At 46.4% G+C, this 257326-nt stretch overlaps 1 protein-coding gene across 3 annotated transcripts; it reads right to left on the bottom strand.

The window, feature by feature from the left end:
* Positions 1 to 18074: 18074 nt before the first annotated feature.
* On the bottom strand, positions 18075 to 227159 carry CBARP (CACN subunit beta associated regulatory protein). Of its 3 annotated transcripts, none has more exons than XM_069217088.1 (10): positions 227048 to 227159; positions 114812 to 114883; positions 64344 to 64489; positions 62562 to 62623; positions 50927 to 51092; positions 49627 to 49807; positions 37947 to 38099; positions 32143 to 32323; positions 25490 to 25673; positions 18075 to 21267 (listed from the first exon to the last, which is right to left on the bottom strand). In XM_069217088.1, the coding sequence occupies exons 2-10, from the start codon at positions 114857 to 114859 to the stop codon at positions 20004 to 20006; spliced, it is 2385 nt and encodes a 794-aa protein (XP_069073189.1). In that variant the 5' UTR covers positions 114860 to 114883; positions 227048 to 227159; the 3' UTR covers positions 18075 to 20003. The 3 variants fall into 3 exon arrangements, with proteins under 3 accessions (XP_069073189.1, XP_069073188.1, XP_069073190.1); XM_069217087.1 differs by lacking the exon at positions 227048 to 227159 and adding an exon at positions 213197 to 213330; XM_069217089.1 differs by lacking the exon at positions 227048 to 227159 and adding an exon at positions 213197 to 213330 and having other exon boundaries at positions 50927 to 51089.
* Positions 227160 to 257326: the final 30167 nt, after the last annotated feature.

Raw genomic sequence — 257326 nt, 5'->3', positions numbered from 1 at the left:
ACTCTGGCTGAGGTGGGACTTCCATTTACACCTTGTGTTTCCTCCTATCAGTTTGTGGTGGCTGTGTCAGGTTGGTGCACAGAGGACAATGTTTTTGCCAGAAAGGCTGAGGTGAATGTGATACTCTGACCGGCTCCACCTGTTTCTTTGTTCTTTTCTGCTCAGGACTGGCCTCCCCTCTCAGTAGGAGGACCAGGTCCTGCCCCAGCCTCTCTCAGCCTCCACCTTCCTGGAGATTGAGCTGGGTGGCTGAACTCCTTTCCCTTGCCCGCTGAAGTGGAGGACACCATTGTGTTAGCTCGAAGTCCATCTACAAAATCTGTTATTCTGGTTGATGGCTTGCTTCGTCACTTGGTGCGACACACCATAGATTCACTCTCTCGGGGTGCGTTTAGCAGATGTGTTGCAATACCTTACATCCCTGATGCTGTGCAGGGGAAAAAGCCTACACAACCACCTACGTCATTTTGCTGGGCACGCGCTTTCAAAATGACACTTATTTTTTTTCTCTACTTATCGAAGCTGGATTGGTAAACAACAAAAATTATCATGCGCAGGTGGGTTAAAGAATGCAGAAGGAGGAAGAATGCAGGGGCAAAGAAGAAGTGGGGCAAAATCACAGCCGACAGAGAAGTCACAGGAGGGTGGGGAGAAGCAACGCAGGAGTGTGCTGTTGGGAAGATACAAGGAGGGCATGGGTTGAGGAAGCAACACGGAGGCTGCAGGAATGGAGCAACTGGTGGCTGCAACAAAGAAGGTGAAAGCGTACCAACAAGAGCACAACGTGGAGTTAAAGCACACAGGAGAGAAGTTTGAAGTGCAAAGTGGGGAAAATAACATGTTCGATGGCATCTGTCGCTGTAGATACGCATGTTCTGCAATAGCTCGCCATCTGGTGTTGGGCCGGAGTGTTACAAGTTGTTTTTGTTCGAAGAAGTCTTTCGAGTCACGGGACCGAGTGACTCCTCCTTTTGTCTCCATTGCGCATGGGCGTCGACTCCATCTTCGATTGTTTTTTTTCCGCCATCGGGTTCGGACGTGTTCCTGTCGCTCCGAGTTTCGGAACGGAAAATTAGCTAATTTCGGAAGATTTTCGTCGGTATTGTTGCGTTCGGGATCGGCGTACTTAGATTCCACACCGCATCGAAGATCGAAGAGCTCCGGTGCCCTTCGGGGTAGTTTTTCGATCCTCCGTCGGGGCCTGGTCGGCCCGACCGCGTGCTGAAGAACGCCGATGGAACGGACCCCGTTCCGTTTCTGCCCCAAATGCCACAATAAATACCCCTACACAGACCAACACTTGGTCTGCAACCTGTGCCTGTCACCTGAGCACAGCGAAGACACCTGCGAGGCCTGTCGTGCGTTCCGGTCCCGAAAAACACTCCGAGACCGTCGAGCCAGAAGACTTCAAATGGCGTCCGCACCGACAGCCCAACGGGAGTTCGAGGAACAGGAAGAAGAAGGTACCTTCTCGATCCAAGACTCAGACTCCGAAGGATTCGACGATACACAAACCGTGAGTAAGACGTCGAAAACCACACAAAGAAACATTTACAAGGCCCAGGGGACGCCACTGCCACCAGGCCATGGCTCGACCCATAAATTCGGTGACCGACCGTCGGCACCGAAAAAGGCCCAAACAGTGCCGAGATCGTCCGACTCCGGTCGAGACACCGGCACGCAGCCTTCTCGGGACCGAGAAAGTGCTGGAGACAAGCCTCGACACCGAGATGCCGGTGTGGACACGGCTCGACGCCGAGACAGCGGCACCGAAACAGATCGACGCCGAGAGGTTTCGGCCCCGAAAAGGAAAAAAGTCACCTCGGAGCCGAAAAAACACGCAGACAAAGTTTCGATGCCGAAACAAACTGCAAGCGACCCAGCTTCAGGCTCTTATACGGAAGAGCACTCGCTAACCTCCCAAATGCAAAAGCATAGGTTTGAGGAAGAGCTACAAGCAACTGATGTGGACCATACGCAAAAGCGTATCTTCATTCAGCAGGGGACAGGAAAAATAAGCACCCTTCCCCCCATTAGGAGAAAGAGAAGGTTGGAGTTCCAGACGGAACAAGCACCACAACCAAAAGTGGTGAAAAGAGTTACACCACCACCCTCTCCTCCGCCCGTGATTAACGTTTCACCAGCACAAACTCCATCACACTCCCCAGCTCACACCACCATGAGCCAGGGTGACCAAGATCAGGACGCATGGGACCTATACGACGCCCCAGTGTCAGATAACAGCCCGGAGGCATACCCTACAAAGCCATCTCCACCAGAAGACAGCACCGCGTACTCTCAGGTGGTGGCTAGAGCAGCACAATTTCACAACGTAAGCCTCCACTCAGAACAGGTCGAGGATGATTTCTTGTTCAACACACTCTCCTCCACCCACAGCTCCTACCAAAGCCTGCCTATGCTCCCTGGTATGCTCCGGCACGCAAAAGACATATTTAAGGAGCCGGTCAAAAGTAGGGCAATCACACCAAGGGTGGAAAAAAAGTATAAGCTGCCTCCTACGGACCCGGTTTTCATCACTACACAGCTGCCACCAGACTCTGTTGTTGTAGGAGCAGCTAGGAAAAGGGCCAACTCTCACACATCTGGAGATGCACCACCCCCAGATAAAGAAAGCCGCAAGTTCGATGCAGCTGGTAAGAGAGTCGCAGCACAAGCTGCAAACCAGTGGCGCATCGCGAACTCCCAGGCACTACTTGCGCGCTATGACAGAGCCCACTGGGACGAGATGCAACATCTCATTGAACATCTGCCCAAGGACTTTTAAAATAGGGCAAAACAAGTGGTTGAGGAGGGACAGACCATCTCCAACAACCAGATACGTTCCTCCATGGACGCTGCAGATACAGCTGCACGGACAATTAATACATCTGTAACTATCAGAAGGCATGCATGGCTCCGAACGTCTGGATTTAAACCAGAGATTCAACAAGCAGTTCTCAATATGCCTTTTAATGAAAAAGAACTGTTCGGTCCAGAAGTAGACACAGCGATTGAGAAACTCAAAAAAGATACGGACACTGCCAAAGCCATGGGCGCACTCTACTCCCCGCAGAGCAGAGGGAATTACAGCACATTCCGTAAAACGCCCTTTCGAGGGGGGTTTCGGGGTCAAAGCACACAAGCCAGCACCTCACAAGCAACACCGTCCACTTACACCAGGGACAGTATAGAGGAGGTTTTCGGGGACAATATAGAGGAGGGCAATTCCCTAGAAATAGAGGGAGATTTCAAAGCCCCAAAACCCCTACTACTAAACAATGACTCACATGTCACTCACCCCCTCCACACAACACCAGTGGGGGGAAGAATAGGTCATTATTACAAAGCATGGGAGGAAATCACTACAGACACTTGGGTTCTAGCAATTATCCAACATGGTTATTGCATAGAATTTCTACAATTCCCTCCAAACATACCGCCAAAAGCACAAAATTTAACACACCATTCCAATCTCCTGGAGATAGAAGTGCAGGCACTATTGCAAAAGAATGCAATCGAATTAGTGCCAAACACACAAATAAACACAGGAGTTTACTCACTGTACTTTCTGATACCAAAGAAGGACAAAACGCTGAGACCAATCCTAGACCTCAGAGTAGTGAACACTTTCATCAAATCAGACCACTTCCACATGGTCACACTACAAGAAGTATTGCCATTGCTAAAACTGCACGACTACATGGCAACTTTAGACCTCAAGGATGCTTATTTCCATATACCAATACACCCATCGCACAGGAAATACCTAAGGTTTGTATTCAAAGGAATACATTACCAATTCAAGGTACTGCCTTTCGGATTAACAACCGCACCAAGAGTCTTTACCAAATGTCTAGCAGTAGTCGCAGCACACATAAGAAGGCAGCAAATACATGTGTTCCCATATCTAGACGACTGGCTAGTCAAGGCCCATTCGTTAATAGAGTGCTCAAATCACACAAATCATATCATACAAACCCTCTTCAAACTAGGGTTCACCGTCAATTTCACAAAATCCAAAATTCTGCCACGCAAGGTACAACAATACCTGGGAGCCATAATAGACACATCAAAAGGAGTAGCCACTCCAAGTCCACAAAGAATTCAAAATTTCAACACCATCATACAACGCATGTATCCAACACAAAAGATACAGGCAAAGATGGTATTACAACTCCTAGGCATGATGTCATCATGCATAGCCATTGTCCCAAACGCAAGACTGCACATGAGGCCCTTACAACAATGCCTAGCATCACAGTGGTCTCAAGCACAGGGTCACCTTCTAGATCTGGTGTTAATAGACCGCCAAACTTACCTCTCGCTTCTGTGGTGGAACAACATAAATTTAAACAAGGGGCGGCCTTTCCAAGACCCAGTGCCACAATACGTAATAACAACAGATGCTTCCATGACAGGGTGGGGAGCACACCTCGATCAACACAGCATACAAGGACAATGGAACGTACATCAAACAAAACTGCATATCAATCACCTAGAACTTCTAGCAGTTTTTCAAGCACTAAAAGCTTTCCAACCAATAATAGTTCACAAATACATTCTCGTCAAAACAGACAACATGACGACAATGTATTATCTAAACAAGCAGGGAGGGACGCACTCCACGCAGTTAAGCCTGCTAGCACAAAAAATTTGGCATTGGGCAATTCACAACCAAATTCGCCTAATTGCACAGTTTATACCAGGGATACAAAATCAACTCGCAGACAATCTCTCTCGAGATCACCAACAGGTCCACGAATGGGAAATTCACCCCCAAATTCTGAACACTTATTTCAAACTCTGGGGAACACCTCAGATAGACTTGTTTGCGACAAGGGAGAACGCAAAATGCCAAAACTTCGCATCCAGATACCCACACAAACAATCCCAAGGCAATGCCCTATGGATGAACGGGTCAGGGATATTTGCTTACGCTTTTCCTCCTCTCCCTCTCCTTCCTTACCTGGTAAACAAACTCAGTCAAAGCAAACTCAAACTCATATTGATAGCACCAACTTGGGCAAGGCAACCCTGGTACACAACGCTGCTAGACCTATCAGTGGTACCCTGCATCAAATTGCCCAACAGGCCAGATCTGTTGACACAGCACAACCAAAAGATCAGACACCCAGATCCAGCATCGCTGAATCTAGCAATCTGGCTCCTGAAATCCTAGAATTCGGGCACTTACAACTTACCCAAGAATGTATGGAAGTCATAAAACAAGCAAGAAGGCCATCCACCAGGCACTGCTATGCAAGTAAATGGAAGAGGTTTGTTTGCTACTGCCATATTAATCAAATACAACCATTACACACAACTCCAGAACATGTAGTGGGTTACTTGCTTCACTTACAAAAATCTAACCTAGCTTTCTCTTCCATTAAGATTCACCTTGCAGCAATATCTGCATACCTGCAGACTACCTATTCAACTTCCCTATATAAGATACCAGTCATTAAAGCATTCATGGAGGGCCTTAGGAGAATTATACCACCAAGAACACTACCTGTTCCTTCATGGAACCTAAATGTTGTCCTAACTAGACTTATGGGTCCACCTTTTGAACCCATGCACTCCTGCGACATACAGTTCCTAACCTGGAAGGTGGCATTTCTCATCGCCATTACTTCCCTAAGAAGAGTAAGCGAGATTCAGGCGTTTACTATACAGGAACCTTTTATACAACTACACAAAAATAAAGTCGTCCTAAGGACCAATCCTAAATTTTTGCCAAAGGTTATTTCACCGTTCCATCTAAATCAAACAGTGGAACTTCCAGTGTTCTTTGCACAGCCAGATACCGTAGCTGAAAGGGCACTACATACATTAGATGTCAAAAGAGCATTAATGTATTACATTGACAGAACAAAGAACATCAGAAAGACTAAACAACTCTTTATTGCATTTCAAAAACCTCATGCAGGAAACCCAATTTCAAAACAAGGTATAGCCAGATGGATAGTTAAATGCATCCAAATCTGCTACCTTAAAGCTAAACGACAGCTGCCCATTACACCAAGGGCACACTCAACCAGAAAGAAAGGTGCTACCATGGCCTTTCTAGGAAACATCCCAATGCAAGAAATATGTAAGGCAGCCACATGGTCTACGCCTCACACATTCACCAAGCACTACTGTGTAGACGTGTTATCCGCACAACAAGCCACAGTAGGTCAAGCCGTATTAAGGACATTATTTCAGACCACTTCCACTCCTACAGGCTGATCCACCGCTTTTGGGGAAATAACTGCTTACTAGTCTATGCAGAACATGCGTATCTACAGCGACAGATGCCATCGAACTGAAAATGTCACTTACCCAGTGTACATCTGTTCGTGGCATCAGTCGCAGTAGATTCGCATGTGCCCACCCGCCTCCCCGGGAGCCTGTAGCAGTTTGGAATTTACCTTCAATTATTTATATATGTATCATCTCAACCTTAAATAGGTGCATACTTAGTCACTCCATTGCATGGGCACTATTACTACAATTCAACTCCTACCTCACCCTCTGCGGGGGAAAAACTATCGAAGATGGAGTCGACGCCCATGCGCAATGGAGACAAAAGGAGGAGTCACTCGGTCCCGTGACTCGAAAGACTTCTTCGAACAAAAACAACTTGTAACACTCCGGCCCAACACCAGATGGCGAGCTATTGCAGAACATGCGAATCTACTGCGACTGATGCCACGAACAGATGTACACTGGGTAAGTGACATTTTCATTTCTTAACGTTAGGAAAAGAAATGTGCTGGAAGAAGGGGAAAAACAATACGGGAACCACATGCACAATCCTTTAGTATTGCAAGAAAAAGTGCAAGGATAAAAGGAGCCAGTCGAAGAGATGGTAAACAGGCTATGTGCCACAGGAGGGACAAAGTCTACTTGGACAGCCTAGAACAAATATGATTATTGAATAGGAAGCAAGAAAACCAAAGTGACAAAAAGTAAATGGAAGGCAATTGGCTTTCCAATAAGTCTTTTGCAACCACATGGCTTCACTGTCAGGCTTTGACCGAAAACAAATTAGAACAACGCTTTCTTGTACTCTGCACTGAACATGCCAAGAAATCTGATTACAGAACAAGCTTCGATATGTGCATTAGTGTAGTCCATGAGCTGTGATGACTTCAGATTAACAGCAGGTTCCGCACTCTCCTCTGCCTTTTCGTGTCTGCAGTACCCACAGAACACATAGGCAACAAGGACAGCCCCGTCTCCCTTCCCTCCAGCTGCTGCTGCCCCAAGCCTTGTTTGGCACAGTGCCCTGGGCAACAGAGAGTGACCCTGTCGGAGGCAGATTCCGGCATTTTCTGCCAGCAGGCAAGCGACCACTCCGGACCAGTAGGTCCAGCAAGTTGTTCAGCCAGGTTACGCGTTACTATCACGTGATTCTGCACCATCCACGGACTGAGGACCACTTGTCCCTGTGCAGTGGAACGTGCAGGCTGTTGTGAAAGGAGCCTTAGAGAGGGACCTTCGACTTGCAATGCCTTTCTGTGGAAGGGCAAAATAAGGATGTTCATCCTGGCCCCGGTCTGGTCATGTCTGTCCTCGACCCTGGAGACTAAATAATACACTGGACCTACAGGACGCTTACCGTCACATCCGTGTTCTGCACTCAGGCATTGTTTCAAAGGGAACAGGAGCATTTCCATTCCACTGTACTCCGTTCCTGCCCTCTGCTGTTCCCAGAAGTGATGGCAGTAGCTGCAGCACACCTTCGGAGGTCAGTGGTTCTTGTCTTCCCCTACCTTGATGACTAGCTGCTGAAGGTGTGCCTACCTTCACCACTGCAAACCGAACATCGTTTGGCTTCACTGTAAACGTGCCCAGGTACAACTGACTCCTTCAGACGCTCCCTTACATCTGAGCCGTCCTGGACATGGTGCAGTTTCTATCCTAAAGCCTGGCGCGGTGGGTCCAGGATATTTGGGCTGTAAACTTGACGTTTCAACCTCTGTCTGGTTTTCAGTAAGGTTGGCTCCGGGGTGCTGGGACTAATGGCTGTCTCCATCCTGCTGCTCAAGCACGCCGGGCGGCATGTGCCGGCACTGCAGTGAGCGTGGTACCAAAGGTTCTCTCCAGTCAGGTCCAGATTTCGAGGAGACTGCAAACCATCTACAGTACTGGCTTCTGGACCATGACTGGGTCAGTGGCACAGCCCTCTCCCTACCCCACACACAGCTACAGTGGTGACGGATGCATCGCTTCTGGGATGCTGCAGCCATTTGGGAGAACTGGAGATAAGAGTCCTCTAGTCGCCAGTGGCGGCTCAGTTCCACATCGATCTGTTGGAGCTGCAAGTTGTTCACTCTGTGTTGACAGCCTTCCTGACGTGCCTCAAAGGGAGTTTAGTTCAGGTCTTTACAGACAACACCGCTGCCAGGTGGTACTGCAACAAGCAGGGTGGGTTGGACTCATGTACTGTGTGCCAGGAGGCCCTGTGCCTCTGGATATGACTGGAATGCCACAGGATGCTCCTGGTAGTGCAGCACCTGGCGGGATCTTTGCAAAACATGGCAGACAAACTCAACTGTTTACACCTTTCAGATCACGAATAGCAGTTACACAGGGAGGTGGCGCAAGGTCTCTTCTACGACTGGGAAGAACCCTGGCTTGATCTATTCGCCACCACCAACACGCAATGCCAGTACTTTGGCACGTTGTAATTTCCAAAGCTGCTCTCACTTGGGAGTCACGTTCTTCTTAAAGTGGGACTTGGGACTCCTGTAAACCTTCCTGCTGATACCTCTCTTGCCCCACGTTCTGATGAGCTTTGGTCCTCTGATCAGGCTGCCTGTTTGCGAGGATTTCCTGTCACAGACCCACATCTGAGGGTCCTGCAGCTCACCTTGAACACCCTTAATCTTGGTGGTTGGATACAGAGTGGCAGCAGTTGAGCACTTTTGACCTCCCTCTCCAGGGCGTGGTTATTAGTTTGGCAGCCAAGTGTCACTCTTCCATGTCTGTGGCCTGGTGTGCTACTAACCATTTGTCCCACTTCACACTAAGTTGTCTGAAGTTTTGCTGTTGGGGTTATCCCTAGCCCAGCAAGGCCTTGCTTTAGGCATGGTTAATGGGTGTCCATTGGCTATTTCCACCTTCTTACGGTTCCCGGCCTAGCCTTCATTGTTTACCTCAGCAGTTCTGATGCACTTTCTAAAGGAGCTACAGCATCGGTTTCCCCTATCTCCTTTTGTTATACCCCAGTGGGACTTGAATTTAGTTTTGACGTTTCACTTCAAACCAATGCACAGCTGTCCTCTCCGGTTGTTTAGCTCAAAGAGAGTCTTATTTGATGGCTGTTACCTTGGAACGGAGGATAAGCAATCTCCAGACTTTCTCTAATGCTCCTTACAGCTTGTTCTACTCAGAAAACCTTTTCCTTAGGACACATGCCTTCTTTTAGCCAAAGGTGGTGAACCTTTGCACATCAGGCAACCCATCCTCCTCCTGCATTCTTTGCTCTACCCTGACCCCCTTATGGTGAGGAACGATTACATCACCTTGATCCTAACAGACCTCTCAGCTTCTATATTTATCATACCACACAACATCGAGTGGACGATCAGCTCTTTATTGGACTCGCTGTAGCAATGCAATGAAAGGCAAGGCTGTGCAGAAAGCTAACTCTTGCTGGATCGTGGTCTGGTTTAAGATCTTAGATGCATTGGCTAAAGTGCAGCCTCCTGAAGGCTTTTGTGCTTCTACTATAGACAAGGCTGCCACCACTGCGTTGGAACGTAATGTGCCAGCCTTGGCTATCTGCCAATAGGCTTCTTGGGTATCTACATATGTACACGAAGAATTACTGTCTGGACAGCCAGGTTGGTTGAGATGGGCACTTGGCCTCCTCAGTCCTGTAGGCCGTTTTGGTTTGAGCCATTTCAGAGACACACCAACTGGGAGAAACTGCTTTGGTATTTATTCGAAAGGTGAGGTTCACACGGGTGGAAGTCTCCAGCTGAAGAAGTCACGTTCCTTTGGTGAAGCTTTTTCTGATACCGACTCTAAGTAGCAGCAGATTCCTCACTGTGAACTTGACTCTTCCCATCTGCACAGTGGTCTCTACTAACCTGGAGATTGCATTCGGCTTCCGAGGGCGCTGACAGTTCAGAAAGCAAGTGATGTGCTGTGTGTAGGTGGGGCCTCCGTAAGGCCTGCGCGTCACCTCAGACGTGGAGTGACGCTGGTGCCGATCTTCACGGCTCCTTCTGCTGGCGCTCAAGGGAACTGATTAAACATTTCCAGATGAAGTCTGACATCTCGAATATTCAAAAGGCGTGGTATGTGTAGTTAGAGGCGCCACTAGCAGAAAGAGCGGGACTGAAGGGAAAGCAGCTTATTCTTTATGTACTTTCAGACATATAGATTTGCTTAACTGAATAAGTCATGCTAGTAAATACATATTAAAAAAAACAAAAAACTGTTCCTTGCAACTTTAAGTTGAGATGGGGAATTGTTTCAAAGATAGTTTGCGGGCCCTAAGATTGCTGCGGTTACTTACCAGGTGCTGTTAAAGGTGGGACCGGGACCACCAGAACCGACTTTGAACTTCCAGGTCATCCTCTGTAAAAGGAGATCTGGCGTCCTGCACTTACCTGGAATGATGAGATGGTCACCTGCTGAAGGGAGCCTATGAATGCCCTTTGTCGCCCTACTGTGAGGCTCGCTGCTCCTACTGGTGCCGTAGTGTCCTGGAGTAAGCAAGTGTGTGACGTAAGACCTGGAGCCCTGGTCATTCTAGTTTGCGGACATCCATCAACTACAAAAAATGTTTCTGGTTATGTTAAATGGGTGTTATGATTGTCTTGGAAGTCTTAGCTTGCATCTAAGCACCCCGGTTTTAAAGGAACCCTAAGATTGAAGACCACTGAGGGGTATCCCGAGCCAGAGGCTGCTAGTGAACCTGAACCTGAGGCTGCAGTGCATTTGGAAGCAAGTCAAGGCAGCTGCATGAATGTACTGCAGGTCCTGTCCTATCAAGGATTCATGTGGGGTTTCTCTCTGGCAGCATTTACACTAACATAATCATTGCAGTCTGCTTTTTCACAAATAGATCTGCAGCTAAATTATAAAACAGTATTGTTTGGAAGCACCCTTCCGGCTGTAATCGTAAATCTACAATATTCTCCTTTGTGTTAGAACCTTGATGTTCAGAGAGACCTTTGGGTCTTGTGTGACATTTTCAACCAGTTCATGAGTTTTCCACCAGTTGGTGTGCACCTGAGCCCTGGTGTTTGACGAACCCTCCTATCCAGTGTATTTGAGGCTTGTAGGACATTTTCAACCAGTTCATGAGTTTTCCACCAACTCTTACATACATGAGCCTTGACGCCAAGCTAGTGGTTGGCATTTTACTGTCATGCATTTTAATGTCAATGCAAATCAATGAGACTGATTTAGATTTATGGGATGTTAGGTGACCGGTACAGAGTGCCCACTTCTTAACCTGTCAGGACACTGCAGAAATTTACGGACCAAGATTTCTAATATAAATGTGGCAGCGGTCACTGCCTCGACATGAAGGAAACAGTGAACTTGTGAACAGCAAAACCATATGCTGGGCTGCATTCCTGCTGAGGGAACATGGCTACTTCTCCAGTGCAGAGCAGAGACAGCAGATTGTTGTGTTCAGAGCTTTGTGTTGTGGTGTGTTGCCTGTCAGCCTTCAGTTGTTTTTGCACCACAGTTTCTTTGGTTTTCTCAGACTGGGATCTGAAGGCAGATGGACTCTCCCTTGGTAGAAACCCCCTATGGTCTAAGAGGCCTGGTGCACCAGCAGGCTCTTCCACGTCTCTTGGTCTGGTAATATCTTAGAAGGACATGAGCTACCTCAGCTGGGTGGGGCAGAGACCTGACTGAGCTGGCCCACTGTGAGACCAACAGAAACCTACTTTAATCACAACAGACCACCTCTGTCAACAAGCTATGAGCCGGAATAAACCCAACATAAAGTTAATAAAAGCTCTCCAAGTACTTGTATCCCAGGAAGCTGTCCATTGTCAAGGGTGTACTGTTGTGCACAGGACCTGCGCTCCAAGGGGGCAGCGTCGGGAAGGTGGTTACATTAAAAAAAAAAAAAAAATACAAGGCCTTTTTGGATATTCTGTCTTATATGGTTCTAAACTTGATATTCAAATGGACATTAAATATACGTCTGGTGACTCCAGATCTCCTGTTTCCTAAAGGTTTGGGGGAGGGTCTTCCTTGCACTGAGAGTCTATATATACATACAGGGAGTGCAGAATTATTAGGCAAATGAGTATTTTGACCACATCAGCCTCTTTATGCATGTTGTCTTACTCCAAGCTGTATAGGCTCGAAAGCCTACTACCAATTAAGCATATTAGGTGATGTGCATCTCTGTAATGAGAAGGGGTGTGGTCTAATGACATCAACACCCTATATCAGGTGTGCATAATTATTAGGCAACTTCCTTTCCTTTGGCAAAATGGGTCAAAAGAAGGACTTGACAGGCTCAGAAAAGTCAAAAATAATGAGATATCTTGCAGAGGGATGCAGCACTCTTAAAATTGCAAAGCTTCTTAAGCCTGATCATCGAACAATCAAGCGTTTCATTCAAAATAGTCAACAGGGTCGCAAGAAGCGTGTGGAAAAACCAAGGCGCAAAATAACTGCCCATGAACTGAGAAAAGTCAAGCGTGCAGCTGCCACGATGCCACTTGCCACCAGTTTGGCCATATTTCAGAGCTGCAACATCACTGGAGTGCCCAAATGCACAAGGTGTGCAATACTCAGAGACATGGCCAAGGTAAGAAAGGCTGAAAGACGACCACCACTGAACAAGACACACAAGCTGAAACGTCAAGACTGGGCCAAGAAATATCTCAAGACTGATTTTTCTAAGGTTTTATGGACTGATGAAATGAGAGTGAGTCTTGATGGGCCAGATGGATGGGCCAGTGGCTGGATTGGTAGAGGGCAGAGAGCTCCAGTCCGACTCAGACGCCAGCAAGGTGGAGGTGGAGTACTGGTTTGGGCTGGTATCATCAAAGATGAGCTTGTGGGGCCTTTTCGGGTTGAGGATGGAGTCAAGCTCAACTCCCAGTCCTACTGCCAGTTCCTGGAAGACACCTTCTTCAAGCAGTGGTACAGGAAGAAGTCTGCATCCTTCAAGAAAAACATGATTTTCATGCAGGACAATGCTCCATCACACGCGTCCAAGTACTCCACAGCGTGGCTGGCAAGAAAGGGTATAAAAGAAGGAAATCTAATGACATGGCCTCCTTGTTCACCTGATCTGAACCCCATTGAGAACCTGTGGTCCATCATCAAATGTGAGATTTACAAGGAGGGAAAACAGTACACCTCTCTGAACAGTGTCTGGGAGGCTGTGGTTGCTGCTGCACGCAATGTTGATGGTGAACAGATCAAAACACTGACAGAATCCATGGATGGCAGGCTTTTGAGTGTCCTTGCAAAGAAAGGTGGCTATATTGGTCACTGATTTGTTTTTGTTTTGTTTTTGAATGTCAGAAATGTATATTTGTGAATGTTGAGATGTTATATTGGTTTCACTGGTAATAATAAATAATTGAAATGGGTATATATTTTTTTTTTGTTAAGTTGCCTAATAATTATGCACAGTAATAGTCACCTGCACACACAGATATCCCCCTAACATAGCTAAAACTAAAAACAAACTAAAAACTACTTCCAAAAATATTCAGCTTTGATATTGATGAGTTTTTTGGGTTCATTGAGAACATGGTTGTTGTTCAATAATAAAATTAATCCTCAAAAATACAACTTGCCTAATAATTCTGCACTCCCTGTATATATACACACACATATATGTTTGGTGGCATGTGTAGCTGCAGATACACATGCAGTGCATTATCCTGCCATCTAGTGTTGGGCTCGGAGTGTTACAAGTTATTTTTCTTTGAAGAAGTCTTCAAGTCACAGGACCGAGTGACTCCTCCCTTTCGGCTCCATTGCGCGTGGGCGTCGACTCCATCTTAGATTGTTTTCTTTCCGCCATCGGGTTCGGACGTGTTCCTAAAGTATCGAAAATTCGACGGTATTGTTATTACTCGGTACCGGGTTAGTGTTAGTGTATCGTCACCGACATCAAGACCGCTTCGGCAGCCCTTCGGGGCTTCCACTCTTCACTGAGGCCTGGTCGGCCCGACCACACCCGTCGTCCCAGACTAATGGACCGGACCCACTTCCATTTCTGTCCTAAGTGTCACTCAAAGTATCCTTATACAGACCAGCACTGGGTCTGTGATATTTGTTTGTCACCTGAACACAGAGAGGATACTTGTGAAGCTTGTCGGGCGTTTCGATCAAAGAAGACCTTGAGAGATCGATAAGCAAATGGCGTCGAAACCGAAAGAACAGCTCGACGTAGAGGAGGAGGAAAGAATCTCCATCCAAGAGCCGGAATCGGATGAATCCGACAGTGAACGACCCTTGACGGTGCAACAAACCGTGAGTTACCCTGCCCCGTCCCAAACTCAGGGTCACACCAAGAAACTTAAGGCCATGGGGACGCCACCGCCAGCAGGCCATGGCTCAACCCACCGAAAGGAAGGTGACCAAACATCGGCACTGAAAAAGGCCAAGGAGTTGCCGAGGACTTCCGACTCCGATCGAGAATCCGGCACCGAGCGATTTTGACACCGAGTGATCGAATCGACCAAACCCCGAAAAATCTCCTCTGAACCGAAAAAGACTATAACAGCAGAAACTTTGGTACCGAGAAAAGCGGCCTCAGAGCCGAAAAGAAGATCTCATACAGAAGAACAAGGACTTTCCATGCAACTCAAGGAAAGACATTGATTTGAGCAAGAGTTAGGTATGGAAGAACCTGACCATACACAACAGAGGTTACATATCCAAAAAGAGACTGGCAAGATTCAGACTTTACCTCCACTCAAATCGAAAAGGAAACTTGCATGTCAGGAAACAGAAATGCAGCCAAAGGCCAAAGTGGTTAAAGGCAAATCACCACCACCAATGGTCTCACCACAACCATTCCCACTGCACTCACCACCATTGTCACCAGTGGGAACACCTATAATGCAGTCACCCACACACACTGGGATGACCCAAGATGATGCTGATGCATGGGATTTATATGATCCACCAGTATCGGATAACAGCCCAGAATGTTATCCAACCAAGCTGTCACCACCAGAAGACAGTACTGCATATACGCAGGTACTATCCAGGGCAGCTACGTTCCACAACGCAGCAATGCACACAGAGCCAGTGGAGGATGAATTCCTTTTTAACACTGGCATCCACCCACGCATCCTATCAAAGCCTGCCATTGCTCCCGGGCATGCTCAAGCACGCGCAACAGGTCTTCTAGGAGCCTGTAAAGGGAAGGGCTATCACGCCTAGAGTTGAAAAAAAGTACAAACCACCCCCAACAGATCCAGTGTTCATAACACAGCAGCTCACACCGGAGTCGGTGGTTGTAGGGGCAGCAAGGAAAAGAGCAAACTCTCAATCGTCAGGAGATGCTCCACCACCTGACAAAGAAAGTCAGAAATTCGACGCTGCAGGCAAGCGAGTGGCATCACAAGCAGCCAATCCATGGCGAATTGCGAATTCACAAGCCCTACTTGCACGCTACGACAGGGCACACTGGGACGAGATGCAAGACATCATACAGCACTTGCCCAAGGAACACCAAAAACTTGCCCAGCAAGTAGTTGAAGAGGGACAGGCCATATCTAACAACCAGATAAAGGTCCACACTAGACTCTGCAGATATGGCAGCACGGACTGTCAACACGACTGTAACCATTCGCAGGCATGCATGGCTGCGGAGTTCTGGATTCAAGCCAGAGATTCAACAAGCGGTGTTAAATATGCTGTTTAATCAACAACAGTTGTTTGGGCCGGAAGTCGATACTGCCATTGGAAAAATGAAAAAAGACAGACACGGCCAAAGCCATGGGGGGGGGGGGGGGGGGGGGGGGGGTTGTGGGGGTTGTGGTTCCTATAGAGGACAATTCCCAAAAGGAAGGGAAAAATTCCAACCACCCAAACCAAGCCCTAGCAAGCAGTGACTTCAATGCCACAACACCCCAACACTTGTCACCAGTGGGCGGGAGGCTAACCACATGATATCAGGACTGGACGCATATTACAACAGACGCATGGGTCCTATCAATTATCCAACATGGTTATATGGTAATAGAATTCACAGCATTCCCTCCAGATGTGCCACCAAAACCGCACAGACTGTCTCCACAACGCTTAGACCTATTACATATAGAGGTCCAAGCACTGCCACAAAAACAAGCAATAGAGCTCGTACCCAATCACCAAAAAGGAACAGGCGTTTACTCACTGTATTTCCTCATTCCAAAAAAGGAGAAAACGTTAAGGCCTATCTTAGATCTCAGAACACTGAATCTCTTCATCAAATCAGATTACTTCCACATGGTAACACTTCAAGACGTGGTTCCCTTACTAAAAAAAAGGAGAATACATGACAACACTGGATCTCAAGGATGCGTATTTCCACATACCCATCCATCCTTCTCACAGGAAATACCTAAGGTTTGTAATGCAAGTCAAACACTATCAATTCAAAGTGCTACTGTTCAGAATAACAACAGCCCCCAGAGTATTCACGAAATGCCTAGCAGTAGTAGCCGCTCACATAAGGAGACAGCACGTATTCCCATATTTGGACTACATTCCACTAGAAAAAAGGGCGCCACAATGGCTTTTCTTGGAAATATACCAATGACAGAAATTTGTAAGGCAGCCACCTGGTCTACGCCTCATACATTCATGAAGCATTACTGTGTAGATGTGTTAGCAACACAACAAGCCACAGTAGGACAGGCAGTATTAAGAACATTATTTCAGACAACTTCAACTCCTACAGGCTGACCACCTCTTTTGGGGAGATTACTGCTTTGTAGTCTATGTACAGCATGTGTATCTGCAGCTACACATGCCACTGAACGGAAAATGTCACTTACCCAGTGTACATCTGTTCGTGGCATGAGACGCTGCAGATTCACATGCGCCCTCCCACCTCCCCGGGAGCCTGTAGCTGTTTTTAGTTGCATGAATTGTAAATAAATATTATTTTAATACACACTATGTACATACTACTCCATTGCATGGGCACCTCTAGTGTACTCACAACTCCTACCTCACCCTTTGCGGAGAAAACAATCTAAGATGGAGTCGACGCCCATGCGCAATGGAGCCGAAAGGGAGGAGTCACTCGGTCCCGTGACTCGAAAAGACTTCTTTGAAGAAAAACAACTTGTAACACTCCGAACACAACACTAGATGGCAGGATAATGCACAGCATGTGAATCTGCAGCGTCTCATGCCACGAACAGATGTACATTATATATATATATATATATATATATATATATGTTTTATTTTCATTCACTTTAATGAGTAAAACCTGCTTGTGTGTCATTAGGATACAGATTGTGTTTCTACACTTCACTGGCTGCTCCACCTTCAACAACGTGCCAGGATACACCAGAAACGTCCTTACTCTGGTGCATGTGGGAGGAGGTGTACGACCCGCTGAAGTTTTTTTTTTCTTCCCTTTTAACTGAGAAAGGTCAAGGTGCTAGAGGCATGCTCTTGCAAGTGCGGAGTCTGCGAACCCATAGTGTGTGGCTGATGTAGTCGTGGTACAGCATGAGAGCGGTTGCCTGTGGGTGCTGCCTCCTGGGATGGGGCTATTCTTCAAAGAAGGACCTTCTAGTTACGGGAGGGGCACCAGAGGCCTTCATGTTCTGCGGGGTGGAGGGTATGTGGCAGACGGTGCCACGTGCTGCCCTGGTACAGCATGGGAGAGGGAGCCTGTGGGTGCTGCTTCCTGGTTTGGGCCTGTTCTTCAAAGAAGGACCTTCTAGTTACGGGAGGGGCACCAGGGGCCTTCATGTTCTGCGGCTTGGAGGGTATGCGGCTTCGCTCCTTACCTCTCCTCTGGACACCAGACTGGAGCATTTCATGTTACACGCGGAAGGGATATGGATGAGTTGGCAGAAGTAGGCACAGTTCCCCCCCAGATTAAAGTCTTTGAGTCACACACATACCTTTCATATTTATTTGAAAAATTTTACAGAAATGAAAAAGTGAATGATATCTGAAATTACAATAATAATAAATAACCTGAAAACAACAGATATGCCTCTGGGGTGTTGTCTGCCCCGTAGGAAGACTCCTTTGCAGACCATGTTCAAGGTGATGACGGCGGCTGCTCTCTGGTCCCCGGAGGGGTGTCACAGAGTTGGTCTCATGAGGGAATGGCATGAAGGGGGATCAGTGTAGGTTTCTCATGCCCTTATGAGGTGTGGACCCACAAATGGATAACTAGACTGCTACATTCTGATGTGCCCCCAAAGAATACCACAACTCCCCTCCCCCGATGAGCTCCAAGCTGGGGTTGAAGTTTGTGATCAGAAGCCCTCAAGTGTAGGACACAGTGATGCAATGGCAGCGATTGATCCAGAGGGGCAGCGGCCCATGAGGAGGTGGGGAGACTTCAGGAAAGAGTTGGTGGTGTAGGTGCAAGGCTAAGGTATGCACTGCCCTAGTGCCTGCCCTTTGGCTTTCAGAGCCACTGGCCTGACGTGACTCCCTCAACCCAGCCCACCTGGTCCTACTCAAGCACTGAGTTGTCCTGGACCTCTGTCGGGTGAGCCATCTCTACACTGAACCGTCCCACTTATTGGCTAACAGGAACAGTGGATTAGTTTGGTTACTCTCAGAGGGAGCCCTGTGGATAACTGGGGTGATCAGGCTTGTTGGTGCTTCAAGAGATGGCGTATTCGGGTTTGAGAGGATGTTGTGGATTTAGGAGTAGGTGGTGTAGGAGCAGAATCTTTAGTGTGCGAGTCCTTCCTGCCAGGGGGACACCCTGAAATCCACAAGTGTGGAAACCCTCTTTTCATCCGTGTGACAGTAGCGTGGCAATGTTCCATTAGCTAGCAGAAGGGCCCTGGACTCCCATATGTTTACTCAAAGCAGGCCAGGACCTCCCAAGTACATCATCAGAGACCACGCAAGTAGGGTCAGAGCCGGGACCTGCCAGAGACACTTGTGTGAGACCTCCACAGACAGTGACCTCAGACATCCTGAGTATGCTAGTGCAGACCAGTTCATGTCCTCGCACAGGCCCTGGCTGTGGCCGCTCATGGGTCTTTCAACAGGTACTGACCCTGGACGCCCAACATACGCTAGCACGACCTGTCCATGACCTCCCACTGACACACACTGGATCTCTCATGGGTCACTGGTTGCACAGAGCACTCTGATGTGCATGTTTGACGGTGAGTTGTGGGAGTACAGCATAAACTTTATTGCTTGGAAATATTTTCCAGGAGAGAGCTGGTGTGAGCATCCAAGTGTGTCTGCATGGTCCCACCAGTAGCTCTTTGTTTCTTAATGCAGTCTTGCCCGACGCTGGGTTGTTTCATTTCCTGTGAGACGTGCATGACTGCAGATGGTTGTGGGAGTGTGCGAGCCTTTGCAAGTGAACTGCTGTGTGCTTGTGTGTGGCAGTGTCTGTAGATGTCTGTGTTAGGAACTGCAGGCATGTTCACAGGTCAGCGGGATTGCAGAGACGTTGCCCGGTGTGTGTCAGGCTGCATTGGCATATGGTGACATGCGTGTACCCGAGTGTCTGTGCTGTAGATATGTGTACTGGTGTCAGACTGCATTTGTCTAGTTGTGTGAGCACCCGACTGCCCACGTTCGTTGGCAGTGCATGCATGATTGCGTGCAGCAATGAAGGCAGATTGTGAGGTGTGAGGAGCCCAGTGCGTGCCCCACCTTCTGCTCTTCAAGAGGCCTCTTATAGGATCTGCGCTTGACATGATTATCTGGTCATGCAGCCTTCCTAGTGCCTACATTCCCCTCCTAGCGCCTTTGCTGGTGTAGTAAACCCCAGGCAGATGGCCGCTTGGCCACCTCAGACGCTTACAGCCTAACATACAGGAATCAAAGCACGCAGGCCCTACTTATACAGGGCTGTGGTCCGGGGAGGTGTGCGCCACGGTGACCAGGTGCTCTACGCTGTCACGGGGCTTGCGTAGGTTGCAGTAGAGTCTGTCCTCGATGCTCATGCTTATTTTGTCCATCAGCTCTGCCCTGGTGGTCTGGGGCCCATAGCCCAGGTGCTCATCGGAGCCTGGCGAGCTGCTGAAGGTACCCAGGCCTTGCCTGGTGCTGCCCAGGTCGGTGGTCTCTGCAGAGTCCGTCAAGCTTGCTGGCTCACTGGGCTCCTCTTGGATGGCTTGGACCTTCTCTTCTAGTTCCAGTGCTTGTGTCGGGGGCCCGGCCTCTGTTTTGGCATCTCTTGGAGGCAGCGGAAGGTGGATGGGACCACTTGCTTCTCCAGGCTCCTCGTCAGCAGTGCTGGCGATGCGAGGCAGTGTGCTGTGATAGCGATTGTCCAAGGGGTAATTGGCGCTCTCTCCCCGGCGCAGGGGCGTGCGCTGCCTCTCCAGTGCTGAGGGGTAGCGCACCCCAGGGTCGCTGTACTGCTTCGCCCGCTGCCACTGTTTGCGCAGGTGGACACGTGAGCGGTGCTTGGACCGCAGGGGAGAGTCGTCAAACTGTGGGTCGTGCCTCAGGAACTCATTGAATAGGGCGTCCGTCTTCTCATCTATACTGTAGTCCCGCCGCTGCATCTGCCCATAAGGAGAGAGCCCCACGGGGGTCTCACAGCTACCACCCGCCGCCCCTTCGTCTTCCAGCTCCTCATTCAATACCTTGGAATCAAAGCTTGCGAACACGGTGCCCTTCCGACCAGCATGGGTGAAGAAGAGTCTCTTCTCAGAAGCCGTCCTCTCCTTTGCCCCCAGAGCCCTGATGTCTTCGGGAAGGCGGCTTGGGGCCTCGATGGATGCATAGCCACTGTCCATTTGTAGAAGCTTGCGTGTGCTAAGATCACCATCACTGCCCCGCTCCGAATCCAGGCCCTCCTGCTTGCATGACCGCTCGGATGCTGGTGGCTTCTCCAAGAATACTTCCCCATCATCAGCAGGGTCCTGGGAGGCGAAACTAGGGACGCCGCTGAGTGAGCTGATGCTCTCGGCATCACTGCGCACTGAATCCCTGTCGTTGTTGCTACTGCTCTGCTCAGATGTGGCATTAAGCTCCAGGGAGGCCCGCAGGCTCCAGATATCATGATAGGTGGTCTGTGGCTCAGCTGCTCCCCCACCAGCTCTCTCTGCACCATCACTGCTTCCACTGCTCCCCACCGCCTCTGCTCCTTCTAACCTGCAAGAGAGATTATGGGCATGTTCAGTCATGAAAACAGTCAAAGCCAAGGACTGCATTTATCCACCATGCAGGTATCACAAGAGCAGACAAGAGGCGTATTGTGGAAGAGCTGTGCAGAGCCGGCTCAGCGTAGCAGATCTCTACCTTCGCACCATGCCCTCTAGGCGCTCTGATAGAATCCCTTCTAAGTACTTGAGTCCGGCCTAGTCCCATCAGCACCTACAAAGCTCTGGCTATCCTGCTCAACCAAGCTCACTCTCCATTATGGAAGACTTTGTCCATTAGCGTTCCACGGTTATCTGCCATGCACATCTCCCACTTTAATTTGCACTAGTTTTACGTCCTTCATGTCAGCTTTTCCTTCATTGGCATTTTTTGAATAGAAAGGTCAGGATTAAAGTTTGCATTGTACTTATTTGATAGTGAAATTAACTAAAATTGATAAAAGATTTGAGGCTTCATTTGGAAGTCGGCCGACGGGTAACTCCATCACAACGGTGACGATATCCCACAATCCCATTCTATCCTATGGGATTTGGATTTCGGTGGACGGGATAGCTGGCACAGTCATTGCAGTTACCCGTCCGTCGACTTCCAAAGCAGGCCCCAAGTTTGGGCTTGGCACTACAATAGAGTTACTCGTTGTTGTAAAAAGTGCAATTTAATTGAATAACATTTACAGTTAGGGTTGGAATAGCCATCATTAAATTAAACGAAACTAGGGTTATTCGGCTAACTATAGGATTAGGGTTTTCATGAAGGTTAAATTCAAATTAATAAATATTGTATTTTAAATGAATTTAGTTAAGATTTAGTCAGAGTCAATTAAATGCACAGTGTGTTATTATAATTAAACGTACATTTTTTAAAAGTAAACCATTGTGGGGGAGGGCTTCCATAGGGATTACAGTAAATGTATTACTTATTTTCGACTGTCTTCCAGCAGTAGGTGAAATTTGCTAGAAGGACACCTCAGAAGCAGGTATTAACGAAATCTAAAACCCTTGAAGGGCTCCCATTGAGGGAGAATGCTTCAGGAACTCTTGACTTAGCCAGGGTACTTTGCCTGATCTTAGGAAGTTTACATGAGGCTTTGGTTAGAGGCTACTACACGATTTACAAATAGATTAAGGGGGTAATTCTGACCCTGGCGGTCATTGACCGCCAACGACCGCGAGAGCACCGCCAACAGGCTGGCGGTGCTCTCAAGGGCATTCTGACCGCGGCGGTTTGGCCGCGGTCAGAAAGGGAAAACCGCCGGTCTCCCGCCGGTTTTCCGCTGCCCTCAGGAATCCTCCATGGCGGCGCAGCTTGCTGCGCCACCATGGGGATTCCGACACCCCATACCGCCATCCTGTTCCTGGCGGTTCGCCCGCCAGGAACAGGATGGCGGTATGGGGTGTCGTGGGGCCCCTGGGGGCCCCTGCAGTGCCCATGCCAATGGCATGGGCACTGCAGGGGCCCCCGTAAGAGGGCCCCACAAAGAATTTCAGTGTCTGCTTAGCAGACACTGAAATTCGCGACGGGTGCAACTGCACCCGTCGCACCTTCCCACTCCGCCGGCTCCATTCGGAGCCGGCTTCCTCGTGGGAAGGGGTTTCCCGCTGGGCTGGCGGGCGGCCTTCTGGCGGTCGCCCGCCAGCCCAGCGGGAAAGCCAGAATGGCCTCCGCGGTCTTTCGACCGCGGAGCGGCCATATGGCGGTTCCCGCCAGGCGGGCGGCGACCGCCGCCCGCCGGCCTCAGAATGAGGCCCTAAATGTCAGGATTATCCAACTTCATGTAAATAAATTCCGACTGAATTAGGATTAAGGAACCACTTGTCATCAAGTTACCATTAGCTTTAGCGTTGAGGCCAAAGTAAAGTAATTTCAATGTACTGGACAGAGTAGAAGTAAACATCAGATGTAGTAATGGGGATGTAGTAAAAGGCCAAGTACCTACATACAACCATTCGGTGTACTAGTTTCTGTACATTCACGTGGTATTTGACTTTACACATTTTGTCAATAGACTTCTTGTAGAGCTATTTTGGCATTTTCTTCTGTGTAGACTATTTCCCTTGCTAGTTTCTCGTTCCTGGGTATGCCCCAGCTGGTCTTGGCCTGTGTTTTGATTTGCGGAGTTAGGTTTAAACTCTGCCCGTGTGGTCCTAGTCTTTGTGAAACAAATATCTACCCTATCCTGGTGGACCACCAAACTGATTTCCCTAAAACAAACCACATCTCTGAAAAACAAAGAAATGTCTGTGGCATTTCTGCACTTTCATTCTTGCAACCACCATGTTTAATATGAAGGTGGCAAGGTCTTCACAATATGACGCAGGGACGATGCAGGGTAGCCAGCAGCCCTGTGGTGGCCAGCCCAACTGCTAATTCAGTTCCAGGACAGAGGCAGCAAAGCCTCTGACATGAGAAGGAAAGCTGTGCCCCTCTTCTAGTTGGAGCTGGGATTTGTAGGTCTGTGGGAGCGACATCTGCTTGTATACAGCTGATGTCCCACTTCCAACAACCCCTAAATAACTCATTAATCTTGTAGTTTGTTGGGTTTTAATATTGCAGCTGTACTTCAAAGAGATTGGTGTCAGCAGGGAGCTCTCTCTTCTTGAGTAGATACACCATAAGAGCAGCTGTCCATGATGGACAACAAAGGCCTTCATAGCCAGTGGGATATCAGTGCAGATAGCATGACAGTATGTGCACTGATGTCTGGCCTCTTACACACCTTGAGATTGCCTGCGCTGTATTTGTGTATGAAAATCCTGGATAAACTACAAAGACTAAGGATAAACCCCCAAAGAGCTGCACAACTTCCAGGAAGTCACATCATTAGGGGCAGACGTCATGTGGTTCTTCATTAAAAACTGTTCTTTCAACAAGTGATGTCTAAGCTCCTGGTCCGCCACTCGCTCCACTAGGTGATCATGCCTACCAAGAACCATGCCTATCAAGAAAGAGCCAGAAATTGTGTCACACCTAAAGCCACAGTGACACTACCTGTGTATAAACTGAAACTCCAGAACCCTTGTACAGCCTAGCAGTACAGAGACACCGTCCCACTGAGCCAGGGCCGTGGCACTTGGACAGATCTGCATGCAGCCTGTATGTGACGTCAAAGCTCATCTACTCCACTCACTCATTCATTAACTGGTGCTGGGGTCCTCAGAGGTCTGAGCACTCCTGATCTGCTCTCAGAGAGTTACACGTTCTCACCAGACCCAGAGAGTCCCTCTGGATGAGGCCTGCGGGGACAGCCTCCCAGGGTAGTAGTGGGTGATGGGCCCATTGTGCCCCTGGAAGGTCTGCGGCTTCAAGCAAGCCAGGCTCGGGGAAGTCTGTTTCTCCTCACACAAGCCCTGGTTGACAAAGCCACCAAAGTGACCTGATTCCCTCCACTCCCCACCCCAGGACGAATGGCGACAGCCAGATGCTGGATAGGAAGGCTGAGGCTGCTGGACCTGAGACAGTGCAGAGCTTTCTGAGAGCAGATCTTGCAGGGCATAGAGCAGAGTTTGTTGGAGAGTAGGCTGGGAACCTCCATTGGGAGGTGGGGGGGCCGGGTGGGTGGCATGGAAATCATTCAGCAGAAATGTGGAACACACAAAATCTGTGCCGAGTGCCACACTGCTGTGTTGGAGCGTACGCTTCAAAGTGCCTCTTCAGATAACTGTTGGCCATTGGGGGATTGGTAAATTCGACAACAGCAGGCATGTCCACTGTAGGAGGGTTTGGATCTACAGCAGATGTTCTGAATAAACATTTAATGAATAAATGTGTTCCGTTTAAATGAAATGCTTCTACATTTCATGTTTGTGGATGTTCTTGCATGGATCTGGTACTCCAGCGATAGACCGATATCCTGACATGTCAGTGAGAGTCTCAACAAGCCTGGGAAAGAGTTACTTTACATGCTAGGATATGTCCAACACGTGACGACCTACTCAAGCCCAGTATTTTTCCCCTTTCTGACATGTTGCAGCAGCCCTACTGCTTTTAATGGCATTTGTCAAACGTTTGGCTCCATTACGCCCCAGCCAAAAAAGCCTTCCAGATATACAGGCCCAACCCTGCCTATATGGCAGTCCGCCTCCACTTCAGATGGGTCCTTTTTTGTGGGGGAAATTGTTGTAAAACTCTGCTCTAGGCCCTCTCTTTTGGGACGGGAGTGGGGGCAGCAGGGTCCACCTTTCATCCACATCATCTCTTATCTAATGAAGAATACCTGCCGAGAGAGGGTGGGGGGCTGCTGGGACGTGGCAGGAAGGGTGCGTCCAAGGGGCGGAAGGCCACATGCTCGGTCCGGGCAATGAACTGAATGATGTCCGTCTGGTGGGGGTCGCGGTCCTCCTGCTCCATGCTCTCGCTGGCTGCCCGCTGGCGCTGGAACTGGTGCCTCTTGGGAGACCCTGGATGAGGGGAGAGAAGAGACGGGTCAGAGTGTGCTCCAAGCACTGCGTGAGCAAGTCCTGTACCGGAGGACCTCTGTCCTCCTCATTTGAGAGGACCCCTACCTTGGGTATCTGACACAATTTCTGCCTCTCGTCCACCTGAGATGGCCCTGCATTGCTTACTGGAGAGGACCCCCGTTATACCTTAATCTGATGAGGTGTATACGCTTTAATAGGAGCACAGACTTGCATGTGTCTCAAAAAGATCCCTACAATGTTTGAGAGAGAACCACTGATGTTTAATAATGAGGCTTCTGCCACTTTAATTAGTGAGGACTGATGATATGTTTATGAGAAAGGACCGCCGCCATGATTATTAGAGAGAATCTCTGTCATGTTTATGAGAAACGATCGCTGCCATGTTTATTAAAGGGAACCGCTGCTACGTTTGAGAAAGGACCTCTGCCATGTTTATTAAAGAGAACCGCTGCTACGTTTGGGAAAGGCCAGCTGCCACGAATATTAAAGAGAACCGCTGCCACGTTTGAGAAAGGACCGCTGCCATGGTTACTAAAGAGAACCTCTGCCACGTTTGGGAAAGCGCTGCTGCCATGTTTGAGAAAGGACTGCTGTCATGTTTATTAAAGAGAACCGCTGCCATGTTTATTAGAGAGAACCGCTGCCATGTTTATGAGAAAGGATTGCTGCCATGTTTATTAAAGAGAACCGCTGCCATGTTTATGAAAAAGGACCTCTGCCATGTTTATTAAAGAGAACCGTTGCCATGTTTATGAGAAAGGACCTCTGCCATGTTTATTGAAGAGAACCGCTGCCATGTTTATGAGAAAGGACCGCTGCCATGTTTATTAGAGAGAACCTCTGCCATGTGTAGTATTGAGAACCGCTACCATGTTTGAGAAAGGACCGCTGCCTTGTTTATTAGAGAGAACCGCTGCCAAGTTTGGGAAAGGACCTCTGGCATGTTTATTAGAGAACAGCTGCCATGTTTAATATTGAGAACCGCTGCCATGTTTATGAGGGAAGACCGCTGCCATGTTTATTAGAGAGAACCGCTGCCATGTTTATGAGGGAGGACTGCTGCTATGTTTAATATTGAGAATCGTTGACATGTTTATTAGAGTGAACCATTGCCATGTTTATGAGGGAGAACCGCTGCCATGTTTATGAGGGAGGACCGCTGCCATGTTTATTAGAGAAAACAGCTGCCATGTTTATGAGGGAGGACCGCTGCCATGTTCATTAGAGAGAACCACTGAAGTGTTTGAGAAAGGATGCTCCGATTTTTTGATATATAGAACCGCTGCCATGTTTATGAGAAAGGCCCGCTGCCATGATTATTACTGCTGACATGTTTATGAGAAAGAACCGCAGCCATGTTTACTAGAGAGAACCGCTGCCACGTTTGAGAAAGAACTGCTGCCATGTTTACTAGAGAGAGCCGCTGTCACATTTGAGAAAGGACCGCTGCCATGTTTATTAGAGAGAACTGCTGCCATGTTTATGAGAAAGGACCGCTGCCATGATTATTAGAGAGAACCGCTGCCACATTTGAGAAAGGACCGCTGCCATGATTATTAGAGAGAACCGCTGCCACGTTTGAGAAAGGACCGCTGCCATGTTTATTAGAGAGAGCTGCGGTCATGTTTATTATAGAGAACCACTGCCACGTTTGAGAAAGGACTGCTGCCATGTTTATTAGAGAGAGCTGCGGTCATGTTTATTATAGAGAACCACTGCCACGTTTGAGAAAGGACTGCTGCCATGTTTATTAGAGAGAACTGCTGCCATGTTTATGAGAAAGGACCGCTGACATGTTTATGAGAAAGAACCGCTGCCATGATTATTAGAGAGAACCGCTGCCACATTTGAGAAAGGACCACTTCCATGTTTATTAGAGAGAGCCACTGTCACGTTTGAGAAAGGACCGCTGCCATGTTTATGAGAAAGGACCGCAGCCATGTTTACTAGCGAGAACCGCTGCCACGTTTGAGAAAGGACCGCTGCCATGTATATTAAAGAGAACCGCTGCCACGTTTGAGAAAGGACTGCTGCCATGTTTATTAGAGAGAACCGCTGCAATGTTTATGAGGAAGGACCTCTGCCATGTTTATTAGAGAAAACAGCTGCCATGTTTATGAGAGAGGACCACTATCCTGTTCAATATTGAGAACTGCAGCCATTATTATTAGAGAGAACCGCTGCCCTGTTTATGAGAAAGGGCCGCTGCCGTGTGTAAGAGGCTGGCCCTCTATGTAGTGTGCAAAGCTAGGCACACTGTGCAAGGGGTGCAAGCAACCACACACTGGTTTCCAGGGGTAAAAACTAGATCACCTAATGCTCTAATATTTGAGGTAGCTGGTTGAGCTAATCTTGGAGAAGTGCAAAGCACTGGTTGTACTCACAGTATCAATCATGCGACTCACACTCTCAAAGGAATAACTTGAGACCAATTTACAAAAATACTTCAGATTTTTAGATAGTTTTTAAGACCAAGATTATCAAAATTGGTTACGTACTTTTTAAGTTAAGAATTTTTGAAGTTTTAGTAAATGCAGTCTTTCTGTGCATAATTACGCACCATAGAAATCAATAGGCGGTCACATTTAAAAATGCATTAACAATCGCACAGTTATGTCACCAGGTTCTGCTCTTGCATGTTGGTCGAGGCAGTCGGTGGGCACACTGTGCCAGCTGGTGAGGCTCGAGCGGTTTCTGGTTCCGGCGGGCGCAGTGTTGGAAAGCCTCTTGAACCAGGTACAGGCCCACTCAGGGGGACCACTTGGAAAAAGGGTGCTTCTTGCCGATTTAAAGGTGGTGTCTTGGGGTCCCCTTGGGGTGTCGAGGGTGCAAGGGGTGTGGGATCCTGTGTGGAACAGCTGGTTCCTCGTTGCAGGGCACTGGGTGGCTGGGTGCAGAACAAATTGGTGGAGCTGTGCGCAACGGAGTCCTTTGGAGCTGGAGGTGAGTTTCTTGGAGGGTGGCTTACATGCTAACGGGGGCACTCTGGTGGGAGGGCCGGGCGTTCCTGAAGTTCTTCGACTGGGCTTCCTCCTGGTCCGTTTTCAGCTCTAGGGGAGCTAGCCAGTACTCAGTGTCAGGTGGCCATTACTCAGTGTATTGTCACGACTAAGCCACTGGAGGTCGCTGGGTCGCCAACACTGGCAGGGTTTGTCATGGTGGTCGTCGGTGTGTTGTCGGGCCAGTTGCGACTTCCGTTCTGGAGATATCGACCAGTCAGTGAAGTGACCCTCACTGGCATCTTGGTTCTTGCTTAGTTGTAGAGTGATGCCTTCACTCTGAAGGGAGATCTTGGGCTATTGGTGAAGCCTGGAGGTCCTCAGGGTTTGTCGAGGTCAGTCCAGTGGTCAGCTCCTCTACAGCGGCAATTGTGGGGTCTTGGTGTGGCAGGCAGGGTTTGGCACCTTTTCTTGTGCAGCAGGTCCACAGTCCTCGGGCTTTGGTTCTTCTTGGTGCTGTCTTCTCGTCTTCTTTTCGAATCCGAAATCTTGGTCCAGAGGTGCCTACTAAATACTGAATTTAGTGGGCATTTTAGGGGGAACTTGGTAGTGTCCAATGGGACACCTACCTTTGGGTGGCTACACCCACTAAAGTGAACACTTCCTGTGGGAAAGGTCACTGACCTAAACCTAATTGGCTATTTTCCTTCCATCCAAGAAGGAGGAAAATGAAAGAGAGGGTCCACCTTGCAGGCTACACCTTGAGGGTGGTGCATGCCAGGTGGTGCCACTCCTCCTACCCTTTGTTAGATTTCCTGCTTTTGCTCTTGCCAAAAGTGTGGATTTGCATAGGGGGGTTGCAGCTGCTGCTAGCAGCAGGCTTGGGGGTTGAATTTCAGGGGCAATAGCCCTATGAAACTTCCACCAGGACAGTGCACATTCCTGAGGGAGGGAGTGTTAGCTCCTCCACCCAGGAAGGGCATTGTCTTACAAACCAGAGAGACAGGGCTCTCCCCCAAGGTTTGTATATTTGCTGTCTCGAGGTTGCAGCTGGATAGGACCAGTCAGCAACCATGCCAGGTTAGTTAGCTTTTGCAGGGGGCACCTTTAAGGTGACCCCCTGGGTACATTTAGGGATAAATCCAATACTGGCACCAGTTTGGATTTATCATTCTGAGTTTTTTAATACCAAACAACCAAGGGTTCAGAGTGGCCATCATGTAGCTGGGAAACTCATGTTGGCCAGTGTCCAGCACATGCATTAAAATGGCTGCTCTGTTCACTCACTATGTCCCCGGTTTGGCAAGGACACAGTGGGGGCATATGGCTCATGCAGCAAGGCCCTCACATACAATATGGAGCACCCTGCCTTAGGGCTGTAAGGCCTGCCAGGGGGGTGTCTTACCCACAGTAAATGTAGTGTATGGTGGACAGGGCACACAGGCATTGTGCCACGTCGAGTTTGTTTTTTAGGTTTGCAACAGAACACTCAGCCTGCAAGGGCAGTGCTGGGTGCATCTGGATGCATGGCCCTAAAGAGTGGCACAACCAGTGCTGCTGCCCTCAGGGGCCTACCCATAGTAGCCCATGCCCTGGGCATATAGGTGCCCACTTACTAGGGACTTATAGTGGTACTTAAGGGTGTATCCAAGTGTGCCAATGCATTAAAACAGATTTAGGGAACGAGCTCTGGCCCAGAAAACCTGGTTAGCAGGGGCCTTGGGCACTACAATTTCTAGAACACATCAACATCAGGCAAAAAGTGGAGGGATGACCATGTCAAAAAGAGGCCTTTTCTCACACCATGTTTATTAGAGTGGGTGCTGCCATGTTTAATATTGAGAATCACTGCTGCGTTTTCAGAAAGGACTGCTGCGTGTTTATGAGAAGGGACTGCTTCCATGTTTAGAAGAGTGGACACTGCAATGTTGAATATTGAGAACCGCCGACATGTTTATTAGAGAGAACCCCGGCCGTGTTTGAGAAAGGACAGCTGTCATATACAATATTGAGAACCCCTGCCATGTTTAGTAGAGAGAACCGCTGCCGTGTTTGAGAAAGGACCAACGTCATATTTATAATTGAGAACCACTGCCATGTTTTTTTGTTTTTTTTTAGAACCGCTGCCGTGTTTGAGAAAGGACTGTTGCCATGTTTATTAGAACCGCAGCCGTGTTTGAGAAAGGACTGCTGCAATGTTTATTAGAACCGCTGCCAGGTTTGAGAAAGGACTGCTGCAATGTTTATTAGAGAGAACCACGGCTGTGTTTGAGAAAGGACCGCTGCCAGGTTTCTTAGAACCACTGTCATGTTTGAGAAAGGACTGCTGCAATGTTTATTAGAGAGAACCGCAGCCGTGTTTGAGAAAGGACAGCTGTCATATACAATTTTGAGAACTGCTGCCATGTTTAGTAGAGAGAACCGCTGCTATATTGAGAACCGCTGCCATGTTTAATAGAGAGAACCGCTCCTATATTGAGAACCGCTGCCATGTTTAGTAGACAGAACCGCTTCTATATTGAGAACCGCTGCCATGTTTAGTAGAGAGAACCGCTGCTATATTGAGAACCGCTTCCGTGTTTGTGAGAAGAGACCACTGCCATGTTTATTAGAGAGAACCACTGAAGTGTTTATGATAAAGGACTGCTCCCATGTTTATTAGAGTGGAAGCTGCTATGTTGAATATTGAGAACTGCTGACATGTTTATTAGGGAGAACCACTGTTGTGTTTATGAGAAGGGACCATTGCCATGTTTGGTATTGAGAACCACTGCCCTGTTTATTAGAGAGAACCGCTGCTGTGTTTGAGAGAGGATCGCTGCCATGTTTACTAGAGTGGCTGCTACCATGTTTAATATTGAGACCCGCTGACATGTTTATGAGAAAAGACCGCTGCCTTGTTTATTATTGAGAATCGCTGCTGTGTTTGAGAGAGGATCGCTGCCATGTTTACTAGAGTGGCTGCTACCTTGTTTAATATTGATAACCGCTGACATGTTTATTAGTGAGCACTGCTGCCAGGTTTAATAACTAGGATGACTGCTGGGTTTGACAGAGAGGCCCGCTGCAGTGCTTGAGAAAGGAACACTGCCATGTTTAATATTGAAAACTGCTGCTGTGTTCGAGAAAAGGCCGCTGCCACATTCATTAGAGAGAACCGCTGCTGTGTTTAAGAAAGGACTTCTGCCATGTTTAATATTGAGAACCGCTGCCGTGTTTGAGTAACACTTCTTCCTGAGGGTCCAGGCCAAAGCAATGCGCCCTGACAGCAACATTCCATTCCAACAGCAACACTCCTTCCTGAGGCAGAGTCTACCCCTGGCCTCAGGAGAGTAACAACACATCCCAGGAGCAACACTGCTTCTTGAGGGCAGAGTCTGCCCCTGGCCTCAGGAGAGTAACACCACATCCCAGGAGCAACACTGCTTCCTGAGAGTAGAGTCTACACCTAGGTCCAGGATGAAGCAATGCACCCTGAGTGCCTCCCTCAGCCTCCAGATGGTCCTTACCTCTCATGTCCAAGCTTGAAGCCCGCTGGCTGCTCTCCAACTTCCACTTCTTGATTTTGAAATAAGGACTGGCCCCCTCCAGGCTGGCATGGCGCCGGAGCCGGGTGAAGAACTGCAGCACAGCTCCCTGGCTCGGGGAAGGTGAAGTCTCACTGCCTCCTTTCCTGCTGATGGCACCTGGCTGAGAGAGGAGGAACACAGGCAGGTCAGCACAAGAGGCCCTGGGATGTGAGTGGAATGGAGGTGAGGCGAGGAGGGGGCAGCTCTGAGAGCAAGGTTCACTAAGGTGTGAAAAGTGTGAGGTAGAGAGGGCAGGAAACAGACAGGAAGGGATGAGGCTTGGGAAGGGGTGAAGTGAGAGGTTCAGAAGTGTGGTGACTAGACACACCTGTGGGCAGTTGTGGCTGAGGTCACGAGGATCCCCTTCTGTAGGAAAGGTGAAAATCCCAAACTGTTAAGGTGGTCCGTATCCCTCCAGGGGATGGACTATAGAGTGGAACATAGACCTGGGAGTAACCACTCCAATGCTGATGGACTCTCCAGATATTTCCAATTAGACAATGAAGACTCACCTGGGCAAGGTTAGCCTTATTGTCCTTCATTGGGGGAGGAGGGTGTAGGAAGGTATCCTCTTTTTTGGCATGGTTATCCCCATTTTCTGCCTGTCAGAGTGATTGTGTTCACTGGGATCCTGCAAACCAGGACCCCAGTGGTTGTGCTCTCTCCCTTCAAACCTGGTTACTTGAACCACTTATACCTCACATTTGGCATACTGGTACCCCATGTAAGTCCCTAGTGTATTGTACCTAGGTACCCAGGGCATTGGGGTACCAGGGGATCCCCATCGGCTGCAGCATGTATTATGCCACCCATGGGGAGCCCATGAAAACTGTGTCTGCAGGTCTGCCATTGCAGCCTGCGTAAAAGGGTGCATGCACCCTTTCACTGCAGGTCACTGCGCCAGGTCACTGTAAGTCACCCCTATGGTAGGCCCTCTCAGCCCAGAGGGCAGGGTGCAGGTGCCTGTGTGTGAGGGCACCCCTTCACTAGGAAAGGGCCCCCCACGAACACCAGCTCCATTTTCCTGGACTTTGTGAGTGCGTGGATGCCATTTTATGCATGTACTGGACATAGGTCACTCCCTACAGCAACATAATGGTAACTCTGAAACTAGGCATGGTTGGTATCAAACAAATTGGAATCATACCCCAATACTGTTGCCAGTATTGGTTGTAGGATTCCATGCACTCTGGGTTCTCCTTAGAGGACCCCCAGCATTGCTCCTACCAGCCTTCTAGGGTTTTCGAGGCGAGCCCAAGCTGCTGCCACCCCTCAGACAGGTTTCTGCCCTCCTGCTGCTTGTTCAGCTCAAGACCAAGAAGGCAGAACAAAGGATTTCCTTTGGGAGAGGGGAGTAACATCCTCTCCCTTTGGAAATTGGTGTTACACGGCTTGGGAGGAGTAGCCTCCGCAAGCCACTGGTATGCTTTAAAGGGCACGTTTGGTGCCCTCCATGCATGAGCCAGTCTACACCAGTTCAGGGACCCACAGTCCCTGCTCTGGCGTGAAACTGTACAATGAAAAGGAGAGTGACCACTCCCCTGTCCATCACCACCCCAGGGGTGGTGCCCAGAGCTCCTCCAGAGGGTCCTTGGGTTCTGCCATCTTGAAACCAAGGTGGGTAGAGGCCTCTGGGAGCCTCTGAGTGGCCAGGCCAGGCAGGTGATGTCAGAGCCCCCTCCCGATAGGTGCTCATTTGGTTAGGTGACCAATCCCCCTTTCAGGGCTATTTAGGGTCTCTCTCTTGGGTGAGTCCTCAGATTTGGCTTGCAAGACTCCAGCAGGATTCCTCTGCAACCTCTGCTTCGACTTATGGCCACTTGATCTGTGACTAGACCCTCTAGGAACCGACAATCTGCATCCATGACGAAGACTCTACTTGCAAAATTGTTTCCATGACTCCTTCCAGCTTCTGCAACATTTTCCCGGCTGTGCATTGTCTGATGGCGGCAAGTCTTCAGCCTGCATCAGAAGTAAGAAGGGATCTCCCTTGGAGTGAAGGAGTCACTCCCCTGCATCCGCAGGCACCTGCTGCAATGACCACCGGCTGCGTAGCTCTCCTCTCCTCCTGAGCTGCGTGGATTGTGCATCACGGATGGTGGTCCGAAGTAGTCCTCTTGGTCCTCTCTGCCAGCTATCCAGCTTTGGTGGAGGTATGCCTTTGCCTTCCCACGCAGGACAGTACCTCGTGCACTTCATCTCTTGGAGCTAACAAGGCTTGCTGGCATCTCCTCCAAGTGATCTTCACACTCTGTGTAGCCGCAGCCCTCAGCACTCCTTCCTGCGATGCACAGCCCTCTGTGTGCTTCTCCTGCAGCATGGGACCCTTCTCTAGCTGTGCTACGTGGGCTCCTCTGTTACTCCTGGTTCCTCGTCCAGTGGATCTCCGGTGGGGGCTGCCTCTTCTTCTGTGGACCCTCTGCCTTGCTGAGGGTCCCCCTAGGACTCCCCTGTGGGTTGAGTCCTCCTGGATCTTGCGGGTCCCCGGCAGCTTCAGTTTTGCTTCACCATGACTTCTGCCTTTGCCAAGGCTTGTTGGTGGCTCTTCCACACCACTTATCGAATGCAATCTTGTATCCGGCGTGGGATGTTGACTGCATTCCCCAGGAACTCTTCACCTGCTCCAGGGCCGCATTCCTGACCGTCTTCGTCCTATCGTTGACCATCTCCTGCATCCACAGCTGGGTGGGTAGTGGCTCCTGCCCCCACTGGACTCTTATGTGACTTCTGGACTTGGTCTCCTCTCTCCACAGGTCTTCTTCTCCAGGAATCCACCGCTGGTTTCTTGCATTCTCATCTGGGTGTTGCATTTTCTTCATTTTATTCCTGTTGGATGGTTTGGGGAAAAAACAGTAACTCACTACTTTCTTCCTGGTTGCTGGTGGCGGGGAAACACTGTGATACTTACCTTTTAGGGTTTCCTAGTTCCCCCAGCTCCCCTCTACACATCCCACTTACCTAGTGGGGGGTCCTGTGTTCGCATTCCATTTTTTTAGTATATGGTTTGGGCTCCCCTAGGGTCACTATTGTCTATTTGCATTTGCACTGTTTTCTATCACTTTCTATGCCTATTACTGATTACTTGTGTACATATTTAGGGGGTTATTACAACTTTGGAGGAGGTGTTAATCCGTCCCAAAAGTGGCGGATATACCACCAGCCGTATTACGACTTCCATAGGATATAATGGACTCGTAATACGGCTGGTGTTATATCTGTCACTTTACCATCACTTTTGGGACAGATTAACACCTCCTCCAAAGTTGTAATAACCCCCTTAGTGTGTTTACTTACCTCCTATTGGAAGGTAGCCTATATAGTGTTTTGGTATTGTGTTACTGTAATAAAGTACTTTTATTTTTGCAAAACTGAGTGTTTTCTTTCATGTATGTAAGTGCAGTGTGACTACAGTGGTAATGCATGAGCTTTGCATGTCTCCTAGTTCAGCCTTCGCTGCTCAGCTACAGCAACCCCTAGACAGCCTGGCTTCTAGACACTGTCTATACTTCAGTAGGAGGGGATATGTGGACCTAGTATAAGGTGTAAGTACCTTAGTTCAGCTTCTTACACTGACTGTCTTCACCTCACTGTCGACCAACTCCTGCATCCACAGCTGGGTGGGTAGTGGCTACTGCCCCCACTGGACTCTTCTGTGACTTCTGGACTTGGTCCTTCCTTCCACAGGTCTTACTCTTCAGGAATCCACCGCTGGTTTCTTGCAGTCTTGTCTGGGTGTTGCATTATCTTCTTTTTCTACCTTTTGGGTGGTTTGGGGAAAATCCAGTAACTTACTCTGTTCTTCCTGGTCACTGGGGGGCGCTACTAACAGGGGAACCCTGGACCTGGTTTAAGGTGTAAGTATCTCAGGCACCCACCATTCGGCAGGGCAGCTTCCTGCATCCTCTACTTAGGTGCCCTGGGTGCCCTGTCCTCTCCTTAAATCCTGTGAGCCCACCCAAGTCTGAATAGTTGAACTTGTCAATGTGCAATCTTAATCCAGCAAAAAGCAAACCACTGGAAAAACCAGAGTGATTTAAGAGTGTGCAGAGCAGAGCCTTAGAGTTTCCCATCAGAGTGAACAAGAGATGCAACAATCTTTTTGTTGGAGAGAATGGGCCTGCCGGGTTGTTTAGTCTGATCGGTTTATCTTTCTCTGTAGTGACTTATTTACCATGAACCTTCTTGCAGAGATGTTCCAGTGTCTGTCTCCTAGCAAGATCCCTCTAGACCCTTTAACTTAGGTCACCTACCTACCCCCCTGCATCGCACATGCCTGGGCTATACATGTCTGTCTCACCTCTGTCCAGCCTGAGTGCGAGATGTCCATGTGTACTTGGGCCATGGAATATCACGACAGGGAAGGGCCACATTATTGGACAGGGTTGGCTAAAAGTAGTGATTTATGCAGTGTGATAGGGCACACTGTGACCATACAGGTAAAGGTCCCACTCCATTACTATCCATGTAAGCTCTAAATACTAGAGGCAGCAGCTGCAGGGTGGCCATGGCCCTTCTCCTGCATTGCAACATGTGGCTGTGTTCAGTCATTTCTGATCCGTCTGCGCTAACAAACAAATGATGCAGCACATGATGGACTATTTGGAAAAAGCATCAAATGCATATTTATGCAGAAAACACTGCAGGCGCCGAATGCTAATTGGAGTGGCCGTGATTGGATGCACCTTGTGCAGAGCCCTGCAGCCAGCCGGCCTCCTGCCACCAGAGACCCGCAGGACCTCGCAGGGATCCACCGGTGTCCGGGGTGCAGAGCTCGGCCTGAGAGTTTCACTCACCTGGGGCTCCCTCCAACCCTCCCTCCTGCCCCTCCTGAGGCTGTCAGTCCACTTCAGCCTTTCCCTCCTACCCCTGGGCTCCTAGCGGCTGCCTCCTGCCCCTCCTGAGGGCTGCCAGTCCGCTTCAGCCTTTCCGTCCTGCCCCTGGGCTCCTAGTGGCTGCCTCCTGCCCCTGGGGCTCCTAGCGGCTGCCTCCTGCCCCTCCTAAGGCTGTCAGTCCGCTTCAGCCTTTCCCTCCTGCCCCTGGGCTTCTAGCGGCTGCCTCCTGCCCCTGGGGGTCCTAGCGGCTCCGCTTCAGCCTTTCCCTCCTGCCCCTGGGCTCCTAGTGGCTGCCTCCTGCCCCTGGGGCTCCTTGCGGCTGCCTCCTGCCCCTCCTGAGGCTGTCAGTCCGCTTCAGCCTTTCCCTCCTGCCCCTGGGCTTCTAGCGGCTGCCTCCTGCCCCTGGGGGTCCTAGCGGCTCCGCTTCAGCCTTTCCCTCCTGCCCCTGGGCTCCTAGTGGCTGCCTCCTGCCCCTCCTGAGGGCTGCAGCTGACTCCTTAAGCTGCCAGTCTACTTCAGCCTGCCCTTCTGTTTCTACCCCTCTTTCTTCCAGATGTTGATACTTGGCAGGGCCAGCTGTGTCCCGGTAGACAGCGCTGACCACCTGATCTGTAAGCATTGAACTGCTCAGTCACCACAGACCTCTCTCTCGGGCCCAAATGAACTCTCTTGCAATTCTTGGTGCCTTCACCAGGCAGGCTTGTGGGCGTCCCTTCTAGCTGCTGTGGTAGCTGCCTCTGGAGAGCAAAGGCAGGGAGACCTGTTCACTGAATTTGCCTCCAGGAAATTGGCCGATGGGTTGGGGTAATTAGGGTACAAGCAAGGGTTGAGGGCACTTTTAAGGGAGGGTCCACATTTGATTCGGAGGAGAAGTGGTTTTTGATCCGGGGGTGATCCTGTCTGCGAACTTACTGACGTGCCATCTTCGTGGTGGGTGAAGGACCCAGGCCTGGCCTCCAGGAAACTGCTGTCCACCGTGGAGTTGAAGGTGTCCCCGGGGAGGGGAGAGCTTGGGCTCATTGTGTGAGTGGTCAGGGCCGTCTGAGGTAGAGAGCTCCCTGGAGGCTACAGGATGAAAGAGAACAGTGAGATCTACAGAAGGCTGCCTCTATCCCACACTCGAGGTGCTCACTCTGTGCCACAGTGGAAGGGGATCACACTGCTCACTCTTTGCCACACTGGAGGGGGTCACTGTGCCACTCACAGAACTCACCCTCCTCACTCGCTGCCACACTGGAAGGGGGCTCATACTGTGCCACTCACAGATCTCACACCCCTAACCGTGCCACACTGGAGGGGGGTCACTCTGTGCCACTCACAGATCTCACACTCCTCACCCTGTGCCACACTGGAGGGAGCTCACTCTGTGCCACACTGAAGGGGGCTCACTCTGTACCACACTGGAAGGGACTCACACTGTGCCACTAACAGGTCTCGCACTCCTCACCCTGTGCCACACTGGAGGGGGCTCACTCTGTACCACACTGGAGGGGGCTCACTCTGTACCACACTGGAAGGGACTCACACTGTGCCACTAACAGGTCTCGCACTCCTCACCCTGTGCCACACTGGAGGGGGCTCACACTCCTCACTCTGTGCCACCCTGGAAAGGGTGCACTCTATGCCACTCACAGATCTCACACTCCTCACTCCATGCCACAGTGGAGGGGTTTACACTGTGCCACTCACAGATCTCACACTCCTCGCTCTCTGCCACACTGGAGGGGGCTCACACTGTGCCACTCACAGATCTCACGCTCCTCACTCTGTGCCACACTTGAGAGGGAGCTCGTACTGTGCCAGTCACAGATCTTACACCCCTAACTATGCCACACTGGAGGGGAGTCACTGTGCCACTCACAGATCTCACACTCCTTACTCTGTGCCACTGACAAATATGGTAATGGTGACACTAGATGTGATGGCCTTGTATACTAGCATTAGACATGAATCGGGAATCCAAGCTATGAAACGTATGCTGTATAGGTGATCAGTGAGTTTGTTGGAGCACACGGAAATGTTATTAGAGATGATGGATCTTATTCTCAATCATAATCATTTTCTCTTTAATAATGATTGGTATAGACAAAAACAGGGAGTGGTTATGGGATTGAGATTTTCTCCCTCGTACGCTAACTTATTCATGGGCTGGTTTGAAGAGAGTTGGATCTGGGGACAAGGTGCAGCGGAGTGGCATACATATGTCCTATACTGGGGAAGATATATAGATGACTGTTTTATGATTTGGACTGGCAATTTTGTGAATATTTAAACAGTAATGCGATTAACATAAGATTTACATATCAACATAGCATGACACGTATAGAATTCCTTGATGTAGAACTCTACATAGAGAATGATAAGATAGAGAGTAAATTATATCGGAAACCAACATCTTGCAATTCAATTTTGCACGCCACGAGTGCACATCCGATTGGCCAGGTACAAGCCATACCTTATGGAGAAATGAGAAGAGCGAGACGGAACTGTAGTAGAGAAAAGGACTCTGCTGAATGCATACAAGATATGGGTAGACGCTTTATAAAGAGAGGATATAACATAGAGCAAGTGAAGAAGTCACAGGAGAAGGCAATTTGAATACCCAGACAACAGACCTTAAGGACAAGAACCAAGACTAAAGATAGAGAAGAGAAAATAAGAATCATATTGGATTATACAGCAAGCTCTGCTGCACTAATGAAATGTATGAGACGACACTGGGATATTTTATTACAAGACCAGACAATAAGTAATTATACTGGGCCAAAACCACATATTTGCATATGTTATTTCGTTTGGATATTATATGGTAATTAATATTTGTCAATTGCAGCCTTGATGAAGTCAAAGCGAGGATTGGTCGCATGATGAAACAGGTGTTGGCTGGGCTCATTTGGATGACACGGAAGAAGAAAAATGCAATAAACACAAGAAAACTTTCCACCTATGAAACTGTGGACTTGAACAGTATATTGTATACAAGTGCCTTGGATATTTTTGCTTGGTCAAAACCACAGGCGTGCTATCGTAGAGGGAAAACGTTGAGCAATATCCTTTCTCCTAGCTATCCCATCAGAAGAAAGGTAACAAATTGGTTAGATAATTATAACAAAGGTTTCTACAAATGTGGAAGTTGCGTAATGTGTAGATGAGCGTGGCAAGCCAAGAAAGAATTATATGGCCATAGAGAGAATAAACACACGATTCAGACATACATTAATTGTAATGCAACGTATGTAATATACATGTTGGTCTGTAAATGTGAACGAATATACATAGTAATGCTATTCGATCTCTCAAAGTTAAAATTGCAGAACACTGAAGGGCTATTAGACAAGGTGACAACAGGTTTCCTATTGCAATGCATATGAAGACATGTACTGCACAAGGTGCACATAAAGAGTTTACATTTTTCGGTTTTGATCATGTAGGGATGAACCCCTGAGGAGAACTAGCACTGAGAAGAAAAGAATCAATGAGATTATGCGTCTAAGAGCCGTTGAAAATGGATTGAACACTGACTAAGAACTAGAGTATTTCTTGGGGGATAAATAATAAGGAGAGTAATTAGGTTATCAAGATATATTGGGTGTACAACCGGATAAAGAAGTAATGTAAATATGAGGGTAACCTAAATAGTGAATTAATGAGACACATGGAGAGCTATATATGAAGACCATATGGAATAACTACTATTCAGTATGATTGTGGAGTCTGTGCAGTGCAATTTATCCTAGCTCATTACAGTTAGACAGGGAGAGGACTAATATAACAGTAGCATTATTATCTAATATTAATATAACAATCACTACCTTTGATTTGTGCAACCAGTAAAAGAGGGCTGAATAATATGTTATCAAAAAACACAGCGTTGTTAAATCGTATACATAAGACACACACAAATCATATTTTTTTTTTTTATGGAGGTATGGACCTTTGATATTACTTTATATCAAGGAATCGCTTAAGAGCGACTATTCCGTCACTTAGCTTTATATAATAATAATTGCAATGACGCTTGTCCTATTTCTCTTTTTAATACTCTTGGTTTCAGGAGTAAGGTAACTAAAAAAGGACTAAAAGATGACTAGGAAATCATAGTCAACTATGTCGATATAACAACATAGAGTCCCCTTTCTATTTCTATGGATAGAAAGGGAACGTCATTTATATGACGCGATCAGAAACGGACTCCGTTTGGGATCCACGCCGTATACACGCGGACCAAACGATGACACAACTTTTGCTCAGGTGAGAGAGAGTATTAAGTTTTTCTGAGAACGGAGAGCTAAAAATGGATTAGCTATCCCGCGAGGGTTTATATTTAGGAATATACTCTAACGATATGAACTGAGAACTCTGAAACAATACAGAGACAAGATTCAAAAGAGAGGTGAGTAAGAGAGTCATGAGTGGGATAGTCGAGGACACTAATATCCTGTGAAACGTTAAAATTGCACTAAATAGCATTTAATTTATTTAGGATACGTCTAATTTTGAAGACAGGAAGTAATTTTGGCCAAGAATATACGTATGAAAACAGTATAATTAAAGAGAACACAGATAAACGTTTATAAATAACTACTAGAGGAAAGTGACAAATTGAGGATTATTGGAGAGGACAGGTAAATAATTTAGATAGGTGGAAGGATTAGTTGCACAGCCGGACTCTGCACATTTGTTCATAGTAGATTGTGGAATTTGATTGCAAGCTTACATAAGAATGCATGCAGCCATCACTAAGGGAGAAGTTCTAAATACATGATGTGTAGTAGAAACTGTTTGGTCTCCACTCATGACACAAATGTAACGATTTGTTTGACTGCACAACATTGGTTAGTGACACATGGTAATAAGTAATATATTTTTTGGAAATTACAACTGAGAACATATGTATTGTTTACAGCCATAAAAGCCCTGAGGAAGTTGTGTGGCGACACGCCCCAGATGAAACACATGTTGGCTTGGCTTGAGTGATACCACTAAGGAGGAATAAAGAAGAAATTTGAAATTTTCTGGGACTGAGTTTTTGATAATATAAATATATTACAGCACACGTGTGCTTGTATTTCATATTAGATTAACAATCATATGATTGTCAATTGTACAAGGTTTTATAAGGGGAGGGACCTTGCTGAGCACCGTCGGGTTTAAATAAGTAAGGATTTGATTAAGACTATGTATATTTTGCACAGGTGAGTGCCAGTCCTCCATTTACCACCCCATGCTAGTCTAGATAACTCTGTCCACACTGGAGGAGGGTCACCCTGTGCCGCACTGGAGGGGGGTCACTGTGTCACACTAGAGGGGTCTCACAGTCCTCACTTTGTGCCACACTGGAGGGAGCTCACTCTGTTTCACTCACATATCTCACACTTCTCACTCTGTGGCACTCACAGATCTCACACTCCTCACTCTTTGCCACACTGGACGAAGGTCACTCTGTGCCACACTGGAGGGGGCTCACTCTGTGCCACACTAGAGGGGTCTCACAGTCCTCACTCTGACCCACACTGGAGAGGGCTCACTCGGTACCACACTGGAAGGGACTCACACTGTGCCACGTACAGGTCTCACACTCCTCACCCTGTGCCACACTGGAGGGGGCTCACACTCCTCACTCTGTGCCACACTGGAAAGGGTTCACTCTATGCCACTCACAGATCTCACACTCCTCACTCCGTACCACATTGGAGGGGCTTATACTGTTCCACTCACAGATCTCACACTCCTTCCTCTCTGCCACACTGGAAGGGGCTCACACTGTGCCACTCACAGATCTCACGCTCCTCATGCTGTGCCACACTCTAGAGGGTGCATTCTATGCCACTCACAGATCTCACACTCCTCACTCTGTGCCACATTGGAGGGGGTCACTCTGTGCCACTCACAGATCTCACACTCTGCCACACCGGAGAGGGCTCACACAGTGCCACTCACAAATCTCACACCTCTAACTCTGTGCCATCTTGGAGGAGGGTCACTCTGTGCCACACTAGAAGGGTCTCACAGTCCTCACTCTGTGCCACACTGGAGGGAGCTCACTCTGTTTCACTCACAGTTCTCACACTCCTCACTCTGTGGCACTCACAGATCTCACACTCCTCACTCTGTGCCACACTGGAGGGGGCTCACTCTGTGCCACTCGCAGATCTCACACTCCTCACTCTGTGCCACTCAGATCTCACACTCCTCACTCTAAGCCACACTGGAGGGGCTCCCTTTGTGCTACTCACAGATCTCGCACTCCTCACACTCTGCCACACTAGAGGAGGCTCACACTGCCACTCACAAGTCTCACACCTCTCTGTGCCACACTGGAGCGAGCTCTCTCTGTACCACTCACAGATCTCACACTCCTCACTCTCTGCCACACTGGGGTGGGCTCACACTGTGCCACCCACAAATCTCACACTCCTCACTGTGCCACTCACAGATTTCACACTCCTCACTCTCTGCCACACTGGAGGGGGCTCGCACTGTGCCACTCACAAATCTCACACCCTAACTCTGTGCCACACTGGAAGGAGCTCACTTTGTGCCACTCACAGATCTCACACTCCTCACACTGTGCCACTCACAAATCTCACATCCCTAAATCTGTGCCATACTGGAGCGAGCTCACTCTGTGCTGCTCACATATCTCCCACTCCTCACTCTGTGCCTTTCACGTTACCCCCACTCCTCACTCTGTGCCACTGACATTTCTCACATTCCTCACTCTCTGCCACACTGGAGAGGGCTCACACTATGCCACTCACAAATCTCACACCCCTAACTCTGTGCCACACTGGAGGGGGCTCACTCTGTTCCACTCACAGATCTCACACTCCTCACTCTGTGGCACTCACAGATCTCGCACTTCTCACTCTGCCACACTGGAGGAGGCTCACACTGTGCCACTCACAAATCTCACACCCCTAACTCTCTGCCAGACTAGAGGGAGCTTACTCTGTGCCACTCAAAGATCTCACACTCTTTGCCACGGTTGAAGGGGGCTCACTCTGTGCCACTCAGATCTCACACCTCTAACTCTGTGCCACACTGCAGGAGGGTCACTGTGCCACACTGGACAGGGCTCACTGTGCCACACTAGAGGGGTCTCACAGTTCTCACTCTGTGCCACACTGGGGGGAGTTCACTCTGTTCCACTCACAGATCTCTCGCTCCTCACTCTGTGCTATGCACATGTCTCACACTCCTCACTCTCTGCCACACTGGAGGGGGCTCACACTGTGCCACTCACAAATCCCACACCCCACCTTTGTGCCACACCAGAGGGGGCTCACACTGTGCCACTCACAGATCTCACACCCCTAACTCTCTGCCACACTAGAGGGAGCTTACTCTGTGCCACTCACAGATCTCACACTCTTTGCCACGTTGAAGGGGGCTCACTCTCTTCCACTCACAGATCTCACGCTCCTCACTCTTTGCTACGCACATGTCTCACACTCCTCACTCTCTGCCACACTGGAGGGGGCACACACTATGCCACTCACAAATCTAACACGCCTAACTCTGTGCCACACTAGAGGGGGTCACTCTGTTCCACTCACAGATCTCACACTCCACACACTGCGACACCTGATTGGCTCACTCTGTGCCACTCAGATCTCACACCTCTAACTCTGTGCCAAACTGCAGGAGGGTCACTGTGCCACACTGGACGGCCTCACTGTGCCACACTAGAGGGGTCTCACAGTTCTCACTCTGTGCCACACTGGAGGGAGTTCACTCTGTTCCATTCACAGATCACACACTCCTCACTCTGTGGCACTCACAGATCTCACACTCCTCCCTCTGTGCCACACCGGAGGGGGCTCACACTGTGCCACTCACAGATCTCACACCCCTAACTCTCTGCCACACTAGAGGGAGCTTACTCTGTGCCACTCACAGATCTCACACTCTTTGCCACGTTGAAGGGGGCTCACTCTGTTCCACTCACAGATCTCTCACTCCTCACTCTGTGCTACGCACATGTCTCACACTCCTCACTCTCTGCCACACTGGAGGGGGCTCACACTGTGCCACTCACAAATCTAACACCCCTAACTCTGTGCCACACTCGAGGGGGTCACTCTGTGCCACTCACAGATCTCACACTCCACACACTGCCCCACCTGATTGGCTCACTCTGTGCCACTCAGATCTCACACCTCTAACTCTGTGCCACACTGGAGGGGTCTCACAGTTCTCACTCTGTGCCACGCTGGAGGGAGTTACTCTGTTCCACTCACCGATCTCACACTCCTTACTCTGTGGCACTCACAGATCTCACACTCCTCCCTCTGTGCCAAACTGGAGGGGGCTCACTCTGTGCCACTCGCAGATCTCACACTCCTCACTCTGTGCCACACTGTAGGGGGGTCACTATGTGCCACTCACAGATCTCACAGTCCTCACTCTGTGCTATACTGGAGGGGGCTTACACTGTGCCACTCACAGATCTCACACTACTTCTCACTCTGTGCCATACTGGAGGGGGTCTCTCTTTGCCACTCACAGATCTCACACTACTCACTCTGTACCACACTGGAGGGGGTCACTCTGTGCCACTCACAGATCTCACACTCCTCACACTCTGCCACACTAGAGGGGTTCACACTGTGTCATTCACAAATCTCAAACCTCTCTGTGCCACACTGGAGCGAGATCACTCTGTGCCACCAACAGGTCTCACACTCCTCACCCTGTTCCACTCAGAGATCTCACACTCCTCCCTCTGGGGGGTGGGGGGGTCAATCTGTGGCACTCACAGGCCTCACACTCCTTGCTCTGTGCCACACTGGAGAGGGATCACTCTGTGCCACTCGCAGATCTCACAACCCTAACGGTGCCACACTGGAGGAAGGGTCACGTTGCCACTTACAGATCTCACACTCCTCACTCTCTGCCACACTGGAGGGGGCTCACTCTGTGTCACTCGCAGATCTCACACCCCTAACTGTGCCACACTGTAGGGGGGTCACTGTGCCACTCATAGATCTCACACTCATCACTCTGTGCCACACTGGAGGAGGGTCACTCTGTGCCACTCGCAGATCTCACACTCCTAACTGTGCCACACTGGGGGGGGGGGGTCACTGTGCCACTCACAGATCTCACTCCTCACTCTGTGCCACACTGGAGGGGGTCACTCTGTGCCACTCACAGATCTCACACTCTGCCACACTAGAGGGGGCTCACACTGTGTCATTCATGAATCTCAAACCTCTCTGTGCCACACTGGAGCGAGATCTGTGCCACTCACAGATCTCCCACTCCTCACTCTGTGCCACTCATGTTTCTCTCACTCCTCACTCTGTGGCACTCACAGATCTCACACTCCTCACTTGCTGCCACACTGGAGGGGGCTCACACTGTGCCACTCACAAATATCACACCCCTAACTCTGTGCTCTGTTCCACTGACAGATCTCACATTCCTCGCTCTGTGGCACTGATAGATCTCGCAATCCTCTCTGTGCCACACTGGAGGAGGCTCACACTGTGCCACTCACAAATCTCACACCACTAACTGTGCCACACCAGAGGGGGCAAACACTGTGCCACTCACAAATCTCACACCCCTAAGTCTGTGCCACACTGCAGGGAGCTCACTCAGTGCTACTCACAGATCTCACACTCCCCACTCTGCCACTCATAGATCTCACACTCCTCCCTCTGGAGGGGGTTAATCTGTGCCACTCATAGATCTCACACTCCTTGCTCTGTGCCACTCATAGATCTCACACTCCTCACTCTCTGCCACACTGGAGGGGGGTCACTCTGTGTCACACTGGAGGGGGGGGCCCTGTGCCACACTAGAGGGGTCTCACAGTCCTCACTCTGTGTCACACTGGAGGGGGCTCACTCTGCGCCTCACTGGAAGGGGCTCACACTGTGCCACACACAGGTCTCACACCCCTCGCTCTGCCACACTGGAAATGGCTCACATTGTGCCACTCACAGATCTCATGCTCCTCACTCTGTGCCACACTGGAGAGGGGCTCACTCTGTGCCACCCGCAGATCTCACACCCCTGACTGTGCCACACTGGAGGGGGGGTCACTCTGTGCCACTCACAGATCTCACACTCCTCACTCTGTGCCACTCACAGATCTCACACTCATCATGCTGTGCCATACTGGAGGAGGGTCTCTGTGTGCAACACTGGAGTGGGCTCACTTTGTGCCACACTGGAGGGGGCTCACACTGTGCCACTCACGAATCTCACTCTTTGCCACACTGGAGGGGTCTCAAACTGTGCCACTCGCAGATCTCCCACTCCTCACTCTTCCACTCACAGATATCACACTCCTTGCTCAGTGCCACACTGGATAGGGGCAGTGTGCCACGCACAGATCTCACACTCCTCACTCAGTGCCACACTGGAGGGGGATCAATCTGTGCCACTCACAGATCTCACACTCCTCACTCTCTGCCACACTGGAGGGGGCTCACTCTGTGCCACTCGTAGATCTCACACCCCTAACTGTGCCACACTGGAGGGTGTCACTGTGCCACTGAGATCTCACACGCCTCACTCTGTGCCACTCACAGATCTCACACTCCTCACTCTGTGTCACACTGGAGGAGGGTCACTCTGTGCCACACTGGAGGGGGCTCACTCTGTGCCACACTAGAGAGGTCTCACAGTCCTCACTGTGCCACACTGGAGGGGGCTCACTCTGTGCCACACTGGAAGGGACTCACACTGTGCCACACACAGGTCTCACACTCCCCACTCTGCTACACTGGAAGGGGCTCACATTGTGCCACTCACAGATCTCATGCTCCTCACTCTGTGCCACACTGGAGGGGGCTCACTCTGTGCCACCCGCAGATCTCACACCCCTAACTGTGCTACACTGGAGGGTCGTCACTGTGCCACTCACAGATCTCACACTCCTCGCTCTGTACCACTCACAGATCTCACACTCCTCACTCTATGTCACACTGGAGGAGGGTCACTCTGTGCCACACTGGAGGGGGTCACTCTGTGCCACTCACAGATGTCACACTCCACACTCTGTGCCACACTGGAGGGGGTGCACTCTGTGCCACTCACAGATCTCGCACTCCCCACGCTGTGCCACATTGGAGGAGGGTCTCTGTGTGCCACACTGGACTGGGCCCGCTCTATGCCACACTGGAGGGGGCTCACACTGTGCCACTCACAGATCTCACTCTTTGCCACACTGGAGGGGTCTCACACTGTGCCACTCACAAATCTCACACCCCTAACTCTGTGCCACACTGGAGGGAGCTCACTCTATGCTACTCACAGATCTCACACTTCACTGGGCCACATTGGAGGAGGCTCACTCTGTGCTACTCACAGATCCCCCACTCCTCACTCGGTGCCACACTGGAGAGGGTTCAATCTGTGCCACTCACAGATCTCACACTCCTCACTCTCTGCCACACTGGAGGGGGCTCACTCTGTGGCACTCGCAGATCTCACACCCCTAACTGTGCCAGACTGTAGGGGGTCACTGTGCCACTCACAGGTCTCACACTCCTCACTCTGTGCCACACTGGAGGGGGCTCAATCTGTGCCTCTCACAGATCTCACACTCCTCCCTCTCTGCCACACTGGAGGGGGCTCACTCTGTGCCACTTGCAGATCTCACATCCCTAACTGTGCCACACTGGAGGGGTCTCAATCTGTGCCACTCACAGATCTCACACTCCTCACTCTCTGCCACACTGGAGGGGGCTCACTCTGTGCCACTCGCAGATCTCACACCCCTAACTGTGCCACAATGGAGGGGGGTCACTGTGCCACTCATAGATATCACACTCCTTACTCTGTGCCTCTCACAGATCTCATACTTCTCACTCTGTGCCACACTGGAGGAGGGTCAATCTGTACCACTCTGGAGGGGGCTCACTCTGTGCCACATTAGAGGGGTCTCACAGTCTTCACTCCGTGCCACACTGGAGGGGGCTCACACTGTGCCACACACAGGTCTCACACTCCTCACTCTGCTACACTGGAAGGGGCTCACATTGTGCCACTCACAGATCTCACACCTCTAACACTGTGCCACACTGCAGGAGGGTCACTGTGCCACACTAGAGGGGTCTCACAGTTCTCACTCTGTGCCAAACTGGAGGGAGTGCACTCTGTTCCACTCACAGATCTCACACTCATCACTCTGTGGCACTCACAGATCTCACACTCCTCCTTCTGTGCCACACTGGAGGGGGCTCATTCTGTGCCACTCAGAGATCCTACAGCCCTCACTCTGCCACACTGGGGGGGGGGGAGACTGTCTCTGTCACCCATATACACACCTCACTCTGGGCCTCTCTGACTGGCTGCACCCCTAAGATCTCAATCTGCTGGCAGCTTATCTTTTCAGGGGAAGTAGAGGTGGGCAGCCCATGGTTGGAAGTGCCCCCCAGATCTACCCCTCGTGAACCCACGAATGAATGATGCTTGTGTGGTGACCTGGCAGCAGTCACCTGCTACAGCTTGGCATTGGCCGTGATGGGATGGACCTGAATGAACTTACCAGGGGTGTGTGGGCAAGGTGTTCAGGACTCGCTTGCTACTGGAAGCATTAGATGCAGCAGACGGATAGGGACTCATTACTCACCTGGAAAAGGAAGAGCTTGGTGTTAGGTGTGGAGGGCCTGCGGGGAGTTATGGCGATGCTGTTGGTGTCACCTGTGTCACCCTCGTGGATAGTGACGATCTTCAGGGTGGGCGAGGGGATGTGCAGGTGCGTGAGGCGGGCGTTCTTCAAGTGGTGGAAGTCACCCTCGGTCAGCGTGTATCTACAGCCAGGCAGGCAAACAAGACAGCAGTCGCGAGTCAGTGTGGACGCCTCCACCCATCCATACCCACATGTGAAATATTCACCATGTCACATCCAGCTATGGAAGTGTTTATCCCATGTCACCTCCAGCTGTGAAAGTCCCTCTCCATCTCACATACAGCCGTGGAAGCCCCCTCTCCATCTCTCCTTTAGTTATTGGAAGCCCCATCTCAAAGCCAAATCCAGCTGCAGAAGCCCCTCCTCCATGTCACTTCCAGCAGTGGAAGCCCTCCCTCATACCACCAGCAGTTGTGCAAGAATCTACCCTATGCAACACCCAGCTGTAAATGCCCCTCCTCCATGTCACATCCAGCTAAGGAAGTATTTACCCCATGACACATCCAGCTGTGGAAGTGTTTATCCCATGTCACCTCCAGCTGCGAAAGCCCCTCTCCATCTGTTCTTGGAAGCCCAATCTCAATGCCACGTTCAGCTGTGGAAGCCCCTCCCCATCCAACGTCCAGCTGTGGAAGCCCCACCCTATCTTGTTGACCTATGGAAGCCCCTCCCCATCTCTCATCTGGAATTCCTACTTCTCCAAATCATATAGGGGTGGAAGTTCTCATTCTCCGTTCATATCCATGTCCCAAAGTTTAATGCCCTGGTAACGCTCTCTTTATCAGGTGTTATGTCCAGGTGTGGATACCCAACCCTGAGCCCCACCCCAGCACTCTGCCTGCTTTCTGGCTGAACTGTCTAGCGGTGGACCTCCAATGCATCATCCTTTGGTGGACGTCTCTCTCACTGTTTGGTCTTTCAGCAGAATCCCCCACACAACTCTCCTTCAGTAGCCTCCTCCCCATGTATGACCAACTCCACCTGTACCCTGTGTGTTCTAGTAGAAGAGGCCCCTGCACTGTCCTCCCATATGTATGGCCCAGACAGGAAGACCACTAACAGGGCAGACAACCTCCAGGGGCAGCGTCTTATCCCTCTCCTCTACCCTCACCTGTCAAAGTCCCCAACACCCTTAAACCGCACCCCAGCACTGCTCGACTGTGGAAGCTACTCTTGCATAAAATGTGAAACCCTACTCCCTGCACCATGTGAAGTGGTACATTTCCTGCACCCTCCTTACCTCCTTCCCTTTTCTTGTGCCTTCTTGCCCTGGTCGAAGAGGGCTGCTTCATTGAAAGAGACACGCCGACCGGTGGAGCAGGTGGACAGGAAGCGCTCGGACTCAGCATCATGGTAGCTGGAGGCAGACAGACACTCCACCTCATCCACGCGGATTGTGATCTCTGCTGGACATGAAGGAGGAAACCAGACGTCAATGAAAACACCCGAAATAAGAAGACCACCACCAACATCCTGGGAATGGGGGACCAGTAGTAGCCCAGGCAAAGAGGAAACCTTCAGTGGCCAGACAATGAGAAACCACCAGCCGCCCAGACAATGAGAAACCACCAGCCGCCCAGACAATGAGAAACCACCAGCTGCCCAGACAATTAGAAACCACCAGCCGCCCAGACAATAAGAAACCACCATTCGCCAATACAATGAGAAACCACCATTCGCCAATACAATGAGAAACCACCAGCCGCTCAGACAATGAGAAACCACCACCCACCCAATGAGAAATCACCAGCCACCCAATGTACAACAAATAGGAGGCCAAACACGGAAAAAAACAGCACCAGTCTAACCATAGAGAAAGCCACCAGCATCCCAGACAAAAAAATGCTGAAAACGGCCCAGACAATGAGAAGACAGCAGGGGCCTCGACAAAAAGAGGCCCACCAGAAGCCCCAACAGTGAGAAACTAGCAGCAACCAAAGCAATGGAAAGACTATCAACAGCCCAGACAATGAATAACCTCCAGCAGCTGAGACCATGGGAAACCACTAGCAGCCTGGAAGACACCAACAGCCCAGACAACTAGCATCCTAGACAACGAGAAATCCAACAGCTGCCTACTCTATGAGAAACCACTAACAGTTCAGAAAATGAGAAGCCAACAACAACCCAGAAAATGAGAAACCACCTGCAGCAGCCTAAAGAGAAACCAGCAACAGCCTTGACAATGAGAAACCACCAGCAGCATAGACAATGGAAAGGCAACCAGCAGCCCAGACAACGCGAAGGCTTCCAACAACCCAGACAATAAGAACCACCTGGTAGCCTAGACAAAGAGAAGACCACCATCATCCCAGACAAACAAAACCACCAGCAGCCCAGACAACGAGAAACCACGAGTAGCCTAGACAATGTGAAGACCACCTGCAGCCTAGACATCAGGAAACAACCAACAGCTCAGACATTTAGAAAAAGGCAGCCGCTAAGATAATGAGAAATTATCAGCAGCCCGATGTAAAACCAACAGCAGTTCAATGAGAAACCACTGACTACACAGATAATGAGAAACCACCAGTAGCCAGGACAATGGGAAGTGCACCTGCCCACAAAAGTGAAGACCACCAGCAACCTAGACCATTAGACCTAACCAGAAGCCTAGACAACATGATCCCCCAGACAAAGAGAAACCAACAGCGTAGATAGTGTGAAACCACCATCAGCCCAGGTTTCTGGAAGACCACCAGCAGCCTAGAGAATGAGATATCACCCGCAGCTTTGACAAGGGGAAGACCACCAGCAGCCTAGGCAATGAGAAGTCTAACAGCAGCCCAGGGCGTGAGAAGACCACCGTCCACCCAGGATATATGAAACCACTATTCGCCCATACAATCAGAAGACCACCCACAGCCCAGACAATTAGACACTGTAGGAAGGTGCCTCTTTTGACATGGTCACCACACACACACTTTGTGCCTGGTTTCTAGTGCAATTTCAACTCTAAGTACACTGGGTCCCTGCTAAAAAGGTCCCCAGTGCCAGATCTCTTTACCTAAAATTGCACAGTTGTTTTTCCCAACTGCCAAACCTCTAGTTCCCTAGTAAATGGTACCCCTGGTACCTAGGGCATGGGGTACAAAAGGAAGGTCCCTGAGGGCTGCTTAACAGATTGTTCTCAGGGACCCTCTCGCTAAGTGCACACTGTGCTGCTTTCGCAGGCTCCATGTCTTGGTGCAGACCTGAAATGAAAACACAACATGGCACACAGGCTGTGTGCCATGTGCACTGCATGCTGCATGCAATATGTATAAGTCATCACTCTGGTAGGCCTTCTGGCCCTAAAGGCAGGGGTGCATAATATTCCTTGAGAGGGCTACATGCATGAGCAGCTAGGCCACGGCTATGTCTTTGTCGATTCTCAGACATAGTAAGTGAGCAGTGAAGCCATTTTAAGTACATGTGCTGGACACTGATCATTATGAGTTTCCCAGCTACATGATGCATTCACTGACAATAGGGATGTTTGGTATCAAACATCTCGTATTAATAAACCCTCACTGAATCCAGTGATGGATTTATGAATGCAACTTAAAGGCGTCCCCTTCAAACCGACCAACTCCTAGCGTGGGCACTCACTGGTCAAAACCAAGGCAACCACCTTAAGACAGAGTTCTGCCCCACCCTGAGGTGAGAGCCAGTGCTCTCGAGGGCTCAGAACAAAGGCCTGCTCTGGGCAGAGGTGTGACCTCCTCTCCCAGGCTGGATGGACATTCCAGGGCCGGGAGCTTCAAAGGCCTTGCCTCCTCTGAAATGCAACCCAGGCCTCTCCAAATGGTGGAGGAGGCTGACCCCCAATTCCTGGCCCCACTTTTGTCAACAGGACTGGCGGGAAAATTAAGTAAATTAAGAAGTGTGCCCACTTCATGCCAGTCCCACCCCTAGGGTGGACGAGCTGAAGTGGACACTACTTTTTAAATTCCTCCATCTTGCATGGAAGAAATTAGGCCAGTAGGGTTAGGGCTATGCCCATTTCCCAAAGGAAGGGGTCATAGAAAGGGTGTAGTCACTCTAAAGGTGAGTAGCCCATTGGCTACCATGTGGCACCCCCTGTAATGCCTCTAAATTCACTATTTAGGTGGCAACCCTGAACCCTAGAATCAGATTCTTGACAACCTAAGAAGAGCCGACTACTACAGCGTCGTAACAGCAGAGGAGACTACAGACACCAACTGACTTGGCCCCAGCCCTACCATCCTGTCTGCAGCCCTCTAAGAACCTGCAACAAAAGTCAGCCAGTCCTGCAGCCAGCAACCTCCAAAGTCTTGGGAGGACCGCCTGTCTTCAACAAAGACCAAGATCTCCCGTGGTCAGCAGACCTGTCCAGAAGAAACCAACTTTTAAAGACCAAGACCACAGCCCTAAGGAACCTTGAAACCGCATCCAGACGCACCTCTGCATATGACGCCCATGGCCCGAGTTCAAGTGGCCCACCTGTCCAGTGATCCCCAGCGATCCTGAGTCCACCGTGGGTTGACCCCTGCCTCCATGCCTGCAGCCTCAATCTGAAAACTACCTCCTGACAACCCAGTAAGCTGTTTTCCGACATCAAAGGACACAACTGCATCTGGAGCCCCTGGGCCTGGGGCGCTGGACTGATGGTGTCCCTGAGTCCTCCAACATCAGAACCTACCTGGGCAGCTGGGTGTTTCTTCGTCCACATTCCTGGCCTGAGCCTGAAGCTTTCTTCCAAAACTGATTCCCCATTGGTTAACATTGAAAGCCCGACCCTGTGTTGGCACTCTGCACCTGGCCGCCCTGTGCCACTGAGGGTGTAAGTTTGGTGCTATCTTTTGCGCCCCACCCCCACTATTATTTACCTCAACTCCAGGAGATCGACTCATGTCCTTGCTCTACTGACCTGGGAGCAGGGCATCTTCGGTTAGCCCCTGTCTACATAGGATAACCTTGGGCACCAGACGCTGTGTTGGCACTCTGCACCCTGCCGCCCCCGTGCCGCTGAGGGTGTAAGTTTGGTGCTGCCTTGTGGTCCCCACCCTCCCCCCAGTGCTTACCTTCACCCCATGAGACCAACCTCTGATGCTGCTTCTACTCACCTGTGAGCAGTGCATCTTCGGTTTCCCTCCACCCCCACCCACCCAGTCTCCATTGATTAACATTGGGCACTGACTCCGCATTCAACCTCTGCTCCCGGCTGCCCCCGTGCCGCTGCGGGTGCACTCTTGGTGCTGATCAGAACCTCGCCTGGTGTTGACCTAAACCCCGGAGGTTGGAATGGTGTTGGGTACTCACCTGCAAAACTGCGTCTTTGTTTCCCTCCGTAGGTTAACGTTGAAGACTCGGAACAATGCACTGACAATTTTTGAAACAGAAAAGTATTTTTATTTTAAAAACTGCTTCCCTAGTAACAAAGTTTTTTGGTTCAATGCATATATAAAAGCAAATTGTATTTTTCTACTTTGTTCTTGGATTTATTAATTGTGTGTCTCACTGCCTCTGTGAGTACAGGTGCTTAGCACAGCTCCTCGATAACCCTCCATGCTCGCTCACACTACCACAAACAGAGCTCTAGACCCATCTATTGCTGCCTCTGCAAACCCTTGGGGATTCACTGGACTCTCTGCAGAGTGTACTTCATTTTAGTGCACCATATAGAAAGCCAGCGTTCTACAGACACCATCGCTAGTCCAGGCAATGACAAGAACACCAGCAGCCCAGGCAATTGGAAGTCACCACCAGTCTAGGTGATGGGAAGACCGACAGCAACCCAGAAAATGAGTTGACCGACAGCAATAAAAGCAATGAGAAACCACTACCAGCCCAGATATTGGAAGGATCAGCAGCAGACCAGACAACGAGAAGGCTACCTGTAGGCCAATCGGCAGACCACAAGTAGCCTAGACAATAGAGCAACCAAAAGCAACCCAGATAATGAGAAGACCAATAGCAGTCCAAAGGAAGCGACCACCACCAGCCCAGGCCATTGAGAGACCATTTGCAACCAAGGCAGTGGAACTACCATCAACGGTCCAGGCAGTGCAACCACCACCAGGAGCAGAGAGAATGCAACGAGCACCAGTCACACAGACAGTGCAATGATCAATAGCTCAAGCGATGCAGGAACCACCTCTGGATCCAGTATGATAGCTCTCTTGTGCTAGTCCCACATTGGTTCGTTGTGTCCTTTTTCTTTGGGGTTTTCTTTCAGAGGTCATCTTTCTTCTTTAAAATGTTGCAACTAAAAACTGGTAATGCGACATGTGGGGACCCATCAGTGCACCCTCCCTCTACCGGGGTCCTTCCTTTATTTATGATTGCTTCCAAGAGTGGTGAACGCAGCAAGGTGAGCCTAAAGCACGTGATGGTCTTACAGTGAGGAATGAGACTACCAGTGGTGCCACTTCTGCAGTTACTGCTACGCGGGATGGGACTTGGAGAAGTAATGTTCTCCCATTGCTCGCGGTGAGGAATGAGACTACCAGAGGTGCCACTTCTGCAGTTACTGCTACGCGGGATGGGACTTGGAGAGGTAATGTTCTCCCAGTGCTCCCGCTGAGGAATGAGACTACCGGAGGTACCACTTCTGCAGTTACTGCTACGCAGGATGGGACTTGCAGAGGTAATGTTCTCCCAGTGCTCGCGGTGAGGAATGAGACTACCGGAGGTACCACTTCTGCAGTTACTGCTACGCGGGATGGGACTTGCAAAGGTAATGTTCTCCCAGTGCTCGCGGTGAGGAATGAGACTACCGGAGGTGCCACTTCTGCAGTTACGCGGGATGGGACTTGCAGAGGTAATGTTCTCCCAGTGCTCGCGGTGAGGAATGAGACTACAGGAGGTGCCACTTCTGCAGTTACTGCTACGCGGGATGGGACTTGGAGAGGTAATGTTCTCCCAGTGCTCACGGTGAGGAATGAGACTACCGGAGGTACCACTTCTGCAGTTACTGCTACGCGGGATGGGACTTGGAGAGGTAATGTTCTCCCAGTGCTCGCGGTGAGGAATGAGACTACCAGTGGTGCCACTTCTGCAGTTACTGCTATGCGGGATGGGACCTGCACAGGTAATGTTCTCCCAGTGCTCGCAGTGAGGAATGAGACTACCGGAGGTACCACTTCTACAGTTACGCGGGATGGGACTTGCAGAGGTAATGTTCTCCCAGCGCTCGCGGTGAGGAATGAGACTACCAGAGGTACCACTTCTGCAGTTACTGCTACGTGGGATGGGACTTGCAGAGGTAATGTTCTCCCAGTGCTCGCGGTGAGGAATGAGACTACCGGAGGTGCCACTTCTGCAGTTACGCGGGATGGGACTTGCAGAGGTAATGTTCTCCCAGCGCTCGCGGTGAGGAATGAGACTACCAGAGGTACCACTTCTGCAGTTACTGCTACGTGGGATGGGACTTGCAGAGGTAATGTTCTCCCAGTGCTCGCGGTGAGGAATGAGACTACCGGAGGTGCCACTTCTGCAGTTACGCGGGATGGGACTTGCAGAGGTAATGTTCTCCCAGTGCTCGCGGTGAGGAATGAGACTACAGGAGGTGCCACTTCTGCAGTTACTGCTACGTGGGATGGGACTTGCAGAGGTAATGTTCTCCCAGTGCTCGCGGTGAGGAATGAGACTACCGGAGGTGCCACTTCTGCAGTTACGCGGGATGGGACTTGCAGAGGTAATGTTCTCCCAGTGCTCGCGGTGAGGAATGAGACTACCGGAGGTGCCACTTCTGTAGTTACGCGGGATGGGACTTGCAGAGGTAATGTACTGCCAGTGCTCGCGGTGAGGAATGAGACTACCGGAGGTACCACTTCTGCAGTTACTGCTACGCGGGATGGGACTTGCAGAGGTAATGTTCTCCCAGTGCTCGCGGTGAGGAATGAGACTACCGGAGGTGCCGCTTCTGCAGTTACGCGGGATGGGACTTGCAGAGGTAATGTTCTCCCAGTGCTCGCGGTGAGGAATGAGACTACCGGAGGTGCCAGTTCTGCAGTTACTGCTACGCAGGATGGGACTTGGAGAGGTAATGTTCTCCCAGTGCTCGTGGTGAGGAATGAGACTACCGGAGGTACCACTTCTGCAGTTACTGCTACGCGGGATGGGACTTGCAGAGGTAATGTTCTCCCAGTGCTCGCGGTGAGGAACGAGACTACCGGAGGTGCCACTTCTGCAGTTACACGGGATGGGACTTGCAGAGGTAATGTTCTCCCAGTGCTCGCAATGAGGAATGAGACTACCGGAGGTGCCACTTCTGCAGTTACTGCTACGCGGGATGGGACTTGGAGAGGTAATGTTCTCCCAGTGCTCGCGGTGAGGAATGAGACTACCGAAGGTACCACTTCTGCAGTTACTGCTACGCGGGATGGGACTTGGAGAGGTAATGTTCTCCCAGTGCTCGCGGTGAGGAATGAGACTACCAGTGGTGCCACTTCTGCAGTTACTGCTACGCGGGATGGGACCTGCACAGGTAATGTTCTCCCAGTGCTCGCAGTGAGGAATGAGACTATCGGAGGTACCACTTCTGCAGTTACTGCTACGCAGGATGGGACTTGCAGAGGTAATGTCCTCCCAGTGCTCACGGTAAGGAATGAGACTACCGGAGGTACCACTTCTGCAGTTACTGCTACGCGGAATGGGACTTGCAGAGGTAATGTCCTCCCATTGCTCGCGGTGAGGAATGAGACTACCGGAGGTGCCACTTCTGCAGTTACGCGGGATGGGACTTGCAGAGGTAATGTTCTGCAAGTGCTCGCGGTGAGGAATGAGACTACCGGAGGTACCACTTCTGCAGTTACTGCTACGCGGGATGGGACTTGCAGAGGTAATGTTCTCCCAGTGCTCGCGGTGAAGAATGAGACTACCGAAGGTGCCACTTCTGCAGTTACGCGGGATGGGACTTGCAGAGGTAATGTTCTCCCAGTGCTCGCGGTGAGGAATGAGACTACCGGAGGTGCCACTTCTGCAGTTACTGCTACACGGGATGGGACTTGGAGAGGTAATGTTCTCCCAGTGCTCGCGGTGAGGAATGAGACTACCGGAGGTACCACTTCTGCAGTTACTGCTACGTGGGATGGGACTTGCAGAGGTAATGTTCTCCTAGCGCTCGCGGTGAGGAATGAGACTACCGGAGGTGCCACTTCTGCAGTTACGCGGGATGGGACTTGCAGAGGTAATGTTCTCCCAGTGCTCGCGGTGAGGAATAAGACTACTGGAGGTACCACTTCTGCAGTTACTGCTACGCGGGATGGGACTTGGAGAGGTAATGTTCTCCCAGTGCTCGCGGTGAGGAATGAGACTACCGGAGGTACCACTTCTGCAGTTACTGCTACGCGGGATGGGACTTGGAGAGGTAATGTTCTCCCAGTGCTCGCGGTGAGGAATGAGACTACCAGTGGTGCCACTTCTGCAGTTACTGCTACGCGGGATGGGACCTGCACAGGTAATGTTCTCCCAGTGCTCGCAGTGAGGAATGAGACTACTGGAGGTATCACTTCTGCAGTTACTGCTACGCGGAATGGGACTTGCAGAGGTAATGTCCTCCCAGTGCTCACGGTGAGGAATGAGACTACCGGAGGTGCCACTTCTGCAGTTACGCGGGATGGGACTTGCAGAGGTAATGTTCTGCCAGTGCTCGCGGTGAGGAATGAGACTACCGGAGGTACCACTTCTGCAGTTACTGCTACGCGGGATGGGACTTGCAGAGGTAATGTTCTCCCAGTGCTCGCGGTGAGGAATGAGACTACCGGAGGTGCCACTTCTGCAGTTACTGCTACACGGGATGGGACTTGGAGAGGTAATGTTCTCCCAGTGCTCACGGTGAGGAATGAGACTACCGGAGGTACCACTTCTGCAGTTACTGCTACGTGGGATGGGACTTGCAGAGGTAATGTTCTCCCAGCGCTCGCGGTGAGGAATGAGACTACCGGAGGTGCCACTTCTGCAGTTACTGCTACGCGGGATAGGACTTGGAGAGGTAATGTTCTCCCAGTGCTCGCGGTGAGGAATGAGACTACCAGTGGTGCCACTTCTGCAGTTACTGCTATGCGGTATGGGACCTGCAGAGGTAATGTTCTCCCAGTGCTCGCGGTGAGGAATGAGACTACCAGAGGTGCCACTTCTGCAGTTACGCGGGATGGGACTTGCAGAGGTAATGTTCTCCCAGTGCTCGCAGTGAGGAATGTGACTACCGGAGGTACCACTTCTGCAGTTATTGCTACGCAGGATGGGACTTGCAGAGGTAATGTTCTCCCAGTGCTCGCGGTGAGGAATGAGACTACCGGAGGTGCCACTTCTTCAGTTACGCGGGATGGGACTTGCAGAGGTAATTTTCTCCCAGTGCTCGCGGTGAGGAATGAGACTACCAGAGGTGCCACTTCTGCACTTACTGCTACGCGGGATGGGATTTGCAGAGGTAATGTTCTCCCAGTGCCCGCGGTGAGGAATGAGACTACCGGAGGTGCCACTTCTGCAGTTACGCAGGATGGGACTTGCAGAGGTAATGTTCTCCCAGTGCTCGCGATGAGGAATGAGACTACCGGAGGTGCCACTTCTGCAGTTACTGCTACGAGGGATGGGACTTGGAGAGGTAATGTTCTCCCAGTGCTCGCGGTGAGGAATGAGACTACCGAAGGTAACACTTCTGCAGTTACTGCTACGCGGGATGGGACTTGGAGAGGTAATGTTCTCCCAGTGCTCGCGGTGAGGAATGAGACTACCAGTGGTGCCACTTCTGCAGTTACTGCTACGCGGGATGGGACCTGCACAGGTAATGTTCTCCCAGTTCTTGCAGTGAGGAATGAGACTACCGGAGGTACCACTTCTGCAGTTACTGCTACGCAGAATGGGACTTGCAGAGGTAATGTCCTCCCAGTGCTCACGGTGAGGAATAAGACTACCGGAGGTACCACTTCTGCAGTTACTGCTACGCGGAATGGGACTTGCAGAGGTAATGTCCTCCCAGTGCTCGCAGTGAGGAATGAGACTACCGGAGGTGCCACTTCTGCAGTTACGCGGGATGGGACTTGCAGAGGTAATGTTCTGCCAGTGCTCGCGGTGAGGAATGAGACTACCGGAGGTACCACTTCTGCAGTTACTGCTACGCGGGATGGGACTTGCAGAGGTAATGTTCTCCCAGTGCTCGCGGTGAAGAATGAGACTACCGGAGGTGCCACTTCTGCAGTTACGCGGGATGGGACTTGCAGAGGTAATGTTCTCCCAGTGCTCGCGGTGAGGAATGAGACTCCCGGAGGTGCCACTTCTGCAGTTACTGCTACGCGGGATGGGACTTGGTGAGGTAATGTTCTCCCAGTGCTCGCGGTGAGGAATGAGACTCCCGGAGGTGCCACTTCTGCAGTTACTGCTACGCGGGATGGGACTTGGTGAGGTAATGTTCTCCCAGTGCTCGCGGTGAGGAATGAGACTCCCGGAGGTGCCACTTCTGCAGTTACTGCTACGCGGGATGGGACTTGGTGAGGTAATGTTCTCCCAGTGCTCGCGGTGAGGAATGAGACTCCCGGAGGTGCCACTGCTGCAGTTACTGCTACGCGGGATGGGACTTGGTGAGGTAATGTTCTCCCAGTGCTCGCGGTGAGGAATGAGACTACCAGAGGTACCACTTCTGCAGTTACGCGGGATGGGACTTGCAGAGCTAATGTTCTCCCAGTGCTCTCACTGAAGGACAGAACTGACAAATGTCCTGCGATTGCAGTGACTGCACTGCAGGATGAGGTAACTAGAGAAGCCGCTCCTGCACTGCAGGTTGGTAACTATCAGATGTGCTGCTTTTGCAGTGCTCCCACTGCATGATGGAGTGTTAAGAGTGCTCTTTTTCAGCTCCTGCAGTGTAAGATTGGCCAGAAGAGCCTTGTTTGCAGTGTAGGGGCTGCTCTTGCAGTGATTGCAGTGCAGGTTGGGAGTAGCAGGGGAGCTGCTCTTGAAGTGCTCAGCGGCAGGATGGCACTAACAGAGGAGCTAGTTTTGCAGTGCTCTCACTACATAATTACATTGGCAGGAGTGATGCTTTTGCAGTGCTTACAGTGCGGCATGGAACTAGCAGGGGAGCAGTGATTGCAGGGCAGGATGGGACTAGCAGAAATGCTGTTCTTGCAGTGCTGACAGTGTAAGAACCTGTCTTGCAGCTGATCTTGCAGTGCTCGCAGTGCAGGATGGAACTGACAGAGGTGCTGCTCTTGCAGTGCTCGCAGTGTAGGATGGGTGGGACTAGCACAGGAGGTGCTCTTGCAGTGCTCAATAGATGACGAGATTAGTAGGGGGGCTACTCTTGCAGTGCCCGCAGTGCAGGATGGGAGCAGCAGCGGAGCTGCTCTTGCAGTAAATGCAGTGCAGGGGGTGCTCTCTTTTGGTGGGGCGGGGCAGGCGGTGCTCCCTCTTGGCGGGGAGGGGGTGCTCTCTCTTTGTGGGGAGGGGCAGTCAGTACTCTCTCTTGATGGGGGGGTGGGGCAGGGGGTGCTCTCTCTTGAAGAGGGGGCGGAGTGGTCTCTCTTTGGGGAGGCTGCAGTGGGTGCTCTCTCTTGGTGGGGAGGGGGCCGGGGCATGCTCTTTCTGTGGAGAGAGTGCAGGGGTGCTCTCTGTAGGGAGGGGGCAGAGGGTGCTCTCACTTGGTGGGGAGGGGGGAGCTCTCTCTTGGTGGGGAGGGGGCTGGGCGTGCTCTCTCTGTGGAGAGAGTGCAGGGGGTGCTCTCTGTAGGGGGTGGGCAGAGGGTGCTCTCTCTTGATGGGGAGGGGATAGGGGGTGCTCTCTTTTGGTGGGGAGGGGTTGCTCTCTCTGTGGGAGGGGGGCCTTCTCTTGGTGGGGGATGCAGGTGGTGCTCTCTCTCGGTGGGGAGGGGGTACTCTCTTGGTGGAGGGGAGTACTTTCTCGGTGGGGCGGGGGGTACAGGAGGTACTCACCGTGGGGGGGTCCTGCCTCCTCCAGGTAGGTGGTGTTGGTTTTCTCTGGATCGTCGCTGGCTCTGGAGAGGAGAAGAGGAGGGAGAGAGGGTGAGAAGGAGCTACAGGAAGGAGAGAGATGGAGAGAGAGAGGAGAAGGGGAGAGAGAGATGGAGGGAGAGAGGAGAAGGGGAGAGAGAGATGGAGGGAGAGAGGAGAAGGGGAGGGAGAGAGGAGAAGGGGCGGAAGAGAGGAGAAGGGGAGGTGCAGAGAGGGTGAGAAGGAGCCACAGGAAGGAGAAGGGGAGGGAGAGAGGAGAAGGGGAGAGAGAGAGAGGACTTGTAGCACAGGCTGGTGGCTCTAAGAGGCCTGTGAGAGGCCGACCCCAGAATGGCATGAGTACTGAGCCGGGGGGGAGGGGTGTGCGGGCGAGACAGTACCGCAGTCTCCTCTTAGACCCTGCCCTCCACTCACCCTCTTCCCTGGGCACTAGCCTGCATTGCCCTCCCCGTGCCAGGGAATAGTCAGCCTTCATCTCGCCCCCGGCTTAGGCACTAGCTGGTGTCACCCTTCTCGACGCAAAGGATAGTCTGCCATCATCTTCTCCCCTCCTCCTAGGGCGCTAGCCTGAGCCGCCCCACCTGGTGCAGAGAAGAGTCTGGCCCTACCTCCCCAGAGCACAGGCTGGTCTGACCTCATCCCGCTCCCTCCTCCTAGGGCACTAGGCTGCACCACCCTCCCTGGTGCAGAGAAGAGTCTGGCCCTACCGCCTCAGAGCACAGGCTGGTGTGACCTCACCCCACTCCCTCCTCCTAGGGCGCTAGCCTGAGCCGCCCTCCCTGGTGCAGAGAAGAGTCTGGCCCTACCTCCCCAGAGCACAGGCTGGTGTGACCTCATCCCGCTCCCTCCTCCTAGGGCACTAGCCTGAGCCGCCCTCCCTGGTGCAGAGAAGAGTCTGGCCCTACCGCCTCAGAGCACAGGCTGGTGTGACCTCACCCCACTCCCTCCTCCTAGGGCGCTAGCCTGAGCCGCCCTCCCTGGTGCAGAGAAGAGTCTGGCCCTACCTCCCCAGAGCACAGGCTGGTGTGACCTCATCCCGCTCCCTCCTCCTAGGGCACTAGCCTGAGCCGCCCTCCCTGGTGCAGAGAAGAGTCTGGCCCTACCGCCTCAGAGCACAGGCTGGTGTGACCTCACCCCACTCCCTCCTCCTAGGGCGCTAGCCTGAGCCGCCCTCCCTGGTGCAGAGAAGAGTCTGGCCCTACCTCCCCAGAGCACAGGCTGGTGTGACCTCATCCCGCTCCCTCCTCCTAGGGCACTAGCCTGAGCCGCCCTCCCTGGTGCAGAGAAGAGTCTGGCCCTACCTCCCAAGAGCACATGCTGGTGTGACCTCACCCCACTCCCTCCTCCTAGGGCACTAGCCTACGTCGCCTTCCCGGCACGGAGAAGAGTCTGGCCCTACCTCCCCAGGGCACAAGCTGGTGTGACCTCATCCCGCTCCCTCCTCCTAGGGCACTAGCCTGGGCCGCCCTCCCTGGTGCAAAGAAGAGTCTGGCCCTACCTCCCCAGGGCACATGCTGGTGTGACCTCATCCCGCTCCCTCCTCCTAGGGCGCTAGCCTAAGCCGCCCTCCCTGGTGCAGAGAAAAGTCTGCCCTCATCTTGCCTCTCCACCTAGGGCAGTAGCCTGATCCATCCTTCCTGCCTCACAGCATGGTCTGCCCTCATCCCGCCCCCTCCATGGGCACTAACCGGAGCCGCCCTCCCTGGTGCAGAGGGCGGTGGAGCCTCTGCCCAGCGCGCTCACCTGGAGTAGCGGCGATCAGCCTCACAGCACCTGCGGCAGATGATCAGCAGGCCTGAGAGGATGACCAGTGTGCCCCCGATGAAGACGGAGAGCAGGACCAGCAGGAGAACGTAGCCATCTTGCTTGCCTTCCTCGCTGGGGGCGGCCTGTAAAGAGAGAGTAGAGAAAGGGATCATCTTGCTGCACTGCATGAGGGGGTGGGGGCAGGGTGCTGCACGGCAAGAGACACTGCACAGCATACCAAGGTCTGCTACCAAGGGAGACACAGCATGCATACCAGAGCCTGGAACTAAGGGAGACTCTGCACTGCATACCAGACGACGCTGCACTGCATACCAGAGCCTGGAACTAAGGGAGACACTGCACTGCATACCAGAGCCTGGAACTAAGGGAGACTCTGCACTGCATACCAGACGACGCTGCACTGCATACCAGAGCCTGGAACTAAGGGAGACACTGCACTGCATACCAGACGACGCTGCACTGCATACCACAGCCTGGAACTAAGGGAGACTCTGCACTGCATACCAGAGCCTGGAACTAAGGGAGCCTCTGCACTGCATACCAGAGCCTGGAACTAAGGGAGCCTCTGCACTGCATACCAGAGCCTGGAACTAAGAGAGCCTCTGCACTGCATACCAGACGACGCTGCACTGCATACCAGAGCCTGGAACTAAGGGACACTCTGCACTGCATACCAGAGCCTGGAATTAAGGGAGACTCAGCACTGCATACCAGAGCCTGCAACTAAGGGAGACACAGCACTGCATACCAGAGCCTGGAAATAGGGGAGACGCTGCACTGCATACCAGAGCTTGGAACTAAGGGAGCCTCTGCACTGCATACCAGACGACGCTGCACTGCATTCCAGAGCCTGGAACTAAGGGAGACTCTGCACTGCATACCAGAGCCTGGAACTAAGGGAGACACAGCACTGCATACCAGAGCCTGCAACTAAGGGAGACACAGCACTGCATACCAGAGCCTGGAAATAGGGGAGACGCTGCACTGCATACCAGAGCTTGGAACTAAGGGAGCCTCTGCACTGCATACCAGAGCCTGGAACTAAGGGAGACACAGAACTGCATACCAGAGCCTGGAAATAAGGGAGACACTGCACTGCATACCAGAGCTTGGAACTAAGGGAGACTCTGCACTGCATACCAGAGCCTGGAACTAAGGGAGACACTGCACTGCATACCAGAGCCTGGAACTAAGGGAGACACAGCACTGCATACCAGACGACGCTGCACTGCATACCAGAGCCTGGAACTAAGGGAGACGCTGCACTGCATACCAGAGCTTGGAACTAAGGGAGACACAGCACTGCATACCAGAGCCTGGAACTAAGGGAGACTCTGCACTGCATACCAGAGCCTGGAACTAAGGGAGACACAGCACTGCATACCAGACGATGCTGCACTGCATACTAGAGCCTGGAACTAAGGGAGACACTGCACTGCATACAATAGCCTGACAATAAGGGAGACGCTGCACTGCATACCAGAGTTTGGAACTAAGGTAGACTCTGCACTGCATACCAGAGCCTGGAACTAAGGGAGACACTGCACTGCATACCAGAGGCTGGAACTAAGGGAGCCTCTGCACTGCATACCAGAGCCTGGAACTAAGGGAGATACTGCACTGCATACCAGAGCCTGGAACTAAGGGAGACACAGCACTGCATACCAGACGATGCTACACTGCATACCAGAGCCTGGAACTAAGGGAGACACAGCACTGCATACCAGAGCCTGGAAATAAGGGAGACGCTGCACTGCATACCAGAGTTTGGAACTAAGGTAGACACTGCACTGCATACCAGTGCTGCACTGCAAGAGACACTGTGCAGCATACCAAGGTCTGGTACTGAGGGAGACAGCACTGCATGACAGAGCCTGGAACTAAGGGAGACACAGCACTGCATACCAGACGACACTGCACTGCATACTAGAGCCTGGAACTAAGGGAGACATTGCACTGTATACCAGAGCCTGGAACTAAGGGAGACACAGCACTGCATACTAGATGACGCTGCACTGCATACCAGAGCCTGGAATTAAGGGAGACACTGCACTGCATACCAGAGCTTGTAACTAAGGGAGACACAGCACTGCATACCAGACAATGCTGCACTGCATACCAGAGCCTGGAACTAAGGGAGCCTCTGCACTGCATACCAGAGCCTGGAACTAAGGGAGACACTGCACTGGGAGCCTCTGCACTGCATACCAGAGCCTGGAACTAAGGGAGATACTGCACTGCATAACAGAGCCTGGAACTAAGGGAGACACAGCACTGCATACCAGATGACGCTGCACTGCATACCAGAGCCTGGAACTAAAGGAGACACAGCACTGCATACCAGAGCCTGGAAATAAGAGAGACGCTGTACTGCATACCAGAGTTTGGAACTAAGGTAGACACTGCACTGCATACCAGTGCTGCACTGCAAGAGACACTGTGCAGCATACCAAGGTCTGTTACTGAGGGAGACAGCACTGCATGACAGAGCCTGGAACTAAGGCAAACACTGCACTGCCTGCCAAGGGAGGTACTATGCTGCCAGAGACACTGCACTGCATGCCAAGGGAGCAAATGCACTGCATGCTAGTGTCTGGAACTAAGGGAGAGACAGTACTGCATGCTAGTGCCTGGAATTGAGGCAGACACAGCATGTTAGTGTTTGGAACTAAGGTAGACACTGCACTGCAAACCGGTGCTGCACTGCAAGAGACACTGTGTAGCATACCGATGTCTCGTACCAAGGGGTACACAGCATTGCATACCAGAGCCTGGAACTAAAGCAGAAACTGCACTGCATACTAGTGTCTGGAACTACGACAGACACCACAGTGCATACTGGAGCTGCATTGCAAGACACATTTTGGAACATACCAAGGTCTGGTATTTAGGGACAGAGCACTGCATGCAAGAGCCTGGACTAAGGCAGAAACTGAACTTCATGCTAGTGTCTGGAACTAAGGCAGACACAGCACTGCATACTATTGCTGCACTGCAAGACACACTTTAGAGCATACCAGGGTCTGCTACAGAGGGACAGAGCACTGCATGCAAGAGCCTGGTCTCAGGCAGAAACTGCACTGCATGCTAGTGTCTGGAACTAAGGCAGACACCGCACTGCATACTGGTGATGACCTGAAAGACACACTTTGGAGCATACCAAGGTCTGGTACTCAGGGACAGACCACTGCATGCCAGAACCTACAACTAAGGCAGACACTGCACTGCATGCTAGTGTCTGGAACTAAAGCAGACACTGCATTGAAAACCGGTGCTGCACTGTAGGAGATACTGCAACATACCAAGGTCTGGTACCAAGGGAGACACAGCACTGCATACCAGTGCCTTGAACTAAGGCAGACACTGCACTCCATGCCAAGGGAGATGATGCACTGCAAGAGACACTGCACTGTGCAACAAGGGCTGGGAAAAAGGGAGCAACTGTACTGCATGCATGTGCCTGGAATTAAGGCAGACAGTGAACTGCATGCCAAGGAGACCACTCCACTGCAAGAAACACAGTGCAGCGTGTCTGGTTCTGGAAATAAAGCAGAACCTGCACTGCACACAAGGGCTGGGACCATGGGAGAAACCTCACTGTGTTTCAGTGTCTGCAAACCGGTGCTGCACTGCAAGAGACACTGTGTAGCATACCGATGTCTCGTAGCAAGGGGGTATCAAGAGAGACGCTACTCTGCGTATTAAAGCCTGGGATCAAGTGATAAATTGCACTGCATGCCACTGCCTAAAACTAAGGGAGGTACTGCACTGCATGAGACACTAACCAGCGTGCCAACATCTGGGACCAGAACATACAGAGCAATGCATGCCAAGGCCTTGTCCCAAGGGAGACACTACCTTGCAAGAGGCACTAAACTACATTCCAAGGACTGGTATCAAGAAAGACACCACGCTGTACAATAAACCACTGCTCTCCAAGGCCTGGCACCGGGAAAGACAGACACTGCACTCCACTAGAAACACTTCATTGCATGAGACACTGCAGGGCATGCCAAGATCTGGCCTTGCAAGAGACAGTGAAATGCACGCTAAAGCCTGATACCAAGAGAGATATGCACTGCATGAGACACAACACAGCATCCCAAGTCTTGGTAGCAAAAGAGACACTACACTGGGTGCCAAGGTCTGGAACCAAAAGCCACAGACAATATGCTCCAAGACACACATTGCACTGCATCCCTGGGGAGACACTGCACACCATGCTTATGCACAGTACCAAGTGAGACACTGCACAACATGTCAAGGTCTTGTACCATATTCACAGTAAACGACGTGCCAAGACATGATACCAAAAGAGACACTGCCCTGCATGCCACAGCTGTATCCCAAGAGAGAAGCTGCACTACACAGCAAGACCTGGTCTGCTACCAAGAGAGCCTCTGCACTCCATGCCATGCCCGCGTACCAAGGGAGTGCGAGACACTGCCCTGCATGCCACTGCTGTATCCCAAGAGCGAAGCTGCACTACACGGCAAGGCCTGGTCCGCTACCAAGAGAGCCTCTGCACTCCATGCCATGATCGTGTACCAAGGGAGTGCGAGACACTGTACTGCATGCCACTGCTGTATCCCAAGAGAGAAGCTGCACTACACTGCAAGGCCTGGTCCGCTACCAAGAAAGCCTCTGAACTCCATGCCATGCCTGCGTACCAAGGGAGTGCGAGACACTGCCCTGCATGCCACTGCTGTATCCCAAGAGAGAAGCTGCACTACACAGCAAGGCCTGGTCCGCTACCAAGAGAGCCTCTGCACTCCATGCCATGCCCGTGTACCAAGGGAGTGCGAGACACTGCACTGCATGCCACAGCTGTATCCCAAGAGAGAAGCTGCACTACACGGCAATGCCTGGTCTGCTACCAAGAGAGCCTCTGCACTCAATGCTATGCCTGTGTACCAAGGGAGTGCGAGACACTGCCCTGCATGCCACTGCTGTATCCCAAGAGAGAAGCTGCACTCCATGCCATGCCCGTGTACCAAGGGAGTGTGAGACACTGCCCTGCATGCCACTGCTGTATCCCAAGAGAGAAGCTGCACTGCACGGCAAGGCCTGGTCTGCTAGCAAGAGAGCCTCTGCACTCCATGCCATGCCTGCGTACCAAGGGAGTGCGAGACACTGCCATGCATGCCACAGCTGTATCCCAAGAGAGGAGCTGCACTACACGGCAAGGCCTGGTCCGCTACCAAAAGAGCCTCTGCACTCCATGCCATGCCCGTGTACCAAGGGAGTGCGAGACACTGCCATGCATGCCACTGCTGTATCCCAAGAGAGGAGCTGCACTACATGGCAAGGCCTGGTCCGCTACCAAGAGAGCCTCTGCACTCCATGCTATGCCCGCGTACCAAGGGAGTGCGAGACACTGCACTGCATGCCACTGCTGTATTCCAAGCGAGAAGCTGCACTACACAGCAAGGCCTGGTCTACTACCAAGAGAGCCTCTGCACTCATTGCCATGCCCGCGTACCAAGGGAGTGCGAGACACTGCCCTGCATGCCACTGCTGTATCCCAAGAGAGAAGCTGCACTCCATGCCATGCCTGCGTACCAAGGGAGTGCGAGACACTGCCATGCATGCCACAGCTGTATCCCAAGAGAGGAGCTGCACTACACGGCAAGGCCTGGTCCGCAACCAAGAGAGCCTCTGCACTCCATGCCATGCCTGCGTACCAAGGGAGTGCGAGACACTGCCATGCATGCCACAGCTGTATCCCAAGAGAGGAGCTGCACTACACGGCAAGGCCTGGTCCGCTACCAAAAGAGCCTCTGCACTCCATGCCATGCCCGTGTACCAAGGGAGTGCGAGACACTGCCATGCATGCCACTGCTGTATCCCAAGAGAGGAGCTGCACTACATGGCAAGGCCTGGTCCGCTACCAAGAGAGCCTCTGCACTCCATGCTATGCCCGCGTACCAAGGGAGTGCGAGACACTGCACTGCATGCCACTGCTGTATTCCAAGCGAGAAGCTGCACTACACAGCAAGGCCTGGTCTACTACCAAGAGAGCCTCTGCACTCCATGCCATGCCCGCGTACCAAGGGAGTGCGAGACACTGCCCTGCATGCCACTGCTGTATCCCAAGAGAGAAGCAGCACTCCATGCCATGCCTGCGTACCAAGGGAGTGCGAGACACTGCCATGCATGCCACAGCTGTATCCCAAGAGAGGAGCTGCACTACACGGCAAGGCCAGGTCCGCAACCAAGAGAGCCTCTGCACTTCATGCCATGCCCGTGTACCAAGGGAGTGCGAGACACTGCACTGCATACCACAGCTGTATCCCAAGAGAGAAACTGCACTACACGGCAAGGCCTAGTCTGCTACCAAGAGAGCCTCTGCACTCCATGCCATGCCCGTGTACCAAGGGAGTGCGAGACACTGCACTGCATGCCACAGCTGTATCCCAAGAGAGAAGCTGCACTACACGGCAAGGCCTGGTCCGCTACCAAGAGAGCCTCTGCACTCCATGCTATGCCCGTGTACCAAGGGAGTGCAAGACACTGCCCTGCATAGCAACGCTGTATCCCAAGAGAGAAGCTGCACTACACGGCAAGGCCTGGCCTGCTACCAAGAGAGCCTCTGCACTCCATGCCATGCCCGTGTACCAAGGGAGTGCAAGACACTGCCCTGCATGCCACTGCTGTATCCCAAGAGAGAAGCTGCACTACACGGCAAGGCCTGGTCTGCTACCAAGAGAGCCTCTGCACTCCATGCTATGCCCGTGTACCAAGGGAGTGCGAGACACTGCCCTGCATACCACTGCTGTATCCCAAGAGAGAAGCTGCACTCCATGCCATGCCCGTGTACCAAGGGAGTGTGAGACACTGCCCTGCATGCCACTGCTGTATCCCAAGAGAGAAGCTGCACTGCACGGCAAGGCCTGGTCTGCTAGCAAGAGAGCCTCTGCACTCCATGCCATGCCCGCGTACCAAGGGAGTGCGAGACACTGCCATGCATGCCACAGCTGTATCCCAAGAGAGGAGCTGCACTACACGGCAAGGCCTGGTCCGCTACCAAAAGAGTCTCTGCACTCCATGCCATGCCCGTGTACCAAGGGAGTGCGAGACACTGCCATGCATGCCACTGCTGTATCCCAAGAGAGGAGCTGCACTACATGGCAAGGCCTGGTCCGCTACCAAGAGAGCCTCTGCACTCCATGCTATGCCCGCGTACCAAGGGAGTGCGAGACACTGCACTGCATGCCACTGCTGTATTCCAAGCGAGAAGCTGCACTACACAGCAAGGCCTGGTCTACTACCAAGAGAGCCTCTGCACTCCATGCCATGCCCACGTACCAAGGGAGTGTGAGACACTGCCCTGCATGCCACTGCTGTATCCCAAGAGAGAAGCTGCACTCCATGCCATGCCTGCGTACCAAGGGACTGCGAGACACTGCCATGCATGCCACAGCTGTATCCCAAGAGAGGAGCTGCACTACACGGCAAGGCCTGGTCCGCAACCAAGAGAGCCTCTGCACTCCATGCCATGCCCGTGTACCAAGGGAGTGCGAGACACTGCACTGCATACCACAGCTATATCCCAAGAGAGAAACTGCACTACACGGCAAGGCCTAGTCTGCTACCAAGAGAGCCTCTGCACTCCATGCCATGCCCGTGTACCAAGGGAGTGCGAGACACTGCACTGCATGCCACAGCTGTATCCCAAGAGAGAAGCTGCACTACACGGCAAGGCCTGGTCCGCTACCAAGAGAGCCTCTGCACTCCATGCTATGCCCGTGTACCAAGGGAGTGCGAGACACTGCCCTGCATGGCAACGCTGTATCCCAAGAGAGAAGCTGCACTACACGGCAAGGCCTGGCCTGCTACCAAGAGAGCCTCTGCACTCCATGCCATGCCCGTGTACCAAGGGAGTGCGAGACACTGCCCTGCATGCCACTGCTGTATCCCAAGAGAGAAGCTGCACTACACGGCAAGGCCTGGTCTGCTACCAAGAGAGCATCTGCACTCCATGCTATGCCCGTGTACCAAGGGAGTGCGAGACACTGCCCTGCATGCCACTGCTGTATCCCAAGATAGAAGCTGCACTCCATGCCATGCCCGCGTACCAAGGGAGTGCGAGACACTGCCATGCATGCCACAGCTGTATCCCAAGAGAGGAGCTGCACTACACGGCAAGGCCTGGTCCGCTACCAAGAGAGCCTCTGCACTCCATGCCATGCCCGTGTACCAAGGGAGTGCGAGACACTGCACTGCATACCACAGCTGTATCCCAAGAGAGAAGCTGCACTACACGGCAAGGCCTGGTCTGCTACCAAGAGAGCCTCTGCACTCCATGCCATGCCCGTGTACCAAGGGAGTGCGAGACACTGCACTGCATGCCACAGCTGTATCCCAAGAGAGAAGCTGCACTACACGGCAAGGCCTGGTCCGCTACCAAGAGAGCCTCTGCACTCCATGCTATGCCCGTGTACCAAGGGAGTGCGAGACACTGCCCTGCATGGCAACGCTGTATCCCAAGAGAGAAGCTGCACTACACGGCAAGGCCTGGCCTGCTACCAAGAGAGCCTCTGCACTCCATGCCATGCCCGTGTACCAAGGGAGTGCGAGACACTGCCCTGCATGCCACTGCTGTATCCCAAGAGAGGAGCTGCACTACACGGCAAGGCCTGGTCCGCAACCAAGAGAGCCTCTGCACTCCATGCCATGCCCGTGTACCAAGGGAGTGCGAGACACTGCACTGCATACCACAGCTATATCCCAAGAGAGAAACTGCACTACACGGCAAGGCCTAGTCTGCTACCAAGAGAGCCTCTGCACTCCATGCCATGCCCGTGTACCAAGGGAGTGCGAGACACTGCACTGCATGCCACAGCTGTATCCCAAGAGAGAAGCTGCACTACACGGCAAGGCCTGGTCCGCTACCAAGAGAGCCTCTGCACTCCATGCTATGCCCGTGTACCAAGGGAGTGCGAGACACTGCCCTGCATGGCAACGCTGTATCCCAAGAGAGAAGCTGCACTACACGGCAAGGCCTGGCCTGCTACCAAGAGAGCCTCTGCACTCCATGCCATGCCCGCGTACCAAGGGAGTGCGAGACACTGCCATGCATGCCACAGCTGTATCCCAAGAGAGGAGCTGCACTACACGGCAAGGCCTGGTCCGCTACCAAAAGAGCCTCTGCACTCCATGCCATGCCCGTGTACCAAGGGAGTGCGAGACACTGCCATGCATGCCACTGCTGTATCCCAAGAGAGGAGCTGCACTACATGGCAAGGCCTGGTCCGCTACCAAGAGAGCCTCTGCACTCCATGCTATGCCCGCGTACCAAGGGAGTGCGAGACACTGCACTGCATGCCACTGCTGTATTCCAAGCGAGAAGCTGCACTACACAGCAAGGCCTGGTCTACTACCAAGAGAGCCTCTGCACTCCATGCCATGCCCACGTACCAAGGGAGTGTGAGACACTGCCCTGCATGCCACTGCTGTATCCCAAGAGAGAAGCTGCACTCCATGCCATGCCTGCGTACCAAGGGACTGCGAGACACTGCCATGCATGCCACAGCTGTATCCCAAGAGAGGAGCTGCACTACACGGCAAGGCCTGGTCCGCAACCAAGAGAGCCTCTGCACTCCATGCCATGCCCGTGTACCAAGGGAGTGCGAGACACTGCACTGCATACCACAGCTATATCCCAAGAGAGAAACTGCACTACACGGCAAGGCCTAGTCTGCTACCAAGAGAGCCTCTGCACTCCATGCCATGCCCGTGTACCAAGGGAGTGCGAGACACTGCACTGCATGCCACAGCTGTATCCCAAGAGAGAAGCTGCACTACACGGCAAGGCCTGGTCCGCTACCAAGAGAGCCTCTGCACTCCATGCTATGCCCGTGTACCAAGGGAGTGCGAGACACTGCCCTGCATGGCAACGCTGTATCCCAAGAGAGAAGCTGCACTACACGGCAAGGCCTGGCCTGCTACCAAGAGAGCCTCTGCACTCCATGCCATGCCCGTGTACCAAGGGAGTGCGAGACACTGCCCTGCATGCCACTGCTGTATCCCAAGAGAGAAGCTGCACTACACGGCAAGGCCTGGTCTGCTACCAAGAGAGCATCTGCACTCCATGCTATGCCCGTGTACCAAGGGAGTGCGAGACACTGCCCTGCATGCCACTGCTGTATCCCAAGATAGAAGCTGCACTCCATGCCATGCCCGCGTACCAAGGGAGTGCGAGACACTGCCATGCATGCCACAGCTGTATCCCAAGAGAGGAGCTGCACTACACGGCAAGGCCTGGTCCGCTACCAAGAGAGCCTCTGCACTCCATGCCATGCCCGTGTACCAAGGGAGTGCGAGACACTGCACTGCATACCACAGCTGTATCCCAAGAGAGAAGCTGCACTACACGGCAAGGCCTGGTCTGCTACCAAGAGAGCCTCTGCACTCCATGCCATGCCCGTGTACCAAGGGAGTGCGAGACACTGCACTGCATGCCACAGCTGTATCCCAAGAGAGAAGCTGCACTACACGGCAAGGCCTGGTCCGCTACCAAGAGAGCCTCTGCACTCCATGCTATGCCCGTGTACCAAGGGAGTGCGAGACACTGCCCTGCATGGCAACGCTGTATCCCAAGAGAGAAGCTGCACTACACGGCAAGGCCTGGCCTGCTACCAAGAGAGCCTCTGCACTCCATGCCATGCCCGTGTACCAAGGGAGTGCGAGACACTGCCCTGCATGCCACTGCTGTATCCCAAGAGAGGAGCTGCACTACACGGCAAGGCCTGGTCCGCAACCAAGAGAGCCTCTGCACTCCATGCCATGCCCGTGTACCAAGGGAGTGCGAGACACTGCACTGCATACCACAGCTATATCCCAAGAGAGAAACTGCACTACACGGCAAGGCCTAGTCTGCTACCAAGAGAGCCTCTGCACTCCATGCCATGCCCGTGTACCAAGGGAGTGCGAGACACTGCACTGCATGCCACAGCTGTATCCCAAGAGAGAAGCTGCACTACACGGCAAGGCCTGGTCCGCTACCAAGAGAGCCTCTGCACTCCATGCTATGCCCGTGTACCAAGGGAGTGCGAGACACTGCCCTGCATGGCAACGCTGTATCCCAAGAGAGAAGCTGCACTACACGGCAAGGCCTGGCCTGCTACCAAGAGAGCCTCTGCACTCCATGCCATGCCCGTTTACCAAGGGAGTGCGAGACACTGCCCTGCATGCCACTGCTGTATCCCAAGAGAGAAGCTGCACTACACGGCAAGGCCTGGTCTGCTACCAAGAGAGCATCTGCACTCCATGCTATGCCCGTGTACCAAGGGAGTGCGAGACACTGCCCTGCATGCCACTGCTGTATCCCAAGATAGAAGCTGCACTCCATGCCATGCCCGCGTACCAAGGGAGTGCGAGACACTGCCATGCATGCCACAGCTGTATCCCAAGAGAGGAGCTGCACTACACGGCAAGGCCTGGTCCGCTACCAAGAGAGCCTCTGCACTCCATGCCATGCCCGTGTACCAAGGGAGTGCGAGACACTGCACTGCATACCACAGCTGTATCCCAAGAGAGAAGCTGCACTACACGGCAAGGCCTGGTCTGCTACCAAGAGAGCCTCTGCACTCCATGCCATGCCCGTGTACCAAGGGAGTGCGAGACACTGCACTGCATGCCACAGCTGTATCCCAAGAGAGAAGCTGCACTACACGGCAAGGCCTGGTCCGCTACCAAGAGAGCCTCTGCACTCCATGCTATGCCCGTGTACCAAGGGAGTGCGAGACACTGCCCTGCATGGCAACGCTGTATCCCAAGAGAGAAGCTGCACTACACGGCAAGGCCTGGCCTGCTACCAAGAGAGCCTCTGCACTCCATGCCATGCCCGTGTACCAAGGGAGTGCGAGACACTGCCCTGCATGCCACTTCTGTATCCCAAGAGAGAAGCTGCACTACACGGCAAGGCCTGGTCTGCTACCAAGAGAGCATCTGCACTCCATGCTATGCCCGTGTACCAAGGGAGTGCGAGACACTGCCCTGCATGCCACTGCTGTATCCCAAGATAGAAGCTGCACTCCATGCCATGCCCGCGTACCAAGGGAGTGCGAGACGCTGCCATGCATGCCACAGCTGTATCCCAAGAGAGGAGCTGCACTACACGGCAAGGCCTGGTCCGCTACCAAGAGAGCCTCTGCACTCCATGCCATGCCCGTGTACCAAGGGAGTGCGAGACACTGCACTGCATACCACAGCTGTATCCCAAGAGAGAAGCTGCACTACACGGCAAGGCCTGGTCTGCTACCAAGAGAGCCTCTGCACTCCATGCTATGCCCGTGTACCAAGGGAGTGCGAGACACTGCCCTGCATGCCACTGCTGTATCCCAAGAGAGAAGCTGCACTCCATGCCATGCCTGTGTACCAAGGGAGTGTGAGACACTGCCCTGCATGCCACTGATGTAGCCCAAGAGAGAAGCTGCACTGCACAGCAAGGCCTGGTCTGCTAGCAAGAGAGCCTCTGCACCCCATGCCATGCCCGTGTACCAAGGGAGTGCGAGACACTGCACTGCATGCCACAGCTGTATCCCAAGAGAGAAGCTGCACTACACGGCAAGGCCTGGTCCGCTACCAAGAGAGCCTCTGCACTCCATGCCATGCCCGTGTACCAAGGGAGTGCGAGACACTGCACTGCATGCCAAGGCTGTATCCCAAGAGAGAAGCTGCACTACACGGTGTAGGAAAGTACCATCTTGCCTGGCATGTTACCCCCATATTTCACTGTATATATGTTGTTTTAGTTGTATGTGTCACTGGGACCCTGCCAGCCAGGGCCCCAGTGCTCATAAGTGTGCCCTGTATGTGTTACCTGTGTTATGACTAACTGTCTCACTGAGGCTCTGCTAATCAGAACCTCAGTGGTTATGCTCTCTCATTTCTTTCCAAATTGTCACTAACAGGCTAGTGACCAATTTTACCAATTTACATTGGCATACTGGAACACCCTTATAATTCCCTAGTATATGGTACTGAGGTATTGGGGTTCCAGGAGATCCCTATGGGCTGCAGCATTTCTTTTGCCACCCATAGGGAGCTCTGACAATTCTTACACAGGCCTGCCACTGCAGCCTGAGTGAAATAACGTCCACGTTATTTCACAGCCATTTACCACTGCACTTAAGTAACTTATAAGTCACCTATATGTCTAACCTTTACTTGGTAAAGGTTGGGTGCTAAGTTACTTAGTGTGTGGGCACCCTGGCACTAGCCAAGGTGCCCCCACATTGTTCAGGGCAAATTCCCCAGACTTTGTGAGTGCGGGGACACCATTACACGCGTGCACTACACATAGGTCACTACCTATGTGTAGCTTCACAATGGTAACTCCGAATATGGCCATGTAACATGTCTAAGATCATGGAATTGCCCCCCCAATGCCATCCTGGTAATGGGGAGACAATCCCATGATTCCCCGGGTCTCTAGCACAGACCCGGGTACTGCCAAACTGCCTTTCCTGGGGTTTCACTGCAGCTGCTGCTGCTGCCAACCCCTCAGACAGGTTTCTGCCCTCCTGGGGTCCAGCCAGGCTTGGCCCAGGAAGGCAGAACAAAGGACTTCCTCAGAGAGAGGGTGTTACACCCTATCCCTTTGGAAAAAGGTGTTAAGGCAGGGGAGGAGTAGCCTCCCCCAGCCTCTGGAAATGCTTTCATGGGCACAGATGGTGCCCATCTCTGCATAAGCCAGTCTGCACCGGTTCAGGGATCCCTCAGCCCTGCTCTGGCGCGAAACTGGACAAAGGAAAGGGGAGTGACCACTCCCCTGACCTGCACCTCCCCTGGGAGGTGCCCAGAGCTCCTCCAGTGTGCTCCAGACCTCTGCCATCTTGGAAACAGAGGTGCTGCTGGCACACTGGACTGCTCTGAGTGGCCAGGGCCAGCAGGTGACGTCAGAGACTCCTTCTGATAGGCTCTTACCTCTGTTGCTAGCCTATCCTCTCACCTAGGTAGCCAAACCTCCTTTTCTGGCTATTTAGGGTCTCTGCTTTGGGGAATTCTTTAGATAACGAATGCAAGAGCTCATCAGAGTTCCTCTGCATATCTCTCTTCACCTTCTGCCAAGGAATCGACTGCTGACCGCGCTGGAAGCCTGCAAAACTGCAACAAAGTAGCAAAGACGACTACTGCGACCTTGTAACGCTGATCCTGCCGCCTTCTCAACTGTTTTCCTGGTGGTGCATGCTGTGGGGGTAGTCTGCCTCCTCTCTGCACTAGAAGCTCTGAAGAAATCTCCCGTGGGTCGATGGAATCTTCAACCTGCGACCGCAGGCACCAAAGAACTGCTTCACCGGTCCTCTGGGTCTCCTCTCAGCACGACGAGCGAGGTCCCTTGAACTCAGCAACTCTGTCCAAGTGACTCCCACAGTCCAGTGACTCTTCAGTCCAAGTTTGGTGGAGGTAAGTCCTTGCCTCCCCACGCTAGACTGCATTGCTGGGAACCACGTGTTTTGCAGCTGCTCCGGCTCCTGTGCACTCTTCCAGGATTTCCTTTGTGCACAGCCAAGCCTGGGTCCCCGGCACTCTAACCTGCAGTGCACGACCTACTGAGTTGTCCTCTGGCGTCGTGGGACCCTCTTTCGTGACTTCGGGTGAGCTCTGGTTCACTCCTCTTCGTAGTGCCTGTTCCGGCACTTCTGCGGGTGCTGCTTGCTTCTGAGTGGGCTCCCTGTCTTGCTGGACGCCCCCTCTGTCTCCTCACGCAATTGGCGACATCCTGGTCCCTCCTGGGCCACAGCAGCATCCAAAAACCCTAACCGCGACCCTTGCAGCTAGCAAGGCTTGTTTGCAGTCTTTCTGCACGAAAACACCTCTGCACGACTCTTCACGACGTGGGACATCCATCCTCCAAAGGGGAAGTTTCTAGCCCTCTTCGTTCTTGCAGAATCCACAGCTTCTACCATCCGGTGGCAGCTTCTTTGCACCCACAGCTGGCATTTCCTGGGCATCTGCCCACTCCCGACTTGATCGTGACTCTTGGACTTGGTCCCCTTGTTCCACAGGTACTCTCATCTGGAAATCCATCGTTGTTGCATTGCTGGTGTTGGTCTTCCTTGCAGAATTCCCCTATCACGATTTCTGTGCTCTCTGGGGAACTTAGGTGCACTTTGCACCCACTTTTCAGGGTCTTGGGGTGGGCTATTTTTCTAACCCTCACTGTTTTCTTACAGTCCCAGCGACCCTCTACAAGCTCACATAGGTTTGGGGTCCATTCGTGGTTCGCATTCCACTTCTAGAGTATATGGTTTGTGTTGCCCCTATACCTATGTGATCCCATTGCAATCTATTGTGACTATACATTGCTTGCACTGTTTTCTATTGCTATTACTGCATATTTTTGGTATTGTGTACATATATCTTGTGTATATTTGCTATCCTCATACTGAGGGTACTCACTGAGATACTTTGGCATATTGTCATAAAAATAAAGTACCTTTATTTTTAGTATAACTGTGTATTGTGTTTTCTTATGATATTGTGCATATCACACCAGTGGTATAGTAGGAGCTTCACACGTCTCCTAGTTCAGCCTAAGCTGCTCTGCTAAGCTACATTTTCTATCAGCCTAAGCTGCTAGACACCTCTTCTACACTAATAAGGGATAACTGGACCTGGTACAAAGTGTAAGTACCCCTTGGTACCCACTACAAGCCAGGCCAGCCTCCTATATTGGTTGTGCAGCAGTGGGATAAGTACTTGCAACTACTTACCACTTTGTCATTTTGTACTTTTCATAAGAGAAAAATATACAAAACAAGTTCAGTGTATGTACACCTAACCAAAAAGTTTTGCTTTTCTTCGCTTACTCCTGCTAAGTGCTGAAAAGTACATCTAAAACTTTCAAAAAGTTCTTAAAAAGTTGTACAAGTTTTTTTTCTGTTCCTTAAAAAGTACTGAAACTTTTTCTTTCTTTTTCTGTCCCTTAAACCTTTTCTATCATGTCTTGTACAGGTCAAACTGTAGATCTGACCAGAGTTGCTTATGACCACCTTAGCTGGAAAGGAGCAAGGAGTCTCTGCATTGAAAGAGGTTTAGGGGTAGGAATAATCCCTCAAGAAAACTGTTAGTTAATATGCTCATTGAACAGGTTAAGACCATAGTTGGCACATCTGGTGAGAAATTAGCTGATGGTTCACACTCTGATTCTGGGGCTCCCCCAGTAAAAGTGTTAGAAGGGAACCTTCCCAACCTGCCCCTTAGCAGGCCACCTAGCATGGCTGGTACTAATGTGAGTTCTCATCACAGTAGGAGTGTTACTTCTGTAGGCCAGGTTGTTAGAGTGCCATCTGTTAGGGACAGGTCTCCCTCTGTTCATTCACACCATTCTTCTGTGTCAAGGCATGCCCACCCACCCTCCCTGAAGACAGAATGTTAGAAAGGGAACTCAATAGATTGAGAGTGGAAGAGTCCAGGCTGAAGCTTAAAAAGCAACAGCTGGATCTAGACAGGGAAGCATTTGACTTAGAAAAAGAAAGACAGAGGTTGGGGTTTGGACCCCATGGTGGCAGCAGCAGTATTACAGATAGTAATCCTGTAAAAGAGCATGATTCTAGGAATCTGCACAAGATAGTTCCCCCTTACAAGGAGGGGGGTGACATTAACAAGTGGTTTGCTGCACTTGAGAGGGCCTGGGTTGTACAGGGGGTCCCTCAAAGGCAGTGGGCTGCTATCCTATGGCTATCTTTCAGTGGAAAGGGTAGGGATAGGCTCCTTACTGTGAAGGAAAGTGATGCCAATAATTTTACAGTTCTTAAGAATGCACTCGTAGATGGTTATGGCTTAACCACTGAACAGTACAGGATCAAGTTCAGAGAAACCAAAAAGGAGTCTTCACAAGACTGGGTAGACTTTGTTGACCATTCAGAGAAGGCCTTGGAGGGGTGGTTACATGGCAGTAAAGTTTCTGACTATGAAAGCCTGTATAACTTAATCCTGAGAGAGCATATTCTTAATAATTGTGTGTCTGATTTGTTGCACCAGTACCTAGTGGACTCAGATCTGACCTCTCCCCAAGAATTAGGAAAGAAGGCAGACAAATGGGTCAGAACAAGGGTGAACAGAAAAGTTCATACAGGGGGTGACAAGGATGGCAAGAAGATGGATGGTAAGTCTTCTGACAAGGGTGGGGACAAATCTAAAAATGAATCTTCATCAGGCCCACAAAAACACTGGTGGGGGTGGTGGGCCCAAATCCTCTTCAAATCAAAACAAAGAATGTGTGATGTTTGCGCTTCAAGAGAACAGCGAGTGCCATCTCCGTGGTGATCGGAGAGAGCGCGGTGTTCTCGAGACGCGAAACCGGAGGAGAAGACGCATTGACGGTTGAGGGAGCGGATGGCTGGGGCGACAGAGAATAAAGAAAATAACATAAAATCAGCATTGCCTTGCACGTTTATTTGTAGGGAACGGATCTTCACATTGGCGACGAGGATGGCTTTCGCCTCAACATCGTTTTGGCTCTCTTACTAAAATTTAAAGGTCTGCTGCTAAAGGCTCACTTATCTAACATCGTTTTGGCTCATAATAACATTGGAAATGTCTGCTGCTAAAGGCTCACTTACCTGGCAGTGAAACTTCTCCTCGTCTCGACCCTTGATATCGGGTGGTTCCGGTTCCAAGTAAGGCTGTTTTAACTCGGAATAGAAACTGTTTGATTCACAGAAGGCGTGGCTTCCTGTATTTTCCTTAAAGGGATTGTCAGAAAGAGTTTTACTTAAAGGGATTGCCACCAAGGAAACTGCCTTTCAGCTTAAAGGGATATTTGAGTCACAGTCTTAAAGGGGAGGAATTTTCTGAATTTATTCATGAGGTGAACTTATTTTAAAAGAAAAAAGGAAAACTAAAGGATGAAAACAGGAATTCAGGATTCTTATAGTACTAAACTCGTGTATAAAATGACATTGTGATTGGAATGCCTGCTGGATTGGTGATAGGCACACCTGAGCTAACTTAATTCGCCTGTAATACAAAGTGTGCGGTGACAGGCACACCGGAAGTAAGATTTTGTGCATCAAGAAGAAGGGACTTCAGGACCAGCGGAAGAACGTCACTTACAGGAGTACATTTCTAGATTGTGACTGTAGTACAAATAGGAATTATAATGCAGAATGTAACACCTCCTCTGTTTTTTTAAGTAGTCCAGGAGATCCCACATATCCTTGGACTAAGTGGAAGAAAATGTTTGTTCATTATGCGAGAGTGTGTGGACCAACTCTGAGTGCAGAGAGGAAGCATGCATTATTAATGCATTGTATAGGAGGTGAGGGACAGGAGGTACTTGAAAATGTACCAGAGTTAAGTGCTGAAGAGTCAAGAAATTTGAATGAATATGAGGTGTGTATTAAAAAAATGGACAAACATTATGTACCTAGAGTAAGTACAATAATGGAGAGATATTATTTTGGGAAAAGAGAGCAAGGAAAGGACGAGTCGGTAGAGGAATACATAACCAATTTAAGGAAGCTGGCAGCGTTGTGTAAGTTTGGTACATTGGTGGACGAAAGAATTAGAGACCAATTTGTATTGAAGTGTTGTAGCGACAAAATCAGGGAGGAGCTGTGGTTAAAAGATGAACCACCATTAGAGGAGGTGGTTATAGTGGCAAAGAGGGTGGAACATATGTTAAAGTGTGTTAAGGAGCTAAGTGGAAATAAAGTTGTGAGTGGAGAGTGTACAAAGGTTGAAGAGGTGGTTTGCGAGGTGAAAGTCAAAGAATTTGGGGCGGAAAAAAAGAAAGAGGAGTTTTCAAAATTTAAAGGAGAGTGTTTTCGGTGTGGGAAAGTCGGAAATAAGGCTAACGCGAGCAATTGTCCAGCATTAAATGTAATATGCAATGGGTGTGGGAGAAAGGGACACTATTTTAAATGTTGTCGTAACAAAAAGAAGAAGTGTAGCAATAGTAACATGTTAAAAGAAGTCAAGGAGGTATCCCAGGAGGCGATTTTTCAAGTGAAAACTCAGATAGAGTGTGGTGAGCATCCCAGTGAGATAGTGAGAGTGGAAGATGTTGATTTATTGATGAGATTTGATTCCTGTTCACATTTGACAATAATTTCTAAGAAGAGTTATGATCTCATATCAAGGAGGAAGAGTGTGTTACGGAAAATGGATGTGTGTCCTGGTGGTTATGGGGGACAACCGATAAAAATGTTAGGGTATTTTGAGGGACGCCTTGAGTTGAAAGGGAGACATTTGGTTGGGAAGATTTATGTGTCTAGTCAGGGTGATAATCTTTTAAATTGGACACATCAAAGATTGTTGGGAGTGGTGTTAAATCCCAATGCACAAGTACAAGTGCAGAGTGTGGAGAGTGAAGAAAATAATTTGGTCGCTAAATTTCCTGAAGTTTTCTCAGAGGATTTAGGATGTTTAAGAGGTTACAAACATAAAATTAAACTCAAGACTGGTGCCATTCCGATAATAGCGAAGGTGAGGAGAATTCCTCTAGCTGTACAAGAACCAGTTATGAATGAGCTTAAGAAGTTACAGGATTTGGACATAATTGAGGAGGTGGAAGCAACGGAGTGGTTGGCGCCCATTGTAGTGGCAAGGAAGAGTAATGGAGAGATCAGGTTATGTGTGGACCTTAGAGCCTTGAACAAAGAGGTGGTAGTCGACAAATTTCCTCTTCCAAATATTGAGGAAATTGTGTCCACGCTTGGGGGAGCGAAGTATTTTTCCACGCTGGATTTAACCTCAGCGTACCACCAGGTAGAATTGGAAGAGTGTTCTCAAGAGTTGACTGCGTTCACTACACCTTTTGGTGCTTTTGAATTCAAAAGGATGCCATTTGGGCTGGTTTCCGCAGCTCCTGTGTTTCAACGTATCATGCACAAAATTTTAAAAGGAGTGTGTGGTGTAAAATTTTATCAAGATGATGTGTTGATTTATGCAGAGTCAGCAGAAGAGCATTGGAGACAGGTGAAATTAGTGTTGGGATGTTTAAGCCAAGCTGGTCTCACTCTTAAGAGGAAGAAATGTCATTTTGGTCTAACTGAAGTTGAGTATCTGGGACACTTGATTACGGGTGATGGTGTAAAGCCTAAACCTGAGTTGGTCAAGACAATAAAACAGTTGACGACTCCTCAAAGCAAGGAGGAAGTGAGTTCATTTTTAGGAATGGTAGAATATTATGGGAGATACATAGTAAACTTATCAGAGAAAACAGTAAATTTGAGAGACTTGTTAAAGAAAAAAAGAGAGTTCCGGTGGAACAACGAATGTGAAAAGGAATTTTTCCTAATCAAGGAAGAATTGGATAATGCCCCTTGTTTACAGGCATTTAAGCCAGACAGACCGACTGTCATAGTCACAGATGCCAGTGCGAAAGGGCTAGGTGCTATTTTGATGCAGGAGAATAAAGGAATGAAAATTATGATAGCCTGCGCATCTAAGGCATTGAATGGTGCTGAGAAAAATTACTCTGTGGTAGAAAGGGAGTCTTTGGCCATCTTCTGGGTTCTTAGGAAGTTTAGATAGTTTGTGTGGGGCACAGAATTTCTGGTATTATCAGACCACAAACCTTTGGTGGAAGTTTTTGGCAGTAAAGGTTTAAATTGCATTTCTGCAAGGATTAGGAGGTGGGTAATCGGTCTACAAGACTTCAAATTTAGGGTGGAGTATTTACCAGGCTCATTGAATGTGAGTGCAGATTGTCCAGATTAGTGAGGGAGGACGCTATGGAGGGTGAGAAAGATGGTTTATCGTTGCAGGAGGGTGATGTTTGTGAAGTTTTCTGTAACGTGAGTGAGATTATGTATGGTGCAATAACTGAGCAGGCGTGGAAAGAGGCATTGAAGGAGGATGTTGAACTGAGTGAGATCTGCGTGGCGTTAGAAGATGGGAAATTTAGTACCCTTGGTAAAGTGTGGGGTTTGATAAAAGATGAATTGGCGGTGGAAAGTGGTATGTTATTGAGGGGTACTAGGCTGATCCCGCCAAGTGTTTTGAGGAAGAGGGTTATGGATCAAGCTCATGAAGGCCATTTAGATATTGTCAAAACTAAGGAGAATTTAAGAGCAAACTTTTGGTGGCCTGGCATGGATCTGGAAGCAGAGCGAGTGGTCAGAGATTGCATACAATGTTCACGGAGTGACAAGATTTTGAAAACTCGTAATGCACCTATGCATTGTAGGAATCTACAGAGTAAACCCTGGGATGAAGTTGCGATAGATATTGTCGGTCCCTTATCAGGCGAACATTCTACCCCATACTTGATTGTATTGATTGACTTATATTCCAGGTGGGTGGAGGTTAAAAATGTACGAGACGTCTCTTCTTATAGTATGATATGCTTTCTGGAAGAGATTTTCAGAAGAGAGGGTTTCCCTAAGTCATTGTTATCTGATAATGGTCCGCAATTTTGTTCAACAAGGTTTGTAGAATTTATGAAGGAATGTGGCATTACACACAAAAGGTCAGCTGTATATCATCCTGAAACGAATGGTGCAGTAGAACGTTTCAACAAATATATCAAAGAGCATTCAGCTAGCAAAAGTGAACACTTTGAATTGGCGAACAGAACTAATGAAAAGGATTACTGCTTATCGGTTTTCACCACATTCTACCACGGGAAAATCTCCGTTTGAATTGTTTAAGAGAAGATTACCCAACACCAAATTATCCCCAGCTTGGATGGGATGGAGGAAAAATGAGTTTAATTTGACAGATACAACATGGCGTAATAGAGAACTAAGACTCATGGAGAAAAGAAAGCAAGAGTTCGATTCTAGGAAGAAGGTGTCCAAAGTGAATATAGCTGTGGGTGATGTGGTGAAGATAAAGGCTCCCTTAGGGTGTATGGACGGATCCAAATTTACGAGACCCTTAACAGTGGTCAAGGTATTTAAGAATGCCATAAAAACCTCTGATGGCAGGATTTGGAATCTGAACCGAGTTGTGCGGATGAAGGAGGTAACAGAACCGCGTATCGAAAGAGAAATGATGAACCAAAGTAAAGTATTGTCAAGATCTCCAAGTCACAATCGAGGTGGAAATGATAGGTGTGAAGGAACAAGGAGAAGTAGTAGGAGGAAAGTCAGTCCTAAACGTCTTAAAGACTATGTACTTGGTTGAAGGTTGTATGAGTTTAAGTTTGTCAGTTAATTTCTCACTGTGTTATGGGAAATTTATTTCATTCCGTTTAGAACAAATTGTTGTCTAGGGTCAAATATATATATTTTTTCTGTTTATGTTTGTTAAATATAAAAAGGGAGATGTGTGATGTTTGCGCTTCAAGAGAACAGCGCGTGCCATCTCCGTGGTGATCGGAGAGAGCGCGGTGTTCTCGAGACGCGAAACCGGAGGAGAAGACGCATTGACGGTTGAGGGAGCGGATGGCTGTGGCGACAGAGAATAAAGAAGATAACATAAAATCAGCATTGCCTTGCACGTTTATTTGTAGGGAACGGATCTTCACATCTTCTGACAAGGGTGGGGACAAATCTAAAAATGAGTCTTCATCAGGCCCACAAAAACACTCTGGTGGGGGTGGTGGGCCCAAATCCTCTTCAAATCAAACAAAGAAAAGAAACCATGGTGCTATTTATGTAAAATAAAAGGCCATTGGACAACTGATCCCAGTTGCCCAAAGAAAAGCACCAAGCCTCCTACCACTACAACCCCTGCTGCTACACCTAGTGCCCCTAGTAATAGCAGTGGTGGTGGGAGCCAACCTACTAATAGTCAATCCAAGGGAGTAGCTGGGCTCACATTTGGTAATTTAGTTGGGGTTGGTCTTGTTAGGGAGACCACAGAGGCTGTGTTAGTCTCTGAGGGGGCCATTGATTTGGCCACCTTGGTTGCTTGTCCCCTTAATATGGATAAGTACAAGCAACTGCCCCTAATAAATGGTGTTGAGGTTCAGGCCTACAGGGACACAGGTGCCAGTGTTACCATGGTAATAGAGAAACTGGTCCACCCTGAACAACACCTACTTGGTCACCAGTACCAAGTAACTGATGCTCATAACAACACACTTAGCCACCCCATGGCTGTTGTAAATCTCAACTGGGGGGGGTTACTGGTCCAAAGAAAGTTGTGGTTGCCTCAGATTTACCTGTAGACTGTCTACTAGGGAACGATTTAGAGACATCAGCTTGGTCAGATGTGGAGTTGGAGGCTCATGCAGCAATGCTGGGCATTCCAGGGCATATTTTTGCTTTAACCAGGGCTCAGGCCAAAAAGCAAAAAGGACAGGGTGACTTGGATCCTGGAAGAATGGACCAAGTGCTCCCTAAAGCTAGGGTTAGTAAAGGTAAAACACTACCTACTATCCCTCCCTCTACAGTGAATTCAACTTCTGAGGAAGAAGAATTTCCACCCTGTGCAGAACCTACACCAGAAGAGCTGGAAGCAGACACTGCTGAGCTTTTGGGTGAAGGGGGGCCTGCCAGGGAGGAGCTGAGTGTGGCACAGCAAACCTGTCCCACACTAGAGGGTCTAAGGCAGCAAGCTGTCAAACAAGCAAATGGGGATGTCAGTGACTCTCACAGAGTTTACTGGGAGGACAACCTTTTGTATACTGAAGCAAGGGATCCAAAACCTGGAGCTGCCAGGAGATTGGTGATTCCTCAGGAATACAGAAAGTTCCTCCTAACTCTAGCCCACGTCATTTAGGGCAAATGAAAACTTGGGACAGGTTGGTCCCCTTGTTTCATTGGCCTAGAATGTCAGAGGACACAAAGGAATTTTGTAAGTCCTGTGAAACCTGTCAAGCCAGTGGCAAAACAGGTGGCACTCCAAAGGCACCCCTTATTCCACTACCTGTGGTTGGGGTTCCCTTTGAAAGGGTAGGGGTTGACATAGTTGGCCCCCTTGACCCTCCTACTGCTTCAGGCAATAGGTTTATTTTGGTGGTAGTGGACCATGCCACCAGATATCCTGAAGCAATTCCTCTAAGGACCACTACAGCTCCTGCAGTGGCAAAGGCCCTCCTGGGAATCTTTTCCAGGGTGGGCTTCCCAAAAGAGGTTGTATCAGACAGGGGAAGCAATTTCGTGTCTGCTTACTTAAAGGCCATGTGGAAGGAATGTGGTGTGACATACAAGTTCACTACACCCTATCATCCACAAACAAATGGACTGGTTGAGAGTTTTAATAAAACTCTCAAAGGAATGATAATGGGACTCCCTGAAAAACTCCGCAGGAGATGGGATATCCTGTTACCTTGCCTCCTTTTTGCTTACAGGGAGGTACCCCAAAAAGGAGTGGGCTTCAGCCCCTTTGAACTCCTATTTGGACACCCTGTGAGAGGTCCTCTAACACTTGTGAAGGAGGGTTGGGAACAACTTTTAAAAGCTCCAAAGCAAGACATAGTGGACTATGTACTTGGCCTAAGATCTAGGATGGCTGAGTACATGAAAAAGGCCAGTAAAAACCTTCAGGCCAGCCAAAAGCTCCAAAAGCAATGGCATGACCAGAAGGCTGTTTTGGTTCAGTACCAACCAGGGCAGAAAGTGTGGGTCTTGGAGCCTGTGGCCCCAAGAGCACTCCAAGACAAATGGAGTGGACCCCACATTATTGTTGAGAAAAAGGGTGAAGTCACCTACTTAGTTGACTTAGGCACTGCCAGGAGTCCCCTTAGATTGCTCCATGTCAATCGCCTGAAACCCTACTATGACAGGGCTGATCTCACCCTGCTCATGGCAACAGATGAGGGACAGGAAGAAGAGAGTGACCCTCTCCCTGATCTCTTCTCTTCCACAGAAGAAGATGCTCTAGTGGAAGGTGTAGTACTGGCAGATTGTCTTACTGCTGAGCAGAAAGACCACTGCATAAATCTCCTGGGTCAGTTTTCTGAACTCTTTTCTACTGTGCCAGGCACCACTTCTTGGTGTGAGCACACTATAGATACTGGAGACAACTTCCCTATCAAAAGTAAGATCTATAGGCAGCCTGACCATGTCAAAGACTGCATAAAACAAGAGGTGCAGAAAATGCTTGAACTGGGAGTGGTTGAGCACTCTGAAAGTCCATGGGCCTCTCCTGCGGTACTTGTACCAAAACCTCATTCCAAAGATGGAAAGAAGGAAATGCGTTTTTGTGTAGATTATAGAGGTTTCAACCAGGTAACTAAAACTGATGCTCACCCTATACCCAGGGCAGATGAGCTCATAGATACACTGGCATCTGCCAAGTATCTAAGCACCTTTGATTTGACTGCAGGGTATTGGCAGATCAAGTTATCAGAGGATGCAAAAGCAAAAACTGCATTTTCAACCATTGGAGGGCACTACCAATTCACAGTAATGCCTTTTGGGTTGAGAAATGCACCTGCCACTTTTCAAAGGTTGGTGAATACATTCCTGCAAGGGTTGGAAGCTTTTAGTGCAGCATATCTAGATGATATAGCTGTCTTTAGCTCCAACTGGGATGATCACCTGGTCCACCTATGGAAAGTTTTGGAGGCCCTGCAAAAGGCAGGCCTCACAATCAAGGCTTCAAAGTGCCAGATAGGGCAGGGGAAAGTGGTTTATCTGGGACACCTGGTAGGTGGAGAACAGATTGCACCACTGCAGGGGAAAATCCAAACTATTATAGATTGGGTTCCCCCTACTACTCAGACCCAGGTGAGAGCCTTCTTAGGCCTCACTGGGTATTACAGGAAGTTCATAAAGAACTATGGCTCCATTGCAGCCCCTCTTAATGACCTCACATCTAAGAAAATGCCTAAAAAGGTATTGTGGACAGCTAGCTGTCAGAAAGCTTTTGAGGAGCTGAAGCAGGCCATGTGCTCTGCACCTGTCATGAAAAGCCCCTGTTACTCCAAAAAATTCATTGTCCAAACTGATGCATCTGAATTAGGGGTAGGGGCAGTCTTATCACAACTTAATTCTGAGGGCCAGGATCAACCTGTTGTCACGACTCACGTGCTGCTTGTGCCTGGAATCTGCAGATCTAGTGGTGTGGATCTTGAGTGTTCGGCTTTGGCCCAAAAAGGGGCGACTCTTTCTGGTAGCCACGGTGCTGTAGGCAATGGAAACACCAAGAACAGACCGTGACCTTCAGAAAATAGCGCCAGAGGGAAAAAAACCCTTCCAAAAAAGGGGAAAAAACCTCCAACAGAAAGATTCCTGAAAACAAGAACAGAAGAACAGGAATCAAAAAGAACTGAAGGCAAATAACACAGAATTGGCGAATTCCAGAACCAAAAGGCTAGGAAATCAGGAGCGAAGACACCATTTGAACAGAGAGTGTTGCAGCGCAAAGAAAAGAAGAAAACACCTCCCTTAAATACCAAAGAACAGGAAGTGACCCACAGGAAGAAAAAGGACACCATCTTAGATAGGGAAAAGTAGATAGAACAGAATGGAGTAGAAACCATAGAGAATAGGGAAGGAGGAATGCTGGGAAGAAAAAGGAAACCTGGGAAGGGGGAAAAGACATAAAGGAAAGTGCAATAAACAGACCCAAGAAAAAGAAAGAAGAAAGAAGAAGGAGCAAAAACAGGTAAGAGGGGTCAGGAGACCCCAACAAAACGGAGAGAGAGAGCAGAGCGAGGCCCCATGTAAGTTCTGGGGCCTCGCAGGGTGCAGGAAAGGCTCGGGGCGTGCCGCGTCTTAGGAACGCGATGCACGGCCCGAGCCGAACGCCCGGCTTGTGCCGAACGCTCGGCTCGCGCCGCGCGGTGCGGCGCGACAGTAGGCCCCCCTCCCGAAGGCCCTGGTTTGAGAGGAAATAAACAGTGAAAGCGCTGAATCAGAAGAGGTGCATGAACAGAAGATGCATCTTCCCAAGAACATTCACTGAGAGGATAACCCTTCCAATGAATCAGATACTGCAGACGTTTGTGAAAAAGACGAGAGTCACAAATTTCCTGAACCTCATATTCAGGAACATCATCCACTAAGACAGGAGGAGGACAGGAAAACTGACGAGAATAAGGATCCGGCACATAAGGTTTGAGCTGGGAGACATGAAAGACTGGATGAATTTTCCACGTGTGAGGCAAGTGAAGACGGACAGTGACAGGATTAATCAACTGGAGAATACGGAAAGGCCTGTAGTAGCGAGGTGTGAACTTGTTCTGAGAAAGACGTGAGGGTAAGAATTTAGAAGAAAGCCAAACTTTATCTTGTGGATGGTAGTCCGGAGTGGTCCTACGTTTCTTGTCTGCTACTTTCTTCATATATCTTTTGGTGTGTAATAGATTGGATCGAATTAGTCTATGGATTTGTAAAAGGCGTTTGGAAAAGTAAGTGATAGCAGGCAGGGGAGAGGGAGACCGAGAAGAAGTAGGGAAAGAGGTAGGATGAAAGCCATAAGAACAGAAAAAAGGAGTGGTCTTGGAGGCACTATGGACAGAATTATTGTAGGAGAATTCAGCAATAGGGAGATAAGGATTCCAGTTGCTTTGGGTAGAATTGCAAAAACAACGAAGGTATTGCTCTAATCCTTGATTCAGGCGCTCGGTCTGTCCATTGGTCTGAGGATGGAAGCCCGATGACAGGGCTCTATTGATATTAAGTGTTTTACAAAAATATCTCCAAAACCGGGAAATGTACTGAGGTCCTCTATCAGATACAATGGTATGTGGAAGTCCATGAAGACGGAAGATATGGTCGATGAATATCTGGCTTAGTTCTTGGGATGTAGGTAGCTTTTTCAGGGCAGTGAAGTGAGCCATTTTAGTAAAGGAATCCACAGTGACCATGATTACCCGGTTTCCTGCTGAAGGTGGTAGCGAACACATAAAATCAGTAGAGATGGTGTGCCATGGAGTTGGCGGAACAGGCAAAGGCTGGAGTAATCCTGCAGGTCTGGTTCGGGGAATCTTGACTTGAGCGCATGTGGGACAAGCCTGAACGTATGTTTCAATATCCAGTTTCCAGGTAGGCCACCAGAAAAATCGTGAAAGAAGTTCTTGTGTGGCCTTGATGCCTCTATGACCAGCAACCGGTGAATCATGACACATTTGTAATGCTTTTTCTCTAACTCTGTTAGTAGGGAGGAATAACAGGTCTTGATAATAATAGTATCCTTGTCTCTTATGTAATAGAGGCCTTAATTTCTCTACTTCGTGATCAGATAGATTGGAGTATTCCAGTTGTACCTCCTCCAGAAAAGACTGAGCTACCCCAATGATCTTATTAGGATCCAGTAGATGTTGAGATGGGGCAGAAGTACAATCTGGATAACGACGAGACAGAGCATCAGCCAGAATGTTTTGGGAGCCAGGAATATAAGTAATGTAGAAATCATACTGGCTGAAGAAGAAGGCCCAACGAGCTTGACGACTATTCTGGCATACGAAATTTCGTAAACATTGTAAGTTACGGTGGTCTGTTCTCACTTCAAAAGGCTCCTTGGAACCCATCAGAAACTGTCTCCATTCTATGCACGCTGTTTTCAGAGCCAATATTTCTCTTTCCAGTACTGAGTAATGTTGTTCTGCAATAGAGAGTATATGAGACAAATAGAAAACAGGATGTTCAAGACCATCGTCCTCTTGTTGTTGAAGTAGGACGGCTCCAATGGCTTTTTCAGAAGCATCGGTAACGACAATAAATTGTTCGTTGGTATCTGGATGTCTTAAGATGGGAGCTTGAGTGAATGCCTTCTTTAAATCTTGAAAGGCTGTTTCGGCCGCTTTAGTCCAGACAAACCCTTTAGTTAAATTTTCCTTCTTTAAAGTGTGAGTTATATGGCTAGTTTGTTTTGCAAAGTCTAAGATGAATTGCCGATAGAAGTTCGCTAATCCTAGAAAACATTGTGTTTCTTTAATAGAAGATGGAGAAGGCCAATCTAGAATAGCTTGTACCTTTTCTTGATCCATAGCTACGCCGGTGGGACTTAAATGATAACCCAGATATTTGACTTCCGTCTTGTCAAACTCACACTTTTCTGGTTTGCAAAATAGTTGATGTGCCCGGAGTCTTTGAAGGACTTGTTTCACATGGGAAGAATGGAGTTCGGGATTTCTAGAATAAATAAGAATATCATCTAGGTAGATTACAACTGTCTGGTTCAGAAGATCAGAAAACACTGAGTCCATAAACCTCTGGAAGATTGCGGGGGCATTAGTGAGACCAAAAGGCATTACCTTATATTCAAAGTGACCAAATGGAGTCCTAAAGGCTGTTTTCCACTCGTCTCCTTCTTTAATGCGTAAAAGGTTGTAGGCTCCCCGTAGATCTAGTTTGGTAAACCGTTGAGCTCCTCTGACTGCCTCTAGAATATCCCTGATGAGAGGCAAAGGATAACGATCTTTAATAGTTATCTTATTCAGGCCTCGAAAATCCAGGCAAGGGCGAAGATCCTTTGTCTTCTTGGGTACGAAAAAGAGAGGAGCCCCGGCCGGAGAAGATGATGGAACAATAAAACCACTTTGTATATTTTCTTCCAAATACTCCTTTAGTACTTCCTTTTCAGGTTCCGTGAGGGAATACATCCTTCCAAAAGGAACGATAGTGTCAGGTTCCAAGGGAATAGCACAATCGTAATCTCGATGTGGAGGTAACACAGGTCTGGAGGGTTTTTGGAATACATCTTGAAACTCCAAATAGTGTTCAGGGACTCCTTGGACTGTATTAATGGTCGAACCGGTAGTACCTTCCGTGATTATTGATCTCTTAGGTGACCAATACTTGTCAGAAGCAAAACAGTGCTCGTGACAAAACTGTGAAGACAAGGAGACCGTCCGGGTTGCCCAGTTCACATATGGATTATGTCTGATGAACCACGGAATTCCAAGAATGATGGTATGGTTGGGGGATGTTATGAGATCAAAGGAGATGTGTTCTTGATGGTTACCGATCTGTAAACTCAGCATCAGGGTAGTTGTATCAACTGGACCCGAGGATATCAAGGATCCGTCCACTGTGTGTACTTGTTCGGGAATTTCCTTAGGTTGTGTAGGAACTTGTTGAGTAGTGGCCCACTTCTTATCCATATAAATACCACTAGCTCCACAATCTAGTAGTGCCATAGTCTTTTCTTGACGGCCGTCAGGAAATTGTAACATGACTGGTACTATAAACAAGGATGTGGTATTGTCATTAAAGGAACTGATGGAAGGTATAGCTGATAATCCCGTCCCCTCCCTTCTTACAGAGGACGGGAAGTGGCGTTTCCTGATGGCCTTGATGGACGTACTGGACAGGTACGAAGCATGTGGCCGGCAGAACCGCAGTACAGACACAACCCTTTCTTTCGTCTGTCTTCCCGCTCGCTAGCGGAGAGAGGGCCTCGAGTAGTATCCACCTGCATGGGTTCTCCTTCGATGTCTCTAGCAGGGGGGCGAGGTTCCTCAGAACGATGTGGATAAACTTGTGAAGTGCTTGGTTGGAAAGACCCTCTACTCCTTCTCTTCTCCGATCTCCGTTCCTGAAGGCGATACTCGATGGAAAGGGCTTGATCCATCAGACCACGAAGATCTTCCACTCTGGTGGAATGTACTAGTTCATCTTTTATTTCTTCTTTGAGTCCTCTACGAAACAAAGTCACCAAAGTACGTTCCACCCAGGTGGTCTCTGCCGCTAGCTGACGAAAGCGTGTTATGTATTGAAGGACATCTTGTGAGCCTTGATGAATGTCGCATAAGGCTTCTTCCGCTGAGGCCTCCAATCCCGGACGACGAAACATTTGCTTGAAGCGATTCACGAAGGCGGGATAGTCCGACAATACCGGATCGTTGGATGATACCATCGGGGTTGCCCAGGCCAAGGCAGGACCGGATAAGGCACTGATGAGATAACCCACTTTTGTTCTGTCATGGGAGAATTGGGTGGGTCGGAAGGCGAAGTACACTGTTAATGAATCAAGGAACTCACGCAGTTTGGTTGGTTCACCAGAAAAATGATGGGTAGAGGCGGAGAGCGTCGGAACATCACCACTACGGAAAGCCAAAGCCTGTCGTAACGCAGCATTCTCACTGCGTAGTTGTAATTCTTGAGCTTGTTGCTGAATCGTCGTCAGGAGAGATTGATCTGGATCTGCAGCAGCCACCACTGTGTCATACATGGTGTTTGAAGACGTCGGGATGGTTTGGCGCTGCAATCTGTCACGACTCACGTGCTGCTTGCGCCTGGAATCTGCAGATCTAGTGGCGTGGATCTTGAGTGTTCGGCTTTGGCCCAAAAAGGGGCGACTCTTTCTGGTAGCCACGGTGCTGTAGGCAATGGAAACACCAAGAACAGACCGTGACCTTCAGAAAATTGCGCCAGAGGGAAAAAAAACCTTCCAAAAAAGGGGAAAAAACCTCCAACAGAAAGATTCCTGAAAACAAGAACAGAAGAACAGGAATCAAAAAGAACTGAAGGCAAATAACACAGAATTGGCAAATTCCAGAACCAAAAGTCTAGGAAATCAGGAGCGAAGACACCATCTGAACAGAGAGTGTTGCAGCGCAAAGAAAAGAAGAAAACACCTCCCTTAAATACCAAAGAACAGGAAGTGACCCACAGGAAGAAAAAGGACACCATCTTAGATAGGGAAAAGTAGATAGAACAGAATGGAGTAGAAACCATAGAGAATAGGGAAGGAGGAATGCTGGGAAGAAAAAGGAAACCTGGGAAGGGGGAAAAGACATAAAGGAAAGTGCAATAAACAGACCCAAGAAAAAGAAAGAAGAAAGAAGAAGGAGCAAAAACAGGTAAGAGGGGTCAGGAGACCCCAACAAAACGGAGAGAGAGAGCAGAGCGAGGCCCCATGTAAGTTCTGGGGCCTCGCAGGGTGCAGGAAAGGCTCGGGGCGTGCCGCGTCTTAGGAACGCGATGCACGGCCCGAGCCGAACGCCCGGCTTGTGCCGAACGCTCGGCTCGCGCCGCGCGGTGCGGCGCGACAGTAGGCCCCCCTCCCGAAGGCCCTGGTTTGAGAGGAAATAAACAGTGAAAGCGCTGAATCAGAAGAGGTGCATGAACAGAAGATGCATCTTCCCAAGAACATTCACTGAGAGGATAACCCTTCCAATGAATCAGATACTGCAGACGTTTGTGAAAAAGACGAGAGTCACAAATTTCCTGAACCTCATATTCAGGAACATCATCCACTAAGACAGGAGGAGGACAGGAAAACTGACGAGAATAAGGATCCGGCACATAAGGTTTGAGCTGGGAGACATGAAAGACTGGATGAATTTTCCACGTGTGAGGCAAGTGAAGACGGACAGTGACAGGATTAATCAACTGGAGAATACGGAAAGGCCTGTAGTAGCGAGGTGTGAACTTGTTCTGAGAAAGACGTGAGGGTAAGAATTTAGAAGAAAGCCAAACTTTATCTTGTGGATGGTAGTCCGGAGTGGTCCTACGTTTCTTGTCTGCTACTTTCTTCATATATCTTTTGGTGTGTAATAGATTGGATCGAATTAGTCTATGGATTTGTAAAAGGCGTTTGGAAAAGTAAGTGATAGCAGGCAGGGGAGAGGGAGACCGAGAAGAAGTAGGGAAAGAGGTAGGATGAAAGCCATAAGAACAGAAAAAAGGAGTGGTCTTGGAGGCACTATGGACAGAATTATTGTAGGAGAATTCAGCAATAGGGAGATAAGGATTCCAGTTGCTTTGGGTAGAATTGCAAAAACAACGAAGGTATTGCTCTAATCCTTGATTCAGGCGCTCGGTCTGTCCATTGGTCTGAGGATGGAAGCCCGATGACAGGGCTCTATTGATATTAAGTGTTTTACAAAAATATCTCCAAAACCGGGAAATGTACTGAGGTCCTCTATCAGATACAATGGTATGTGGAAGTCCATGAAGACGGAAGATATGGTCGATGAATATCTGGCTTAGTTCTTGGGATGTAGGTAGCTTTTTCAGGGCAGTGAAGTGAGCCATTTTAGTAAAGGAATCCACAGTGACCATGATTACCCGGTTTCCTGCTGAAGGTGGTAGCGAACACATAAAATCAGTAGAGATGGTGTGCCATGGAGTTGGCGGAACAGGCAAAGGCTGGAGTAATCCTGCAGGTCTGGTTCGGGGAATCTTGACTTGAGCGCATGTGGGACAAGCCTGAACGTATGTTTCAATATCCAGTTTCCAGGTAGGCCACCAGAAAAATCGTGAAAGAAGTTCTTGTGTGGCCTTGATGCCTCTATGACCAGCAACCGGTGAATCATGACACATTTGTAATGCTTTTTCTCTAACTCTGTTAGTAGGGAGGAATAACAGGTCTTGATAATAATAGTATCCTTGTCTCTTATGTAATAGAGGCCTTAATTTCTCTACTTCGTGATCAGATAGATTGGAGTATTCCAGTTGTACCTCCTCCAGAAAAGACTGAGCTACCCCAATGATCTTATTAGGATCCAGTAGATGTTGAGATGGGGCAGAAGTACAATCTGGATAACGACGAGACAGAGCATCAGCCAGAATGTTTTGGGAGCCAGGAATATAAGTAATGTAGAAATCATACTGGCTGAAGAAGAAGGCCCAACGAGCTTGACGACTATTCTGGCATACGAAATTTCGTAAACATTGTAAGTTACGGTGGTCTGTTCTCACTTCAAAAGGCTCCTTGGAACCCATCAGAAACTGTCTCCATTCTATGCACGCTGTTTTCAGAGCCAATATTTCTCTTTCCAGTACTGAGTAATGTTGTTCTGCAATAGAGAGTATATGAGACAAATAGAAAACAGGATGTTCAAGACCATCGTCCTCTTGTTGTTGAAGTAGGACGGCTCCAATGGCTTTTTCAGAAGCATCGGTAACGACAATAAATTGTTCGTTGGTATCTGGATGTCTTAAGATGGGAGCTTGAGTGAATGCCTTCTTTAAATCTTGAAAGGCTGTTTCGGCCGCTTTAGTCCAGACAAACCCTTTAGTTAAATTTTCCTTCTTTAAAGTGTGAGTTATATGGCTAGTTTGTTTTGCAAAGTCTAAGATGAATTGCCGATAGAAGTTCGCTAATCCTAGAAAACATTGTGTTTCTTTAATAGAAGATGGAGAAGGCCAATCTAGAATAGCTTGTACCTTTTCTTGATCCATAGCTACGCCGGTGGGACTTAAATGATAACCCAGATATTTGACTTCCGTCTTGTCAAACTCACACTTTTCTGGTTTGCAAAATAGTTGATGTGCCCGGAGTCTTTGAAGGACTTGTTTCACATGGGAAGAATGGAGTTCGGGATTTCTAGAATAAATAAGAATATCATCTAGGTAGATTACAACTGTCTGGTTCAGAAGATCAGAAAACACTGAGTCCATAAACCTCTGGAAGATTGCGGGGGCATTAGTGAGACCAAAAGGCATTACCTTATATTCAAAGTGACCAAATGGAGTCCTAAAGGCTGTTTTCCACTCGTCTCCTTCTTTAATGCGTAAAAGGTTGTAGGCTCCCCGTAGATCTAGTTTGGTAAACCGTTGAGCTCCTCTGACTGCCTCTAGAATATCCCTGATGAGAGGCAAAGGATAACGATCTTTAATAGTTATCTTATTCAGGCCTCGAAAATCCAGGCAAGGGCGAAGATCCTTTGTCTTCTTGGGTACGAAAAAGAGAGGAGCCCCGGCCGGAGAAGATGATGGAACAATAAAACCACTTTGTATATTTTCTTCCAAATACTCCTTTAGTACTTCCTTTTCAGGTTCCGTGAGGGAATACATCCTTCCAAAAGGAACGATAGTGTCAGGTTCCAAGGGAATAGCACAATCGTAATCTCGATGTGGAGGTAACACAGGTCTGGAGGGTTTTTGGAATACATCTTGAAACTCCAAATAGTGTTCAGGGACTCCTTGGACTGTATTAATGGTCGAACCGGTAGTACCTTCCGTGATTATTGATCTCTTAGGTGACCAATACTTGTCAGAAGCAAAACAGTGCTCGTGACAAAACTGTGAAGACAAGGAGACCGTCCGGGTTGCCCAGTTCACATATGGATTATGTCTGATGAACCACGGAATTCCAAGAATGATGGTATGGTTGGGGGATGTTATGAGATCAAAGGAGATGTGTTCTTGATGGTTACCGATCTGTAAACTCAGCATCAGGGTAGTTGTATCAACTGGACCCGAGGATATCAAGGATCCGTCCACTGTGTGTACTTGTTCGGGAATTTCCTTAGGTTGTGTAGGAACTTGTTGAGTAGTGGCCCACTTCTTATCCATATAAATACCACTAGCTCCACAATCTAGTAGTGCCATAGTCTTTTCTTGACGGCCGTCAGGAAATTGTAACATGACTGGTACTATAAACAAGGATGTGGTATTGTCATTAAAGGAACTGATGGAAGGTATAGCTGATAATCCCGTCCCCTCCCTTCTTACAGAGGACGGGAAGTGGCGTTTCCTGATGGCCTTGATGGACGTACTGGACAGGTACGAAGCATGTGGCCGGCAGAACCGCAGTACAGACACAACCCTTTCTTTCGTCTGTCTTCCCGCTCGCTAGCGGAGAGAGGGCCTCGAGTAGTATCCACCTGCATGGGTTCTCCTTCGATGTCTCTAGCAGGGGGGCGAGGTTCCTCAGAACGATGTGGATAAACTTGTGAAGTGCTTGGTTGGAAAGACCCTCTACTCCTTCTCTTCTCCGATCTCCGTTCCTGAAGGCGATACTCGATGGAAAGGGCTTGATCCATCAGACCACGAAGATCTTCCACTCTGGTGGAATGTACTAGTTCATCTTTTATTTCTTCTTTGAGTCCTCTACGAAACAAAGTCACCAAAGTACGTTCCACCCAGGTGGTCTCTGCCGCTAGCTGACGAAAGCGTGTTATGTATTGAAGGACATCTTGTGAGCCTTGATGAATGTCGCATAAGGCTTCTTCCGCTGAGGCCTCCAATCCCGGACGACGAAACATTTGCTTGAAGCGATTCACGAAGGCGGGATAGTCCGACAATACCGGATCGTTGGATGATACCATCGGGGTTGCCCAGGCCAAGGCAGGACCGGATAAGGCACTGATGAGATAACCCACTTTTGTTCTGTCATGGGAGAATTGGGTGGGTCGGAAGGCGAAGTACACTGTTAATGAATCAAGGAACTCACGCAGTTTGGTTGGTTCACCAGAAAAATGATGGGTAGAGGCGGAGAGCGTCGGAACATCACCACTACGGAAAGCCAAAGCCTGTCGTAACGCAGCATTCTCACTGCGTAGTTGTAATTCTTGAGCTTGTTGCTGAATCGTCGTCAGGAGAGATTGATCTGGATCTGCAGCAGCCACCACTGTGTCATACATGGTGTTTGAAGACGTCGGGATGGTTTGGCGCTGCAATCTGTCACGACTCACGTGCTGCTTGCGCCTGGAATCTGCAGATCTAGTGGCGTGGATCTTGAGTGTTAGGCTTTGGCCCAAAAAGGGGCGACTCTTTCTGGTAGCCACGGTGCTGTAGGCAATGGAAACACCAAGAACAGACCGTGACCTTCAGAAAATTGCGCCAGAGGGAAAAAAAACCTTCCAAAAAAGGGGAAAAAACCTCCAACAGAAAGATTCCTGAAAACAAGAACAGAAGAACAGGAATCAAAAAGAACTGAAGGCAAATAACACAGAATTGGCAAATTCCAGAACCAAAAGGCTAGGAAATCAGGAGCGAAGACACCATCTGAACAGAGAGTGTTGCAGCGCAAAGAAAAGAAGAAAACACCTCCCTTAAATACCAAAGAACAGGAAGTGACCCACAGGAAGAAAAAGGACACCATCTTAGATAGGGAAAAGTAGATAGAACAGAATGGAGTAGAAACCATAGAGAATAGGGAAGGAGGAATGCTGGGAAGAAAAAGGTAACCTGGGAAGGGGGAAAAGACATAAAGGAAAGTGCAATAAACAGACCCAAGAAAAAGAAAGAAGAAAGAAGAAAGAAGAAGGAGCAAAAATAGGTAAGAGGGGTCAGGAGACCCCAACAAAACGGAGAGAGAGAGCAGAGCGAGGCCCCATGTAAGTTCTGGGGCCTCGCAGGGTGCAGGAAAGGCTCGGGGCGCGCCGCGTCTTAGGAACGCGATTCGCGGCCCGAGCCGAACGCCCGGCTTGTGCCGAACGCTCGGCTCGCGCCATGACACCTGTTGCTTTTATCAACAGGAGGTTGACCCCTAGAGAAAAGCGTTGGTCTGCCATAGAGAGGGAGGCCTTTGCTGTGGTCTGGGCACTGAAGAAGTTGAGGCCATACCTGTTTGGCACTCACTTCATTGTTCAGACAGACCACAAACCTCTACTTTGGCTAAAACAAATGAAAGGTGAAAACCCTAAATTGTTGAGGTGGTCCATATCCCTACAGGGAATGGACTATACAGTGGAACATAGACCCCTATGCAGATGGACTCTCCAGATATTTCCACTTAGACAATGAAGACTCATCAGGGCATGGCTAGTCTTATTGTCCTTCGTTTGGGGGGGGTGGGGGGGTTGTGTAGGAAAGTACCATCTTGCCTGGCATGTTACCCCCATATTTCACTGTATATATGTTGTTTTAGTTGTATGTGTCACTGGGACCCTGCCAGCCAGGGTCCCAGTGATCATAAGTGTGCCCTGTATGTGTTACCTGTGTTATGACTAACTGTCTCACTGAGGCTCTGCTAATCAGAACCTCAGTGGTTATGCTCTCTCATTTCTTTCCAAATTGTCACTAACAGGCTAGTGACCAATTTTACCAATTTACATTGGCATACTGGAACACCCTTATAATTCCCTAGTATATGGTACTGAGGTACCCAGGGTATTGGGGTTCCAGGAGATCCCTATGGGCTGCAGCATTTCTTTTGCCACCCATAGGGAGCTCTGACAATTCTTACACAGGCCTGCCACTGCAGCCTGAGTGAAATAACGTCCACGTTATTTCACAGCCATTTACCACTGCACTTAAGTAACTTATAAGTCACCTATATGTCTAACCTTTACTTGGTAAAGGTTGGGTGCTAAGTTACTTAGTGTGTGGGCACCCTGGCACTAGCCAAGGTGCCCCCACATTGTTCAGGGCCAATTTCCCGGACTTTGTGAGTGCGGGGACACCATTACACGTGTGCACTACACATGGGTCACTACCTATGTGTAGCTTCACAATGGTAACTCCGAATATGGCCATGTAACATGTCTAAGATCATGGAATTGCCCCCCCCAATGCCATCCTGGTATTGGGGAGAGAATCCCATGATTCCCCGGGTCTCTAGCACAGACCCGGGTACTGCCAAACTGCCTTTCCTGGGGTTTCACTGCAGCTGCTGCTGCCAACCCCTCAGACAGGTTTCTGCCCTCCTTGGGTCCAGCCAGGCTTGGCCCAGGAAGGCAGAACAAAGGACTTCCTCAGAGAGAGGGTGTTACACCCTCCCCCTTTGGAAAAAGGTGTTAAGGCAGGGGAGGAGTAGCCTCCCCCAGCCTCTGGAAATGCTTTCATGGGCACAGATGGTGCCCATTTCTGCATAAGCCAGTCTACACCGGTTCAGGGATCCCCCAGCCCTGCTCTGGCGCGAAACTGGACAAAGGAAAGGGGAGTGACCACTCCCCTGACCTGCACCTCCCCTGGGAGGTGCCCAGAGCTCCTCCAGTGTGCTCCAGACCACTGCCATCTTGGAAACAGAGGTGCTGCTGGCACACTGGACTGCTCTGAGTGGCCAGGGCCAGCAGGTGGCGTCAGAGACTCCTTCTGATAGGCTCTTACCTGTGTTGCTAGCCTATCCTCTCACCTAGGTAGCCAAACCTCCTTTTCTGGCTATTTAGGGTCTCTGCTTTGGGGAATTCTTTAGATAACAAATGCAAGAGCTCATCAGAGTTCCTCTGCATCTCTCTCTTCACCTTCTGCCAAGGAATCGACTGCTGACCGCGCTGGAAGCTTGCAAAACTGCAACAAAGTAGCAAAGACGACTACTGCGACCTTGTAACGCTGATCCCGCCGCCTTCCCGACTGTTTTCCTGGTGGGCATGCTGTGGGGGTAGTCTGCCTCCTCTATGCACTAGAAGCTCAGAAGAAATCTCCTGTGGGTCGACGGAATCTTCCCCCTGCAACCGCAGGCACCAAAGAACTGCTTCACCGGTCCTCTGGGTCTCCTCTCAGCACGACGAGCGAGGTCCCTTGAACTCAGCAACTCTGTCCAAGTGACTCCCACAGTCCAGTGACTCTTCAGTCCAAGTTTGGTGGAGGTAAGTCCTTGCCTCCCCACGCTAGACTGCATTGCTGGAAACCGCGTGTTTTGCAGCTGCTCCGGCTCCTGTGCACTCTTCTAGGATTTCCTTTGTGCACAGCCAAGCCTGGGTCCCCGGCACTCTAACCTGCAGTGCACGACCTCCTGAGTTGTCCTCCGGCGTCGTGGGACCCTCTTTCGTGACTTTGGGTGAGCTCTGGTTCACTCCTCTTCGTAGTGCCTGTTCCGGCACTTCTGCGGGTGCTGCTTGCTTCTGAGTGGGCTCCTCGTCTTGCTGGACGCCCCCTCTGTCTCCTCACGCAATTGGCGACATCCTGGTCCCTCCTGGGCAACAGCAGCATCCAAAAACCCTAACCGCGACCCTTGCAGCTGGCAAGGCTTGTTTGCGGTCTTTCTGCATGAAAACACCTCTGCACGACTCTTCACGACGTGGGACATCCATCCTCCAAGGGGAAGTTTCTAGCCCTTGTCGTTCTTGCAGAATCCACAGCTTCTACCATCCGGTGGCAGCTTCTTTGCATCCACAGCTGGCATTTCCTGGGCACCTGCCAACTCCCGACTTGATCGTGACTCTTGGACTTGGTCCCCTTGTTCCACAGGTACTCTCGTCAGGAAATCCATCGTTGTTGCATTGCTGGTGTTGGTCTTTCTTGCAGAATTCCCCTATCACGACTTCTGTGCTCTCTGGGGAACTTAGGTGCACTTTGCACCCACTTTTCAGGGTCTTGGGGTGGGCTATTTTTCTAACCCTCACTGTTTTCTTACAGTCCCAGCGACCCTCTGTGAGCTCACATAGGTTTGGGGTCCATTCGTGGTTCGCATTCCACTTCTAGAGTATATGGTTTGTGTTGCCCCTATCCCTATGTGCTCCCATTGCATTCTATTGTGACTATACATTGTTTGCACTGTTTTCTATTGCTATTACTGCATATTTTGGTATTGTGTACATATATCTTGTGTATATTTGCTATCCTCATACTGAGGGTACTCACTGAGATACTTTGGCATATTGTCATAAAAATAAAGTACCTTTATTTTTAGTATATCTGTGTATTGTGTTTTCTTATGATATTGTGCAAGTGACACTAGTGGTACTGTAGGAGCTTCACTCGTCTCCTAGTTCAGCCTAAGCTGCTCTGCTAAGCTACCTTTTCTATCAGCCTAAGATGCTAGACACCCCTCTACACTAATAAGAGATACCTGGGCCTGGTGCAAGGTGTAAGTACCCCTTGGTACTCACTACAAGCCAGTCCAGCCTCTTACACACGGCAAGGCCTGGTCCGCTACCAAGAGAGCCTCTGCACTCCATGCCATGTCCATGTACCAAGGGAGTGCGAGACACTGCCCTGCATGCCACTGCTGTATCCCAAGAGAGAAGCTGCACTACACGGCAAGGCCTGGTCCGCTACCAAGAGAGCCTCTGCACTCCATGCCATGCCCGCGTACCAAGGGAGTGCGAGACACTGCACTGCATGCCACTGCTGTATCCCAAGAGAGAAGCTGCACTACACGGCAAGGCCTGGTCCGCTACCAAGAGAGCCTCTGCACTCCATGCTATGCCCGCGTACCAAGGGAGTGCGAGACACTGCACTGCATGCCACTGCTGTATCCCAAGAGAGAAGCTGCACTACACGGCAAGGCCTGGTCCGCTACCAAGAGAGCCTCTGCACTCCATGCCATGCCCGCGTACCAAGGGAGTGCGAGACACTGCCCTGCATGCCACTGCTGTATCCCAAGAGAGAAGGTGCACTACACGGCAAGGCCTGGTCTGCTACCAAGAGAGCCTCTGCACTCCATGCCATGACCGTGTACCAAGGGTGTGCGAGACAATGCACTGCATACCGAGTCTGGGCACCAAGTAACACAATGCTGGGCAAGAGGACAGAGAAGGTGCCAACAAGTAGACCTCAGAGGAATTCATACAGACGGCGAGGAGCAAACCGTGAGCAGACGTCAAGATTTCAGAATGACTTTTCGGAGCGAGAAGAGGTCAGGAATCTAGAAAGATAATCAGGTAAGAATAACAAGCAGATGGAGAACAGGAACCAGAAAGACAAATGTGAGTGATGAAGAAGCAAGCAACACAAGGAGGGGAGAAGAGCTACCACAGGTCACTGAAAAAGAAGCAGTGAGGAGCAAGCAGAAATCATGAATGCAGAAAACAAAGGATAAGCTAGAATAGAAGTCATGAATGCAGAAATCAAAACATAAGAAAGAATAGAAGTCATGAGACACAAAACAAGAGATACGCTAGAATAGAAGTCATGAGACACAAAACAAGAGATACGCTAGAATAGAAGTCATGAGACACAAAACAAAGGAACTAGAATAGAAGTCCTGAATGCAGAAAACAAAGAATATGCTAGAATAGAAGTCATGAGACACAAAACAAAAGATAGTATAGAATAGAAGTCATGAATGCAGAAATCAAAGGATAAGAAAGAATAGAAGTCATGAAACACGAAACAAAAGGTAACCTAGAATAGAACTCATGAGACACAAAACAAAGGAACTAGAATGGATGTCATGGATGCAGAAAACAAAGGATATGCTAGAATAGAAGTCATGAGACACAAAACAAAGGATACGCTAGAATAGAAGTCATGAATGCAGAAAACAAAGGATACGCTAGAATAGAAGTCATGAGACAGAAAAAAGGATAAGATACTAAAGAAGTCATAAATGCAGAAAACAAAGGATAACCTAGACTAGAGGTCATGGATGCAGAAAACAAAGGATAAGCTGGAATAAACGCTATTAGACACAAAACAAAGGATAAGTTGGAATAAAAGTCATGAACCCACACAACATAGGATGCGCTAGAATAGACGTCATGAGACACAAAACAAATAAGCTAGAATCAAAGTCATGAATGCAGAAAACAAAGGATAAGCTAGAATAGACATCATGAGACATGAAACAAATGATAAGCTAGAATAGAAGTAAGGAACCTAAAATACAAAGGATAAGCTAGAATAGAAGTCATGAGACAGAAAAAAAAAGGATAAGATACCTTGGAAGCCATGAATGCAGAAAACAAAGGATACGCTAGAATAGAGGTCATGAAGCAGAAATCAAAGGATACACTAGAAGAGGAGTCATGAATGCAGAAAACAAAATTTACTCTAGAATAGAAGTCATGAATGCAGAAAACAAAGGATACGCTAGAATAGAAGCCATGAATGCAGAAAACAAAGGATACGCTAGAATAGAAGTCATGATTGCAGAAAACAAAGGATATGCTAGAATAGAAGTCATGAATGCAGAAATCAAAGGATACACTAGAATAGAAGTAATGAATGCAGTAAACAAAGGATATGCTAGAATAGAAGTCATGAATGCAGAAATCAAAGGATAAGCTAGAATAGAAGTCATGAATGCAGAAAACAAAGGATATGCTGATGAATAGAATTAATGAATACAGAAAACAAAGGATATGCTAGAATAGAAATCATGAATGGAGAAAATAAAGGATACGCTAGAAGAGGAGTCATGAATGCAGAAAACAAAGGATACGCTAGAATGGAAGTCATGAAGGCAGAAAACAAATGATACGCTAGAATAGACGTCATGAGACACAAAACAAATAATGAGCTAGATTAGAAGTCATGAATGCAGAAAAAGAAAACAAAGGCTACGCCAGAATAGAATTTATGAATGCAGAAAGCAAAGGATAAGCCAGAATAGAAGTCTTCAACCCATAAAACAAAGAATATGCTAGAATAGAAGTCATGAACCCACAAAACAAAGGATAAGCTAGAACACACGTCATGAGAAACAAAACAAATAATAAGCTAGAATACAACTCATGAATGCAGAAAACAAAGGATAAGCTAGAATAGAAGTCATGAGACACAAAACAAAGGACACGCTATAGTAGAAGTCATGAGACACAAAACAAAGGATACGCTAGAATAGAAGTCATGAGACACAAATCAAAAGACACGCTAGAATAGAAGTCATGAGACACAAATCAAAGGACACGCTATAGTAGAAGTCATGAATGCAGAAAACAAAGAATACGCTAGAATAGAAGTCATGAATGCAGAAAAGAAGGTATACACTAGAACAGAAGTCAAAAGTCCACAAAATAAAGGATAAGGTAGAAGATGCCGTGAATACAGAAAACAAAGGATACGCTAGACCAGAAATCATGAGACACAAAACAAAGGATACACTAGAATAGAAGGCATGAACGCAGAAAACAATGAATAAGCTAGAATAAAAGGCATAAGGCAGAAATTAAAGCATAAGCTAAATAGAAGTCATCAATGCAGAAAAAGTATACGCTAGAGTAGAAGTCATGAGACACAAAAGAAAAGATAGGCTAGAATAGAAGTCTTGAACCGTTAAAACACAGGTTAAGCTAGAATAAAAGTCATGAATGTAGAAGGCAAAGGATAAGCTAGAATGAAGTCTTGAACCCATAAAACAAAGGATAAGCTAGCAAAGAAGTCCTCGGTGCAGAAAACAAAGGATAAGCTAGAATAGAAGTCTTGAACTCAAAAAACAAAGGATAAGCTAGAATAGAAGTCTTGAACCCACAAAACAAAGGATAAGCTAGAATAGAGGTCTTGAACCCACAAAACAAAGGATAAGCTAGAATAGAGGTCTTGAACCCATAAAACAAAGGATAAGCTAGAATAGAAGTCTTGAACCCATAAAACAAAGGATAAGCTAGCAAAGAAGTCCTCGGTGCAGAAAACAAAGGATAAGCTAGAATATAAGTGACAAATCCACAAAACAAAGGATATGCTAGAATAGAAGTCATGAATGGAAAAAACAAAGGATACGCTAGAATAGAAGTCATGAATGGAGAAAACAAAGTATGAGCTAGAATATAAGCCATGAACGCAGAAAACAAAGGACAGGCTAGAATAGAAGACATGAATGCAGAAAACATAGGAAAGGCTAGAATAGAAGTCATGAATGTAGAAAACAAGAGATAAGCTAGAATAGATGTAATGAATGCAGAAAACAAAGGATTCACTAGAATGGAAGTCATGAATGCAGAAAACAAAGGATACACTAGAATAGAAGTCATGAATAGAGAAAACAAAGAATACGCTAGAAACGACAAATAAGCTAGACGAGGCCATGAATCCAGAAAGACAATGAAGATGACAATCCAGTTGAGGTGAAGAATCTAGAATGACCCCAAAGACCTGAGCAATGATGAGGAGCAAAGAGGAAGCAGAGTTCAAGAATCCGGAAAAAGAAGGAATGAACAAAGGCAAGCAGTCATAAATCCAGAAAGACAACCAGTAGCAGAGAGATAATACTTAACGAACAGTGAGCACAGCTCAGGAATCCAGAAAGAGAAGGAGTGAAAAAAACACAAGGCAGGAATCTAGAAAGGCAATGAGTGGCAGAAAGGCAGTGATTGGCAAACAGTGAACAAGGATCAGTATCCACAAAGATAATGATGTATAATCAGGAAGAGCTCGGGATTCGAGAATGATAATGAGGAGCAAGCAGAAATCTAGAAACACAATATGGAACAAGAAGTGAGCAGCCACCAGGGCGGAAGGAAGGCAATTAGGAGCAAACAGCACATAGAGATTGTGAAATGAAAAATATACTCAAGCAAGAATAACAAGGAGAGGTTAGGAATCCAGAAATACAATTAGGAGTGAACAGTAGACAGAGTACAAGAATCCAGAAAACGAGAAGGCAGCAGTCAGCAAAGGCCAGGAATGCAGGGAGATAATCAGGCGTAAATAGCAAGCAGATGTTAAGAAGCCAAAAGATGATCAGGAACGCCCAAAAGGTAGACACGAGGACTCGAAGAAGGAAATGAGAAGTGAGCAGCAAGCACAGGTCAGCGATCCCGAAAGAGAATGAGAAACAAAAAGCGAGCAGCCACTTGTTATCGAGGGAGACAACGAGAAACGATCAGAGATCAGGAATCCAGAAAGATAACGAGGACTGAAGAGTGGACAGAGAGAGATTCAGAAAGACGATCAGAAGCAAAGCAGAAGCAAAAATCAGGAATCGGGGAAGGTAGTGAGGAATGAAGAGTATAGAGTGGTCAGCGATCTGAAAAGCTAATGAAGCGCCCTCAAAATCAGGAATCTTGAAAGGCAATGAGAAATGAATATTGATCAGACATCAGGAATTGATGACGACAGTCATTATCCAACAGTGAGCAGAGATGAGAAATCCAGCAAACCAATGTGGATGAATATCAAGATGAGGCCAGGAAGCTAAGAAGACAAGAAGGGGCAGAAAGACCAGGAGTAAAGAACAGCAAGCAGAGAACAACAATGACAAACATGGTGTCTACGTCACAAAGACAAGGAGTAGCAGCAGGATGAGAAGCGAAGAGCAGCAGGAGGTCAGGAATCCAAAGAGACAATGAGGAACAAACAGTGAGAAGCCACCAGAAATCTAGGAAAAAAATGAGAAGAGTGTAACAAGCAGAAGCCAGGAATCCAGTAAGACATGGAGAACAGAACAGCACGATGAGGTCAGAAATCAAAATTACACTGAGGAATAAAGAGCGAACAGGAAATCGGAAAGACAAAGAGGAGCTAACACCAAGCACAGGGCAAGAATCCAGGAATGCAATCAGGTGCAAGCAGGAAGCAGAGATCAGAAATCCAGAAATAGAATTGTAAATGAGTACCAACCTGATGGCAAGGAACCAGATAGACAATCAGGAATGAACAAAATGCTGACAAAAGGTTACAAGGAAGACACTGAGGGGTGAACAGCAAGCGGAGCTGAGGAATCCTGAAAGATATCAGGAGAGACAATCGACAGACATCAAGAATCCTGAAAGACCATCTAGAGTGAGCAGAGTTCAGGAATCGAAGAAGATGTTCGGGAAATGGACAGACAGCAGAGCTTAGTATCCCAGGGAAGCCAATGAGGAGCAGGAACGAAAAGGAAACAGAGATGAGAAGTCAGGAAGACACTTCGGAGGTAACCAGGAGTAGCTTCTATCAGAGCAGAGGTATCGGTGAAGCCTGGAGCTGCATATCCAGAGGGTTTCTAGGCAAGCAGCATGCCAGGACACTGAGGCTGGACTTTGCCCTTTGTGGGTAAGTGGGAGTGGGGTGTACACTTTCTTCCTCTAGGACCAGTGCTGAGCAGGTGCAGAGGCACCTGTGAGTGCATCCTAGGCTTGTGTCCCCCCGAAGGAACCAAGGTGTTAACAACACTACACCCCATTGGAGTACAATGCAGACACAGACCATGGACCGACCCTACCCCCCTCGTGCCAGCCAAGATGCAGCATGACAAACGAGGTAACATGCATTTATCAGAAGACCAGGACTGGCTTTCAGAAGCCCACGCCTTTGGGAGCTTTGTAGGTAGACCGCTAAGGTTGAGGTATATTGCAACGCTAGCACTTCCCTAGGCTGTCTCTATTGACTAGGAACACACTGACACACAGAAATTCATCTATTACACACACTCTAGCCTCCACTGGCCACATTAGGGTCTGCGGAACATAATGATTATTGCAGTTTACCACCATTTCCACCTCTGCGCTGAGGCCAAAGCCTGGTTTGATCCTCCAGTCTTAAATCAATGGTTCCCAACCTTTTGACTTCTGTGGACCCCCACTTTATCAATACTAGATCCCAGGGACCCCCACTGAATCATGATTTGAATTTGAGGAACCCCCACTGAGTCATTAATGAAAGCTGGGGACTTAGGGCCTGATTACAACTTTGGAGGAGGTGTTTATCCGTCCCAAAAGTGACGGTAAAGTGACGGATATACCACCAGCCGTATTACGAGTCCATTATATCCTATGGAACTCGTAATACGGCTGGTGGTATATCCGTCACATTTGGGACGGATTAACACCTCCTCCAAAGTTGTAATCAGGCCCTTAATCTGTTAATATTATTTAATTTTTTCAGCAGTCACGGACCCCCTGAGGAGGCTTCACGGACCCCCAGGGGTCCCCAGACCACAGGTTGGGAACCACGGGCCAGATGTAGGAAAGGATTTGCAACTCGCAAACGGCAAAAACTGCCGTTTGCGAGTTGCAAATCGCATTTTCCTATGCAGAAATGCATTCTGCGAGTCGGAACGACTCGCAAAATGCATTTCAGAATCGCAAATAGGAAGGGGTGTTCCCTTCCTATTTGCGATTCCTAGTGGTATGCAATACCATTTGCGACCGCATATGCGGTCGCAAATGGTGTTGCAGTTACCATCCACTTCAAGTGGATGGTAACCCACTCGCAAATTGGAAGGGGTCCCCATGGGACCCCTTCCAGTTTGTGACTGGACCCAAAAACATTTTTTCAGGGCAGGGAGTGGTCCAAGGGACCACTCCCTGCCCTGAAAAAATACCGAAACTAAAGGTTTCGTTTTTTTTTTTAAGTGCAGCTCGTTTTCCTTTAAGGAAAACGGGCTACACTTAAAAAAAAAAAAACTGCTTTATTTAAAGCAGTCACGAACACGGAGGTCTGCTGACTACAGCAGGCCTCCATGTTTGCGAGTGCCCATAGTCGGTATGGGGCCGCAATTTGCGACCCACCTCATTAATATTAATGAGGTGGTTCATTGCGACCCCATACCGACTCGCAGACGGTGTCTGAGACACCGTTCTGCATGACATTTTGCGAGTTGCAAATAGCGAGTCGCTAAGACTCGCTATTTGCAACTCGCAAAATGCTTCTTTACTACATCTGGCCCCACTTTCTTAGATCATAGTATGGACGTTAGGGGAAAGAAAATTGATATCCAGGAAACATTTGATCTTGCCCATAAGGGATACCATCTCTGCCTGAAAGGAAAGCACCCAATCTAGAGTTAGTGGACAATACTCTGTCCTTCATGGTGAGAACGAACGTTACGTCTGCCACGCTGACGGACTACTGCCTCCCAAGTCCCTTCTCGTCAGTGGTGATCTCTGGACCTACAAGGACGCACCAACATGGTGCTTCCTGTCAATGTACAAAAAGTTTGGTGGACGGCTGCTGATTATGGAGTGGAGCCTAAGGCTACTGACCCCCCACAGGCTCGATGTCTTCTGAGAGCACAACACCACTCATCCTGGTACCAGGACACATTCATTTCCCTCTCTGCTGGAGGCAGGGCTGACATCTCAAATATTTTAAACCCTTTGCTGCACTAATCGAAAAGGACACGCACACTGATCTGAAGATGCAGACTCATGCACACATACACACTGTGGTGCTGTTTATCAAGGGCGGTCCTGGTGTCTCGATTTTTGCCACATAACAATCTAAGTGACATTCACATACAAGGCCAGTGACAACCTCAAAATCTAGCACTGTTTGCTACTGCCCCTCCAAAGAATAGGCCCCAAGGAACAAGCACTCACTGTAACATAGACACCAAGGCACAACCACTCACTGTGACATAGGCCCCAAGGCACAAGCACTCACTGTAACATAGAAACCAAGGCACAAGCACTCCCTGTGACATAGGCCCCAAGGCACAAGCACTCACTGTAACATAGACACCAAGGCACAACCACTCACTGTGACATAGGCCCCAAGGCACAACCGCTCACTGTAACATAGACACCAAGGCACAAGCACTCCCTGTGACATAGGCCCCAAGGCACAAGCACTCACTGTAACATAGACACCAAGGCACAACCACTTACTGTGACATAGACCTCAAGGCACAAGCACTCACCGTGGCATAGGTCGCAAGACACAAACACTCATGGAGACATAAACATCAAGCCACAAGCTCTCACTGTGACATAGACACCTAGGCACAAACACTCACTGTGACATAGACACCAAGGCAAAAGCACTCACTGTGATATGGCACCCAGGCACAAGCTCCCACTGTGACACAGAAACTAAGGCACAAGCACCCACTGTGACACAGAAACTAAGGCACAAGCACCCACTGTGACACAGAAACTAAGGCACAAGCACTCACTGTGACATAGACCCCAAGGCACAAGCACTCACTGTTACATAGACCTCAAGGCACAAGAACTCACTGTGACATAGACACCAAGGCACAAGCACTCACCATGACATAGGCACCAAGGCACAATCACTCACTGTGACATAGACCCCAAGGCACAAGCACTCACTGTGACATAGACCTTAACGTGCAAGCACTCACTGTTACATAGACCTCAAGGCACAAGAACTCACTGTGACATAGATACCAAGGCACAAGCACTCACCATGACATAGGCCCCAAGGCACAAGCGCTCACTGTGACATAGACACCAAGGCACAATCACTCACCGTGACATAGACCTTAACGTGCAAGCACTCACCGTGACATACACACCAAGGCACAAGCACTCACTGTGACACAGACACGAAGGCACAAGCACTCACTGTGACATAGACACCAAGGCAAAAGCACTCACTGTGATATGGCACCCAGGCACAAGCACCCACTGTGACACAGAAACTAAGGCACAAGAACTCACTGTGACATAGACCCCAAGGCACAAGAACTCACTGTGACATAGACCTCAAGGCACAAGCACTCACCATGACATAGGCACCAAGGCACAAGCGCTCACCGTGACATAGACACCAAGGCACAAGCACTCACTGTAACATAGTTACCAAATCACAAGCACTCACTGTGACATAGACACCAAGGCACAAGCAATCCTGTGAAATAGACACCAAGGCACAAGCACCCACCGTAACATAGATACTAAGGCAAAAGCACTCACTGTGACATAGACCCCAAGGCACAAGCACTCACCTGACATAGAAACCAAGGCACAAGCGCTCACTGTGACATAGACAACAAGGCAAGGCACAAGCGCTCACCGTGACATAGGCCCCAAGGCACAAGCACTCACTGTAACAGAGACACCAAGGTACAAGCACTCACCGTGACATAGACAATAAGGCACAAGCGCTCACTGTGACAGAGACACCAAGGTAGAAGCACTCACCGTGACATAGACCCCAAGGCACAAGCACTCACTGTGACATAGACACCAAGGCACAAGCACTCTCTGTGACAGAGACACCAAGGTACAAGCACTCACCGTGACATAGACAATAAGGTACAAGCGCTCACTGTGACAGAGACAATAAGGCACAAGCGCTCACTGTGACAGAGACACCAAGGTAGAAGCACTCACCGTGACATAGACCCCAAGGCACAAGCACTCACCGTGACATAGACACCAAGGCACAAGCACTCCCTGTGACAGAGACACCAAGGTACAAGCACTCACCGTGACATAGACAATAAGGTACAAGCGCTCACTGTGACAGAGACACCAAGGTAGAAGCACTCACCGTGACATAGGTCCCAAGGTAGAAGCACTCACCGTGACATAGGTCCCAAGGCACAAGCACTCACTGTAGCAGAGCCACTATGGCATAGGCACCAACGCACAAGCACTCACAGTGGCTAGGCACTCACCATGGCCCAGCCATTTTCTGTGGCCAGGCACAATTGCACGGGCACTTAGGCATAGGGAGAATGGCACAGGCACTCACCGTGGCACGGTCGGTTATGTTCTCCCAGGTGCCTGATTCATTGTTCATGATCCGGTCTGGCACAGACAGGCCCTGGGGACAGAGAAAGAGCATTGTAAGTACTGAGGGTGACCTCAACACGGTACCTCCCCAGGGACTCACAGGGGCGCACAGAAGCTGTCTCTCTCAGCACTTGTAGCAACAGGGAACCCCCACCCTGTGTAAAAACAGGAGCCCCCCAACATACAACACTAGAAACCAGTGCACCCCACCCCTCAACAGTAACAACGGTAACAAGCATTGGCACAGACATTGGGTCAGGCCATGGTTGCCACCCGTTTGGTTTTGTCAGTGATTGATTTTGTAATTTGTTTGTTAAACATTATTGCATGGGGAGCTCCTGCCCTTTTAAAAAAAAAAAAATGGCTAAAAACAAATATATTTTTGTCTCAAAAAGCACTTATTGCCATACTAGTTCCGGGCACCGAAGGGAACTGCCTTGTGTAAGAATGAGCCCATTGTGAAAGGGAAGAACAGTGCAGTCAGCAAGTGGCTGAAGTGGGCTGAGCCTGTGCCATATGCGTACGTCATAGTGGACGGAGGAAAAACGTGAATGACATAGCAAAAGCCCAATGGATGAAGAGGGCTGTGTGAAAGTTTATGTGTGTTAGTATATCATATATATATTTTTAGAAAAATAAAAGTGTTAAATACCAGGACCCTATCATCCAAAGCCAGGAAGAGCAACCCTGCCAGGTCTAAAAAAACATCAGCACGCTTCTTTCAACACTAAAGGTTAGACACACTAAAGGTTAGACACGCTCCCACCACATGCCTAACAATAACAAGCATTGCAACGCCTTTAAGTCTCACATTGCCAAAGCTTGTTGATTGCTGGAGAAATACTCCACACCTTTAACATTACAAACCAGAAACACCCCACTCCTTCTAACACTAGAAACCAGAAACACACCACGCCTTCTAACATTAGAAACCAGAAACACTCCACACCTTCTAACATTAGAAACCAGAAACACACCACGCCTTCTAAAATTAGAAACCAGAAACACACCACGCCTTCTAACATTAGAAACCAGAAACACACCACGCCTTCTAACATTAGAAACCAGAAACACTCCACACCTTCTAACATTAGAAACCAAAAACACCCCACACCTTCTAACATTAGAAACCAGAAACACCCCACACCTTTAACATTACAAACCAGAAACACTCCACACCTTTAACATTAGAAACCAGAAACACTCCACACCTTCTAACATTAGAAACCAGAAACACTCCACTCCTTCTAACATTAGAAACCAGAAACACTCCACTCCTTCTAACACTAGAAACCAGAAACACACCACTCCTTCTAACATTAGAAACCAGAAACACACCACGCCTTCTAACACTAGAAACCAGAAACACTCCACGCCTTCTAACATTAGAAACCAAAAATACCCCACACCTTCTAACATTAGAAGCCAGAAACACTCCACGCCTTCTAACATTAGAAACCAGAAACACCCCACACCTTCTAACATTAGAAATCAAAAACACTCCACATCTTCTAACATTAGAAACCAGAAACAATCCACGCCTTCTAACATTAGAAACCAGAAACACCCCACACCTTTTAACATTAGAAACCAGAAACACTCCACACCTTCTAACATTAGAAACCAGAAACACCCCACACCTTCTACCATTAGAAACCAAAAACACCCCACACCTTCTAACATTAGAAACCAAAAACACCCCACACCTTCTAACTTTAGAAACCAGAAACACTCCACAGCTTTTAACATTAGAAGCCAGAAACACTCCACGCCTTCTAACATTAGAAACCAGAAACACCCCACACCTTCTAACATTAGAAACCACAAACACGCCACGCCTTCTAACATTAGAAACCAAAAACAATCCACATCTTCTAACATTAGAAACCAGAAAAAACCCACACCTTCTAACATTAAAAACCAAAAACACTCCACATCTTTTAACATTAGAAACCAGAAACACCCCACACCTTCTAACATTAGAAACCAAAAACACTCCACGCCTTCTAACATTAGAAACCAGAAACACCCCACACCTTCTAACATTAGAAACCAGAAACACTCCACACCTGCTAACATTAGAAACCAGAAACACCCCACACCTTCTAACATTAGAAACCAGAAACACTAGAAACCAGAAACACTCCACACCTTCTAACATTAGAAACCAGAAACACTCCACACCTTCTAAAATTGGAAACCAGAAACACTCCACACCTTCTAACATTAGAAACCATAAAAAACCCACACCTTCTAACATTAGAAACCAGAAACACTCCACACCTTCTAACATTAGAAACCAGAGACACCCCACACCTTCTAACATTAGAAACTAGAAACACCCCACACCTTCTAACATTAGAAACTAGAAACACCCCACACCTTCTAACATTAGAAACCAGAAACACTCCACACCTTCTAACATTAGAAACAAGAAACACGCCACACCTTCTAACATTAGAAACCAGAAACACTCCACACCTTCTAACATTAGAAACCAGAAACACTCCATGCCTTCTAACATTAGAAACCAGAAACACGCCACGCCTTCTAACATTAGAAACCAGAAACACCCCACACCTTCTAATATTAGAAACCAGAAACAATCCACGCCTTTTAACATTAGACATCTGTAACACTCCACACCTTCTAACATTAGAAACCAGAAACAAGCCACACCCTCTAACATTAGAAACACTCCACACCTTCTAATATTAGATACCAGAAATATGCCACACACTCTAACATTAAAAACCAGAAACACTCCACATCTTCTAACATTAGAAACCAGATTCACTCCACACCTTTTATCATTAGAAACCAGAAACACCCCACACCTTCTAACATTAGAAACCAGAAACACGCCACACCTTCTAACATTAGAAACCAGAAACACTCCACGCCTTCTAACATTAGAAACCAGAAACACGCCACACCTTCTAACATTAGAAACCAGAAACACTCCACACCTGCTAACATTAGAAAACAGAAACACCCCACAACTTCTAACATTAGAAACCAGAGCACCCCACAACTTCTAACATTAGAAACCAGAAACACCCCACACCTGCTAACATTAGAAACCAGAAACACCCCACACCTTCTAACATTAGAAACCAGAAACACTAGAAACCAGAAACACTCCACACCTTCTAACATCAGAAACCAGAAACACCCCACAACTTCTAATATTAGAAACCAGAAACACTCCACACCTTATAACATTAGAAACCAGAAACACCCCACACCTTCTAATATTAGAAACCAGAAACACTCCACACCTTTTAACATTAGAAACCAGAAACACTCCACACCTTCTAACATTAGAAACCAGAGACACCCCACACCTTCTAACATTAGAAACTAGAAACACCCCACACCTTCTAACATTAGAAACTAGAAACACCCCACACCTTCTAACATTAGAAACCAGAAACACTCCACACCTTCTAACATTAGAAACCAGAAACACTCCACACCTTCTAACATTAGAAACCAGAAACACTCCACACCTTCTAACATTAGAAACCAGAAACACGCCACGCCTTCTAACATTAGAAACCAGAAACACGCCACGCCTTCTAACATTAGAAATCAGAAACACTTCACGCCTTCTAACATTAGAAACCAGAAACACTCCACACCTTCTAACATTAGAAACCAGAAACACGCCACACCTTCTAACATTAGAAACCAGAAACACTCCACACCTTCTAACATTAGAAACCAGAAACACTCCACACCTTGTAACATTAGAAAACAGAAACACGCCATACCTTTTATCATTAGAAACCAGAAACACTCCACACCTGCTAACATTAGAAACCAGAAACACTCCACGCCTTCTAACATTAAAATCCAGAAACACTCCATGCCTTCTAACAATACAAACCAGAAACACTCCACACCTTCTAACATTAGAAACCAGAAACACTCCACGCCTTTTAACATTAAAATCCAGAAACACTCCACACCTTCTAACATTAGAAACTATAAACACTCCACGCCTTCTAACATTAAAATCCAGAAATACTCCACACCTTCTAACATTAGAAACCAGAAACACCCCACAACATCTAACATTAGAAACCAGAAACACCCCACAACTTCTAACATTAGAAACTAGAAACACCCCACACCTTCTAACATTAGAAACACGCCACACCTTCTAATATTAGAAACCAGAAACACCCCACACCTTCTAACATTAGAAACTGGAAACACGCCACACCTTCTAACATTAAAATCCAAAAACACTGCACACCTTCTAATATTAGAAACTATAAACACTCCACGCCTTCTAACATTAAAATGCAGAAATACTTCACACCTTCTAACATTAGAAACCAGAAACACCCCACAACTTCTAACATTAGAAACTAGAAACACCCCACACCTTCTAACATTAGAAACACGCCACACCTTCTAACATTAGAAACCAGAAACACCCCACACCTTCTAACATTAGAAACTAGAAACATGCCACACCTTCTAACATTAGAAACCAGAAACACCCCACACCTTCTAACATTAGAAACCAGAAACACTCCATGCTTTGTAACATTAGACATCTGAAACACTCCACACCTTCTAACATTAGAAACCAGAAACAAGCCACACCTGCTAACATTAGAAACCAGAAACACCCCACAACTTCTAACATTAGAAACCAGATTCACTCCACACCTTTTAACATTAGAAACCAGAAACACGCCATACCCTTTATCATTAGAAACCAGAAACACCCAACTTCTAACATTAGAAACCAGAAACACTCCACACCTTCTAACATTAGAAACCAGAAACACTCCACACCTTCTAAAATTGGAAACCAGAAACACTCCACACCTTCTAACATTAGAAACCATAAAAAACCCACACCTTCTAACATTAGAAACCAGGAACACTTCACACCTTTTAACATTAGAAACCAGAAACACCCCACACCTTCTAACATTAGAAACCAGAAACATTCCACACCTTCTAACATTAGAAACCAGAAACACTCGACACCTTCTAACATTAGAAACCAGAAACACTCCACTCCTTCTAACATTAGAAACTAGAAACACTAGAAACCAGGAACACTCCACACCTTCTAACATTAGAAACCAGAAACACGCCATACCTTTTATCATTAGAAACCAGAAACACTCCACACCTGCTAACATTAGAAACCAGAAACACTCCACGCCTTCTAACATTAAAATGCAGAAACACTCCATGCCTTCTAACATTAAAAACCAGAAACGCTCCACACCTTCTAACATTAGAAACCAGAAACACTCCACACCTTCTCACATTAAAATCCAGAAACACTCCACGCCTTCTAACATTAGAAACTATAAACACACCACGCATTCTAACTTTAAAATGCAGAAATACTCCACACCTTCTAACATTAGAAACCAGAAACACCCCACAACTTCTAACATTAGAAACTAGAAACACCCGACACCTTCTAATATTAGAAACACGCCACACCTTCTAATATTAGAAACCAGAAACACCCCACACCTTCTAACATTAGAAACAAGAAACATGCTAGACCTTCTAACATTAAAATCCAGAAACACTCCACACCTTCTAAAATTAGAAACTATAAACACGCCACGCCTTCTAACATTAAAATGCAGAAATAGTCCACACCTTCTAACATTAGAAACCAGAAACACGCCACACCTGCTAACATTAGGAACCAGAAACACCCCACAACTTCTAACATTAGAAACCAGATTCACTACACACCTTTTAACATTAGAAACCAGAAACACTCCACACCTTCTAACATTGGAAACCAGAAACACTCCACACTTTCTAACATTGGAAACCAGAAACACTCCACACCTTCTAACATTAGAAACCAGAAAGACCCCACGCCTTCTAACATTAGAAACCAGAAACACTTCACACCTTCTAACATTAGAAACCAGAAACACTCCACACCTTCTAACATTAGAAACCAGAAACACTCGAAACCTTCTAACATTAGACACCAGAAACACCCCACACCTTCTAACATTAGAAACAAGAAACATGCTAGACCTTCTAACATTAAAATCCAGAAACACTCCACACCGTCTAACATTAAAATCCAGAAACTCTCCACACCTTCTAACATTAGAAACCAGAAACACTCGACACATTCTAACATTAAAATCCAGAAACACCCCACACCTTCTAACATTAGAAACCAGAAACACTCCACGCCTTCTAACATTAAAATCCAGAAACACTCCATGCCTTCTAACATTACAAACCAGAAACACTCCACACCATCTAACATTAGAAACCAGAAACACTCCACGCCTTCTAACATTAGAAACACGCCACACCTTCTAACATTAGAAACCAGAAACACCACACACCTTCTAACATTAGAAACTAGAAACACTCCACACCTTCTAACATTAGAAACCAGAAACACCCCACATCTTCTAACATTAGAAACCAGAAACACTCCACGCTTTGTAACATTAGACATCTGAAACACTCCACACCTTTTAACATTAGAAACCAGAAACACGCCACACCTGCTAACATTAGAAACCAGAAACACCCCACAACTTCTAACATTAGAAACCAGATTCACTCCACACCTTTTAACATTAGAAACCAAAAACACGCCATACCCTTTATCATTAGAAACCAGAAACACCCCACAACTTCTAACATTAGAAAACAGAAACACTCCACACCTTCTAACATTAGAAACCAGAAACACTCCACGCCTTCTAACATTAGAAACTATAAACACTCCACGTCTTCTAACTTTAAAATGCAGAAATACTCCACACCTTCTAACATTAGAAACCAGAAACACCCCACACCTTCTAACATTAGAAACACGCCACACCTTCTAATATTAGAAACCAGAAACACCCCACACCTTCTAACATTAGAAACTAGAAACACGCCACACCTTCTAACATTAAAATCCAGAAACACTCCACACCTTCTAACATTGGAAACCAGAAACACTCCACACCTTCTAACATTAGAAACCAGAAACACCCCACACCTTCTAACATTAGAAACCAGAAACACTTCACACCTTTTAACATTAGAAACCAGAAACACCCCACACCTTCTAACATTAGAAACCAGAAACACTCCACACCTTCTAACATTAGAAACCAGAAAAACTCGACACATTCTAACATTAAAATCCAGAAACACTCCACACCTGCTAACATTAGAAACCAGAAACACGCCACACCTTCTAACATTAGAATCCAGAAACACTCCACTCCTTCTAACATTAGAAACTAGAAACACTAGAAACCAGGAACACTCCACACCTGCTAACATTAGAAACCAGAAACACTCCACGCCTTCTAACATTAAAATGCAGAAACACTCCATGCCTTCTAACATTAAAAACCAGAAACACTCCACACCTTATAACATTAGAAACCAGAAACACTCCACACCTTCTCACATTAAAATCCAGAAACACTCCACACCTTCTAACATTAGAAACTATAAACACTCCACGCCTTCTAACTTTAGAATGCAGAAATACTCCACACCTTCTAACATTAGAAACCAGAAACACCCCACAACTTCTAACATTAGAAACTAGAAACACCCGACACCCTCTAATATTAGAAACACGCCACACCTTCTAATATTAGAAACCAGAAACACCCCACACCTTCTAACATTAGAAACTAGAAACATGCCACACCTTCTAACATTAAAATCCAGAAACACTCCACACCTTCTAACATTAGAAACTATAAACATGCCACGCCTTCTAACATTAAAATGCAGAAATACTCCACAACTTCTAACATTAGAAACCAGAAACACCCCACAACTTCTAACATTAGAAACTAGAAACACCCCACACCTTCTAACATTAGAAACCAGAAACACCCCACACCTTCTAACATTAGAAACTAGAAACACGCCACACCTGCTAACATTAGAAACCAGAAACACCCCACAACTTCTAACATTAGAAACCAGATTCACTCCACACCTTTAACATTAGAAACCAGAAACACTCCACACCTTCTAACATTGTAAACCAGAAACACTCCACACCTTCTAACATTAGAAACCAGAAACACCCCACGCCTTCTAACATTAGAAACCAGAAACACTTCACACCTTTTAACATTAGAAACCAGAAACACCCCACACCTTCTAACAATAGAAACCAGAAACACTCCACACCTTCTAACATTAGAAACCAGAAACACTCCACACCTTCTAACATTAGACACCAGAAACACTCCACATCTGCTAACATTAGAAACCAGAAACACTCCACGCTTTTTAACATTAGACATCTGAAACACTCCACATCTTCTAACATTAGAAACCAGAAACACGCCACACCTGCTAACATTAGAAACCAGAAACACCCCACAACTTCTAACATTAGAAACCAGATTCACTCCACACCTTTTAACATTAGAAACCAGAAACACTCCACACCTTCTAACATTGTAAACCAGAAACACTCCACACCTTCTAACATTAGAAACCAGAAACACCCCACGCCTTCTAACATTAGAAACCAGAAACACTTCACACCTTTTAACATTAGAAACCAGAAACACCCCACACCTTCTAACAATAGAAACCAGAAACACTCCACACCTTCTAACATTAAAATCCAGAAACACTCCACACCTTCTAACATTAGAAACCAGAAACACTCGACACATTCTAACATTAAAATCCAGAAACACTCCACACCTGCTAACATTAGAAACCAGAAACACGCCACACCTTCTAATATTAGAAACCAGAAACACCCCACAACTTCTAACATTAGAAACCAGAGCACCCCACAACTTCTAACATTAGAAACCAGAAACACCCCACACCTTCTAACATTAGAAACCAGAAACACTCCACGCCTTCTAACATTAAAATCCAGAAACACTCCATGCCTTCTAACATTACAAACCAGAAACACTCCACACCTTCTAACATTAGAAACCAGAAACACTCCACGCCTTCTAACATTAAAATCCAGAAACACTCCACACCTTCTAACATTAGAAACTATAAACACTCCACGCCTTCTAACTTTAAAATGCAGAAATACTCCACACCTTCTAACATTAGAAACCAGAAACACCCCACACCTTCTAACATTAGAAACACGCCACACCTTCTAATATTAGAAACCAGAAACACCCCACACCTTCTAACATTAGAAACTAGAAACACGCCACACCTTCTAACATTAAAATCCAGAAACACTCCACACCTTCTAACATTAGAAACTATAAACACTCCACGCCTTCTAACATTAAAATGCAGAAATAGTCCACACCTTCTAACATTAGAAACCAGAAACACCCCACAACTTCTAACATTAGAAACTAGAAACACCCCACACCTTCTAACATTAGAAACATGCCACACCTTCTAACATTAGAAACAAGAAACACCCCACACCTTCTAACATTAGAAACTAGAAACACGCCACACCTTCTAACATTAGAAACCAGAAACACTCCACACCTTCTAACATTAGAAACCAGAAACACTCCACGCTTTTTAACATTAGACATCTGAAACACTCCACACCTTCTAACATTAGAAACCAGAAACACGCCACACCTGCTAACATTAGAAACCAGAAACACCCCACAACTTCTAACATTAGAAACCAGATTCACTCCACACCTTTTAACATTAGAAACCAGAAACACGCCATACCCTTTATCATTAGAAACCAGAAACACCCCACACCTTCTAACATTAGAAACCAGAAACACTCCACACCTTCTAACATTAGAAACCAAAAACACTTCACACCTGCTAACATTAGAAAACAGAAACACCCCACAACTTCTAACGTTAGAAACCAGAGCACCCCACAACTTCTAACATTAGAAACCAGAAACACCCCACACCTTCTAACATTAGAAACCAGAAACACACCACACCTTCTAACATTAGAAACCAGAAACACCCCACAACTTCTAACATTAGAAACCTGAAACACTCCACGCCTTCTAATATTAGAAACCAGAAACACGCCACGCCTTCTAACATTAGAAATCAGAAACACTTCACGCCTTCTAACATTAGAAACCAGAAACACTCCACACCTTCTAACATTAGAAACCAGAAACACGCCACACCTTCTAACATTAGAAACCAGAAACACTCCACACCTTCTAACATTAGAAACCAGAAACACTCCACACCTTGTAACATTAGAAAACAGAAACACGCCATAACTTTTATCATTAGAAACCAGAAACACTCCACACCTGCTAACATTAGAAACCAGAAACACTCCACGCCTTCTAACATTAAAATCCAGAAACACTCCATGCCTTCTAACAATACAAACCAGAAACACTCCACACCTTCTAACATTAGAAACTATAAACACTCCACGCCTTCTAACATTAAAATGCAGAAATACTTCACACCTTCTAACATTAGAAACCAGAAACACCCCACAACTTCTAACATTAGAAACTAGAAACACCCCACACCTTCTAACATTAGAAACACGCCACACCTTCTAACATTAGAAACCAGAAACACCCCACACCTTCTAACATTAGAAACTAGAAACACGCCACACCTTCTAACATTAGAAACCAGAAACACCCCACACCTTCTAACATTAGAAACCAGAAACACTCCACGCTTTGTAACATTAGACATCTGAAACACTCCACACCTTCTAACATTTGAAACCAGAAACAAGCCACACCTGCTAACATTAGAAACCAGAAACACCCCACAACTTCTAACATTAGAAACCAGATTCACTCCACACCTTTTAACATTAGAAACCAGAAACACGCCATACCCTTTATCATTAGAAACCAGAAACACCCCACAACTTCTAACATTAGAAAACAGAAACACTCCACACCTTCTAACATTAGAAACCAGAAACACTCCACGCCTTCTAACATTAGAAACTATAAACACTCCACGTCTTCTAACTTTAAAATGCAGAAATACTCCACACCTTCTAACATTAGAAACCAGAAACACCCCACACCTTCTAACATTAGAAACACGCCACACCTTCTAATATTAGAAACCAGAAACACCCCACACCTTCTAACATTAGAAACTAGAAACACGCCACACCTTCTAACATTAAAATCCAGAAACACTCCACACCTTCTAACATTGGAAACCAGAAACACTCCACACCTTCTAACATTAGAAACCAGAAACACCCCACACCTTCTAACATTAGAAACCAGAAACACTTCACACCTTTTAACATTAGAAACCAGAAACACCCCACACCTTCTAACATTAGAAACCAGAAACACTCCACACCTTCTAACATTAGAAACCAGAAAAACTCGACACATTCTAACATTAAAATCCAGAAACACTCCACACCTGCTAACATTAGAAACCAGAAACACGCCACACCTTCTAACATTAGAATCCAGAAACACTCCACTCCTTCTAACATTAGAAACTAGAAACACTAGAAACCAGGAACACTCCACACCTGCTAACATTAGAAACCAGAAACACTCCACGCCTTCTAACATTAAAATGCAGAAACACTCCATGCCTTCTAACATTAAAAACCAGAAACACTCCACACCTTATAACATTAGAAACCAGAAACACTCCACACCTTCTCACATTAAAATCCAGAAACACTCCACACCTTCTAACATTAGAAACTATAAACACTCCACGCCTTCTAACTTTAGAATGCAGAAATACTCCACACCTTCTAACATTAGAAACCAGAAACACCCCACAACTTCTAACATTAGAAACTAGAAACACCCGACACCCTCTAATATTAGAAACACGCCACACCTTCTAATATTAGAAACCAGAAACACCCCACACCTTCTAACATTAGAAACTAGAAACATGCCACACCTTCTAACATTAAAATCCAGAAACACTCCACACCTTCTAACATTAGAAACTATAAACATGCCACGCCTTCTAACATTAAAATGCAGAAATACTCCACAACTTCTAACATTAGAAACCAGAAACACCCCACAACTTCTAACATTAGAAACTAGAAACACCCCACACCTTCTAACATTAGAAACCAGAAACACCCCACACCTTCTAACATTAGAAACTAGAAACACGCCACACCTGCTAACATTAGAAACCAGAAACACCCCACAACTTCTAACATTAGAAACCAGATTCACTCCACACCTTTAACATTAGAAACCAGAAACACTCCACACCTACTAACATTGTAAACCAGAAACACTCCACACCTTCTAACATTAGAAACCAGAAACACCCCACGCCTTCTAACATTAGAAACCAGAAACACTTCACACCTTTTAACATTAGAAACCAGAAACACCCCACACCTTCTAACAATAGAAACCAGAAACACTCCACACCTTCTAACATTAGAAACCAGAAACACTCCACACCTTCTAACATTAGACACCAGAAACACTCCACATCTGCTAACATTAGAAACCAGAAACACTCCACGCTTTTTAACATTAGACATCTGAAACACTCCACATCTTCTAACATTAGAAACCAGAAACACGCCACACCTGCTAACATTAGAAACCAGAAACACCCCACAACTTCTAACATTAGAAACCAGATTCACTCCACACCTTTTAACATTAGAAACCAGAAACACTCCACACCTTCTAACATTGTAAACCAGAAACACTCCACACCTTCTAACATTAGAAACCAGAAACACCCCACGCCTTCTAACATTAGAAACCAGAAACACTTCACACCTTTTAACATTAGAAACCAGAAACACCCCACACCTTCTAACAATAGAAACCAGAAACACTCCACACCTTCTAACATTAAAATCCAGAAACACTCCACACCTTCTAACATTAGAAACCAGAAACACTCGACACATTCTAACATTAAAATCCAGAAACACTCCACACCTGCTAACATTAGAAACCAGAAACACGCCACACCTTCTAATATTAGAAACCAGAAACACCCCACAACTTCTAACATTAGAAACCAGAGCACCCCACAACTTCTAACATTAGAAACCAGAAACACCCCACACCTTCTAACATTAGAAACCAGAAACACTCCACGCCTTCTAACATTAAAATCCAGAAACACTCCATGCCTTCTAACATTACAAACCAGAAACACTCCACACCTTCTAACATTAGAAACCAGAAACACTCCACGCCTTCTAACATTAAAATCCAGAAACACTCCACACCTTCTAACATTAGAAACTATAAACACTCCACGCCTTCTAACTTTAAAATGCAGAAATACTCCACACCTTCTAACATTAGAAACCAGAAACACCCCACACCTTCTAACATTAGAAACACGCCACACCTTCTAATATTAGAAACCAGAAACACCCCACACCTTCTAACATTAGAAACTAGAAACAAGCCACACCTTCTAACATTAAAATCCAGAAACACTCCACACCTTCTAACATTAGAAACTATAAACACTCCACGCCTTCTAACATTAAAATGCAGAAATAGTCCACACCTTCTAACATTAGAAACCAGAAACACCCCACAACTTCTAACATTAGAAACTAGAAACACCCCACACCTTCTAACATTAGAAACATGCCACACCTTCTAACATTAGAAACAAGAAACACCCCACACCTTCTAACATTAGAAACTAGAAACACGCCACACCTTCTAACATTAGAAACCAGAAACACTCCACACCTTCTAACATTAGAAACCAGAAACACTCCACGCTTTTTAACATTAGACATCTGAAACACTCCACACCTTCTAACATTAGAAACCAGAAACACGCCACACCTGCTAACATTAGAAACCAGAAACACCCCACAACTTCTAACATTAGAAACCAGATTCACTCCACACCTTTTAACATTAGAAACCAGAAACACGCCATACCCTTTATCATTAGAAACCAGAAACACCCCACACCTTCTAACATTAGAAACCAGAAACACTCCACACCTTCTAACATTAGAAACCAAAAACACTTCACACCTGCTAACATTAGAAAACAGAAACACCCCACAACTTCTAACGTTAGAAACCAGAGCACCCCACAACTTCTAACATTAGAAACCAGAAACACCCCACACCTTCTAACATTAGAAACCAGAAACACTCCACACCTTCTAACATTAGAAACCAGAAACACCCCACAACTTCTAACATTAGAAACCTGAAACACTCCACGCCTTCTAATATTAGAAACCAGAAACACGCCACGCCTTCTAACATTAGAAATCAGAAACACTTCACGCCTTCTAACATTAGAAACCAGAAACACTCCACACCTTCTAACATTAGAAACCAGAAACACGCCACACCTTCTAACATTAGAAACCAGAAACACTCCACACCTTCTAACATTAGAAACCAGAAACACTCCACACCTTGTAACATTAGAAAACAGAAACACGCCATAACTTTTATCATTAGAAACCAGAAACACTCCACACCTGCTAACATTAGAAACCAGAAACACTCCACGCCTTCTAACATTAAAATCCAGAAACACTCCATGCCTTCTAACAATACAAACCAGAAACACTCCACACCTTCTAACATTAGAAACTATAAACACTCCACGCCTTCTAACATTAAAATGCAGAAATACTTCACACCTTCTAACATTAGAAACCAGAAACACCCCACAACTTCTAACATTAGAAACTAGAAACACCCCACACCTTCTAACATTAGAAACACGCCACACCTTCTAACATTAGAAACCAGAAACACCCCACACCTTCTAACATTAGAAACTAGAAACACGCCACACCTTCTAACATTAGAAACCAGAAACACCCCACACCTTCTAACATTAGAAACCAGAAACACTCCACGCTTTGTAACATTAGACATCTGAAACACTCCACACCTTCTAACATTTGAAACCAGAAACAAGCCACACCTGCTAACATTAGAAACCAGAAACACCCCACAACTTCTAACATTAGAAACCAGATTCACTCCACACCTTTTAACATTAGAAACCAGAAACACGCCATACCCTTTATCATTAGAAACCAGAAACACCCCACAACTTCTAACATTAGAAACCAGAAACACTCCACACCTTCTAACATTAGAAACCAGAAACACCCCACACCTTCTAACATTGGAAACCAGAAACACTCCACACCTTCTAACATTAGAAACCATAAAAAACCCACACCTTCTAACATTAGAAACCAGGAACACTTCACACCTTTTAACATTAGAAACCAGAAACACCCCACACCTTCTAACATTAGAAACCAGAAACACTCCACTCCTTCTAACATTAGAAACCAGAAACACTCGACACATTCTAACATTAAAATCCAGAAACACTCCACACCTGCTAACATTAGAAACCAGAAACACGCCACACCTTCTAACATTAGAAACCAGAAACACTCCACTCCTTCTAACATTAGAAACTAGAAACACTAGAAACCAGGAACACTCCACACCTTCTAACATTAGAAACCAGAAACACGCCATACCTTTTATCATTAAAAACCAGAAACACTCCACACCTGCTAACATTAGAAACCAGAAACACTCCACGCCTTCTAACATTAAAATGCAGAAACACTCCATGCCTTCTAACATTAAAAACCAGAAACGCTCCACACCTTCTAACATTAGAAACCAGAAACACTCCACACCTTCTCACATTAAAATCCAGAAACACTCCACGCCTTCTAACATTAGAAACTATAAACACACCACGCATTCTAACTTTAAAATGCAGAAATACTCCACACCTTCTAACATTAGAAACCAGAAACACCCCACAACTTCTAACATTAGAAACTAGAAACACCCGACACCTTCTAATATTAGAAACACGCCACACCTTCTAATATTAGAAACCAGAAACACCCCACACCTTCTAACATTAGAGACTAGAAACATGCCAGACCTTCTAACATTAAAATCCAGAAACACTCCACACCTTCTAACATTAGAAACTATAAACACGCCACGCCTTCTAACATTAAAATGCAGAAATAGTCCACACCTTCTAACATTAGAAACCAGAAACACCCCACAACTTCTAACATTAGAAACTAGAAACACCCCACACCTTCTAACATTAGAAACACGCCACACCTTCTAACATTAGTAACCAGAAACAACCCACACCTTCTAACATTAGAAACTAGAAACACGCCACACCTTCTAACATTAGAAACCAGAAACACCCCACACCTTCTAACATTAGAAACCAGAAACACTCCACGCTTTTTAACATTAGACATCTGAAACACTCCACACCTTCTAACATTAGAAACCAGAAACACGCCACACCTGCTAACATTAGGAACCAGAAACACCCCACAACTTCTAACATTAGAAACCAGATTCACTCCACACCTTTTAACATTAGAAACCAGAAACACTCCACACCTTCTAACATTGGAAACCAGAAACACTCCACACTTTCTAACATTGGAAACCAGAAACACTCCACACCTTCTAACATTAGAAACCAGAAAGACCCCACGCCTTCTAACATTAGAAACCAGAAACACTTCACACCTTCTAACATTAGAAACCAGAAACACTCCACACCTTCTAACATTAGAAACCAGAAACACTCGACACGTTCTAACATTAGACACCAGAAACACTCCACATCTGCTAACATTAGAAACCAGAAACACTCCACACCTTTTAACATTAAAATCCAGAAACACTCCACACCTTCTAACATTAGAAACCAGAAACACTCGACACATTCTAACATAAAAATCCAGAAACACTCCACACCTGCTAACATTAGAAACCAGAAACACGCCACACCTTCTAATATTAGAAACCAGAAACGCCCCACAACTTCTAACATTAGAAACCAGAACACCCCACAACTTCTAACATTAGAGCCCAGAAACACCCCACACCTTCTAACATTAGAAACCAGAAACACTCCACGCCTTCTAACATTAAAATCCAGAAACAGTCCATGCCTTCTAACATTACAAACCAGAAACACTCCACACCATCTAACATTAGGAACCAGAAACACTCCACGCCTTCTAACATTAGAAACACGCCACACCTTCTAACATTAGAAACCAGAAACACCCCACACCTTCTAACATTAGAAACTAGAAACACTCCACACCTTCTAACATTAGAAACCAGAAACACCCCACATCTTCTAACATTAGAAACCAGAAACACTCCACGCCTTGTAACATTAGACATCTGAAACACTCCACACCTTTTAACATTAGAAACCAGAAACACGCCACACCTGCTAACATTAGAAACCAGAAACACTCCACAACTTCTAACATTAGAAACCAGATTCACTCCACACCTTTTAACATTAGAAACCAAAAACACGCCATACCCTTTATCATTAGAAACCAGAAACACCCCACAACTTCTAACATTAGAAAACAGAAACACTCCACACCTTCTAACATTAGAAACCAGAAACACTCCACACCTTCTAACATTGGAAACCAGAAACACTCCACACCTTCTAACATTAGAAACCAGAAACACCCCACACCTTCTAACATTAGAAACCAGAAACACTTCACACCTTTTAACATTAGAAACCAGAAACACCCCACACCTTCTAACATTAGAAACCAGAAACACTCCACACCTTCTAACATTAGAAACCAGAAACACTCGACACATTCTAACATTAAAATCCAGAAACACTCCACACCTGCTAACATTAGAAACCAGAAACACGCCACACCTTCTAACATTAGAATCCAGAAACACTCCACTCCTTCTAACATTAGAAACTAGAAACACTAGAAACCAGGAACACTCCACACCTTCTAACATTAGAAACAAGAAACACGCCATACCTTTTATCATTAGAAACCAGAAACACTCCACACCTGCTAACATTAGAAACCAGAAACACTCCACGCCTTCTAACATTAAAATGCAGAAACACTCCATGCCTTCTAACATTAAAAACCAGAAACACTCCACACCTTCTAACATTAGAAACCAGAAACACTCCACACCTTCTCATATTAAAATCCAGAAACACTCCACACCTTCTAACATTAGAAACTATAAACACTCCACGCCTTCTAACTTTAGAATGCAGAAATACTCCACACCTTCTAACATTAGAAACCAGAAACACCCCACAACTTCTAACATTAGAAACTAGAATCACCCGACACCCTCTAATATTAGAAACACGCCACACCTTCTAATATTAGAAACCAGAAACACCCCACACCTTCTAACATTAGAAACTAGAAACATGCCACACCTTCTAACATTAAAATCCAGAAACACTCCACACCTTCTAAGATTAGAAACTATAAACATGCCACGCCTTCTAACATTAAAATGCAGAAATACTCCACACCTTCTAACATTAGAAACCAGAAACACCCCACAACTTCTAACATTAGAAACTAGAAACACCCCACACCTTCTAACATTAGAAACTAGAAACACCCCACACCTTCTAACATTAGAAACACGCCACACCTTCTAATATTAGAAACCAGAAACACCCCACACCTTCTAACATTAGAAACTGGAAACACGCCACACCTTCTAACATTAGAAACCAGAAACACCCCACACCTTCTAACATTAAAAACCAGAAACACTCCACGCTTTGTAACATTAGACATCTGAAACACTCCACACCTTCTAACATTAGAAACCAGAAACACGCCACACCTGCTAACATTAGAAACCAGAAACACCCCACAACTTCTAACATTAGAAACCAGATTCACTCCACACCTTTTAACATTAGAAACCAGAAACACGCCATACCCTTTACCATTAGAAACCAGAAACACCCCACACCTTCTAACATTAGAAACCAGAAACACTCCACACCTTCTAACATTAGAAACCAGAAACACTCCACACCTGCTAACATTAGAAAACAGAAACACCCCACAACTTCTAACATTAGAAACCAGAGCACCCCACAACTTCTAACATTAGAAACTAGAAACACCCCACACCTTCTAACATTAGAAACCAGAAACACTCCACAACTTCTAACATTAGAAACCAGAAACACCCCACAACTTCTAACATTAGAAACCTGAAACACTCCACGCCTTCTAATATTAGAAACCAGAAACACGCCACGCCTTCTAACATTAGAAATCAGAAACACTTCACGCCTTCTAACATTAGAAACCAGAAACACTCCACACCTTCTAACATTAGAAACCAGAAACACGCCACACCTTCTAACATTAGAAACCAGAAACACTCCACACCTTCTAACATTAGAAACCAGAAACACTCCACACCTTGTAACATTAGAAAACAGAAACACGCCATACCTTTTATCATTAGAAACCAGAAACACTCCACACCTGCTAACATTAGAAACCAGAAACACTCCACGCCTTCTAACATTAAAATCCAGAAACACTCCATGCCTTCTAACAATACAAACCAGAAACACTCCACACCTTCTAACATTAGAAACCAGAAACACTCCACGCCTTTTAACATTAAAATCCAGAAACACTCCACACCTTCTAACATTAGAAACTATAAACACTCCACGCCTTCTAACATTAAAATCCAGAAATACTCCACACCTTCTAACATTAGAAACCAGAAACATCCCACAACTTCTAACATTAGAAACTAGAAACACCCCACACCTTCTAACATTAGAAACACGCCACACCTTCTAATATTAGAAACCAGAAACACCCCACACCTTCTAACATTAGAAACTGGAAACACGCCACACCTTCTAACATTAGAAACCAGAAACACCCCACACCTTCTAACATTAAAAACCAGAAACACTCCACGCTTTGTAACATTAGACATCTGAAACACTCCACACCTTCTAACATTAGAAACCAGAAACAAGCCACACCTGCTAACATTAGAAACCAGAAACACCCCACAACTTCTAACATTAGAAACCAGATTCACTCCACACCTTTTAACATTAGAAACCAGAAACACGCCATACCCTTTATCATTAGAAACCAGAAACACCCCACAACTTCTAACATTAGAAACCAGAAACACTCCACACCTTCTAACATTAGAAACCAGAAACACTCCACACCTTCTAACATTGGAAACCAGAAACACTCCACACCTTCTAACATTAGAAACCATAAAAAACCCACACCTTCTAACATTAGAAACCAGGAACACTTCACACCTTTTAACATTAGAAACCAGAAACACCCCACACCTTCTAACATTAGAAACCAGAAACACTCCACACCTTCTAACATTAGAAACCAGAAACACTAGAAACCAGGAACACTGCACACCTTCTAACATTAGAAACCAGAAACACGCCATACCTTTTATCATTAGAAACCAGAAACACTCCACACCTGCTAACATTAGAAACCGGAAACACTCCACGCCTTCTAACATTAAAATGCAGAAACACTCCATGCCTTCTAACATTAAAAACCAGAAACGCTCCACACCTTCTAACATTAGAAACCAGAAACACCCCACAACTTCTAACATTAGAAACTAGAAACACCCCACACCTTGTAACATTAGAAACACGCCACACCTTCTAATATTAGAAACCAGAAACACCCCACACCTTCTAACATTAGAAACTGGAAACACGCCACACCTTCTAACATTAAAATCCAGAAACACTGCACACCTTCTAACATTAGAAACTATAAACACTCCACGCCTACTAACATTAAAATGCAGAAATACTTCACACCTTCTAACATTAGAAACCAGAAACACTCCACACCATCTAACATTAGAAACCAGAAACACTAGAAACCAGGAACACTGCACACCTTCTAACATTAGAAACCAGAAACACGCCATACCTTTTATCATTAGAAACCAGAAACACTCCACACCTGCTAACATTAGAAACCAGAAACACTCCACGCCTTCTAACATTAAAATGCAGAAACACTCCATGCCTTCTAACATTAAAAACCAGAAACGCTCCACACCTTCTAACATTAGAAACCAGAAACACCCCACAACTTCTAACATTAGAAACTAGAAACACCCCACACCTTGTAACATTAGAAACACGCCACACCTTCTAATATTAGAAACCAGAAACACCCCACACCTTCTAACATTAGAAACTGGAAACACGCCACACCTTCTAACATTAAAATCCAGAAACACTGCACACCTTCTAACATTAGAAACTATAAACACTCCACGCCTACTAACATTAAAATGCAGAAATACTTCACACCTTCTAACATTAGCAACCAGAAACACCCCACAACTTCTAACATTAGAAACTAGAAACACCCCACACCTTCTAACATTAGAAACACGCCACACCTTCTAACATTAGAAACCAGAAACACCCCATACCTTCTAACATTAGAAACTAGAAACACGCCACACCTTCTAACATTAGAAACCAGAAACACCCCACACCTTCTAACATTAGAAACCAGAAACACTCCACGCTTTGTAACATTAGACATCTGAAACACTCCACACCTTCTAACATTAGAAACCAGAAACAAGCCACACCTGCTAACATTAGAAACCAGAAACACCCCACAACTTCTAACATTAGAAACCAGATTCACTCCATACCTTTTAACATTAGAAACCAGAAACACGCCATACCCTTTATCATTAGAAACCAGAAACACCCCACAACTTCTAACATTAGAAACCAGAAACACTCCACACCTTCTAACATTAGAAACCAGAAACACTCCACACCTTCTAACATTGGAAACCAGAAACACTCCACACCTTCTAACATTAGAAACCATAAAAAACCCACACCTTCTAACATTAGAAACCAGGAACACTTCACACCTTTTAACATTAGAAACCAGAAACACCCCACACCTTCTAACATTAGAAACCAGAAACGCTCCACACCTTCTAACATTAGAAACCAGAAACACTCGACACATTCTAACATTAAAATCCAGAAACACTCCACACCTTCTAACATTAGAAACTAGAAACACTACAAACCAGGAACACTGCACACCTTCTAACATTAGAAACCAGAAACACGCCATACCTTTTATCATTAGAAACCAGAAACACTCCACACCTGCTAACATTAGAAACCAGAAACACTCCACGCCTTCTAACATTAAAATGCAGAAACACTCCATGCCTTCTAACATTAAAAACCAGAAACGCTCCACACCTTCTAACATTAGAAATCAGAAACACCCCACAACTTCTAACATTAGAAACCAGAAACACCCCACAACTTCTAACATTAGAAACTAGAAACACCCCACACCTTGTAACATTAGAAACACGCCACACCTTCTAATATTAGAAACCAGAAACACCCCACACCTTCTAACATTAGAAACTGGAAACACGCCACACCTTCTAACATTAAAATCCAGAAACACTGCACACCTTCTAACATTAGAAACTATAAACACTCCACGCCTACTAACATTAAAATGCAGAAATACTTCACACCTTCTAACATTAGAAACCAGAAACACTCCACACCATCTAACATTAGAAACCAGAAACACTAGAAACCAGGAACACTGCACACCTTCTAACATTAGAAACCAGAAACACGCCATACCTTTTATCATTAGAAACCAGAAACACTCCACACCTGCTAACATTAGAAACCAGAAACACTCCACGCCTTCTAACATTAAAATGCAGAAACACTCCATGCCTTCTAACATTAAAAACCAGAAACGCTCCACACCTTCTAACATTAGAAACCAGAAACACCCCACAACTTCTAACATTAGAAACTAGAAACACCCCACACCTTGTAACATTAGAAACACGCCACACCTTCTAATATTAGAAACCAGAAACACCCCACACCTTCTAACATTAGAAACTGGAAACACGCCACACCTTCTAACATTAAAATCCAGAAACACTGCACACCTTCTAACATTAGAAACTATAAACACCCCACAACTTCTAACATTAGAAACTAGAAACACCCCACACCTTCTAACATTAGAAACACGCCACACCTTCTAACATTAGAAACCAGAAACACCCCACACCTTCTAACATTAGAAACTAGAAACACGCCACACCTTCTAACATTAGAAACCAGAAACACCCCACACCTTCTAACATTAGAAACCAGAAACACTCCACGCTTTGTAACATTAGACATCTGAAACACTCCACACTTTCTAACATTAGAAACCAGAAACAAGCCACACCTGCTAACATTAGAAACCAGAAACACCCCACAACTTCTAACATTAGAAACCAGATTCACTCCACACCTTTTAACATTAGAAACCAGAAACACGCCATACCCTTTATCATTAGAAACCAGAAACACCCCACAACTTCTAACATTAGAAACCAGAAACACTCCACACCTTCTAACATTAGAAACCAGAAACACTCCACACCTTCTAACATTGGAAACCAGAAACACTCCACACCTTCTAACATTAGAAACCATAAAAAACCCACACCTTCTAACATTAGAAACCAGGAACACTTCACACCTTTTAACATTAGAAACCAGAAACACCCCACACCTTCTAACATTAGAAACCAGAAACACTCCACACCTTCTAACATTAGAAACCAGAAACACTCGACACATTCTAACATTAAAATCCAGAAACACTCCACACCTTCTAACATTAGAAACTAGAAACACTAGAAACCAGGAACACTGCACACCTTCTAACATTAGAAACCAGAAACACGCCATACCTTTTATCATTAGAAACCAGAAACACTCCACACCTGCTAACATTAGAAACCAGAAACACTCCACGCCTTCTAACATTAAAATGCAGAAACACTCCATGCCTTCTAACATTAAAAACCAGAAACGCTCCACACCTTCTAACATTAGAAACCAGAAACACTCCACACCTTCTCACATTAAAATCCAGAAACACTCCACGCCTTCTAACATTAGAAACTATAAACACACCACGCATTCTAACTTTAAAATGCAGAAATACTCCACACCTTCTAACATTAGAAACCAGAAACACCCCACAACTTCTAACATTAGAAACTAGAAACACCCGACACCTTCTAATATTAGAAACACGCCACACCTTCTAATATTAGAAACCAGAAACACCCCACACCTTCTAACATTAGAAACTAGAAACATGCCAGACCTTCTAACATTAAAATCCAGAAACACTCCACACCTTCTAACATTAGAAACTATAAACACGCCACGCCTTCTAACATTAAAATGCAGAAATAGTCCACACCTTCTAACATTAGAAACCAGAAACACCCCACAACTTCTAACATTAGAAACTAGAAACACCCCACACCTTCTAACATTAGAAACACGCCACACCTTCTAACATTAGAAACCAGAAACACCCCACACCTTCTAACATTAGAAACTAGAAACACGCCACACCTTCTAACATTAGAAACCAGAAACACCCCACACCTTCTAACATTAGAAACCAGAAACACTCCACGCTTTTTAACATTAGACATCTGAAACACTCCACACCTTCTAACATTAGAAACCAGAAACACGCCACACCTGCTAACATTAGGAACCAGAAACACCCCACAACTTCTAACATTAGAAACCAGATTCACTCCACACCTTTTAACATTAGAAACCAGAAACACTCCACACCTTCTAACAATGGAAACCAGAAAGACCCCACGCCTTCTAACATTAGAAACCAGAAACACTTCACACCTTCTAACATTAGAAACCAGAAACACTCCACACCTTCTAACATTAGAAACCAGAAACACTCGACACCTTCTAAGATTAGACACCAGAAACACTCCACATCTGCTAACATTAGAAACCAGAAACACTCCACACCTTCTAACATTAAAATCCAGAAACACTCCACACCTTCTAACATTAGAAACCAGAAACACTCGACACATTCTAACATTAAAATCCAGAAACACTCCACACCTGCTAACATTAGAAACCAGAAACACGCCACACCTTCTAATATTAGAAACCAGAAACGCCCCACAACTTCTAACATTAGAAACCAGAGCACCCCACAACTTCTAACATTAGAAACCAGAAACACGCCACACCTGCTAACATTAGAAACCAGAAACACCCCACAACTTCTAACATTAGAAACCAGATTCACTCCACACCTTTTAACATTAGAAACCAAAAACACGCCATACCCTTTATCATTAGAAACCAGAAACACCCCACAACTTCTAACATTAGAAAACAGAAACACTCCACACCTTCTAACATTAGAAACCAGAAACACTCCACACCTTCTAACATTGGAAACCAGAAACACTCCACACCTTCTAACATTAGAAACCAGAAACACCCCACACCTTCTAACATTAGAAACCAGAAACACTTCACACCTTTTAACATTAGAAACCAGAAACACCCCACACCTTCTAACATTAGAAATCAGAAACACTCCACACCTTCTAACATTAGAAACCAGAAACACTCGACACATTCTAACATTAAAATCCACAAACACTCCACACCTGCTAACATTAGAAACCAGAAACACGCCACACCTTCTAACATTAGAATCCAGAAACACTCCACTCCTTCTAACATTAGAAACCAGAAACACCCCACACCTTCTAACATTAAAAACCAGAAACACTCCACGCTTTGTAACATTAGACATCTGAAACACTCCACACCTTCTAACATTAGAAACCAGAAACAAGCCACACCTGCTAACATTAGAAACCAGAAACACCCCACAACTTCTAACATTAGAAACCAGATTCACTCCACACCTTTTAACATTAGAAACCAGAAACACGCCATACCCTTTATCATTAGAAACCAGAAACACCCCACAACTTCTAACATTAGAAACCAGAAACACTCCACACCTTCTAACATTAGAAACCAGAAACACTCCACACCTTCTAACATTGGAAACCAGAAACACTCCACACCTTCTAACATTAGAAACCATAAAAAACCCACACCTTCTAACATTAGAAACCAGGAACACTTCACACCTTTTAACATTAGAAACCAGAAACACCCCACACCTTCTAACATTAGAAACCAGAAACACTCCACACCTTCTAACATTAGAAACCAGAAACACTAGAAACCAGGAACACTGCACACCTTCTAACATTAGAAACCAGAAACACGCCATACCTTTTATCATTAGAAACCAGAAACACTCCACACCTGCTAACATTAGAAACCAGAAACACTCCACGCCTTCTAACATTAAAATGCAGAAACACTCCATGCCTTCTAACATTAAAAACCAGAAACGCTCCACACCTTCTAACATTAGAAATCAGAAACACCCCACAACTTCTAACATTAGAAACCAGAAACACCCCACAACTTCTAACATTAGAAACTAGAAACACCCCACACCTTGTAACATTAGAAACACGCCACACCTTCTAATATTAGAAACCAGAAACACCCCACACCTTCTAACATTAGAAACTGGAAACACGCCACACCTTCTAACATTAAAATCCAGAAACACTGCACACCTTCTAACATTAGAAACTATAAACACTCCACGCCTACTAACATTAAAATGCAGAAATACTTCACACCTTCTAACATTAGAAACCAGAAACACTCCACACCATCTAACATTAGAAACCAGAAACACTAGAAACCAGGAACACTGCACACCTTCTAACATTAGAAACCAGAAACACGCCATACCTTTTATCATTAGAAACCAGAAACACTCCACACCTGCTAACATTAGAAACCAGAAACACTCCACGCCTTCTAACATTAAAATGCAGAAACACTCCATGCCTTCTAACATTAAAAACCAGAAACGCTCCACACCTTCTAACATTAGAAACCAGAAACACCCCACAACTTCTAACATTAGAAACTAGAAACACCCCACACCTTGTAACATTAGAAACACGCCACACCTTCTAATATTAGAAACCAGAAACACCCCACACCTTCTAACATTAGAAACTGGAAACACGCCACACCTTCTAACATTAAAATCCAGAAACACTGCACACCTTCTAACATTAGAAACTATAAACACTCCACGCCTACTAACATTAAAATGCAGAAATACTTCACACCTTCTAACATTAGAAACCAGAAACACCCCACAACTTCTAACATTAGAAACTAGAAACACCCCACACCTTCTAACATTAGAAACATGCCACACCTTCTAACATTAGAAACCAGAAACACCCCATACCTTCTAACATTAGAAACTAGAAACACGCCACACCTTCTAACATTAGAAACCAGAAACACCCCACACCTTCTAACATTAGAAACCAGAAACACTCCACGCTTTGTAACATTAGACATCTGAAACACTCCACACCTTCTAACATTAGAAACCAGAAACAAGCCACACCTGCTAACATTAGAAACCAGAAACACCCCACAACTTCTAACATTAGAAACCAGATTCACTCCACACCTTTTAACATTAGAAACCAGAAACACGCCATACCCTTTATCATTAGAAACCAGAAACACCCCACAACTTCTAACATTAGAAACCAGAAACACTCCACACCTTCTAACATTAGAAACCAGAAACACTCCACAGCTTCTAACATTGGAAACCAGAAACACTCCACACCTTCTAACATTAGAAACCATAAAAAACCCACACCTTCTAACATTAGAAACCAGGAACACTTCACACCTTTTAACATTAGAAACCAGAAACACCCCACACCTTCTAACATTAGAAACCAGAAACACTCCACACCTTCTAACATTAGAAACCAGAAACACTCGACACATTCTAACATTAAAATCCAGAAACACTCCACACCTTCTAACATTAGAAACTAGAAACACTAGAAACCAGGAACACTGCACACCTTCTAACATTAGAAACCAGAAACACGCCATACCTTTTATCATTAGAAACCAGAAACACTCCACACCTGCTAACATTAGAAACCAGAAACACTCCACGCCTTCTAACATTAAAATGCAGAAACACTCCATGCCTTCTAACATTAAAAACCAGAAACGCTCCACACCTTCTAACATTAGAAACCAGAAACACTCCACACCTTCTCACATTAAAATCCAGAAACACTCCACGCCTTCTAACATTAGAAACTATAAACACACCACGCATTCTAACTTTAAAATGCAGAAATACTCCACACCTTCTAACATTAGAAACCAGAAACACCCCACAACTTCTAACATTAGAAACTAGAAACACCCGACACCTTCTAATATTAGAAACACGCCACACCTTCTAATATTAGAAACCAGAAACACCCCACACCTTCTAACATTAGAAACTAGAAACATGCCAGACCTTCTAACATTAAAATCCAGAAACACTCCACACCTTCTAACATTAGAAACTATAAACACGCCACGCCTTCTAACATTAAAATGCAGAAATAGTCCACACCTTCTAACATTAGAAACCAGAAACACCCCACAACTTCTAACATTAGAAACTAGAAACACCCCACACCTTCTAACATTAGAAACACGCCACACCTTCTAACATTAGAAACCAGAAACACCCCACACCTTCTAACATTAGAAACTAGAAACACGCCACACCTTCTAACATTAGAAACCAGAAACACTCGACATATTCTAACATTAAAATCCAGAAACACTCCACACCTTCTAACATTAGAAACTAGAAACACTAGAAACCAGGAACACTCCACACCTTCTAACATTAGAAACCAGAAACATGCCATACCTTTTATCACTAGAAACCAGAAACACTCCACACCTGCTAACATTAGAAACCAGAAACACTCCACGCCTTCTAACATTAAAATGCAGAAACACTCCATGCCTTCTAACATTAAAAAACAGAAACGCTCCACACCTTCTAACATTAGAAATCAGAAACACCCCACAACTTCTAACATTAGAAACTAGAAACACCCCACACCTTCTAACATTAGAAACACGCCACACCTTCTAACATTAGAAACCAGAAACACTAGAAACCAGGAACACTGCACACCTTCTAACATTAGAAACCAGAAACACGCCATACCTTTTATCATTAGAAACCAGAAACACTCCACACCTGCTAACATTAGAAACCAGAAACACTCCACGCCTTCTAACATTAAAATGCAGAAACACTCCATGCCTTCTAACATTAAAAACCAGAAACGCTCCACACCTTCTAACATTAGAAATCAGAAACACCCCACAACTTCTAACATTAGAAACCAGAAACACCCCACAACTTCTAACATTAGAAACTAGAAACACCCCACACCTTGTAACATTAGAAACACGCCACACCTTCTAATATTAGAAACCAGAAACACTTCACACCTTTTAACATTAGAAACCAGAAACACCCCACACCTTCTAACATTAGAAACCAGAAACACTCCACACCTTCTAACATTAGAAACCAGAAACACTAGAAACCAGGAACACTGCACACCTTCTAACATTAGAAACCAGAAACATGCCATACCTTTTATCATTAGAAACCAGAAACACTCCACACCTGCTAACATTAGAAACCAGAAACACTCCACGCCTTCTAACATTAAAATGCAGAAACACTCCATGCCTTCAAACATTAAAAACCAGAAACGTTCCACACCTTCTAACATTAGAAATCAGAAACACCCCACAACTTCTAACATTAGAAACTAGAAACACCCCACACCTTCTAACATTAGAAACACGCCACACCTTCTAACATTAGAAACCAGAAACACTAGAAACCAGGAACACTGCACACCTTCTAACATTAGAAACCAGAAACACGCCATACCTTTTATCATTAGAAACCAGAAACACTCCACACCTGCTAACATTAGAAACCAGAAACACTCCACGCCTTCTAACATTAAAATGCAGAAACACTCCATGCCTTCTAACATTAAAAACCAGAAACGCTCCACACCTTCTAACATTAGAAATCAGAAACACCCCACAACTTCTAACATTAGAAACCAGAAACACCCCACAACTTCTAACATTAGAAACTAGAAACACCCCACACCTTGTAACATTAGAAACACGCCACACCTTCTAATATTAGAAACCAGAAACACTTCACACCTTTTAACATTAGAAACCAGAAACACCCCACACCTTCTAACATTAGAAACCAGAAACACTCCACACCTTCTAACATTAGAAACCAGAAACACTAGAAACCAGGAACACTGCACACCTTCTAACATTAGAAACCAGAAACACGCCATACCTTTTATCATTAGAAACCAGAAACACTCCACACCTGCTAACATTAGAAACCAGAAACACTCCACGCCTTCTAACATTAAAATTCAGAAACACTCCATGCCTTCTAACATTAAAAACCAGAAACGCTCCACACCTTCTAACATTAGAAATCAGAAACACCCCACAACTTCTAACATTAGAAACCAGAAACACTCCACACCTGCTAACATTAGAAACCAGAAACACTCCACGCCTTCTAACATTAAAATGCAGAAACACTCCATGCCTTCTAACATTAAAAACCAGAAACGCTCCACACCTTCTAACATTAGAAATCAGAAACACCCCACAACTTCTAACATTAGAAACCAGAAACACCCCACACCTTCTAATATTAGAAACCAGAAACACCCCACACCTTCTAACATTAGAAACCAGAAACACTCCACACCTTCTAACATTAGAAACCAGAAACACTAGAAACCAGGAACACTGCACACCTTCTAACATTAGAAACCAGAAACACGCCATACCTTTTATCATTAGAAACCAGAAACACTCCACACCTGCTAACATTAGAAACCAGAAACACTCCACGCCTTCTAACATTAAAATGCAGAAACACTCCATGCCTTCTAACATTAAAAACCAGAAACGCTCCACACCTTCTAACATTAGAAATCAGAAACACCCCACAACTTCTAACATTAGAAACTAGAAACACCCCACACCTTCTAACATTAGAAACACGCCACACCTTCTAACATTAGAAACCAGAAACACTAGAAACCAGGAACACTGCACACCTTCTAACATTAGAAACCAGAAACACGCCATACCTTTTATCATTAGAAACCAGAAACACTCCACACCTGCTAACATTAGAAACCAGAAACACTCCACGCCTTCTAACATTAAAATGCAGAAACACTCCATGCCTTCTAACATTAAAAACCAGAAACGCTCCACACCTTCTAACATTAGAAATCAGAAACACCCCACAACTTCTAACATTAGAACCCAGAAACACCCCACAACTTCTAACATTAGAAACTAGAAACACCCCACACCTTGTAACATTAGAAACACGCCACACCTTCTAATATTAGAAACCAGAAACACTTCACACCTTTTAACATTAGAAACCAGAAACACCCCACACCTTCTAACATTAGAAACCAGAAACACTCCACACCTTCTAACATTAGAAACCAGAAACACTAGAAACCAGGAACACTGCACACCTTCTAACATTAGAAACCAGAAACACGCCATACCTTTTATCATTAGAAACCAGAAACACTCCACACCTGCTAACATTAGAAACCAGAAACACTCCACGCCTTCTAACATTAAAATGCAGAAACACTCCATGCCTTCTAACATTAAAAACCAGAAACGCTCCACACCTTCTAACATTAGAAATCAGAAACACCCCACAACTTCTAACATTAGAAACCAGAAACACCCCACACCTTCTAATATTAGAAACCAGAAACACCCCACACCTTCTAACATTAGAAACTGGAAACACGCCACACCTTCTAACATTAAAATCCAGAAACACTGCACACCTTCTAACATTAGAAACTATAAACACTCCACGCCTACTAACATTAAAATGCAGAAATACTTCACACCTTCTAACATTAGAAACCAGAAACACTCCACACCATCTAACATTAGAAACCAGAAACACTAGAAACCAGGAACACTGCACACCTTCTAACATTAGAAACCAGAAACACGCCATACCTTTTATCATTAGAAACCAGAAACACTCCACACCTGCTAACATTAGAAACCAGAAACACTCCACGCCTTCTAACATTAAAATGCAGAAACACTCCATGCCTTCTAACATTAAAAACCAGAAACGCTCCACACCTTCTAACATTAGAAACCAGAAACACCCCACAACTTCTAACATTAGAAACTAGAAACACCCCACACCTTGTAGCATTAGAAACACGCCACACCTTCTAATATTAGAAACCAGAAACACCCCACACCTTCTAACATTAGAAACTGGAAACACGCCACACCTTCTAACATTAAAATCCAGAAACACTGCACACCTTCTAACATTAGAAACTATAAACACTCCACGCCTACTAACATTAAAATGCAGAAATACTTCACACCTTCTAACATTAGAAACCAGAAACACCCCACAACTTCTAACATTAGAAACTAGAAACACCCCACACCTTCTAACATTAGAAACACGCCACACCTTCTAACATTAGAAACCAGAAACACCCCACACCTTCTAACATTAGAAACTAGAAACATGCCACACCTTCTAACATTAGAAACCAGAAACACCCCACACCTTCTAACATTAGAAACCAGAAACACTCCACGCTTTGTAACATTAGACATCTGAAACACTCCACACTTTCTAACATTAGAAACCAGAAACAAGCCACACCTGCTAACATTAGAAACCAGAAACACCCCACAACTTCTAACATTAGAAACCAGATTCACTCCACACCTTTTAACATTAGAAACCAGAAACACGCCATACCCTTTATCATTAGAAACCAGAAACACCCCACAACTTCTAACATTAGAAACCAGAAACACTCCACACCTTCTAACATTAGAAACCAGAAACACTCCACACCTTCTAACATTGGAAACGAGAAACACTCCACACCTTCTAACATTAGAAACCATAAAAAAACCACACCTTCTAACATTAGAAACCAGGAACACTTCACACCTTTTAACATTAGAAACCAGAAACACCCCACACCTTCTAACATTAGAAACCAGAAACACTCCACACCTTCTAACATTAGAAACCAGAAACACTCGACACATTCTAACATTAAAATCCAGAAACACTCCACACCTTCTAACATTAGAAACTAGAAACACTAGAAACCAGGAACACTGCACACCTTCTAACATTAGAAACCAGAAACACGCCATACCTTTTATCATTAGAAACCAGAAACACTCCACACCTGCTAACATTAGAAACCAGAAACACTCCACGCCTTCTAACATTAAAATGCAGAAACACTCCATGCCTTCTAACATTAAAAACCAGAAACGCTCCACACCTTCTAACATTAGAAACCAGAAACACTCCACACCTTCTCACATTAAAATCCAGAAACACTCCACGCCTTCTAACATTAGAAACTATAAACACACCACGCATTCTAACTTTAAAATGCAGAAATACTCCACACCTTCTAACATTAGAAACCAGAAACACCCCACAACTTCTAACATTAGAAACTAGAAACACCCGACACCTTCTAATATTAGAAACACGCCACACTTTCTAATATTAGAAACCAGAAACACCCCACACCTTCTAACATTAGAAACTAGAAACATGCCAGACCTTCTAACATTAAAATCCAGAAACACTCCACACCTTCTAACATTAGAAACTATAAACACGCCACGCCTTCTAACATTAAAATGCAGAAATAGTCCACACCTTCTAACATTAGAAACCAGAAACACCCCACAACTTCTAACATTAGAAACTAGAAACACCCCACACCTTCTAACATTAGAAACACGCCACACCTTCTAACATTAGAAACCAGAAACACCCCACACCTTCTAACATTAGAAACTAGAAACACGCCACACCTTCTAACATTAGAAACCAGAAACACCCCACACCTTCTAACATTAGAAACCAGAAACACTCCACGCTTTTTAACATTAGACATCTGAAACACTCCACACCTTCTAACATTAGAAACCAGAAACACGCCACACCTGCTAACATTAGGAACCAGAAACACCCCACAACTTCTAACATTAGAAACCAGATTCACTCCACACCTTTTAACATTAGAAACCAGAAACACTCCACACCTTCTAACAATGGAAACCAGAAAGACCCCACGCCTTCTAACATTAGAAACCAGAAACACTTCACACCTTCTAACATTAGAAACCAGAAACACTCCACACCTTCTAACATTAGAAACCAGAAACACTCGACACCTTCTAAGATTAGACACCAGAAACACTCCACATCTGCTAACATTAGAAACCAGAAACACTCCACACCTTCTAACATTAAAATCCAGAAACACTCCACAACTTCTAACATTAGAAACCAGAAACACTCGACACATTCTAACATTAAAATCCAGAAACACTCCACACCTGCTAACATTAGAAACCAGAAACACGCCACACCTTCTAATATTAGAAACCAGAAACGCCCCACAACTTCTAACATTAGAAACCAGAGCACCCCACAACTTCTAACATTAGAAACCAGAAACACGCCACACCTGCTAACATTAGAAACCAGAAACACCCCACAACTTCTAACATTAGAAACCAGATTCACTCCACACCTTTTAACATTAGAAACCAAAAACACGCCATACCCTTTATCATTAGAAACCAGAAACACCCCACAACTTCTAACATTAGAAAACAGAAACACTCCACACCTTCTAACATTAGAAACCAGAAACACTCCACACCTTCTAACATTGGAAACCAGAAACACTCCACACCTTCTAACATTAGAAACCAGAAACACCCCACACCTTCTAACATTAGAAACCAGAAACACTTCACACCTTTTAACATTAGAAACCAGAAACACCCCACACCTTCTAACATTAGAAATCAGAAACACTCCACACCTTCTAACATTAGAAACCAGAAACACTCGACACATTCTAACATTAAAATCCACAAACACTCCACACCTGCTAACATTAGAAACCAGAAACACGCCACACCTTCTAACATTAGAATCCAGAAACACTCCACTCCTTCTAACATTAGAAACTAGAAACACTAGAAACCAGGAACACTCCACACCTTCTAACATTAGAAACCAGAAACACGCCATACCTTTTATCATTAGAAACCAGAAACACTCCACACCTGCTAACATTAGAAACCAGAAACACTCCACGCCTTCTAACATTAAAATGCAGAAATACTCCATGCCTTCTAACATTAAAAACCAGAAACACTCCACACCTTCTAACATTAGAAACCAGAAACACCCCACACCTTCTCACATTAAAACCCAGAAACACTCCACACCTTCTAACATTAGAAACTATAAACACTCCACGCCTTCTAACTTTAGAATGCAGAAATACTCCACACCTTCTAACATTAGAAACTAGAAACACCCCACAACTTCTAACATTAGAAACTAGAAACACCCGACACCCTCTAATATTAGAAACACGCCACACATTCTAATATTAGAAACCAGAAACACCCCACACCTTCTAACATTAGAAACTAGAAACATGCCACACCTTCTAACATTAAAATCCAGAAACACTCCACACCTTCTAACATTAGAAACTATAAACATGCCACGCCTTCTAACATTAAAATGCAGAAATACTCCACACCTTCTAACATTAGAAACCAGAAACACCCCACAACTTCTAACATTAGAAACTAGAAACACCCCACACCTTCTAACATTAGAAACCAGAAACACCCCACACCTTCTAACATTAGAAACCAGAAACACTCCACACCTTCTAACATTGTAAACCAGAAACACTCCACACCTTCTAACATTAGAAACCAGAAACACCCCACGCCTTCTAACATTAGAAACCAGAAACACTTCACACCTTTTAACATTAGAAACCAGAAACACCCCACACCTTCTAACAATAGAAACCAGAAACACTCCACACCTTCTAACATTAGAAACCAAAAACACTCCACACCTTCTAACATTAGACACCAGAAACACTCCACATCTGCTAACATTAGAAACCAGAAACACTCCACGCTTTTTAACATTAGACATCTGAAACACTCCACACCTTCTAACATTAGAAACCAGAAACACGCCACACCTGCTAACATTAGAAACCAGAAACACCCCACGCCTTCTAACATTAGAAACCAGATTCACTTCACACCTTTTAACATTAGAAACCAGAAACACCCCACACCTTCTAACAATAGAAACCAGAAACACTACACACCTTCTAACATTAAAATCCAGAAACACTCCACACCTTCTAACATTAGAAACCAGAAACACCCCACACCTTCTAACAATAGAAACCAGAAACACTACACACCTTCTAACATTAAAATCCAGAAACACTCCACACCTTCTAACATTAGAAACCAGAAACACTCGACACATTCTAACATTAAAATCCAGAAACACTCCACACCTGCTAACATTAGAAACCAGAAACACGCCACACCTTCTAATATTAGAAACCAGAAACACTCCACAACTTCTAACATTAGAAACCAGAGCACCCCACAACTTCTAACATTAGAAACCAGAAACACCCCACACCTTCTAACATTAGAAACCAGAAACACTCCACGCCTTCTAACAATAAAATCCAGAAACACTCCATGCCTTCTAACATTACAAACCAGAAACACTCCACACCTTCTAACATTAGAAACCAGAAACACTCCACGCCTTCTAACATTAAAATCCAGAAACACTCCACACCTTCTAACATTAGAAACTATAAACACTCCACGTCTTCTAACTTTAAAATGCAGAAATACTCCACACCTTCTAACATTAGAAACCAGAAACACCCCACACCTTCTAACATTAGAAACACGCCACACCTTCTAATATTAGAAACCAGAAACACCCCACACCTTCTAACATTAGAAACTAGAAACACGCCACACCTTCTAACATTAAAATCCAGAAACACTCCACACCTTCTAACATTAGAAACTAGAAACACTCCACGCCTTCTAACATTAAAATGCAGAAATAGTCCACACCTTCTAACATTAGAAACCAGAAACACCCCACAACTTCTAACATTAGAAACTAGAAACACCCCACACCTTCTAACATTAGAAACACGCCACACCTTCTAACTTTAGAAACCAGAAACACCCCACACCTTCTAACATTAGAAACTAGAAACACGCCACACCTTCTAACATTAGAAACCAGAAACACTCCACACCTTCTAACATTAGAAACCAGAAACACTCCACGCTTTTTAACATTAGACATCTGAAACACTCCACACCTTCTAACATTAGAAACCAGAAACACGCCACACCTGCTAACATTAGAAACCAGAAACACCACACAACTTCTAACATTAGAAACCAGATTCACTCCACACCTTTTAACATTAGAAACCAGAAACACGCCATACCCTTTATCATTAGAAACCAGAAACACCCCACACCTTCTAACATTAGAAACCAGAAACACTCCACACCTTCTAACATTAGAAACCAGAAACACTCCACATCTGCTAACATTAGAAACCAGAAACACCCCACAACTTCTAACATTAGAAACCAGAAACACCCCACAACTTCTAACATTAGAAACCACAAACACTCCACACCTTCTAACATTAGAAACCAGAAAAACGCCACACCTTCTAACATTAGAAACCAGAAACACTCCACGCCTTCTAACATTAGAAACCAGAAACAATAGAAACCAGAAACACTCCACACCTTCTAACATTAGAAAGCAGAAACACGCCATACCTTTTATCATTAGAAACCAGAAACACTCCACACCTGCTAACATTAGAAACCAGAAACACTCCACGCCTTCTAACATTAAAATCCAGAAACACTCCATGCCTTCTAACATTACAAACCAGAAACACTCCACACCTTCTAACATTTGAAACCAGAAACACTCCACGCCTTCTAACATTAAAATCCAGAAACACTCCACACCTTCTAACATTAGAAACTATAAACACTCCACGCCTTCTAACTTTAAAATGCAGAAATACTCCACACCTTCTAACATTAGAAACCAGAAACACCCCACAACTTCTAACATTAGAAACTAGAAACACCCCACACCTTCTAACATTAGAAACAAGCCACACCTTCTAATATTAGAAACCAGAAACACCCCACACCTTCTAACATTAGAAACTAGAAACACGCCACACCTTCTAACATTAAAATCCAGAAACACTCCACACCTTCTAACATTAGAAACTATAAACACTCCATGCCTTCTAACATTAGAATGCAGAAATACTCCACACCTTCTAACATTAGAAACCAGAAACATCCCACAAATTCTAACATTAGAAACTAGAAACACCCCACACCTTCTAACATTAGAAACACGCCACACCTTCTAACATTAGAAACCAGAAACACCCCACACCTTCTAACATTAGAAACTAGAAACACGCCACACCTTCTAACATTAGAAACCAGAAACACCCCACACCTTCTAACATTAGAAACCAGAAACACCTCACACCTTCTAACATTAGAAACCAGAAACACTCCACACCTTCTAACATTAGAAACCAGAAACACCCCACACCTTCTAACATTAGAAACCAGAAACACCCCACACCTTCTAACATTAGAAACCAGAAACACTCCACGCTTTTTAACATTAGACATCTGAAACACTCCACACCTTCTAACATTAGAAACCAGAAACACGCCACACCTGCTAACATTAGAAACCAGAAACACCCCACAACTTCTAACATTAGAAACCAGCTTCACTCCACACCTTTTAACATTAGAAACCAGAAACACGCCATACCCTTTATCATTAGAAACCAGAAACACCCCACACCTTCTAACATTAGAAACCAGAAACACTTCACACCTTTTAACATTAGAAACCAGAAACACCCCACACCTTCTAACATTAGAAACCAAAAACACTCCACACCTTCTAACATTAGAAACAGAAACCAGAAACATCCCACACCTTCTAACATTAGAAACCAGAAACACTCCACATCTGCTAACATTAGAAACCAGAAATACTCCACACCTTCTAACATTAAAATCCAGAAACACTCCACACCTTCTAACATTAGAAAGCAGAAACACTTGATACATTCTAACATTAAAATCCAGAAACACTCCACACCTGCTAACATTAGAAACCAGAAACACTCCACACCTTCTAACATTAGAAACCAGAAACACGCCACACCTTTTAACATTAGAAACCAAAAAGACTCCACACCTTTTAACAATAGAAACCAGGAAGTACGCCACACCTTCTAACATTAGAAACCAGAAACATGCCACACCCTCTAACATTAGAAACCAGAAACACTCCACACCTTCTAACATTAGAAACCAGAAACATGCCATACCTTTTATCATTAGAAACCAGAAACACTCCACACCTGCTAACATTAGAAACCAGAAACACTCCACGCCTTCTAACATTAAAATGCAGAAACACTCCATGCCTTCAAACATTAAAAACCAGAAACGTTCCACACCTTCTAACATTAGAAATCAGAAACACCCCACAACTTCTAACATTAGAAACTAGAAACACCCCACACCTTCTAACATTAGAAACACGCCACACCTTCTAACATTAGAAACCAGAAACACTAGAAACCAGGAACACTGCACACCTTCTAACATTAGAAACCAGAAACACGCCATACCTTTTATCATTAGAAACCAGAAACACTCCACACCTGCTAACATTAGAAACCAGAAACACTCCACGCCTTCTAACATTAAAATGCAGAAACACTCCATGCCTTCTAACATTAAAAACCAGAAACGCTCCACACCTTCTAACATTAGAAATCAGAAACACCCCACAACTTCTAACATTAGAAACCAGAAACACCCCACAACTTCTAACATTAGAAACTAGAAACACCCCACACCTTGTAACATTAGAAACACGCCACACCTTCTAATATTAGAAACCAGAAACACTTCACACCTTTTAACATTAGAAACCAGAAACACCCCACACCTTCTAACATTAGAAACCAGAAACACTCCACACCTTCTAACATTAGAAACCAGAAACACTAGAAACCAGGAACACTGCACACCTTGTAACATTAGAAACCAGAAACACGCCATACCTTTTATCATTAGAAACCAGAAACACTCCACACCTGCTAACATTAGAAACCAGAAACACTCCACGCCTTCTAACATTAAAATGCAGAAACACTCCATGCCTTCTAACATTAAAAACCAGAAACGCTCCACACCTTCTAACATTAGAAATCAGAAACACCCCACAACTTCTAACATTAGAAACCAGAAACACTCCACACCTGCTAACATTAGAAACCAGAAACACTCCACGCCTTCTAACATTAAAATGCAGAAACACTCCATGCCTTCTAACATTAAAAACCAGAAACGCTCCACACCTTCTAACATTAGAAATCAGAAACACCCCACAACTTCTAACATTAGAAACCAGAAACACCCCACACCTTCTAATATTAGAAACCAGAAACACCCCACACCTTCTAACATTAGAAACCAGAAACACTCCACACCTTCTAACATTAGAAACCAGAAACACTAGAAACCAGGAACACTGCACACCTTCTAACATTAGAAACCAGAAACACGCCATACCTTTTATCATTAGAAACCAGAAACACTCCACACCTGCTAACATTAGAAACCAGAAACACTCCACGCCTTCTAACATTAAAATGCAGAAACACTCCATGCCTTCTAACATTAAAAACCAGAAACGCTCCACACCTTCTAACATTAGAAATCAGAAACACCCCACAACTTCTAACATTAGAAACTAGAAACACCCCACACCTTCTAACATTAGAAACACGCCACACCTTCTAACATTAGAAACCAGAAACACTAGAAACCAGGAACACTGCACACCTTCTAACATTAGAAACCAGAAACACGCCATACCTTTTATCATTAGAAACCAGAAACACTCCACACCTGCTAACATTAGAAACCAGAAACACTCCACGCCTTCTAACATTAAAATGCAGAAACACTCCATGCCTTCTAACATTAAAAACCAGAAACGCTCCACACCTTCTAACATTAGAAATCAGAAACACCCCACAACTTCTAACATTAGAACCCAGAAACACCCCACAACTTCTAACATTAGAAACTAGAAACACCCCACACCTTGTAACATTAGAAACACGCCACACCTTCTAATATTAGAAACCAGAAACACTTCACACCTTTTAACATTAGAAACCAGAAACACCCCACACCTTCTAACATTAGAAACCAGAAACACTCCACACCTTCTAACATTAGAAACCAGAAACACTAGAAACCAGGAACACTGCACACCTTCTAACATTAGAAACCAGAAACACGCCATACCTTTTATCATTAGAAACCAGAAACACTCCACACCTGCTAACATTAGAAACCAGAAACACTCCACGCCTTCTAACATTAAAATGCAGAAACACTCCATGCCTTCTAACATTAAAAACCAGAAACGCTCCACACCTTCTAACATTAGAAATCAGAAACACCCCACAACTTCTAACATTAGAAACCAGAAACACCCCACACCTTCTAATATTAGAAACCAGAAACACCCCACACCTTCTAACATTAGAAACTGGAAACACGCCACACCTTCTAACATTAAAATCCAGAAACACTGCACACCTTCTAACATTAGAAACTATAAACACTCCACGCCTACTAACATTAAAATGCAGAAATACTTCACACCTTCTAACATTAGAAACCAGAAACACTCCACACCATCTAACATTAGAAACCAGAAACACTAGAAACCAGGAACACTGCACACCTTCTAACATTAGAAACCAGAAACACGCCATACCTTTTATCATTAGAAACCAGAAACACTCCACACCTGCTAACATTAGAAACCAGAAACACTCCACGCCTTCTAACATTAAAATGCAGAAACACTCCATGCCTTCTAACATTAAAAACCAGAAACGCTCCACACCTTCTAACATTAGAAACCAGAAACACCCCACAACTTCTAACATTAGAAACTAGAAACACCCCACACCTTGTAACATTAGAAACACGCCACACCTTCTAATATTAGAAACCAGAAACACCCCACACCTTCTAACATTAGAAACTGGAAACACGCCACACCTTCTAACATTAAAATCCAGAAACACTGCACACCTTCTAACATTAGAAACTATAAACACTCCACGCCTACTAACATTAAAATGCAGAAATACTTCACACCTTCTAACATTAGAAACCAGAAACACCCCACAACTTCTAACATTAGAAACTAGAAACACCCCACACCTTCTAACATTAGAAACACGCCACACCTTCTAACATTAGAAACCAGAAACACCCCACACCTTCTAACATTAGAAACTAGAAACACGCCACACCTTCTAACATTAGAAACCAGAAACACCCCACACCTTCTAACATTAGAAACCAGAAACACTCCACGCTTTGTAACATTAGACATCTGAAACACTCCACACTTTCTAACATTAGAAACCAGAAACAAGCCACACCTGCTAACATTAGAAACCAGAAACACCCCACAACTTCTAACATTAGAAACCAGATTCACTCCACACCTTTTAACATTAGAAACCAGAAACACGCCATACCCTTTATCATTAGAAACCAGAAACACCCCACAACTTCTAACATTAGAAACCAGAAACACTCCACACCTTCTAACATTAGAAACCAGAAACACTCCACACCTTCTAACATTGGAAACGAGAAACACTCCACACCTTCTAACATTAGAAACCATAAAAAAACCACACCTTCTAACATTAGAAACCAGGAACACTTCACACCTTTTAACATTAGAAACCAGAAACACCCCACACCTTCTAACATTAGAAACCAGAAACACTCCACACCTTCTAACATTAGAAACCAGAAACACTCGACACATTCTAACATTAAAATCCAGAAACACTCCACACCTTCTAACATTAGAAACTAGAAACACTAGAAACCAGGAACACTGCACACCTTCTAACATTAGAAACCAGAAACACGCCATACCTTTTATCATTAGAAACCAGAAACACTCCACACCTGCTAACATTAGAAACCAGAAACACTCCACGCCTTCTAACATTAAAATGCAGAAACACTCCATGCCTTCTAACATTAAAAACCAGAAACGCTCCACACCTTCTAACATTAGAAACCAGAAACACTCCACACCTTCTCACATTAAAATCCAGAAACACTCCACGCCTTCTAACATTAGAAACTATAAACACACCACGCATTCTAACTTTAAAATGCAGAAATACTCCACACCTTCTAACATTAGAAACCAGAAACACCCCACAACTTCTAACATTAGAAACTAGAAACACCCGACACCTTCTAATATTAGAAACACGCCACACTTTCTAATATTAGAAACCAGAAACACCCCACACCTTCTAACATTAGAAACTAGAAACATGCCAGACCTTCTAACATTAAAATCCAGAAACACTCCACACCTTCTAACATTAGAAACTATAAACACGCCACGCCTTCTAACATTAAAATGCAGAAATAGTCCACACCTTCTAACATTAGAAACCAGAAACACCCCACAACTTCTAACATTAGAAACTAGAAACACCCCACACCTTCTAACATTAGAAACACGCCACACCTTCTAACATTAGAAACCAGAAACACCCCACACCTTCTAACATTAGAAACTAGAAACACGCCACACCTTCTAACATTAGAAACCAGAAACACCCCACACCTTCTAACATTAGAAACCAGAAACACTCCACGCTTTTTAACATTAGACATCTGAAACACTCCACACCTTCTAACATTAGAAACCAGAAACACGCCACACCTGCTAACATTAGGAACCAGAAACACCCCACAACTTCTAACATTAGAAACCAGATTCACTCCACACCTTTTAACATTAGAAACCAGAAACACTCCACACCTTCTAACAATGGAAACCAGAAAGACCCCACGCCTTCTAACATTAGAAACCAGAAACACTTCACACCTTCTAACATTAGAAACCAGAAACACTCCACACCTTCTAACATTAGAAACCAGAAACACTCGACACCTTCTAAGATTAGACACCAGAAACACTCCACATCTGCTAACATTAGAAACCAGAAACACTCCACACCTTCTAACATTAAAATCCAGAAACACTCCACAACTTCTAACATTAGAAACCAGAAACACTCGACACATTCTAACATTAAAATCCAGAAACACTCCACACCTGCTAACATTAGAAACCAGAAACACGCCACACCTTCTAATATTAGAAACCAGAAACGCCCCACAACTTCTAACATTAGAAACCAGAGCACCCCACAACTTCTAACATTAGAAACCAGAAACACGCCACACCTGCTAACATTAGAAACCAGAAACACCCCACAACTTCTAACATTAGAAACCAGATTCACTCCACACCTTTTAACATTAGAAACCAAAAACACGCCATACCCTTTATCATTAGAAACCAGAAACACCCCACAACTTCTAACATTAGAAAACAGAAACACTCCACACCTTCTAACATTAGAAACCAGAAACACTCCACACCTTCTAACATTGGAAACCAGAAACACTCCACACCTTCTAACATTAGAAACCAGAAACACCCCACACCTTCTAACATTAGAAACCAGAAACACTTCACACCTTTTAACATTAGAAACCAGAAACACCCCACACCTTCTAACATTAGAAATCAGAAACACTCCACACCTTCTAACATTAGAAACCAGAAACACTCGACACATTCTAACATTAAAATCCACAAACACTCCACACCTGCTAACATTAGAAACCAGAAACACGCCACACCTTCTAACATTAGAATCCAGAAACACTCCACTCCTTCTAACATTAGAAACTAGAAACACTAGAAACCAGGAACACTCCACACCTTCTAACATTAGAAACCAGAAACACGCCATACCTTTTATCATTAGAAACCAGAAACACTCCACACCTGCTAACATTAGAAACCAGAAACACTCCACGCCTTCTAACATTAAAATGCAGAAATACTCCATGCCTTCTAACATTAAAAACCAGAAACACTCCACACCTTCTAACATTAGAAACCAGAAACACCCCACACCTTCTCACATTAAAATCCAGAAACACTCCACACCTTCTAACATTAGAAACTATAAACACTCCACGCCTTCTAACTTTAGAATGCAGAAATACTCCACACCTTCTAACATTAGAAACTAGAAACACCCCACAACTTCTAACATTAGAAACTAGAAACACCCGACACCCTCTAATATTAGAAACACGCCACACATTCTAATATTAGAAACCAGAAACACCCCACACCTTCTAACATTAGAAACTAGAAACATGCCACACCTTCTAACATTAAAATCCAGAAACACTCCACACCTTCTAACATTAGAAACTATAAACATGCCACGCCTTCTAACATTAAAATGCAGAAATACTCCACACCTTCTAACATTAGAAACCAGAAACACCCCACAACTTCTAACATTAGAAACTAGAAACACCCCACACCTTCTAACATTAGAAACCAGAAACACCCCACACCTTCTAACATTAGAAACTAGAAACACGCCACACCTTTTAACATTAGAAACCAGAAACACCCCACACCTTCTAACATTAGAAACCAGAAACACTCCACACCTTCTAACATTGTAAACCAGAAACACTCCACACCTTCTAACATTAGAAACCAGAAACACCCCACGCCTTCTAACATTAGAAACCAGAAACACTTCACACCTTTTAACATTAGAAACCAGAAACACCCCACACCTTCTAACAATAGAAACCAGAAACACTCCACACCTTCTAACATTAGAAACCAAAAACACTCCACACCTTCTAACATTAGACACCAGAAACACTCCACATCTGCTAACATTAGAAACCAGAAACACTCCACGCTTTTTAACATTAGACATCTGAAACACTCCACACCTTCTAACATTAGAAACCAGAAACACGCCACACCTGCTAACATTAGAAACCAGAAACACCCCACGCCTTCTAACATTAGAAACCAGATTCACTTCACACCTTTTAACATTAGAAACCAGAAACACCCCACACCTTCTAACAATAGAAACCAGAAACACTACACACCTTCTAACATTAAAATCCAGAAACACTCCACACCTTCTAACATTAGAAACCAGAAACACCCCACACCTTCTAACAATAGAAACCAGAAACACTACACACCTTCTAACATTAAAATCCAGAAACACTCCACACCTTCTAACATTAGAAACCAGAAACACTCGACACATTCTAACATTAAAATCCAGAAACACTCCACACCTGCTAACATTAGAAACCAGAAACACGCCACACCTTCTAATATTAGAAACCAGAAACACTCCACAACTTCTAACATTAGAAACCAGAGCACCCCACAACTTCTAACATTAGAAACCAGAAACACCCCACACCTTCTAACATTAGAAACCAGAAACACTCCACGCCTTCTAACAATAAAATCCAGAAACACTCCATGCCTTCTAACATTACAAACCAGAAACACTCCACACCTTCTAACATTAGAAACCAGAAACACTCCACGCCTTCTAACATTAAAATCCAGAAACACTCCACACCTTCTAACATTAGAAACTATAAACACTCCACGTCTTCTAACTTTAAAATGCAGAAATACTCCACACCTTCTAACATTAGAAACCAGAAACACCCCACACCTTCTAACATTAGAAACACGCCACACCTTCTAATATTAGAAACCAGAAACACCCCACACCTTCTAACATTAGAAACTAGAAACACGCCACACCTTCTAACATTAAAATCCAGAAACACTCCACACCTTCTAACATTAGAAACTAGAAACACTCCACGCCTTCTAACATTAAAATGCAGAAATAGTCCACACCTTCTAACATTAGAAACCAGAAACACCCCACAACTTCTAACATTAGAAACTAGAAACACCCCACACCTTCTAACATTAGAAACACGCCACACCTTCTAACTTTAGAAACCAGAAACACCCCACACCTTCTAACATTAGAAACTAGAAACACGCCACACCTTCTAACATTAGAAACCAGAAACACTCCACACCTTCTAACATTAGAAACCAGAAACACTCCACGCTTTTTAACATTAGACATCTGAAACACTCCACACCTTCTAACATTAGAAACCAGAAACACGCCACACCTGCTAACATTAGAAACCAGAAACACCACACAACTTCTAACATTAGAAACCAGATTCACTCCACACCTTTTAACATTAGAAACCAGAAACACGCCATACCCTTTATCATTAGAAACCAGAAACACCCCACACCTTCTAACATTAGAAACCAGAAACACTCCACACCTTCTAACATTAGAAACCAGAAACACTCCACATCTGCTAACATTAGAAACCAGAAACACCCCACAACTTCTAACATTAGAAACCAGAAACACCCCACAACTTCTAACATTAGAAACCACAAACACTCCACACCTTCTAACATTAGAAACCAGAAAAACGCCACACCTTCTAACATTAGAAACCAGAAACACTCCACGCCTTCTAACATTAGAAACCAGAAACAATAGAAACCAGAAACACTCCACACCTTCTAACATTAGAAAGCAGAAACACGCCATACCTTTTATCATTAGAAACCAGAAACACTCCACACCTGCTAACATTAGAAACCAGAAACACTCCACGCCTTCTAACATTAAAATCCAGAAACACTCCATGCCTTCTAACATTACAAACCAGAAACACTCCACACCTTCTAACATTAGAAACCAGAAACACTCCACGCCTTCTAACATTAAAATCCAGAAACACTCCACACCTTCTAACATTAGAAACTATAAACACTCCACGCCTTCTAACTTTAAAATGCAGAAATACTCCACACCTTCTAACATTAGAAACCAGAAACACCCCACAACTTCTAACATTAGAAACTAGAAACACCCCACACCTTCTAACATTAGAAACAAGCCACACCTTCTAATATTAGAAACCAGAAACACCCCACACCTTCTAACATTAGAAACTAGAAACACGCCACACCTTCTAACATTAAAATCCAGAAACACTCCACACCTTCTAACATTAGAAACTATAAACACTCCATGCCTTCTAACATTAGAATGCAGAAATACTCCACACCTTCTAACATTAGAAACCAGAAACATCCCACAAATTCTAACATTAGAAACTAGAAACACCCCACACCTTCTAACATTAGAAACACGCCACACCTTCTAACATTAGAAACCAGAAACACCCCACACCTTCTAACATTAGAAACTAGAAACACGCCACACCTTCTAACATTAGAAACCAGAAACACCCCACACCTTCTAACATTAGAAACCAGAAACACCTCACACCTTCTAACATTAGAAACCAGAAACACTCCACACCTTCTAACATTAGAAACCAGAAACACCCCACACCTTCTAACATTAGAAACCAGAAACACCCCACACCTTCTAACATTAGAAACCAGAAACACTCCACGCTTTTTAACATTAGACATCTGAAACACTCCACACCTTCTAACATTAGAAACCAGAAACACGCCACACCTGCTAACATTAGAAACCAGAAACACGCCATACCTTTTATCCTTAGAAACCAGAAACACTCCACGCCTGCAAACATTAGAAACCAGAAACACTCCACGCCTTCTAACATTAAAATCCAGAAACACTCCATGCCTTCTAACATTACAAACCAGAACCACTCCACACCTTCTAACATTAGAAACCAGAAACACTCCACGCCTTCTAACATTAAAATCCAGAAACACTCCACACCTTCTAACATTAGAAACTATAAACATTCCACGCCTTCTAACTTTAAAATGCAGAAATACTCCACATCTTCTAACATTAGAAACCAGAAACACCCCACAACTTCTAACATTAGAAACTAGAAACACCCCACACCTTCTAACATTAGAAACAAGCCACACCTTCTAATATTAGAAACCAGAAACACCCCACACCTTCTAACATTAGAAACTAGAAACACGCCACACCTTCTAACATTAAAATCCAGAAACACTCCACACCTTCTAACATTAGAAACTATAAACACTCCACGCCTTCTAACATTAAAATGCAGAAATACTCCACACCTTCTAACATTAGAAACCAGAAACATCCCACAACTTCTAACATTAGAAACTAGAAACACCCCCCACCTTCTAACATTAGAAACACGCCACACCTTCCAACATTAGAAACCAGAAACACCCCACACCTTCTAACATTAGAAACTAGAAACACGCCACACCTTCTAACATTAGAAACCAGAAACACCCCACACCTTCTAACATTAGAAACCAGAAACACCCCACACCTTCTAACATTAGAAACCAGAAACACTCCACGCTTTTTAACATTAGACATCTGAAACACTCCACACCTTCTAACATTAGAAACCAGAAACACGCCACACCTGCTAACATTAGAAACCAGAAACACCCCACAACTTCTAACATTAGAAACCAGATTCACTCCACACCTTTTAACATTAGAAACCAGAAACACGCCATACCCTTTATCATTAGAAACCAGAAACACCCCACACCTTCTAACATTAGAAACCAGAAACACGCCACACCTTCTAACATTAGAAACCAGAAACACCCCACAACTTCTAACACTAGAAACCAGAAACACTCCACATCTTCTAACATTAGAAACCAGAAACACCCCACACCTTCTAACAATAGAAACTATAAACACTCCACGCCTTCTAACATTAAAATGCAGAAATACTCCACACCTTCTAACATTAGAAACCAGAAACACTCCACACCTTCTAACATTAGAAACCAGAAACACTCCACACCTTCTAACAATAGAAACCAAAAACACTCCGCACCTTCTATCATTAGAAACCAAAAACACGCCACGCCTTCTAACATTAGAAACCAGAAACACTCCACGCCTTCTAACATTAGAAACCAGAAACACCCAACACCTTCTAACATTAGAAACCAGAAACTCTCCACACCTTCTAACATTAGAAACCAGAAACACGCCACACCTTTTAACATTAGAAACCAGAAACACTCCACACCTTCTAACATTAGAAACCAGAAACACCCCACAACTTCTAACACTAGAAACCAGAAACACTCCACACCTTTTAACATTAGAAACCAGAAACACTCCACACCTTCTAACATTAGAAACCAGAAATACTCCACACCTTCTAACATTAAAATCCAGAAACACTCCACACCTTCTAACATTAGAAACCAGAAACACTCGATACATTCTAACATTAAAATCCAGAAACACTCCACACCTGCTAACATTAGAAACCAGAAACACTCCACACCTTCTAACATTAGAAACCAGAAACACGCCACACCTTTTAACATTAGAAACCAAAAAGACTCCACACCTTTTAACAATGGAAACCAGGAAGTACGCCACACCTTCTAACATTAGAAACCAGAAACATGCCACACCCTCTAACATTAGAAACCAGAAACACTCCACACCTTCTAACATTAGAAACCAGAAACACGCCACACCTTCTAACATTAGAAACCAGAAACGCTCCACACCTTCTAACATTACAAACCAGAAACACTCCATACCTGCTTACATTAGAAACCAGAAACACTTCACACCTTCTAACATTAGAAACCAGAAACACTCCACATCTGCTAACATTAGAAACCAGAAACACTCCACACCTTCTAACATTAGAAACCAGAGCACCCCACAACTTCTAACATTAGAAACCAGATGTAGGAGGCTGGACTGGCTTGTAGTGAGTACCAAGGGGTACTTACACCTTGCACCAGGCCCAGGTATCCCTTATTAGTGTAGAGGGGTGTCTAGCAGCTTAGGCTGATAGAAAAGGTAGCTTAGCAGAGCAGCTTAGACTGAACTAGGAGACGAGTGAAGCTCCTACAGTACCACTAGTGTCATATGCACAATATCATAAGAAAACACAATACACAGATATACTAAAAATAAAGGTACTTTATTTTTATGACAATATGCCAAAGTATCTTAGTGAGTACCCTCAGTATGAGGATAGCAAATATACACAAGATATATGTACACAATACCAAAATATGCAGTAACAGCAATAGAAAACAGTGCAGACAATGTATAGTCACAATAGAATGCAATGGGGGCACATAGGGATAGGGGCAACACAAACCATATACTCTAGAAGTGGAATGTGAACCACGAATGGACCCCAAACCTATGTGACCTTGTAGAGGGTCACTGGGACTGTAAGAAAACAGTGAGGGTTAGAAAAATAGCCCACCCAAAGACCCTGAAAAGTGGGTGCAAAGTGCACCTAAGTTCCCCAAAGAGCACAGAAGTCGTGATAGGGGAATTTTGCAAGAAAGACCAACACCAGCAATGCAACAACGATGGATTTCCTGACAAGAGTACCTGTGGAACAAGGGGACCAAGTCCAAGAGTCACGATCAAGTCGGGAGTGGGCAGATGCCCAGGAAATGCCAGCTGTGGGTGCAAAGAAGCTGCCACTGGATGGTAGAAGCTGTGGATTCTGCAAGAACGACAAGGGCTGGAAACTTCCCCTTTGGAGGATGGATGTCCCATGTCGTGAAGAGTCGTACAGAGGTGTTTTCGTGCAGAAAGACCGCAAACAAGCCTTGCTAGCTGCAAGGGTCGCGGTTACGGTTTTTGGATGCTGCTGTGGCCCAGGAGGGACCAGGATGTCGCCACTTGCGTGAGGAGACAGAGGGGGCGTCCAGCAAGACAAGGAGCCCACTCAGAAGCAAGCAGCACCTGCAGAAGTGCCAGAACAGGCACTACGAAGTGGAGTGAACCGGAGCTCACCCAAAGTCACGAAAGAGGGTCCCACGACGCCGGAGGACAACTCAGGAGGTCGTGCACTGCAGGTTAGAGTGCCGGGGACCCAGGCTTGGCTGTGCACAAAGGAAATCCTGGAAGAGTGCACAGAAGCCGGAGTAGCTGCAAAACACGCGGTTCCCAGCAATGCAGTCTAGCGTGGGGAGGCAAGGACTTACCTCCAACAACCTTGGACTGAAGAGTCACTGGACTGTGGGAGTCACTTGGACAGAGTTGCTGAGTTCAAGGGACCTCGCTCGTCGTGCTGAGAGGAGACCCAGAGGATAGGTTAAGCAGTTCTTTGGTGCCTGCGGTTGCAGGGGGAAGATTCCGTCGACCCACGGGAGATTTCTTCGGAGCTTCTAGTGCAGAAAGGAGGCAGACTACCCCCACAGCATGCACCACCAGGAAAACAGTCGAGAAGGCGGCAGGATCAGCGTTACAAGGTCGCAGTAGTCGTCTTTGCTACTTTGTTGCAGTTTTGCAGGCTTCCAGCGCGGTCAGCAGGCGATTCCTTGGCAGAAGGTGAAGAGAGAGATGCAGAGGAACTCTGATGAGCTCTTGCATTCGTTATCTAAAGAATTCCCCAAAGCAGAGACCCTAAATAGCCAGAAAAGGAGGTTTGGCTACTTAGGAGAGAGGATAGGCTAGCAACACCTGGAGGAGCCTATCAGAAGGAGTCTCTGACGTCACCTGCTGGCCCTGGCCACTCAGAGCAGTCCAGTGTGCCAGCAGCACCTCTGTTTCCAAGATGCAGAGGTCTGGAGCACACTGGAGGAGCTCTGGGCACCTCCCAGGGGAGGTGGAGGTCAGGGGAGTGGTCACTCCCCTTTTCTTTGTCCAGTTTTGAGCCAGAGCAGGGCTGGGGGATCCCTGAAACGGTGTAGACTGGCTTATGCAGAGATGGGCACCATCTGTGCCCATCAAAGCATTTCCAGAGGCTGGGGGAGGCTACTCCTCTCCAGCCCCGACACCTTTTTCCAAAGGGAGAGGGTGTCCCACCCTCTCTCTGAGGAAGTCCTTTGTTCTGCCTTCCTGGGCCAAGCCTGGCTGGACCCCAGGAGGGCAGAAACCTGTCTGAGGGGTTGGCAGCAGCAGCAGCTGCAGTGAAACCCCGGGAAAGGCAGTTTGGCAGTACCTGGGTCTGTGCTAGAGACCCGGGGGATCATGGGATTGTCTCACCAATGCCAGGATGGCATTGGGGGGGCAATTCCATGATCTTAGACATGTTACATGGCCATGTTCGGAGTTACCATTGTGAAGCTATACATAGGTAGTGACCTATGTATAGTGCACACGTGTAATGGTGTCCCCGCACTCACAAAGTCCGGGGAATTTGCCCTGAACAATGTGGGGGCACCTTGGCTATGCCAGGGTGCCCACACACTAAGTAACTTAGCACCCAACCTTTACCAAGTAAAGGTTAGATATATAGGTGACTTATAAGTTACTTAAGTGCAGTGGTAAATGGCTGTGAAATAACGTGGACGTTATTTCACTCAGGCTGCAGTGGCAGGCCTGTGTAAGAATTGTCAGAGCTCCCTATGGGTGGCAAAAGAAATGCTGCAGCCCCTAGGGATCTCCTGGAACCCCAATACCCTGGGTACCTCAGTACCATATACTAGGGAATTATAAGGGTGCTCCAGTATGCCAATGTAAATTGGGGAAATTGGTCACTAGCCTGTTAGTGACAATTTGTACAGAGAGAGCATAACCACTGAGGTTCTGGTTAGCAGAGCCTCAGTGAAACAGTTAGGCATCACACAGGGAACACATACATATAGGTCACAAACTTATGAGCACTGGGGTCCTGACTAGCAGGCTCCCAGTGACACATAACAAACATACTGAAAACATAGAGTTTTCACTATGAGCACTGGGCCCTGGCTAGCAGGATCCCAGTGAGACAGTGAAAACACCTGACATATACTCACAAACGGGCCAAAAGTGGAGGTAACAAGGATAGAAAGAGGCTACTTTCTCACACCAGAGCACACCACACCTTCTAACATTAGAAACCAGAAACACCCCACACATTCTAACATTAGAAACCAGAAACACCCCACACCTTCTAACATTAGAAACCAGAAACACTCCACACCTTCTAACATTAGAAACCAGAAAAACGCCACACCTTCTAACATTAGAAACCAGAAACACTCCACGCCTTCTAACATTAGAAACCAGAAACACTAGAAACCAGAAACACTCCACACCTTCTAACATTAGAAACCAGAAACACGCCATAACTTTTATCACTAGAAACCAGAAACACTCCACACCTGCTAACATTAGAAACCAGAAACACTCCACGCCTTCTAACATTAAAATCCAGAAACACTCCATGCCTTCTAACATTACGAACTAGAAACACTCCACACCTTCAAACATTAGAAACAGACCACACCTTCTAACACTAGAAACTATAAACACTCCACGTCTTCTAACTTTAAAATGCAGAAATACTCCACACCTTCTAACATTAGAAACCAGAAACACCCCACAACTTCTAACATTACAAACTAGAAACACCCCACACCTTCTAACATTAGAAACAGACCACACCTTCTAACATTAGAAACCAGAAATACCCCACACCTTCTAACATTTGAAACTAGAAACACGCCACACCTTCTAACATTAGAAACCAGAAACACTCCACACTTTTTAACATTAGACATCTGAAACACTCCACACCTTCTAACATTAGAAACCAGAAACACGCCACACCTGCTAACACTAGAAACTATAAACACTCCACGCCTTCTAACTTTAAAATGCAGATATACTCCACACCTGCTAACATTAGAAACCAGAAACACGCCACACCTGCTAACATTAGAAACCAGAAACACCCCACAACTTCTAACATTAGAAACCAGATTCACTCCACACCTTTTAACTTTAGAAACCAGAAACACCGCCTACCCTTTATCATTAGAAACCAGAAACACCCCACACCTTCTAACATTAGAAACACGCCACACCTTCTAACATTAGAAACCAGAAACACCCCACACCTTTAACATTAGAAACCAGAAACACCCCACAACTTCTAACATTAGAAACTAGAAACACGCCACACCTTCTAACATTAGAAACCAGAAACACCCCACATCTTCTAACATTAGAAACCAGAAACACTCCACGCTTTTTAACATTAGACATCTGAAACACTCCACACCTTCTAACATTAGAAACCAGAAACAAGCCACACCTTCTAACATTAGAAACCAGAAACACTCCACATCTTCTAACATTAGATACCGGAAACATGCCACACCCTCTAACATTAAAACCAGAAACACCCCACAACTTCTAACATTAGAAACTAGAAACACGCCACACCTTCTAACATTAGAAACCAGAAACACCCCACATCTTCTAACATTAGAAACCAGAAACACTCCACGCTTTTTAACATTAGACATCTGAAACACTCCACACCTTCTAACATTAGAAACCAGAAACAAGCCACACCTTCTAACATTAGAAACCAGAAACACTCCACACCTTCTAACATTAGAAACCAGAAACAAGCCACACCTTCTAACATTAGAAACCAGAAACACCCCACACCTTCTAACACTAGAAACCAGAAACACTCCACATCTTCTAACATTAGAAACCAGAAACACCCCACACCTTCTAACAATAGAAACTATAAACACTCCACGCCTTCAAACATTAAAATGCAGAAATACTCCACACCTTCTAACATTAGAAACCAGAAACACTCCACACCTTCTAACATTAGAAACCAGAAACACTCCACATCTTCTAACAATAGAAACCAAAAACACTCCACGCCTTCTAACATTAGAAACCAAAAACAGTCCACATCTTTTAACATTAGAAACCAGAAACACCCCACACCTTCTAACATTAGAAACCAGAAACACTCCGCACCTTCTAACATTAGAAATCACAAACACGCCATGCCTTCTAACATTAGAAACCAGAAACACTCCACGCCTTCTAACATTAGAAACCAGAAACACCCAACACCTTCTAACATTAGAAACCAGAAACTCTCCACACCTTCTAACATTAGAAACCAGAAACACGCCACACCTTTTAACATTAGAAACCAGAAACACTCCACACCTTCTAACATTAGAAACCAGAAACACCCCACAACTTCTAACACTAGAAACCAGAAACACTCCACACCTTTTAACATTAGAAACCAGAAACACTCCACACCTTCTAACATTAGAAACCACAAACACGCCACGCCTTCTAACATTAGAAACCAGAAACACGCCACACCTTTTAACATTAGAAACCAGAAACACTCCACACCTTCTAACATTAGAAACCAGAAACACCCCACAACTTCTAACACTAGAAACCAGAAACACGCCACACCTTTTAACATTAGAAACCAGAAACACTCCACACCTTCTAACATTAGAAACCACAAACACGCCACGCCTTCTAACATTAGAAACCAGAAACACTCCACGCCTTCTAACATTAGAAACCAGAAACACCCAACACCTTCTAACATTAGAAACCAGAAACACCCCACACCTTCTAACATTAGAAACCAGAAACACTCCACGCCTTCTAACATTACAAACAAGAAACACGCCACACCTTCTAACATTTGAAACCAGAAACACTCCACACCTTCTTACATAAGAAACCAGAAACACTCCACACCTTCTAACAATAGAAACCAAAAACACTCCACACCTTCTAAGATTAGAAACCAAAAACAGTCCACATCTTTTAACATTAGAAACCAGAAACACCCCACACCTTCTAACATTAGAAAACAGAAACACTCCACACCTTCTAACATTAGAAACCACAAACACGCCACGCCTTCTAACATTAGAAAGCAGAAACACTCCACGCCTTCTAACATTAGAAACCAGAAACACTCCACATCTTTTAACATTAGAAAACAGAAACACCCCACAACTTCTAACACTAGAAAATAGAAACACTCCACATCTTCTAACATTAGAAACCAGAAACACCCCACACCTTCTAACAATAGAAACTATAAACACTCCACGCCTTCTAACATTAAAATGTAGAAATACTCCACACCTTCTAACATTAGAAACCAGAAACACTCCACACCTTCTAACATTAGAAACCAGAAACACTCCACACCTTCTAACAATAGAAACCAAAAACACTCCACGCCTTCTAACATTAGAAACCAAAAACAGTCCACATCTTTTAACATTAGAAACCAGAAACACCCCACACCTTCTAACATTAGAAACCAGAAACACTCCACACCTTCTAACATTAGAAACCAAAAACACGCCACGTCTTCTAACATTAGAAACCAGAAACACTCCACGCCTTCTAACATTAGAAACCAGAAACACCCAACACCTTCTAACATTAGAAACCAGAAACACCCCACACCTTCTAACATTAGAAACCAGAAACACTCCACGCCTTCTAACATTAGAAACAAGAAACACTCCACACCTTCTAACATTTGAAACCAGAAACACTCCACGCCTTCTTACATTAGAAACCAGAAACACCCCACGCCTTCTAACATTAGAAACCAGAAACACTCCACACCTTCTAACATTAGAAACCAGAAACACCCCACACCTTCTAACATTAGAAACCATAACACTCTACACCTTCTAACATTAGAAACAAGAAACACCCCACACCTTCTAATATTAGAAACCAGGAACACGCCACACCTTCTAACATTAGAAACCAGAAACACTCCACACCTTCTAACATTAGAAACCAGAAACACCCCCACCTTCTAACATTAGAAACCAGAAACACGCCACACCTTCTAACATTAGAAACCAGAAACATTCCACGCCTTTTAACATTAGAAACCAGAAACATACCACACCCTCTAACATTAGAAACCAGAAACACTCCACATCTTCTAACATTAGAAACCAGAAACACTCCACACCTTCTAACAATAGAAACCAGAAACACACCACACCTTTTAACATTAGAAACCAAAAAGACTACACACCTTTTAACAATAGAAACCAGGAAGCACGCCACACCTTTTAACATTAGAAACCAGAAACATGCCACACCCTCTAATATTAGAAACCAGAAACACTCCACACCTTCTAACATTAGAAACCAGAAACACTCCACACCTTCTAACATTAGAAACCAGAAACACCCCACAACTTCTAACACTAGAAACCAGAAACACTCCACATCTTCTAACATTAGAAACCAGAAACACCCCACACCTTCTAACAATAGAAACTATAAACACTCCACGCCTTCTAACATTAAAATGTAGAAATACTCCACACCTTCTAACATTAGAAACCAGAAACACTCCACACCTTCTAACATTAGAAACCAGAAACACTCCACACCTTCTAACAATAGAAACCAAAAACACTCCACGCCTTCTAACATTAGAAACCAAAAACACTCCACATCTTTTAACATTAGAAACCAGAAACAACCCACACCTTCTAACATTAGAAACCAGAAACACTCCACACCTTCTAACATTAGAAACCACAAACACGCCACGCCTTCTAACATTAGAAACCAGAGACACTCCACGCCTTCTAACATTAGAAACCAGAAACACCCAACACCTTCTAATATTAGAAACCAGAAACACCCCACACCTTCTAACATTAGAAACCAGAAACACTCCACGCCTTCTAACATTAGAAACAAGAAACACTCCACACCTTCTAACATTTGAAACCAGAAACACTCCACACCTTCTTACATTAGAAACCAGAAACACCCCACGCCTTCTAACATTAGAAACCAGAAACACTCCACACCTTCTAACATTAGAAACCAGAAACACCCCACACCTTCTAACATTAGAAACCATAACACTCTACACCTTCTAACACTAGAAACAAGAAACACCCCACACCTGCTAACATTAGAAACCAGAAACACTCCACGCCTTCTAACATTAAAATCCAGAAACACTCCATGCCTTCTAACATTACGAACTAGAAACACTCCACACCTTCAAACATTAGAAACCAGAAACACTCCACGCCTTCTAACATTAGAAACTATAAACACTCCACGTCTTCTAACTTTAAAATGCAGAAATACTCCACACCTTCTAACATTAGAAACCAGAAACACCCCACAACTTCTAACATTACAAACTAGAAACACCCCACACCTTCTAACATTAGAAACAGACCACACCTTCTAACATTAGAAACCAGAAACACCCCACACCTTCTAACATTTGAAACTGGAAACACGCCACACCTTCTAACATTAGAAACCAGAAACACTCCACACTTTTTAACATTAGACATCTGAAACTCTCCACACCTTCTAACATTAGAAACCAGAAACACGCCACACCTGCTAACACTATAAACTATAAACACTCCACGCCTTCTAACTTTAAAATGCAGATATACTCCACACCTGCTAACATTAGAAACCAGAAACACGCCACACCTGCTAACATTAGAAACCAGAAACACCCCACAACTTCTAACATTAGAAACCAGATTCACTCCACACCTTTTAACATTAGAAACCAGAAACACCGCCTACCCTTCATCATTAGAAACCAGAAACACCCCACACCTTCTAACATTAGAAACACGCCACACCTTCTAACATTAGAAACCAGAAACACCCCACACCTTTAACATTAGAAACCAGAAACACCCCACAACTTCTAACATTAGAAACTAGAAACACGCCACACCTTCTAACATTAGAAACCAGAAACACCCCACATCTTCTAACATTAGAAACCAGAAACACTCCACGCTTTTTAACATTAGACATCTGAAACACTCCACACCTTCTAACATTAGAAACCAGAAACAAGCCACACCTTCTAACATTAGAAACCAGAAACACTCCACATCTTCTAACATTAGATACCGGAAACATGCCACACCCTCTAACATTAAAACCAGAAACACTCTACAACTTCTAAGATTATAAACCAGAAACACGGCACACCTGCTAACATTAGAAACCAGAAACACTCCACATCTTCTAACATTAGAAACCAGAAACACTCCACACCTTCTAACATTAGAAACCAGAAACACGCCACACCTTCTAACATTAGAAACCAGAAACACCCCACAACTTCTAACACTAGAAACCAGAAACACTCCACATCTTCTAACATTAGAAACCAGAAACACCCCACACCTTCTAACAATAGAAACTATAAACACTCCACGCCTTCAAACATTAAAATGCAGAAATACTCCACACCTTCTAACATTAGAAACCAGAAACACTCCACACCTTCTAACATTAGAAACCAGAAACACTCCACACCTTCTAACAATAGAAACCAAAAACACTCCACGCCTTCTAACATTAGAAACCAAAAACAGTCCACATCTTTTAACATTAGAAACCAGAAACACCCCACACCTTCTAACATTAGAAACCAGAAACACTCCGCACCTTCTAACATTAGAAACCACAAACACGCCACGCCTTCTAACATTAGAAACCAGAAACACTCGACGCCTTCTAACATTAGAAACCACAAACACTCCACACCTTCTAACATTAGAAACCACAAACACGCCACGCCTTCTAACATTAGAAACCAGAAACACGCCACACCTTTTAACATTAGAAACCAGAAACACTCCACACCTTCTAACATTAGAAACCAGAAACACTCCACACCTTTTAACATTAGAAACCACAAACACGCCACGCCTTCTAACATTAGAAACCAGAAACACCCCACACCTTCTAACATTAGAAACCAGAAACACTCCACGGCTTCTAACATTAGAAACAAGAAACACGCCACACCTTCTAACATTTGAAACCAGAAACACTCCACACCTTCTTACATAAGAAACCAGAAACACTCCACACCTTCTAACAATAGAAACCAAAAACACTCCACGCCTTCTAAGATTAGAAACCAAAAACAGTCCACATCTTTTAACATTAGAAACCAGAAACACCCCACACCTTCTAACATTAGAAAACAGAAACACTCCACACCTTCTAACATTAGAAACCACAAACAAGCCACGCCTTCTAACATTAGAAAGCAGAAACACTCCACGCCTTCTAACATTAGAAACCAGAAACACTCCACACCTTTTAACATTAGAAACCAGAAACACCCCACAACTTCTAACACTATAAACCAGAAACACTCCACATCTTCTAACATTAGAAACCAGAAACACCCCACACCTTCTAACAATAGAAACTATAAACACGCCACGCCTTCTAACATTAAAATGTAGAAATACTCCACACCTTCTAACATTAGAAACCAGAAACACTCCACACCTTCTAACAATAGAAACCAAAAACACTCCACGCCTTCTAACATTAGAAACCAAAAACAGTCCACATCTTTTAACATTAGAAACCAGAAACACCCCACACCTTCTAACATTAGAAACCAGAAACACTCCACACCTTCTAACATTAGAAACCACAAACACGCCACGTCGTCTAACATTAGAAACCAGAAACACTCCACGCCTTCTAACATTAGAAACCAGAAACACCCAACACCTTCTAACATTAGAAACCAGAAACACCCCACACCTTCTAACATTAGAAACCAGAAACACTCCACGCCTTCTAACATTAGAAACAAGAAACACTCCACACCTTCTAACATTTGAAACCAGAAACACTCCACACCTTCTTACATTAGAAACCAGAAACACCCCACGCCTTCTAAGATTAGAAACCAGAAACACTCCACACCTTCTAACATTAGAAACCAGAAACACCCCACACCTTCTAACATTAGAAACCATAACACTCTACACCTTCTAACATTAGAAACAAGAAACACCCCACACCTTCTAATATTAGAAATCAGGAACACGCCACACCTTCTAACATTAGAAACCAGAAACACTCCACACCTTCTAACATTAGAAACCAGAAACACCCCCACCTTCTAACATTAGAAACTAGAAACATTCCACGCCTTTTAACATTAGAAACCAGAAACATACCACACCCTCTAACATTAGAAACCAGAAACACTCCACATTTTCTAACATTAGAAACCAGAAACACTCCACACCTTCTAACAATAGAAACCAGAAACACACCACACCTTTTAACATTAGAAACCAAAAAGACTACACACCTTTTAACAATAGAAACCAGGAAGCACGCCACACGTTTTAACATTAGAAACCAGAAACATGCCACACCCTCTAACATTAGAAACCAGAAACACTCCACACCTTCTAACATTAGAAACCAGAAACACTCCACACCTTCTAACATTAGAAACCAGAAACACCCCACAACTTCTAACACTAGAAACCAGAAACACTCCACATCTTCTAACATTAGAAACCAGAAACACCCCACACCTTCTAACAATAGAAACTATAAACACTCCACGCCTTCTAACATTAAAATGTAGAAATACTCCACACCTTCTAACATTAGAAACCAGAAACACTCCACACCTTCTAACATTAGAAACCAGAAACACTCCACACCTTCTAACAATAGAAACCAAAAACACTCCACGCCTTCTAACATTAGAAACCAAAAACAGTCCACATCTATTAACATTAGAAACCAGAAACACCCCACACCTTCTAACATTAGAAACCAGAAACACTCCACACCTTCTAACATTAGAAACCACAAACACGCCACGCCTTCTAACATTAGAAACGAGAAACACTCCACGCCTTCTAACATTAGAAACCAGAAACACTCCACACCTTCTAACAATAGAAACCAAAAACACTCCACGCCTTCTAACATTAGAAACCAAAAACACTCCACATCTTTTATCATTAGAAACCAGAAACACCCAACACCTTCTAACATTAGAAACCAGAAACACTCCACACCTTCTAACATTAGAAACCAGAAACACCCCACAACTTCTAACACTAGAAACCAGAAACACGCCACACCTTTTAACATTAGAAACCAGAAACACTCCACACCTTCTAACATTAGAAACCAGAAACACGCCACGCCTTCTAACATTAGAAACCACAAACACTCCACGCCTTCTAACATTAGAAACCAGAAACACCCAACACCTTCTAACATTAGAAACCAGAAACACCCAACACCTTCTAACATTAGAAACCAGAAACACTCCACGCCTTCTAACATTAGAAACAAGAAACACGCCACACCTTCTAACATTTGAAACCAGAAACTCTCCACACCTTCTTACATAAGAAACCAGAAACAATCCACACCTTCTAACAATAGAAACCAAAAACACTCCACGCCTTCTAAGATTAGAAACCAAAAACAGTCCACATCTTTTAACATTAGAAACCAGAAACACCCCACACCTTCTAACATTAGAAAACAGAAACACTCCACACCTTCTAACATTAGAAACCACAAACACGCCACGCCTTCTAACATTAGAAAGCAGAAACACTCCACGCCTTCTAACATTAGAAACCAGAAACGCTCCACACCTTTTAACATTAGAAACCAGAAACACCCCACACCTTCTAACATTAGAAACCATAACACTCTACACCTTCTAACATTAGAAACAAGAAACACCCAACACCTTCTAACATTAGAAACCAGAAACACCCCACACCTTCTAACAATAGAAACTATAAACACTCCACTCCTTCTAACATTAAAATGTAGAAATACTCCACACCTTCTAACATTAGAAACCAGAAACACTCCACACCTTCTAACAATAGAAACCAAAAACACTCCACGTCTTCTAACATTAGAAACCAAAAACAGTCCACATCTTTTAACATTAGAAACCAGAAACACCCCACACCTTCTAACATTAGAAACCAGAAACACTCCACACCTTCTAACATTAGAAACCACAAACACGCCACGTCTTCTAACATTAGAAACCAGAAACACTCCACGCCTTCTAACATTAGAAACCAGAAACACCCAACACCTTCTAACATTAGAAACCAGAAACACCCCACACCTTCTAACATTAGAAACCAGAAACACTCCACGCCTTCTAACATTAGAAACAAGAAACACTCCACACCTTCTAACATTTGAACCAGAAACACTCCACACCTTCTTACATTAGAAACCAGAAACACCCCACGCCTTCTAACATTAGAAACCAGAAACACTCCACACCTTCTAACATTAGAAACCAGAAACACCCAACACCTTCTAATATTAGAAACCAGAAACACCCCACACCTTCTAACATTAGAAACCATAACACTCTACACCTTCTAACATTAGAAACAAGAAACACACCACACCTTCTAATATTAGAAACCAGGAACACGCCACACCTTCTAACATTAGAAACCAGAAACACTCCACACCTTCTAACATTAGAAACCAGAAACACCCCCACCTTCCAACATTAGAAACCAGAAACACTCCACACCTTCTAACATTAGAAACCAGAAACATTCCACGCCTTTTAACATTAGAAACCAGAAACATACCACACCCTCTAACATTAGAAACCAGAAACACTCCACATCTTCTAACATTAGAAACCAGAAACACTCCACACCTTCTAACAATAGAAACCAGAAACACACCACACCTTTTAACATTAGAAACCAAAAAGACTACACACCTTTTAACAATAGAAACCAGGAAGCACGCCACACCTTTTAACATTAGAAACCGGAAACATGCCACACCCTCTAACATTAGAAACCAGAAACACTCCACAACTTCTAACATTAGAAACCAGAAACACTCCACACCTTCTAACATTAGAAACCAGAAACACCCCACAACTTCTAACACTAGAAACCAGAAACACTCCACATCTTCTAACATTAGAAACCAGAAACACCCCACACCTTCTAACAATAGAAACTATAAACACTCCACGCCTTCTAACATTAAAATGTAGAAATACTCCACACCTTCTAACATTAGAAACCAGAAACACTCCACACCTTCTAACATTAGAAACCAGAAACACTCCACACCTTCTAACAATAGAAACCAAAAACACTCCACGCCTTCTAACATTAGAAACCAAAAACAGTCCACATCTTTTAACATTAGAAACCAGAAACACCCCACACCTTCTAACATTAGAAACCAGAAACACTCCACACCTTCTAACATTAGAAACCACAAACACGCCACGCCTTCTAACATTAGAAACCAGAAACACTCCACGCCTTCTAACATTAGAAACCAGAAACACCCAACACCTTCTAACATTAGAAACCAGAAACACCCCACACCTTCTAACATTAGAAACCAGAAACACTCCACGCCTTCTAACATTAGAAACAAGAAACACTCCACACCTTCTAACATTTGAAACCAGAAACACCCCACGCCTTCTAACATTAGAAACCAGAAACACTCCACACCTTCTAACATTAGAAACCAGAAACACCCCACACCTTCTAACATTAGAAACCAGAAACACTCCACACCTTCTAACATTAGAAACCAGAAACACCCCCACCTTCTAACATTAGAAACCAGAAACACGCCACACCTTCTAACATTAGAAACCAGAAACATTCCACACCTTCTAACATTAGAAACCAGAAACATACCACACCCTCTAACATTAGAAACCAGAAACAGTCCACATCTTCTAACATTAGAAACCAGAAACACTCCACACCTTCTAACAATAGAAACCAGAAACACACCACACCTTTTAACATTAGAAACCAAAAAGACTACACACCTTTTAACAATAGAAACCAGGAAGCACGCCACACCTTTTAACATTAGAAACCAGAAACATGCCACACCCTCTAACATTAGAAACCAGAAACACTCCACACCTTCTAACATTAGAAACCAGAAACACTCCACATCTTTTATCATTAGAAACCAGAAACACCCAACACCTTCTAACATTAGAAACCAGAAACACCCCACACCTTTTAACATTAGAAACCAGAAACCCTCCACGCCTTCTAACATTAGAAACAAGAAACACGCCACACCTTCTAACATTTGAAACCAGAAATACTCCACACCTTCTTACATAAGAAACCAGAAACACTCCACACCTTCTAACAATAGAAACAAAAAACACTCCACGCCTTCTAACATTAGAAACCAAAAACAGTCCACATCTTTTAACATTAGAAGCCAGAAACACCCCACACCTTCTAACATTAGAAAACAGAAACACTCCACACCTTCTAACATTAGAAACCACAAACACGCCACGCCTTCTAAGATTAGAAACCAGAAACACTCCACGCCTTCTAACATTAGAAACCAGAAACACTCCACACCTTCTAACATTAGAAACCAGAAACACCCCACAACTTCTAACACTAGAAACCAGAAACACTCCACATCTTCTAACATTAGAAACCAGAAACACCCCACACCTTCTAACAATAGAAACTATAAACACTCCACGCCTTCTAACATTAAAATGTAGAAATACTCCACACCTTCTAACATTAGAAACCAGAAACACTCCACACCTTCTAACATTAGAAACCAGAAACACTCCACACCTTCTAACAATAGAAACCAAAAACACTCCACGCCTTCTAACATTAGAAACCAAAAACAGTCCACATCTTTTAACATTAGAAACTAGAAACACTCCACGCCTTCTAACATTAGAAACCAGAAACACTCCACACCTTCTAACATTAGAAACCAGAAACACCCCACAACTTCAAACACTAGAAACCAGAAACACTCCACATCTTCTAACATTAGAAACCAGAAACACCCAACACCTTCTAACATTAGAAACCAGAAACACCCCACACCTTCTAACATTAGAAACCAGAAACACTCCACGCCTTCTAACATTAGAAACAAGAAACACTCCACACCTTCTAACATTAGAAACCAGAAACACTCCACACCTTCTAACATTAGAAACCAGAAACACGCCACGCCTTCTAACATTAGAAACCACAAACACTCCACGCCTTCTAACATTAGAAACCAGAAACACCCAACACCTTCTAACATTAGAAACCAGAAACACTCCACGCCTTCTAACATTAGAAACAAGAAACACGCCACACCTTCTAACATTTGAAACCAGAAACTCTCCACACCTTCTTACATAAGAAACCAGAAACACTCCATACCTTCTAACAATAGAAACCAAAAACACTCCACGCCTTCTAAGATTAGAAACCAAAAACAGTCCACATCTTTTAACATTAGAAACCAGAAACACCCCACACCTTCTAACATTAGAAAACAGAAACACTCCACACCTTCTAACATTAGAAACCACAAACAAGCCACGCCTTCTAACATTAGAAAGCAGAAACACTCCACGCCTTCTAACATTAGAAACCAGAAACACTCCACACCTTTTAACATTAGAAACCAGAAACACCCCACAACTTCTAACACTATAAACCAGAAACACTCCACATCTTCTAACATTAGAAACCAGAAACACCCCACACCTTCTAACAATAGAAACTATAAACACGCCACGCCTTCTAACATTAAAATGTAGAAATACTCCACACCTTCTAACATTAGAAACCAGAAACACTCCACACCTTCTAACAATAGAAACCAAAAACACTCCACGCCTTCTAACATTAGAAACCAAAAACAGTCCACATCTTTTAACATTAGAAACCAGAAACACCCCACACCTTCTAACATTAGAAACCAGAAACACTCCACACCTTCTAACATTAGAAACCACAAACACGCCACGTCGTCTAACATTAGAAACCAGAAACACTCCACGCCTTCTAACATTAGAAACCAGAAACACCCAACACCTTCTAACATTAGAAACCAGAAACACCCCACACCTTCTAACATTAGAAACCAGAAACACTCCACGCCTTCTAACATTAGAAACAAGAAACACTCCACACCTTCTAACATTTGAAACCAGAAACACTCCACACCTTCTTACATTAGAAACCAGAAACACCCCACGCCTTCTAAGATTAGAAACCAGAAACACTCCACACCTTCTAACATTAGAAACCAGAAACACCCCACACCTTCTAACATTACAAACCATAACACTCTACACCTTCTAACATTAGAAACAAGAAACACCCCACACCTTCTAATATTAGAAATCAGGAATACGCCACACCTTCTAACATTAGAAACCAGAAACACTCCACACCTTCTAACATTAGAAACCAGAAACACCCCCACCTTCTAACATTAGAAACTAGAAACATTCCACGCCTTTTAACATTAGAAACCAGAAACATACCACACCCTCTAACATTAGAAACCAGAAACACTCCACATTTTCTAACATTAGAAACCAGAAACACTCCACACCTTCTAACAATAGAAACCAGAAACACACCACACCTTTTAACATTAGAAACCAAAAAGACTACACACCTTTTAACAATAGAAACCAGGAAGCACGCCACACCTTTTAACATTAGAAACCAGAAACATGCCACACCCTCTAACATTAGAAACCAGAAACACTCCACACCTTCTAACATTAGAAACCAGAAACACTCCACACCTTCTAACATTAGAAACCAGAAACACCCCACAACTTCTAACACTAGAAACCAGAAACACTCCACATCTTCTAACATTAGAAACCAGAAACACCCCACACCTTCTAACAATAGAAACTATAAACACTCCACGCCTTCTAACATTAAAATGTAGAAATACTCCACACCTTCTAACATTAGAAACCAGAAACACTCCACACCTTCTAACATTAGAAACCAGAAACACTCCACACCTTCTAACAATAGAAACCAAAAACACTCCACGCCTTCTAACATTAGAAACCAAAAACAGTCCACATCTATTAACATTAGAAACCAGAAACACCCCACACCTTCTAACATTAGAAACCAGAAACACTCCACACCTTCTAACATTAGAAACCACAAACACGCCACGCCTTCTAACATTAGAAACCAGAAACACTCCACGCCTTCTAACATTAGAAACCAGAAACACTCCACACCTTCTAACAATAGAAACCAAAAACACTCCACGCCTTCTAACATTAGAAACCAAAAACACTCCACATCTTTTATCATTAGAAACCAGAAACACCCAACACCTTCTAACATTAGAAACCAGAAACACTCCACACCTTCTAACATTAGAAACCAGAAACACCCCACAACTTCTAACACTAGAAACCAGAAACACGCCACACCTTTTAACATTAGAAACCAGAAACACTCCACACCTTCTAACATTAGAAACCAGAAACACGCCACGCCTTCTAACATTAGAAACCACAAACACTCCACGCCTTCTAACATTAGAAACCAGAAACACCCAACACCTTCTAACATTAGAAACCAGAAACACCCAACACCTTCTAACATTAGAAACCAGAAACACTCCACGCCTTCTAACATTAGAAACAAGAAACACGCCACACCTTCTAACATTTGAAACCAGAAACTCTCCACACCTTCTTACATAAGAAACCAGAAACAATCCACACCTTCTAACAATAGAAACCAAAAACACTCCACGCCTTCTAAGATTAGAAACCAAAAACAGTCCACATCTTTTAACATTAGAAACCAGAAACACCCCACACCTTCTAACATTAGAAAACAGAAACACTCCACACCTTCTAACATTAGAAACCACAAACACGCCACGCCTTCTAACATTAGAAAGCAGAAACACTCCACGCCTTCTAACATTAGAAACCAGAAACGCTCCACACCTTTTAACATTAGAAACCAGAAACACCCCACACCTTCTAACATTAGAAACCATAACACTCTACACCTTCTAACATTAGAAACAAGAAACACCCAACACCTTCTAACATTAGAAACCAGAAACACCCCACACCTTCTAACAATAGAAACTATAAACACTCCACGCCTTCTAACATTAAAATGTAGAAATACTCCACACCTTCTAACATTAGAAACCAGAAACACTCCACACCTTCTAACAATAGAAACCAAAAACACTCCACGTCTTCTAACATTAGAAACCAAAAACAGTCCACATCTTTTAACATTAGAAACCAGAAACACCCCACACCTTCTAACATTAGAAACCAGAAACACTCCACACCTTCTAACATTAGAAACCACAAACACGCCACGTCTTTTAACATTAGAAACCAGAAACACTCCACGCCTTCTAACATTAGAAACCAGAAACACCCAACACCTTCTAACATTAGAAACCAGAAACACCCCACACCTTCTAACATTAGAAACCAGAAACACTCCACGCCTTCTAACATTAGAAACAAGAAACACTCCACACCTTCTAACATTTGAACCAGAAACACTCCACACCTTCTTACATTAGAAACCAGAAACACCCCACGCCTTCTAACATTAGAAACCAGAAACACTCCACACCTTCTAACATTAGAAACCAGAAACACCCAACACCTTCTAATATTAGAAACCAGAAACACCCCACACCTTCTAACATTAGAAACCATAACACTCTACACCTTCTAACATTAGAAACAAGAAACACACCACACCTTCTAATATTAGAAACCAGGAACACGCCACACCTTCTAACATTAGAAACCAGAAACACTCCACACCTTCTAACATTAGAAACCAGAAACACCCCCACCTTCCAACATTAGAAACCAGAAACACGCCACACCTTCTAACATTAGAAACCAGAAACATTCCACGCCTTTTAACATTAGAAACCAGAAACATACCACACCCTCTAACATTAGAAACCAGAAACACTCCACATCTTCTAACATTAGAAACCAGAAACACTCCACACCTTCTAACAATAGAAACCAGAAACACACCACACCTTTTAACATTAGAAACCAAAAAGACTACACACCTTTTAACAATAGAAACCAGGAAGCACGCCACACCTTTTAACATTAGAAACCGGAAACATGCCACACCCTCTAACATTAGAAACCAGAAACACTCCACAACTTCTAACATTAGAAACCAGAAACACTCCACACCTTCTAACATTAGAAACCAGAAACACCCCACAACTTCTAACACTAGAAACCAGAAACAATCCACAACTTCTAACATTAGAAACCAGAAACACCCCACACCTTCTAACAATAGAAACTATAAACACTCCACGCCTTCTAACATTAAAATGTAGAAATACTCCACACCTTCTAACATTAGAAACCAGAAACACTCCACACCTTCTAACATTAGAAACCAGAAACACTCCACACCTTCTAACAATAGAAACCAAAAACACTCCACGCCTTCTAACATTAGAAACCAAAAACAGTCCACATCTTTTAACATTAGAAACCAGAAACACCCCACACCTTCTAACATTAGAAACCAGAAACACTCCACACCTTCTAACATTAGAAACCACAAACACGCCACGCCTTCTAACATTAGAAACCAGAAACACTCCACGCCTTCTAACATTAGAAACCAGAAACACCCAACACCTTCTAACATTAGAAACCAGAAACACCCCACACCTTCTAACATTAGAAACCAGAAACACTCCACGCCTTCTAACATTAGAAACAAGAAACACTCCACACCTTCTAACATTTGAAACCAGAAACACCCCACGCCTTCTAACATTAGAAACCAGAAACACTCCACACCTTCTAACATTAGAAACCAGAAACACCCCACACCTTCTAACATTAGAAACCAGAAACACTCCACACCTTCTAACATTAGAAACCAGAAACACCCCCACCTTCTAACATTAGAAACCAGAAACACGCCACACCTTCTAACATTAGAAACCAGAAACATTCCACACCTTCTAACATTAGAAACCAGAAACATACCACACCCTCTAACATTAGAAACCAGAAACAGTCCACATCTTCTAACATTAGAAACCAGAAACACTCCACACCTTCTAACAATAGAAACCAGAAACACACCACACCTTTTAACATTAGAAACCAAAAAGACTACACACCTTTTAACAATAGAAACCAGGAAGCACGCCACACCTTTTAACATTAGAAACCAGAAACATGCCACACCCTCTAACATTAGAAACCAGAAACACTCCACACCTTCTAACATTAGAAACCAGAAACACTGCACATCTTTTATCATTAGAAACCAGAAACACCCACCACCTTCTAACATTAGAAACCAGAAACACCCCACACCTTTTAACATTAGAAACCAGAAACCCTCCACGCCTTCTAACATTAGAAACAAGAAACACGCCACACCTTCTAACATTTGAAACCAGAAATACTCCACACCTTCTTACATAAGAAACCAGAAACACTCCACACCTTCTAACAATAGAAACAAAAAACACTCCACGCCTTCTAACATTAGAAACCAAAAACAGTCCACATCTTTTAACATTAGAAGCCAGAAACACCCCACACCTTCTAACATTAGAAAACAGAAACACTCCACACCTTCTAACATTAGAAACCACAAACACGCCACGCCTTCTAAGATTAGAAACCAGAAACACTCCACGCCTTCTAACATTAGAAACCAGAAACACTCCACACCTTCTAACATTAGAAACCAGAAACACCCCACAACTTCTAACACTAGAAACCAGAAACACTCCACATCTTCTAACATTAGAAACCAGAAACACCCCACACCTTCTAACAATAGAAACTATAAACACTCCACGCCTTCTAACATTAAAATGTAGAAATACTCCACACCTTCTAACATTAGAAACCAGAAACACTCCACACCTTCTAACATTAGAAACCAGAAACACTCCACACCTTCTAACAATAGAAACCAAAAACACTCCACGCCTTCTAACAATAGAAACCAAAAACACTCCACGCCTTCTAACATTAGAAACCAAAAACAGTCCACATCTTTTAACATTAGAAACCAGAAACACTCCACGCCTTCTAACATTAGAAACCAGAAACACTCCACACCTTCTAACATTAGAAACCAGAAACACCCCACAACTTCTAACACTAGAAACCAGAAACACTCCACATCTTCTAACATTAGAAACCAGAAACACCCAACACCTTCTAACATTAGAAACCAGAAACACCCCACACCTTCTAACATTAGAAACCAGAAACACTCCACGCCTTCTAACATTAGAAACAAGAAACACTCCACACCTTCTAACATTAGAAACCAGAAACACGCCACACCTTCTTACATTAGAAACCAGAAACACCCCATACCTTCTAACATTAGAAACCAGAAACACTCCACACCTTCTAACATTAGAAACCAGAAACACCCCACACCTTCTAACATTAGAAACTATAACACTCTACACCTTCTAACATTAGAAACAAGAAACACCCCACACCTTCTAATATTAGAAACCAGGAACACGCCACACCTTCTAACATTAGAAACCAGAAACACTCCACACCTTCTAAGATTAGAAACCAGAAACACCCCCACCTTTTAACATTAGAAACCAGAAACACGCCACACCTTCTAACATTAGAAACCAGAAACATTCCACGCCTTTTAACATTAGAAACCAGACACATACCACACCCTCTAACATTAGAAACCAGAAACACCCAACACCTTCTAACATTAGAAACCAGAAACACCCAACACCTTCTAACATTAGAAACCAGAGACACTCCACGCCTTCTAACATTAGAAACAAGAAACACGCCACACCTTCTAACATTTGAAACCAGAAACTCTCCACACCTTCTTACATAAGAAACCAGAAACAATCCACACCTTCTAACAATAGAAACCAAAAACACTCCACGCCTTCTAAGATTAGAAACCAAAAACAGTCCACATCTTTTAACATTAGAAACCAGAAACACCCCACACCTTCTAACATTAGAAAACAGAAACACTCCACACCTTCTAACATTAGAAACCACAAACACGCCACGCCTTCTAACATTAGAAAGCAGAAACACTCCACGCCTTCTAACATTAGAAACCAGAAACGCTCCACACCTTTTAACATTAGAAACCAGAAACACCCCACACCTTCTAACATTAGAAACCATAACACTCTACACCTTCTAACATTAGAAACAAGAAACACCCAACACCTTCTAACATTAGAAACCAGAAACACCCCACACCTTCTAACAATAGAAACTATAAACACTCCACGCCTTCTAACATTAAAATGTAGAAATACTCCACACCTTCTAACATTAGAAACCAGAAACACTCCACACCTTCTAACAATAGAAACCAAAAACACTCCACGTCTTCTAACATTAGAAACCAAAAACAGTCCACATCTTTTAACATTAGAAACCAGAAACACCCCACACCTTCTAACATTAGAAACCAGAAACACTCCACACCTTCTAACATTAGAAACCACAAACACGCCACGTCTTTTAACATTAGAAACCAGAAACACTCCACGCCTTCTAACATTAGAAACCAGAAACACCCAACACCTTCTAACATTAGAAACCAGAAACACCCCACACCTTCTAACATTAGAAACCAGAAACACTCCACGCCTTCTAACATTAGAAACAAGAAACACTCCACACCTTCTAACATTTGAACCAGAAACACTCCACACCTTCTTACATTAGAAACCAGAAACACCCCACGCCTTCTAACATTAGAAACCAGAAACACTCCACACCTTCTAACATTAGAAACCAGAAACACCCAACACCTTCTAATATTAGAAACCAGAAACACCCCACACCTTCTAACATTAGAAACCATAACACTCTACACCTTCTAACATTAGAAACAAGAAACACACCACACCTTCTAATATTAGAAACCAGGAACACGCCACACCTTCTAACATTAGAAACCAGAAACACTCCACACCTTCTAACATTAGAAACCAGAAACACCCCCACCTTCCAACATTAGAAACCAGAAACACGCCACACCTTCTAACATTAGAAACCAGAAACATTCCACGCCTTTTAACATTAGAAACCAGAAACATACCACACCCTCTAACATTAGAAACCAGAAACACTCCACATCTTCTAACATTAGAAACCAGAAACACTCCACACCTTCTAACAATAGAAACCAGAAACACACCACACCTTTTAACATTAGAAACCAAAAAGACTACACACCTTTTAACAATAGAAACCAGGAAGCACGCCACACCTTTTAACATTAGAAACCGGAAACATGCCACACCCTCTAACATTAGAAACCAGAAACACTCCACAACTTCTAACATTAGAAACCAGAAACACTCCACACCTTCTAACATTAGAAACCAGAAACACCCCACAACTTCTAACACTAGAAACCAGAAACAATCCACAACTTCTAACATTAGAAACCAGAAACACCCCACACCTTCTAACAATAGAAACTATAAACACTCCACGCCTTCTAACATTAAAATGTAGAAATACTCCACACCTTCTAACATTAGAAACCAGAAACACTCCACACCTTCTAACATTAGAAACCAGAAACACTCCACACCTTCTAACAATAGAAACCAAAAACACTCCACGCCTTCTAACATTAGAAACCAAAAACAGTCCACATCTTTTAACATTAGAAACCAGAAACACCCCACACCTTCTAACATTAGAAACCAGAAACACTCCACACCTTCTAACATTAGAAACCACAAACACGCCACGCCTTCTAACATTAGAAACCAGAAACACTCCACGCCTTCTAACATTAGAAACCAGAAACACCCAACACCTTCTAACATTAGAAACCAGAAACACCCCACACCTTCTAACATTAGAAACCAGAAACACTCCACGCCTTCTAACATTAGAAACAAGAAACACTCCACACCTTCTAACATTTGAAACCAGAAACACCCCACGCCTTCTAACATTAGAAACCAGAAACACTCCACACCTTCTAACATTAGAAACCAGAAACACCCCACACCTTCTAACATTAGAAACCAGAAACACTCCACACCTTCTAACATTAGAAACCAGAAACACCCCCACCTTCTAACATTAGAAACCAGAAACACGCCACACCTTCTAACATTAGAAACCAGAAACATTCCACACCTTCTAACATTAGAAACCAGAAACATACCACACCCTCTAACATTAGAAACCAGAAACAGTCCACATCTTCTAACATTAGAAACCAGAAACACTCCACACCTTCTAACAATAGAAACCAGAAACACACCACACCTTTTAACATTAGAAACCAAAAAGACTACACACCTTTTAACAATAGAAACCAGGAAGCACGCCACACCTTTTAACATTAGAAACCAGAAACATGCCACACCCTCTAACATTAGAAACCAGAAACACTCCACACCTTCTAACATTAGAAACCAGAAACACTGCACATCTTTTATCATTAGAAACCAGAAACACCCACCACCTTCTAACATTAGAAACCAGAAACACCCCACACCTTTTAACATTAGAAACCAGAAACCCTCCACGCCTTCTAACATTAGAAACAAGAAACACGCCACACCTTCTAACATTTGAAACCAGAAATACTCCACACCTTCTTACATAAGAAACCAGAAACACTCCACACCTTCTAACAATAGAAACAAAAAACACTCCACGCCTTCTAACATTAGAAACCAAAAACAGTCCACATCTTTTAACATTAGAAGCCAGAAACACCCCACACCTTCTAACATTAGAAAACAGAAACACTCCACACCTTCTAACATTAGAAACCACAAACACGCCACGCCTTCTAAGATTAGAAACCAGAAACACTCCACGCCTTCTAACATTAGAAACCAGAAACACTCCACACCTTCTAACATTAGAAACCAGAAACACCCCACAACTTCTAACACTAGAAACCAGAAACACTCCACATCTTCTAACATTAGAAACCAGAAACACCCCACACCTTCTAACAATAGAAACTATAAACACTCCACGCCTTCTAACATTAAAATGTAGAAATACTCCACACCTTCTAACATTAGAAACCAGAAACACTCCACACCTTCTAACATTAGAAACCAGAAACACTCCACACCTTCTAACAATAGAAACCAAAAACACTCCACGCCTTCTAACAATAGAAACCAAAAACACTCCACGCCTTCTAACATTAGAAACCAAAAACAGTCCACATCTTTTAACATTAGAAACCAGAAACACTCCACGCCTTCTAACATTAGAAACCAGAAACACTCCACACCTTCTAACATTAGAAACCAGAAACACCCCACAACTTCTAACACTAGAAACCAGAAACACTCCACATCTTCTAACATTAGAAACCAGAAACACCCAACACCTTCTAACATTAGAAACCAGAAACACCCCACACCTTCTAACATTAGAAACCAGAAACACTCCACGCCTTCTAACATTAGAAACAAGAAACACTCCACACCTTCTAACATTAGAAACCAGAAACACGCCACACCTTCTTACATTAGAAACCAGAAACACCCCATACCTTCTAACATTAGAAACCAGAAACACTCCACACCTTCTAACATTAGAAACCAGAAACACCCCACACCTTCTAACATTAGAAACTATAACACTCTACACCTTCTAACATTAGAAACAAGAAACACCCCACACCTTCTAATATTAGAAACCAGGAACACGCCACACCTTCTAACATTAGAAACCAGAAACACTCCACACCTTCTAAGATTAGAAACCAGAAACACCCCCACCTTTTAACATTAGTGTTAGAAATGGGGTCTTTGGTTCACAGTCAGGTTACCCCCTGTTCAAGCAAGGACCCTCACTCTAGTTAGGATAAAAGAGAATCACCCTCAGCTAACCCCTGCTTACCCCCTTGGTAGCTTGGCAGAGCAGTAGGCTTAACCTCAGAGTGCTGGGCGTAAAGTATTTGTACCAACACACACAGTAACTTAATGAAAACACTACAAAATGACACAACACCAGTTTAGAAAAATAGGAAATATTTATCTAGACAAAACAAGACCAAAACGACAAAAATCCAACATACACAAGTCAAGTTATGATATTTTAAAGGTTTAAAATAAAAAGAGTCTTTAGGTAGTTGTAACAACACACTAGCGCTGCTAGCGTGTAAATGTACCTGGTTTGCGTCAAAAATAACCCCGCACGGGCGGTGTGCGTCGAAAATAACCCGGCACGGGTATATGCGTTGAAAACAGCTCGGCTCGGCGAGGCGCGTCGAAAAAGCCAGCCACGCGACGGTCCGAAGTCCCGCGGCGCTGATTGCGATCTCTCAGCCTTCGTCAGCGATGCTGCGCGTCGTTTCTCCTGCTCCGGGCGTCGATTCTCCGGTCGCGTTTCCAGCGGCGTCGTTTCTCAGCTGCGGAGCCGGCGTCGCGTCGTTTTCTCAGCCGCGATCGGATTCGCGTCGATCTTTTCTCCGCACGGTGCTCGGTGCGTGTATTTTTGTCCTTAGGCTGCCAGCCTCTCCTTTCAGGGTCCCAGGAACTGGAAGGGCACCACAGAGCAGAGTAGGGGTCTCTCCAGAGACTCCAGGTGCTGGCAGGAAGAAGTCTTTGCTATCCCTGAGACTTCAACAACAGGAGGCAAGCTCTACATCAAGCCCTTGGAGATTTCTTCTTCAAGATGGAAGGCACACAAAGTCCAGTCTTTGCCCTCTTACTCTGGCAGAAGCAGCACTGCAGGAAAGCTCCACAAAGCACAGTCACAGGCAGGGCAGCACTTGTTCCTCAGCGATCAGCTCTTCTCCAGGCAGAGGTTCCCCTTGATTCCAGAAGTGTTTCTAAAGTTTGTAAGTTTGGGTGCCCTTCTTATACCCATTTTAGTCTTTGAAGTCACCTTCCTTCAAAGGGGACTCACACCTTCTTGTGAAATCCTGCCTTGCCCAGGCAAGGCATCAGACACACACCAGGGGGCTGGAGACAGCATTGTCAGAGGCAGGCACAGTCCTTTCAGATGAGAGTGACCACTCCACCCCTCCCTCCTAGCAGAGATGGCTAATCAGGAATGCAGATCACACCCCAGCTCCCTTTGTGTCACTGTCTGGTGTGAGGTGAAAAACAACCCAACTGTCAACTGACCCAGACAGGGAATCCACAAACAAGGCAGAGTCACAGAATGGTTTAAGCAAGAAAATGCTCACTTTCTAAAAGTGGCATTTCCAAACTCACAATCTCAAAATCAACTTTACTAAAAGATGCATTTTTAAATTGTGAGTTCAGGGATCCCAAACTCCACCTGTCCATCTCTTCTCTAGGGGAATCTACACTTTAATCATATTTAAAGGTAGCCCCCATATTATCCTATGAGAGAGAGACAGACCTTGCAACAGTGAAAACGAAATTGGCAGTATTTCACTGTCAGGACATATAAACCACATTACTATATGTCCTACCTTATCCATACACTGCACCCTGCCCTTGGGGCTACCTAGGGCATACCTTAGGGGTGCCTTACATGTAAGGAAAGGGAAGGTTTAGGCCTGGCAAGTGGGTACACTTGCCAAGTCGAACTTACAGTGTAAAAATACACACACAGACACTGCAGTGGCAGGTCTGAGACATGATTACAGAGCTACTTATGTGGGTGGCACAACCAGTGCTGCAGGCCCACTAGTAGCATTTGATTTACAGGCCCTGGCACCTCTAGTGCGCATTACTAGGGACTTACTAGTAATTCAAATATGCCAATCATGGATGAACCACTTACATATAATTTAAACAGGAGCACTTGCACTTTAGCACTGGTTAGCAGTGGTAAAGTGCCCAGAGTAACAAAAACAGCAAAATCAGAGTCCAGCACACATCAACAACCTGGGGAACAGAGGCAAAAAGTTAAGGGAGACCACGCCAAGGATGAAAAGTCTAACAATTAGAAACCAGAAACACGCCACACCTTCTAACATTAGAAACCAGAAACATTCCACGCCTTTTAACATTAGAAACCAGACACATACCACACCCTCTAACATTAGAAACCAGAAACACTCCACATCTTCTAACATTAGAAACCAGAAACACACCACACCTTTTAACATTAGAAACCAAAAAGACTACACACCTTTTAACAATAGAAACCAGGAAGCACGCCACACCTTTTAACATTAGAAACCAGAAACATGCCACACCCTCTAACATTAGAAACGAGAAACACTCCACACCTTCTAACATTAGAAACCAGAAACACTCCACACCTTCTAACAATAGAAACCAAAAACACTCCACATCTTTTATCATTAGAAACCAGAAACACCCCACACCTTCTAACATTAGAAACCAGAAACACTCCACACCTTCTAACTTTAGAAAGCACAAACACGCCACGCCTTCTAACCGCTAGAAACCAGAAACACTCCACGCCTTCTAACATTAGAAACCAGAAACACCCAACACCTTCTAACATTAGAAACCAGAAACACCCCACACCTTCTAACATTAGAAACCAGAAACACTCCACGCCTTCTAACATTAGAAACAAGAAACACTCCACACCTTCTAACATTTGAAACCAGAAACCCTGCACACCTTCTTACATTAGAAACCAGAAACACCCCACGCCTTCTAACATTAGAAACCAGAAACACTCCACACCTTCTAACATTAGAAACCAGAAACACCCCACACCTTCTAACATTAGAAACCATAACACTCTACACCTTCTAACATTAGAAACAAGAAACACCCCACACTTTCTAATATTAGAAACCAGAAACACGCCACACCTTCAATTATTAGAATCCAGAAACACTCCACACCTTCTAACATTAGAAACCAGAAACACCCCACACCTTCTAACATTAGAAACCAGAAACACGCCACACCTTTTAACATTAGAAAACAGAAACACTCCATGCCTTCTAACATTAGAAACCAGAAACACTCCACACCTTCTAACATTAGAAACCAGAGCACCCCACAACTTCTAACATTAGAAACCAGAGCACCCCACACCTTCTAACATTAGAAACCAGAAACACTCCACACCTTCTAACATTAGAAACCAGAAACACGCCACACCTTTTAACAGTAGAAACCAGGAAGCACGCCACACCTTCTAACATTAGAAACCAGAAACATGCCACACCCTCTAACATTAGAAACCAGAAACACTCCACACCTTCTAACATTAGAAACCAGAAACACGCCACACCTTCTAACATTAGAAACCAGAAACACTCCACACCTTCTAACATTACAAACCAGAAACACTCCACACCTGCTAACATTAGAAACCAGAAACACTCCACATCTTTTAACATTAGAAACCAGAAAAACCCCACACCTTCTAACATTAGAAACCAGAAACACTCCACACCTTCTAACATTAGAAAGCACAAACACGCCACGCCTTCTAACATTAGAAACCAGAAACACTCCACGCCTTCTAACATTAGAAACCAGAAACACCCAACACCTTCTAACATTAGAAACCAGAAACACCCCACACCTTCTAACATTAGAAACCAGAAACACTCCACACCTTCTAACATTAGAAACAAGAAACACTCCACGCCTTCTAACATTAGAAACAAGAAACACTCCACACCTTCTAACATTTGAAACCAGAAACACTCCACACCTTCTTACATTAGAAACCAGAAGCACCCCACACCTTCTAACATTAGAAACCATAACACTCTACACCTTCTAACATTAGAAACAAGAAACACCCCACACTTTGTAATATTAGAAACCAGAAACACGCCACACCTTCTAACATTAGAAACCAGAAACACTCCACACCTTCTAACATTAGAAACCAGAAACACCCCACACCTTCTAACATTAGAAACCAGAAACCAGAAACACGCCACACCTTCTAACATTAGAAACCAGAAACACTCCACGCCTTCTAACATTAGAAACCAGAAACACTCCACACCTTCTAACATTAGAAACCAGAGCACCCCACAACTTCTAACATTAGCAACCAGAGCACCCCACACCTTCTAACATTAGAAACCAGAAACACTCCACACCTTCTAACATTAGAAACCAGAAACACGCCACACCTTTTAACATTAGAAACCAAAAAGACTCCACACCTTTTAACAATAGAAACCAGGAAGCACGCCACACCTTCTAACATTAGAAACCAGAAACATGCCACACCCTCTAACATTAGAAACCAGAAACACTCCACACCGTCTAACATTAGAAACAAGAAACACACTTCTAACATTAGAAACCAGAAACACTCCACACCTTCTAACATTACAAACCAGAAACACTCCACACCTGCTAACATTAGAAACCAGAAACACGCCATACCTTTTATCATTTGAAACCAGAAACACTGCACACCTTCTAACATTAGAATCCAGAAACACTCCACACCTTCTAACATTAGAAACCAGAAACACCCCACACCTTCTAACATTAGAAACCAGAAACATGCCACACCTTCTAACATTAGAAACCAGAAACACTCCACACCTTCTAACATTAGAAACCAGAAACACTCTACACCTTCTAACATTAGAAACCAGAAACACTCCACGCATTCTAACATTAGAAACCAGAAACACTAGAAACCAGAAACACTCCACACCTTCTAACATTAGAAACCAGAAACACCCACACCTTCTAACATTAGAAACCAGAAACACTCCACACCTTCTAACATTAGAAACCAGAAACACTCCACGCCTTCTAACATTAGACACCAGAAACACACCACACCTTTTAACATTAGAAACTAGAAACACCCCACACCGTCTAACGTTAGAAACCAGAAACACCCCACACCTTTTAACATTAGAATCCAGATGCACTCCCTGCCTTCTAACATTAGAAACCAGATGCACTCCACACCTTCTAACATTAGAAGCCAGAAACACTCCACAACTTCTAACATTAGAAACCATAAACATCCCAGACCTTCTAATATTAGAAACTAGAAACACGCCACAACTTCTAACATTAGAAACCAGATGTACTCCACACCTTTGGAGCAACGAACTGGGTGCACCTCACAGCTCAGGGCTCGGGTGCACTTTAAACCCCCCAACATTTAGTCAACAGAAGCTCCGCCCACAAACACAAGTAGCCAGCAGAGGACCCCAATAATAAGAGACCCCCATTCCCAAGCTAGGAGCATTATCCCAACATTAGGAACCCCAACACTGGGAAAACCAGCCTGCCCACATGAGGAGCCCCTCCGCACCACCCCCATATTAAAAAGGACAACGTTAGGACACAAAAATAAAAAACAAAAGTAATCCCCACCCACAAAAACCAAACCACCCCTTCCCCATATCGGGAACACAGGACAAGAAATAACCCCCAACACAGAAACCAGGACTAACCCCCTGCACCCCCCTCCACCACCACTGGGGACCAGTGACACCTAACCTTCTAATATTTATAACCTCAACTTTAGGAAAAAGGTTCACCCCCACCTTGGTCTACACCTCAACATTAGGGACCAGGTTCCCCCCAAAATTAGAAAACAGGCGTGATTAGGAACCAGGATCACTGCGTATCCCAAGATTAGGAACTGGTTCCATCCCAGGATCACTGCGTATCCCAAGATTAGGAACTGGTTCCATCCCACACCCCAACATTAGGGACCAGGATCAACACACACCCCGACATTAGGGATTAGGTTCAACACACACCCAACATTAGGGACATAGATCAAAACGCACCCCGACATTAGAGACCAGAATCAACACACACCCCGACATTAGGGACCATGATCATCACACCCGAAATTAGGGACCAGGATCAACACACACCCCGACACTAGGGACGAGGTTGAACACACCGTTGACATTCGGGACCAGGATCAACACACTCTCCGACATTAGGGACCAGGGTCAACACCCCCCCAACATTAGGGACCAGGATCAACACACACCCCGACATTAGGGACCAGGATCAACACACACCCCAACATTATGGGGCAGGATCAAGACACACCCCGAAATTAGGGACCAGGATCATCACCCCCTGACATTATGGACCAGGATCAACACACACCCAGACATTAGGGACGAGGTTCAACACACCGCTGACATTAGGGACCAGGTTCAACACAAACCCGACATTAGGGTCCAGGTTCAACACACACCCCGACATTAGGGACCAGGATCAACACACCCCGACATTAGGGAGCAGGTTCAACATACACCCCGACATTAGGAACCAGGGTCAGCACACACAGCAACATTAGGGACCAGGTTAAACACACACCCCGACATTAGGGACCAGGTTCAACACACACCCAACATTAGGGAGCAGGTTCAAGACACACGCCGACATTAGGAACGAGGGTCAACACACGCCACGACATTAGGGACCAGGATCAACACACACCCCAATATTAGCGACCAGGATCAACACACACCTCAACATTATTGACTAGGATCAACACACACCCTGACATTAGGGACCAAGGTTCTACAGACATCACGACGTTAGGGACCAGGATCAACACACACCCCACTATTAGGGACCAGGATTAAAACGCACCCTGCCATTAGGAACCAGGATCAACACACACCCCGATATTAGGAACCAGGGTAAACACACACTGCGACATTTGGGACCAGGGTTCACACACACCCGACATTAGGGACCAGGTTCAACACACACCCGACATTAGGGACCAGGATCAAGACACACCCCGACATTAGAGACCAGCATCTACACACACTCCGATATTAAGGAACTAGGATCAACACACACCCCAACATTAGAGACCAGGATCAACACACACCCGATATTAGGGACCACGTTCAACACACACCCTGGCATTAGGGACCAGGATCAACACACTCCCGACATTAGGGACCAGGTTCAACACACACCCCGACATTAGGGACCAGGATCAACACACACACCGACTTTAGGGACCAGGTTCAACACACACCTGACATTTGGGATCAGGATCAAAACAAACTCCGACATTACGGACCAGGATCAAGACATACCCCAGCATTACGGACCAGGGTCAATACATACCCCAACATTAGGGACCAGTATGAACAGACACCCCGACTTTAGGGACCAGGGTCAACACACACCCCGACATTAGGGACCAGGATCAACACACACCCCGACATTAGATACCAGTATCAACACACACCCCAACATTATTGACCAGGATCAACACACACCACGAAATTAGGGACCAGGATCAACACACACCCTAGCATAAGGGACCAGGTTCAACACACACCCCGACATTAGGGACGAGGTTCAACACACACCCGACATGGACCAGGTTCAACACAATCCCAACATTAGGGACCAGGTTCAACACGCACCCCAACATTAGGGACCAGGATCAACACACACCCGACATTACGGACCAGGTTCAACACACACCCGACATTAGGGACCAGGATCAACACCCCCCCCAATATTAGCGAACAGGATCAACACACACCTCAACAGTATTGACCAGGATCAACACACACCCCAGCATTAGGGACCAGGGTCAACAGACATCCCAACATTAGAGACCAGGATCAACACACACCCCAATATTAGGGACCAGGATCAAAACACACCCTAACATTAGGAACCAGGTTCAACACACACCGCGACATTGGGGACCACGATCAAAACACATTCCGACATTAAGGACTAGGATCAACACACACCCCGACACTACAGACCAGAATCAACACACACCCCGACATTAGGGACCAGGATCAACACACACTCAACAATAGGGAGCAGGTTCAACATACACCCCAACATTAGGGACCAGGGTCAACACACACTGCAACATTAGGGACCAGGTTCAACACACACCCCAATATTAGGGATCTGGTCCAACACACACGCCGACATTAGGAACCAGGGTCAACACACACGCCGACATTAGGGACCAGGATCAACACACACCCCGACTTTAGGAACCAGGGTCAACACACACCGCAACATTAGGGACCAGGATCAACACACCCCAATATTAGCGACCAGGATCAACCCACACCTCAACATTATTGACTAGGATCAACACACACCCCGAAATTAGGGACCAGGGTCAACAGACATCCCGACGTTAGGGACCAGGATCAAAGCACACCCCAATATTAGCAACCAGGATTAAAACACACACTGCCATTAGGAACCAGGATCAACACACACCCCGACATTAGGAACCAGAATCAACACACATTCTGACATTAGGGACCAGCATTTAAGATACACTCAACATTAGGGAGCAGGTTCAACATACACCCTGACATTAGGAACCAAGGTCAACACACACCGTGACATTAGGGACCAGGTTCAACACACACCCTGACATTAGGGACCGGGTTCAACACACACCCCGACATTAGGGACCAGATGCAACACACACCCGACATTAGGGACCAGAATCACCACACACCCTGACATTAGGGACCAGGTTTAACATACACCCAACATTAGGGAGCAGGTTCAACATACACCCCGACATTAGGAACCAAGGTCAACACACACCGTGACATTAGGGACCAGGATCAACACATACCCTGACATTTGGGACCAGAATGAACACACACCCTGACATCAGGGACCAGTTTCAACACACACCCAACATTAGGGACCAGGTTCAACACACACCACAACATTAGGAACCCAGGTCAACACACACCGTGACATTAGGGACCAGGATCAACACAGATCCCAACATTAGGGACCAGAATCAACAAACACCCCGACATTAGGGACCAGGTTCAACATACACCCAATATTACGGAGCAGGTTCAACATACACCCCAACATTAGGAACCAAGGTCAACACACACCGCACATTAGGGACCAGGTTCAACACACACCCCGATATTAAGAACCAGGGTCAACACACACCGCGACATTAGGGACCAGGATCAACACAAACCCCGACTTTAGGAACCAGGGTCAACACACACCGCGACATTAGGGACCAGGATCAACACACACCCCAACATTAGGGACCTGGTTCAACACACACCTCGACATTAGGGACGAGGTTCAAAACACACCTGACATGGACCAGGTTCAACACAATCCCAACATTACGAACCAGGTTCAACACACACCCCAACATTAGGGACCAGGATCAACACACACACGACATTACGGACCAAGTTCAACACACACCCGACATTAAGGACCAGGATCAACACACACCCCAATATTAGTGACCAGGATCAACACACACACCTCAACATTATTGACCAGGATCAACACACACCCCACCATTAGGGACCAGGGTCAACAGACATCCCAACATTAGGGACCAGGATCAACACACACCCCAATATTAGGGCCCAGATCAAAACACACCCTGACATTAGGAACCAGGATCAACACACCCCCTGACATCAGAACCAGGGTAAAAACACACCGCGATATTGGGGACCAGGATCAACACACATTACGACATTAAGGACTAGGATCACCACACACCCCGACATTATGGACCAGAATCAACACACACCCGACATTAGGGACCAGGATCAACACACACTCAACATTAAGGAGCAGGTTCAACATACACCCGACATTAGGAACCAGGGTCAACACACACCGCATCATTAGGGACCAGGTTCAACACACACCCCGACATTAGGGACCAGGTTCAACACACACCGACATTAGGGACCAGGTTCAACACACATGCCGACATTAGGAAACAGGGTCAACACACACTGTGACATTAGGGACCGGGATCAACACACACCTGATGTTAGGGACCAGGGTCAACAGACATCCTGACGTTAGGGACCAGGATCAACACACACCCCAATATTAGCGACCAGGATTAAAACACACCCTGCTATTAGGAACCAGGATCAACACACACCCCGACATTAGGAACCAGGATCAACACACACCGCGACATTAGGGACCAGGGTTCAAACACACCCGACATTAGGGACCAGGTTCAACACACACCCGACATTAGGGACCAGCATCAAGACACACCCGACATTAGAGACCAGCATCTACACACACCCCGATATTAAGGGACCAGGATCAACACACACATTAGGAACCAGGTTCAACACATATTTAGGAACCAGGTTCAACACACACCCCGGCATCAGGGACCAGGTTCAACACACATCTCGACATTGGGAACCAGAATCAACACACACACCTACATTAGGGACCAGGTTCAACACACACCCTGACATTAGGGACCAGAATCAACACACACACCGACTTTAGGGACCAGGTTCAACACAGACCTGACATTAGGAACCAGGGTCAACACACACCACAACATTAGGGACCAGGATCAACACACACCCCGACTTTAGGAACGAGGGTCAACACACACTGCCACATTAGGGACCAGGATCAACACACACCCCAATATTAGCGACCAGGATCAACACACACCTCAACATTATTGACTAGGATCAACACACACCCCGACTTTAGGGACCAGGGTCAACAGACATCGCGACGTTAGGGACCAGGATCAACACACACCCCAATATTAGCGACCAGGATAAAAACACACCCTGCCACTAGGAACCAGGATCAACACACACCCCGACATTAGGAACCAGGGTAAACACACACCCCAACATTAGGGACCACGTTCAACACACACCCTGACATTAAGGACCAGGATCAACACACTCCCCGACATTAGGGACCAGGCTCAACACACACCCCGACATTAGGAACCAGGATCAACACACACACTGACTTTAGGGACCAGGGTCAACACACACCTGACATTAGGGACCAGCATCAAGACACACCCGACATTAGAGACCAGCATCTACACACACCCCAATATTAAGTAACCAGGATTAACACACACACGAACATTAGAGACTAGGATTAACACACACCCGACATTAGGGACCACGTTCAACACACACCCTGACATTAGGGACCAGGATCAACACACTCCCGACATTAGGGACCAGGTTCAACACACACCCGACATTAGGGGCCAGGATCAACACACACCCCGACTTTCGGGACCAGGTTCAACACACACCCTACATTAGGGACCAGGATCAAAACAAACTCCGCCATTACGGACCAGGATCAAGACACACCCCAGCATTACGGACCAGAGTCAACACATACCCCGACATTAGGGACCAGGATGAACAGACACCCGACATTAGGGACCAGGGTCAACACACACCCCGAAATTAGGGACCAGGATCAACACACACCCCGACATAAGGGACCAGGTTCAACACACACCCCGACATTATGGACGAGGTTCAACACACACCCGACATGGACCAGGTTCAACACAATCCCAACATTAGGGGCCAGGTTCAACACACACCCCAACATTAGGGACGAGGTTCAACACACACCCGACATGGACCAGGTTCAACACAATCCCAAGATTAGGGGTTAGGTTCAACACACACCCCAACATTAGGGACCAGGATCAACACACAACCGACATTACGGACCAGGTTCAACACACACCCAACATTAGGGGCCAGGGTCAACACACAACCCGACATTAGGGACCAGGATCAAAACACACCCCGACTTTAGGGACCAGGATCAACACACACCCCAACATTAAGAACCAGGGTCAACACACACCGCAATATTGGGGACCAGTATCAACACCCCCCCGACATTACGGACCAAGATCAAGACAAACCCCGACATTAGGGACCAGGGTCAACAGACATCCCGAAATTAGGGGCCAGGGTCAACACACATCGGATATTAGGGACCAGGATCAACACACACCCCAATACTAGGGACCAGGATCAAAACACACCCTGACATTAGGGACCAGGATCAACACACACCCCGACATTAGGAACCAGGGTCAACACACAGAGTGACATTGGGGACCAGGATCAACACACTTCCCGACATTAGGGACCAGGATCAACACACACCCCGACATTAGGGACCAGGATCAACACACACCCTGATTTTAGCGACCAGGTTCAACACACACCCCAGCATTAGGGACCGGGTTCAACACACCCAGACATTAGGGACCAGGATCAACACAAACCTCAACATTATTGACTAGGATCAAGACACACCCCGAAATTAGGGACCAGGATCAACAGACATCCCGACGTTAGGGACCAGGATCAACGCACACCCCAATATTATCGACCAGGATTAAAACACACCCTGCCATGAGGAACGAGGGTCAACACACACCGCAACATTAGGGACCAGGATCAACACACACCCTGACTTTAGGGACCAGGTTCAACACACACCCCGACATTAGGGACCAGGTTCAACACACACCCCGACATTATGGACGAGGTTCAACACACACCCGACATGGACCAGGTTCAACACAATCCCAACATTAGGGGCCAGGTTCAACACACACCCCTACATTAGGGACGAGGTTCAACACACACCCGACATGGACTAGGTTCAACACAGTCCCAAGATTAGGGGTCAGGTTCAACACACACCCCAACATTAGGGACCAGGATCAACACACACCCGACATTACGGACCAGGTTCAACACACACCCGACATTAGGGGCCAGGGTCAACACACAACCCATTAGGGACCAGGATCAAAACACACCCCGACTTTAGGGACCAGGATCAACACACACCCCAACATTAAGAACCAGGGTCAACACACACCGCGATATTGGGGACCAGGATCAACACCCCCCCGACATTACGGACCAAGATCAAGACAAACCCCGACATTAGGGACCAGGGTCAACAGACATCCCGAAATTAGGGGCCAGGGTCAACACACATCAGATATTAGGGACCAGGATCAACACACACCCCAATACTAGGGACCAGGATCAAAACACACCCTGACATTAGGGACCAGGATCAACACACACCCCGACATTAGGAACCAGGGTCAACACACAGAGCGACATTGGGGACCAGGATCAACACACTTCCCGACATTAGGGACCAGGATCAACACACACTCCGACATTAGGGACCAGGATCAACACAAACTCCGACATAAGGGACCAGTAATATCACACCCCGACATTATGCACCAGGATCAAGACACACCCCGACATTAGGGACTACGATCAACACACACCCTGATATTAGTGACCAGGTTCAACACACACCCCAGCATTAGGGACCGGGTTCAACACACACCCAGACATTAGGGACCGGGATCAACACAAACCTCAACATTATTGACTAGGATCAACACACACACCGAAATTAGGGACCAGGATCAACAGACATCCCGACGTTAGGGACCAGGATCAACGCACACCCCAATATTATCGACCAGGATTAAAACACACCCTGCCATGAGGAACCAGGGTCAACACACACCGCGACATTAGGGACCAGGATCAACACACACCCCGACATTAGGGACCAGGTTCAACACACACCCTGACATTATGGACAAGGTTCAACACACACCCGACATGGACCAGGTTCAACACAATCCCAACATTAGGGACCAGGTTCAACACACACCCCTACATTAGGGACGAGGTTCAACACACACCCGACATGGACCAGGTTCAACACAATCCCAAGATTAGGGGTCAGGTTCAACACACACCCCAACATTAGGGACCAGGATCAACACACACCCGACATTACGGACCAGGTTCAACACACACCCGACATTAGGGGCCAGGGTCAACACACAACCCATTAGGGACCAGGTTCAACACACATGCCGACATTAGGAACCAGGGTCAACACACACTGTGACATTAGGGACCAGGATCAACACACACCTGACGTTAGGGACCAGGGTCAACAGACATCCTGACGTTAGGGATCAGGATCAACACACACCCCAATATTAGCGACCAGGATTAAAACACACCCTGCTATTAGGAACCAGGATCAACACACACCCCGACATTAGGAACCAGGATCAACACACACCGCGACATTAGGGACCAGGGTTCACACACACCCGACATTAGGGACCAGGTTCAACACACACCCGACATTAGGGACCAGCATCAAGACACACCCGACATTAGAGACCAGCATCTACACACACCCCGATATTAAGGGACCAGGATCAACACACACATCCACATTAGGAACCAGGTTCAACGCACACATTAGGAACCAGGTTCAACACACACCCCGGCATCAGGGACCAGGTTCAACACACATCCCGACATTGGGAACCAGGATCAACACACACACCTACATTAGGGACCAGGTTCAACACACACCCTGACATTAGGGACCAGGATCAACACACACACCGACTTTAGGGACCAGGTTCAACACAGACCTGACATTAGGAACCAGGGTCAACACACACCACGACATTAGGGACCAGGATCAACACACACCCCGACTTTAGGAACGAGGGTCAACACACACTGCCACATTAGGGACCAGGATCAACACACACCCCAATATTAGCGACCAGGATCAACACACACCTCAACATTATTGACTAGGATCAACACACACCCCGACATTAGGGACCAGGATCAACACACACCCCGACTTTAGGAACCAGGGTCAACACACACCACAACATTAGGGACCAGGATCAACACACACCCCAATATTAGCGACCAGGATCAACACACACCTCAACATTATTGACTAGGATCAACACACACCCCGACTTTAGGGACCAGGGTCAACAGACATTGCAACGTTAGGGACCAGGATCAACACACACCCCAATATTAGCGACCAGGATTAAAACACACCCTGCCACTAGGAACCAGGATCAACACACACCCCGACATTAGGAACCAGGGTAAACACACACCCCGACATTAGGGACCACGTTCAACACACACCCTGACATTAGGGACCAGGATCAACACACTCCCCGACATTAGGGACCAGGCTCAACACACACCTGACATTAGGGACCAGCATCAAGACACACCCGACATTAGAGACCAGCATCTACACACACCCCGATATTAAGTAACCAGGATTAACACACACACGAACATTAGAGACTAGGATTAACACACACCCGACATTAGGGACCAGGCTCAACACACACCTGACATTAGGGACCAGCATCAAGACACACCCGACATTAGAGACCAGCATCTACACACACCCCGATATTAAGTAACCAGGATTAACACACACACGAACATTAGAGACTAGGATTAACACACACCCGACATTAGGGACCACGTTCAACACACACCCTGACATTAGGGACCAGGATCAACACACTCCCGACATTAGGGACCAGGTTCAACACACACCCCGACATTAGGGGCCAGGATCAACACACACCCCGACTTTAGGGACCAGGTTCAACCCACACCCTACATTAGGGACCAGGATCAAAACAAACTCCACCATTACGGACCAGGATCAAGACACACCCCAGCATTATGGACCAGAGTCAACACATACCCCGACATTAGGGACCAGGATGAAAAGACACCCCGACATTAGGGACCAGGGTCAACACACACCCCGAAATTAGGGACCAGGATCAACACACACCCCCGACATTAGGGACCAGGTTCAACACACACCCCGACATTATGGACGAGGTTCAACACACACCCGACATGGACCAGGTTCAACACAATCCCAACATTAGGGGCCAGGTTCAACACACACCCCAACATTAGGGACGAGGTTCAACACACACCCGACATGGACCAGGTTCAACACAATCCCAAGATTAGGGGTTAGGTTCAACACACACCCCAACATTATGGACCAGGATCAACACACACCCGACATTACGGACCAGGTTCAACACACACCCAACATTAGGGGCCAGGGTCAACTCACAACCCGACATTAGGGACCAGGATCAAAACACACCGCGACTTTAGGGACCAGGATCAACACACACCCCAACATTAAGAACCAGGGTCAACACACACCGTGATATTGGGGACCAGGATCAACACACCCCCGACATTATGGACCAAGATCAAGACAAACCCCGACATTAGGGACCAGGGTCAACAGACATCCCGAAATTAGGGGCCAGGGTCAACACACATCAGATATTAGGGACCAGGATCAACACGCACCCCAATACTAGGGACCAGGATCAAAACACACCCTGACATTAGGGACCAGGATCAACACACACTCCGACATTAGGAACCAGGGTCAGCACACAGAGTGACATTGGGGACCAGGATCAACACACTTCCCGACATTAGGGACCAGGATCAACACACACCCCGACATTAGGGACCAGGATCAACACACACTCCGACATAAGGGACCAGTAACATCACACCCCCGACATTATGCACCAGGATCAAGACACACCCGACATTAGGGACTACGATCAACACACACCCTGATATTAGCGACCAGGTTCAACACACACCCCAGCATTAGGGACCGGGTTCAACACAAACCTCAACATTATTGACTAGGATCAACACACACCCCGAAATTAGGGACCAGGTTCAACAGACATCCCGACGTTAGGGACCAGGATCAACGCACACCCCAATATTATCGACCAGGATTAAAACACACCCTGCAATGAGGAACCAGGGTCAACACACACCGCGACATTAGGGACCAGGATCAACACACACCCTGACTTTAGGGACCAGGTTCAACACACACCCCGACATTAGGGACGAGGTTCAACACACACCCGACATGGACCAGGTTCAACACAATCCCAACATTAGGGGCCAGGTTCAACACACACCCCTACATTAGGGACGAGGTTCAACACACACCCGACATGGACCAGGTTCAACACAATCCCAAGATTAGGGGTCAGGTTCAACACACACCCCAACATTAGGGACCAGGATCAACACACACCCGACATTACGGACCAGGTTCAACACACACCCGACATAAGGGGCCAGGGTCAACACACAACCCATTAGGGACCAGGATCAAAACACACCCCGACTTTAGGGACCAGGATCAACACACACCCCAACATTAAGAACCAGGGTCAACACACACCGCGATATTGGGGACCAGGATCAACACACCCCCGACATTACGGACCAAGTTCAAGACAACCCCGACATTAGGGACCAGGGTCAACAGACATCCCGAAATTAGGGGCCAGGGTCAACACACATCAGATATTAGGGACCAGGATCAACACACACCCCAATACTAGGGACCAGGATCAAAACACACCCTGACATTAGGGACCAGGATCAACACACACCCCAACATTAGGAACCAGGGTCAACACACAGAGCGACATTGGGGACCAGGATCAACACACTTCCCGACATTAGCGACCAAGATCAACACACACCCCGACATTAGGGATCAGGGCCAGCACACACCCCGACATCAGGAACCAGGGTAAACACACACCGCAACATTGGGGACCAGGATCAACACACATTCCGACATTAGGAACGAGGGTCAACACACACAGCAACATTAGGGACCAGGATCAACACACACCGCAACATTGGGGACCAGGATCAACACACATTCCGACATTAGGAACCAGGGTCAACACACACCCCGACATTAGGGACCAGGATCAACACACACTCAACATTAGGAAGCAGGTTCAACATACAGCTCGACATTAGGAACCAGTGTCAACACACACCGCAACATTAGGGACCAGGTTCAACACCCAACCCGACTATGGGGACCAGGTTCAACACACACCGCAACATTAGGGACCAGGATTAACACATATCCAGACATTAGAGACCAGGATCAACACACACCCCAATATTAGCGACCAGGATCAACACACACCTCAACATTATTGACCAGGATCAACACACACCCCAACATTAGGGACCAGGGTCAGCAGACATCCCAATATTAGGGACCAGTGTCAACACACACTCAACATTAGGAAGCAGGTTCAACATACACCTTGACATTAGGAACCAGAGTCAACACACCCCGCAACAGTAGGGACCAGGTTCAACACACACCCTGACATTAGGAACCAGGTTCAACACACACCTGACATTAGGGACCAGGTTCAACACACACGCCGACATTAGGAACCAGGGTCAACACACACCGCGACATTAGGGACCAGGATCAACACATACCCCGAATTTAGGAACGAGAGTCAACACACACCGCCACATTAGCGACCAGGATCAACACACACCCCGACATTATGGTCCAAGATCAAGACACACCCCGACATTAGGGACCAGGGTCAACAGACATCCTGAAATTAGGGGCCAGGGTCAACACACATCAGATATTAGGGACCAGGATCAACACACACCCCAATACTAGGGACCAGGATCAAAACACACCCTGACATTAGGGACGAGGATCAACACACACCCCGACATTAGGAACCAGGGTCAACACACAGAGCGACATTGGGGACCAGGATCAACACACTTCCCGACATTAGGGACCAGGGTCAACACACACCGTGATATTAGGGACCAGGATCAACACAGATCCCGACATTAGGGACCAGAATCAACACACACCCCGACATTAGGGACCAGAATCAACACACACCCCGACATTAGGGACCAGGTTCAAAATACACCCAACATTAAAGAGCAGGTTCAACATACACCCCGAAATTAGGAACCAAGGTCAACACACACCTCAACATTAGGGACCAGGTTCAACACACACCCCAACATTAGGAACCAGGGTCAACACACGCCGCGACATTAGGGGCCAGGATCAACACACACCTCGACTTTAGGAACCAGGGTCAACACACACCGTGACATTAGGAACCAGGATTAACACAGATCCCAACATTAGGGACCAGGATCAACACACACCCCAATATTAGCGACCAGGATCAACACACACCTCAACATTATTGACCAGGATCAACACACACCCCAACATTAGGGACCAGGGTCAACAGACATCCCAACATTAGGGACCAGGATCAACACACACCCCAATATTAGGGACCAGGATCAAAACACACCCTGACATTAGGAACCAGTATCAACACACTCCCTGACATCAGGAACCAGGGTAAACACACACTGCAACATTGGGGACCAGGATCAACACACATTCCGACATTAGGAACCAGGGTCAACACACACCGCAACATTAGGGACCAGGATCAACACACACCCCTACATTAGGGACCAGGATCAACACACACTCAACATTAGGGACCAGGTTCAACATACTGCTTGACATTAGGAACCAGGGTCAACACACACCGCAACATTAGAGACCAGGTTCAACACCCACCCCGACATAAGGGACCAGGTTCAACACACACCACAACATTAGGGACCAGGATTAACACAGATCCCGACATTAGGGACCAGAATCAACACACACCCCAATATTAACGACCAGGATCAACACACACCTCAACATTATTGACCAGGATCAACACACACCCCAACATAAGGGACCAGGGTCAACAGACATCCCAATATTAGGGACCAGGATCAACACACACTCAACATTAGGAAGCAGGCTCAACATACACCTCGACATTAGGAACCAGGGTCAACACACACTGCAACAGTAGGGACCAGGTTCAAAACACACGCCGACATCAGGGACCAGGATCAACACACACCCGACATTAGGAACCAGGTTCAACACACACCCCTACATTAGGAACCAGGTTCAACACACACCCCTACATTAGGGACCAGGTTCAACACATACTGCGACATTAGGAACCAGGTTCAACACACACCCCTACATTAGGAACCAGGTTCAACACACACCCCTACATTAGGAACCAGGTTCAACACACACCCCTACATTAGGGACCAGGTTCAACACATACCGCGACATTAGGAACCAGGGTCAACACCCAACCTGACATTAGGAACCAGGATCAGGACTTCCCCCCCGCCCCACATTAGGGACCCGGTTCGCACTCCCCCCCCCGCACTGAAAAGAGTAAAGAAAAGCAGTAAATAAAGAGGCGTCACCCACAGTCCTGAAGCCTAAGAAAGAGGCCGCCTCCTCTGACCCCAAACACTAAGGAGGCCCCCCTGAGAGAACCCCTCCTGCCCCTATCACTGGACACGTGACCCCCGACCCACCCGTTACTCAGGTACCTAAAGGGGCAACAGTGGAAAGAGACCCCAGGAATCTTCGTCCACACCTCCCCAGGTAAGGGGGGTAACCCCGCCACTCTTGCTCCCCGCCCCTGTTCTGGACCCTCAACCCCCTCAACATACACACCGCCAGCCTCAAGGATGGTGGGGGTCTGTTCTCCCCAGCCCCCCCACACCCCAGCCTTAAGGATGGAGGGGCCTGTCCGCCTCAGCAGCCTCCCATAACCCCAGCCTCAGGATGGTGGGGGTCTGTTTTCCCCAGCCCCCCCACACACCCGAGCTTCAAGGATGGAGGGGTCTGTTCTCCCCAGCCCCCCCACACACCCGAGCTTCAAGGATGGAGGGGTCTGTCCTCCCCAGCCCCCCCCCCACACACCCGAGCTTCAGGGATGGAGGGGTCTGTCCTCCCCAGACCCCCCCCACACACCCGAGCTTCAAGGATGGAGGGGTCTGTCCTCCCCAGCCCCCCCCACACACCCGAGCTTCAGGGATGGAGGGGTCTGTCCTCCCCAGCCCCCCCCACACACCCGAGCTTCAGGGATGGAGGGGTCTGTCCTCCCCAGCCCCCCCACACACCCGAGCTTCAGGGATGGAGGGGTCTGTCCTCCCCAGCCCCCCCCACACACCCGAGCTTCAGGGATGGAGGGGTCTGTCCTCCCCAGCCCCCCCCACACACCCGAGCTTCAAGGATGGAGGGGTCTGTTCTCCCCAGCCCCCCCACACACCCGAGCTTCAAGGATGGAGGGGTCTGTTCTCCCCAGCCCCCCCACACACCCGAGCTTCAAGGATGGAGGTGTCTGTCCTCCCCAGCCCCCCCCACACACCCGAGCTTCAGGGATGGAGGGGTCTGTCCTCCCCAGCCCCCCCCCCCCACACACCCGAGCTTCAAGGATGGAGGGGTCTGTCCTCCCCAGCCCCCCCCACACACCCGAGCTTCAGGGATGGAGGGGTCTGTCCTCCCCAGCCCCCCACCCCTCTCCCAGCACACCAGGCTCAAAGATGGATGGGGTGCGATCTCAGGGGATTGGGGTCCTCCTCGGACCCCTGCCAGGCCTCTCCTGCCTCCCCCCCCCCCAGCAATGCATCCCCCCCCCCCCCCCAGCCATGCCCCCTTGCCTGCTCCGCTGCGTCTGCTCCCCGCGGCCGCCTGCTCCATGCTCAGGTACCGCAGCAGCCGGAGCCCTGGGCTGGGGGTCCGGGGAGGGGGTGCTGGGGGGCTGAGTATGGAGATCAGCCTCTCTTTTGTCTTCTTCCTCTGCCTTGTGCCCCCTCCTCCCGCCCCCACATCACACCCACCCGCAGTCCCAAAGCACCCCAGAGAGCTGCCTGCCCGGAGGTGTGCCCACGTGTGTGACTCACGGGGGGGGGGGCGTGTGTGGGGGAGGTGGCAGGAGTGCTGTGTGTCTGCCTGTGTGTGTGTCCCTGTGTGTGCCAGTGTGGGAGCAGTGTGGGCCTGAGTGTGTGTATACTGGAGCAGTGTGTGTGTGTGTGTGTATACACTGAATGCACTTGTGTGTATCTATGTTGATGTAGTGTGTGTCTGAGTGGGTGTATACTAGAGCAGATTGGGGAGTGTGTTTTTTTCATGGAGAAGTGTGTTTGTATACTGGAGCAGTTGGTGTGTGTGTATACTGGAGCAGTGTGTTTGTATACTGAAGCAGTGTGTGTGTATGTATACTGGAGCAGTGTGTTTGTATACTGGAGCAGTTGGTGTGTGTGCACACCGGAGCAGTGTGTTTCTATACTGAAGCAGTGTGTGTGTGTGTGTGTGTGTATACTGGAGCAGTGTGTGTGAATGGACTATGTATCTATGTTGGTGCACTGTGTGTTTGAGTGGGTGCATACTGGAGCAGTAGGTGTATACTGGAGCAGTGAGTGTGTATGTGTGTATACTGATGCAGTGTGTGTGTATGCACTTGTATGTGTCTGCTGGAGCAGTGTGTGTGTGTTCTTATACTGGAGCAGTGTGTGTGTGCGTACATACTGGAGCTGTGTGTGTGTATCTATACTGATGCAGTGTGTGTTTATGCACTTGTATGTATCTATGTTGGTGCAGTGTGTCTATAATGGAGCAGTGGGTGTGTTTATACTGGAGCAGTGTTTGTGTGTGCACTTGTATGTATCTATGTTGGTGCAGTGTGTGTCTGAGTGTGTATACTGGAGCAGTGTGTGTCTATACTGCAGAAGTGTGTGTGTATCCACTTGTTTATATCTATGTTGATGCAGTGTGTGTCTCAGAGTGTGTGTACTGGTTTAATGTGTGTGTATGCACTTGTATTTATCTATGTTGATGTAGTGTGTATCTGAGTGTGTGTATACTGGAGCAGTGTGTGTGTGTGTGTGTACTGGTGCAGTGTGTTTATTCACTTGTATGTATCTATGTTGATGCAGTGTGTGTATACTGGTGGTGTGTTTGTGTATGCACTTGTATCTATCTATGTTGATGTAGTGTGTGTCTGAGTGTGTGTTTCTGAGTGGGTGTATACTGGAGCATTGTGTGTGTATGTGTGTGTATACTGGTGCAGTGCATGTATTCACTTGTATGTATCTATGTTGGTGCAGTGTGTGTCTGAGGGTGTGTATACTGGAGCAGTGTGTATGAATGCACTTGTATGTATCTATATTGGTGCAGTGTGTGTCTGAGTGGATGTATACTGGAGCAGTGTGTGCGTGTGTGTGTCTGGTGCAGTGTGTGTGTGTATACAGAAACAGTGTGTGTATATACTGGAGCAGTGTGTGTATGCACTTGTATGTATCTATGTTGGTGCAGTGTGTCTGAGTGTGTGTAAACCGGTGCAGTTTGTGTGTGTATACTGGAGCAGTGTGTGTGTTTATATACACTGATGCAGTGTGTGCATTCACTTGTATATATCTATGTTGGTGCAGTGTGTGTCTGAGGGAGTGTATACTGGAGCAGTGTGTGTGTGTGTGTGTATACTGGATCAGTGTGGGTGAATGCACTTGTATGTATCTATGTTGGTGCAGTGTGTGTCTGAGTGGATGTATACTGGCGAGTGTGTGTGTGTATATATATACTGGTGCAGTGTGTGTGTGCGTGTATACAGGAGCAGTGTGTGTATATACTGGAGCAGTGTGTGTTTATGCACTTGTATGCATCTATGCTGGTGCAGTGTGTGTCTGAGTGTGTGTAAACTGGTGCAGTTTGTGTGTGTATACTGGAGCAGTGTGTGTCTGTAAACTGGAGATGTGTGTGAGTGTACACTTGTATGTATCTATATTTGTGCAGTGTGTGTCTGGGTGGGTGTATACTGGAGCAGTGTGTGTGTATGTGTTTATACTGTAGCAGTGTGTATGTATGGACTTGTATGTATCTATGTTAGTGCAGTGTGTCTGAGTCGGTGTATACTGGAGCAGTGTGTGTGTGTATATACACTGATGCAGTGTGTGTATTCACTTGTATGTAACTATGTCGGTGCAGTGTGTGTCTGAGGGTGTGTATACTGGAGCAGTGTGTGTGAATTGACTTGTATGTATCTATGTTGGTGCAGTGTGTGTCTGAGTGAATGTATACTGGAGCAGTGTGTGTGTGTGTGTATGTGTGTGTATACAGGAACAGTGTGTGTATGCACTTGTATGTATCTATGTTGGTGCAGTGTGCGTCTGAGTGTGTGTAAACTGGTGCAGTTTGTGTGTGTATACTGGAGCAGTATGTGTGTGTAAATTGGAGCTGTGTGTGTGTACACTTGTATGTATCTATATTGGTGCAGTGGGTGTCTGGGTGGGTGTATACTGGAGCAGTATGTGTGTGTGTCTATACTGATGCAGTGTGTGTGTCTATACTGCAGCAGTGTGTGTGTGTGTATTCACTTGTATCTATGTGGAACAGTGTGTGTGTGTGTATATATACTGATGCAGTGTGTGTTTATGCACTTGTATGTATCTATGTTGGGGCAGTGTGTGTCTGGATGGATGTATACTGGAGCAGTGTGTGTGTCTATACTGCAGCAGTGTGTGTATGCACTTGTATCTATCTATGTGTAGCAGTGTGTGGGTGTGTGTATATAAATACTGATGCAGTTTGGGTTTATGCACTTGTATGTATCTATGTTGGGGCAGTGTGTGTTTCAGTGGGTGTATACAGGAGCAGTGTGTGTGTGCACTTGTATGTATCTATATTGGTGCAGTGTATGCCCGAGTGTGTGTATACTGGAGCAGTGTGTGTGTGTGTGTGTGTGTGTATATATACTGATGCAGTGTAAATTTATGCATTTGTATGTATCTATGTTGGGGCAGTGTGTGTTTCAGTGGGTGTATACTGATGCAGTGTGTGTTTATGCACTTGTATGTATCTATGTTGGGGCAGTGTGTGTCTGGATGGATGTACACTGAAGCAGTGTGTGTGTCTATACTGCAGCAGTGTGTGTGTATGCACTTGTATCTATCTATGTGGACCAGTGTGTGTGTGTGTGTGTATCTATACTGATGCAGTGTGTGTTATGCACTTATATGTATCTATGTTGGGGCAGTGTGTTTTTCAGTGGGTGTATACAGGAGCAGTGTGTGAGTGTGCACCTGTATGTATCTATATTGGTGCAGTGTATGCCCGAGTGTGTGTATACTGGAGCAGTGTGTGTGTGTGTGTATAGTGATGCAGTGTGTGTTTATGCACTTGTATGTATCTATATCGGTGCAGTGTATGCCCGAGTGGGTGTATACTGGAGCAGTGTGTGTGTGTGTGTGTATATAGTGATGCAGTGCGTGTTTATGCACTTGTATGTATCTATGTTGGGGCAGTGTGTGTCTGGATGGATGTATACTGGAGCAGTGTATGTGTCTATACTGCAGCAGTGTGTGTATGCACTTGTATCTATCTATGTGGAGCAGTGTGTGTGTGTGTGTGTGTATATAATAATGATGCAGTGTGTGTTTATGCACTTGTATGTGTCTGGGTTGGGGCAGTGTGTGTTTCAGTGGGTGTATTCAGGAGCAGTGTGTGTGCACCTGTATGTATCTATATTGGTGCAGTGTATGCCCGAGTGTGTGTATACTGGAGCAGTGTGTGTGTGTGTATATATACTGATGCAGTGTGTGCTTATGCACTTGTATGTATCTATGTTGGGGCAGTGTGTGTCTGGATGGAGGTATACTGGAGCAGTGTGTGTGTCTATACAGCAGCAGTGTGTGTATATGCACATGCATCTATCTATGTGGAGCAGTGTGTGTGTATATATACACTGATGCAGTGTGTGTATATGCACTTGTATGTACCCATGTTGGTGCAGTGTGTGTTTCAGTGGGTGTACACTGGAGCAGTGTGTGTGCACTTGTATGTACCCATGTTGGTGCAGTGTGCGTTTCAGTGGGTGCACACTGGAGAAGTATGTTTGTATACTGGAGCAGTGTGTGTGCACTTGTATGTATCTATGTTGGTGCAGTGTGTGTTTCAGTGGGTGTACACTAGAGCAGTGTGTGTGCACTTGTATGTACCCATGTTGGTGCAGTGTGCGTTTCAGTGGGTGCACACTGGAGCAGTATGTTTTTATACTGGGGCAGTGTGTGTGCACTTGTATGTATCTATGTTGGTGCAGTGTGTGTTTCAGTGGGTGCACACTGGAGCAGTGTGTGTGTGCACTTGTATGTACCCATGTTGGTGCAGTGTGTGTTTCAGTGGGTGCACACTGGAGCAGTATGTTTGTATACTGGAGCAGTGTGTGTATATGCACTTGTATGTACCCATGTTGGTGCAGTGTGTGCGTATGCACTTGTATGTAGCCATGTTGGTGCAGTGTGTGTGTGCACTTGTATGTACCCATGTTGGTGCAGTGTGTGTTTCAATGGGTGCACACTGGAGCAGTATGTTTGTATACTGGAGCAGTGTGTGTATATGCACTTGTATGTACCCATGTTGGTGCAGTGTGTGTTTCAGTGGGTGTACACTGGAGCAGTGTGTGTGCACTTGTATGTACCCATGTTGGTGCAGTGTGCGTTTCAGTGGGTGCACACTGGAGCAGTATATTTGTATACTGGAGCAGTGTGTGTGCACTTGTATGTATCTATGTTGGTGCAGTGTGTGTTTCAGTGGGTGCACACTGGAGCAGTGTGTGTGTGTGCACTTGTATGTACCCATGTTGGTGCAGTGTGTGTTTCAGTGGGTGCACACTGGAGCAGTATGTTTGTATACTGGAGCAGTGTGTGTATATGCACTTGTATGTACTCATGTTGGTGCAGTGTGTGCTTATGCACTTGTATGTAGCCATGTTGGTGCAGTGTGTGTGTGCACTTGTATGTATCTATGTTGGTGCAGTGTGTGTTTCAGTGGGTGCACACTGGAGCAGTATGTTTGTATACTGGAGCAGTGTGTGTATATGCACTTGTATGTACCCATGTTGGTGCAGTGTGTGCTTATGCACTTGTATGTATCTGTGTTGGTGCAGTGTGTGTTTCAGTGGGTGCACACTGGAGCAGTATGTTTGTATACTGGAGCAGTGTGTGTATATGCACTTGTATGTACCCATGTTGGTGCAGTGTGTGCTTATGCACTTGTATGTACCCATGTTGGTGCAGTGTGTGTTTCAGTGGGTGTACACTGGATCAGTATGTTTGTACACTGGAGCAGTGTGTGTGTGCACTTGTATGTACCTGTGTTGGTGCAGTGTGTGTTTCAGTGGGTGCACACTGGATCAGTATGTTTGTATACTGGAGCAGTGTGTGTGTGCACTTGTATGTATCTATATTGGGGCAGTGTGTGTCTGGGTGGATGTTGTGTGTGTCTATACAGCAGCAGTGTGTGTGTATGCACTTGCATCTATCTATGTGGAGCAGTGTGTGTGTGTGTATATATACACTGATGCAGTGTGTTTTATGCACTTGTATGTATCTGTGTTGGGGCAGTGTGTGTTTCAGTGGGTGTATACTGGAACAGTGTGTGTGTGCACTTGTATGTATCTTTGTTGGTGCAGTGTGTGTTTCAGTGGGTGCACACTGGATCAGTGTGTTTGTATACTGGAGCAGTGTGTGTGTATATGCACTTGTATGTACCCATGTTGGGGCAGTGTGTGTTTCAGTGGGTGTATACTGGAACAGTGTGTGTGTGCACTTGTATGTATCTATGCTGGTGCAGTGTGTGTTTCAGTGGGTGTACACTGGATCAGTGTGTTTGTATACTGGAGCAGTGTGTGTGTATATGCACTTTTATGTACCCATGTTGGTGCAGTGTGTGTTTCAGTGGGTGCACACTGGATCAGTATGTTTGTATACTGGAGCAGTGTGTGTATATGCACTTGTATGTACCCATGTTGGTGCAGTGTGTGTTTCAGTGGGTGCACACTGGATCAGTATGTTTGTATACTGGAGCAGTGTGTGTATATGCACTTGTATGTACCCATGTCGGTGCAGTGTGTGTTCCAGTGGGTGTATACTGATGCAGTGTGTGTGTGCACTTGTATGTATCTATGTTGGTGCAGTGTGTGTTTCAGTGGGTGTACACTGGATCAGTATGTTTGTATACTGGAGCAGTGTGTGTATATGCACTTGTATGTACCCCTGTTGGTGCAGTGGGTGTTTCAGTGGGTGCACACTGGAGCAGTGTGTTTGTATACTGGAGTAGTGTGTGTATATGCACTTGTATGTGCCCATGTTGGTGCAGTGTGTGTCTGAGGGTGTGTACACTGGATCAGTATGTTTGTATACTGGAGCAGTGTGTGTTTATGCACTTGCATGTGCCCATGTTGGTGCAGTGTGTGTCTGAGGGTGTGTACACTGGATCAGTATGTTTGTATACTGGAGCAGTGTGTGTATATGCACTTGTATGTACCCGTGTTGGTGCAGTGTGTGTTTCAGTGGGTGTATACTGACGCAGTGTGTGTGTGTGCACTTGTATGTATCTATGTTGGTGCAGTGTGTGTTTCAGTGGGTGTACACTGGATCAGTATGTTTGTATACTGGAGCAGTGTGTGTATATGCACTTGTATGTACCCGTGTTGGTGCAGTGTGTGTTTCAATGGGTGCACACTGGAGCAGTGTGTTTGTATACTGTAGCAGTGTGTGTATTTGCACTTGTATGTGCTCATGTTGGTGCAGTGTGTGTCTGAGGGTGTGTACACTGGATCAGTATGTTTGTATACTGGAGCAGTGTGTGTTTATGCACGTGTATGTGCCCATGTTGATGCAGTGTGTGTCTGAGGGTGTGTACACTGGATCAGTATGTTTGTATACTGGAGCAGTGTGTGTATATGCACTTCTATGTACCCGTGTTGGTGCAGTGTGTGTTTCAGTGGGTGCACACTGGAGCAGTCTGTTTGTATACTGGTGCAGTGTGTGTGTGTACTTCTATGTATCCATGTTGGTCCAGTGTGTGTTTCAGTGGGTGTACACTGGAGCAGTATGTTTGTACACTGGAGCAGTGTGTGTGTGCACTTCTATGTATCTATGTTGGGGCAGTGTGTGTTTCAGTGGGTGCACACTGGATCAGTATGTTTGTATACTGGAGCAGTGTGTGGATATGCACTTGTATGTATCTGTATCTGTGTTGGTGCAGTGTGTGTCTTAGTGTCTTGTGTGTGCAAGACGTGTAAGAGGGACCAGAGGAGGGAAGTGAAGCAAACCTATGCAAAGCCTGTAGATTTCACCACTCAAAGGCCTTAGCTGACTTTTTGGTTTTGCCAGTGCTTGTTTCTTGTTATTGGTGAAAAGAGAAAATACATTTGTTGCTGATGCTTAAAAAAAGGTAATGTTGTCACCAGCGTAAGGAGGCACGTGACAGCTGCAGAGGGCAGGTGCACAGGGATTGGTGATTAGGAAGAAGGTTGGGCTGGAGCTGGGAGCTGGAGTTGTTGGGTAGAGGGCGAGAGAATGGGGCAATAGATGGGATGGGGAGCACGGAAGGAAAATAGTCCCTTCCAGTCACTCCAAGGCAGAGTCTAACAGCAGTGGAAGGATACATCATCCAATTAGAATAGTGTGAGACGGAAACACAAGAGAGAGGAAGGTCACTGAATGGGTGCAGGGAAGTGAAGAGGGAGGGCTCACTCTCTGAGGATGCTGGTACCCGTGAAGACTCCACCCTGGCCATGTGCTGGCCACAGTTTCCCTTCTTTGTACTTCCCATGAGCAAGGGACTGACACAAAGCCCACTCTACAAATATGGAAAGTATTTCACAAAATAGGCCTCACCAACCCACTGTCTGCAGACGAGGCCTAAAACAGCAGTGCCCTGGATGCAGGAAGTGGACGGATGCAAGCCATCCAGTCCGAAGGATGGCACACAAGTGGAGGAAGGAAAGCCATCAGATAACAAGGATTGCCAAGGCCAATAGCTCCTAGGCAAGAGCCCTGGTGTACACCAGTGTGGCTGCTGTTCAGCATGGCTAAAAGGTTGTGGTATGGAGGAGAGTGGGGTGGATTGGTGTAGAGTAGAATGTTGTGGAGTATGATAGACTACATAGAGGGGGTGATTCTGACTTTGGCGGGCGGCGGAGGCCGCCCGCCAAAGTCCCGCCGTCAGAATACCGCTGCGCGGTCAAAAGACCGCCGCGGTAATTCTGAGTTTCCCGCTGGGCTGGCGGGCGACCGCCAGAAGGCCACCCGCCAGCCCAGCGGGAAACCCCCTTCCATGAGGATGCCGGCTCCGAATGGAGCCGGCGGAGTGGAAGGGGTGCGACGGGTGCAGTTGCACCCGTCGCGATTTTCAGTGTCTGCTTGGCAGACACTGAAAATCTTGGTGGGGCCCTGTTAGGGGGCCCCTGCAGTGCCCGTGCCGTTGGCATGGGCACTGCAGAGGCCCCCAGGGGCCCCATGACACCCGTTACCGCCAGCCAGGTGCTGGGGGTCAAAACCGCCAGAACCAGGCTGGCGGTAAGGGGGTCGGAATCCAGCGCCGCCATGGAGGATTCCCTTGGGCAGCGGGAAACCGGCGGGACACCGCCAGTTTCCCGTTTCTGACCGCGGCTGTACCGCCACGGTCAGAATGCCCATGGATGCACCGCCAGCCTGTTGGCGGTGCATCCGCGGTCCCCGGCCCTGGCGGTAGACAACCGCCAGGGTCAGAATGACCGCCAGAGTGTCTTAGAGTGAAGTACAGTGCAGTGGACTGAGGAGGAGTAGAGTGGAGGAAAATAGAATGGAGAGGCATAGTATCATGGCATAGAGTGAAGTTGAGTGGGGTAGAGTGCCGTGGACTGGGGGGAGTATAGTGGAGGGGAATAGAGTGGAGAGGCATAGCGTTTCAACATAAAGTGAAGTGGAGAACAGTGTTGTAGAGTGGAGTGAAGTGTCATAGAGGGTCATGAACTGGCGTAGTGTCACAGAGTGGAGTGGCATAGAGTAGAGTGTCATAGAGTGTTGTGGAGCATCATATAGTGTTTTGGAGGGGCATAGACTGGAGTAGAGTGAGGTGGAGTGAAGTGCAGTGTCATACAGTGGAGGGGAGTGGAGTAGAGTGTTGTGTCGTATAGTGGAGGAGGGTGGAATAGAGGGGCACAGAGAGGAGTGTCGTAGGGTGGATTGGACTAGCATAGAGTGGAGCAACGTAGAATGGAGAGGCACAGAGTGGTGCAGCATAAAGTGAGTAAAGAGGCATAGAGTGGAGTATCTTAGAGTGGAGTGCCGTACAGTACAATGGTGGAGTAGAGTGTTGTAGAGTATTGTGGAATGGCATAGAGTGGAGTAGAGTGATTTGAAGTAGAGTGGAGTGGCACAGAGTGGAGTAGAGTGGCATGAAGTAGAGTGGAGTGGCATAGTGTGGAGTAGAGTGGTGTGAAGTAGAGTGGAGTGGAGTAGAGTGGTGTGAAGTAGAGTGGAGTGGCATAGAGTAGAGTAGAGTGGTGTGAAGTAGAGTGGAGTGGCATAAAGTGGCGTGAAGTATAGTGGAGTGGCATAGAGTGGCGTGAAGTAGAGTGAAGTAGCATAGAGTGGTGTGAAGTAGAGTAGAGTGGCATACAGTGGAGTAGAGTGGCGTGAAGTAGAGTTGAGTGGAGTAGATTGGTGTGAAGTAGAGTGGAGTGGCATAGAGTGGAGTAGAATGGTTTAAAGTAGAGAGGAGTGGCATAGAGTGGATTAGAGTGGCGTGAAGTAGAGTGGAGTAGCGTAGAATGGTGTGAAGTAGAGTGGAGTGGCATAGAGTAGAGTGGTGTGAAATAGAGTGGAGTGGCACAGAGTGGCATGAAGTACAGTGGAGTGGCGTGGAGTAAAGTGATGTGAAGTAGAGTAGAGTGGCACAGAGTGGATTAGAGTAGTGTGAAGTAGAGTGGAATAACAGAGTGGCGTGAAGTAGAGTGGAGTGGCATAGAGTGGTGTGAAGTAGAGTGGAGTAGCATAGAGTGGAATAGAGTGGCATAAGGTAGAGTGGTGTGAAGAAGAGTGGAGTGGCGTGGAGTAGAGTGGCGTGAAGTAGAGTGGAGTAGCATAGAGTGGTGTGAAGTAGAGTGGAGTAGAGTGGCGTGAAGTAGAGTGGAGTAGCATAGAGTGGTGTGAAGTAGAGTGGAGTGGCATAGAGTGGAGCAGAGTGGCGTGAAGTAGAGTGGAGTGGCGCAGAGTGGTGTGAAGTATCGTAGAGTGGCATGGTGTGAAGTAGAGTGGAGTAGCATAGAGTGGCGTGAAGTAGAGTGGAGTGGCATAGAGTGGTGTGAAGTAGAGTGGAGTGGCATAGAGTGAAGTAGAGTGGCTTGAATTAGAGTGGAGTGTTGTAGAGAGGAGCAGTGTAGAGAGAAGGGACGTAGCATAGAGGGGAACAGAATGTCACAGTTTGTCGTGGAGCAGATCATTGAAGAGTGGACTACACTGGAGTGGCGTAGTGGGGAGTATGCATGGTGTGATTACTCACTGCCATTACATGGCAAACATTTTCAATTGAAATGACCATTACATTTGCACAGACAAACAGTTTTACTGATAAAACTACACAGCGCACAAACAATAATGCATGGAAATAGCATTGCTAAGTGTATTGATTTATTTTGTTCCTATTCAAATATTTGTTTCTACCACACTTCAGAATTACAAAAAGGTGCTCCGTTTGTGCTCTCCTAATTCTGATATATTCTGAAATATTTGCACAGTTCATGCACAAAAAAGTATAAGTTGTGTGCTACAAAAACCATATCATACAGAGTTTTCTCTCTGTGTGTACCCAGCAAGATTGTCACATAAACCCTCTCACTTTGAAGTCAGAAAAAAAAGCGAGCACCAAGCTCCCTCAATAACAGAGCCTGGCATTTGATCTTTGACTCTGAAGCACAGCAAATGTGACAAGATAAGAACAAGATTTACAGGCCTGTTTACAGAAAGCAGCACTTCTGCAGGAATGGAGGAAAGGTAGTGTGAGGAGGCTTTGCTCCTTGGGAGGAATTAATGCACCCCGAACAGCCTAAAAAAATAAAGCCAGCAAATGGAAAGCAAGCAAATGTGAGTTACAGACCACAAAGTTAATGCTTAGCAATGGGCAGAATGTGTTCCCAGGGAAGCTTTCAGAATGCCCCTAAGATGTCTTTGAAAACCAGACAGCTCAATCTAAGATAAGCAAAGAGCTGACTCAAAGCTGTGAGTGTTGGTATTGTACACAAGGAGGCTTTCGATAACAGACACCTAAAGCAATTTCTAGGAAAGACCTAAAAAGAGACCTCATGAGATAAAAACAATGGGAGAGTAACCAGGGTCTGCTAACGAGAAATAACAGGGGGCACTGTCGGCAGTGCCTTGTAAATATCTCAGTGTTCTTGCACTGCCTGCTGCCCCTGTCTGTGGTGACTGGCACTGCCCTGGTCTGTATGCTGTAGGCACAGTGCCTTGTAAATATCTCAGTGTTCTTGCACTGCCTTCTGCCCCTGTCTGTAGTGACTGGCACTGCCCTTGTCTGAATGCTGTTGGCACAGTGCCTTGTTGCACTGCCTTCTGCCCCTGTTTGTAGTGACTGGCACTGCCCTGGTCTGTATGCTGTAGGCACAGTGCCTTGTAAATATCTCAGTGTTCTTGCCATCTGCCTTCTGCCCCTGTCTGTAGTGACTGGCACTGCCCTTGTCTGAATGCTGTTGGCACAGTGCCTTGTAAATATCTCAGTGTTCTTGCACTGCCTGCTGCCCCTGTCTGTGGTGACTGGCACTGCCCTGGTCTGTATGCTGTCGGCAGTGCCTGGTAAATATCTCAGTGTTCTTGCACTGCCGTCTGCCCCCGTCTGTGGTGACTGGCACTGCCCTGGTCTGTATGCTGTAGGCACAGTGCCTTGTAAATATCTCAGTGTTCTTGCCATCTGCCTTCTGCCCCTGTCTGTAGTGACTGGCACTGCCCTTGTCTGAATGCTGTTGGCACAGTGCCTTGTAAATATCTCAGCGTTCTTGCACTGCCTTCTGCCCCTGTCTGTGGTGACTGGCACTGCCCTTGTCTGAATGCTGTTGGCACAGTGCCTTGTAAATATCTCAGTGTTCTTGCCATCTGCCTTCTGCCCCTGTCTGTGGTGACTGGCACTGCCCTTGTCTGAATGCTGTTGGCACAGTGCCTTGTTGCACTGTCTTCTGCCCCTGTCTGTGGTGACTGGAACTGCCCTTGTCTGAATGCTGTTGGCACAGTGCCTTGTTGCACTGCTTTCTGCCCCTGTGTGGGGTGACTGGCACTGCCCTTGTCTCAATGTTGTTCGGGACAGGAGTGCCAGGTTGTAGGAAGAGATGCCAGGCAGTGGGTAGAGATGCCACGCTGTAGGGAGTGGGCAGGGAGGCCAGGGTGGGTAGGGGGTCTCAGGCTGTAGAGATGGATACTAGGCTGTGGTGAGGGGTGCCAGGCTGTAGGGGTGCATACCAGGCTGTGGTGAGGGGTGCCAGGCTGTAGGGAGGGATACCAGGCTGTGGTGAGGGGTGCCAGGCTGTAGGGAGGGATACCAGGCTGTGGGGCGGCGTGCCAGGCTGTAGGAAGAGGTGCCAGGATGTGGGGAGAGAGGACAGGTTAGAGAAGGACGCAAGGCTGTGGGGAAGGTGGGTACTGGGCTGGGTGTGTGGGGAGAGGGGGGTGCCATTCTCGGTGGCCGGGTGCGGGACGGTATATAGAGAAGCCAGGATGTAGGTAGGGATGCCAGGCGGTGGGGAGGGTGAGTGCCAGGTTGCAGGGAGAGATGCCAGGCTGTGGGGAGAAATGTCTGGCTGTAAGGATGGATCCCAGGCTGGAGCGATGGGTGCCAGGTTGTAGGAAGGGGTGCCAGGCTGGGGGGAGGGATGCCAGGTTAGAAAAGGACGCACGGCTTTTGGGGGAGGTGGGCACTGGGTTGTGGGGAGAGGTGCCATGCCGTAGGGATGGGTGCCAGGCTGGGCTGAGGGATGGCAGGTTAGAGAAGGACGCACGGCTGTTGAGGGAGGTGGGTACTGGCCAGTGGGGAGAGGTGCAATGCCGTAGGGAGGGGTGCCAGGCTGGGGTGAGGGATGCCAGGTTAGAGAAGGACGCACGGCTGTTGGGGTAGGTGGGTACTGGGCTGTGGGGAGAGGTGCCATGCCGTAGGGAGGGGTGCCAGGCTGGGGTGAGGGATGCCAGGTTAGAGAAGGACGCACGGCTGTTGAGGGAGGTGGGTACTGAGCTGTGGGGAGGGGTTCAGGCTGGGAAGGGGTGGGGTGTTGCAAAGGTGTGGGGAGTTGTGGCAAGGGTGGCCAGGCTGTGGGGCAGTGGGCAGGGCTCTGGGAACAGATGCCAGGGAGTGTGACTGCGTGGAGGTCTGTAGTGAAGGTTGCCTGGCTGGTGGGGGAGATGCCAGCTTGTGGGGCGGGGTGCCAGGCTGCCACGCTATAGTGGTGGGGGAGAGTATGTGTGATGGGGTGGTGGCAGGGCATGGGGTGGGATGCAAGGCTTTGGAGGTTTGCCAGGCTGGCATGTCATGCTCTTAGGGGGCTGTTGGGAAAGATGCCAGGCTCTGCGTGCGGGTGATGCCACACTATGGTGGCACCGGAGGGTTGTTGTTGGGGGTGCGGGGCAGGTACCCTCCATGGGATGAGTATCTCTCCCGGATGCCCGGGGAGGGGGCAGGCGCCTCGCACTCACCGGCTGGTGTCCCCTCTGCTGCCACTCCCGGGGGTAGGAGGGGGGTCGGGCTCCGGGGGGGCTGCAGTCTCCGCTCCCGGGGGGGTCAGCTCCGGGGGCTCAGATGGCCGCTCCTGGGTTCGGATTTAAAAGCCCAGGATTTATGAATGAAATCTGCAGGTACTGGCCCCGCCCCCAGCCAGCCAATCACGTGACCGGGGGGGGGGCAGGGCGCGGTCTGATTGGGCGGTGGGGGGGGGGTATGAGGGGGTGGGGGCTTTGACGTCAAACACGGACCTGCACAGAATATTAATACTCATCATTCAGAAATATATCTGGGGTACCAAGGGGAGGGGGTGCAGTGAGACCCCCCCCCCCCCCCACTGAGAGCAGGAGGCATGAATATTAACCAGTACAGGGACTGACTGACTCCATCATTCACAAGATAAAAGTGTTGTTGGGGGGATAGGGGGGGGAACAGGAGCCGTCCTCCTCCCACAGAAATCACATCACCGACACCTCTCCGCAGTATTACAGTACTGGACCTGGGCAGTACCAGTACCACGATTACAGTACTGGACCAGGGCAGTATCCGGATTACAGTACTGGACCAGGACAGTACTAGTACCAGAATTACTGTACCGGACCTGGGCAGTAACAGGATTACAGTACTGGACGTGGGCATTACTAGTACCAGAATTACAGTACTGGACCTGGGCAGTACTAGTACCAGAATTACAGTACTGGACCTGGGCAGTACCAGGATTACATTACTGGACCTGGGCAGTACTAGTAGAGAATTACAGTACTGGACATCTGAAGTACAAGTACCAGGATTACAGTACTGGACCAGGGCAGTAGCAGGGTTACAGTACTGGACCTGGGCAGTACTACTACCAGCATTACAGTACTGGACCTGGGAAGTATCAGTACCAGGATTACAGTACTGGACCTGTCCAGCATTAGTACCAGGTTTACAGTGCTGGACCTGGGCAGTGACAGGATTACAGTACTGGGCCTGGGCAGTAAACTTACCAGGATTACAGTACTGGATCTGGGCAGTACCCGTACCAGGATTACAGTTTTGGAGTTGGGGAGGTCCAGTACCAGGATTATAGTACCGGAGCTGGGCAGTACCACTAACCAGTACTGCTCACCCAGTGTTAATGTACTGTAGCTGGACAGTGGCAGTATCTCTCCCGGATTGCAATACTTCAGCTATACAGTACCAGCACTGCTCTCATTATTACAATACTTCACCTGGGCAGTATTAGTGCTCTGTGTAGCAGTACAATGCTTCAGTGGCAGTGCTACTCTGCAGCATTACAGCACTTCAGCTGAGCATTGCCAATACTTCTTTACGACATTACAGTACTCCACATCGACAGTGTTAATACTTCTCTTCAACACTACAACACTTCAGCTGGACAGCAGCAATACTTCTCTACAACATTACAGTACTTCAGCTGGGCAGTACCAATACTTCTCTATAACATTACAGTACTTCAGCTGGACAGTACCAATGATTCTCTACAACATTACAAGACTTCAGCTGCACAGTACCAATGCTTCTCTACAACATTACAACACTCCAGCTGAACAGTACCAATACTTCTCTACAACATTACAACACTTCAGCTGCACAGTACCAATGCTTCTCTACAACATTACAATACTTCAGCTGCACAGTACCAATACTTCTCTACAACATTACAATACTCAGCTGAACAGTACCAATACTTCTCTACAACATTACAACACTTCAAATGAACAGTATGTAGGGAGGTAGCCTCTTTCTAGCATTGTTACCCCCACTTTTGGCCTGTTTGTGAGTGTATGTCAGGGTGTTTTTACTGTCTCACTGGGATCCTGCTAGCCAGAGCCCAGTGCTCATAGCTGTGGCCTGAATGCGTGTTCCGTGTGTGATGCCTAACTGTGTCACTGAGCCCCTGCTAACCAGAACCTCAGTGCTCATGCTCTCTCTGCCTCTAAAATTGTCACTGCAGGCCAGGGATCATTTTCACCAATTCTAATTGGCACACTAGAACACCGCTATAATCCCCTAGTATATGGTACTGAGGTACCCAGGGTATTGGGGTTCCAGGAGATCCCTATGGGCTGCAGCATTTCTTTTGCCACCCATAGGTAGCTCAGACAATTCTTACACAGGACTGCCACTGCAGCCTGAGTGAAATAACGTCCAGGTTATTTCACAGCCATTTTCACTGCACTTAAGTAACTTATAAGTCACCTATATGTCTAACCCTCACTTGGTGAAGGTTAGGTGCAAAGTTACTAAGTGTGAGGGCACCCTGGAACTAGCCAAGGTGCCCCCACATAGTTCAGGGCAATTTCCCCGGACACCATTACACGCGTGCACTACATATAGGTCAATACCTATATGTAGCTTCACAATGGTAACTCTGAATATGGCCATGTAACACATCTAAGATCGTAGAATTGTCCCCCCATGCCAAATCTGGTATTGGGGTGCCAATCCCATGCAGCCCCGGGGCTCCAGCATGGACCCCGGGTACAGCCAAACCAGCTCTCTGGGGTTTTCACTGCAGCTACCGCTGCTGCCAACCCACAGACAGGTTTCTGCCCCCCTGGGGCCTGGGCAGCCCAGTCCCAGGAAGGCAGAACAAAGGATTTCCTCTGAGAGAGGGTGTTACACCCTTTCCCTTTGGAAATAGGTGTTAAGGGCCTGAGAGGAGTAGCCTCTCCAGGCCTCTGGGAATGCTTTGAAGGGCACAGATGGTGCCCTCCTTGCATAAACCAGTCTACACCGGTTCAGGGAACCCCCAGCCCTGCTCTGGGGCGAAACTGGACAAAGTAAAGGGGAGTGACCACTCCCCTGTCCATCACCACCCCAGGGGTGGTGCCCAGAGCTCCTCCAGTGTGTCCCAGACCTCTGCCATCTTGAATCCAAAGGTGTGAGGGCGCAATGGAGTCCTCTGAGTGGCCATTGCCAGCAGGTGACGTCAGAGACCCCTCCTGGTAGGTGCTTACCTGACTAGGTGGCCTGAGGGCTATTTAGGGTCTCTCCTCTGGGCTTTTCCTGAGCTAACAAACGTAAGAGCTCACCAGAGTTCCTCTGCATCTCCCTCTTCAACTTCTGCCAAGGATCGACTGCTGACTGCTCCAGGACGCCTGCAAAACTGCAACAAAGGAGGAAGAATACTGCCAGCGGCATTGTAGCGCCTAATCCTGCCGGCTTTCTCGACTGTTTCCTGGTGGTGCATGCTCTGAGGGCTGTCTGCCTTCACCCTGCACTGGAAGCTAAGAAGAAATCTCCAGTGGGTCGACGGAATCTTCCCCCTGCTAACGCAGGCACCAAACTTCTGCTTCACCCGTCCTCTGGGTCCCTCTCATCCTGACGAGCGTGGTCCCTGGAACACAGGAGCTGGATCCAAGTGACCCCGACAGTCCAGTGGCCCCTCTGTCCAAATTTGGTGGACATAAGTCCTTGCTTCCCCACGCCAGACAGTAATCCTGTGTACTGAGTGAACTGCAGCTGCTAGGGCGTCTGTGCACTTTTGCAAGGAATCCTTCGTGCACAGCACAGCCCAGGTCACCAGCACTCCGTCCTGCATTGCTCAACTCGCTGAGTTGACCACCGGCTTCGTGGGACCCTCCTTTGTAGTGTTGAGACGACCACCGTGCTCAGTTTTCTTTAACCCGTGTTCAAGTGCTTCTGCGGGTGCTGCCTGCTTCTGCGTGTGCTCTCCATGTTGTTGAGCACCCCCTCTGTCTCCTCCTTCAAGGAGCAACCTCCTGGTCCTTCCTGGGCCCGGGCAGCACCCATTTTCTTTAACCGCAACCTATGCAGCTAGCAAGGCTTGTTTGCGGTCTTTCTGCGTGGAAATAACTCTGCATCCTCCAGCACGCCGTGGGACATCTTCTGACCAAAGGAGAAGTTCCTGGAATCTTCCGTTGTTGCACCCAGAGGCAGCCCTTTTGCACCTTCATCCGGGGTTTAGTGGGCTCCTGCCCCCCCGGACACTTTCACGACCCTTGCACTTGGTCCCCTCCCTTTACAGGTCCTCAGGTCTAGGAATCCGTCTTCAGTGCTTTGCAGTCTGTTGTGGTCTTTGCAGAATCTCCTATCATGACCTTGGTGTGTTTCTGGGTTAGTAGGGTAACTTTACTCCTACTTTTCAGGGTCTTGGGGTGGGGTATCTTGGTCACCCTTAGTGTTTTCTTACGCTCCCAGCGACCCTCTACACACTACTCTAGGCCTGGGGTCCATTTGTGGTTCGCATTACACTTTTGGAGTATATGGTTTGTGTTGCCCCTAGGCCTATTGTCTCCTATTGCATTTTATTGTGTTCTACAGTGTTTGCACTACTTTTCTAACTGTGTACTTACCTGATTTTGGTTTGTGTGCATATTCTGTGTATATTACTTACCTCCTAAGGGAGTATATCCTCTGAGATACTTCTGACACATTGTCCCTGTAGGAGGCTGGACTGGCTTGTAGTGAGTACCAAGGGGTACTTGCACCTTGCACCAGGCCCAGTTATCCCTTATTAGTGTATAGGGTGTCTAGCAGCTTAGGCTGATAGATAATGGTAGCTTAGCAAAGCAGCTCAGGCTGAACTAGGAGACGTGTGAAGCTACTACAGTACCACTTAGTGTCATATGCACAATATCATAAGAAAACACAATACACAGTTATACTAAAAATAAAGGTACTTTATTTTTATGACAATATGCCAAAGTATCTTAGAGTGTACCCTCAGTAAGAGGATAGGAAATATACACAAGATATATATACACAATAGCAAAAATATGCAGTATAGTCTTAGAAAACAGTGCAAACAATGTATAATTACAATAGGATGCAATGGGGAAACATAGGGATAGGGGCAACACAAACCATATACTCCAAAAGTGGAATGTGAACCACGAATGGACCCCAAACCTATGTGACCTTGTAGAGGGTCGCTGGGACTATTAGAAAATAGTGAGAGTTAGAAAAATAACCCTCCCCAAGACCCTGAAAAGTGAGTGCAAAGTGCACCAAAGTTCCCCTAAGGACAAAATAGTCGTGTTAGAGGGAGAACGCAAGGAAAACACAAATCAGCAATGCAACAACGATGGATTCCTGTCTGAAGGTACCTGTGGAACAAGGGGACCAAGTCCAAAAGTCACAAGCAGCTCGGAGATGGGCAGATGCCCAAGAAATGCCAGCGGTTGGTGCAAAGAAGCTCTTACTAGGCTGAAGAACTGTGAATACTGCAGGAACGACAAGGGCTAGAGACTTCCCCTTTGGAGGATGGATCCCCCACGCCTTGGAGAGTCGTGCAGAAGTGTTTTCCCGCCGGATGGACGCCAACAAGCCTTGCTACACGCAAATCGTGCGTTTGGCGTTTTTGGACGCTGCTGGGGCCCAGGAGGGACCAGGAGGCCGCAAATTGGACCTGCAGAGAGAGGGGACGTCGAGCAAGACAAGGAGCTCTCACTGAAGCAGGTAGCACCCGGAGAAGTGCCAGAAACAGGCACTACGAGGATGCGTGAAACGGTGCTCGCCGAAGTTGCACAAAGGAGTCCCACGTCGCCGGAGACCAACTTAGAAAGTCGTGCAATGCAGGTTAGAGTGCCGTGGACCCAGGCTTGGCTGTGCACGAAGGATTTCCGCCGGAAGTGCACAGGGACCGGAGAAGCTTGCAAAGTCGCGGTTCCCAGCAATGCAGCCCAGCGAGGTGAGGCAAGGACTTACCTCCACCAAACTTGGGCTGAAGAGTCACTGGACTGTGGGGGTCACTTGGACGGTGTCGCTGGATTCGAGGGACCTCGCTCGTCGTGCTGAGAGGAGACCCAAGGGACCGGAGATGCAGCTTTTTGGTGCCTGCGGTTGCAGGGGGAAGATTCCGTCGACCCACGGGAGATTTCTTCGGAGCTTCTGGTGCAGAGAGGAGGCAGACTACCCCCACAGCATGCACAAGCAGGAAAACAGTCGAGAAGGCGGCAGGATCAGCGTTACAGAGTTGCAGTAGTCGTCTTTGCTACTATGTTGCAGGTTTGCAGGCTTCCAGCGCGGTCAGCGGTCGATTCCTTATCAGAAGGTGAAGAGGGAGATGCAGAGGAACTCGGCTGAGCTCATGCATTCGTTATCTAAAGTTTCCCCAGAGACAGAGACCCTAAATAGCCAGAAAAGAGGGTTTGGCTACCTAGGAGAGAGGAAAGGCTACTAACACCTGAAGGAGCCTATCAGCAGGAGTCTCTGACGTCACCTGGTGGCACTGGCCACTCAGAGCAGTCCAGTGTGCCAGCAGCACCTCTGTTTCCAAGATGGCAGAGGTCTGGAGCACACTGGAGGAGCTCTGGACACCTCCCAGGGGAGGTGCAGGTCAGGGGAGTGGTCACTCCCCTTTCCTTTGTCCAGTTTCGCGCCAGAGCAGGGGCTAAGGGGTCCCTGAACCGGTGTAGACTGGCTTATGCAGAATTGGGCACATCTGTGCCCAACAAAGCATTTCCAGAGGCTGGGGGAGGCTACTCCTCCCCTGCCTTCACACCATTTTCCAAAGGGAGAGGGTGTCACACCCTCTCTCAGAGGAAGTTCTTTGTTCTGCCATCCTGGGCCAGGCCTGGCTGGACCCCAGGAGGGCAGCTGCCTGTCTGAGGGGTTGGCAGCAGCAGCAGCTGCAGTGAAACCCCAGGAAGGGCAGTTTGGCAGTACCAGGGTCTGTGCTACAGACCACTGGGATCATGGGATTGTGCCAACTATGCCAGGATGGTATAGAGGGGGCAATTCCATGATCATAGACATGTTACATGGCCATATTCGGAGTTACCATGGTGAAGCTACATATAGGTAGTGACCTATATGTAGTGCACGCGTGTAATGGTGTCCCCGCACTCACAAAGTTCAGGGAATTGGCTCTGAACAATGTGGGGGCACCTTGGCTAGTGCCAGGGTGCCCTCACACTAAGTAACTTTGCACCTAACCTTTACCAGGTAAAGGTTAGACATATAGGTGACTTATAAGTTACTTAAGTGCAGTGTAAAATGGCTGTGAAATACCGTGGACGTTATTTCACTCAGGCTGCAGTGGCAGGCCTGTGTAAGAATTGTCAGAGCCCCCTATGGGTGGCAAAAGAAATGCTGCAGCCCATAGGGGTCTCCTGGAACCCCAATACCCTGGGTACCTCAGTACCATATACTAGGGAATTATAAGGGTGTTCCAGTAAGCCAATGTAAATTGGTAAAAATGGTCACTAGCCTGTTAGTGACAATTTAAAAGTAATGAGAGAGCATAACCACTGAGGTTCTGGTTAGCAGAGCCTCAGTGAGACAGTTAGGCACCACACAGGGAACATATACATGCACACCTATGAGCACTGGGGCCCTGTGTGACAGGGTCCCAGTGACACATACATATAGGCCACAAACCTATGAGCACTGGGGTCCTGACTAGCAGGATCCCAGTGACACATAACAACCATACTGAAATCATGGTGTTTTCACTATGAGCACTGAGGCCTGGCTATCAGGATCCCAGTGAGACAGTGAAAACAGTGACAAACACCCTGACATACACTCACAAACAGGCCAAAAGTGGGGGTAACAAGGCTAGAAAGAGGCTACCTTCTCACACAACCCCCCCCCCAAACGAAGGACAATAAGGATAACCTTGGCCAGTTGAGACTTTATTGTCTAAGTGGTGATAAGTAGAGAGTAGCTCTGCAATAGACTGGTTACTCCCTTTATCATCCACTATATGGTTACTTCCCTGTGGGGATGTAAACCCCCCTGTTTGAAGTTTTTTAGCTAAGCAACAATGTGAAGATGTATTTTCAGAGTTTCTATCAGTAAGTTTTAGTTTAGAGCAGTGGGAATTGTCCACTGAACCTATTTGTAGTGATGGAAATGCCAGACAGGGATGCTGTCTCAGAAAAGCCATAGCTGGGCAAAAACTTTGTCCATATGGCTGGAAGAGAGAACAGGGATGCTGTTTCTCTTGGGTTGGAGCAGGGCAGGGATGCTGTCCTATCAGCTCCACACTAGGGCAGGGATGCTGTCCTAAGTGTTGTGAGGCAGTGCAGAGTTTCTGCACTAAAGTTTCTCTGGGAGGGTTGGAGGGATGCTCCATGTTAACTAAAATGGTGCTCTTTTTCTCACCAATGTTAGTTATCCCACAGAGAGGTACTTCCACCTCAGGGAGTCCAGCTTTGCCAGCTGATGATTCCCTTGGAACAGGTGCCACCCCAGGAGAGGTTTCTCCCACCACAGGAATAGTATCCTGAATGGTAGGGTGGTTAGGGGATACTGTGATACCCTTTTTACCTGTTGATGGAGAGGGATCCTGAGTTTTCAGGCCTTCTCTCCTTTGCTTTTTCATTTCACTTGAAATGAGAGGGAACAATTCCTCAGGGATGCCCAGCATGGCTGCATGGGCATAAAACTCTACATCAGCCCAACCTGAGGCCTCTAGGTCATTACCTAAGAGACAGTCTACAGGTAAGCTAGGTGATACCACCACCTGCTTAGGGCCAGTAACTCCACCCCAACTAAACTGAATTATAGCTAAGGGAAGAAACTTAGTGGAGTTATGGACATCAATAATCTTATACTGTTGTCCAATGATGTGTTGTTCAGGAGGCACTAGGTTTTCAGTCACCAAAGTGAAACCGGCACCTGTGTCCCTGTAGGCCAAGGCCTCAACACCATTTATTGAAACTGTCTGCCTGTACTTATCCATTGTAAGGGGACAAGCAGCCAGTGTGGCAAGGCCAATGCCACTAGGTGTGACAGAAACTGTCTTGGGACTGATTACATCAGTTTCCACTATGGACCCATAAGTGAACCCAACTACACCCTTTGCTTGACTGTTGCCAGCAGTCCCACCACTAGTACCACTACTGCTAGGGGCACTAGAGCTTGATGTATTAGTGGTGGTAGGCTCAGGAGGTTTACCTGGACAGGACTTATCCCCTGGCCTATGGCCTCTGTTTTTACACACAAAGCACCAAGGCTTTTTAATGTGTGCAGGTTGGGAAGAAGAGGAAGAATTTGTTTTATCCCCACCCTCTGAAGAGTGTTTAAGATTTGAAGTGGGATCTTTGGTTTTACCCTTATCCCCATGCTTATCTTGAGATTTTTCACCATCTTTCTTCTTATTGCCATCTTTGTCACCCCCTGTATGAACTTTTCTGTTCACCCTTGTTCTGACCCATTTGTCTGCCTTCTTTCCCAATTCTTGGGGAGAGGTCAGATCAGAGTCTACCAGGTACTGGTGCAACAACTCAGACACACAATTATTAAGTATATGCTCTCTCAGGATTGTGTTATACAGGCTTTCATAATCAGTAACTTTACTGCCATGTAACCACCCCTCCAAGGCCTTCACTGAATGGTCAATGAAATCAACCCAGTCTTGTGAAGACTCCTTTTTGGTCTCTCTGAACTTTATCCTGTACTGTTCAGTGGTTAAGCCATAACCATCCAGGAGTGCATTCTTAAGAACTGTAAAATTATTGGCATCACTTTCTTTCACAGTAAGGAGTCTATCCCTACCCTTTCCACTAAATGATAGCCATAGGATAGCAGCCCACTGCTTTTGAGGGACATCCTGTACAGCACAGGCCCTCTCAAGTGCAGCAAACCACTTGTTAATGTCATCCCCCTCCTTATAAGGGGGAACTATCTTGTGCAGATTCCTGGAATCATGCTCTTTTGCAGGATGACTATGGGGAATACTGCTGCTGCCACCATGGGTATCTAAACCCAACTTCTGTCTTTCCCTCTCTATTTCTAAAGACTGTCTATCCAAATCCAGCTGTTGCTTCTTGAGCTTCAGTCTGGTTTGTTCCACTCTCAATCTATTGAGCTCCCTTTCTAACAATCTGTCATCAGGGTGGGTGGGAGGGACATTTCTAGATACAGAGGTATGATGGGAATGAACAGAAGGAGACCTGTCCCTTACAGAGGGCACCCTAACAGCTTGGCTACCAGCATAATGTGAGAGCACACCATCAGTATGGTGTGATTCAACCTCTGTACCAACTATGCTAGACTGTCTAGTAATGGGCAGGCTGAGAAGTTTCTTTCCTGAACCTTTTCCTGGGGGAGTCCCTGGATCAGATTGAGAACCATTAGCTACTTTTTCTACAGATTGGGCACTTATGGCCTTATCCTGTACTCTAAGCATATTAATTAACAGTTCTAAGGAAGGATTCTTCCCTACACTCAAACCTCTCTCTATGCAGAGACTCCTTGCTCCTTTCCAGCTAAGGTGATCATATGCAAGTTTGGACAGTTCAACTTTTTGGCCTGTGCCAGACATTTTTAGAGAGAGTTAAAGTGATAGACAAAGAGAAAAAAGTTTTCAGAACTTTTTGGAAAGACAGAAAAAACTTTTTAAACTTTTAAGAACTTTTTGTAAGTTTAGAAGTACTTTTCAGCACTTAGAAAAGAGTGAAAAGAGGAAATGCAAAACTTTTTGGCTATGTGTATATACACTGACCTTGTTTTGTATATTTTTCTCTTATGAAAAGTACAATGACAAGAGTGGTAAGTAGTCTCAAGCACTTATCCCACCGCTGCACAACCAATGTAGGAGGCTGGACTGGCTTGTAGTGAGTACCAAGGGGTACTTGCACCTTGCACCAGGCCCAGTTATCCCTTATTAGTGTATAGGGTGTCTAGCAGCTTAGGCTGATAGATAATGGTAGCTTAGCAAAGCAGCTCAGGCTGAACTAGGAGACGTGTGAAGCTACTACAGTACCACTTAGTGTCATATGCACAATATCATAAGAAAACACAATACACAGTTATACTAAAAATAAAGGTACTTTATTTTTATGACAATATGCCAAAGTATCTTAGAGTGTACCCTCAGTAAGAGGATAGGAAATATACACAAGATATATATACACAATAGCAAAAATATGCAGTATAGTCTTAGAAAACAGTGCAAACAATGTATAATTACAATAGGATGCAATGGGGAAACATAGGGATAGGGGCAACACAAACCATATACTCCAAAAGTGGAATGTGAACCACGAATGGACCCCAAACCTATGTGACCTTGTAGAGGGTCGCTGGGACTATTAGAAAATAGTGAGAGTTAGAAAAATAACCCTCCCCAAGACCCTGAAAAGTGAGTGCAAAGTGCACCAAAGTTCCCCTAAGGACAAAATAGTCGTGTTAGAGGGAGAACGCAAGGAAAACACAAATCAGCAATGCAACAACGATGGATTCCTGTCTGAAGGTACCTGTGGAACAAGGGGACCAAGTCCAAAAGTCACAAGCAGCTCGGAGATGGGCAGATGCCCAAGAAATGCCAGCGGTTGGTGCAAAGAAGCTCTTACTAGGCTGAAGAACTGTGAATACTGCAGGAACGACAAGGGCTAGAGACTTCCCCTTTGGAGGATGGATCCCCCACGCCTTGGAGAGTCGTGCAGAAGTGTTTTCCCGGCGGATGGACGCCAACAAGCCTTGCTACACGCAAATCGTGCGTTTGGCGTTTTTGGACGCTGCTGGGGCCCAGGAGGGACCAGGAGGCCGCAAATTGGACCTGCAGAGAGAGGGGACGTCGAGCAAGACAAGGAGCCCTCACTGAAGCAGGTAGCACCCGGAGAAGTGCCAGAAACAGGCACTACGAGGATGCGTGAAACGGTGCTCGCCGAAGTTGCACAAAGGAGTCCCACGTCGCCGGAGACCAACTTAGAAAGTCGTGCAATGCAGGTTAGAGTGCCGTGGACCCAGGCTTGGCTGTGCACGAAGGATTTCCGCCGGAAGTGCACAGGGGCCGGAGAAGCTTGCAAAGTCGCGGTTCCCAGCAATGCAGCCCAGCGAGGTGAGGCAAGGACTTACCTCCACCAAACTTGGGCTGAAGAGTCACTGGACTGTGGGGGTCACTTGGACGGTGTCGCTGGATTCGAGGGACCTCGCTCGTCGTGCTGAGAGGAGACCCAAGGGACCGGAGATGCAGCTTTTTGGTGCCTGCGGTTGCAGGGGGAAGATTCCGTCGACCCACGGGAGATTTCTTCGGAGCTTCTGGTGCAGAGAGGAGGCAGACTACCCCCACAGCATGCACAAGCAGGAAAACAGTCGAGAAGGCGGCAGGATCAGCGTTACAGAGTTGCAGTAGTCGTCTTTGCTACTATGTTGCAGGTTTGCAGGCTTCCAGCGCGGTCAGCGGTCGATTCCTTATCAGAAGGTGAAGAGGGAGATGCAGAGGAACTCGGCTGAGCTCATGCATTCGTTATCTAAAGTTTCCCCAGAGACAGAGACCCTAATTAGCCAGAAAAGAGGGTTTGGCTACCTAGGAGAGAGGAAAGGCTACTAACACCTGAAGGAGCCTATCAGCAGGAGTCTCTGACGTCACCTGGTGGCACTGGCCACTCAGAGCAGTCCAGTGTGCCAGCAGCACCTCTGTTTCCAAGATGGCAGAGGTCTGGAGCACACTGGAGGAGCTCTGGACACCTCCCAGGGGAGGTGCAGGTCAGGGGAGTGGTCACTCCCCTTTCCTTTGTCCAGTTTCGCGCCAGAGCAGGGGCTAAGGGGTCCCTGAACCGGTGTAGACTGGCTTATGCAGAATTGGGCACATCTGTGCCCAACAAAGCATTTCCAGAGGCTGGGGGAGGCTACTCCTCCCCTGCCTTCACACCATTTTCCAAAGGGAGAGGGTGTCACACCCTCTCTCAGAGGAAGTTCTTTGTTCTGCCATCCTGGGCCAGGCCTGGCTGGACCCCAGGAGGGCAGCTGCCTGTCTGAGGGGTTGGCAGCAGCAGCAGCTGCAGTGAAACCCCAGGAAGGGCAGTTTGGCAGTACCAGGGTCTGTGCTACAGACCACTGGGATCATGGGATTGTGCCAACTATGCCAGGATGGTATAGAGGGGGCAATTCCATGATCATAGACATGTTACATGGCCATATTCGGAGTTACCATGGTGAAGCTACATATAGGTAGTGACCTATATGTAGTGCACGCGTGTAATGGTGTCCCCGCACTCACAAAGTTCAGGGAATTGGCTCTGAACAATGTGGGGGCACCTTGGCTAGTGCCAGGGTGCCCTCACACTAAGTAACTTTGCACCTAACCTTTACCAGGTAAAGGTTAGACATATAGGTGACTTATAAGTTACTTAAGTGCAGTGTAAAATGGCTGTGAAATACCGTGGACGTTATTTCACTCAGGCTGCAGTGGCAGGCCTGTGTAAGAATTGTCAGAGCCCCCTATGGGTGGCAAAAGAAATGCTGCAGCCCATAGGGGTCTCCTGGAACCCCAATACCCTGGGTACCTCAGTACCATATACTAGGGAATTATAAGGGTGTTCCAGTAAGCCAATGTAAATTGGTAAAAATGGTCACTAGCCTGTTAGTGACAATTTAAAAGTAATGAGAGAGCATAACCACTGAGGTTCTGGTTAGCAGAGCCTCAGTGAGACAGTTAGGCACCACACAGGGAACATATACATGCACACCTATGAGCACTGGGGCCCTGTGTGACAGGGTCCCAGTGACACATACATATAGGCCACAAACCTATGAGCACTGGGGTCCTGACTAGCAGGATCCCAGTGACACATAACAACCATACTGAAATCATGGTGTTTTCACTATGAGCACTGAGGCCTGGCTATCAGGATCCCAGTGAGACAGTGAAAACAGTGACAAACACCCTGACATACACTCACAAACAGGCCAAAAGTGGGGGTAACAAGGCTAGAAAGAGGCTACCTTCTCACACAACCCCCCCCCCAAACGAAGGACAATAAGGCTAACCTTGGCCAGTTGAGACTTTATTGTCTAAGTGGTGATAAGTAGAGAGTAGCTCTGCAATAGACTGGTTACTCCCTTTATCATCCACTATATGGTTACTTCCCTGTGGGGATTTAAACCCCCCTGTTTGAAGTTTTTTAGCTAAGCAACAATGTGAAGATGTATTTTCAGAGTTTCTATCAGTAAGTTTTAGTTTAGAGCAGTGGGAATTGTCCACTGAACCTATTTGTAGTGATGGAAATGCCAGACAGGGATGCTGTCTCAGAAAAGCCATAGCTGGGCAAAAACTTTGTCCATATGGCTGGAAGAGAGAACAGGGATGCTGTTTCTCTTGGGTTGGAGCAGGGCAGGGATGCTGTCCTATCAGCTCCACACTAGGGCAGGGATGCTGTCCTAAGTGTTGTGAGGCAGTGCAGAGTTTCTGCACTAAAGTTTCTCTGGGAGGGTTGGAGGGATGCTCCATGTTAACTAAAATGGTGCTCTTTTTCTCACCAATGTTAGTTATCCCACAGAGAGGTACTTCCACCTCAGGGAGTCCAGCTTTGCCAGCTGATGATTCCCTTGGAACAGGTGCCACCCCAGGAGAGGTTTCTCCCACCACAGGAATAGTATCCTGAATGGTAGGGTGGTTAGGGGATACTGTGATACCCTTTTTACCTGTTGATGGAGAGGGATCCTGAGTTTTCAGGCCTTCTCTCCTTTGCTTTTTCATTTCACTTGAAATGAGAGGGAACAATTCCTCAGGGATGCCCAGCATGGCTGCATGGGCATAAAACTCTACATCAGCCCAACCTGAGGCCTCTAGGTCATTACCTAAGAGACAGTCTACAGGTAAGCTAGGTGATACCACCACCTGCTTAGGGCCAGTAACTCCACCCCAACTAAACTGAATTATAGCTAAGGGAAGAAACTTAGTGGAGTTATGGACATCAATAATCTTATACTGTTGTCCAATGATGTGTTGTTCAGGAGGCACTAGGTTTTCAGTCACCAAAGTGAAACCGGCACCTGTGTCCCTGTAGGCCAAGGCCTCAACACCATTTATTGAAACTGTCTGCCTGTACTTATCCATTGTAAGGGGACAAGCAGCCAGTGTGGCAAGGCCAATGCCACTAGGTGTGACAGAAACTGTCTTGGGACTGATTACATCAGTTTCCACTATGGACCCATAAGTGAACCCAACTACACCCTTTGCTTGACTGTTGCCAGCAGTCCCACCACTAGTACCACTACTGCTAGGGGCACTAGAGCTTGATGTATTAGTGGTGGTAGGCTCAGGAGGTTTACCTGGACAGGACTTATCCCCTGGCCTATGGCCTCTGTTTTTACACACAAAGCACCAAGGCTTTTTAATGTGTGCAGGTTGGGAAGAAGAGGAAGAATTTGTTTTATCCCCACCCTCTGAAGAGTGTTTAAGATTTGAAGTGGGATCTTTGGTTTTACCCTTATCCCCATGCTTATCTTGAGATTTTTCACCATCTTTCTTCTTATTGCCATCTTTGTCACCCCCTGTATGAACTTTTCTGTTCACCCTTGTTCTGACCCATTTGTCTGCCTTCTTTCCCAATTCTTGGGGAGAGGTCAGATCAGAGTCTACCAGGTACTGGTGCAACAACTCAGACACACAATTATTAAGTATATGCTCTCTCAGGATTGTGTTATACAGGCTTTCATAATCAGTAACTTTACTGCCATGTAACCACCCCTCCAAGGCCTTCACTGAATGGTCAATGAAATCAACCCAGTCTTGTGAAGACTCCTTTTTGGTCTCTCTGAACTTTATCCTGTACTGTTCAGTGGTTAAGCCATAACCATCCAGGAGTGCATTCTTAAGAACTGTAAAATTATTGGCATCACTTTCTTTCACAGTAAGGAGTCTATCCCTACCCTTTCCACTAAATGATAGCCATAGGATAGCAGCCCACTGCTTTTGAGGGACATCCTGTACAGCACAGGCCCTCTCAAGTGCAGCAAACCACTTGTTAATGTCATCCCCCTCCTTATAAGGGGGAACTATCTTGTGCAGATTCCTGGAATCATGCTCTTTTGCAGGATGACTATGGGGAATACTGCTGCTGCCACCATGGGTATCTAAACCCAACTTCTGTCTTTCCCTCTCTATTTCTAAAGACTGTCTATCCAAATCCAGCTGTTGCTTCTTGAGCTTCAGTCTGGTTTGTTCAACTCTCAATCTATTGAGCTCCCTTTCTAACAATCTGTCATCAGGGTGGGTGGGAGGGACATTTCTAGATACAGAGGTATGATGGGAATGAACAGAAGGAGACCTGTCCCTTACAGAGGGCACCCTAACAGCTTGGCTACCAGCATAATGTGAGAGCACACCATCAGTATGGTGTGATTCAACCTCTGTACCAACTATGCTAGACTGTCTAGTAATGGGCAGGCTGAGAAGTTTCTTTCCTGAACCTTTTCCTGGGGGAGTCCCTGGATCAGATTGAGAACCATTAGCTACTTTTTCTACAGATTGGGCACTTATGGCCTTATCCTGTACTCTAAGCATATTAATTAACAGTTCTAAGGAAGGATTCTTCCCTACACTCAAACCTCTCTCTATGCAGAGACTCCTTGCTCCTTTCCAGCTAAGGTGATCATATGCAAGTTTGGACAGTTCAACTTTTTGGCCTGTGCCAGACATTTTTAGAGAGAGTTAAAGTGATAGACAAAGAGAAAAAAGTTTTCAGAACTTTTTGGAAAGACAGAAAAAACTTTTTAAACTTTTAAGAACTTTTTGTAAGTTTAGAAGTACTTTTCAGCACTTAGAAAAGAGTGAAAAGAGGAAATGCAAAACTTTTTGGCTATGTGTATATACACTGACCTTGTTTTGTATATTTTTCTCTTATGAAAAGTACAATGACAAGAGTGGTAAGTAGTCTCAAGCACTTATCCCACCGCTGCACAACCAATGAAGGAGGCTGGACTGGCTTGTAGTGAGTACCAAGGGGTACTTGCACCTTGCACCAGGCCCAGTTATCCCTTATTAGTGTATAGGGTGTCTAGCAGCTTAGGCTGATAGATAATGGTAGCTTAGCAAAGCAGCTCAGGCTGAACTAGGAGACGTGTGAAGCTACTACAGTACCACTTAGTGTCATATGCACAATATCATAAGAAAACACAATACACAGTTATACTAAAAATAAAGGTACTTTATTTTTATGACAATATGCCAAAGTATCTTAGAGTGTACCCTCAGTAAGAGGATAGGAAATATACACAAGATATATATACACAATAGCAAAAATATGCAGTATAGTCTTAGAAAACAGTGCAAACAATGTATAATTACAATAGGATGCAATGGGGAAACATAGGGATAGGGGCAACACAAACCATATACTCCAAAAGTGGAATGTGAACCACGAATGGACCCCAAACCTATGTGACCTTGTAGAGGGTCGCTGGGACTATTAGAAAATAGTGAGAGTTAGAAAAATAACCCTCCCCAAGACCCTGAAAAGTGAGTGCAAAGTGCACCAAAGTTCCCCTAAGGACAAAATAGTCGTGTTAGAGGGAGAACGCAAGGAAAACACAAATCAGCAATGCAACAACGATGGATTCCTGTCTGAAGGTACCTGTGGAACAAGGGGACCAAGTCCAAAAGTCACAAGCAGCTCGGAGATGGGCAGATGCCCAAGAAATGCCAGCGGTTGGTGCAAAGAAGCTCTTACTAGGCTGAAGAACTGTGAATACTGCAGGAACGACAAGGGCTAGAGACTTCCCCTTTGGAGGATGGATCCCCCACGCCTTGGAGAGTCGTGCAGAAGTGTTTTCCCGCCGGATGGACGCCAACAAGCCTTGCTACACGCAAATCGTGCGTTTGGCGTTTTTGGACGCTGCTGGGGCCCAGGAGGGACCAGGAGGCCGCAAATTGGACCTGCAGAGAGAGGGGACGTCGAGCAAGACAAGGAGCCCTCACTGAAGCAGGTAGCACCCGGAGAAGTGCCAGAAACAGGCACTACGAGGATGCGTGAAACGGTGCTCGCCGAAGTTGCACAAAGGAGTCCCACGTCGCCGGAGACCAACTTAGAAAGTCGTGCAATGCAGGTTAGAGTGCCGTGGACCCAGGCTTGGCTGTGCACGAAGGATTTCCGCCGGAAGTGCACAGGGGCCGGAGAAGCTTGCAAAGTCGCGGTTCCCAGCAATGCAGCCCAGCGAGGTGAGGCAAGGACTTACCTCCACCAAACTTGGGCTGAAGAGTCACTGGACTGTGGGGGTCACTTGGACGGTGTCGCTGGATTCGAGGGACCTCGCTCGTCGTGCTGAGAGGAGACCCAAGGGACCGGAGATGCAGCTTTTTGGTGCCTGCGGTTGCAGGGGGAAGATTCCGTCGACCCACGGGAGATTTCTTCGGAGCTTCTGGTGCAGAGAGGAGGCAGACTACCCCCACAGCATGCACAAGCAGGAAAACAGTCGAGAAGGCGGCAGGATCAGCGTTACAGAGTTGCAGTAGTCGTCTTTGCTACTATGTTGCAGGTTTGCAGGCTTCCAGCGCGGTCAGCGGTCGATTCCTTATCAGAAGGTGAAGAGGGAGATGCAGAGGAACTCGGCTGAGCTCATGCATTCGTTATCTAAAGTTTCCCCAGAGACAGAGACCCTAAATAGCCAGAAAAGAGGGTTTGGCTACCTAGGAGAGAGGAAAGGCTACTAACACCTGAAGGAGCCTATCAGCAGGAGTCTCTGACGTCACCTGGTGGCACTGGCCACTCAGAGCAGTCCAGTGTGCCAGCAGCACCTCTGTTTCCAAGATGGCAGAGGTCTGGAGCACACTGGAGGAGCTCTGGACACCTCCCAGGGGAGGTGCAGGTCAGGGGAGTGGTCACTCCCCTTTCCTTTGTCCAGTTTCGCGCCAGAGCAGGGGCTAAGGGGTCCCTGAACCGGTGTAGACTGGCTTATGCAGAATTGGGCACATCTGTGCCCAACAAAGCATTTCCAGAGGCTGGGGGAGGCTACTCCTCCCCTGCCTTCACACCATTTTCCAAAGGGAGAGGGTGTCACACCCTCTCTCAGAGGAAGTTCTTTGTTCTGCCATCCTGGGCCAGGCCTGGCTGGACCCCAGGAGGGCAGCTGCCTGTCTGAGGGGTTGGCAGCAGCAGCAGCTGCAGTGAAACCCCAGGAAGGGCAGTTTGGCAGTACCAGGGTCTGTGCTACAGACCACTGGGATCATGGGATTGTGCCAACTATGCCAGGATGGTATAGAGGGGGCAATTCCATGATCATAGACATGTTACATGGCCATATTCGGAGTTACCATGGTGAAGCTACATATAGGTAGTGACCTATATGTAGTGCACGCGTGTAATGGTGTCCCCGCACTCACAAAGTTCAGGGAATTGGCTCTGAACAATGTGGGGGCACCTTGGCTAGTGCCAGGGTGCCCTCACACTAAGTAACTTTGCACCCAACCTTTACCAGGTAAAGGTTAGACATATAGGTGACTTATAAGTTACTTAAGTGCAGTGTAAAATGGCTGTGAAATACCGTGGACGTTATTTCACTCAGGCTGCAGTGGCAGGCCTGTGTAAGAATTGTCAGAGCCCCCTATGGGTGGCAAAAGAAATGCTGCAGCCCATAGGGGTCTCCTGGAACCCCAATACCCTGGGTACCTCAGTACCATATACTAGGGAATTATAAGGGTGTTCCAGTAAGCCAATGTAAATTGGTAAAAATGGTCACTAGCCTGTTAGTGACAATTTAAAAGTAATGAGAGAGCATAACCACTGAGGTTCTGGTTAGCAGAGCCTCAGTGAGACAGTTAGGCACCACACAGGGAACATATACATGCACACCTATGAGCACTGGGGCCCTGTGTGACAGGGTCCCAGTGACACATACATATAGGCCACAAACCTATGAGCACTGGGGTCCTGACTAGCAGGATCCCAGTGACACATAACAACCATACTGAAATCATGGTGTTTTCACTATGAGCACTGAGGCCTGGCTATCAGGATCCCAGTGAGACAGTGAAAACAGTGACAAACACCCTGACATACACTCACAAACAGGCCAAAAGTGGGGGTAACAAGGCTAGAAAGAGGCTACCTTCTCACAGTCCCTAAAATAAAGTACCTTTATTTTTAGTAACTCTGAGTATTGTGAATCTTATGATATAGTGCTATATGATATAAGTGGTATAGTAGGAGCTTTGCATGTCTCCTAGTTCAGCCTAAGCAGCTCTGCTACAGCTACCTCTATCAGCCTGAGCTGCTAGAACACTACTAATAAGGGATAACTGGACCTGGCACAAGGTGTAAGTACCTCCAGGTACCCACTACAAGCCAGGCCAGCCTCCTACACAGTACCAATACTTGTCTACAACATTACAACACTTCAGCTGCACTGTACCAATACTTGTCTGCAACATTACAATACTTAAGCTGAACAGCAGCAATATTCTCTACAACATTACAGTACTTCAGCTGGACAGTGCCAATACTTCTCTACAACGTTACAGTACTTCAGCTGGAAAATGACAATACTTCTCTACAGAATTACAATACATCAGCTGGTCGAACTAGTATTTCTCTAAAGCATAGTAATACATCAGTTGCACAGTTCTAGAACTTCTCTGCAACATTACAATACTTTGACTGAACAGCACCAATGCTTCTCTAAAACATTACAATACTTCAGCTGCATGGTACCAATAATTCTCTACAAAATTACAATACTTTCGCTGGACAATGGTAATATGTCTCGGCAGTAACACAATACATCCGGTGGCATGTACCAGTACATCTCAACAGCATTACAATACATTAGCTGAACAGTACCAATGCTTCTCTACAACATTACAATACTTCAGCTGGCCAGTACCAATACTTCTCTACAACAGTACAGTACTTCCGCTGGACAGTACCAATATTCTCTACAACATTACAACACTTCAGATGAATAGTACCAATACTTATCTACAACATTTCAACACTTCAAATGAACAGTACCAATACTTCTCTACAACATTACAATACTTAAGCTGGACAGCACCAATACTTCTCTGCAATGTTACAATACTTCCGCTGGATAGTACCAATATTCTCTACAACATTACAATACTTCAGCTGGCCAGTACCAATACTTCTCTACAACATTACAATACTTCCGCTGGACAGTACCAATATTCTCTACATCATTACAACACTTCAGATGAATAGTACCAATACTTATCTACAACACTACAACACTTCAAATGAACAGTACCAATACTTGTCTACAACATTACAATACTTAAGCTGAACAGCACCAATATTCTCTACAACATTACAGTACTTCAGCTGGGCAGTACCAATAATTCTCTACAACATTACAATACTTCAGCTGGCCAATAGCAATACTTCTCTACAACATTACAACACTTCAGCTGCACAGTACCAATGCTTCTCTACAACATTACAATACTTCCGCTGGACAGTACCAATATTCTCTACAACATTACAACACTTCAGATGGACAGTACCAATACTTCTCTACAACATTACAACACTTCAAATGAACAGTACCAATACTTCTCTACAACATTACAACACTTCAGCTGAACAGTACCAATGCTTCTCTACAACATTACAATACTTCAGCTGCACAGTACCAATACTTCTCTACAACATTACAATACTCAGCTGGCCAGTACCAATGCTTCTCTACAACATTACAATACTTCCGCTGGATAGTAGCAATATTCTCTACAACATTACAATACTTAAGCTGAACAGCACCAATATTCTCTACAACATTACAGTACTTCCGCTGGACAGTACCAGTACTTCTCTACAACGTTACTATTCTTCAGGTGAACAGTACCAATACTTCTCTACAACATTACAACACTTCAAATGAACAGTACCAATACTTCTCTACAACATTACAACACTCCAGCTGAACAGTACCAATGCTTCTCTACAACATTACAATACTTCAGCTGCACAGTACCAATACTTCTCTACAACATTACAATACTCAGCTGGCCAGTACCAATATTCTCTACAACATTACAACACTTCAAATGAACAGTATGTAGGGAGGTAGCCTCTTTCTAGCATTGTTACCCCCACTTTTGGCCTGTTTGTGAGTGTATGTCAGGGTGTTTTTACTGTCTCACTGGGATCCTGCCAGCCAGGGCCCAGTGCTCATAGCTGTGGCCTGAATGCGTGTTCCGTGTGTGATGCCTAACTGTGTCACTGAGCCCCTGCTAACCAGAACCTCAGTGCTCATGCTCTCTCTGCCTCTAAAATTGTCACTGCAGGCTAGGGATCATTTTCACCAATTCTAATTGGCACACTAGAACACCGCTATAATCCCCTAGTATATGGTACTGACGTACCCAGGGTATTGGGGTTCCAGGAGATCCCTATGGGCTGCAGCATTTCTTTTGCCACCCATAGGTAGCTCAGACAATTCTTACACAGGACTGCCACTGCAGCCTGAGTGAAATAACGTCCAGGTTATTTCACAGCCATTTTCACTGCACTTAAGTAACTTATAAGTCACCTATATGTCTAACCCTCACTTGGTGAAGGTTAGGTGCAAAGTTACTAAGTGTGAGGGCACCCTGGAACTAGCCAAGGTGCCCCCACATAGTTCAGGGCAATTTCCCCGGACACCATTACACGCGTGCACTACATATAGGTCAATACCTATATGTAGCTTCACAATGATAACTCTGAATATGGCCATGTAACACATCTAAGATCGTAGAATTGTCCCCCCATGCCAAATCTGGTATTGGGGTGCCAATCCCATGCAGCCCCGGGGCTCCAGCATGGACCCCGGGTACAGCCAAACCAGCTCTCTGGGGTTTTCACTGCAGCTACCGCTGCTGCCAACCCACAGACAGGTTTCTGCCCCCCTGGGGCCTGGGCAGCCCAGTCCCAGGAAGGCAGAACAAAGGATTTCCTCTGAGAGAGGGTGTTACACCCTTTCCCTTTGGAAATAGGTGTTAAGGGCCTGAGAGGAGTAGCCTCTCCAGGCCTCTGGGAATGCTTTGAAGGGCACAGATGGTGCCCTCCTTGCATAAACCAGTCTACACCGGTTCAGGGAACCCCCAGCCCTGCTCTGGGGCGAAACTGGACAAAGTAAAGGGGAGTGACCACTCCCCTGTCCATCACCACCCCAGGGGTGGTGCCCAGAGCTCCTCCAGTGTGTCCCAGACCTCTGCCATCTTGAATCCAAAGGTGTGAGGGCGCAATGGAGTCCTCTGAGTGGCCATTGCCAGCAGGTGACGTCAGAGACCCCTCCTGGTAGGTGCTTACCTGACTAGGTGGCCTGAGGGCTATTTAGGGTCTCTCCTCTGGGCTTTTCCTGAGCTAACAAACGTAAGAGCTCACCAGAGTTCCTCTGCATCTCCCTCTTCAACTTCTGCCAAGGATCGACTGCTGACTGCTCCAGGACGCCTGCAAAACTGCAACAAAGGAGGAAGAATACTGCCAGCGGCATTGTAGCGCCTAATCCTGCCGGCTTTCTCGACTGTTTCCTGGTGGTGCATGCTCTGAGGGCTGTCTGCCTTCACCCTGCACTGGAAGCTAAGAAGAAATCTCCAGTGGGTCGACGGAATCTTCCCCCTGCTAACGCAGGCACCAAACTTCTGCTTCACCCGTCCTCTGGGTCCCTCTCATCCTGACGAGCGTGGTCCCTGGAACACAGGAGCTGGATCCAAGTGACCCCGACAGTCCAGTGGCCCCTCTGTCCAAATTTGGTGGACATAAGTCCTTGCTTCCCCACGCCAGACAGTAATCCTGTGTACTGAGTGAACTGCAGCTGCTAGGGCGTCTGTGCACTTTTGCAAGGAATCCTTCGTGCACAGCACAGCCCAGGTCACCAGCACTCCGTCCTGCATTGCTCAACTCGCTGAGTTGACCACCGGCTTCGTGGGACCCTCCTTTGTAGTGTTGAGACGACCACCGTGCTCAGTTTTCTTTAACCCGTGTTCAAGTGCTTCTGCGGGTGCTGCCTGCTTCTGCGTGTGCTCTCCATGTTGCTGAGCACCCCCTCTGTCTCCTCCTTCAAGGAGCAACCTCCTGGTCCTTCCTGGGCCCGGGCAGCACCCATTTTCTTTAACCGCAACCTATGCAGCTAGCAAGGCTTGTTTGCGGTCTTTCTGCGTGGAAATAACTCTGCATCCTCCAGCACGCCGTGGGACATCTTCTGACCAAAGGAGAAGTTCCTGGAATCTTCCGTTGTTGCACCCAGAGGCAGCCCTTTTGCACCTTCATCCGGGGTTTAGTGGGCTCCTGCCCCCCCGGACACTTTCACGACCCTTGCACTTGGTCCCCTCCCTTTACAGGTCCTCAGGTCTAGGAATCCGTCTTCAGTGCTTTGCAGTCTGTTGTGGTCTTTGCAGAATCTCCTATCATGACCTTGGTGTGTTTCTGGGTTAGTAGGGTAACTTTACTCCTACTTTTCAGGGTCTTGGGGTGGGGTATCTTGGTCACCCTTAGTGTTTTCTTACACTCCCAGCGACCCTCTACACACTACTCTAGGCCTGGGGTCCATTTGTGGTTCGCATTACACTTTTGGAGTATATGGTTTGTGTTGCCCCTAGGCCTATTGTCTCCTATTGCATTTTATTGTGTTCTACAGTGTTTGCACTACTTTTCTAACTGTTTACTTACCTGATTTTGGTTTGTGTGCATATTCTGTGTATATTACTTACCTCCTAAGGGAGTATATCCTCTGAGATACTTCTGACACATTGTCCCTAAAATAAAGTACCTTTATTTTTAGTAACTCTGAGTATTGTGAATCTTATGATATAGTGCTATATGATATAAGTGGTATAGTAGGAGCTTTGCATGTCTCCTAGTTCAGCCTAAGCAGCTCTGCTACAGCTACCTCTATCAGCCTGAGCTGCTAGAACACTACTAATAAGGGATAACTGGACCTGGCACAAGGTGTAAGTACCTCCAGGTACCCACTACAAGCCAGGCCAGCCTCCTACACAGTACCAATACTTGTCTACAACATTACAACACTTCAGCTGCACTGTACCAATACTTGTCTGCAACATTACAATACTTAAGCTGAACAGCAGCAATATTCTCTACAACATTACAGTACTTCAGCTGGACAGTGCCAATACTTCTCTACAACGTTACAGTACTTCAGCTGGAAAATGACAATACTTCTCTACAGAATTACAATACATCAGCTGGTCGAACTAGTATTTCTCTAAAGCATAGTAATACATCAGTTGCACAGTTCTAGAACTTCTCTGCAACATTACAATACTTTGACTGAACAGCACCAATGCTTCTCTAAAACATTACAATACTTCAGCTGCATGGTACCAATAATTCTCTACAAAATTACAATACTTTCGCTGGACAATGGTAATATGTCTCGGCAGTAACACAATACATCCGGTGGCATGTACCAGTACATCTCAACAGCATTACAATACATTAGCTGAACAGTACCAATGCTTCTCTACAACATTACAATACTTCAGCTGGCCAGTACCAATACTTCTCTACAACAGTACAGTACTTCCGCTGGACAGTACCAATATTCTCTACAACATTACAACACTTCAGATGAATAGTACCAATACTTATCTACAACATTTCAACACTTCAAATGAACAGTACCAATACTTCTCTACAACATTACAATACTTAAGCTGGACAGCACCAATACTTCTCTGCAATGTTACAATACTTCCGCTGGATAGTACCAATATTCTCTACAACATTACAATACTTCAGCTGGCCAGTACCAATACTTCTCTACAACATTACAATACTTCCGCTGGACAGTACCAATATTCTCTACATCATTACAACACTTCAGATGAATAGTACCAATACTTATCTACAACACTACAACACTTCAAATGAACAGTACCAATACTTGTCTACAACATTACAATACTTAAGCTGAACAGCACCAATATTCTCTACAACATTACAGTACTTCAGCTGGGCAGTACCAATAATTCTCTACAACATTACAATACTTCAGCTGGCCAATAGCAATACTTCTCTACAACATTACAACACTTCAGCTGCACAGTACCAATGCTTCTCTACAACATTACAATACTTCCGCTGGACAGTACCAATATTCTCTACAACATTACAACACTTCAGATGGACAGTACCAATACTTCTCTACAACATTACAACACTTCAAATGAACAGTACCAATACTTCTCTACAACATTACAACACTTCAGCTGAACAGTACCAATGCTTCTCTACAACATTACAATACTTCAGCTGCACAGTACCAATACTTCTCTACAACATTACAATACTCAGCTGGCCAGTACCAATGCTTCTCTACAACATTACAATACTTCCGCTGGATAGTAGCAATATTCTCTACAACATTACAATACTTAAGCTGAACAGCACCAATATTCTCTACAACATTACAGTACTTCAGCTGGACAGTACCAGTACTTCTCTACAACGTTACTATTCTTCAGGTGAACAGTACCAATACTTCTCTACAACATTACAACACTTCAAATGAACAGTACCAATACTTCTCTACAACATTACAACACTCCAGCTGAACAGTACCAATGCTTCTCTACAACATTACAATACTTCAGCTGCACAGTACCAATACTTCTCTACAACATTACAATACTCAGCTGGCCAGTACCAATGCTTCTCTACAACATTACAATACTTCCGCTGGATAGTACCAATATTCTCTACAACATTACAATACTTAAGCTGAACAGCACCAATATTCTCTACAACATTACAGTACTTCCGCTGGACAGTACCAATATTCTCTACAACATTACAACACTTCAGATGAACATTACCAATACTTCTCTACAACATTACAACACTTCAAATGAACAGTACCAATACTTCTCTACAACATTACAACACTTCAGCTGAACAGTACCAATGCTTCTCTACAACATTACAATACTTCAGCTGCACAGTACCAATACTTCTCTACAACATTACAATACTCAGCTGGCCAGTACCAATGCTTCTCTACAACATTACAATACTTCCGCTGGATAGTACCAATATTCTCTACAACATTACAATACTTAAGCTGAACAGCACCAATATTCTCTACAACATTACAGTACTTCCGCTGGACAGTACCAGTACTTCTCTACAACGTTACAATTCTTCAGATGGGCAGTACCAATGCTTCTCTACAACATTACAATACTTCAGCTGCACGGTACTAATACTTCTCTACAGCATTACAACACTTCAGCTGAACAGTACCAATACTTGTCTACAACATTACAATACTTAAACTGAACAGCACCAATATTCTCTACATCACTACAGTACTTCAGCTGGACAGTACCAATACTTCTCTACAACGTTACAATACTTCAGCTGGCCAGTCCCAATACTTCTCTACAACATTACAACACTTCAGCTGCACAGTACCAATACTTCTCTACGTTACAATACTTCCACTGGACAGTACCAATATTCTCTACAACATTACAATACTTCCGCTGGACAGTACCAATATTCTCTACTACATTACAACACTTCATATGAATAGTACCAATACTTCTCTACAACATTTCAACACTTCAAATGAACAGTACCAATACTTCTGTACAACATTACAATACTTAAGCTGAACAGCACCAATATTCTCTACAACATTACAGTACTTCAGCTGGACAGTACCAATACTTCTCTACAACATTACAATACTTCAGCTGCACGGTACCAATACTTCTCTACAACATTACAACACTTCAGCTGAACAGTACCAATACTTGTCTACAACATTACAATACTTAAACTGAACAGCACCAATATTATCTACAACATTACAGTACTTCAGCTGGACAGTACCAATACTTCTCTATAATGTTACATTACTTCAGCTGGCCAATACCAATACTTCTCTACAACATTACAACACTTCAGTTGCACAGTACCAATGCTTCTCTACAACATTACAATACTTCAGCTGCACAGTACCAGTACTTCTCTACAACATTACAATACTTCCGCTGGACAGTACCAATATTCTCTAAAAGATTGCAACACTTCAGATTAACAGTAGCAATAACTCTCTACAACATTACACACTTCAGCTGAACAGTACCAATATTTCTCTACACAATTACAATACTTCAGCTGGACAGTACCAATACTTCTTTAGAACATTATAATACTTCAAATGAACAGTACCAATAACTCTCTACAACATTACAACACTTCAGCTGAACAGTACCAACATTTCTCTACGGCATTACAATACTTCAGCTGGTGGAGAGTATGACGTGGCAGAAGCCTGTGCTACCTAAGGCAATAGAGCGTGGTAGTTTTGGTGTTGTCAGAGGGTGGAGGTGGTGAGTGTGACATGGCAGAGGTCTGTGGTACCTCTGGCCACAGAGAGTGGCCATTTTGTTGTCAGTTGGTGGAGATGGAGAGTGTATTGTGGCAGAAGCCTGTTGTACCTCCAGCAACAGAGAGTGGTAGTTTTGTTGTGGTCAGAGGGTGGAGGTGGAGAGTGTGATGTGGCTGACGCTTGTGGTACCTAAGGCTACAGAGAGTGGTAGTTTTGTTGTCAGAGGGTGGAGGTGGAGAGTGTGACATGGCTGACGCTTGTGGTACCTAAGGCCAAAGATAGTGGTAGTTTTGTTGTTGTCATAGGTGAGGTGGAGAGTGTGATGTGGCAGAGGCCTGTGGAGCTAAGGCCACAGAGAATGGTTGTTTTGGTATTGTCAGAGGGTGGAGAGTGTGACATGGTAGAGGCCTATGGTACCTCTGGCCACGGAGAATGGTAGTTTTGGTATTGTCAGATGATGGAGGTGGAGAGTGTGACATGGCAGATGCTTGTGGTACCTAAGGCCAAAGATAGTGGTAGTTTTGTTGTTGTTATAGGTGAGGTGGAGAGTGTGATGTGGCAGAGGCCTGTGGTACCTAAGGCCACAGAGAATGGTAGTTTTGGTATTGTCAGAGGATGGAGGTGGAGAGTGTGACATGGCAGAGGCCTGCAGTACCTCCGGGCAGAGAGAGTGGTAGTTTTGTTATCAGAAGGTGGAGAGTGTGACATGGCAGAGGCCTGCAGTACCTCCGGCCACATATAGTGGTAGTTTTGTTGTTGTCATAGGTGAGGTGGAGAGTGTGATGTGGCAGAGGCCTGTGGTACCTAAGGCCACGGAGAGTGGTAGTTTTGGTATTGTCAGAGGGTGGAGGTGGAGAGCGGGACGTAGCCAAGGCATGCAGTACCGAAGGCCACAGAGAGTGGTAGTTTTGTTGTGGTCAGAGGGTGGAGGTGCAGAGTGGGACGTGGCAGAGGCCTGTGGTACCTAAGGCCACAGAGAGAGATGATTGTAGGAGGCTGGCCTGGTTTGTAGTGGGTACCTAAGTTACTTACACCTTACAGCCAGTCCAGTTATCCCTTACTAGCAAAATGTAGGCAGTGTCTAGCAGCTTAGACTGATAGAGGTAGCTATAGCAGAGCAGCTTTGGCTGAACTAGGAGACATGCAAAGCTCCTGCAATACCACTATAGTTACACAGTACTTATACACAAGAAAGGCAATACTCAGTGTTACCAAAAATAAAGATACTTTTTTTTAGTGACACAAGGCCAAAAATATCTTAGAGGCAATACTCCCACTGGAGGTAAGTATTATTATATACAATATATACACTAGAGAGCAACATAAGGTAAGTAAACAGTCATAGAATAGTGGAAACAGTAGAAAATACAATAGATTGCAATGGGCCTAGGGGCAACACAAACCATATACTAAAATAGTGGAATGCGAATGTCGAATTCTCCCCTAGGTAAGTGTAGTGTGTAGAGGGGCGCTGGGAGTGTAAGAAAACACCAAAGGTAAGTAAAGTACCCCACCCCAGAGCCCAGGAAAGCAGGAGTAAAGTACAGCAAGTTTCCTCAGAACACACTACAAGTCGTGATGAAGAATTATGCAAGAACCAAGCAAGACTTCAAGCAACCACTGGTGGATTCCTGGACCTGAAGACCTGTGGAGAGAGGAGACCAAGTCCAGAAGTCGAAGAAGAGTCCAGGAAGAACAGGAGCCCCTGCCCACCTGGAAGAAGGTGCAAAACTGGATTCTCCGGTTAGAAGAAAAGTACAGAAGAGCACCAAAGAAGAAAGCTGTGGTGCAGGAGATGTCCCACGTCGAGTTGTTGGATGCAGGCTGTTTGCGTCGCTGAATTCTGCCAACAAGCCTTTGTTCAAGCAAGTGTAGGAGGCTGGACTGGCTTGTAGTGAGTACCTAGGGGTACTTACACCTTGCACTTGTCTGGTTTGTTCCACTCTCAATCTATTGAGCTCCCTTTCTAACACTCTGTCATCAGGGTGGGTGGGTGGGACATTCCTTGAAACAGAAGTATGGTGAGAATGAACAGAAGGAGACCTGGCCCTAACAAATGGCACCTTAACAACTTGGCTACCAGATAGAGCACTTCTACTATGATGAGAAGGGATACTCTTACTGTGATGTGAAACAACACTATCAGTGTAGGAGGCTGGACTGGCTTGTAGTGAGTACCAAGGGGTACTTGCACCTTGCACCAGGCCCAGTTATCCCTTATTAGTGTATAGGGTGTCTAGCAGCTTAGG

This window comes from Pleurodeles waltl, chromosome 12 (genome assembly GCF_031143425.1).
Source record: "Pleurodeles waltl isolate 20211129_DDA chromosome 12, aPleWal1.hap1.20221129, whole genome shotgun sequence".
Lineage (NCBI taxonomy): Eukaryota > Metazoa > Chordata > Amphibia > Caudata > Salamandridae > Pleurodeles > Pleurodeles waltl.
Note: the sequence above shows the minus strand (reverse complement) of the source record. Positions and strands in the feature narration are given on the sequence as shown.

What these genes read in the sequence shown, in the direction of transcription:
- CBARP (XM_069217088.1), bottom strand. Translation starts at nt 114,859, where the DNA reads ATGAACAATGAATCAGGCACCTGGGAGAACATAACCGACCGTGCCACG. An exon ending in ACATAACCGACCGTGCCACG is followed by an intron (nt 64,490 to 114,811) that starts GTGAGTGCCTGT and finishes CTCTCTTTACAG; the next exon opens with GCCGCCCCCAGCGAGGAAGG. An exon ending in CCCCCACCCTCTCTCGGCAG is followed by an intron (nt 21,268 to 25,489) that starts GTATTCTTCATT and finishes TCTCTCTTGCAG; the next exon opens with GTTAGAAGGAGCAGAGGCGG.